General features: G+C 40.4%; 2 protein-coding genes and 2 pseudogenes across 7 annotated transcripts; 3 read left to right on the forward strand and 1 right to left on the reverse strand.

The window, feature by feature from the left end:
• The first annotated feature begins 19151 nt into the window (after window positions 1-19151).
• HERC4 (HECT and RLD domain containing E3 ubiquitin protein ligase 4) lies at window positions 19152-174259 on the forward strand. Of its 5 annotated transcripts, XM_033209169.1 has the most exons (27): window positions 19181-19359; window positions 20827-20857; window positions 21336-21639; window positions 27261-27393; window positions 49568-49727; window positions 57087-57163; window positions 61688-61909; window positions 62994-63085; window positions 70552-70682; window positions 78190-78350; window positions 99629-99705; window positions 99988-100112; window positions 101135-101194; window positions 101320-101431; window positions 101938-102127; window positions 103503-103675; window positions 126291-126410; window positions 134856-134879; window positions 136981-137079; window positions 139142-139309; window positions 139532-139675; window positions 155047-155213; window positions 156509-156575; window positions 159888-159970; window positions 163395-163578; window positions 171129-171231; window positions 173038-174259. In XM_033209169.1, the coding sequence occupies exons 4-27, from the start codon at window positions 27378-27380 to the stop codon at window positions 173244-173246; spliced, it is 2964 nt and encodes a 987-aa protein (XP_033065060.1). In that variant the 5' UTR covers window positions 19181-19359; window positions 20827-20857; window positions 21336-21639; window positions 27261-27377; the 3' UTR covers window positions 173247-174259. The 5 variants fall into 5 exon arrangements, with proteins under 5 accessions (XP_033065057.1, XP_033065059.1, XP_033065061.1 ...); XM_033209166.1 differs by lacking the exon at window positions 27261-27393 and having other exon boundaries at window positions 19152-19359; XM_033209167.1 differs by lacking the exons at window positions 19181-19359; window positions 27261-27393 and adding an exon at window positions 19381-19498.
• On the forward strand, window positions 81210-82946 carry LOC117082465 (annotated as a pseudogene).
• Window positions 131877-133411, forward strand: LOC117082464 (annotated as a pseudogene).
• A 1852-nt stretch (window positions 174260-176111) lies between the features above and the next one.
• SIRT1 (sirtuin 1) lies at window positions 176112-213588 on the reverse strand. Of its 2 annotated transcripts, XM_033209171.1 has the most exons (9): window positions 213067-213588; window positions 210342-210458; window positions 208746-208987; window positions 206443-206595; window positions 187953-188100; window positions 186774-186853; window positions 185442-185628; window positions 181409-181966; window positions 176112-178231 (listed from the first exon to the last, which is right to left on the reverse strand). In XM_033209171.1, exons 1-9 carry the CDS (start codon window positions 213485-213487, stop codon window positions 177903-177905), a joined length of 2235 nt encoding a protein of 744 aa, XP_033065062.1. In that variant the 5' UTR covers window positions 213488-213588; the 3' UTR covers window positions 176112-177902. The 2 variants fall into 2 exon arrangements, with proteins under 2 accessions (XP_033065062.1, XP_033065063.1); XM_033209172.1 differs by lacking the exons at window positions 208746-208987; window positions 210342-210458; window positions 213067-213588 and adding an exon at window positions 188598-188722 and having other exon boundaries at window positions 176116-178231.
• Between the last annotated feature and the right edge of the window lie 53335 nt (window positions 213589-266923).

Here is a 266923-nt window from a genome sequence, read left to right on the forward strand (position 1 = left end):
CAGAGTTGTGCTCTGTTGCCCAGACTGGAGAGCAGTGACACAATCATAGCTCGCTGCACCCTCAAACTCCTGGGGTCAAGCAAACCAGTCGCCTTGGCCTCCCAAAGCACTGGGATTACAAGTGCTAGCCAAAGAACCCAACCTGGATTACAATATTTTTAAATGTTAGTTATAGCCGGGGAGTAGAATTACGGGTGATTTTTCTCTTGTAATTTTTTTGGGGGGACTGCACTTAAAAAAAAAAAACAAACAACTTCTAATAAAAGTGTTTATTTTTATAAAGAGAACAAAATAGTAAAACTCTTCCTCCACATCAAAAAAAGAGAATAGCTCAAGGACATCAAAAGAAGGAAAAAAACAAAAAACAAAAAACAAGAGCAAATTTGGGCTGTAGTCTAGGCTGGGCGCGGTTGCTCATGCCTATAATCCCAGCACTTTGGGAGGCTAAGCGAGGGCAGATCACTTGAGCCCCGGAGTTCGAGACCAGCCTGGTTAACATGGTGAAACCCCATCTCTACCTAAAATACAAAAATTAGCCCAGCATAGTGGCAGGCACCTGTAGTCCTAGCTACTCAAGAGGCTGAGGTGGGAGGATCACCTGAGCCTGGGAGGTGGAGGTTCCAGTGAGCTGAGATTGCACCACCACACTCCAGCCTGGGCAACAGGGCAAGACCTGTCTAAGAGAAAAAAAAAAAAGGTGGCTGTAGTCTAGTTGATGGTACATATGCATGTAGGTGCACTTGTATATATATCTTTAAATGTAAATATGCATATATCTATAGCTTAAGAGGTAATAGAATGACAGGTAGGAAAGAGAAATCAGAGAATAAGGAATCAGCACTGTCCACCCAAGAGAGCCCTATCTGCTCCTGATGGTGAAGCTGGGAGCCCAGGCCAAAGCTCAAAAGATGCCATAATCAATTACCTGCCTTTCTCCAGTCCATGCCTACCCAGCAGCGTTCTAATTTCAATTTAGTTTTTTAAAAAACAAGTTTCCTCATAAAGAAAAGAAAAGCTGATTTTTAACATAACATGCTATTTGGTTTGCTTTAAAACCATTTTTCTCATAGTAAATTAACAAATCAGAATTCTGGCTGATATAGTACTCTCTTAGAAATTTGGTTAATGCGAGTACTTTGCTAAGGGACTGGATCACTCTAAGAATTTTGGGGAAAAATATATATTAAGTTTCTGAGTTTGAAAAGCTGAACACCAGACAATGAAGCCTGGTAATTTCATCAATGTAATTACAAGCTACAAGGTCTTATGACAGTCAACCAACTGGACTTTCCTAAGAAGCAATCCTATAATTCAATGTGTCACCTTTAGCATGAAATAAACACAGGGCAGGTATGTCTTGGAGACACAATGGAGTTTTACAGTATGAACAATGGGTATAACATTTTAGCTGTAATCCAGTGTTATCATTCCTAGTCTGGAGATGTAGATAAATTAAAGATCAGAGAAAGTAAGTAGGTTATCTAAGATTATAATTGATAGTTCAAACTTGAAGTTATAATTGGTGCCTCCTAGTCCGGGATATGAAACTATTTCCCCCAGCCCTTATGAAAGGATGTCACAGCTCTATATTGCAGATATTCATGACTATATATCTACCTTCCCTGTTTTAATAAGTGCTCATTGAGGCCGGGCATGGTGGCTCACACCTGTTATCCTAGCACTTTGGGAGGCCGAAGTGGGTGGATCACTTGAGGTCAGGAGTTCGAAACCAGCCTGACCAACATGGTGAAACCCCATCTTTACTAAAAATACAAAAAAATTAGCCAGGTATGGTGGCGGGCACCTGTAATCCCAGCTACCTGGGAGGCTGAGGCAGGAGAATTGCTTGAACCCAGAAGGCAGCAGTTGCAGTGAGCCGAGATCACGCCACTGTACTCCAACCTGGGTGACAGAGTGAGACTTTGTCTCAAAAAAAAAAAAAAGAAAAAGTGTTCATTGAGTAGTATGTTCAAAGCGCTCTGCTAGGTTAAGATTTTTTTCAAATCTGCTCTGTAGGTTTTATAACACGAGTAGGTGTCTAACACTGAAAGTAGGATGGAGGAAAATATGCCTATTTACTAATAACCTAATACCTGCAAGGCGCTGTTCTAGACACACTACATCATACTTCATTTATTATTTACTAAAACCTTAGGCTGTGTCCCATATAAGTTATCTAATGATATCCTAAATGGATATACTTCATTCCATCAGATCATATCTGAGATGATCATTAAGGGAAAATTATCATTACTGTAAAGCATTTATTAATCATTTCATTATATATAATACTGAAGTACCACTATAACTGGAAAATCTTAGAGTAATGGGTTATAAATATTCACTGAAAACAGAGACTGGAGACAATTACAGATCCTCTTTAAGGTAAATCAACAGTTGATACTTCAACAACAAAAGAACCTTCTTGTCTCTCTTCTCACACATTTAAGCATTCTCTTAAAAACAAACAAACACAAAACAGGCCAGGCTAAGTGGCTCACACCTCTAATCCCAGCATTTTGGGAGGTCAAGGTGGGTGGATCACTTGAGGCCAGGAGTTCAAGACCAACCTGGCCAACATGGCAAAACCCTGTCTCTAATAAAAACACAAAAATTAGCTGGGCATTGTGGCACATGCCTGTAATCCCAGCTACTTGGGAGGCTAAGGCATGAGAATCACTTAAACCCGGGAGGCAGAGTTTGCAGTGAGGTAAGCTAGAACCACTGCAGTCCATCCTGGGTAACAGAGTGAGACTCTGGTTCAAAAAATTAAACAAAAAAAACAAACTCACAAAAGACTACACATTGTGTGATTTCGCTGATGTGAAATATCCAGAATAGGCAAGTCTATAGAAACAGAAAGTAGATTAATGGTTTCCTGGGGCTGTGAGTGGGAGGATGTTGGAGGAAAAGAGGAGTTACTGCTATTGGATATGAGGGGGTGATACAAATGTTCTAAAATTGTTTATGGCAATGGTTGCACAACTCTGTAAATTTTCTAAAATCCATTGACTTACACACTTTAAACAGATTAATTGTATGATGTATTAATTATATCTCGATAATTTTTTTTTTTTAAGTTCTGAACTTCTGCTATTCACTTGCACAACTCCTTCAGATTAACCCTTTGAGAAACTGTTAATAGCACTGGAAGGTTTTACCATTAATGAGGAGCTGTAACTTCAAAAAGCAATTGGTAATATATTATTAAAATGAATTCTAGTATGGGAGACAGAAACTTATAGAAATGATGGAGAGTGATAGATCAGTACCCTGACTGGGAGCTATTCACTTGCAATGCAAAAATCAATCACTGAGCCAGTTCTTTATGAAACAATAATACAGAATATTCTGGTCCCCTCCAGGATTCTGTTGACTGTCCTCAATCAGCTCAATTGCTCTGCACTTCATTCATGAAAAAAGCACACTGTTGCCCACTGAGTCCTATTTGTATTATCTCTGATCTTTCCTTTCTGGCTCTGCAGTTTCTTTACATTGCTTGGCAATGCCCTTTCATCATTCCTTTTCCCACATGGCTTTAAAGATTTTCTAGGACACCCTCCCCTCTTTACTCTAACACTTGAAAGAAGCAGCAACTACACACCCCAGAGAGCCCCAATTCAGTAAGGTGAGAGTGAGTGGTTCAGATGAATACCCTGAGTAAGGATGAATGGAAGAATGTTCTTAATCTATTGCTCTCTTAATCACTAGATTCCTGGAGGCACCTTTTTACTGGACAGTATTAAATATTTCAATTATCTGGACATCCCCTTAAGAAATATCTTGCTTTACCTCCCAAGATGAGTTTTGAGGGAGGACCTTACCTGGCACAAATAGCAGTGGAGCTCCAAAGGCAACATTGGATAGTTCCAGCCGGGACTCCCAGCCCCTCACCTCACTTGTTGACGGCAGGGAAGGCTGCCGTGGCTTTCCCTTCCTGGGTTTGCCTGTCCTGCTAATTTTAGGCTGCTTCCTCATGTGGCTGCCATGGGTATCAGAGCATGTGGCTCCCCTTGGAGGAGCTATTTTCTCCTGTGAGCCTCACTTGTTTGTTTCCAGCTTCTCTCCCTTCTCCCTGCTCTCCACCTCTGTAGGGTAGAGCTGTTTCGTAGTACAAAATAAAACATCTTTCAGAATCATGCTCTATTCTGCGTTTATTCCTGAATCTAAGACACCAAGGGAAACTTTCTTTTTTCCCCCAAGGGAAACTTTTCATGTTAGATTTAATTGTACCTGCCAATAGCAAGATTTCCAAATCATGTTTATTTAATGAATATTTGCTAAATTCCTGCAAACAATAAGATCTTGCCCTAGGTCACTGGGATAAAATGATGAGCAAAGCAAACTTGTATTTCACTGATGAAATCTTAATAACAGAGATTTATTAAACTTCTGCTATGTTCAGTGTTCTCTGTTAAGACTTTAAAATATAAAAATCAATAGGTAGAACCCCTTTCCCCAAAGAGCTCACAGATATTTCAATATGTAGGGAGAAATTCAAAGACATAGGTCTTATAAATTCCTGTTGAGATTTAGAGATAATTAATGGATTCACTCATTCAGTTAATCAGTAAAACTGGATCTGGGATTATTTTATGGACATAGTATTCTGTTATGCACTGGAAACAATAAATAAAAGTATACCACGAGTCCCTTCCTTAGAAAGATAACAATCTAAACAAAGAATGATTGCTCAATTGACAAATATTTAATGGATATCTACTATATATATACTAAGTCTTCTCCATTGAGGACTTCTTGATAAGCAGCATGTTTGCTTATGCAAATAACATATAAATATATAATTCCTTTGCTTTTTGGCAGTAATTATTTCTATCTTCATCCTTCCTACCATGGCCTCAGTTCAGGCTATCATCGATTCCAGCCTAGAATGATCCTTTTTCCTTACAGACATTATTTTGAAAGATTTTATGTACTAAATACAATTTTCTGAGCCAAGGTGGGTGGATTACTTGAGGCCAGGAGTTTGAGACCAGCCTGCCCAGCACGGTGAAACCTCATCTCTACTGAAAATACAAAAATGTGCTAGGTGTGGTGGCGGGGCGGGAGGTGACCTGTAATCCCAGCTCGGGAGGCTGAGGCAAGAGAATCGCTTAAACCCTGGAAGCAGAGTTAGCAGTGAGCCGTGATCACACCACTGCATTCCAGCCTGGGCAACAGAGTAAGGCTCTGTCTCAAAATAAATAAACAAACAAACAAACAAACAAACTCATAAAATAGTCTAACAATTTATTTATTATATTTATTAGTCAAAAATAAATATTTGATAACTACAGCTTCTGAGTATATTAAACAAGTTGTATTCATTCATTCCTGGGGATACAAGGGGTAAAAAGATCCAAGTTCCTGACCTTCAGCTAGCAGTCTAGTGAGGGAGAAGACAAAAAATTGATTATGTTGAAGTGTGGCAAGCTCTGTAGCAGAGGATGGCACCAGAGAGGAGGGTGTTAACTGTCACAGATAGGGCAAGTTTTCATTAAGAAAGTACTGCCTAAGCTGAGTATTGAAAAATGAGAAACTTGCTAGGTTAGGAGCAACATGAAATTTAGGAAGATGTGAGAGAGCATATTTCATACCTCATAAAACAAAGATGAGATGTGATTTGAGGAATGTGACAGGAATGAGGTTGCAGAGGAGGGCAAAGGCTTGATTACAAAGAACTTTGAATGCCTAAATTATAAATGTTTTGAGGAGGTATGATCAAATATGCATTTGAGAAAGACCACCCAGTGGCTGTGTGTTTGGACCAAAGGGCCAAGACTATAGGTAGTCCACAGACCAGGGGAAAATGTCCAGGCTGGAAGAGATGATAGCCTGAACTGAGGCCATGGTAGGAGGAATAAAGATTGAAATAATTACTGCCGGAAAGCAAAGGAATGATATCTTTAAATGTTATTTGCATAAGCAAACATGCTGCTTATCAACTTAAATGATATAAGTATGAAAGTATAGTAAACAATATGAAAACTCCATGCAGCATCCCAATATTCTCCTTTCTATCACCCTGAGCGTTTTGCTCTTCTTTGGAGTCAGAGGAGTTGAACAACCTGGAGAAGCCATTCTAGGCATTCAAAGTACAGGTGATGATTATTAACACAACAAGATATGCCAGAATACATTCAACTTAAGATTTGTATTCAACTTGGATAGAATAAGACTGAACATATCCATTATTTATGTCTGTTTGTGGTTAACTGCCCCTGTAGGTTCATGGTCTGGCATGTCTTCCATATGAATATAACTAAGCCCCCCAATACTTGGAAAGAGGTACTTAGTACCTTGATGAGTAAAAATAGGTTACAAAACTCCAACATCCATTGAACAAACTTTCATTGACTTCTACATGTGTACAATATGCTTTGAAGTAAATAAAAATATCAGGGCTGGGCACAGTGGTTCACGCCTGTAATCCCAGCACTTTGGGAGGCCAAGGCAGGCGGATCACAAGGTCAGGAGTTCGAGACCAGCCTGGCCAACATGGTGAAACCCCGTCTCTACTAAAAATACAAAAATTAGCCAGGAGTGGTGGTGGGCGCCTGTAGTCCCAGTTACTGAGGAGGCTGAGGCAGGAGAATCGCTTGAACTGGGAGGCAGAGGTTGCAGTAAGCTGGGATCGCACCACTGCACTCCAGCCTGGATGACAGAGAAAGATTCCTTCTCAAAAAAAAAAAAAAAAAAAAAAATCAGAATGGTGTTCAGTATAGTATTAGCAGTATGTATCTTGGGTAATTTTTCTGATAGTTCTTTACTTCTTTACTGAATTATTTTAATTATTAACAATAAGCATTACTATTTTAAATAAAAGCTATTTTAATTTTTTTCTTTTTTTTTTTTTTGAGACAGGTTCTCACTCTGTCACCCAGGTTGGAGGGCAGTGGTGCAATTTTGGCTCACTACAAAGCAATACTCCTGCCTCAGCCTCCTGATTAGCTGAGATTACAGGCGCCCACCACCACAGCTAATTAGCCCAGTTAATTTTTTTGTATTTTTAAAGTAGAGACGAGGTTTTACCATGTAGGCTGGGATGGTCTCAAACTTCTGACCTCAAGCAATCCACCCACCTCAGCCTCCCAAAGTGCTGGAATTACAGGCATGAGCCACCGTGCCCAGCCTAATTTTTTTTAAATGGGAGTTCCCCATACTAAGCAAATTTAAAACTGAATAGTTTTACACTTAAAAAAAAAAAAAAACTTCTCTAGTCTATTTGTAACTGACTTAGAGAAAGATGACAAGATATTTCACCCTTATCATAGATTAATTCAATACATAATTATATTCTCTGATTATACAGTCCTTTAAAAACAAACAAAGGTGTTTCAACATTAAGTACAATTCTGACATTAACCTCAGGGTTTCTATTTTATTGTCAACACTACCAGAGCTTGTGAATGGGAGCAGTTTGAAAGCTGCTCTTTGGAAGTTAGCTTGCTGGATAATGCTTCCTTTTAAAGATTGAATAGATGAAGTTGTTTGTTGGAAGTGAACAGCACACAACACTTCAATTCACTTCTTAAGATCCTATGTTTACAAAGAGTAATTTTTGTTTGGCTTTAAAAAAAAAATAGGTAAAACAGCAGCTTGAATTGCATTGCATTTTTCTTGGGCAAATATTTCTGTCATTTCGATATGGTTAAACTCTATTTAGGCAGTGTGGAGGTGGCAACTATAATTTGTCTTCTAGGAACACTCTGTCCTTCCTAGTCACTACTGCTTAACTGTTCTGTCAGGCTATCAGATTTTACATTGAGATTATAAGAGCATTTTTCAAACCCTAATGAAAATCTGTCCATAAAAATTGTGGTGTTTTATTTATTTCTGGATGCCAACTATTAGGACAATCTTTTTCATTTTTCTGAAAGAAGCACAAGTAGCAATAGAGTTTCTTTTTTAAATTTGCCATCACTGTGCATAAAAGTTATCTGTATGCTAAAGGAAACCAATAATTAGTTCTATAAACACAAGGAGTACACTAAACTTAAGGAAATTTGGGGCAGGGAGGGTTAAAAAGCTTTTTCTTCTTCTTACTTTTGTAGTTCTCCATGCTGCTTTCATAAAAATTGTAATGCTTGGTTAAGAATCTGAAATCTACTGTCAGTTCCCATTATAAAAGTGATAAATAAGATGCTTAACAAGGCTTTGTCTTTTATAACATTACTTTGAAAGTTACTAATAAGGGATTCAATAGATGAAGATATCCATGCTCTGGCTAATTGTTATCCAAAGCAGCAGTACTATTAATTTGACACAGATCTGTAGTTACTATCAGTTTTAGTCTTAATTTTATTTAAGGGCAGTGAGAGGCATGCAATATAAAAATATACATATTCTTCCCCAATTTATATTTCTGACAGTTATATTAGAACTTTCAACCTCAAATATCTTTATAAGACCCTTCAAAATCAGTAGCAACAAAATAGTTCAGTTTGCTACTCAAAAGTATGACTGATAAGCTCTAATAGTTGAGATTCCTCCTTCTTTGCTAGTCTCTGCTATTGCTATGCTCTGTTTTCTTTAAGACACGTAGATTTAAAGGAATCATATAAGTATAGGTTCTACACTTTCATATTGTGTTACTTTGGTGATGCTGACTATTAACTGGAACTCACAGAATCCTCATTTTAGGATTGCTGTGGTTTAAAGCTAATTTTAAAGCACAGCCTATCATGCAATTAAGTCTTTGATTCTAAATACAAATTTTATTTTTTCACTGCCACAAAAAGCAGGGTGGTTTGAGAGCTTTCTCTGTTAAGAAAAAGTAGTAACTGAAGTAATCGCACTATAATTTCAAATGTATGAACACATCCCCACATACTGGTGAAGGGCTACATTACATGTGATTTTTCACATTTATGCCTGTTTGAATGCCATTTGAATTTTGAATTCCTATAATTAGGTGATGGAAAACAAACATAAAGAAATCATACAGAGTTATAAAAGGAGAACATTTAAAAATATTTCTGGTATTATGATGCAAACAGTACAACTATTTCACACTGCGATACTGAGAAAGGAATTGAAGCCAGAATGTAAATTTGGAGCCGGAATAAAGATTGGGATAATTGTGAAGGTGAAAGTAGAGGAGTCCTATAGTAAATAACCTGGAATTATTATTCTTCATGTGTAGATTAAGTGGCATATTCTGTGACATACAATATTCTCAATAAAATTATTTTGCTTGCATCCATTAGAAAGAAGGGCCAAATTTTCCTCTCTGCTGTCTCATTTATGTGGCAGGAGTGAGTGAGTTATTTCTCCCATCTTACTCTTTTCTGGAACAGGCTCATACCTACCTAAGATAATAGAAGAATGACTTTTTTTTTTTGAGACAGAATCTCTGTCACCCAGGCTGGAGTGCAGTGGCACAATCTCAGCTCACTGCAACCTCTGCCTCCCAGCTTCAAGCAATTCTGCTGCCTCAGCCTCCCAAGTAGCTGGGATTATAGCTGTGTGCCACCACACTTGGCTAATTTTGGTATTTGTAGTAGAGATAGAGTTTTGCTTTATGTTGGCCACGCTGGTCTCGAACTTCTGACCTCAAGTGATCTACCCACCTTAGCCTCCCAAAGTGCTGAGATTAAAGGTGTGAGCCACCGCACCTGGCCTTTTGAATGCAAGGATAAATGAATGAATTAGATCACTTTCCATAGTTAAAAACAAAAGTCTTCAATTGTTCCTTTTTATCTTAAAACTGCACTTAGCCTTATCTAAGATCTTCCACAAGGTAGCCAAACTCTATTTTCTACAAGTCATCAGTACACTGCCTCTGTTTGGGTCAAAGAAATCATCTCACTGTCCCAGATTGTGGAGCCCTCATTTCTGGCTTCCCTTTGTCATCCCTTATCCCAAAGCCAAAATGTTCTCCCAACTCATTCTGCCTGTTTCAGATCGAATTCAAGCTCCCCAGGCCCTAAGAATTCTTTCAAAACACTCCTGCATGCTCCTGAAATCTTCCTTCTCTGAATTCCTACTGTCTAGTTTTTCAGTTCAACACGTGTATATAAAATTGCTTACAGTGATCAACCTAATTCTTCTTATCCAAGTGTCATTTAGAATGGATTTTTAGAGGAGGAATGAAAGGAATTTTAATCTGTTCCTTCAAAAGGAAGGGATTACAAAAGGGCACTAGGAAAATTTAGGGATGTTCAATATATTTCTTGATGGTGTTGTCAGTTCTTTTTGATAGACATATGTCAATCTTACAGGCACCCATCACCATGCCCAGCTAATTTTTCTATTTTTAGTAGAGATGAGATTTCACCATGTTGGCCAGGCTGGTCTTAAACTCCTGACCTCAGATGATTCGCCTGCTTTGGCCTCCCAAAGTGCTGGGATTACAGGTGTGAGCCACCACGCCCAGCCACAAAAGGACTTTTTTATAATGTAATTCAGAAGGAAAAAAGAAATGGCTATGGACTGAATTGTGTTACACCCCTCAATCTGCCACCCCTGAATTCATATGTTAAAGTCCTAACCCCAGTACCTCAGAATATGACTGTATTTGGAGTTAGGTTCTTTAATGAGGTAATAAGGTAAAATGAGGTCATATGGGTGGGACCTAATCCAATATGACTTTATAAGAAGGGATGGCTAGGACACAGGGACCACACAGACCAACTGAGGAAAACATGAACACACAGTGAGGAAGTGGCCATCTACAAGCCAAGGAGAGAGGCCACAGAAGAAACCAAACCTGCTGACATCTTGATGATGGACTCCAGAACTGTAAGAAAATAACTTTCTGGTGTTCAAGCCATTCAATCTGCAGATTTCATTATGGCAGCCCCAGCAAACTAATATAGAAATTCACTCTTAATTTCTCAAACCTAAGGTCAAAACAGAACACTTGCTTCTTCCTAGTCAAAACCTGTCCCCCTTTACTTCCCTCAACAGTCATCCTCAATTTTGTAAATGTCATTTCTGTTCACCCAGTTGCTCAAGTCAGAAAACTACCAGTGGCCCAACATTTCTCATGTGTTCTGATCCCCACATACCCCGTGTCACAATCCTGTTAATCCTATCCCCAAAGTTTCTTATGAATCTACCTCTTCATCTCCATCACTACCACAGTCCCTGCCATTATTATCTCCCATGTGGATAATTGCAAAAGCTTCCTCAGTAATCTGATTTTCTCCATCTTCTCTCTCCTCCAATCCAGCAATCCTGTCCAGTTCAGTAGCAGAAGAAATATTTTGGTCACTACCCCCTCTCCGGCTTACAACTCTTGAGCAGTACTTGGAATAAAAGCAAACTTCTTAACGTGCCCTACTTGATCTAGCCTCTGATCGTCGGATCCGTCTTCTGCCTATCTCTGAACTTATCTAGTATCCCTGTTTTTTTTCTACGCTAATTTTTGTTCAGTTCCTGGAAAATGTCCAGTTCTTTCCTGCATCAAGGGCTTCATTTTGCTCCCTCCACCTAGAATGTTTTAGGACTCGATCCTTCTCTTCCTTTATTTTCAGTTTTAATTGCAAAACTCCTCTACTGAGGCTTTCATTACCCATTCTACTTGAAGGATTCACTCTGTTATTCTCCATGTCTACCCCTTGTTTATATTTATTACAATTTGAAGTACTTTTACCTGCCCACCCACTTGTTTTTGTCTATCTTTCTAATAGAATTGGGAGCGAAGTGCTCAGTAAATACTTGTTTAATGAATCTGGTAAAAGATTTGATGCCTTATGTATGTTTCAGGCTAAAGCCATAATGCTAAGCCAAAGGCCCAGGAGAAGGGATGACCATGGAACCCTTAAGAAAAAGGATGGAAAGAAGGGAACTCTCTACACGGAAGTACTCACTGAGGAACTAAAGAAGGCATGGTTGTGCTTGACAGAATGAAGGTTTGCTTTCCAAACCTTGGAAAGCAAGAGTGAGTAAAAATGACTAGAGGAGGCTTTTCCAGTTGCCCACTCAAAGTGGAATCTGTGATTTGGTTACAGTTAGTGAAAAACATTTTTAGACAATACCATCATGTATCTTCAAAGTTAACAATAAAAGGACTACACTTGCCACACATCCTTATTAAAGCTTACTTCACTATATTATAATTTTTGTTTTTTGTGTCTCATTGACTAGAAAGTTCCTTGAAGACAAGATATTATTTTATCTCTCTTTGCGTTGCCCAGACCTAACAGAGTTCCTTGTCCCATGTAAGTACTCCACAAACGTTTGCTGAGTCAAGTGGTCCTGTCTAAAATCCATGACACCAGAAGTTTATTTGGGCTATGTCCACAGCCTCTAATATGCAAATAGAAGAAAGCAAGAAAGAACTATAAGATGTTCAAGAATAATGAAAAGGTGAATGGGAAAATAGACTTTAGGGCAGGAAGAACTGTGGTGTCAAGGAGAGAAAAATGAACATGCACTTAGCAAATGTGCATCCCAGGCTAATGAGATTATCTGTAGGCAGAAGGTACATAGATTATGTTGGTCTTTATCTCTTCTGAAATAATGTTTTCAAAATAGATGTTACCACATAAATCACCAGTTTTTCTTTAGGGTAACTGAGAGGTAGGTGCAAGTCACATTAAGTTTATAGAAAATTAAGATAATAGAACAGTTATGACTCATTGATAACGAATTATAGTAGGTTGAATAGAGCTCCCCCAAAATTCATGTCCATCTGAAACTTCAGAATGTGGCTTTATTTCAAAAATACAGTCATGCACTGCATAATGATATGTCAGTCAACAACAGACCACATATAGGATAGTGTGGTCCCATAAGATTATAATAGGGTATTTTTACTGTACCTTTTCTATGTTTAGATACACAAACACTTAGTGTATGATACAATTATGTTACAGTTGCCTGTGGCACTCAGTATAGTAATATGCTGTACAGGTTTGTAGCCAAGGAGCAATAGGCCATACCATATAACCTAGGTGTTTAGTAGGCTACACCATCTAGGTTTGTGTAAGTCCACTCTATGTTGTTTACACAATGACAAAATTGCCTAACAATGCATTTTTTAGAAAATATCCCATCATTAAGGGACGCATGACTGTAATATCTTTGCAGATGTCATCAAATTATGGCTCTAGAGATATAAATAAGTTATAGATCTAGATTAGGTGGGCCCTAAACTCAATGACTGGTATTCTTAAAAGGGAAAGGAAAGAGGAAAGAAAGGAGAGATCACAGAGGCAGGGAAGGAGGCCATGTGAAGATGGAGGTTGAGATTGGAATTATACTGCTACAAGCCAAGGAATGACGGGAGCCACCAAAAGCTAGAAAAGCCAAGGAAGGATTCTTACTAAAGCCTTTGGAGGGAATGCAGCACTCCTAACACCTTGATTTTAGAATTCTCACCTCCAAAACCATGAGAGAATAAACTGTTGTTTTAAGTCACTGAGTTTGTGGTACTTTGTTACAGCAGCCCTAGGAAATTAAATATAAGGATCAAAAGAAAACTGAGGGGTAATCTTTTAGTGGCACAAATGAACTCAAATTGGCATTCCCACGTATACAGTTCTAAAATGTCTGACACCTCTAAAAGTAATGCTTAGCAAAACAGAAACTTCTAATTCACTTAAAGGAGTCAAATAATTCAGTATATAACTCATAAGATCCTCTTGACACTCAATATTTAAAACATTTCATAGAATTACAACCTTGACTTAAACTATACATAAATGTGAATACATACGTTGCAAATAAAAGGAAAATTTGATTCCTTTGAAGTTCTGTATTTACTTTTAGATTAAGGATATAATTATGCATATTTACACTTTCAACCTCTTCTGGTTTTGAAGCAAGTAAGATTTCTCTTATCCACAATTTTTTAAGCCATAAGTTAAATATTTATAGAAATCTGGAAAATAGAGAAAACAATTGCTTCAAATTTCAACACTCTAACACAATTTGTAGTATTTTGGTGGTTTCTTTTCCATCTTTTAAAAACATGGCTACAAGCGGGAAACATACAATTTTGTACTCTACTTTTAGAAGAACCTTATGATTGTATCATGTAAATTTTGCAGCAACACGGTTTGTCAAATTGTAATTTTACCAGCCACATATCAATACCTATTTTTCCATGTTGGAACTTAGGTTGCTTTTATTTTTTTATTTTTTATTTTTGTGTTTTAATATGGAACTTAGACTGCTTTTAATTTTTTTTAATTTATATTTTTTGTTTTTTGAGATGGAGTTTTGTTCTTGTCACCCAGGCTGGAGTGCAATGGTGCGAATTTGGTTCACTATATCCTCTGCCTCCTGGGTTCAAGTGATTTTCCTGCCTCAGCCTCCAGAGTAGTTGGGATTACAGGTGCGCACCACCAAGCCCAGCTAATATTTGCATTTTTAGTAGAGATGGGGTTTCACCATGTTGGCCAGGCTGGTCTCGAATTCCTGACCTCAGCTGACCTGCCTGCCTGGGCCTCTCAAAGTGCTAGGAATACACGCATGGGCCACCGCGCCTGGCTGGCTGCTTTTAATTTTTGCTATGGGAAATAACACTACAATAAAAATCTTGTTCATACTTTCATTCACCCACCCTCATGTTTTTATCTATCCTGCTAGAATTGGGAGGTGTAACATAGCAGGTGCTCAATAAACATTTGTTGAATGCATCTTGTATTTCCTTAGGACAGAATCCAGAAGTAATATCATACAGGTAAATGGTTTAGGGCAATGTCTCACAATAAATATTGCCATTATTATGAACTATTATTAAATGAAATTTACTGGCTCTTGAAATATATTGCCAAATTTATTTATTGAAAGGTTGTGATAATTTACAATGCTGCCAGCACTATTAATTAATGAATCCAAGAGGTTTTTTTTTTTTTTTTTTTTTTGAGACAGGGTCTCTTACTCTGTTGCCCAGGCTGGAGTGCAGTGGCACAATCTCCACTCACTGCAACCTCTGTCTCCTTGACTCAAGCAATCCTCCCACCTCAGCCTCCTGAGTAGCTGTGACCACAGGTTCACACCACCCCATCCAGCTAATTTCTGTCTTTTTCATGGAGATGCAGTCTCATCATTGTTGCCGGGCTGGTCACGAACTTCTGAGCTCAAAGCAATCTGCCCACGTCGGCCTCCCAAAGGGCTGGGATTATAGGTCTGACCCACCGCACCCAGCCTCAGAAGTATATTTTTAGCACTTGCCGTGGGCCAGGAACTGTTCAAGATCCTGGGGGATAGAGCACGGAGCAAAACGGACAAAATCATTGCCTTTATGAGTTTTCATTCTAATGGAGGAGGTGAAGTTAAATATCTGTTTAAGTAATATATAAACAGATTGTATATAATTGCTTGTCCATTTTCTTATATATATTTTTATGTGATAAGTATAATACATATTTATAAATTATATAATTAAATGTCAGTTTGTTATAATGGATATGAAGGAAAAGCAAGCAGGATAAGATGATAGGGAGAAAGGGAATGGTTTTTTGGATAGGCTGATCAGGGAAGTCTGGAGAGGTGACATGAGTAGAAACCTGAATGAAGAAAACGAGGTGAGATCCAGCAGGAGCAGTATGGCTGGAAAGAAGGGAGAAAGAGAAAGAGTGGAAGAAGAATGAATACTACTTTTAGATGTCTCTCAACAGTCTGAGCATTATTTTTTTAAATAAAAATAGGTAAAAAAATAATTTACTCTTATTATAAATTAAAATTATTTTCTTTCTGGTCATATGGATGGCATTCCTTTACTAGTAATTCAGGAGAAATAATACTAGTAATAGTAAAAGCTAACATTTACAAATCTCTTGCCACATACAAGGCACTGTATGTGTCATTTTACTGGCTTCACAACAACCCAGTGAGATATGGATTATGAACATAATTATAAAAATTATGGCTGAGATGTAATATTCCGTAAAATGGACCATTAGCAAATGCCTCTGTGTTTGGGGGGATAGAAGGACAGAGGTCTGAGGTAAGCTTATAGGTTTAGGCTCTGAATTCAGATACACCAGCACCAGAGATCATACTCACCATTATCTAATGCTGCATTTATACAACAAATTTACATTATTCTAATAACCCTAGAATCCTATACTTGTTTCATCTTAAAGATAATCACATGCTACTTTCTAAAACCTTGCACCATAGTTTCACAGATTTATAAGGTTAAAAGGAACATGCAGAAATGTCCATTCCACTTTCCACAAGCAAGATCAATCTTTAAAAATGTTCCAGATAGATATACATCCAGGTGGAAGAGACAGCTGTCCACCAATTCATGCTCTCCCTTCCACAGCACGAAGTAGTACTTGGGAACTCAGGGACTATGTTTCCCAGCACCCTTGTTTCTAGGGGCGGAGTTCTGTTTTGTGTACAGTAGTGATATGTGGCATTTCTCAGACAAGGATTTTAAGAAGCTCACCCTCCCTCATCTTCTCAGGTCCCTGGAAATCAGTTTTCACTCATTAGGAACACTTATTTGGACTGCTAAAAAGGTTAAAAAATATACTTTTATTATATTAAGTCACCCACATTTTAATTTTTATGTATTGTAGCATCAAGTGTATTATCTTAAAGATCCTGAATTCCATAACTTCCCTTTTAATGATATATTCTGAGGCAACAAGCCCTAAAGGGTAAAAGACCACAAACAAAAATCCTACAAGAGGCCTGGAGTGGTGGCTCACACCTGTAGTTCCAGCACTCTGGGAGGCCAAGGTAGGCAGATTACTAGAGCCCAGGAGTTGTAGATTAGCCTGGGCAACGTGGCAAGACCCTGTCTCTACAAAAAACATAAAAATTAGCCGAGCGTGGTGGCATGCGTCTGTAGTCCCAGCTACTCAGGAGGCTGAGGTGAGAGGATCCCTTGAGCCCGGGAGGTGTAGATTGCGGTGAGTGGAGATTAACAAGACCCCATCTCAAAAAAAAAGAAGGCCAACAAGAGCAATGAAACTCTCAAAATATGAGTATTTTCTGTGAACATTCCTACCATTTCTAACGTTGAAATTATGCTTTCCTTGCTTAAGCATCTTGTCATTCTGCATTCATTTCTTTTCTTTTTTCTTTTTTTTTGAGACGGAGTTTTGTTCTGTCGCCCAGGCTGGAGTGCAGTGGCTCGATCTCGGCTCACTGCAAGCTCTGCCTCCCAGGTTCACGCCATTCTCCTGCCTCAGCCTCCCGAGTAGCTGGGACTACAGGCGCCCGCCACCAAGCCCGGCTAAATTTTTTGTATTTTTAGTAGAGACGGGGTTTCACCGTGTTAGCCAGGATGGTCTCGATCTCCTGACCTCGTGATCTGCCCGCCTCGGCCTCCCAAAGTGCTGAGATTACAGGCGTCAGCCACCGCGCCTGGCCTCTACATTCATTTCTGTAACATACTGTTGTGGGTTAAATTTGATCCCTCAAAAGATAAGCTGAAGTCCTAACCTCCAGTACCTGTGAATGTGAACTTTTTGAGATGGAGTTTTGCTCTTGTTGCCCAGGCTGAAGTGCAATGGCGCACTCTAGGCTCACTGCAAAACCTCCGTCTCCCAGGTTCAAGCGATTTTCCTGCCTCAGCCTCCTGAGGAGCTGGGATTACAGGAATGCGCCATCACGCCCGGCTAATTTTGTATTTTTTCAGTAGAGACAGGGTTTCTGCATGTTAGTTAGGCTGGTCTCGAACTCTCGACCTCAGGTGATCCGCCCACCTCGGCCTCCCATAGTGCTGGGATTACAGGAGTGAGCCACTGCGCCCGGCCAAATGTCACCTTTAATTGGAAATGAGTTCTTTGCAGATGTAATAACGTTAAGATGAGGTCACAATGGATCAGGGTAGGCTCTAATCCGATATCTGGTGTCCTTATAAAAGGGAAATTTGGACACAGACACACAGCGAAAACAAGGTGAAGAGGGATGCTTCTACAAGGATTGCCAAGGATTGTTGGCAACCATCAGAAGCTAGCGGAGAAGGCTGGAAAAGATTATCTCTCAGAGACCCCAAGAGAGAACTAACCTTGTTTTCACCTTGATTTTGAAATTCTGGCCTTCAGAACTGTGAGACAATAAATTTCTGTTGTTTTAAGCCTCTCAATCTGTTTTAATTTATTATGGCAAGCCTAGGACACGAATACACACACTTGAACATATTCTAGAACAGACAATTCTTATCTAAAACATGTTTTTCAACAAGAGATAAAGAAACAGGCCAGGTGCGGTGGCTCACGCCTGTAATCCCAGCACTTCGGGAGGTCGAGGCAGGCGGATCGCCTGAGGTAAGGAGTTTGAGACCAGCCTGACCAATATGGCGAAACCTTGTCTCTACTAAAAATATAAAAATTAGCCGCGCGTGGAGGCGCATGTCCGTTGTCCCAGCTACTCGGGAGGCTGAGGCGAAAGTTCCAGTGAACCAAGATTGTGCCGTGCCATTGCACTCCAGCCTGGGGCACAGAGCAAGACTCTGTCTCAAAAAAATAAATAAAATAAATAAATAAAAATAAGAAAAGAAAAAGAAAGATGGCCTATTTGTGGAACTTCTTCTAGGTACTGAATATTCATTCTAGCAATGCCAGACTTAGAATTTCAAAAGTGCTTTGTTTCAAGTTATCCTGCTTTTTAAGAAGCTAAGGCTAGCCTAGGAGATCCAGACTTCGTTTTTATGAATCAGGGACTGCAGCCAAATGTGTAATTTTCTCTGATAGAATGAGGCCCTCAATTCAAGCCTATCTTTCAGGGGGAGTGTAGAAAGTTATGGGAGCCAACACTGTAACAGGAAGCTGAACTGGTGGTGTTATTAGTTCGAGTAGCTTCAGCCATTGCTATCAATACATCTCACATGCTCAGACTGGCTCCAGTTGAGGCCATGGGATAAAATAACTCTTCACCAGTCTTTATATTCATAATCGTGATGTTTCATCTGCTACTTTAAAATCTCCTTGGGAAAAGAAAGAGTAAAATAATAAAAAGACCAGCTAGCATCCATGAGCACAAAGACAACCAAACCAAAAAACAGTGATTTTCTTCATTAAAAGGCTCTGTGCACGCGAAGCATTCTCAAAAACAGTTTACACCTTCTTCGTTTGTCTTCGCAAACTCCAATTTTCTGTATTTGACTTTTCCCTCTTAAAGCAACGCAAAGCTACACACTGCGCAGGCGCCTGTGGCCGGGCGCCCCCGGGAGTATTCTGGCGCAGGCGCGGGGGCCGGGAAGTGGGCGGGCTCGCGCGCGTGCTCTGCGGTTCACTTCCGGCCAGCCCCTCCCCCGCCTCCCTCGCGTGGCCACCTCCCCCTCTGCCTTCTCCTACCCAGTCTCTTCCCCAACTCTCCCCACCCCTCGTGCTCTCCGCCCCGCTTGCCTCCTGTTCTTCTTCCCCGCCCGCTCCATCCGGGTCGCTGACGGCTGTCTCTGGACTGGACAGCAGTGGCGTCCGCTTTTCTCTAAGGAACCTGGTAAAGTTTCACAGGGGCCGGGGAGGGGAGCAGCGGAGCAGCGGCACAGACGCCGGAGGTGCCCTGGTGATCACCGCCACTGGCTGACGGAGGAGGGTCCCAGGAGCCGGATACCTGCTTCAGCGACCGCGCTGCCTTGGTCTCTGGGGAAGGGCCGCCCCCCGTCACCTTGGGCTTCCCTTGCCCTGAAGGGCTGGGCAAGTTGTGGCCCCAGTGGGTTCGGGGGCGTGTGACGGCGTTAGGGAGGGGCAGGCCGGGCTGGGCGGATGCAGGCCGGCCCGGCACAGGGCGCTTTCTCAGCGCTTCCTAGGGGTGAGGGGCGTGGGGCGAGGGCAGGGTTGTGGCTCCCTGGCCCCGGGGCTGGAATGTCGCACCTCCCTGGGGATGGGCTTCTCTCTGGTTGAGGCCGCTGGCTGCCAAGCCTCGGCCGCCGGCCTCTGAGGCTGTTGCGAGCTGCCGGTTGCGGTAGTTGTCTGCTCGGCCGCGAGGTTGGGTGTGTGCAGATGATTTCTCTTTCCCGGTCCCCATGAGCTGATCTGGGTGTACGTTCAGGGAAAGACGGGACTAAACTGCTTCTCATTTCCCTACCTGTTGCTGGCGAGAGGACGCCTCTGTGCTTTAAAGAAAAGGGTGGTTAGACCTCGCGCGCTGAAGTCGGGTTATTTTCCTGTATTACTCTTATTTTGTTTTTTAAATATGGGAAGACAATGCAGAAGTCTTGGGAATTATAGAGTTCTGATGCCCCAAAAGAATGAAATCAAACTTCTGTTAATGGATGATGGGTCGTGGAATGGGACACCTTGGGCACTTGCTAACAGGAACGTAGGAAAATTGAGGTTGAGACTTCGCAGGCTCTGTAAGAATGTGCATGACTACTACAGAATAAGGCTAACTTCCTGTAATTATGATATTTAGTAACGCGATGTGTTTAAAAATCTACGTATGTATAGATGAAGTGGACTCTGTTATTTGTGTCTTTACAAGTGAAGAAATATTCAGTCAATGTGCTGGAAAGTTCTACAGATTTCGCCATCAGACTGTCAGTGCCCCAGCCCCCATTCCTATTCTTGAAAAATCAGCAGTGCTGGAGTTATTTGCAATTAACCCCCGCCAATCTTTAAATAATTGTCTCAGAGGTATAGATAGATATAGATTGCTCACGGGAGAGTTTTTTAGTCCCGGTACCAATTGTAATAAAAGAGGTTGAATTTTGGAGAGAATTGATATTTAAACTGCGTGGTTTTTTTTCTGTATTATAATTATGCAAATTGATTTAGTTTTAAAATTAGTGAGGTTGGAATGTTAGTATTTTGATTTGAAAAATGGGATCTTTGGAGGTGATTTGAGATTGTGGTTTGGTAAGAGAATCCTCATTTTCTCTCTGGCCTATTAAGAATAATTGGGAGAGTCGTTTAAATTGTGGAAAATTGCTTTAAATTTCCATTGTTGGTTTTATTTCTGTTACAGATAAGAACTTCCATTTTCTGTTGATGTGGAGGTAGGTATTAGAAGGCTTAATTATACTAGGATTTGAGAGAGATTGCAAGGTTATGTTTCTGCAGTTGGCTAAATTTTTCACTGTGTATATTTGCTTTTTGGGCAGTGAAAAGATGTCTTATTTCTTGCTCCCATTGAAATTATTTAAAACAAAAAGTAGAAAAAATTGTGATTAATTTCATCAAGGTACTTACTCCCATTAGTTTAGTCTATCACAAGATAACCAGAAGTCAAAACTAGTTAATATGTTTTAAATTTTGCAAAGGATCCTAGAAAGTGACATATTTTCCCTAAAACTTTCTGTATGATACATTTAGAAAATACAACTGGTTGGTTTTTGAAACAATGATACTTATGTACCATGTTATAAAGTAAATTTAGTGTTTACCATGTAGCAATTATTGTAGCCTAGCACTTGAAAGAGCAATTATACATCCTTTTTTCTTTGAAGTCATATTAACTTCTTTCTATTTCCTCAGACATAGGGTACCTCCAACTTTCCGGGGTTTCAGAAGAGAATTTTTTATTGAAACTGGAAGACCAAAATAATTACAAGCATGTTGTGCTGGGGCAATGCATCCTTTGGACAGCTAGGTTTGGGTGGAATTGATGAAGAAATTGTACTAGAGCCCAGAAAAAGTGACTTCTTTATAAATAAAAAGGTCCGAGATGTAGGATGTGGACTCAGACATACTGTATTTGTTCTGGATGATGGAACAGTGTACACTTGTGGATGTAATGATCTAGGACAGCTAGGTCATGAAAAATCCAGAAAGAAACCAGGTAAGTTGAAACGTTTTTAAAATTTGCTATTTCTAATAATTATATCATTTTAAATTTGAATCATCATATAATATCTCTAGTTGTAATTATATGTTTATCAAACTTTAAAAGCAAAGTAGAAGTTATGTATTTCCATTATATTTGTATATTTGTATGGTTCTAAGTACTTTATGTTGTGGTTTCTTTTTTTTTTTACGACTAGTATTATAAAACCTTATTTTGTATGACAATATAAAACAATAAAGAAAATCAGCCTGCAGTATATAGGTCTTTGGTACAGAATGTGTAGTGTGCAGGTCCTCTTTAATAAATTCTGTTCAGCCACCGTGGATAGATTTTAAATGCATAATTTACTTTGTGTTTACCTTACCTTGGGAGTGGGGGAAGAAAACAAGACGAAAAGCTTTTTACTTTGACTTGCTTGCCTAAAATATGTTTTTATTCTTTTTATCCCTCTGTCATAGTATTTTAAATATGTAATTTTATTTGGTTTAGTTAGAAATATCTTTTATTCCTCTAATCTTTTACTTTCTGTAGCATTGCTAGCTATTCAAGATTTTGTGACTATGAAGTGTCCTATTTTGTAATAGTTGTACAAGCAAAATTAAATAATTTGTAGGGTAATGAGAATTTTGAGGAATTTGGTCACATTTCATGTTCTGTTTTCCTGGATATTGTATTTTAAAATCAAATATTTCTACATTTAGGAATATCATTGTTATGTGAGTTTTGCTTTCAATTATGATAACTAAAAGTTAATGATTTCAGGTGGTAAATTCAGATGAGACTGCAGCTATACTGACTTAAACAGTTTCTTTTAACTGTAACAATAATGGCACTTCAGTATTTTCTATAGCAGTTATTTTATCAGTTTATTATTTAAGTGGTTTCTGTTGTTACTCAACTTTTGAGAGATTAATGTAATCTGAGATATTCAGACATTAAATTAAGGCACGATTCATCCTTCACATCATCTCACGACCATGCCAAATCTCACTTTTCTGACTTACAAATACTGTATTGTTTTCATCCTTTCTTTGTGGTTAAGGTCTTAGTGTATTTTCTTCTGCCTTAATTTGTAATTTATTTTTTATTGGATAAATGATAGTGACATTCGTAAAATAGATTTTTAATTCTTGCAGAACTCAATAAATGGCAACTTTCTTGTACTCTACCTGTCTAAGAACGTTTTATGGATTCCTACCAGATTTTCATAATCTCAGGCATTGAGGTGGTCATATTGATAGAAATGAATGGTAATTTACTGATATGCATTTGATGATTGTCTGCTCCAGAGACAAATGGGCCCTTTTCTATTTTTGCTTAACTTGGAATGCTGCCTCAGGTTGAGATTTTCATGGTACCGAGGCTGCTGCTGTTCTTTGTACTTTTGCATGCCCCATAGAAATAACCGAACATCTCTCTGTATTACTTTAATAATTTCTGAAAGGCTGTAGGGCAAGTAGAAAGTAAAAAGCCAGCACATAGGAATAAAATGTTTAAGTGTTAGAGGTAGACACTGTGTACTAATAGTATAATGATTATAGTGCCAGGAACGGCTTCCAACTATATAGATGAAATTCTGAGAAACTTAACTAGCTAGAATAGGCTTCTTTGTGGTCATGTTGACATTGTGATGATTGCATTGTGACATCTATATCATCTTGATTCAACCTGGAAGCATTATTTGGTAACGTAAAGTTGGGGTGGTAAGTTTCCCTAATTTGGGATACCTCTTTAGGATTGCCTCATTGTTGTCCCAATTACACCACAGTCTATGGAAGAGAAAAGTGACAGACATTAACTTTGTCTTTGAGAAATTTAGAGTCTGGGTTGGGAGTTAAGGTGTACATGAACAACTAGAGAGAATTTGAAATTAGACATGATATGCTGTGTACTTTGAGCCTAAGAAATTTAAATGGTGGGAAATATTATGGGATAGAACTAAAGTAAGGTTTCTGGGAGAAAATAAAGGCTTACATTTAGTTCTATTGGTGATCACATGAACAGCTAGGAAATAAATCTAGAGCTGAAATAGCTTAGTTTTGTAGAAGGGGGGTGGTGCTGATCCTGAGAAAAGCTTTTTATTATCAGAAGTTCTGGTTCAGTGATACATTGAAGTGAACCTAGGTTTCAGAGGGAAGAGAAGGAACTTCAAAAAGTAGTAGTTGCTCTCATAGGAACTTCACCTTTTAATCTCAGCCTTGATTGAAGATTTTTTTTTTTTTGAGACAGAGTTTCGCTCTTGTTGCCCAGGCTGGAGTGCAATGGCGCCATCTTGGCTCACCGCTACCTCCGCCTCCCAGGTTCAAGCAATTCTCCTGCTTCAGCCTCCCAAGTAGCTGGGATTACAGGCGCCTACCACCATGCCTGGCTACTTTTCATATTTTTAGTAGAGATGGGGTTTTACCATGTTGGCCAGGCTGGTCTTGAACTCCTGACCTCAGGTGATCGGCCTGCCTTGGCCTCCCAAAGTGCTGAATTACAAGCATGAGCCACCGCTTCTGGTCTAAGATGTTTTTTAAATAATGTTTTTCACTAAATTTTAAGAATTTTTTAACTAAAGTTATTTATATTTGGAATAATTCGTTAATGATTTAAATGTGTCATTTCCCTAACCCCTTTTTAAATTTGTAAATTTGAGGACTGGATTAAAAGATAAAAAGTTGTTGGATCTTATTTATTTTAAGGTCTTCTGGTAATTGAGCAAGTTGGTTGTATTTCTGGGACCATGTAATAAACATAGGTCACTTCACAAGAAGTTTTTTGTTTGTTTGTTTTGTTTTGAGACAGAGTCTCACTCTGTTGCCCAGGCTGGAATGTAGTGGCATGATCTCTGCTCACTGCAACCTCTGCTTCCCAGGTTCAAGCGATTGTCCTGCCTCAGCCTCCCGAGTTGCTGGGACTATAGGCACGTGCCACTATGCCCGGGTAATTTTTTGTATTTTTAGTAGGGACGGGATTTCACTGTGTTAGCCAGGATGGTCTTGATATCCTGACCTCGTGATCTGCCCGCCTTGGCCTCCCAGAGTGCTGGGATTACAGGCGTGAGCCACCATGCTCAGCCGACTTCCCAACAGCCGACTTCCCAAGAGCTTTAAACTTGTGTCAGAAAGCAGACAGAATGGACGGAACTAAGAATTGTTTCTTTACGTAGATTGGCTTTATAAATATACATATTCCATAACTAATAAGGAGTAAAAGAGAAAGAGGTAGCCTTATTAAGGATAAATTATTCTTGAGATTCATAATAACCTACTGGAGGACTTGGCCTGACAATGTAGTAAATAGATTTAACCTGTGGCCTATTGAAAAGCAATGTTTCTGTTCTGGACTTTTTAGGAACCACATAGAAAGATTTAACTGAATTCCTTTATTATACTAAAGGTGCACATTATGTTTATGTTCATCTCTGTTGTCTTGTATGTGTATGTCCTTTTCCATCACTACCAGCTTTTTCTGAATTATTTCCAGAGAAGTGAATGTCTGTTTCACTTTCATGTTTTCTTCTTCATAAGAACTTTAAAATACTTTTAAGCTAATGTCTCAATTTTTTAATTTATAGCTAACAGATAAATTTATTTAATCTTCAGTGTGCTAAACCAGTCCATTTAAATGAATTGTTGGTTTTTTTAGACTTTCAAATTCAGTTCTGAAGATTTTAAGTATGGGAAGTATACTTTTCTTTAAAAGATCCTTTTCTTACTGTATATCTAATCATAGGTATAATTTGGTGACCATGGTCCTAACTATATGTTTTGCACATTGATTTCCATTTGTTTCATGTTAGAAACAGTATTAAACTGTTTTGTGACCATAATTTATAAATAAAGTGGTGTTCTGTTTAAAAACAAGCCCTGTTATCTAAAAAATAGTTTTTTGTGTTTTATAACATTCTTTCAAATGGAGTGTTTCATTTAATTCTCACAACAGTTGTATGTAGCTAAGGCAGGTATCATGGTCCCTATTTTACAGATGAGGACACTGAGGTTAAAAGAGATTAAGAGACTAATAGGGTCACTTGGCTAGCACATCTTGAGACCACCCTAAATCTTGTGATTTTTATCCTTAATCTTACAAATCTTTTCCTTTGCTGTATTTAGAAGGTAGAAGAATATTTGTTGACTTTTGGGAAAGGTGGTTTCCATCAGTATTTTATTGTAATTCCAAGGGTTTTTTTATTTTTTATTTTTTTTGAGATGGGATCTTGTTCTGTTGCTCAGCCAACAGTTGCCCATTGCAGTGGTGTGATAATAGCTCACTGTAGCCTTGGACTCCTGGGCTCAAGTGATCCTCCTACCTCAGCTTCCCCAGTAGTTGGGACTACATTTATGTGCCACCATGCCTGCTTAATTTTTTTTTTTTTTTTTGAGACAGAGTCTTGCTCTGTCACCCAGGGTGGAGTTCAGTAGTGTGATCTCTGCTCACTACAGCCTCCACATCTTGGGTTCAAGTGATTCTCCTGTCTCAACCTCCCGAGTAGCTGGGACTACAGGTGTGTGCTGCCACACCCGGCTGATTTTTTTGTATTTTTAGTAGAGGCAGGGTTTCACCATTTTGGCTAGGGTGGTCTTGAACTCCTGACCTCAGGTGATCTGCCCACCTCGGCCTCCCAAAGTGCTGGGATTACAGGCGTGAGCCACCAGGCCTGGCCAATTTTTTTATGTTTGTTAGAGATGGGGGTCTTCCTGTGTTGCCCAGTCTGGTCTCAAACGCCAGTCCTCAAGCTATCCTCCTGCCCTGGCTTCCCCAAATTGCTGGGATTTATAGGGATGAGCTACTGTGGCAGCCAAGAAAAATCTTTTAAAAATTACTGTCTTATAACTAAGGTTATATAATGAAGACAGCATATTTTATTATCATCCCCCTTGTGCACAAACTCAAAAATCATTTTAAAAACTAATGAGAAGATTGAGAGTTCTATTTTCAAAATGTAATATTGTACCAACACAAACAAAAATTCAAATATGTATAGTGTATCACTGAATGGAAGACTAACTTGATTAGCAGAGTTTATAGGTAATAGTTTTAATAGTATGATAAAATTTATTGTGGTTTATGTTGAACTCTTTTTAAAGATCATGAGCATTGATTCTGTGTTTTCCATATCCTTGAATGGTAATTTCTACTGTTGAGTCATTCCAATAAAAGCTTTTTGGTCACATAGTAGTGATTACTTGGTTTGCCTTTCTTGCTTCTTCATTTTTCTGACCTGTCCTCTCTCTGTTCATAAAACAAATCTATAAAATATAGTTGAAATTTAAAAAGTAATATAGGAAAATATAACTATGGGAAATAAAGTTACTCACTTAAGGGTGGGTTAAAAATAAAAATACCAGATTATCCCACACATTTCTTACTGAACCAGAGCATTTAAACCAAAGAAGCTCATTGTGTTTTATAACTCCCAGTTTTCACAGTACCTTCTAAGGAAGAGAAAGATGTGGATGATAGATATGAAAAAAGTAATTACTTGGGTCAGGAGTGGAGGCTTGCTTTGAACACTTTACTTTGAGAAAGGTTAGTGCCCAAGAATCAGTGTCAAGGGTAGGAAAAAAAATCATAATGCAAACAGATGACTACTGTTAGAGAAATGTATAATAATACTTTACTTTGTGTAGGACCCTACATCTGAGGAATTTCAAGAGCATTACACAATAACTCATGGTTCCTTTCAAAATGCTTGTGACACAATTTGCAAGGATTATCCTCATCTTAGGGGATAAATTTACGGAGAAATGGCAGCACAAGTTGGTAAGTAACTTGTCAAAATAGGTGACTGGTGAACGGCTATAAGTTGAATCTGAAAGTTGGAGTCTACCAGTCTCCTGCCTTATTCACTAAATTGTGCTTATGTTTAGAATTATTTACAGTAATATCTTCTGTTTGAGGCAGATCAAATACTAGTGCACAGATTGTTTCCCTACCATTCTATTTGATGGCCTGTTAAATCATTATTTTACCAAGATGCTTACATTCTGATGCCACTTTGATACTTCATTATAACTCTGTGTGGTATGAAGAATATTTAAACACATGAACAGAAACTTAACTATGGTAATACCCAGTCTTTTCTGTTTTCTATTATATATTGTATACATCCCCTTGTCTAACTGCTATGCTGTACTACAGTCCAAGGTCCATAGTAACTGACTTGCAGAATTGATTTGGTGGCTAACCTTGGAACTTGGATTAGTTACATTGTATAAAGTCCACCATGTAAATACATGCATCTCTCTCTTAGATGCATTGGTTTGGTGGATGCTTTATAAAACTCTTAAAACCTACACAGAAGACAAAAATAGCAGTAGATGCCTAATCTGAGCAGTCTAACAAAGGGAAGCTTCTTTAAAGGACTTGGAACCAGTGATTTTCTCTTGGGTATGTTAATGTTTTTACATGATTAGAAGTGAGCCACATACTTTCCTTAAAAGATTTAGCAGTGCGGTAGATTTTGGTTTCACAATTTGGGTAGTTAGCAGATTTTGGTTGCAGATGGCAGTCTGGGGAGTCTAGTTTCCATTATCTCCTTAGTAAGGACTCTTAGGGTTCCATGTTCCCAATAGATTATACAAATGTAGCACTGTTTTTCAAGCTCATTTCTCACCAAGGCTTGCATTTTTAAAACTGCTTTGAAGAAATAAAAGTTACTTCTGTATTCCTAGGCTATAAAGTATATCAAGTGCTTGGGATACATATGAAAGAATCGAATAGAGGCGGCATACTCAAATGTTCATATAAAAGTTTATTTGGGCTTGGATAATGTTAGTAGAAAAATGGGTAACACTAATAAGGAAACTATATTAATGAGCTCATGGTTGAACTTCCTGTTCCCCTGGATTTTTTTTTTCATATTGATGGAATTTAAAAGGCAGTTATTTTAAATCGTGATAAATTATGATGATTACCTTATATGTGAGAAAAACCTATGCTGTGTGTAATTATACATTTTATTGGAGTTTTGTTTTTTTAGACTGGGTCTTGCTGTCACTGGAGTACAGTAGTTAAATTGTGGCTCAATGCAGCCTCAACTTCCCTGGGTTCAGGAATCCTCTTACCTCAGCCTGCTGAGTAGCTGGGACCACATGTGCATGCCACTATGCCCAGCATATTTTTGTATTTTTTGTAGAGACAGGGTTTCACTCTTTTGCCCCGGCTGGTCTCAAAGTGATTATCCCACCTCAGACTCCCAAAGTGCTGGGATTATAGGCATGAACCACCACGCCAGGCCTTATTAGAGTTTTTTTTTTTTTTTAAGGGAAATTTCATGCATTTCGGTGGCTTATTCCTTAAACCATAATGTTTTATTTGCCTAGATTTACTCTTGTGTTCATTTCTAGCATGGCAGAATTTTGGTTTAGCCTTTCTTGGCCGTAAGACATTCTGGAATCCTTTAGTAATGGGCTTTTCAAAAAATATTTGAAAATATCTTAATTACTTTTTTTTATTCATATCTAAGATTCGCCTCATTTTATTCCTTTGCTAGGTGTTATACTATTCTGAAATAACACATTTTTAGTTTTTCACAATTGTTCTCTATTATTAAAGTATTACATGTTCTTGGTAGAGAATTTCTAACACATAGGAAAGTAAAAACTATAATGCCATCATGCATAGGTATATAGTATTATCACTTGAGACCTTTTCTATATTCATATATGTTTCTGATTAAAAACTGGGAATGTGTTCTTGTATCTCAACTTTTTTCCCCGATAATAATTTAGTATTTTCCCATGTTTTAAAATTTTAGGAATATTGGGAATATTTAGGAATATAATTAACATTTTATCATTTAGATGTACCAAAATATATTTAAGTATTCTATTTCTTGGATTTTTTTTTTTTTTTTTTTTTTTGAGACGGAGCCTTGCTGTTTCCCAAGCTGGAGTGCCTGGCGCCATCTCCACTCACCGCAGCCTCTGCCTCCTGGGTTCAAGTGATTCTCCTGTCTCAGCCTCCTGTGTAGCTGGGATTACAGATGTGTGCCACCACTCCCGGCTAATTTTTTGTATTTTTAGTAGAGACAGGATTTCACCATATTGGCCAGGGTGGTCTCAAACTCCTGACCTCGTGATCCACCTGCCTCAGCCTCCCAAAGTGCTGGGATTACAGGCGTGAGCCACTGTGCCCAGCCTATTTTTTAGAATTTACTTCCAGATTTTTGTTATAAGTTAATACTGCAATGAACATATATATCAATTCAGTCTTGATTTCTTTTTCTTTTTTTCTCTCTTTTTTGTTTTTAGACAGAATCTCACTCTGTTGCCTGTTGCCTAGGCTGGACTGCAGTGGTGCCATCTTGGCTCACTGCAACCTCCGCCTCCCAGGTTCAAATGATTCTCCTGCCTCAGCCTCCCGAGTAGCTGAGATTGCAGGCATGTGTTACCATACTTGGCTAATTTTTTGTATTTTTAGTAGAGATTGGGTTTCACTATGATGGCCAGGCTGGTCTTGAACTCCTGACCTCAGGTGATCCACCTGCCACGACATCCTAAATTGCTGGGATTACAGGCCTGAGCCACGGTGCCTGCCTATTTCTTTCTTTTAATTATTTTTTAATTTGGGGGGACAGGATTTTGCTCTGTTGCCCAGGCTTGAGTGCAGTGGCATGATCTCAGCTCATGGCAACCTCCGTCTCCTGGGCTCAAGCAATTCTCCTGCCTCAGCCTCCAGAGTAGCTAGGATTACAGGCGTGTGCCACCATGCCCGGCTAATTTTTGTATTTTTAGTAGAGGTGGGATTTTGCCATGTTGACCAGGCTGGTATAGAACTCCCGGCCTCAAGTGATCTGCCTACTTCGCCCTCCCAAAATGCTGGGATTACAGGCATGAGCTACCACTCTGTTTCTTTATTATTATTTGAGACAGAGTTTCGCTCTTGTTGCCCAGGCTGAAGTGCAGTGGTGCAGTCTTGGCTCACTGCAGCCTCCGCCTCTCAGGTTCAAGTGACTCTCTTGCCTTGACCTGCTGAGTAGCTGGGATTACAGATGCCCGCCAACACGCCCTGCTAATTTTTTGTAATTTTAGTAGAGACGGGCTTTTGCCATGTTGGCCAGGCTGGTCTCGAACTCCTGGCCTCAGTTAATCCACCCGCCTCGGCCTCCAAAGTGCTGGGATTACAGGCGTGAGCCACCACACCTGACCTACCTCTGTTTATTTCTTTAGGAAAAAGAACATCTTTAAGGAATGAGAACTGAATTTATTGTTTAAGCACAGTTGTGTCTAATTTTACGAAGTTTATATACTCATAAGATATTTGTAAATGAAAGTTTTTAAAATGTATGACAAGGCCGAGCGCGGTGGCTTACGCCTGTAAACACAGCGCTTTGGGAGGCCGAGGCAAGCGGATCATGAGGTCAGGAGTTCAAGACCAACCTGGCCAACATAGTGAAACACCGTCGCTACTAAAAAAATAGAAAAATTAGCTAGGCATGGTGGTGCACCTGTAGTCTCAGCTACTCGGGTGGCTGAGGCAGGAGAGTTGCTTGAACCAAGGAGGCAGAGGTTGCAGTGAGCCGAGATCTGCACTCTAGCCTGCGTAACAGAGCGAGACTCCATCTAAAAAAATAAATAAAATAATAAAAGTAAATAAATAATTACAATTACAATATTATGACATAGTAGGGAATAGAAAACAAATGCACGAATAATAGAAATGCAATTAAAATATGCCAAGTGTTATAGGATGTATAAACAACAGTGCTGTGTAGAGATAGTATACTATCAGATAGCAACAGGCAAGTTTGAGGCTGGGGGAAGAGTAGTCCATGTAACTGAGATGTCTGAGAATAGTGAGCAGGAAGGTTAGAAAGGCAAAATTGAGGTCAGATTATAGAAATAAATTCAGGAGCTTGAATTTAATTTGGTAAATATCCACTGATAGTTTGTAATGGGAATTACAATGGATTTATAAAGGAAAGGTTTAAAGGGAGAGAAATTGGAGGTAAAGAAATAGGCTGTAATGGTAGTCCTTGAAAGCAAGAAAGGAGCAGGTAGATGATGGAGAGACTTAGGGAGGCAGAAAGAATGGACAGGCTTTGATAACCAGATGAAAATAAATAATAAACATAAAGGGAAGAGCTAGGTATGATCCTAAGTGGAATCATTAGCTGATAGAAATAAGGAATCCAGGAAGAGAAGAAATATTCTCTTTTATTTTAAGAGGCAAGTTAAAAGATTCTGGTAAGGCGAATTTTGTAGTAAACTTAATAATACTGAGTGAGCAGTAAGAAATGTAGTACTGTAAGTGGGGGCTAAATGCGTGAAGTGTTTATTTTCAATTTTGTTTTATTTTCAGTTCAGGTAGGCTGACATTCCAACTGTTGACTTGTCCCCAGTTCTAACCTGTTAAGTAATTAATAATTCATTAACAATACTTTGTGCTTTTGGAAGACTGCTTAAGGCACGTGGTGATACAATACCATTGTAAATTTAAAGTGACCTAAATGGTTGCCTCCTCCGTCTGTTTCGTAAACCTGAATTTTTATATACAGATTTTTTTTTTTTTTTTTTTTTTGAGATGGAGTATCGCTCTGTCACCCAGGCTGGAGTGAGTGGCACCATCTCTGCTTACTGCAACCTCCGCCTCCCAGGTTCAAGTGATTCTCCTGCTTCAGCCTTTCAAGTAGCTGGGATTACAGGTACCCGCCACCGTGCCCAGCTGATTTTTTTTTTTTGTATTTTTAGTAGAAATGAGGTTTCACCATATTGGTCAGGTTGGTCTTGAACTCCTGACCTGAAGTTATCTGCCTGCTTCGGCCTCCCAAAGTGCTAGGATTACAGGCATGAGCCACTGCTCCCGGCCCATTTGCTTATTCTTTAGCTGACACAAACCTATTCTTTTTTATTTTTTGAGACGGAGTCTCGCTCTGTCACCCAGGCTGGAGTGCAGTGGTGCGATCTCGGCTCACTGCAAGCTCCACTTCCTGGGTTCATGCCATTCTCCTGCCTCAGCTTCCCATTTAGCTGGGACTACAAGCACCTGCCATGACGCCCGGCTAATTTTTTGTATTTTTAGTAGGGACAGGTTTCCCTGTGTTAACACAGTGACAGGATAGTATCGACCTCCTGACTTCATGATCCGCCTGCCTCGGCCTCCCAAAGTGCCAAACCTATTCTTAATTACTATGTTTGACTTCAGGACTTCCCTCCAGGTCTTACTGGAAACAAAGCTTTTGCAGTCAGAAGGTGCAATGACATAGGTGTAAGTTGCTTTTGGTTCCACTAGTAGCTGAAATAATTTTAACTATAAGTTGGATATATGCTGGCAATGTAAGCAAGAGCTATTGGGAAATTCACCTTTTGCGATAATGCTGTTGCTTCTGTGAAAGGGAAACAGGCGTGGGGAAGAAACAGGTAAGGCTAAAAGAGGTCCTAAAGAGCAGAATTAGGAGTATCTGAAAAGCAGTTGGAAGAAAGTTTAGCTACTTTACCTATACATTATTAGAAGACATTTGTGACTTTTTTTTTTTAGGGTGGCATAACGAGGATAAAGTAGATGTTAGATTGCTTCCCAGAATTGATCCAAAGTACTTATCAATCAGCATGTATATAATTTCTAATTCAAGTATTGCTTAGCTATAGATTTAATACTTAGGCTCTCTAATAGGAATGAACTTTATATTTTGAAGAGTTACTAGGTAGAAGCCTGATTGGTTGATGTTACCTGTACCTGAACATAGACCTATTCACGTTTTCAGTTGGGAAGTTGAATGAGCCGGACGTCTCCCACCGGTCTCCGCTGGCCGTCCTATAGCGCGTCCGCCAGGACTATGTCAGCTTTCAGCTTCAGTTACAGACCTCGCGAGTCACAGATACAGGTTCAGAACAGACACAGACAGACAAACAGGGACGAGCCGGCTCACCTATCAGCAGATCGATCCTGGTAGATCCGTTGACCAGGGGTCTGGCGGGCTTGGGGAATCCTGGACGAGCCCCCAGATGTTATGCCCAGACCGTTTATTCCCCGAAGAAGACCACCAGAGTCCAGAGTCAAAGCCAAGCAGCAAGGATCTTTACTGCAAGTTCGAACTTGGTCCCTCTGCTCTACAGCATACAAGAGGGCCCCGAACGATGCATGTGTTCGCTTTCTATAGCCCGATGTAAACAGGATATGTAAGGTTACACAGAAACAAGGGAATTCTTTGGGTTACAGCATTACAATTGGTTAACATTTTAAGTTATACATTTAGCAGTTTTTTTATTGGTTCCCGCGCTTTCAGTAAAACCACTCCACAAATGGTTGTGACCTTATCGGGGACTCTCCAGGTGGTGTTTTTCTAAAGTTGAGACAAATGGAGGAATGTTTGCACTGGGCCCAGGAAGTTGAGACAAATGGAGGAATGTTTGTACTGGGCCCAGGAAGTTGAGACAAATGGAGGAATGTGTTTGTACTGGGCCCAGGACTGAGATATATGTTTGATTTCTTACATTCTCTGCAACTGAGAATAAGGGGAAAAGGGAACACATTATAAGTTGGTACTGCATTGTATAGGGTGAAGAAATGCACAAACCATGTAATAGGAGAGAAATTTAGTGTTGCAATATTTAGAATGTATTATTTACGGCTGGACTTGGTGGCTCAAGCCTGTATTCCCAGAACTTTGGGAAGTCGAGGTAGGTGGATCACAAGGTCAGGGGTTTGAAACTAGCCTGACCGACATGGTGAAACTCTGTCTCTACTTAAAAAATACAAAAATTAGCTAGGTATGGTGGCATGCACCTGTAATCTCAGCCGCTTGGGAGGCTAAGGCAGGAGAATTGCTTGAACCCGGGAGGTGGAGGTTGCAGTGAGCCAAGATCGCACCACTGTTATTTGTGTCACTGCACTCCAGCCTGGGTGACACAGCAAGACTGCCTCAAAAGCAAACAAAAAGAATATTATTTACATATTGTAATGCTGATATTAAAAAAATAGTAGCAGTAAACCTCCATTATGTGCCAGGTACTGTGCTGAATCCTTTATTCATTATCGAAAAGTCTTATATCTGTCCTGCAAAAGCTGTGCTGAATCCCTTATTCATTATCCGAAAGTCTTATATCTATCCTGCAAAAGTATGTGTTTTGGTGAGAACAGTCAGACTTCAGAAGATTAAGTAATTCTCCCAAAGTTGAAATTAAAACTAAGTAGAAACAAGAAACAATAAGAACAACAGAAGAAAAGAAACCCTTTATAATAGTGAGAGAAAAAAAATAACCCAGGAATAAAGTAGTAAGAAATGTGCAAGACCTATATGAAGAAGACTTGAAAGCATTACTGAGGAACACAAAAAACTTGAGCAAATGAAAACCACATTTATGGATAAAGACATTCAACCATATCAACCTGTCAATTTTCTCTAATTTGTAAATTTAGTGTGATCCTAATGAAAATGTCAAGTGACTTTTTGGGGAAGTAGACAAATGAATACTCAAGTTCATATGGAAAAAGAAAAAGTAGGAAAATTCTAAAAACAGTAATATTACCTTTTTTTTAAGACAGTTTCTAATATACATTAAAATGAGCAAGGTGTAGAGAGCAATGTATAGAGAGCTACATTTTGGGTTTTTTAAACAAAGAAAAATATACACTTGCATTTGGTTATAGATACACAAAAAACCGTGGAAGGATATATACAACTAATAACATTGGTAACTCTTGGTGTAGAGGTGGGAAAAAAAGTGGTGAGAGTTAGGTTGATGGAGAACATACATAGTAGACTTTTCACTGCATACCTTTTTAAAAACAATGTAAATATGTTACCCTTTTTTTTTTTTTTTTTTAAGGGTAGGCTTTGGAATTAGCGTGCTTACATAAAAATCCTGGCTCTGTTGCTAGATCTGTTTTCTTGGTCACATTGCTTAACCTCTCTGTGCCTAGGTGTTCTCTTCTCTAAAATTAGGATAATCATGCCAAACTCTGAAAGTAGCTGCAGGAGAATCACTTGAACCCGGGAGGTGGAGGTTGCACTGGGCCGAGGTTGCGCCACTGCACTCCAGCCTGGTGACAGAGTGAGACTCCTGTCTCAAAAAAATAAAACTAAAACGTAACAGAGCAAAGAACAATGCCTGGCATATGGTGAGTATTCAATAAGTGTTTGCTTAGAAGAAAAAACAATATTAGAGTGGGAATTTAAATTTAGGTCTGCCTCATGGTAATGTGATATTATGCTGTTTCATATTTGCCTGGTGACTGTTACATTGTCTTATATGGAAACTATATTGCTTTCATAATTACCTCCAGATATATAATACAGATCTTTTCATTTATGCCTGAAGTTCAGGCATTTATTCAACAAACAGTTGTCTTCCTACTATGCCCCTGATATTGTGCTAGGCATGAAAGTACTTCTTTGTCTTTAGCCTTCAATTAACCTTACTGGAGCTCTTATTCAAACACTATACCAAAATTTTAAAAATTGTCTGTTTATGGTACTTAGAGGTAATGCTTTATTGGAGCGATATAAAATGGATTGGATTCCTTTACCTTCAGACTTTAAAGATATAATAATGATACCAAAAAAGAAAAGAATTAAAGATGCCTTTTTTTCTTGCGAGAAGCACATAAATGATGGCAGTTAGACTGATCATTGATTTTAAGGTTATTTAATGATTAATAATTACAAGGTGGCCAGGCGTGGTGGCTCACACCTGTAATCCTAGCACTTAGGGAGGCCAAGGCAGGTGGATTGCCTGAGCTTAGGAGTTCAAGACCAGCCTGGGCAACATGGTGAAACCCTGTTTTTACTAGAAATAGAAAAAATTAGCTGGGCATGGTGATGCACGCCTGTAATCCCAGCTACTCTATTCAGGAGGCTGAGGCATGAGAATTGCTTGAACCCAGAAGGTGGTGGTTTATGTGATTGCACCACTGCACTCCATCCTGGGCAACAGAACAAGACTCTGTCTTAAAAGCCAAAAAAAATTAATAAGGTGTAGTTTGTGTATTGATATTTTGAGGATCATAGACACTTGAGTAAATACTACTTAGTTATACTATTTTTTTTTCTTTTTTTTTTTTGTTTTTGTTTTTGAGACTGAGTCCCACCCTGTCACCCAGGCTGGAGTGCAGTGGTGCGATCTCAGCTTAGTGCGACCTCTGCCTCCCGGGTTCAAGCGATTCTCCTGCCTCAGCCTCCCAAGTAGCTGGGATTACAGGCATGCGCCACCACACCTGGCTAATTTTGTATTTTTGGTAGAGACAGAGTTTTACCACGTTGGCCAGGCTGATCTCGAACTCCTGACCTTGTGGTCTGCCCGCTTTGGCCTCCCAAAGTGCTGGGATTACAGCCGTGAGCCACCATTAGTTATACTTTTAAAACCAGCCCTGCCCCTCCCAAAATGATAAGCTGACCTTAAAATGTAGAATGCATGTGTTTGATCGTACTTCTCTACTCTTATTTTGCATTTGCTGTTATTTTCACACCAATCTGAATAAAATTTTGGCTTAGTGTGTTGTTGATAAACTGTGCATCCACTGTTATACAGTGCTTGATTATGAGAGAAATTTATACCTCAAGAAAATCAAGGACAAATATATATATATCATGTATGTTTGAAATGGTATAAAACTGATAAGTTGTGGAGAACAAAAAAAGAAACATTTAAAATGGAAGCCATTGCGGTTATCTATCTTTATCTGTCAAAACAAAATGCAAAAACAACTCCTTTTCCTTGTTTGTCAATGCTTGCACTCACTTAGATTCAGACCTTAGATTCATTTTAGGGTCTGTTTCCTTTCCCGTAGCACCCACATTGAGCCAGTTGCCAGATTTTAGTTATTTTTCTCAGTGACTGTCTTGTTTTTTAATTTCCTTTGCAAATAGCTTGTGTGACTTTGAGCTAATTACTTTGAACTGTTGGGCCCTTAGTTTCCTTTTCTCTCAATCTAAAATTCTTTGTTTCATTCTGGGCTATTACTGGTGTGCATGAGAACTGTGGCCAGTAGCTCTTTAACTGGTCTCCCTGCTCCACTTCATTCTTCTTACTAATTCTAGGTTAATCTTTCCAAGGTATATTTCAGTTTCTCTGTCTTGAACTTTGCCCAGCTAAAGTACTATCTCTGTCATTACTCCTTGGTCACTTTTATAAGAATTCAAGTCACACATTTTGAACTATCAAGTACAGTCCATGGAATTCAGTAAGTTAATAAATTGCATCACTGTCTTCCCATTACAATTATCTTCCCTACCGTGTCATCTCCTGGACGGTAGAAAACCTTGTCTTAACATGTCTTTGCTAAAACCACAGTGAAACACTGTGGTGCACATAGAAGCAACTCAGGGCAGGGTTGTTGAAAGAGCACAGGATCAATGTGTTTTATTGGTTGTGTCTTAGGAAAGGAAGATCATAGACTCTTGTTTTAATGAACTTGATCACCATCAGCTAAATTACAGTGGAAATTTTAAAATTTAAAACTCTACTAATATATTCTGAGGGTTCATTCTTGCTTGTCTTTGAAAGAAATTGAGCTAAAGGAACTATATGATTGTATTGTATTATGTTGGAGTCTTTATATTTCACCTTTACCTCTTCTTTCCTCTTCAAAGCAATTAATTTTAGCAGTTCATAGACATCCAGGTAGTACTTCTTTAAAAGAAAGGGCCAGGCGTGGTAGCTCACGCCTGTAATCCCAGCACTTTGGGAGGCTGAGGCCGGTGGATCGCCTCAGGAGTTCGAGACCAGCCTGGTCCAACATGGTGAAACCCTGCCTCTACTAAAAATACAAAAATTAGTCAGGCATGGTGGCCAGTTCTGTAATCCCAGGTACTCGGGAGGCTGGGGCAGGAGAATTGCTTGAACCCGGAAGGCAGAGGTTGCAGTGAGCCGAGATGCGCTACTGCACTACAGCCTGGGCAACAAAGCGAGACTCTGTTTCAAAAAAAAGGACATTGTAATGCCCCTAAGTAAAAATAAAACTATATTTTGGAAGTAAATTATTAAAACATAACTATGTTATATTTGAATATTAGCAAAAGGACAGCGGTTCAATAAATAGGGAAATGTTTATAACTTAGTGCCTTTATCTGTGAAGCTTAAGGATAATGGCAAACCTTTCTCATGGTGTTATGAGGGTTAAATAAGATTAAGTAATTAAAGTGCTAAGCTTAGTGCCAGGCACATAAGCTCTTTATATATGTTAACTGTATTCCTCTATATAAATAGAATATATAAAAGGGGTATGAACTTGTCAACATACCCATTACAAAGAATTTGTTAATCTTGTTAGTTGTTTCTTCGTATAAACATTTTATTGTTTGCTGTCAACTAAGACATGTAAGTTACTTTATATTAACTTTAGATTTTATCAGGGAACCCACTGAAATACTTTCTTGCCTATGGATTGTACCATTTCAAATTCCTACTGGTAATTATTAGTAATAATTAGAGGGAATAAAAATTTTCATTTCATTTATTGATGGTTTAGTTTTGTTTCTTTAATTCTGAATTTGTCTTATAATTTGTGATGATTGTTAAGTACATGATGTTAGAGATCCTTCTAAAGGTATCAGTTACCACCAGCCTGGACAACATGGTGAAACTCTGTCCCTACTAAAAATACAAAAATAGCCAGGCATGGTGGCACATGTGTGTAATCCCAGCTACTTGGGAGCCTGAGTCAGGAGAATCGCTTGAGCCTGGGAGGCAGAGGTTGCAGTGAGCCGATTGTGCCACTGCACTCCTGCCTGGGCAACAGAGCAAGACTCTGTCTCAAAAAATAAAAACAATATAAAAATAAAAATAAATATAAAAGTATTAGTAAACAATAGTTGTACTTTGTTTTATTTAAACAATAATTTCACTATTATTTTTCAGTAATAGGAAAGTTTATGCCTTGAGTGAAGTAGCCTTTGGTTATTTGTTTTCTCTGCAACAAAATTAGCAATGTAATTATTTAAAGTTAGAAACAAATCTGAATTACTCATTGATGTTATTCACTAATCCCAAGTGATTAATATCTTTATCTTTAAAAAGTCAGAATCATGAAATGGGACAGATGCGCGGCTCATGCCTGTAATCCCAACACTTTGGGAGGCTGAGGTAGGTGGATCACTTGAGGTCAGGAATTTGAGACCAGCCTGGCCAACATGGTGAAACCTCATCTCTACTAAAAGTGCAAAAAATTAGCTGGGCGTGGTGTTGCCAGGTGGGCGTGGTTCGCTGAGAGAATTTCTTGAACCTGGGAGGTGGAGGTTGCAGTGAGCTGAAGTTGTACCACTGCACTCCAGCCTGACTAACAAAGTTAGTGAAACTTGGTCTCAAAAAAAAAAAAAATCATTAAATACTTCAACTACACATTCAGTTGTTTAATAAAACAAAGAAGAAGAAAAGAAAAATTAAAAAACATAAAAAACCAGTGTTAAATTTGGTAATCATTTTCCCAATCTTTTATCTGCATACATGTGTAAGAATGGAGCTCTACAATACCTTTTTTATTTTATAGTATGGTATCTTGAGAACTTTAAAGTTAAATTTTTAGACATGGATTTTAGGTATACTTTGCATTGCCCTAGTTTAGAGTTTTGAGTTGTTCAGAGAGAAGGGAAGGGGAAATCTGTATCTTTAACAACTAATGAGGCATGGTAGGACAGAGGATTTGGAAACTTAAGGTCTGGTGGAGTTGAAATGATCTCTTTAAAATAGGTATTTGACAAAGTATATTCCTTCTGACCTCAGTATTAAAATTTTTCAATGTGGCTATACTTGTTGCTCTTCATAGCTACTGATTCTAGATCCTGTTAACGTGAACATAAAATATCAACGAGATTTTTGTTCTCTATATAAAATGACCAATGTTTTAGTTTGTGGTCATTCCTGGACATGGGCATTCACAGAACTGCCAAATACTTGAGTCAGCAAATGTGCACTTTACCAGTGGAAATTTAAGGCAGTGCTCTGCCTTTTTGTTCTAGCAGTCATTGCAAACAAGTGGCCTTTTTGTGATATATTTAATGCCACATTTTTTTTTGCATGTTTTGCCAATCTTATTGGTGATTTTACTGTTTAAAATGGTCCCCAGGCTGGGTGCTGTGGCTCAAACCTGTAATCCCAGCACTTTGGGAGGTTTACTTGAGTCCAGGAGTTCAAGACTAGCCTGGGCAAAATAGGGAGACCCCTATCTCTACAAATAATTAAAAAATTAGTGGGGTGTGGTGGCTTATGTCCGTGGTCCCAGCTACTCAGGAGGCTGAAGCAGGAGGATCACCTGAGCCTGGGAGGTTGCTACTGCAGTGAGTGGTAATTTCACCACTGCACTCCATCCTGGGTGACAGAGACCTGGTCTCAAAAAAAAAAAAAAAAATGTAATACTTAAATACATACTAAATGAGATATTTTTAAACAGAAACATCCCTAAAACAAGATTATGTATTTATCGGTTGACAAAAATGTTCTGACCAGAGGCTTGCAGGAACCTTACCTTGTATTTTCTTTAGGGGCAATAATTCAATATTTGCTAAGTCAGTGTTCATGGTGACATAACTACTGCACATAGTGAGAATTGATTATTCCTAGCTAGACTAGAATAAAAAGACTAAAATAATAAGTGGAAGAATGATGTGGTTTCTTAGAAGGATGATGCGGTAGTGAAATAAACCATCAGTATTTAGCATCCTTCTGTTTCTTTGTGCATTGTACAGAATATTGTGTCATCTTTTAAGATGTTATAAAATAAGTCTGGAGTCTCTATCTTTGTAGCTTTTATTTTCCTTTTTTTGTAACTTTTGTTGACCACAATTAAAACTATAGGATTTTTTCATTCTTTGTTCATAATGGCAAAGAGAAGAAAATTGACAGAGGGAGATGTTTCACAATTCAGACATATCAGAGAGAGCAGCACTTTATTATGGTGAAATTGATCATATAAATGAACTCTTACACAATGAATTGGAGATGATGATACTCTATGAATTTTCACAAGCTTAATTGATAATATTTCTGAGGTCCCAGAGGACATAGGATATTCTTACCCAGTTACTCGTTCAGCAGAAAGTACTTTGTTATGTAATATTTTGCAACAAGAATCTGGCCCTATCTATCCTGTATGTGAGACAGTATTCTTTTTTTTAATGAGGTTTGTGCAGAAACATGTACTTGATGTAGTTTGTAAGCAAACAAACACTAAAGTTGGATTTGCCTACAAAGGTGATTGGAAGGACACAGATGATGTAGAAATGAAAATTTTCATTAGATTGATCATTGTAGTTGTTTTAAAAATAAGCCTAAAAATGAAAGTTTTTCTTTTATGAAGCAAAGAAGGATGGCCTCTTTCTCTTCGGTAAAATGATGCACCATTAGTGTTTTCAAAAGTATGATTAATGATAGAACCAGAAGTAGTGATGAATAAGGACCTATTAGAGATGTATTCAAAGTCGTTATCTACAAAGTGGATATGTTTCATCTGTATAGCACTTTATCTTTTCAGGTTTTGCCTATGTCTCTGACAAATGAATTCAAAAGCCAGTCTTTTCTATTTGTGTTTTCCTTTTTGTGCCTCTGAAAATTAAATGTCTCTTTTCTTCTTTCCTTGAAGAGAAATACTGTGACTCATAAATACTGATAGGAACACAATGATTTTTTTTTTCACACTTTTTATATGAACATTTTGAAGCATAAAGAAAAGTTGAGGCCAGGCACAGTGGCTCATGCCTGTAATCTCAACACTTTGGGAGGCTGAGGCAGTTGTGTTGCTTGAGCTTATGAGTTTGAGACCACCCTGGGCAACCTAGTTGAAACCCCATCTCTAAAAAATACAAAAAATTAGCCTATAGTCTCAGCTACTCAGGAGGCTGAGGTGGGAGGACCACTTGAGCCCCGGAGGCGGGGTTGCAGTGAGCCGAGATCATGCCACTGCACTCCAGCCTGGGTAACAGAGTGAGATCCTGTCTCAAAAAAAAAAAAAAAAAAGAAAGAAAAGTTGAAAGAATAGTGTTAACATTGGCCGGGCTCGGTGGCTCACGCCTGTAATCCCAGCACTTTGGGAGGCTGAGGCAGGCAGATCACGAGGTCAGGAGGTTAAGACCATCCTGGCTAACACAGTGAAACCCCGTCTCTACTAAAAATACAAAAAAAAAAAAAAGCCAGGCATGGTGGCAGGCACTTGTAGTCCCAGATACTCGGGAGGCTGAGGCAGGAGAATGGGGTGAACCCAGGAGGCAGAGTTTGCAGTGAGCCAAGAGTGCGCCACTGCCCTCCAGCCTGGGCGACAGAGCGAGACTCCTTCTCAAAAAAACAACAAAGTGTTAACATTTTGCCATATATTTTATCTGTGTGTGTTCATATTTTTAAATAACATAGCTTTTTATTTCTTAATTACTATTGACTATAATGATTATATGCTGTTATTAAACCTTTCCAACAAGTTTAGCATCAAGCATTTGTAATTTCAACATCTTTTAGCCCTTATTTAGCAAAGGATTCAATAATTTTTTTAATGGACTTACGTGGCAAGTTTTTTTTGTTGTTGTTTTGGGTCTTCTTCGGGTTTTTCTACTTATCGTCAATTGATGTGGTTTAATCCCCCTCAACTCTCCGTTTTCTAATTGTGTGATTGACCTTTAAAGGTACATGTATTTTGGTGATAAAAAGTTAATAGCACACAGTACCTGGAACATAGTAAACAATAAATGTTTGCTGTTAGATTTGGCATGAGTTTTTTTGCATCTCTTTCTTACATGGAGCATTACTGGGCCAGGCTTTGTAAGTGAATTTTTTTGTTTGTTTTGTTGGATTCATTTATTTCTCTTCATTCTTGCTTGTCATTCATTATCTCCCTTTTTAGGTCATCTTGATTTGAGTATTCAACCAGAATTTGACTTGGATATAAAATGTCTCAACAAACCATTCATATGACTTTCTAGGACACTGGGGAAAAATGGTTGAGATTATTCATTTTGATGAGCCATTTGGAAAAAATAGATAATTTTTAAAAAATTGTAGTGAAGTTATCAGTTTTGTGTATTTGATGTCTGAAAAGTCAGCTATTATATATTATTCTCAAGTCATGTGTTTTTATAATAATGTATTGCTGAAGTCATTATCCATTTTCAAAGTTAGTATCCCAATAATTGGAAGGGGCTAAAATTCTGAAAGAACCAAAATTATCTTTAGTGTTTAGTATGTTGAAAAAAATTAAAGAGCTCAGATTAGTTTTAAAATGAAAACAATGGTTTTAATACATTGCGTTAACTACTTATTCTAAGGATCTGTTTCTTTTATATTTTTTAAGTTACATTTTGTTTATTGTTTGTTTTGAAAAGACAACATATTCACATGGTTCAAACATCAAAGCAATTTAAATATACATTGAGAAGCTTAGCTCTTACATTTGACCACACTGTTGTTCCCTCTGCCTATATCCCTTCTAAATAACTACGCTTGTTGTTGTTTTTTTGTTTTTGAGAAAGGGTCTCACTTCAGTTGCCCAGGCTGGAGTGCAGTGGTGCAATCTTGGTCACTGCAGCCGCAGCCTCCCAGGATCAGGTGATTCTCCTATCTCAGCCTCCCAAGTAGCTGGGACTATAGGTGTGCATGGCTAATTTTTTGTTTTTTTTTAGTGAAAATGGGGTTTTGCCATGTTGTCCAGGCTGGTCCTGAACTCCTGGACTCAAGCAATCTGCCTGCCTCAGCCTCCCAAAGTACTGGGATTACAGGCATAAGCCACTGCGTCTGGCCTTGTTTGTTTTTTGTTTTGAGACAGTCTCACTCTCTCCCAGGCTGGAGTGCAGTGGCACAATCACGGCTCACTGTAGCCCTGACCTCCTAGGCTCAAGAGATCCTCCCACCTCAGTTCCTCGAGTAGTGGAAACTATAAGCATTTGCCGCCATGCCTGGCTAATTTTTAATTTTTTTTGTAGAGATAGGGTCTCATTATGTTGCCAAGGCTGGTCTCGAACTCCTGGATTCAAGCCATCCTCCCACCTCGGCCTCCCAAGGCGCTAGGTGGCGTGAGCCACTGTGCCTGTTCATATGTTAGTTTTTTGTGTATCTTTCCAAAGTTTTTTTTTTTTTTTTGAGACAGTCTCACTCTGTCACCCAGGCTGGAGTGCTGGAGTGCAGTGGTGTGAACTTGGCTTGCTACAACCTCTGCCTCCTGGATTCAGGTAATTCTCATATTGCGATTACAGACACCCTCAACCTAGGCTGGTGTCTAACTCCTGGCCTCGCCTCCCAAAGTCCTGGGATTACAGGTGTGAGTCACTGTGCCCGACCTGTCTTTCCAAAGTTTTTAAAATGTAGATACAATATTAGCAAATATGAATATGTTTTCTTCTTCCTCTTACACAAAAAATAGCAAATCACCTACACTATTTCACATCTTATCATTTTTTCTTCACCACTGGATAATATACCCTGGGGATCTTTTCATAACAACGTATAGTTTCCTCTTTTCTTTCTTTATTTTTTTTTTTTAAATTGCAGAGCATAATATTTCAGTGTGTAGATGGAATCTTTGGATACTGGAGAATTTCCAGTCTTTTGCTATTGTATATAGTGCTGCAAATATATATGTACACATACACAGAGGTATATCTATAGGACAAATTCCTGGAATTGGAATTGCTAGGTCTGAAGGGTGAATGCATGTGGGTTTTGTTAGATATTGCCACATTTCTCTTCATAGAAGTTGTACTGTTTTGTTCTTAGACAAACAGTGTACAAGAGTGCCTTTTTCTCCCATGAACTGTTGTCAAACTTTTTGATTTTTATCAGGTGAATAAATGATATCTTGGTATGTGGGTTTTTTAAAAAACAAATTTAAAAAATACCCTTTCTTTTTAGAGCAGTTTTTTAGGTTCAGGGCAAAACTGAGCAGAAAATGAAGAGTTCCCTTCTACTTCCCGTCCCCCACCATGCACCACCTCCCCAGCTTTCTGGTTGTCCTGCAGCACGATGGCACATTTGTTAAAATCAATGAATCTACACTGACATATCATTATCACCCAAATTCCATAGTTTACTTTAGCATTCATTTTTAGTGTTACACATTAAATGGATTTTAACAAATATATAATGACATGTATCCATCATTGTAATATCAGGCAGAATAGTTTCACTGTCCTTAAAATCCCCTATTCTCTGCCTATTCATCCCTCCCTCCCTTTATCCCTTGGCAGCCACTAATTATTTTACTGTCTCCATCATTGTGCCTTTTCCAGCTTGTCATATAGTTGGGATCATATAGTTTGTAGCCTTTTCATATTGGCTTTTTTTTATTAAGTATTAAGTACATTTCCTCTATGTCTTTTCATGGCTTGGTAGCTCATTTCTTTTTAGCACTAAATATTCCATTGTCAGAATGTACCACAGTTTATCCATTCACCTACTAAAGGATGTCTTGGATGCTTCTGGGTTTTGGCAATTATAAATAAAACTGCTGAAAACTTCCATGTGGGCTGGATATGGTGGCTCATGCCTGTAAATCCTAACACTTTGAGAGGCTGAGGTGGGAGGATCGCTTGAACCCAGGCGTTCATGACCAGCCTGGGCAACATAGTGAGACCCTGTTGCTACAAGAAATTAAAAGATTAGCTGCGTATAGTGGCCTGTGCTTATAGTCCCAGCTACTCTGGAGGCTGAGGTGGGTAGATTGCTTGAGCCTGGGAGGCTGCAGTGAGCCATGATTATGCCACTGCACTTCAGCCTGGCAACAGAGTGAGACCCTGTCTCAAAACAAAAAAAACAAAAAAACAAAAACACCATGTGCAGGTGTTTATGTGGACATAAGTGTTTGAGTAAATATCAAGGAATTGGGTCATATGGTAAGAGTATATTTAGTTTTGTCAGAATCTGCCAAACTATTTTCCAAAGTGGCTGTACCATTTTGCATTCCCACCAGCAATGAAGGAGAGTTCCTGTTGCTTCACATCCTTGCCAGCATGTGGTGTTGTCAGTGTTTTGTCTTGTGGCCGTTCTAATAGGTGTGTAGTGGTATGTTTTTTTAAGTTGTAATTCCCAGGAGACATAAGTTGAACATCTGTTTGTATGCCTGCTTGCCATTTGTGTGTCTTCCTTGAGGAGGTGTAAGTTTTGGTCTTTTACCTGTTTTTAAAATGGGGTTGTTTGTTTTCTTCTTGTTGTTCAGTTTTAAGCATTCTTTGTTTACTTTGGATTAACACTTTATCAGCTGTATCTTTTGCAAATATTTTCCCCCGGGCTATGGCTTGTCTTCTTATTCTCCTGATAGATTTTTTAATGAAGCTTAACCCATATGGGAAAGTGCAAAATTGAAAATACATGTATAGCTTGATGAGTTTTCTAAGCTAATCTATTATTGGCTTCTCAGTGTAGTTTGAATTTGCATTTCTCTACGGGCCATTTCTGGTTTTTTTCTCTGAACTTTTGGTTCACATCTCTTACCCACTTGTCATGTGAATTACTGACCTTTTTTTTCCCCTAGGAAATCAATAAAAACTGGGGATGTTATTTTGTCTGAGATGAATAATATTTTTTGCCGCCTTTTTTCCATCAGTTTTTTGACTTTGCTGTTGGTTTTGCTATAACAATTAACTTGAATTTCCTCAAATGGATACATGGAATCTCCTTCTCAGGACTCAGCTAGTTTTCACTGTTTTCCAAAATTCTTCATGTTTGTTGTTGTTGTTGTTTTGGAGACACGGTCTCACTCTGTCGCCCATGAAGGAATACAGTGGCACGATCACAGCTCACTGTAGCTTCAACTGCCTGGGCTCAAGTGATTCTTCCCCCCTGTCTCCCCACAGGTGTATGCCACCATGCTTGGCTAAATTTTTAAAAAATTATTTGTAGAGATGAGGTCTCACTATGTTGCCCAGGCTGGTCTCAAACTCCTGGGTTCAAGTGATCGTCCCACTTTGGCTTCCGCAAGTGCTGGGATTACAGGTGTGAGCTACCTGGCCTGGACTATCTTTTAAGGTTTACATAAATAGCTCATGTTCCTTTAGTGCTTTTTGTATATGTTTATCTTGGCATTTAGTCACAATCTTTATCTCACCTGTTTTTCCGTAGGCCATAAACTCATTGAGGGCTAGGATGCTTGTTTTATTCTCTCTCTGTCCGTGCTTGGAGCACAAGTTATACAATACAACTGTTGAATATAAATGATTGCTTCTTTGTTTCTTGGATTTGGTGCCTTTGACTTTACAACCATTGCTTTCTTTACAGCTGATGCTATTAATTTGTTATTGTTGAACCAACCAAGCAGTCTTATTTATCCCCCTTTTCATCCTGTCATTTTCTGCTACTTCCTTTGAGGATTGTTCTGGAGAGACCTTGACTTTTACTGGAACCTCTGTGAGAGATAACAGATCTTTTAAACATTTACTTCTTCATAATTAAGGTTTATGGGAATGTTTTGATATAAACAAATGATGCTTTACTTCTAAGTATTTTTTCTTTATTTTTTTTTGGGAACAGTGTCGTATCTTGTTTTCCTTTTTTGTTTTTGTATGTTTCTGTAAAATAATTTTTTAAAAGCTCTACAAAAAGTGAGGTATTAGTGTAATAAACTTCCATGTACTGGAAGCTTCAGGAGTAGGTAAGTACTTAATACATCATTAGAGTTGTGCAGGTTCCTAGAGGCTATCTAGGGCTAACTTCCCACTCCAAAATGCAAGATAGTAATTTAGATACAATTTGAATTTCTATATCGATAGGAATTTTAGCCTCTTTGGTTCAGTCTGTTTTCGTTATTGAACAGCTGCATTTGTAAATTGAGCTAAACTATGCCTCTGAAGAAACCCTGATCCAGTTTTAACCACTTTCAACATAAGACTTTTAGTTTGTTGAAGACAATGATTATAGCTTTCTTATTAAGCTGAAATAAAGTTAATTTTAAATGGCATCTTTTAAAAAACTTGTGGTACTAGTAAAAAAAAAAAAAACTGACAAACACATCTTGAGGACTAAGAGAAACAAATTCACTTTCCTTATTAATTTGTCAATTGATGGCTACTGGTAGTAGAGCCAGTATTTTAAGTTAATTTCTGATTTAAAACTTGAACATATTTTAACCACGTAAGCAGTTTTTATATCTTTTAATATTAAGTTGGCAGTCCACAAATGGAAACCCTGTCAGTCATGGCTTACAGCCTTTCAGTTCTCTACTCACCGTATCTAATAGATGCTTTATTTATGAGATCTTTAAAAAATTTGCTTTCCATTCAGAAATTGCTAATTCAGTTTATTTCCTTAATTTTCTTTTTTTATCTTGAGACAGGGTCTGGCTTTGTCACCCAGGCTGGATTGCAGTGGCATGATCTCAGCTTACTGCAACCTCCATCTCCCAGATTCAAGCAATTCTCCTGCCTCATTCTTTCTCGAATAGCTAGGATCACAGGCGAGCACTACCACACACCCAGCTAATTTTTGTATTTTTAGTAGAGACGGGGTTTCACCGTTTTGGCCAGGCTGGTCTCGAACTCCTGACCTAAAGCGATCTGCCCTCCAAAATGCTGGTATTATGGGCGTGAGCCAGCACACTGGGCCTATATCATTAATTTCAGAATCACTTCATGGCAGCGTATACATTGTAATATGTGTGTCAGTTATGATCTTATTGTTAAAATCAAGCAGCCCAGGTTATTTAAATGATTTCTTCTTCTTCTTTTTTTTTTTTTTTTTTCCACCTGGACTCTTTTATTAGTAATAGATTTGAATAGAAGGTACATTCTGAGAGAATCTTTATAAGCCCTTCTTCATGAAAATGATCAGGTCACTTAATATTCTGAGTTGATTTTGCCCTGTAATATATTTATCTGTGGTTTACCACAATGAGAATTAATGTATGGAATATGTTTGTTGAATCGTTTAAAATAACTGGTTATATCTAGCATTATGTTTAAGCATATCTTTAGCTTGTTTGTATAAAATGAAGAATGTGTTTTGTTCTTATTGGAAATTCAAAACTAGAATGCAGTATCTTTTTCTTTGATTTCTGTACTAGAATGCAATATCTCTTTTCTTGATTTCTGTAGAGCAGGTTGTTGCCCTGGATGCCCAAAATATCGTAGCTGTTTCATGTGGAGAAGCTCATACGTTAGCACTAAATGACAAAGGCCAGGTGTATGCTTGGGGTCTCGATTCTGATGGACAGCTTGGCCTGCTAGGATCAGAGGAATGCATCAGAGTACCCAGGTAACAAAGGTGACCAGAAAGAGGTCCTTAACAATCTTTTAAAATAAATTTATTAATCTATGTCGTTCTGCTTATCTTTGGGCATGTAAGAGTTGACATCTCATTATTTCTCCCCTTTGAGTCCTTTGATAAGAGTTTGGTTCTTGCTCCGGGAGGCGGAGCTTGCAGTGAGCTGAGATCCGGCCACTGCACTCCAGCCTGGGCGACAGAGCGAGACTCCGTCTCAAAAAAAAAAAAAAAAAAGAGTTTGGTTCTTGCTTATGATGTTAATTGAGCTATTGATTGGTTTGCTATTTTTATATACTCTATATTTTCTCTATAATCAATAGAATTTATGTTTGTAAAAAAAAAAAGGGATAGGGAATACTTGCTTCATTACAAATTTTTTTAGTCGGTTAGACTAATTTAAACGACTATCTTGAGTGTTCCTGCTATTGAAATATTTATTAAATGTTGATTTGTTGAATGTTTTTCACTAACTTGTCTTTTTTTAGTCTTTATTGTTTCTGTTGAGTATAGAAGTCTAACATGCTTACTGTAAAAAGAATGTAGTCAGTTTCCACTTTTTACATAGCAGTGACCACAATTTAATTAATTCATCATATAATTATTTCACAATTAAAAAATAAGCAGTGCCTCATCAATGTTTTAGTCTTACACAGTTATAGAGGGCATAATCATTTTTTGTTTGTTTGTTTTTGAGACGGAGTCTCACAGTGTTGCCCGGGCTGGAGTGCAATGGTGTGATCTCGGCTCACTGCAACCTCCGCCTCTCGGTTTCAAGCCATTCACCTGCCTCAGCCTCCCGAGTAGCTGGGATTACAGGCTCCCACCACCACACCTGGCTAATTTTTTGTATTTTTAGTAGAGATGGGGTTTCACCATGTTGGCCAGGCTGGTCTCAAACTCCTGACTTCAAGATCTGCCCACTTTGGCCTCCCAAAGTACTGGGATTACAGACATAAGCCACCGTGCCTGGTTAATCATTGTTTTAATACTAAAAACTCTAACAGCATGAATTACGTAGGTGAAAAATATACAGATTTAAAGAAAAGTATTCAGTTTATTTTAGATACGTAAATAATACATTAACTCATACTTAGTTTTAAAATTTATACAAATTGTGACCTCTTTAAACTCTTTTGTTCTTTTTCCTAGTAGTAGTTGTAGGGATAAAAGAACTATACAGGGACCAAGGGATTTTTTTTTTTTTTTTTAAAGACAGAATTTTGCTCTTGTTGCCCAAGCTGGAGTGGAGTGGCACGATCTTGGCTCACCACAACCTCTGCCTCCTGGGTTCAAGCAATTCTCCTGCCTCAGCCTCCTGAGTAGCTGGGATTACAGGCATGCGCCACCACACCTGGCTAATTTTGTATTTTTTTTAGTAGAGACGGGGTTTCTCCATGTTGGTCAGGCTGGTCTCGAACTCCAGACCTAAGGTGATCTGCCCACCTCAGCCTCCCAGAGTGCTGGGGTTACAGGCGTGAGCCACCTTGCCCAGCTGGAACCAAAGTATTCTTAAGTTAATTTTAGATTTACTGCAGATGGCATTTTTCCACACATCTTTATGTATTTTGTTTTTAACATTGATAAAGTTTGTTTTGGTTTGAGAATGAGGATGTAACTACTGGAATAAGAAAATGGAGCATAGGAACTCTTAATTTGACATGTTATATCATGTTAATAATGAACTATCTGTTGAGACTTTCGTTTTTTTAATTGAACTTATAACCAAATTCCACAAAACTCCCCAATTTGCTTACCCTTTGTTTCTTCTGCACTAATGCACACAATTCCCAGTGTGCTTTTGATTCCTCTTAATGATGGAACTTTTGGGAGAAAAAAAATTTTTTTTCTTAAGTTAAAACATTCATAAAAGCATAATGACCTCACATTTGACCCACCCTCTACTCTTTTTATTTCTTCTCACAAGTAATTCTTATAGAACTGGATTTTAAATTTAAGATTTTAGGCTGGGTGCAGTGGCTCACGCCTGTAATCTCAGCACTTTGGGAGGCCGAGCGGGGTGGATCACGAGGTCAGGAGTTCGAGACCACCGTGGCTAACACGGTGAAACCCCATCTCTACTCAAAATACAAAAAATTAGCCGGGCATGGTGGCAGGCACCTGTAGTCCCAGCTCCTCAGGAGGCTGAGGCAGGAGAATGGCATGAACCCGGAAGGTGGAGCTTTCAGTGAGCCAAGATCGTGCCACTGCACTCCAGCCTGGGCGACAGAGCGAGACTCTATCTCAAAAAAAAAAAAAAAAAAAAGATTAAAAAAACTGTGTTTTTAGGATGAAAAGATATTTGCATGTTAGATCTTCTAAGTCAGTATTCTTAAAACCATGATTCATGGCAAAACTTTCTAGTTTCCTTTATTTTTACTCTACCAGTCTGATTCTCATACTTAAATTTTTGTTGATGTTCACCTTTAAGGGATTTTAGTCAGTAATACATAGGTAAATAATAAATGAAAAGAAAGTTAATTATAAGGAGAGAATTTTATTATTTATAAAATTTATGTGAGCGTTGTCCAATAATAACTATGAACCTGGATGGGGACCTGAAAGAGAATTTACTTGAGTTCTTTGGTTTAAACATCTTTATTTTTGTATATGTTCAACATCGGTATTAACTTTAAGCTGTATGTTAAGGTATTTCTGCTTTTCATCCTTCTCAATTTTTCAAAATTTGATGGCTTGATCTGATTTGTTGTAACATATACATAGTTTTTACTGATATTATCAGGTTTTAAAGGGCCATTTAGTATTTCAGTGGAAATGTATTTTTATAAAAGGAAGAGTGCCAAGTGAGTTTTAGTTTTAATTTCAGTACCAAATCATTTTTTAGATGTAAGGTGTTTATAGATTTTTGTTTGTTTTTTGAGACAGGGTCTCACTATGTCACCCAGGCTGGTTTGCAGTGGCATGCTCACAGCTCACTGCAGCCTCGACCTCCTGGACTCAAGTCATCCTCCCATCACAGCCTCCTAGTAGGTGGGACTACAGGCATGTACCACTATGCTTGGCCAATTTTTGTATTTTTTGTAGAGACGGAGTTTCACCATGTTGCCCAGGCTGGTCTTGAATTCCTGGACTCAAGGGATTCACTGGCTTTGGCCTCCCAAAGTGTTGGGATTACAGGCGTGAGCTACTGTGTTCTGCCTAGTGTTTATAGATTTTCGTAAGAGTAATCAGAATAGGCTGGGTGTGGTGGCTCACGCCTGTAATCCCAGCACTTCAGGAGGCCGAGGTGGGTGGACCACAAGGTCAGGAGTTCAAGACCAGCCTTGCCAAGATGGTGAAACCCCGTCTCTACTAAAAATACAAAAAATTAGCCAGGCAGGTGCCTGTAATCCCAGCTGCTTGCGAGGCTGAGGCAGAGAATTGCTTGAACCTGGGAGGCCGAAGTTGCAGTGAGCTGAGATTGCGCCATTGCACTCTAGCCTGGGCGACAGAGCGAGACTCCATCTCAAAAAATTAAAAAAAAAAGAGTAATCAGAAAAGTGAGGATTCACATTAGGTGATACTTTTGTGACAACAAAATCCATTTTTTATGCCAATGGATGGATGATATTAAAGAAGAATGTGAAAATAATAATAGGATATAACTGAAACTAATTAGTTTGATAATGAATTCTTTCCTACTTCTAATTTTGTTTTGTTTTGAAGTCACTTCTTTGGGAAAGACCAGGTATTTTAAATAGTGTCTGTAGACCTGTATTTCTGGCTAGATTTTAATGTAGAATATATATTACACCTTTTTATTTAAAAAATTAACCCAAATTTTATTATCTTAGTTTAATGTAAGTGGAAATACATAACTTTGCACACAGACTTCAGAAAAATAATTGTTGGCAATAAAGATGTAGTTTGTCTTCTAAAAGTTCTGCTTCTTGGACATATGCATTAAGAAATTATGGCAAGATAGTATAAGATTATTATTTTTGTGAGTACAGCAATTTCTGGACTATACAAACTAAACATATTTGAATTATTAGCTTGGTCACAAAAACAATTTATTTTCTTGTTATTCATTTAAAAATATATTACAATTCCTGCCTAATTTTAGCATCTGAAAATTTGGAACATTATAGATTAAAAAGAAAAAGAGTAGTTTTTAATGGTATAGACTAGATCTGTTGTTAGTCTAAATTTTTCATTTTTTTTTAACCAACTCCCCTATTCTGAGATAAATTTCTCAAAATTGAAATGAGTTGGTGTTAAGATTTTTCTTAAATAACTAGGAAAGTTGTGGCTTAACTGGAAAATAGAAAATTGTTAATTGTGTTTAATTGGCAAAATATTTAATGCTTTAGCTCCTCAAATGTTTAATTACATATTATAAACTTTTTACTAATCGTTTACATTAGTGGTTGGAATTTTGTCTTCAGAATCATAACTAGCAATGCCTGATTTCTGCCTGTATTGCCACTACGCGTTAAGTTGGAAAAACAGAAGAATATAACAGTGTACATATTCCATAATTAATATGCTTTAGCAGAGTCCCAAAGGAAGGGTGTATAAATTTGATTTCCAATGCGTGTGTGTGTGTGTGCGTATATATATAGTTTTAATTTCCAAAATTTATTCTGGCTTCTTTTCCTTTTTTCTTTTTTCTTTTTTTTTTGAGACGAAATTTCACTCTGTCGCCCAGGCTGGAGTGCAGTGGCGCAATCTCGGCTCCCTGCAACCTCCGCCTCCTGGGTTCAAGCCATTCTCCTACCTCAGCCTCCCAAGTAGCTGGGACTACAGGCACCCACCACCATGCCCAGTTAATTTTTGCATTTTTAGTAGGGACGGAGTTTCACCATATTGTCCAGGCTGGTCTTGATGACCTCCTGACCTTATGATCCACCCGCCTCAGCCTCCCAAAGTGCTGGGATTACAGGTTTGAGCCACCACGCCCAGCCTTTCTTTTGCTTTTCTGTTCAGTGTATTCCAATCTCCAAAAATTAAAAATGATTAAACACATTATCTTTTTTATGTGACAAAGGAGATTACTTTTGATGAATTCTAAACAATTTAATTATATTCTAATTTATCTCTTTAGGAAAAATGGAACATGGGAACTTTGTTTTACCATTCACAATATTTTTTAATTTCTGAAAGCTAAAACAAAGAAAACAAAACCAGTATCTCCCCATTCTTCAGGGTATTAATACATTTATATGAAGATGAAAGGGGATAGTTTTTTCTTTAACACAGTAGTGACATAGAAGAATATATTTTCTGGTCTCTGTAGTAGATAATGGCAAAAGATATTAGCATTTATATGTATTACAAGCCTTGGGTTAATATTTTGGAAAGGAAAGTAACTGAATATAAATTGCTATGCAAATTTAGAAGATTTTTGGCAAAATTTATGACTAATACTGAAGCCTCCAAGACCTTACAAATTTATTTATCCTTTAACAGTATATTCATTACAGACTATTAATTCAGCACTATAGCAGGTGCCAGGCATTATCATGGGTGTAAGACACATGGTTTGCCTTCACAGAACTTACTGTTTAGCAGAGGAGACAAATATTCAATAAATAGGTACCGTAGTAGTTAGTAGCGATAAATGCTATGAAGGAAGAAACATAGAGTACTGTGAGAATGTAGTATTTTGAAATGTTTCTTTTCAAAATTGTGCTTGATACCCGGAATAGTGTTTTTTTCCCTAAAATACTTAATATGCTGAACAGGTCAGTGTATCATCTGCCTAGTACACATAAGCAATAACAGTAAATGTTTAGTAATTTGAGCATAGTTATGTATGTTCATATATTTCTTATTCCTTCCTCTGTTTGCATTGCCAGTGTTTGATTTTGCTGTTTCAAAGAAATGGCATTTTGTTAAGTGAAAATTTGAAGGTGCATTGGATCCTGCTAATTTGTTGGATTCTGCTAAATTGTAGCAGTACAATTCTCAAGTTTTGTAGTTAAGAGCATAACTCCACTAAATAAAAATATTTTTAATACAATAATATGGAATTAGAGTAACTCTCCTTTTTCCTGCTCAAAATTTGATTTGCTGAAGCTGCCTCCCGAAAATCATGTGTGTCGACTCTGTGGTCAGAATTTGCTCCGGACTCTCTTATGGCAGAATCAGGTCAGGTGACAGTATCAGGTAAAGGGAAATAAGAAACATATTGTGTACCTCCCTATCCCCCCTTTTTTTCTTTTTTCTTTTCTTTCTTTTTTTTCTTTTTTTTTTTTTTGAGACAGGGTCTTACTCTGTCACCCCGTCTGGAGTGCAACGGTGTGATCTTGGCTCACTGCAGCCTCTGCTTCCCGGGTCCAAGTGATTTTCCTGCCTCAGCTTCCTGAGTAGCTGGGACTACAGTGTGCCACCACACATGGCTAATTTTGTGTGTGTGTGTGTGTGTGTATTTTCAGTAGAGGCAGGATTTCACCAGGTTGGCCAGGCTGGTCTCAAACTCTTGACTGACCTCAAGTGATCTGCCCATCTCGGTCTCCAAAAGTGCTGGGATTACAGTGACCCACCTGTAATCCGCATCTGGCGTCCCCCTTTTTTTTCCTTGAAAACATTCATTCAGGAAAAACAGTAACATGACCAGGCAAAGGGAAAGAACCTATGGAGATGCTGGGATGGTTGATGTACATACAAAGTTAATTGATTTTTGTAATGTTTTAAAAATGAGCCTTTAAAATTGTGTGGTGGTAAAACAAAACTCAGGAAAGAGGGGAAAGAAATTACAAAAGTATAAGGACAAAATACAAAAGAGAAGAAAATAAGACTTAACATATTAGTAGTGATTGTTATAACTGTGAATTGAGTAAATTTCCCGAGTAAAAAAATTGAATGTCCCTCATTTAGACATAAAGTAAAAGGATAGCTTGTAAGGAATAGGTTTCATAATTTGAGAGTTGGTAGAACATATATATAAGAATCCCTGTTGGTTCTTAAGAAACCTAATAAAGGAGAACATACATTAAACTAGGCAAAACACCAGTTTTAGACAAATTAGATAATGTACATTTGCTTTCCAGATGTATTGCCAAGTTTCTAACTGTAAGCTGATTTAAAAACACTTTTTTATAATGAAAGAAAATGTCTGAATTATAAGAGCACTCTGAGGAATACTTGAGGTATGAGCATAGCTCACTTTGCTTAAATGCTGTCTTTCCAAGATGTGTTCTTATCACCCCTTTTAACTTTATTTTTTTGTATCTTGCTCTTGTTTACTGATTTTAGCATAAATTTTTGGTATGCTAAAATTGGGCTTGTATGAAAAAATAATATGACCTATATGCATATAGTAGGCCATCAATAAATAACATAAATAGCATTCAAGATCAGTTTGTTAAATGGAATTAACTGATCTTGATCTGTCTTCTTCTTTTCTAGAAATATTAAAAGTTTGTCAGATATCCAGATTATACAGGTTGCTTGTGGTTACTATCATTCACTTGCACTTTCTAAAGGTAAGCATTAGTTTTTATTTTATTTCTCTTCAGTTTTATTACTTGGTACTTTTTTTATTGTGCATATAGTTCTCCAGCTTCGTTCATCTTTCTCCAAGATTGCCCTGGTTGTTGATTCTTTTTATTTCCATATAACTTTTAGAATTAACTTGTCAGTCTCTATACACACACACACACACACACACGCACACACACACACAGAACTAGGAATTTGATTGGAATTTCATTGTCTCTGTAAATCAATTAAGGATATTGAACCTTTCAATTCTAGAACATGGTATATTTGTCCATTTAAGTCTCTCTTTAATTTTTTCCATTAGCATTTTGTTTTACCTGGACAGGTCTTAAACACCTTCAATTAAACTTTCCCGTAGGTATTTGATTTTTTGTTGTGAATGGCGTCATTTTTTGTTTATTATGTAGACATGAAATTGATTTTTGTGTCTGTTTATTAAACCATTAAAAACTCTTCATAGCTGCAACTGGGGAGGATTGCTTCCCCAATCTCATAGATGAACTTTCTATGCATAGAAATAAAGAAGGCTAAACATCATATTTATTAGCTTTGTATGCATTCCTCTCTTACCAATTTAACTTACTAGTATCCTAGCTAAGGATTGGAATATGGGCTAGTAAAGAATCTGCCATATGTATGTTTTTTACCATTAAAATAAATAGGTTTGCTGGGTGAGGTGGCTCACGCCTATAATCCCAGCACTTTGGGAAGCCGAGATGGGGGTATCACCTGAGGTCAGGAGTTTGAGACCAGCCTAGCCAACATGGTGAAACCCTCTCTGTACTAAAAATACAAAAAATTAGCTGGGCGTGGTGGCACACACCTGTAGTCCCAGCTACTTGGGAGGCTGAGGCAGGAAAATTGCTTGAACCCAGGAGGTGGAGGTTGCAGTGAGCCAAGATCGCGCCACTACACTCCAGCCTGGGTGACACAGTGAGACTCTGTCTCAAAAAAAAAAAAAAGAAGAAATAGGTTCCATTTGCTCCATTGTTACTATTTAGTGTTATTATTTAGTGAAGCCTACTACAAATAAAACACTAAGCTAGAACCGTGGGGAAGCACCGATAAATTAAGAGACAGGTTTAGGGATCATACAGTCTAGTGAAAGAGACAGATGTCCAAGTAAATAACTGTAGTTTGAGGCAGAAAAATATATGTATTATTTCAGACAAGGTAAAAGTAAAATGCTGTGACAATGATATAATTGTTTCTAATTGATATAATTGGTAACAGTAAGGAGGGGATTAGTATTTGATGCAAGTCTTTAAATATTTTTTTTTATTAATAATTGGAGAAATGCTGAGAAGGACAAGGAGAAATGTTGAGTGGCTAAGGGAGTTATGCTAGTGTAAAGGCATAGAGTTAAGAAAGTGGAGTATTTGAATATTGGCATGTAGTTTTATGTGGGTGTTGTGAGGGAGTGGGAGACATACTCATACTTCAGTTTAGGCTGAAATAAAAAGAGAAATCTGTTATAAAGGGCCTTAATGTCATATTAAGGAATTGACTTCTGTAGGCAGTTAGGAACATGGAATCTCTGTGTATTCTTTGTTGTTTTGCCAACTCCTGTTTTGATATTTTGGTAGGTGGATCTAACATAAATTTAAACTCAGAGGTTTTACTGAGGATAGTTTCATATTGACCTTTTTTTTTTGGCTTACTCAGCTTTATGCTGTAGGCAATATGTTATTCACTTGTTAATTTTTTTTTTTTTTTTTGTGATGGAATCTCGCTCTGTCGCCCAGCCTGGAGTGCAGTCGTGCAATCTCGGCTCACTGCAAGCTCCGCCCTCTGGGTTCATGCCATTCTCCTGCCTCAGCCTGCCTAGTAGCTAGGACTACAGGGGCCCACCACCACGCCCTGCTAATTTTTTGTATTTTTTTTTTAGTAGAGACAGGGTTTCACCATGCTAGTCAGGATGGTCTCTATCTCCTGACCTCATGATCCTCCCGCCTTGACCTCCCAAAGTGCTGGGATTACAGGCGTGAGCCACCGTGCCCAGCTACTAAACATTTTTTAGAGCCCTTAGTATGAACTAGGCATACTACAGCATACAGTAATAAGCAGTATACTACTTATAAGCCCTCGTGATATAGTCATTCAAATAATGATATAATTACATACTATGGTAAGGGCTATAAAGAAAAACTTTAGGGTATTTAGAACATACAGCGGAGGTACTAGACCTTAATCTAGGAGATCAGGGAAGGAAGGCTCCTGCTGGGAGAGAGTTGAAATAAACTGGACAAAGATGAGGGGAAGGTTTAGGTAGAGAGAACAGCAAGTGTGTGAGAAGTGGCCACTGGAGAATATGAAGGAAGGCAAGTATGGCTAGAGTATAGCGAGTGAGGGTAGAGACTGATATGAGAAGAGATTGGAAACATAGGTAGATCATACAGCACCTTATAAGCCTTGTTTAAAGTGTTTATCCCAAGAGCAATGAGAAAGCACTGAAATATATATTTTGGGGTGAGCAATATTATCAAATCTGCATTTTTACAATATCTCTATACATGTATACAAATGTCTGTTTATATGCACATAGAACATTTCTTGAAGGACTTACCAGTAATTGGTTAGAGTGCTCGTCTCAGGCTGGGTGTGGTGGCTCATGCCTGTAATCCCACCACTTTGGGAGGCTGAGGTGGGCGGGTCGCTAGGTCAGGAGTTCGAGACCAGCCTGTCCAACATGGTGAAACCCCGTCTCTGCTAAGAATATTTTTTAAAAAATTAGCCAGATGTGGTAGCACATACCTGTAATCCCAGCTACTCAGGAGGCTGAGGCAGGAGAATCACTTGAACCCGGGAGATGGAGGTTGCAGCAAGCGAAGATTGTACCACTGCACTCCAACCTAGGTGACAGAGCAAGACTCCATCTCAAAAAAAAAAAAGAGTGGCTGTCTCTTGAAAGAGGAACCAGGATTCTGATTTTTTTTGGAAGGAAGCTTACTTTTAAGTGTGTACTATTTTGTAGTTTCTTTTTTTTTTTTTTTTTTTTTTTTGAGACGGAGTCTCGCTCTGTCGCCCAGGCTAGAGTGCTGTGGCCGGATCTCAGCTCACTGCAAGCTCCGCCTCCCGGGTTCACGCCATTCTCCTGCCTCATCCCGAGTAGCTGGGACTACAGGCGCCCGCCACCTCGCTCGGCTAATTTTTTATATTTTTTAGTAGAGACGGGGTTTCACCGTGTTAGCCAGGATGGTCTCGATCTCCTGACCTCGTGATCCGCCCGTCTCGGCCTCCCAAAGTGCTGGGATTACAGGCTTGAGCCACCGCGCCCGGCCTATCTTGTAGTTTCAATTAAAAAACTCAGTTATTGGCCAGGCGCAGTGGCTCACGCCTGTAATCCCAGCACTTTGGGAGGCCGAGACGGGAGGATCACGAGGTCAGAAGATCGAGACCATCCTGGCTAACACGGTGAAACCCCGTCTCTACTAAAAATACAAAAAATTAGCCGGGTGCAGTGGCGGGCGCCTGTAGTCCCAGCTACACGGGAGGCTGAGGCAGGAGAATCGCATGAACCCGGGAGGCGGAGCTTGCAGTGAGCCAATATTGCGCCACTGCACTCCAGCCTGGGCGACAGAGCAAGACTCCATCTCAAAAAAAAACAAAAAACAAACAAACAAACAAAAAACTCAGTTATTAGTGTATCAGTTATTTAGTGCCAGTTGTTAGTTTAATAAAAGGATGTCTAAAGTTACAAAACACGATGGCAGTATGGGAGCAAAAGTGACAGGCAGGGGAAACTATTATAGGAATCAGTTAAGATGGTGAGGAATGGATCTATTTGCCATATTTTTCTTTAGAAAGAAAACTGTATATAAATTGGTGATATATGATAGACTGGATATCTGTGAAGTTAAAAAAAAAAAAAAGAAAGGAGTATTAAGGAAGACTCCCTAGGTTTATAATTGTTGCTACTGAGTCAGTTATGTTATTTACCAAAATGGGGAACACTGGAAAGAGGTCCCGGGAAGTAGGATGGGGGTAATGAATTTCGTTGGGGGCATCCTAAGTTAGAAGTTCCTTTGAAATTTCCAAGTATAGATGTCAGGTAAACAGTGGGTTATGTGGGTTTTTTACTCAGGAGAGGTTTGGGCTAGTGATAAAATTTTGAATGTGATCAGCAGATAGTTACTGAAGTTTGAGCTTGAATGAGTACCTCTTGGGAGAAACTACAGAATAAAAATGAGACTTGAGGAATATTAAAAGGAGACTGTTGAGGAGCATAAGGAAATGAGATTACTCCTTGTTATGTGACTCACCTGTTCCTCTGTGTAGTCAATCAAACTTAAAGTATACTAATACTAAATGTTCTTCTGGGTAGTAGTATATGTTCATATAAGAAAAATAAACATAATTGCTAAAAATAATATTTATATTCTTTTGATGATAGGAAGAATGTCCCAAAATAATACTCTTTGTATGAAATTTTAAATGAAATGATTATTTTCAAATTAAATTTTTTGCATATAAGAAAAATGGTTAATTTTTCCATTATTGTTTTACAGCAAGTGACGTCTTCTGTTGGGGACAGAATAAATATGGCCAACTGGGTTTAGGTACTGACTGTAAAAAGCAAACTTCACCACAGCTGATTAAGTCTTTGCTTGGAATCCCTTTCATGCAAGTTGCAGCAGGAGGAGCCCATAGTTTTGTACTCACCCTTTCTGGAGCTATCTTTGGATGGGGACGCAACAAGTTTGGTCAGCTAGGTCTTAATGATGAAAATGGTAGGTTCTCATTATGTATAGTTTAAGTGTGTTTTTTAAAAGAGATGATCTTTTGAGATAAATCAGTGATTCTTAGTATAAGAGAGAAATGTATGTTCCCTGGTGTAGAGGTGGGGATAAGATGTTATTTAAAAATTCCATTTGGGGAATGCAGTGGGAAGACACAAAATATCCTTTTTTCATTAAAGAACTATAAAAAGTATATCTGTGCAACATCTTTGGTACTGGATATTTATTAAAAGACAGTTGAAAAACATAACTTCAAATTGTTAATCCACTGTTGGCCACTGTTAGTGGAAGGAAGCTGTAAAATTATTCTGGGGAAGTAACATGAAGTGTTAATCTTTGGGTTTTTCAAGGAAATATTTAAATGATTTGGGTTAAATCTTTGGTTGGGCTTCACTTTTAACATTGATGCTAAAGTCTTAAAAATAAACATTTTGAATTTGAAAGAATTATAATTGAAACAAGTTGGGATCTTGGAACTTATTTTTCATGATTACATTGAGTTGAATGCCAGTATTTGACTTACAAAAGCTAATTTCTTATAGTTCAATATAATTGTAATGACTGAAATGGACAAAAGTGAGTTGTTAATCTAATAACGATTAGTAATGATAAGCAAAGAATTAAAGAATACCTTGTTTTACCTGAGAAGAATATGTCATATTAGGATATCATGTATCTTTTCTGCTACAAAACAGCCTAAAGTACATTTTTTTCCCCCAGGCTTTTAAAGTAGGCTCCTGTTGGTATAACTATCATGAAGTGAATATAAAGAATGATGTGTATATGTGGAAAATTAGAAGCAGTTAAATAATTTTGAAATTCCTTGATTGCTGAGTCCTGTGCAGACTGGCATATTGGCTGTTTAGCGCTTAAGTCTTTAAGTCCTTCCTTTATCACAATAGTATGGATAGGCCTGGGAACCCGACTTAGGAAGCTTGTACTACAAAATCGTTGAATCATAGTTAAAATTATGTGCTCACAACTGTCTACTGAGCTTGGGAAGCTGTAGAGGAAACACATCTAGATGAGTTTTAATTTTTAAAATATTATTAACATCTCTTGTTGGAATTTTCAGATAGGTATGTTCCTAATTTACTAAAGTCACTAAGATCTCAGAAAATAGTTTATATTTGTTGTGGAGAAGATCATACTGCTGCACTAACCAAGGTATTGTACTTTTAAAACTTCTTTATTATTGCTCATCATAGTTCTTTCATGATTAATCAATGTTCTCATGATATTTTCTCAAGTTTTAACTTGAGTGTTATTGGTATTTCAAACATAATTTATCTGGGAAAAAAGACTTATTCTTGAAAATAATTTACCTAATTTTTCAACTTTGTTTTATGTTATAAAATGTGAATTGATATACTATTATATGTAATGATAGTATATTGCTGAATTTCTCAGCTTTATATGAAATACTGCTTAAGTCATACTTTGAATAAAATTATTCCATTTTAGTTCATTAGGCTTGCCATGATATATGTATCAAACCCATTTATATTGTGTAGCTCAGCGTAATTTGAATGTAGTTTCCATTTGGCTTATAAATACTTCATACAAGCAATAGAGGAGATGAATCTGTCTGTTATTCATAGGCCAAGTATTGTGCAAGCAGTTATAGTAAGCTTTGATCAGAGTTTTATCAATGGCTTTAACTCTGACCTCTCACTGTCTTGGGTTTATGCCAATTAAATATCAGTACTGTTTAGTTCTCAAGTGACTAGAAGTTAGATGAAAATGAAAGCATTCAATTAACCTTTACCAGAGAATTATTTATTGCAGTCATGTTAATATAAAGGAATTTGCAAGTTTTTCATTGGTCAAGTTAGAAACTGGTTAAACTTCTTTATCTGTTTTGGTCTTACATAGTATATAAAATTGGTAAAAAGACATTAATGTCCGGGCATGGTGGCTCATGCCTGTAATCCCAGCGCTTTGGGAGGTTGAGGCAGGTGGGTCACCTGTGGTCAGAAGTTCAAGACCGGCCTGGCCAACTTGGTGAAGCCCTGTCTCTACTAAAAATACGAAAGTTAGCTGGGCATAGTGGCAGGCACCTATAATCCTTGCTGCTCAGGAGGCTGAGGCAGGAGAATCAGTTGAACCCAGGAGGTGGAGTTTGCAGTGAGCTGAGATCACACCATTGTACTGCAGCCTGGGAGAGAGAGTGAGACCTTGTTTCAAAAAAAAGAGGCATTAACTTCTAATCAGGTTTAAAATTCTGCATTATATTTCTACTTGGGAATTTTAGCAGGACAAGAATTACTCTTCATTATTGTCGAATATAGTGAACTCAAGGCACTTTTAAAAGTATAATGACCAATTATGAAAGTTAAAGTATTTTGTATTACTTGCCTTTATTAAAGAAAGAATATTGTACCTGCCAATCTTATTATTAGGTTGGTGCAAAAGTAATTTCGTTTTTTGCCATTAATGGTAAAAACCACAATTACTTTTGCACCAACCTAATATCATATTTTATTGATTTTGTATCAATTACATTGATTACAAATGTAATCACTGAAGTCTTATTTATTCCTGTTGGCAAGTCTTTTTTTTTTTTTTTTTTTTTTTTGAGACGGAGTCTCGCTGTGTCGCCCAGGCTGGAGTGCAGTGGCCGGATCTCAGCTCACTGCAAGCTCCGCCTCCCGGGTTCCCGCCATTCTCCTGCCTCAGCCTCCCAAGTAGCTTGTCCTTTTTTGTTATTGGTATTTGGAAGAAATTTATCAAAATATAAAAAATACCATGTGTGATGTAATTCCAAAAACTTAATTTTATGGCAGAAAGGCTAACAATGTTAATGCTTTTCAGATTCAGCCTTTCAGATAACCATTCATCCTAATGTTCTAGGATAAGTAACTTTTTGTGTCTATTTAGTTTTAAGAAATGCTAATTCTTTTACTCTTTTGTATTCCTCTGTCAGAAGATAGTAGCTAGTGACATTTGTTTATTGGAATTTTGGGTGTACATTATTTTTAACAAAATTAGATAGTTGTAAATATCCCCAAAATAAAATACTTTATTTTCCCTTGATTTAAGTTAAAATACATGTTCCGTATCCATCTGTCTTGCTTTTCTGGAAGAATTTCTTGGAAATAGTAAATAGATTAAGATTGCTTTATGAAATAGTCTTCTGTACAAAACCTACACTAGGAAAACTGCATTAGGAAAGATTTTAAAACTAACTTTTAAAAACAATAAATGGAAAGACATGCCATGTTTATAGATATGAGGATACTTCCATAAAGATGTCACATTTTTTTTCAAGTTTATTTGCAGATGTATTATGTAAGTCACATACAAATACACATTTTGATTTAGCAGAGCCACTTTTAGGAATCTACCCCAAAGATTTGAAATTATGTATGCACAAGACCATTTATTGTAGCATTTTAATAGCAAAAGACTAGGAGAAATCCAAATATCCATGAGTTAAATTGTGGTACATCCCTGTAATGAAGTACAATGAAGTGTAAAACAGAATGAGATACTTATGCTGTGGAATGATTTCTATGATATATTGCTAAGTGAAAAGAGCAAGGCGTATGGAACAGCTGTCTTTTTGTAAGAAAGGGACCGAAATATGAGCATACATCATATGCCATGTATGTTTGTTTGTTTTTGTTTTTGTTTTTGAACAAAAACTCTGTCTCCCAGGCTGGGGTACAGTGCTGTGATCTTGGCTCACTGCAACCTCCGGGTTCAAGCGATTCTCATGCTTCAGCCTCCCAAGTAGCTGGGATTATAGGCATGTGCCATCACACCTGGCTATTTTTCGTATTTTTTTGTAGAGATGTGGTTTCACCATGTTTGCTAGGCTGGTCTTGAACTCCTGACCTCAAGTGATCCACCTGCCTCTGCCTCCCAGAGTGCTGGGATTACAGGTGTGAGCCACTGCGCCTGGCCATGTATGTTTTTAAAAATACAATAATTTAAAATTAATAGCCAGAACAAATGTGCCTTGCCTTATGATTTTTTACTTTGGAATCTAGAAACTGTTACATGTAATTAAAAAGCAAAATTATGGCTCGGTGCAGTGGCTTACACCTGTAATCCCAGTGCTTTGGGAGGCTGAGACAGGTGGATCACGAGGTCAGGAGTTCAAAACCATCCTGGCCAACGTGGTGAAACCCTGTCTCTACTAAAAATACAAAAAATTAGGCTAGGGTGGTGGCAGATACCTGTAATCCCGCACGCCTGTAGTCCCAGGTGCTCAGGAGGCTGAGGCAGGAGAATCACTTGAACCTGGGAAGTGGAGGTTGCAGTGAGCTGAGACAGTGGCACTGTACTCCAGCCTAGGCAACTGTCTCAAAAAAAAAAAAGCAAAGTTTTGTATATATATGTAAAAATTATATGTAAATTATATACATATTAGTCCTTAAAAATGGAAAACTAACAAGTTGGTGACACAACTACACAAGAAAGAATTATTTTAGGTGATTTTAAAATACAGCATTTTGCTGTACATCACTGGGGGAAATATGCTAAGGATAAACTGAATCCACAAAGAAATCTTAAACTGCATTATTTTCCTTTTTTTTTTTCTTCTTTTTTTTTGAGACAGAGCCTCACTCTGTCACCCAATCTGGAGTACAATGGTGCAATCTTGGCCCACTGTAACCTCCACCTCTTGGGTACAAGTGATTCTCCTGCCTCAACCTCCTGAGTACCTGGGACTACAGGCGTGCGTCACCACTCCCCTGCTAATTTTCTGTATTTTTAGTAGAGATGGGGTTTCACCATGTTGGCCAGATTGGTCTCGAACTCCTGACCTCAAGAAATCCACCTGTCTTGGTCTCCCAAAATGCTAGGATTACAGGCATGAGCCACTGTGCCTGGCCCTTAAACTGCATTCTGTAACTTTTTTTTCCCCTGAGATGGGGGTCTCACTCTGTTGCTCAAGTTGGAGTGCAGTGGCACAGCCATAGTGCACTGAAGCTATGACCAAATTCTTGGGCTCAAGCAGTCCTTCCACCTCAGTCTCCTGAGTAGCTAGAACTGCAGGCATGCGCCACTGTGTCTGGCTGATTTTTTTTTTTTTTTTTTTTTTTTTAATTTTTTGTAGAGATTGTGTCTCGCTTTGTTGCCTAGGCTGGTCTGGTACTCCTGGTTTCAAGTGAGCCTCCCACCTCAACCTCCCAAAATGCTGGGATTACAAGTGTGCATTTTGTAGTCTTACTGTTAGAAGTAAATTTGCTATTATCTTTTTTTCAATATGTTACATATTCATAGGAGAAAGCAAAGAAGTAGTTATTTTACTGTATTATAAACTATGATTTTCAACTTAAGAGAAAAGAGATAGGTGTAAAACTATAGGAATTAAGTTAAAACCTTGTGATCTTTACTTTGAATTGCAATTGTTAGTATTAACTCTTTGTTTATTTTTCTCCAAGAATATGCTTTTTGTTTTGTTTTTGTTTTTGTTTTGCCATAACCACTGAAAGGTCCTAGAAGTAATGAACCATGTATAATCTGGACACAATGATAATCCCTTGATTGTTATAGATTCTCCACTAAAAGGAACCAGGGCTTCTTAGAGAAGAGTCCGATCCCATGTCTGGGGCAAAAAATACGTATAAGAATACTTTTGGACATTTTGTGTTAAAAAAAGCAAAGATTACTGCAGTCCTGTCAGAAGAACAACTTGAAGGAGCTTTCACTGGATATGGAGAAGAAATAATGACTGCAAAAAAATGGAAAACATCAGATCTATAAAAAATCCATGAGTTTGTAATGATCTTCTCTTCCCGCAAATCAATATAAGCAAAACTTATTGCTTACCTTTGGAAGTTGCTAGGACAACACTCTTTTTTTTTTTTTAACTGGTCAATAATGGGAAAGAATCAAGTATTCTGCCTTTCATTTGCAATTTGTATTTTAGGTAATTTAATAGTTAATGAGTCAAATTATTTATAGAAGAATTTCAGTTCATAACTGTAGGAAAAATAATAAAACTAGAAAAATCACCATTTTAGACTCCCTGATGAAATAATGAATCCAGGCAAAGACCGTTAAGCCTAATGGGGATGTATCAGGCTGACACACTTTGACTTATTTTTATTTTTTATTTATATATATATATATATATATTTTTTTTTTTATTGAGATGGTGTCTCACTGTGTTGCCAAGGCTGAAGTGCAGTGGTGTGATCTTGGCTTACTGCAGGCCTCCGTCTCCTAGGTTCAAGTGATTCTTCTGCCTCAGCCTCCCAAGTAACTGGGATTACAGGCGCACACCACTATGCCCAGCTGATTTTTGTATTTTTAGTAGAGACGAGGTCTCGGCATGTTGGCCAGGCTGGTCTCAATCTCCTGACCTCAAATGATCTGCCTGCCTCAGCCTCCCAAAGTGCTGGGATTATAGGCGTTAGCCACCGTGCCCCACCCGACTTACTTATTTTTAACTTCACTAACAAAGCAGACATACGCTTTGTTACATGATGCAGTAAAATAATCAGGAAGATTTAAACATGGCTATTGATTTTGTGAATGTGATAATAGTATTATGGTTATATACTTTTATCTCTTAGAGATATATGCTGTTGAAGATACGTACACATTTGTGGGTGAAATGATATGATGACCACAGTTTGCTTTAAAGTACTCAAGTGTTTTTTTTTTTTTTTTTTTTTTTTTTTGAGACGGAGTCTCGGTCTGTCGCCCAGGCTGGAGTGCCGTGGCCGGATCTCAGCTCACTGCAAGCTCCGCCTCCCAGGTTTACGCCATTCTCTCGCCTCAGCCTCCCGCGTAGCTGGGACTACAGGCGCCCGCCACCTCGCCCGGCTAGTTTTTTGTATTTTTTTAGTAGAGACGGGGTTTCACCGTGTTAGCCAGGATGGTCTCGATCTCTGACCTCGTGATCCGCCCGTCTCGGCCTCCCAAAGTGCTGGGACTACAGGCTTGAGCCACCGCGCCCGGCCGTGTTTTTTGTTTTGTTTGAAAATACCCCCAAAAGGGAAAGGGAGACACCAGTGAAACAAAATAACCAACCTTTTGCCAGTTATTGAAACTGAATGATGGTTATATGGTGATTTACTATATTTTCTCTTTACCTTTGTGTATTTGCTTGAAATTTTCTATGATAAAAAAAGAAAAATGAATGTTCTCATATAACGGTATGTAATAACGCTATTAAATGATGAAAGCAGGATATAAAGTTGCCTATATAGCTACAACTATGAAGAAAAGCAGTTGAACTGAAGAATACTAATTGTGATTGTGTTATCACAGATTTTTTTCCAATACAGAACTTCTAATTTAGTTATATGTTATATGTTTTTTTGTTTGTTTGTTTGTTTTGTGACAGAGTCTCGGTTTGTCGCCCAGGTTGCAGTTGAGTGGCATGATCTCGGCCCATGGCAACCTGCGCCTCCTGGGTTCAAGCGATTCTTCTGCCTCAGCGTCCAAAGTAGATGGAACTACAGGCGCCCACCACCACGCCTAACTAATTTTTTTTTTTTTGAGATGGAGTCTTTCTCTGTCGCCCAGGCTGGAGTGCAGTGGCGCAATCTCGGCTCACTGCAAACTCTGCCTCCCGGGTACAAGCGATTCTCCTGCCTCAGCCTCCCAAGTAGCTGGGACTCCAGGTCCGTGCCACCATGCCTGGCTAACTTTTTGTATTTTTAGCAGTGACGGGGTTTCACCTTGTTAGCCAGAATGGTCTCGATCTCCTGACCTCGTGATCTGCCTGCCTTGGCCTCCCAAAGTACTGGGATTACAGGTGTGAGCCACCATGCCTGGCCCTAATTTTTGTATTTTTAGTAGAGACAGGGTTTTGCCGTGTTGGCCAGGCTAGTCTCAAACTCTTGACCTCAGGTGATCCATCTGCTTTAGTTAAATGTTTCTATGAGGAGTTTTTTTTAAATGACATCTGTATATTATAGTAACTGTATGCTAAAAATTGCTATAAGGCCACGCACGGTGGCTCATGCCTGTAATCCCAGCACTTCGGGAGGCCAAGGCAAGAGGATTGCTTGAGCCCAGGAGTTCAAGAACAGCCTGGGCAACACAGGAAAACCCCATCTCTACAAAAAAGTAAAAAAATAGCCAGACTTGCTGGTGCATGCCTGTACTCCCAACTACTTAGGAGGCTGAGGTGGGAGGATCACCTGACTCCAGGAGGTTGAGGCTGCAGTGAGTTGTGATTATGCCACTGCACTCAAGCCTGGGTGATAGAGCAAGACCCTGTCTGAAAAAATAAATAAGTAAATAAAAATTGCTATATTTATGCACTCTGGTTACATGTACTCTTTTTGCAGCACATCTGTGTAAGGCAGTAACTACCTTGAAAAGTGAAGATACCATTTTTAGGTTTTGTGAAGTTTTGTATATGTACTTGGAATCCAGCAAGACAGTATAATGATAATGAAAGGCAATGCAAATAAATACTTATTTGTATCTCTTCAGTGTCTACTTTAAATATTTTATAACGGTGAAAACATCATTACCTGGAATTCTCATAGTTGTATGACATTTTACTTTGAAAGAGCCATCTATCTGTTAAATTATGAAGACAGTTCTTAGAAGAGAAAAACCTGAGTTTATATTAAAGAGTTGGACTTATTTTTCTGGAGATCAGTTATTTTCTTTATTATGCCTTCTAATGATAAGGGATTTTGTCTTTTTTTTAGGAAGGTGGAGTGTTTACTTTTGGAGCTGGAGGGTATGGTCAGTTGGGCCATAATTCTACCAGTCATGAAATAAACCCAAGGAAAGTTTTTGAACTTATGGGAAGCATTGTCACTCAGATTGCTTGTGGACGGTAAGGTGTTTTATAAAAGAGCATTCTGGTCTCTAAACTGCAGTTGTTTAGGGATTGCTTATTGAATTGTTTCAGGGATCCTAATAATCTGAGGAAACACCTTCTCCTTCCAAATACCTATTTTGCCACTGAGGAGTCATAGTAACAGGAGAAACATCTTTTTTACTGTTATTTTATTTATCTTTACTTGAACAGATTTAGCTGAGGCAAGATGTTAATAAGGTATATGTAATATTATATTTATTGTATTTGATATCGCACTCAAAAGGCTTCTTTCTTTCTTTCTGTTGTCCACCTTTTTTTCTTTTCTTTTCTTTTTTGGGTGATAGAGTCTTGCTATGTCACCCAGGCTGGAGTGCATGCAGTGCCACAATTGTGGCTTATTGCAGCCTCAACCTCCTATGCTCAAGTAATCCTCTTGCCTCAGCCTTTTGAGTAACTGGGACTACAGGAATGCACTACCATGCCCAGCTAATTTTATTTTTTTAATTTTTAGAAGCAACAAGGTCTCATTATGTTGCCCAGGCTTACCTTTTTTCCTTAAAGGGTGAGGAGATCGACCAGTTAATTAAGATAGAATTAATGTGATAAAAGTTTGATTGGTATAATTAAACCAATTATCTCCTAATTCTCCTTATTCTGAGTTCTTGGGAGTAAACAGAAGAGTCTTTGACATTGAGCTTCATCTATTGATTCTTAGGTCTTGAGAATAAATAGAGGAGTCTTTGAGTTGAACTTCATCTTTAGGGGAACTAAATTGAGCATACTCCCAAGTAACAAAATGTACCTTTTTTGACCACTTAATTTAATTTTGATCAGCTTGCTTAATGTTTTTCTACCTTGTATGCATATCTATATAATAGTTTAGTTTTATCAACTATTAGCTTCAAATGCATGTAATCACACTGTAAGTATTCTTTGGTGATTCTTTTTTCCTCTTTAATGGTATCCTGTAGTTCCCCTAGGCTCTCTACATTTTTTTTAAGATCTCTTTCTGTTCCACAGACTCAATAATTTCAACTGTCCTATCTTTATATTGCTGATTTTTCTTCTGCTTGCTGAAATCTGCCTTCAGATCTCTTTAGTGTATTTTTTATTTCAGGTATTGTACTTTCCAACTCCAGAATTTTTTTTTTAGTTTTTCTTTTTGATTGGTATTTCCATTTTGTTCATAGTTTTTTTTTTTCTTTTTACACGTCTTACTCTATAGTTATTTGAGCATCTTTAGGATGTTTGATTTAGTCTTTGTCTTTTAGGTCTGCCATTTGACCTTTCTCAGGGGTAGTTTCTATTGTTGGTTTATATTTTCTTTGAATGGGCCACCCTTGCCTACTACTTACTACGTAGTAACAGGAGAAACATCTTTTCTCCTTGTGATGTTTTTTGAAAGCTGGATATTTAACTCTAGTAATGTGGTAACTGGAAATCAGATTCTCCCCCTTCGCCAGAGTTTGCTGATTTTTGGTTTTTGATTATTATAGGCTGTCTCTGTGTCAGGAGTCACCCTGAGGTATAAAAATGAGGTCTTTGCAGATCTTTTCTTAGGCTGTACCTTTCCCTGCTGATGCACAGTGACTTTCTAAATTCACCCATAAATGTGGTTGCTTTTTAATATTCTAGACCTTAAATGCCTGGTTCCCCAAAGAAATAAAGAAAAAAATGAAAGGTGGGGGCGGAAGGAGAGTGGAAGAAAGAAAGAGAAAGGCATCAGCCCTTTGAATTCCTTGGAAGTCTCTTTAGCCAGAATGGGAGAGTGTACAACAATGATTGCCTGTCTTTCTGCACCTTGATGATCAGAAGCACCAATCAGTGATCAGGGCACCAGTTCCTAAAAGGGACAAAGTCCTTTTTGCCCACCCTGGCTTCTACAAGTTGCGTACAAGCTGCTCCTGGAACCTGTTCATGGCTCCCTTACACAGGAATAAGGAATGGGTAACTGCTACCATGCTATGATCTGAAATTGAAATTAACCAGAGTTTGCCATCCACCTCTTCTCTTGGAAATAACAAACCTGTGCATAGACTCCAGAGTTGCAAAATGGTTCTGTCAGACAGATTCTGCCGGTGTAATTGTTGTCCAGATGGGAAACAGATTCTTGGTGCTTCTTATTCCACGATTTTCCAAGAATCCCCTTTTCTAGCTCCATTTTTGAAAATCCTTCACCCTCCTACTGTATGGTGTCACTGTTGCCATAAGTTGGTATATGTACATGGATCTCTTTCTATGATCTCTAATTTTTCAATCTGTATGCCTGCCCCTGTGCCACTTAAACACTATATAGACACCATAATAACTTCTTCTATTTGGGGTAAAGTGACTCTTTGTTATTCTTCTGTTCTTTAAGAATGCTTTGGCTGGATTGGGTGCGGTGGCTCACGCCTGTAATTCCAGCACTTTGGGAGGCTGAGGCGGGTGGATCACCTGAGGTCGGGAGTTCGAGACCAGCCTGACCAACATGGTGAAACACTGTCTCTACTAAAAATACAAAATTAGCCGGGCGTCGTGGCACATGCCTGTAATCCCAGCTACTCTGGAGACTGAGGCAGGAGAATCGCTGGAACCCGGGAGGCGGAGGTTGCAGTGAGCCAAGATCGCGCCATTGCACTCCAGCCTGGGCAACAAGAGCAAAACTCCGTCTCAAAAAGAAAATAAATAAAGAATGCTTTGGCTGATGATGACCTTTATTACTTTCATATAAATTTTCCCATAGGTCTGTCAAGTTCTCTCAAAGAAAAAAAAAAGCCTTGTGGGATTTTGATTGGTAATGCATTGAATCTCTAGGTTAATTTGGGGAAAAGTTGTTATCTTTATAATATTAACTTTTCTAATAATCAACTTCCAAACTTCTTTAATGTCTTATAATAAAGTGTTTTAAAATTTTCATCATAGAGGTCTTGTATATCTTTTCGTAGGTTCCTAGGTTCGTATTTAATGGTATTATATTTTTATTTCCACTTTCTGAGGAATCACTGGCATGTAGAAATAGTTGATATTTACATATTGATTTTAAATACAGCCACCTTGCTAAACTCTTAATAAGTTACTCATGTACATAGTCCTATCATCTGTGAGTCAATTCAGTTCTGTTTTGTTATTTCTGTTATTTATACTTAATGTGTTTATATAATTGTCTTAATATGCTGGTTAGGACACCATTATAATGTTTACTGTAAACATGTTTCCTTTCTGCGGGAAAACTTTCAATATTTCACAGTTAACTATAATGTTTGCTGTTAAGATTTTTGTAGATAACCTCTATCAGACTGAGTAATTTCCCTTTTATTCCTAGTTTTTTTTTTTATTGTGAATGGATGTTAAGTTTTTAATGTTGTTTTTTCTGTATCGAAATGATTTATGATTTTTTTCCTTTAATCTGTTAATGTGTCATATTAATGGATTTTTTTCTAGTTAACAGCTTTGTTTTTCTGGAATAACTTCAGTTTGGTCAAGTATTATCCTTTTTATTTAGTGCTGGGCTTGATTTGTGAATATTCTGTTTACTATTATTTATATTTCTGTTTATCAGTGAACTTGATCTATAATTTTTTTCTTATTATTCTTTTCACCAGATTTTATTATGAAGGTTTTCTAGTCTGATAAAATAACATTGAGGAAAGTACTTTTGTTTTCTAATTATTGGAAATAGAACAGCTTGAAATGTTGGTAGAACTTGTCATTAAAGCCATTCATGCCTAGCATTTTATTTTTTGGAATTTAAAAAACATTTTTCAATCTATTTAGTGGCTATGAGATAGCTTTTATTATTTCTTGAGTCAGTTATGTGAACGTTAATTTTTTTCTAAGAATTTTTTTCATTTTGCCTGAGTTTAAACTTATAGACATAGGCCAGGCATGGTGGCTCACACCTGTAATCCCAGCACTTTGGGAGGCCGAGGCTGGCGGATCACCTGAGGTTAGGGGTTCATGACCAGCCTGGCCAACATGGCGAAAAAACCCCATCTCTACTAAAAATAGAAAAATTAGCTGGGCGTGGTGGCACGTACCTATAATCCCAGCTACTGGGGAGGCTGATGAGACAGGAGAATCACTTGATCCCAGGAGGCGGAGGTTGCAGTGAGCTGAGATCGTGTCACTGCACTCTAGCCTGGGCAACAGAGCAAAAGTACTGTCTCAAAAAATAAATAAATAAACTTATTTACATAAAATTTATAATGTCTGTTGGTCTGTTGTGCACAAACAATATGTCAGTGACATATAATAGTAAATGTTTATTTCTTAGTTTGTGATTCAGTAAAGTGGTTCATCCTCGGGCCTTGGGCTATCTGGAGCAGCTTTTATTTAGGCTAGAGATTGACTGGGGCAGTTCTGTTTCAGGCGGCCTCTTCACTGGGGTGACTTGATTCAGGCTGTGTTTCAGCTCGGGTGGCTTTGTTACATATCTCATTCTTGGGACTATACCAGAGGAGCAGTGGGCTGCCTCTGGGTATTCTTCTGACGGAGACAAATACACAAGAAGGCAAACTCAACTGTGCATTACATTTCAGGCCTTCTGCTTGCATCACATTCACTGAAATCTCGTTGACCAAAAGCAAACTATATGGCCAAACCTAAAGTTAAGGTATGGGAAATATAATATACAGCCCAACCACCATCAGGCTATAATGGGAATATGCGTGCTTAATACTACAGGGTAGTGAATTTAAATCATTTTTTTTTTTTTGAGATGGAGTCTCGCTCTGTCGCCCAGGCCGTAGTGCAGTGGCGCGATCTTGGCTCACTGCAAGCTCTGCCATTCAGGTTCAAGTGATTGTCCTGCCTCAGCCTCCGGAGTAGCTGGGCCTACAGGTGCCCGCCACCTCGCCCGGCTAGTTTTTTGTATTTTTTTAGTAGAGACGGGGTTTCACCGTGTTAGCCAGGATAGTCTCGATTTCCTGACCTCCTGATCCGCCCGTCTCGGCCTCCCAAAGTGCTGGGATTACAGGCTTGAGCCACCGCGCCTGGCCTAAATCATTTTTTTAGGTGACATATTTTGTTAGTCCTTTGTGAAATATCACAAATGATTTAATGTTATCCAGTTTTGTAATTCTTAATAGCCAAAATGTACATGATTTGAATAGTTATTCTTAGCTCTGTAAACCAGTTCTTTTCAGCAATTTTATTCATGTAATTGTTGGATCTGGGGTAAAATTTCGACTATTGAGTGAGATCTAAGGACTTAACCTAAACAGGAAATGTAAGTAGATATCTGGTATTTTGATCAGTTTAACTTCCAAGTAGTCAGTACTATAAGAAATATGTATTATTGGGCCGGGCACAGTGAGTGGCACAAGCCTGTAATCCCAGCACTTTGGGGGGCCAAGGTGGGCAGATCACAAGGTCAAGAGATTGAGACCATCCTGACCAACATGGTGAAACCCTGTTTCTACTAAAAATACAAAAATTAGCTGGGCATGGTGACACATGCCTGCAGTCCCAGCTAATCGGGAGGTTGAGGCAGGAGACTAACTTGAACCCAGGAGGCGGAGGTTGCAGTGAACCGAGATCATGCCACTGCACTCCAGCCTGGCAACAGAGTGAGACTCCGTCTCAAAAATAAATAAATAATAAAAATTTAAAGAAAGAAATATGTATTATTTCCTTATTCAATAATTGTCAAAAACCTCCTGAACGAAGCAGTCAGGATTACCAAAATGTCAGCGTGTCAGTAGATGATCCAAAAGAAAAAGGTTTACATTCTAGTAGTATAAAGTGCTTTCAGCCTCTTACATCAAATCTAGAGCTTAAGGTAGTTCTGTTCATTCAGTGGCTCTGTACCCCGCTTTATACTATAATCACACACATATATATGTGCATATATTTTTGAGACTGAGTCTTGCTCTGTTGCCCAGGCTGGAGTGCAGTGGCACAATCTTGGCTCACTGCCACCTCTGCCTCCCAGGTTCAAGCAATCATCCTGCCTCAGCCTCCTGAGTAGGTGGGACTAGTATTGCAGTAATTTTCAAACTATTAATACGTTCCTTTGAAGATGGCTGCTTCCTGAGGGAGAGTAGTAATCCGGCAGCCTAGCTAACTTGAAAACTCTTTTGAATCAAAACCCCTTTAAAATAACATGTGAGTTTGCCAGGATGTAAAGAGAACTCCCCCTGGCAAAAACAATAATTACTTAGCTAATAGTTCTTTGTTTTAGTAATTTTGGCCGGGCTTAGCTGGGCTGCTGTCATCTTAGCTGGCTTACATGATCAATTGATGATCTGGCTAGGAGCTGGGAGTCTAGGATGGCTTTAGCTGGGGCAGTTTGTCTCTGTTCCAGATTGTAGATCATCCTTTAGCTGCTAACCGTGGTTTATTCTTATGATGGTAGAGCAGAATTCCTAAAGATAGTTAGGGAAAGAGTGTATAAGGCCACTAGGTTTTGGAGTTGATCTGTTTAGTGACATGAGCTAATTAATACATTACCCAGATTGGCAAATTCTTTCAGGGTAGCTCCAAAGTCAATTTAAACTAACAGCTTTGGTTTTCCAATTTCTTTGTTTTTGCCAGCAGTTGTTCCCAGCAACACTGGAAATCTCTTTCTCCATGTCTTAAATCCAAGTCCTAATCTATAGCTTGCTTTGGCCAGCAGAAACGACAGTGTCTCAGTTCTGAGCCTATGCCAAAGCAAGCTGTAGATTAGGACTTGGAAGTCTGCTCTACCATCATAAGAATAAACCACTGCAACAGTCATATTGTATAAGATATGGGTATGGGGAGAGGGATAATTTCAGCCACTTTTATAAACAGTATGCCACAAATGGCAAATAGGTTTAGGGCAAGAGATGAGATCTAAGACCTGATAGAAACAAGGGTGAGACCTGGAGATGCCATGTCCTCTCAATAAAACTATTTCATGGATAGAGTACACAATGAAATACTTCCATGCTTGCCTAAGGAGGCTTTTTCTGAGGAGTTGGATAGGTTTACTGAGAGTGGATTGGTGGGCCATCCTTAGCTTCAGTTCTGTGATTTCTTAGGTTTTCTTTCACTATTGTACCTCCAGAGGAGTTTTGGTGCATACATATAGAGATCATTTTCCTCAGAAGAAAGGAAACATTGTTTCTGTCATACATAAGTGTATGTAACAATCTTCTGATTGGTACTAGATTACTTCCCATTTCTTAGCCTAAAACTTCTTGGTGATGCCCAAATGGAGGACTTTCATAGACCACAGCTCTGGACTAGAACTTGGCAAGGGGAGTAGTGGGGACTTCTTGAACAACATAGTTAGATGCTACTCTGGTGCTGAAGGGATTTCAGTATAGACCTGGGCCATTTAAAATTTAAACATTAGTGGAAATTTTCTGGACCATGCTCGTGCAGCCTGTGTGATGCAGAATTCATTCTGTAGATTAAGGCTGTTAATGAATATTTATACAGAAGCTTTGGAACTACAATTGGTTTTATTAATTTATTTTTTGAAAAAATACCTCTTATTATTTTCTCTGCTTTTGTCATTGTAAATTGTTGGAAAGTAAAATTAAGTCTGAGGTTTTCTATCATTTTACTCTAGGCAGCACACTTCTGCTTTTGTTCCTTCATCAGGACGAATTTACTCTTTTGGGCTTGGTGGTAATGGGCAGCTGGGAACCGGTTCAACAAGCAACAGGAAAAGTCCCTTTACTGTAAAAGGAAATTGGTACCCTTATAATGGGCAATGTCTACCAGATACTGGTAAGTTCTGTTATATTAATGCTTTCCTTCATCTATTAAAGTTCGTGTTAAAATGTTGCTCTTAAGTCGTGAAGATTTCTGCGAAAGAGTTCCAAGATATATTGTTAAGTGAAAACAGCAAAATACAGAACAATGTTTATGGTTATTTGATTTGCTTATATTTACTTGTAAGTGCATAAGGAAATTCTGGATAAGTAAAAGTTACTTATAGTGAGTGGGTCATGTGGGAACTAGGAGATGGCTAGATACCAGTGGGAGGGATTTTTGTTTGTTTGTTTTCTATTTTAAATTGTGGTAAAATATGCACAATGTAAAATTTACAGACTTAACCACTTTTTAATTAGCATTAAGTATATTCACGTTATTATGTAACCAATCTCTAGAACTCTTTTCATCTTGAGGAACTAAAACTGTATATGCATTAAACAACAACTCTCCATTCCCTTCTCTTCCTAGTAGCTTCCTAGTAGCTCTTCCTAGCCTGGCAACCACTATTCTACTTTCTGTCTCTATGGATTTGACTTAACACTAGGCTAGGTACCTCAAAGGAGTGAAATCGTATAATAGTGTTTCTTTTTGTGACTCACTTATTTCACTAAGCATAATGTCCTCAAGGTTCATCTGTGTTGTAGCACGTGTTAGAATTTCCTTCCTTTTTAAGCTGTATAATTCAGGCATACCTTGGAGATATTGTGGACTCAGTTCCAAACCACTGCAATGAAGCAAATATGGTAATAAAGCAAATCACAAAATTTTCGGTATCCTAGTGCATATAAAAGTTTTATTTATACTATATTTTAGTCTACTAAGTGTGCAATAATGACATTATGTCTTAAAAGACTATGTATATGCTTTAGTTTAAAAATATACTTTATTGCTTAATAATGCTCACACAGAGATGTGAAGTGAGCACATGCTGTTGGAAAAGTGGTGCTGGTAGACTTGTTCTATGCAGGGTTGCCCCGAACCTTCAATTTGTAAAAATCACAGTATCTGAGAAGCACAGTAAAGCAAAGCACAATAAGATGAGGCATGCGCGTGTTCGTATTATATGGATGTGGTTTGTGGCACCCAAAACAATTGCAATAGTAACATCAAAGATCACTGACCATAGATCACCATAAAAGAATGATAATGAAAAATATTGAAATATTGCAAGAATTGCTAAAGCTCATAAGGTTTACTGAATTTTTGATACTGGATTTTTTACAAATTGAAGGTTTTTTGACAACACTGCTTTGAGCAAGTCTATTGGCACCATTTTTCCGACAGCATATATACTCACTTTGTGTCTTTATGTCACATTTTGATAATTCTTAACAATATTTCAAAACTTTCATGTTGTTACTATATCTATAATGGTGATCTGTGATCAGTGATCATTAATGTAATTAATGTAATTGTTTTGGGGTGCCATGAACCTTACCTATATAAAACAACAAACTTAATTGATAAATGTGTATGTTCTGACTGCTCCACCAGCTGGCCATTCCCATCTGTCTCCTTTCCTTGGGCTTTCCTGCTCCTTGAGGCACAACAGTGTTGAAATTAGGCCAATTAATAACCCTACAGTGGCCTCTAAGTATATAAGTGAAAAGAAGAGTCACACATCTCTCACTTTAAATCAAAAGCTAGAAAGGATTATGCTTAGTGAAGAAGGCATGTCAAAAGCTGAGACAGACTGAAAGCAAGGCTTCTTGTGCCAGTTATCCAAGTTGTTAATGCAATTTGAAGGAAATGTTAATGCTCTGGTGAATACATGAATGGTAAGAAAGTGAAAAACAGCCTTATTGCTGATATGGAGAAAATTTTAGTAGTCTGAATAGAAAATCAAACCCGCCACAACATTAGGATTAGCCAAAGTCTAATCCAGACCAAGATTCTAACTCTCTCCAAGTCTCTGGAGGCTGAGAGAGGTAAGAAAGCTGCAGAAAGAAAAGCTTGAAGCTAGCAAAGATTAGTTCATGAAGTTTAAGGAAAGAAGCCATCTCCATAACATAAAAGTCCTGATGTATATGCTACAGCAAGTTATCTAGCATATCTAGCTGAGGTAATTGATGAAAGTGGGTACACTAAACAACAGATTTTCACTGTCAACAAAACAGCTTTCTATTGGAAGGAAATGTCCTCTACAACTTTACTTTTATAGCTAAAAGAAGTAGTCAATGCCTGACTTCAAAGGACAGGCTGAATGTCTTTTATGGTCTAATGCATCTGGTGACTTTAGGTTGAAGCCAGTGCTTGTTTACCATTCTGAAAATGCCAGGGCCCTCAGGAATTATGCTAAATCTACTCTGCCTGTGTTCTATAAATGGAACAACAAAGCCTGGATGACAGCTCATCTGTTTACAGCATGGCATACTGAATATATTAATATGGGCTTAAGCCACTGTTGAGACCCACTGCTGAGTAAAAAGATTGCTTTCAAAATATTGCTGCTTATTGACAATGCACTTGGTCGCATCAGAGCTCAGATGGAGATATATATGGAGATTAATGTTTTCATGCCTGCTATTACAACATCCATTCTGCTGCCTTAGGAACAAGGAGTAATTTTGACTTTCAAGTTTTATTATTTAAGAAATACATTTCATAAGACTGTAGTTACCATATATAGTGATTCCTCTGATGGTTCTGGGCAAAGTAAATTGAAAACTTTCAAAGAATTCACCATTCCAGTTACTAAGAACATTTGTGAAGTGAGAGGATTGCTTGAAGCCAGGAGTTTGAGACCAACCTGGGCAACATAGTGAGACACTGTCTCTACAAAAAATAATTTTAAAATGCCAGGTGTGGTTGCACATGCTACTTGGGAGGCTTAGGCAAGAGGATTGCTTGAGCTTAGGAGTTGAAGGTTTACAGTGAGCTGTGATCATACTAGTACACTCCAGCCTGGGTGACAGAGCAAGACCCTGTCTTTGATTCATGGGAGGAAGTCAAAATATCAACAGTGATAGTTTAGAAGAATTTTATTCCAACCTTCATGGATGACTGAGGGGCTCAAGACTTCATTCGAAGAACTTAACTATAGATATGGTGGAAATAACAAGAGAACTAGAACTAAAGCCTGAAAATGTGACTGAATTGGTGCAATCTTACGATAAAAAATACCCCTCATCCAGTCCCAGGACATCTCAAAGCTTTGCAGAAAGAACAAAGAGCAATTTGCCAAGCTCCTGAAGCAGAAGAGGATCACCCTGGGATATACACAGGCCTATGTGGGGCTTACCCTGGGGGTTCTATTTGGGTAGGTGTTCAGCCCAACAACCATCTGCCTCTTTGAGGCTCAGCAGCTTAGCTTCAAGAACATGAGTAAGCGGCGGCCCTTGCTGCAGAAGTGGGTGGAGGAAGCTGACAACAATGAAAATATTCAGGAGATGCAAAGCAGAAACTCTCGTGCAGGCCTGAAAGAGAAAGCGAACCAGTATTGAGAACCTAGAGAATTTGTTCCTGCAGCGCCCGGAACCCACACTGCAGCAGATCAGTCACGTCGCCCAGCAGCTTGGGCTCTAGAAGGATGTGATCTGAGTGTGGTGCCAGAAGGGCAAGTGATTAAGCAGTGATTATGCACTATGAGAGGATTTTTGAGGCTGCTGGGTCTCCTTTCTCAGGGGCATCAGTGTCCTTTCCCTGGCCTCAGGGCCCCATTTTGATACCCCAGGCTATGGGACCCCTCATTGCACTGCACTGCACTGTATTCCTCATTCCCTTTCCTTGAGGGGGAAGCCTTTCCTCCTGTTTTCATTGCCACTCTGGGCTCTCCCATGCATTCAAACTGAGGTGCTTGCCCTTCTAGGAATGGGGTACAGGGAGACGGGGGAAGTTAGGGAAAGAGAACCTGGAGTCTGGGCAAGGACTTTTGGGATTAAGTTTTTCATTCAGTAAGGAGGGAATTGGGAACACAAAGGGTGGGGGCTGGGGAGTTTGGGGCAACTGGTTGGAGGAAAGGTGAAGTTCAGTGATGCTCTTGATTTTAATCTCCATATCACGTATCACTTTTTTCTTAAAGAAGCCTGGGATACAGTAGGTAGAGAGAGAAAAAAAAGAAAAATACTCCTCATCCATTTGTGTTTTATGGATGAGCAAAGAACGTGTTTTCTTGAGATGGAACCTACTGCTGGTGAAGATGCTATGAACATTATAGAAATGACAACAAAGTATTTAGAATATTCCGTAAACTTAGTTGACAAATCTGCAGCAGGGGTTGAGAGGCTTAACTTTACTTTTGAAAGCAGTTCCGTGGGTAAAATGCTATCACACAGCATCTGCTGGTATAGAGAAATCTTTTATGAAGAGAAGTCAATCAGTGTAGCAAACTTTGTTGCTGTCTTAAGAAGTCAATCAATGTAGCAAACTTTGTTGCTGTCTTAAGAAATTGCCACAGCTACCCCAGCCTTCAGCAGTCACCACCCTGATCAACATTGACACCATCAACATTGACACTGAGGCGAGACCCTCCATCAACAAAAAGATGAAGACTTGCTGAGGCTCAATTGATTATTCGCATTTTTTAGCAATAAAGTGATTTTAAATTAAGGTATATGGATTTTTTTTTAAGATACAATGCTATTGCACACTTAATAGACTACAGTATATTGGCCTGGGCACAGTGGCTCATGCCTGTAATCCCAGTGCTTTGGAAAGCCAAGGCAAGAGAATCACTTGAGGCCAGGAGTTTGGGACCAGCTGAGGCCACATAGACCCTTGTCTCTATAAAAGAAAAAAAGAGAAAAAGAAAAACCAACTGTGTCAATGGACTACGGTATCATGTAAACATCCTTTTTTTTTTTTTTAATGAGATAGAGTCTTGCTCTGTCACCCAGGCTGGAAGTGCAGTCGTGCAATCTCGGTTTAGTGCAACCTCCACCTTACGGGTTCAAGTGATTCTCGTGGCTTAGTCACCCTAATAGCTAGGATTTCAGGTACGCACCACTACATCTGGCTAAATTTTTTAGTATTTTTAGTAGAGACAGGGTTTCAACATGTTGGCCAGTCTGGTCTCAAACTTCTGGCCTTATGTGATCTGCCCACCTTGGCCTCCTAAAGTGCTGGGATTACAGGCGTGAACCACTGCACCCAGCTTAGTATAAACATACTTTTATGTGCACTATTAAACCAAAAATTTGTGTGACTTGCATTATTGCAATATTTGCTTTATTGCGGTTGTCTGGAACCAAACCCTAAATACCTTTGAGGTATGCTTATACCACATTTTGTTTATCTATTTATATGTCAGTGGACAGTTGGGTTGTTTCCACCTTTTGGCTGTTGTGAATAATGCTGCTATGGATATAGGTGTACAGGTGTCTCTTTGAGATCCTGCTTTTAGTTCTTTTTGGTATATACAGGAGGTAATTATTTTCTATTTTTTAAGAATTTGAACTCTTTGAATCTACTGCTTATTAAAAATGTTTAAAAATTTTGACCCAGAAGTGGACTCAGCACATAAGGACCATTTTCCACATCCATATGATTACATCTCCAACCAGTCAGCAGCATCCATTCTCCTGCCTGCCAAACTATCCTTGAAAAACCCTAGCCTCCAAATTTCTGGGAGGACTGATTTGAGTAATAAAACTGAAGTCTCCCATTTAAAAACAACAAAGAATTTTTTAACTAGAAGGGAAGCTGCTGCCCTGTAGGCAGAAGACCCAGGCCTAACAGGATTTATCACTTGCTGAATAAAGAGCCCTTGGGCTTTGAATAAACATCAACAATAGACAGGAATTAGTCTCCGCGTGCCTTGGGTGAGACCCAGTACTGTCAGATGTGATCCAGCACAGTCTTAGCAGTGGTGGCCATGAGATTGCTTGCATCACCTCTACCCCAACTCTTAAGAATCTCGGCACAGAGAGAGAGAGAGAGTGAGAGGGAAACTTCATTTGTTTGGGGGAGAGTAAGGGAGAAGAATAAGAGACTCTGCCTAGTAATCCAGGGAATTCTCTGAGATCTTACCCAGGTTCACCAAGGCAGTATCTCTGAGTTGGCAAGAATCACAGTTTTGCTGAGCATGGTGGTGTGTGCATGTAGTCCCAACTACTTAGGAAGCTGAGACAGGAGGATCACTTGGACTCAGGAGCTCTGGGCTGTAATGTGCTCTGCTGATTGGGTGTCCAAACTAAGTTTGACATTAATATAGTGACTTCCTGGGAGTGGGGGGCCACCAGATTGCCTAAGGAGGGGTGAACTGGCTCAGGTTGGAAATGGAGCAGGTCAAAACTCCCATGCTGATCAGTAGTGGGATCGTGCCTGTGAATAGCCGCTGCACTCCACCCTGGGCAACCATAGTGTGACACTGTCTCTTTAAAAAAAAAAAATGTGTTACTGGGCTTGGAGTGTCCACTAATGCTCATGGCTGCAGTGACTGAAGAATTGAGATAGTTACACTCAATTCCTTTTGAATACTTGGAATGCCTTCCCAAGAAGTTCAGATACAAACAAGTACAGACTGCAAAGAATAGAATAAATACCTAACTCTTCAATGCTTAGACATCGACGAAAATTTAGAAGCATCAAGATCCAGGAAAACATGACCTCAGCAAACCAACGAAATAAGGCACTAGTGACCAAACATGAAGAGACAAAGCTACGTGACTTTTCAGAGATTCAGAACAGCTGTTTTGAGAAATCTCAACTAAACTGAAGATAAACAGAGAAGTCCAGAATCCTATCAGATAAATTTAACAGAGATCGAAACAATGGTAAAATCTCAAAAGAAATTCTAGAGTTAGAAATTTAATTGACAACCTGGAGAATGCATCAGAGGCTCTCAACAGCAGAATTGATCAAACAGAAGAAGGAATTAGCATGAAGACATGCTATATGAAAATATACAGAGTTGACAAAAGACAAGAGTGAAATACTCCCACAGGATCTAGAAAATAGCCTCAAAAGGGCAATTCTAAGGGTTATTGGCCTTAAAGAGGAGGTAGAAGGAGAGAGAGGGATAGAAAGTTTATTTAAAAGCTAATAATTAGACCTTTTCAATCCTAAAGAAAAATCAATATTCAAGTGCAAGGTTATAGAACACCAAGCGGATTTAACCCAAATAAGACTATCTCAAGACATTTGATAATCAAACTAAAACTCCCAAAGGTCAGGGATAAAGAAAGGATCTTAAAAGCAGCAAGAGAAAAGAAACAGCATACAATGGGGCTCTAGTACATCTAGCAGCAGACTTCTCAGTGGAAACCTTACAGAATAGGAGAGAATGGCATGACATACTTAAAGTGCTAAAGGAAAATAACATTTATCCCAGAATATTATATCCAGTGAAAATATCCTTCAGATGTGAAGGAGAAATAAAGACTATCCCAGACAAACAAAAACCCAGGGGCGGCCGGGCATGGTGGCTCATGCCTATAATCGCAGCACTTTGGGAGGCTGAAGTGGGCGGATCACCTGAAGTCAGGAGTTCGAGACCAGCCTGGCCAACATGGCGAAACCCCATCTCTACTAAAAATAAAAATTAAAAAATTAGCTGGGCATGGTGGCTGGCGCCTGTAATCCCAGCTACTCAGGAGGCTGAGGCAGGAGAATCGCTTGAACCCGGGAGATGGAGGGGGTTCCATCAATAGCAGACCTGTTCTATAAGAAATGCTAAAGGGAGTTTTTCATTGTGAAGGAAAGGGACATTAATGAACAATAACAAATCAACTGAAGATACAAAAGTCACTGGTAATAGTACACAGACAAATATAAAATATTATAACACTAGTGGTGTACAAACTACTCATCTTGAGTAAGAAGACTAAAATATCAGATCAAAAATAATAACTACAGCAACTTGTAAAGACATATACAGTATAATAAGATAGATATAAATAGGTGTAACAAAATTAAAGAGCAGGGGAAAAGACGATGAAATGTAAAGTTTTTATCAGTTTTCTCTTTGCTTATTTGTTTTTGTTATGAGAGTAGACTTGTCATCAGTTAAGATGTTATTTGCAAGCCTGGTAACCTCAGATCAGATCAGAAAACAGGAGGCAAGAGGATTGCTTGAACCCAGGAGTTTGAGACCAACCTAGGCAACATAGTGATACCCCATTTCTATAAAATATAAAAATTATGCTGGCATCGTGGCACATGCCCATAGTCCTGGTTATTTGGGAGGCTGAGGTAGGAGGACTGTTTGATCCAGGAGGTTGAGGCTGCAGTGAGCCATGATTGTGCCACTGCACTTCAGTATGGGCAATAGAGCAAGACCATGTCTCAAAAAACAAAATTAATAGATACACAGAAAATTAGAAAAAAAAAGGAAATTAAAACATACCACCAGAGAAAGTCACATTCACAAAAAGGAAGATAAGAAGGAAGGAAAGAAGGAAGAGAAGACCATAAAACAAGAAAGCAAATTTTACAATGTCGGGAATGAGTCCTTATTAACAATAACATTTAGTAAACGGACTAAACTGCCCAGTCAAAAGACACCGAGTGGCTGGCTGGATGAAAAAACAAGACCCAGTGATCTGCTCCCTCCAAAGAAACACACTTCACCTCTGAAGAAACGTACACTGAAAATAAAGGAATGGAAAAAGATATTCCATGCAAATGGAAACCAAAAAGAGGAGTAGCTATACTTTTATCAGACAAAACAGATTTCAAGACAAAAAGTATAAGAAGATATAGAAGGTCATTGTATAATGATAAAAGGATTAGTTCAACAAGAGGATATAACAGGTATAAATATACGTACACCCAACACTAGAAAACCCAGATGTACAAAGCAAATATTAGAGCTAACAAGAGAAACAGACCCTAATAAAATTACAGCATAATATTGGCATAAAAACAGACACATGGACCAATGGAACAGAACAGAGAATTCAGAAATAAATTCACATATGTACAGTGAATTCATTTTGGACAAGGGCGCCAAGGACATACATTGGAAAAAGGATATTCTTTTCAATAAATGGTACTGGGAAACCTGGATATCCATATGCAGAAGAATGAAACTAAACCCCTCATATAGTTAGGCTTTGTGTCCCCACCCAAATCTCATCTTGAATTATAATCCCCATAATCTCCATGTGTCAATGGAGAGACCCGGTGGATGTAATTGAATCATGGAAGCGGTTTCCTCCATACTGTTCTTGTGATAATGAGTGAGTTTTCACAGGATCTGATTGTTTTATAAGGGGCTCTACCCCACTTTGCTCGACACCTCTCCTTCCTGCCACCTTGTGAAGAAGGTGCTTTGCTTCCTCTTCGCCTTCTGCCATGATTGTAAGTCTCCTGAGGCCTCCCCAGCTATGCTGAACTGTGAGTCAATTAAACCTCTTTCCTTTATAAATTACTCAGTTTCAGGCAGTTATTTATAGCAGCATGAAAACAGATGAATACACCCCTATCTCTCACTGTATACAAAAAGCATGTACAAATGAAATAAAAACTTAAATCTAAGACCTGAAACTATTATAAGAAAGCTGAGGAAACTCTCCAGTACATTGGTCTGGGCAAAAATTTCTTGAGTGATACCTCGCAAGCACAGGCAACCAAAGCAAAAGTGGACAGATGAGATCACATCAGATTAAAAAGCTTCTACACAGCATAGGGAACAAGAAAGTGAAGAAGCAACTCACAGAATGGGAGAAAATATTTGCAAACTACCCGTCTGATAAGGAATTGATAACCAGAATATATAAAGAGCTGAAACAACTCTATAGGAAAAATCTAATAATCTCTTTATAAAATGGGCAAAAGATCTGAATAGGCATTTCTCAAAAGAAGGTATACAAATGGCTAACAGGTATATGAAAGGTACTCAGCATCATTAGAGAAATGCAAATCAAAACTAAAATGAGGTATTATCTCACTCTGGCTAAAATGGCTTTTGTCTAAAAGATGGGCAATAACATGCTGGCAAGGATATGGAGAAAAGGGAACCCTTGTACATAGTTGGTAGGAATGTAAATTAGTACTGCCACTATGGAGAACACTATGGAGATTCCTTAAAAAGACTAAAAATAGAACTACCATATGATCCATTGCTCGGTATATACCCAAAATAAAGGAAATCTGTACATCACAGAGGTGTTTGCACTCCCATGTTTACTGCAGCGGTATTCACAATAGCGAGGATTTGGAATCAATTTGAGTGTTCATCAACAGACATGGATAAAGAAAACGTGGTGTATATATACACAATAGAATACTATTCAGCCATAAAAAAGAATGAGATCCTGTCTTTTGCAACAATATGAGAACTGGAGGACATTACGTTAAGTGAAATAGCCAGCACAGAAAGACAGTCACTTGTTCGCACTTGGTGGTGGAAGCTAAAAATTTAAACTATTGTACTCATTGAGATAGAAAATAGAAAATAGAATGATGGTTACCAGAGGCTGGGAAGGGTAGTGGGGTAAGGGGAGAAAATAAGGGTAGTTAATAAGTACAAAGATGTAGTTAATAGAATGAATAAGACCTAGTATTTCATAGCACAACAGAGTGACTACAGTCGAGAATAATTTGTTGTACATTTAAAAATAACTAAATTTATTATTGGAACATTTGTAACACAAAGAAATGATAAGTGCTTGAGGGTATGGATACTCCATTAATTCTCATGTGATTTTTACACATTGTATGCCTGTATCAAAATATCTCATGTATCCCATAAATATATATACCTCCTGTGTACTCATTAAAATAGGGCCAGGTGTGGTGGATCAGGCCTGTAATCCCAGCACTTTGGAAGGCCAAGGTGTGCGGATCACTTGAGGTCAGGAGTTTGAAACCAGCCTGGCCAACTTGGTGAAACTCTGTCTCTACTAAAAATACAAAAAATTAGCTGGGTGTGGTGGCAGACACCTGTAGTCCAGGCTACTCAGGAGGGTGAGACAGGAGAATCGCTTGAACCCAGGAGGCAGAGGCTGCAGTGAGCCGAGATTGCGCTACTGCACTCCAGCCTTGGCAACAGAGTGAGACTCCATCTCAAAAAAAAAAAAAAAAGATTAAAAAAATTAAACATTTTAAATTTGCCTTTTATATCCTTGCTGCTTTAGCCAAACTTGTATATGCCTATTTTTTTATCTATTATTTTTGTAGCTCTGAGTATTTTTTCATTGATGTTAATTTGCTTCTTAAATAGTTGGAAATATTTGGATGCTGTTTTCTCATTCATTTTTTTGACAACCTGAAACCAAGATGTCCTTCTTTATATATATATATATTTTTTTGCTATCTCAAACTTCCTTAGAATTGTCTTCTCATTTATCTGTTGATGGAAACCAGAATCATGATTTTCTATAAAGTGATGTAAAAGTTGAGTCACGTGTGTGTGGTGTGTTAGTAGATTTTATCTATTCACAGTGACCAGGATACTATGAAGGTTGACATTTGTAAAGGTCCAGTGCTTTTTATTGTAAATAATCTTGATGATTTTTTTTTTATAATTAAAAAGATTTTTCAGTTATGCTAATATTTAACAAAGGTCACCATTACTTAGGAATGCATTTTGGCACTTGGAAACTGCAGACCTTGAGATTATTTGCATTAGAATGGAGAAGGAGTTGATGTTTTAAAATAAGTTGTTTTTGCTGCAGTTTAGTTTCATCAAAAAATTGTGATACGTTATAGCCAAAAGGTGGAAACAACGCATATCCATCAGCAGATGAATGAATGAAAAAAATATCATATATGTCTATAGTGGAATAGTATTCAGCCATATAAAGGAATGAAATTCTCACACATTATGCAACGTGTATGAATCTGGAGAACATTATGTGGGGTGAAAGACAGACACAGAAGGACAGATATATGAGTCTACTGATAAGAGGTACCTAGAACAACCAAATTCATAGACAGAAATAGTGGTTACCAGTTCCTAGAGGGAGGAGGGAATGGAGAGTAATGGGTTTCTGTTTTCAAGATGAAGTTCTAGAAATGGTTAGTGGTGCATGTATTTGTGGTGGTGAATGTAGTTGCACAACATTGTGAATATACTTGCTACCACTGAATTGTGCAGTTAAAATGGTTAAAATTGTAATTTTTATGTATATTTTGTGATAAATTGTGTAAAAATTGATCATCTTTTTGCACTGTACTCAAGCTGTATAGGATAAAAACTAGTTACATATGAATTTAATTTACCAATTCTAGCCCTTCCAAAGGTTAAACTCATGGCCCCCAGCATGAATTACATTTTAATCATAAACTATCTGTGTGGCCAATGCCATGGGTAAACAAGCGGACTTTTTTATTTTTTTAAATACAAGGTCTTGGCCGGGCGCGGTGGCTCAAGCCTGTAATCCCAGCACTTTGGGTGGCCGAGACGGGCGGATCACGAGGTCAGGAGATCGAGACCATCCTGACTAATACGGTGAAACCCCGTCTCTACTAAAAAATACAAAAAAAACTAGCCGGGCGAGGTGGCGGGCGCCTGTAGTCCCAGCTACTCGGGAGGCTGAGGCGGGAGAATGGCGTAAACCCAGGGGGCGGAGCTTGCAGTGAGCTGAGATCTGGCCACTGCACCCCAGCCTGGGCGACAGAGCGAGACTCCGTCTCAAAAAAAAAAAAAAATAAATAAATAAATACAAGGTCTCACTCTGTTGCCCAGGCTAGAGTGCTGTGACATGATCACAGCTCACTGCAACCTCAACCTCCCAGGCTCAAGCAGTCCTTTCACCTCAGCCTCCTAAGTAGCTGGGACTACAGGTGCTTGCCACCACACCTAGCTAATTTTTAAATTTTTTTTGTAGAGACGGAGTCTCACTATGTTGCCCAGGCTAGTGTTGAACTCCTGGATTCAACTGATCCTCCTGCCTTGGCATCCCAAAGTGCTGGGATTACACGTATGGGATTACACTGCACCCAGCTGACAAGAGGACATCTTAATAGCCAGAATATTCCTTTGGTTTAGAGATTATTATCTCCCTGGAGCCAGGCAAGGGGCACACCTTTCTTTAAAATGTGTAAAGTTTAAATAACTATATTAGTTTGCTAGAGTTGCTTGTAATAAACTACCACAAACTCGGTGGCTTGAACAATACAAATTTATTGGCTCACTATTCTGCAGACTAGAAGTCCGAATTTAGAGTTGCTTCCTTCTGAAGGCTGTAAGAAGAATCTGTTACATGTGTCTTTCCTAGTTTCTGGTGGTTTGCTGTCAATCTTTGGCATTCCTTGGCTTGTAGACCTTGGCCTTCTTTGTGTACGTTTCTGTGTCCAAATTCCCCCTTTTATAAGGACACAAATCATATTGGGTTATGGACCTACCCTATTCCATTATGACCTTAACTAATTACATCTGCAGTGACCTTATTTCCAAATAAGATAATATTCTGAGATATTAGGGATTAGGATTTCAACATACAGTATTTTTTTCTTTTTTCTTTTTCCTTTTTTTTTTTTTTTTTTTGAGACAGAGTCTGGCTCTGTTGCCAGGCTGGAGTGCAGTGGCATGACCTCGGCTCACTGCAGCCTCCACCTCCCAGGCTCAAGCGATCCTCCCACCTCAGTCTCCTGAGTAGCTGGGACTACAGGTGCATGCCACCATACCCAGTTAACTTTATGTATTTTTTGTAGAGATGGGGTTTTACCATGTTGCGCAGCATGTTCCCCAATTTCTGAGCTCAAACAATCTGCCTACCTGGGCTTCCAAAGTGCTGGGATTACAGGCATGAGCCACTGTGCCTCACCTAGTATGCAAAGTTTTAGGAGACCCGGTTCAATCCATAGCAATACCCCAGACCTGCTGAGCTAACCTTTACTGCACAGAGGGTATCCTCAGCATCACCCCTGTTAGTACAGGCAAACTTTGTTCCTTCAGATTACTTGTTGGATGGTGTGATGGCTTCCACCTGTAACCCCAGCACTTTGAGAGGCTGAGGCAGAAGGATTGCCTGAGGATAGGAGTCCAAGACCAGCCTGGGCAACATAGCGAGATCCTGTCTCTATAAAAGAAAAAAAAGTGACTTGTCATACCTGATTAAGTAACCATCATTCTCAAATATAACACTTCAGATAAGTCTTTGGTTGCATAATGGATTTTTTCAGTTATATTCTAGTAGGAAAGGGAACATATTCTTATTGAACCTTTGTAAATAATTATATTACTAATAAAGGAAGGCAGACTCCATAAGAGATGAAATTCTGGACATCAGTGAGAATCAGGTATCATTTTTAATTAGTTCCTTTTAGTTTACCAAAGCAGAGTTTATGAAATTGTGGATTAGATAACTTTAGAAAGGAAAAATGAGCACAAAATCAAAATTAAACATTCAAACATGTAACCATAATAAAATTTTCTTCATCAGTGCATTCTTTCTTATGTGAATTCTTATTCTGCTGGACCTTGGGTTAGCAGTTTCATGAAATATCTGCTTCTCAACTAACAAAAAAGATTATGAGAAATCCTAATGCACTTCACTGCTACATTTGGAAAGTTACGTAAGAGAGATCTCTTCAGAACCCTATACCTAAGTGTCTTTTCTTTGATATATACATTGTTTCACATACCTGATGGAATCCTTTTAACAAGGCTCTGAAACTCTATTGCTGAAAACACAAACTGGCCTGTAGCTTGTAGGAGAGTCTTCGGGCAAGCATCAGAGCAGACAAAAACTACTAATAGGTAACAGAGGCTTAAAATAACTGTGGCTAGTTTATTACTGATAATTATCAAATGATATGATCTGATGAAGATTCATAGTAAGAATAATAATGTTTCCAAAGATGATGATTAGGCCTATTTTCAAGGAACTCAGTGACTTTTACGTCTGATATGTAAATATAGCTGAATATAATCATTTATAGACAAAAACGAAATCTTGAGATACAGCATTATCTTGAGATCTAATATACCAGGTATACACAAGAATATCAAAAGATCCAGCAAGTCTGGGATCAAGCCTAGATATATTTTTATTATTTTATTTTATTTTATTTTTATAAAACTCCGTAGGAGCCGGGCGCAGTGGCTCATGCCTGTAATCCCAGCATTTTGGGAGGCCGAGATGGGTGGATCACTAGAGGTCAGGAGTTCGAGACCAACATGGTGAAACCCCGTCTCTACTAAAAATACAAAAATTAGCCGGGCATGGTGGCGCACACCTGTGGTCCCAGCTACTCGTTGGGGCTGAGACAGGAGAATCACTTGAACCCGGGAGGAGGAGGTTGCAGTGAGCTGAGATTGCGCCATTGCACTTCATCCTGGGCGACAAGAGTGAAACTCCATCACAAAAAAAAAAAAAAACTCCATGGGTAAGCCTGAAGAACATCCCCTTTTGAGAACTCCTGGCATAGAATATGTGAATTAGAAACAATAAGGTTAGAGAACCACTGGCATAAGTGAGAATTAGAGCAGTAACGTTGTGCCAGAAAACATTTTAATAATAACTGAAATTAGAACTGGATAGCACTATACTCTTTTTTTTTTTTTTTTTAAATTGAGGCGGAGTGTCACCCTTTTGCGCAGGCTGGAATACAGTGGCCCGATCTTGCCTCAGTGCAGCTTCTGCCTCCCGGGTTCAAGCAATTCTCCTGCCTCAGCCTCCTGAGTAGCTGGAATTAGAAGCAGCGCCACCACACCCAGCTAATTTTTTGTATTTTCAGTAGAGATGGGGTTTCACCATTTTGGCCAGGCTCATCTCAAACCCCTGACCTCAGGTGATCCACCTGCCTTGGCCTCCCAAAATGCTGGGATTACAGGCATGAGCCACCATGCCTGGCCTGTGTGATTTTTAATTGTATTATTATTTATTGGGAGCTTTTGGGGTTTCTTAAAAAAATATTTTCCAGTGGAGTGCAGTGGCTCACGCCTGTAATCCCAGCACTTTGGGAGGCTGATGCGAGTGGATCATGAGGTGAAGAGATCAAGACCATCCTGGCCAACATGGTGATACCCGTCTCTACCAAAAATACAAAAATTAGCTAGGCGTGGTGCCGCACACCTATAGTCCCAGCTACTCGAGAGGCTGAGGCAGGAGAATTGCTTGAACCTGGGAGGCAGAGGTTGCAGTGAGCCGAGATCACGCCACTGCACTCCAGCCTGGCGACAGAGCGAGACTTCATCTCAGAAACAAACAAAGAAAAATATTTTCTATCCATGGTTGGTTGAATCTGCAAATATGGAACCTATAGATACGGAGGGCTGACTATGTTTCTTCTGCCTCTTACAAGAGCACAAGTGATGGTGGATTAGGGCCTAATTTCCAAAAAGAGGAAATTTATGTTACTAAGAAACCTGCAAAGATTATTACCCTCTTTAGTATCAAAGAAATGCAAATTTGAAAAGCAAGAAGATAGTAAATAAAATAAATAAAGCCTAATTTTAATAATCACCTCTTTAATGCCCTTATCTCCAAATGCAGTCACATTCTGAGGTACTCAGAGTTAAAGCTTCACATCTATTTGGGTGGAGGATACAGTTCAGCTCATCACAGGAAGGCGAAAATCAAATAAGTATGAGAGGAAATGTGGATACTTCATTAAGATATAATCATAGGTGCTTGAGAAATAATAGTTACCTATTTTACTAAAGTGACATAAATATAGATAATAATATGATTGAAAAGAATTTTAGCTGTTTTGTAAGTCAGGAGCCTTTGTTCTTTTTTCCTCTTAAATTTAAAGAACAATAAAATCAACATAAAGCATAGAATATTATTTTAATAAAACAGATTATTTGCTATCTAGCAGATTACACAAAAAGTAAAGAGTAACATTTTTATCATAGGTATTTATCAGTAAACCAAGGGAGCAGGTCTTTCAAAATGGAGTGCACTTTGCTAAGATGTTAACCATTTTATAGCTTCTTTCAGACTCAGGTATAAACTGAGGAAAATAAAATTCATTTCCCCACTTGTATCTTTAGTTGTGCTCTTTAATATTCTGGAACAAACTGACATTTTACTTGAGTTCAGTATTTCTGTCTCACAGGGTTCTTGAAGTCAAAATGATTTTCTTTTTCTTTTTGTTTTGAGATGGAGTCTTGCTCTGTTACCCAAGCTGGAGTGCAGTAGAGCAATCTCAGCTGACTGCAAGCTCTGCCTCCTGGGCTCATGCCATTCTCCTGCCTCAGCCTCCCGAATACCTGGGACTACAGGCACCTGCCACCATGCCCAGCTAATTTTTTTTTTTTTGGATTTTTAGTAGAGACGGGGTTTCACTGTATGTCTCAATCTCCTGACCTCGTGATCCACCCGCCTTGGCCTCCCAAATTGCTGGGATTACAGGCGTGAGCCACCGTGCCTGGCCAGTCAAAATGATTTTCATATTAATACTAAGATGTTTTCTATGCTAAATGTAGTGCATTCGATATTGTTCATCTTCAAATAAAAAAGTATTTTTTAAGTTTCTCAATTTTAAGTTCTAATACGTTAAGTATTAATGATTTTAACCCATGTAAACAAAGCCCTTTGGAGTCCTGAGTAAGTGCTAAGGGTGGAAAGGGACCCCTAGACCATCAAAACTACTCGTTTTCCTTGTTAAACAAAAGCACATACACAATTGTATCTCTATCAGTGTTTTGCTTCTAAATAGGCGTACAATTTACAGAATTGTAAATAGCTCAAAGACAGTGAAAGGTGGAGATCATCCTAAACAGTGCACTAATCAAGACTCTGTTTTTTGTTGGGGAGGGGGGGGCTTCTATTTCAAGGTCTTCAAAATTTCTCTGACAATATATTTTGTAAAGAAGAAGAAAGCTGTCCAGGCTGGATTGCAGCGACGTGATCACAGCTCACTCCACCCTCGACCTCTTGGACTCAGACTACAGGCATGCACCACCACGCCTAACTAGTTTTTAATTTTCCTTTTGCAGAGATGAGGTCTTGCCATGTTGTCCAGGCTGGTCTTGAACTCCTGGGCTCAAGTGATCCTCCTACCTTGGCTTCCCAAAGTGCTGGGATTATAGGTATGAGCTACTGTGCCCAGTGGAGAGGAATTTTAAGGACACTTTCAGATAGAGAAAAAGTGGCAAAATTGTTTAGAGTATGTATTACAAGTAGAAGGTATGATGCCTATTCATACACATTGAAACAAGGCATCACTATTCTTTAGATAAGGGGGGAAAATTACTTGACACTTGAAAATTGGGGACAAAAAGGTCAGTTTAGATCCTAATGTCACAATATGCACTAAGATAAACTATAAATGAATTAAAGAGTAAAAGCTTCTTAAGACAAGAAAATATGAGTTGAGGATGGGAAAAGCCTTTCTCATCATGTATGCTATGAAAGTTATAAAGAATTAGATAAATTTGTTTAAATGGAAAAGTAAATGCTCTGTGAGTCAAAATTAAGCAAATAATTACTTGGAAAAAAATGTTTGTAACAATTACAACCTAAGGTTAATATCCTGAATATCTAAAGTGCTCATACATATTAATGAAAAAAAATAAGACATCTAATAGATAAGTAAGACAAACAAATAAAATAAAGGAAATGGAATTTCCTAAAAGAAGAAATTTATATTACTAAGAAGCATGCAAAAATTATTACCTTCTTTAGTATCAAAGATATGCAAATTTGAAAAGCAGGGGGATATTAAATAATTGTAAAAGATCAAGCATTAATCCTTTCTTTCCTGTTATAAGGTAACTATATACTAGGGAAAAACTAATGCTTCAGCTACAACATGAAGTAATGCTAACACATCATTTTTCAACCTACAATGAATGAATTCTCTAAGCAATGAGCATCAATGCCTGCTTGCTACCACCACAAAAAAGAACTCAGTGAAAATTCTTCTCAAAGGAATTATGTGTTTCCTGATGGAACTACTCTCCTGCCTCCATGTAGTAGTTTTACTGAAATGATCAAATGGTGATTTAAACCTATCTAGATTCAACCACCAATTTGCAGAACAGAAGACCAAGCCAAATGTTAGGAGAAATCACAAAGATAAAGTCAGCAAAATCCAGTCTGCTTAAAGTTGTATAGGACAAATGACTAGGTTTCTCAAACTTTTTTGAGTAGTGATTAAAAGGAAATTAAGGGTAGGACGCAGTGGCCCACACCTGTAATCCCAGCACTTTGGGAGGCTGAGGTGGGCAGATCACTTGAGGTCAGGAGTTCGAGACCAGCCGGACCAAAATGGTGAAACCCCGTCTCTACTAAATACAAAAATTAGGTGTGGTGGTGGGCACCTATAATCTCAGCTACTCAGGAGGCTGAGGTTGCAGTAAGCCGAGATCATGCCTCTGCACTCCAACCTGGGCGACAGAGTGAGACCTGTCTCAAAAAATAAAAATAAGACCAGGTGCAGTGGCTCACGCCTGTAATCCCAGCACTTTGGGAGGCCAAGGTGGGCGGATCACCTGAGGTTGCGAGTTCAAGACCAGCCTGACCAACATGGAGAAACCCCGTCTCTACCAAAAATACAAAATTAGCCAGATGTAGTGGCCCATGCCTGTAATCCCAGCTAATTCGGAGGCTGAGGTGGGAGAATCGCTTGAACTTGGGAGGTGGAGGTTGCAGTGAACCGAGATCGCGTCACTGCACTCCAGCCTGGGCGACAAGAGCGAAACTCCATCTCATAAATAAATAAATAAATAAAATTAAAAAAGGAAATTAAGGAAAGTTAACTTTTGGTGCCTAACTCAGCCTCCAGAAACCCATTCATGTACTGTAGATTAGTCAACCATCCTGTAGGGAATTGTTTATAGAGGGTACAGTCGCATTTTAAGAGTAAATAAATAACATCCTACTAAATCTTTTGAGGAAATGAGCAATTCCATGTAGATTTGTGAGGATTATGTAGAAAAAAGATTTTAGGTTGAATAATTGGCTTATTTAATAGAGATTTACCCTTTTATTCTTAAAAGTTGTTAAAAGGCCTTAGGGCATTCTTGTAACTTCTCGAAAATTTGATAGTAATTATGAAATTATCGTTCTAAACTCTGAAGCTCATTTTTGGTATAACCTAGATAAAAATTGTCTATTTGTTTGGACAGGTATTTACTGATTTCTTTTTACAAATAAAACATTGTGCTTGATTGTAGGGAATAATCAAGGAAATTAACATGTGGTCATTTCCTTGAAAAGAATGGATAATTCTGTAGCAGCCATGATCACAAATAATACAAGGTGAAGAATTAGTCGACTAAGGGATGGGAGTAGGTTAACAGAGATAGACTGTGTACTAGCCCAGCAATATTTTTGGTAATAGATACTCTTTCCAGTTTGGGGAGCAGAAGAAAAGAAGAAGGAGGAGGCCTGGAATATCTTTTTCAAAAGAAACTTTGTTGCCCTTTCCTTATTCCTAATAAATGTGCATATTAATGTATACACTTTGGGGCCTAATTTGGTTTTTACTGACAAATAGCTGCCAACAAAGAGCTGTATGAGCTGTATGTATTACCTTGTACACCTATATTGAAAAAAAGTAGTTTTGCATTATGAAGTATTTACTCCAGAAGTTTTAATTTTTGTTTGTTGTTTCTTTTTAAGAATAATTATTTTTTTTAAGAGATGGGTCTTGCTATGTTGCCCTTGCTGGAGTGCAGTGACTATTCACAGTTGCAGTCATAGCATACTGCAGCTTTGAACTGGGCTCAAGCCATCCTTCTGCCTCACCTTCCCAAGTAGCTGGGACTACAGGCACGTGCCACTGTAGCCCAGTTCAAAAATAAATTTTTTATTTTTTATTTTTATTTTTTTTGACATGGAGTCTTACTCTCCGAACCCAGGCTGGAGTGCAGTGGGGCAATGTCAGCTGACTGCAACCTCCACCTCCTAGGTTCAAACGATTCTCCTGTCTCAGTCTCCCAAGTAGCTGGGATTACAGGCACACACCACCATGCTTGGCTAATTTTTGTATTTTTAGTAGAGATGGGGTTTCACTTATATTGGCCAGGCTGGCCTGGAACTCCTGACCTCAAATGATCCTCCCGCCTCAGCCTCCCAAAGTGCTGGGATTACAGACGTGAGCCACTGTGCTTCGCCAAGAATAAATATTCTTAATTTTTATTTCCTTATGGCTATCTTTTATAGCTTTCATTCTTTTTTTTTTTTTTTTTAATCATCTTTGGTTTAAACTGAAATATACTGAGATGCAGATTAGAAAACTCTTTTTTTCTTTCTTGGTGCAGAGCAGAAGAAAGGCTTGTAAACTTCACCAAATGCTGCTTATGCTTGTGGGATTGTTTAATGTTCTTCATTTGATCAGTCTTATCCCCATAGCAGTCAGAATATTTCAAGTCACTTTATATCATGAAGTCCATGAATGGGAGGCCTTATTAAATAAGATGATTTTGTGAAAATCTAATGGCATATTGATGCTCTGAAATACGTTGTATAAATCTTGGCTTTTAATTTTTTACATTTTTATTACAGATTCTGAAGAATATTTCTGTGTAAAAAGAATTTTCTCAGGGGGAGATCAAAGCTTTTCACATTACTCTAATCCCCAGGTAATAATATAGTCATGTAAATAATTACTTAGCTCCAATAATTTTGACAAATTTAAAAAACCCATTATTAATGTTCTTTATATGTTACAAAGTAATTACCTTAGTTTTTTTCCTGTCAAGTCTACAGAATAAATTTTTTCTGATCTATTTGACAGGTTTTTGTTTCAGGTGTTCAGTAGAGATTTAATTCTGTTTTAAAAACAAATATATAGTGGGAATTTCTTGGTTTTTGAATTATATATAATATCTCCTCCCTCTGACTAATCTTATTTGAAAATTTAGAACTGTGGGCCACCAGATGACTTCAGATGTCCCGATCCTACGAAGCAGATCTGGACAGTGAATGAAGTTCTAATTCAGAAATGGCTGAGCTATCCTTCTGGAAGGTTTCCTGTGGAGATAGCCAAGTAAGAAAAGCATTTTGGGCCAGGCACGGTGGCTCCTGCCTGTAATCCCAGCACTTTGGAAGGCTGAGGCAGGCAGATTGCCTGAGCCCAGGAATTGGAGACCAGCCTGGGCAACATGGCAAAACCTTGTCTCTCCAAAAAAGTACAATTAGCTGGGCATGGTGGTGCACACCTGTGGTGTTAGCTACTTGGGAGGCTGAGGTGGGAGGATCACCTGAGCCCAGGAGGTGGAGGGTGCAGTGAGCTGAGATTAACACCATTGCAGTGTAACCTGGGCAACAAAGTGAGAACTTGTCTCCAAAAAAAAAATCCATGCATATTTTTAAAGATCTTAAATAAATACGTATAAGTTGTAGTTCTTTCATGTACATAGAGATATGTTAAATGATAACATAAAATATTTAATGTAGCCATTTTAGGATTGGCCTTGAAATGTGTTCCTTCTAGTTTCACAATGGTCACTGTCTTAACTTTTATACTTTCTGGAAGACTTGAATATTGAATATTATTTCTTCCTTGAATATTTTGTTAACTTGTCTAGTAGCACTTAAGATGTTGTTACTTGTTTTTTGTTGGTATTTGGGATGATGGGTTGTATTTGAAAAGTGTTTTGTTTTTCTTGATTGTTTTCCAAAACTATAATTTTTCAGAAAATCCCAAAGATACCCCAGATTAGGCTCACTGCCAATATAAAATGTTTAATATTTTTTAAAATTAAAAAACTTTTTACATGAACATAAACACTTAATTTTTAAAATTCCATGTTTTAAAGCAGATAACATTTGTTTGATAAATGGATGAAAGTAATATTTGAGAAAGTCTAGCATAAACAGTAATACCTTTATCAAGTATCATTTTATCAGTCTTTAGCAATTTATGTAATTCTGATTCATCTAATTGGGTGTTAGAGGAGTGCTCTATAGCATTAAATATTAGATTTTTCATTTTAATTCTTTTTTAAGAAAGGGTAAACAAATTCCTAATTCTGTGATTAAAAAAACATTTTTTTTTAAATTTTTTAGTGAGATAGATGGAACATTTTCTTCCTCTGGTTGCCTAAATGGAAGTTTTTTAGCTGTTAGGTAAGTGGCAATTCTTTAATATGCTGGAATTCTCAAATTTATTGTCTTAAATAGTATATCAAATTAAAAAATGAAATAATTTTAAATTTTTATTCTTTTTTTTTAATTTCTTTTCTGTTTTTTAGCAATGATGATCACTATAGAACAGGTACCAGGTTTTCAGGGGTTGATATGAATGCTGCTAGGCTTTTATTCCACAAACTTATACAACCTGATCATCCGCAGATATCTCAGCAGGTCTGTTTTTAAAGTATTATATTTACAGTATTATCTGTTGATTTTTTTTGTTTTGTTTTATGTTATACGTTTATAGCCTAATTTACTTTGCAGTTCCACAGACTCTTATGACGCGCTTTTAAAATAAAATTTTATTTTAAAGCATTTGTAATTTAGCTGTCAAAGATCTATAAATCTTTTCAGATGTTTGAAGCAGACCCTGAATTACTTAATATTACCATGTTGCTTAAGTTTATGTATAGTTATAGAAGTAGAGAGTTTAAATTGAGACTTGTACACATGGTTTTTAAAATTCTCCAAACAATGCTTAGGCATTGCTTTTCATTGTGCTCGAAAGTATATTCATTGTAAGATGTTGTCTTTCTTTTTTCTTCTTCACCATTTCATGTTTGCTGTAGTACAAAATTTTCCTTTTCTTTCTTTTCTTCCTGCCTTCCTTTTTTTTTTTTTCTTTGAAAGTGTATTCATTTTAAATGAAGTAGGTTTTACTTTTTGTCAAAATATAGGTGGCAGCTAGTTTGGAAAAGAATCTTATTCCTAAACTGACTAGCTCCTTACCTGATGTTGAAGCATTGAGATTTTATCTTACTCTACCAGAATGTCCCCTGATGAGTGATTCCAACAATTTCACAACAATAGCAATTCCCTTTGGTACAGCTCTTGTGAACCTAGAAAAGGCACCACTGAAAGTACTTGGTAAGAATTCTAATATTTTTTCGTTTGAAACCTTTTCTCTTTAAATGAAAATGCTCATAAGTTATTTTGCCATTTGCAATTATGCTGCCCTGCTTATTTGACACTGTCTTAGGGGAAAAATGAACCTGTTTTTCCTTTTCTTGCTTTTGTCTAGTCATTTGATTCTAGTTGTTGGAGTTTTTGAAAGAAAAACAGATATAGAAGTTTAATCAAAGTTAACAGCAGAGATATTATTAGGAAAGTTAAAAACTGTTACTGTTACCCGTATTCCTTTCCCTCATCACCTTTAGTATAATTTTGCTATTAAAGAAGTAAAGGAGGAGGAACAATTAAAACTGAACAAACATGGGCTTTAAATCTTCTTGGAACTTTGATATAAGCCCTTTATCTTGTGTTTCCTTTACTTGCTAATTTCATGATATTTGATTTTATTTTTCTGCCTGTAGACTGGACTATATTGCTCATCTGATCTTGCACTTCTATCTCTCACCGCTCTGGTTTTTTGGCCTTAAGTTTTCTCACTTTAATTTTTCTAATTGTCTAGATTTTATCTCTGTCTCCTGGCCCTTATAATTTTTTTGCTACAGTTAACACAGTGCTTTTCTTGCTAATGGTATTTGTTAGATATGTGGAGCTAAGATATATGGAAGTAATAATATCAGTACAAGAACTTTTAAGGCTGAGGGTAAATGGAGGAAGCAGTGAGCCAGGGGTAGAATATGGGAATCTGAGGGAAAAAGAGTCAAGCAGGGACTGACGAGTATTGCTTTCCTGTTGTCAGAAGTTTTTGTATTCTTTCTGCCTGCTTCATAGGATTGAAGTGTTTGTACTTAGTAACTACAAATAGTGAATGTGGGGAAGGACCCATATGTTACACTTTACATTGTTCAGCTTCTGTATTTGATCTTCAGGAGTACCTTGCATTTTAAAGGTAGTAGTTCACAATATTTCAACCATATATTAAATTGAAAGATAAAACTTAGAAAGATCCTTTAGTATTAGAGCAATACAATTTAAAGGATGTTTTGTTTAAAAATTGAAATTGTAATTTGAAAAACATTTTTAAATAACGGGTTTTAATATTAGGTATAGTGGTGAGTTTTTAATATAATTTAGGCAACCAAGAATATAAATTCAACAAGACTTTCATACTTTATTTTTGCTTTTGAGAGCTTTTAGGACAATATTGTTTAACTTGGTCGGGGGGGGTTTATAAACCTTAGAAATGTTACATAAGATATTGTGTTATATGCATCTTTCTGGGGTATTCTAAGGGTTAACAACTACTGCTTCAGAAAAAAAGTCAGTATGATTTTGAAAATTGTGATTTTTTAAAAAAATTCATTTTATTTGCATGTTCACTTTTTAATAACAGAAAACTGGTGGTCAGTACTTGAACCTCCACTGTTCCTCAAGATAGTAGAACTTTTTAAGGAAGTTGTGGTACATCTTTTGAAACTCTACAAGATCGGTATTCCCCCTTCTGAAAGAAGAATTTTCAACAGTTTTCTTCATACTGCATTAAAGGTTTTAGAAATACTACATAGGGTATGTCCAATTGTTCCTGTATTTTCCTCTTTCCCCATTCCTATTAACAGATTGGTAATGTTCATTTTAACATTATTGGTGAAAACAATGTATATTATAGAAATTTGGAAACGTTATCTATACTTTCTCTTAAAAGAAGTAATAAACCTGTCCTTTGGAACTCTGGTCTTATCTGACTTCGTTAGGCGTGTATAGATAACTTATCCATAGTTGGGCAGAACAATAACATACTAATGAGTTAGAATTCTCCTTATATTTACATATGAAGAATATAATTTGTTAGTTTGCATTATATGGTTTTTGTTAGCTATAGGTGGTTATCCTATGAAAGAGATTGGGTCCTAGTTGTGACTATGAACATTTAAACTTGTGTTCTTTTGCTATAGGGTACTAATGACCTCAATTAAAGTAGAACATTTCATTTGAAACAAATGACTAATTTAAAATTGGAAACATATGTAATTCATTAATTTGCCTATTGTTCTTCCCTGCCCTTCTTCCCAGTGTAAGAAATAGTACCCTTTACACTTGTAGCAGTTCAAAGTTATATGAAGAAGTAGACTCTGAGCTGTTTCATTAAAGATGGATTTCATCCCTGACAGTTGGTAGGTATATCTCTGTTATGCCATTTGGTTTTGTCAAGTTGCTATTTAGATGAGACATGACCTAAGGGAGAAGCATATGTTTCTAACCTATGGAATGACTAAAAAACCCACATGAACCTTTAATCTTTAGTTTCTTGTCCTTAACAGCTTCTTTGCATTTTCAGACCCTCTTGCCTAGTACTAAGGTAAATAATAAAGGGATAAAGGAGATAATCCATCTGTTCTTTGTCTAAGAAGGAACTTTTACCGACCATTTATTTTCCTATTTTAGTGAAGCTCCTGGGTGTTTTTCTCAAATATGTAACTTTCTGGACTTACTTTTTTCTTTTGTATTTAGTGTGTCCAAGATTCCTAGAAAAACAACTCATTTCTCCTCATTTTGATTGATGAGATCATAGCCATATATTTCCTAGGGAAACAGGTCATTCTTACGTTTGCCTTTACCCAGAACAAGGCTTTCTTTTAGCATATCAGGGTCCAGGTCTGCAGTAAACAGTTATTAAGAAGATTCTCTATCTTCACGAGATGGGTCTCTACCTTTCTGTGTACTTTTTGCCGAGAATTCGAGAGATTAATTAGATTGTTTCTTTTATCTGGACTTCGGCCTACTACTTTGGTGAATAATTCCTTTTCAGCTGGACCCTATTACCAAATAATTACTCATTCTGTGCTTTCATTATCTGCTTATCTTTATTCCCCCCTTTAAAAAGTACTTTTTTTCCTTAGCTGTGTCTTTTACCTCGAGAAAATGGAAGGGGAAGAAAAGGGGAGGAAATTGAACATTTTTTCTTTCAAAATACAGGCAGGCTTCAGCAAGTTAAATTACCTGCCTAGCTCAGTAACTTCAGTCTCAACTAAGGAAGAACTTGATAGAGTTTCATCTTCAGAGACCTTTTTGATGGACTCATTCTAAATACTAGAATCTTCACATCTTGTTAGTTGAAGGAGAAGGGAAAATAACATTTATTGCTTGCTAACCACAGATAGGACTAGAACCTCCTTTGTAGTTCATGTGAATACTCTTTGGATATATTTAACTTTTAAAACCCTATATAGTTGGTATTTTGCTCCTTTTCCTAGACTGGAAAAATGAATGTCCACATCAAAGTAAGTAGTAGAGTTGAAATACAAATACAAATCTTCTACAAAGTCCCTGCTGTTACTAGTGTTCTTATATTAGCAGATATAGTAGTAGTATCTGTTTAGAAGGGGGTTTGATTTTATTTTATGCTCCTAGAGCTAGAAGTTCATATTCTAGATCACATGTAGTATGTTACAGGCGCTGGACTAGGAATCAAAAAGACCATATTTCTAACCCCTCTGTGTTGCCTCCTACCACTGTGATTTTGAAGAAGTCTTTTTCTTTATCCCATATGCAAATGAAGAATTATCTCTAAGGATTGAAATACCAGCCCTGATAGTTTTCCAAGATTTATGTATTGTTTAAGTTATGTAATATGGGCTGGGCATGATGGCTCACACCTGTAATCCCAATGCTTTTGGTGGTGAGGCAGGCAGATCACATGAGGTCAGGAGTTCGAGACCAATCTGGCCAACATGGTGAAACCCTGTCTCTACTAAAAATACAAAAAAAAAATTAGCCGGGTATTGTGGTGCATGCCTGTAATTCCAACTACCCGGGAGGCTGAAGCAAGAGAATCGCTTGAACCCAGGAAGCAGAGGTTGCAGTGAACTGAGATCACACCACTGCACTCCAGCCTGGGTAAAAGAGTGAGACTCTGTCTCAAAAAATTAATAATACAGTATATGTAAGTAAGTTATATATTCATAAGACAGTGATTTTGTTACCACCACCACTTGGATGGAAAACCACTACTTTTGACTTGAAGAAATTGTTGGGTTAGGAGGAAACTGGGTTCTTGTTTGCAGTAGTTACTTAGTCAAAAGCAGTATGATACTGGTATGACTTTCTTAAACATCTCTTTTTGGGAGGCTTTAGAGCAGTGAATTATCTTTCTTCTATGCCTTAGAGGAAACTTTGCTTCATCCTACTCTGCCATAAATAGATATCTGTAGATACCAACTATGAGGGATGATTCATTTGTATCATTCAAGAAAGCTATTACTATCAAAACTTGTTTATTCAAAGACACCTTGTATCTGACAGCTGCCTCTATTCCTTCCCTCTGCTCTGTGGTTAAGATTAAGGGGAATTTCCTCAGTATTCTTCTTTCTCTAACCCTGGAGCATAATTATGAACTAGAGAACTGGACTTTGTGCTCCCTATTCATTTCAGGATTTATGGATGCACGTGTTCCTCCCATATGTCATGTCCTTTGGAAAGTTTTTGAATTAAAAATCATTCTCAGTTCTCCAAATGGCATCATAGGAAAATACCTTTGGTACCTGCTGTCAAGAATGGATGTATTATCAGCTAAATGAGTTTACTGGCAAATAATTGGGTTATTTAGTAGTTTCTAAGTTCCACTTATAGACATTATAGACATGCTGGTATGCCAAAAGAGAAGCCTTACTTGGTCTGTCTAGCCTAGTTGCTACATATTTGTGCTGATCTAAATCAGTGATTTTCACACTATTTTATGCAGAACTCTTAAATAAAACCAAACAGATAAAACATACTCAATATAACCAGCCTCGAACTGAGGTTTTAAAGCAAGAATACTAAACTTTAATTAAAATGTGAAGTAAGTGTTATAATCAAACTTACGTAGATTTTGTTTTGTACATTTAGGCAATAATCCTAAACATATAAGTTGTTTTGAACTTCTACCATGTGACTTCTTTTTAAAGTTCATTTTGCAAATATTGAGTGCCTACTATGTGCTTATTATTATATTAGATATTAGGGATGTCATGATAAAGAAAAGACGTGATTTCTGCCCTTGTTGAGCTTACAGTGTTGAGAGATTGTATAAACTTTTTGGTCTTTATGTTACAGGATGGTAAGTACTAGATTAGGGAAAATGCAGAGTGCTGTGAGAACACTTGGGAGGGCATGTAACTATGAAGGACTAAGAAATAGACTTCCCAGAGAAAATGATGGCTTGTTGAACCTCATCTACCATGCAAATATATTATTTTTGTTCTAACATTAACATTTATTTTCAAAAACTTATATATCGTATTAGCAAGATACACAAACTACAAACACTGGTTGCGTTTAATTTTTCTTTAATTCTTAATTTTTGTGGGTACATAGTAGGTATATCTTTATGGGGTACATGAAATGTGCTATCAAATCCTAGGTTTGGCCGGGTGTGGTGGTTCACACCTGTAACCTCAGCACTTTGGGAGGCCGAGGCCAGTGGATCACTTGAGGTCAGGAGTTCAAGACCAACCTGGTCAATATGGCGAAACACCATCTCACCTAAAACTTACAAGAATTACCTGAGCATGGTGGCACCTGTCTGTAATACCAGCTATTCAGAAGGCTGAAGCAGGAGAATTGCTTGAAACCAGGAGGTGGAGGTTGCAGTGAGTCGAAATCATGCCATTGCACTCCAGCCTGGGCAATAGAGTGAGACTCTGTCACAAAAAAAGAAAAATCTAGGTCTTACTCATTCATTCTTTGTTTTTTTGTTGTTGTTGTTTGTTTGTTTTGTTTTGTTTTGTTTTGTTTTATCTATTAGCCATCCCAACCTCACCCATGCCCCTGCCTCCCCACTACCCTTCCCACTTCTGGCAACCATTCTTCTACTCTATGTCTCCATTAGATAAATTGTTTTGATTTTTACATCCTACAAATAAGTGAGAACATGTAATATTTATCTCTGTGCCTGGCTTATTTCACTTAAATAATGTCCTCTAGTTTTGTCCATATTGTTGCACATAACAGGAATGTCATTTTTTTTTTTTTTTTTTTTTTTGAGATGGAGTCTTGCTCTGTCACCCAGGCTGGAGTACAGTGGCGTGATCTCAGCTCACTGTAGCCTCTACCTCTCAGGTTCAAGCAGTTCTGTGCCTCAGCCTCCTGAGTAGCTGGGACTACAGGTATCTGCCACCACAACTGGCTAATTTTTTGTATTTTTAGTAGAGATGGAGTTTCACCATACTGGCCAGGCTGGTCTCGAACTCCTGGCCTTAAATGATCCACCTGCCTCAGCCTCCCAAAGTGCTGGGATTATGGCTGTGAGCCACCAAGCCTGGCCAGGATAGTACTCCATTGTGTGTAAATACCACATTTTCTTTATTCTTCCTTTTTTTTTTTTTTTTTTTTTGAGATGGAATCTCGCTCTGTCACCAGGCTAGAGTGCAGTGGCACAATCTCGGCTCACTGCAACCTCCATCTCCCAGGTTCAAGCAATTCTCCTGCTTCAGCCTCCCGAGTAGCTGGGATTACAGGCATACACCACCACACCCGGTTAATTTTTGTATTTTTAGTAGAGACGGGGTTTCACCATGTTGGCCAGGATGGTCTCGATCTCCTGAACTCATGATCTGCCCACCTTGGCATCCCAAAGTGCTGGGGTTACAGGCATGAGCCACTGTGCCCAGCCTTATTCATTCATCTATTGATGGACACTTAGATTGCTTCCAAATCTTGGCAGTTATGAACAGTGTAGCAATAAACCTGGCAGTGCAAATATCTCTATGATATACTGTTTTCCTTTATTTTGGGTAGGTCCTCAGCAGTGGGATTGCTGGATCACGTGGTAGCTCTATTGTTAGGTTTTTGAGGAACCTCCAAATTGTTCTCCATAATGGTTGTACTAATTTACATTCTCGCGAACAATGTATGATGGTTCCCTTTAGTCCACATCCTTGCCAGTGTTTGTTACTGCCTGTCTTTTGGATAAAAGCCATTTTAACTGGGGTGAGGTATCTTACTGTAGTTTTGATTTGCATTTCTCTGATGATCAGTGGTGTTGAGCACCTTTTCATATGCCCGTTTTTTTTTTTTTGTTTGTTTGTTTTTGACTCGTTGCAACCTCCACTTCCCGGGTTCAAGCAATTCTCTTGCCTCAGCCTCCCAAGTAGCTGGGACTACAGGCTCATGCCACCACACCCAGCTAATTTTTTGTGTTTTAGTAGAGATAGGGTTTCACTATGTTGCCCAGGCTGGTCTTGAACTCCTGAGCTCAAGTGATCCACCCTCCTCAGCCTCCCAAAATGCTGGGATTACAGGCATGAGCCACCGCACCAGGCCACCTGTTTAGTATTTTTATGTCTTCTTTTGAGGAATGTCTATTCAAGTCTTTTGTCCATTTTTAAAATTGGATTATTACATTTTTTTCTATAGAATTGTTGCAGCTCCTTATATATTCTGATTATTAATCCCTTGTCAGATGATTAGTTTGCAAATATTTTCTCGCATTCTGTTTGTTGACTATTTCCTTTACTGTGTAGAAGTTTTTTAATTTAATGTAATCCCATTTGTCCACTTTTGCTTTGGTTGCATGTGCTAGTGGCGTATTACTCAAGAAATTTTTGCCAAGACCAGTGTCCTGGAGAGTTTCCCCTAATGTTTTCTTACAGTAGTTTCATAGTTTGAGGTCTTAGATTTAAGTCGTTAATCATTTTGATTTGATTTGTATATAGTAAGATAGGGGTCTAGTTTGATTCTTCTTTATACAGATATTCAGTTTTCCCAGCACCATTTATTGAAGAGACTGTCTTTTCTCCAGTGTATGTTCTTGGTTCTTTTGTCAAAAATGAGTTCACTTTAGGTGTGTAGATTTGTTTCTAGGTTCTCTATTCTGTTCCATTGGTTTATGTGTCTGTTTTCATGCCAGTACCATGCTGTTTTGAAGTCAGGTAATTTGATTCCTCCCAGTTTTGTTCTTTTTGCTTAAGATAGCTTTGACTATTCTGGGTCTTTTGTGGTTTTGTGTAAATGTTAGGATTGTGTTTTCCATTTCTGTGATCAATGTAATTGGTATTTTGATAGGGATTGCAATGAATCTATAGATTGCTGTAGGTGGTATGGACATTTTAACAATATTGAACATGGAATATCTTTCCATTTTTTGTGTCCTCTTCAATTTCTTTCATAGTTTTTCTTTCTTTTGAGACGGAGTTTCACTCTGTTGCCCAGGCTGGAGTACAGTGGCCTGATCTCAGCTCACTGCATCCTCCACCCCCCAGGTTCAAGTGATTCTCATGTCTCAGCCTCCCAAGTAGCTGGGATTACAGGCCACGCCAGGCTATTTTTTGTATTTTTAGTAGAGACAGGGTTTCACCATGTTGACTGGGCTGGTTTTGAACTCCTGGCCTCAAGTCATCCACCTGCCTTGGCCTCCCAAAGTGCTGGGATTACCCGGCGTGAACCACTACGCCTGGCCTGTTTCAGTTTTTTTGAATGGTTTAAGACTTGTTTTATGACATAACATATGGTCTGTCTTTGAGAGTGATCCATGTGCTAAGAACAATGTTTATTCTGCAGCCATTGGATGAAATGTTCTGTAAGTATGTGTTTGGTCCATTTGGTCTGTAGCGCAGATTAAGTCTGATGTTTCTTTGTTGGTTTTCTGTCCGGTACATCTCTGTCCAGTGTCGCAAGTGTAGTGTTGAAGTCTCCAGCTATTACTGTACTGAGGTCTATTTCTCTCTTTAAGTCTAATTATGTTTGCTTTGTATATCTAGGTGCTCCAGTGTTGGGTGCATATATATTTACAAATATTTATTTATTTATTTATTTTTTATTTTTTTATTTTTTTGAGACGGAGTCTCGCTCTGCCGCCCAGGCTGGAGTGCAGTGGCCGGATCTCAGCTCACTGCAAGCTCCACCTCCCGGGTTTACGCCATTCTCCTGCCTCAGCCTCCCGAGTAGCTGGGACTACAGGCGCCCGCCACATCGCCCGGCTAGTGTTTTTTTTTTGTATTTTTTAGTAGAGACGGGGGTTTCACCATGTTAGCCAGGATGGTCTCGATCTCCTGACGTCGTGATCCACCCATCTCGGCCTCCCAAAGTGCTGGGATTACAGGCTTGAGCCACCGCGCCCGGCCCTATTTACAATTATATCCTCTTGCTGAGTTGACCCCTTTATCATCATATAGTGACCTTCTTCGTCTCTTCTTATACTTTTGTTTTGTAATCTGTTTTCTCTGATATGGTAGCTATTCCTGCCCTTTTGGTTAACATTGGCATGGGATATCTTTTTCCATCCCTTTGTTTTCAGTCTGTGTGTCTTTATAAGTGAAGTGTGTTTCTTGTAGGCAACAGATCATTTGGTCTTATTTTTCTATTCATGCAGCCATATGTCTTTTGATTCATGAGTTTAGTTCATTTACATCCAATGTTATTGATAAGTAAGGACATACTCCCGCTATTTTGTTATTCATTTTCTGGTTGTTTTGCAGTTTTCTCTTCCTTCTTTTTTTTCTTGCTGTTTTGTTTTTAGTGAAAGTGATTTTTCTCTTGTGATGTGATTTCATTTTTGCTTTTTATTTTTTGTGTATTCGTTGTATGCGTTTGGTTTCAGGTTACCATGAGGCTTGCAGATACTATCTTATAACCCATTATTTTAAGTTGATAACAACTTAACACTGTTTTTATAAACAAATAAGCAAAAAGAAGACTAATGAAAACTCTACACCTTAACTTTGTACCCCTGCTTTTTAACTTTTTATTGTTTCTAGTTATATCTTACACTATGTTTTGAAAGGTTGTTGTAGTTGTTATTTTTGATTGGTTAACCATTTAGTCTTTCTACTTAAGAGTAGTTTACACACCATATTTACAGTGTTGTAGTATTCTGTATTTTTCTGTTTACTATTGAGTTTTGTACCTTCAGATGATCTTGTTATTGCCCATTAATGTTTTTTTCTTTCAGATTGAAGACCTCCATTTAGCATTTCTTGTTCCACAGGTCTAGTGTTGATAAAATTCCTCAGCTTTTGTTTGTCTAGGAAAGTATTTGTCTTGCAGGGTGGAGCGCGTTGGCTCACCACTACAATCCCAGCACTTTGGGAGGCTGAGGCGGGTGGATCACCTGAGGTCAGGAGTTCGAGACCAGCCTGACCTATGTGGAAAAACCCCATCTTTACTAAAAATACAAAATTAGCCAGGCATAGTGGCGCATGCCTGTAATCCCAGCTACTTGAGAGGCTGAGACAGGAGAATCATGCCAGTACCATGCTGTTTTATTTACTATTCGGGAGGCGAAGTTTGTGGTGAGCCGAGATCGCACCATTGCACTCCAGCCTGGGCAATCAGAGTGAAACTCCATCTCCAAAAAAGTATTTATCCTTCATGTTTGAAGGATAATTTTACTGGATAAATTTTTCCTTCAGTACTTTAAATATGTCATGCCATTCTCTCCTGGCCTGTAAAGTTTGCACTGAGAAGTCTGCTGCCAGCATATTGGCACTCCATTGTATGTTATTTGTTTTTTTTCTCTTACTGTTTTCAGGATCCTTGGTTTATCATTGACCTTTGAAAGTTTGATTATTAAGTGTCTTCAAAGAGTCTTATTTGAATTAAATCTGCTTGGTGTTCTACAATCTTCTACTTGGATATTGGTATCTTTTTCTATGTTTGGGAAGTTCTCTGCCATTATCCCTTTGAATAAACTTTCTACCCCATCTCTTTCTCAATCTCCTCTTTAAGGCCAGTAACTTAGATTTGCCCTTTTGGGTCTTTTCTCTAAGTTCTGAAGGCATGCCTTGCATGCCTTATTTTTTTTTTATTTTTATTTTTTTTGAGACAGAGTCTCGCTCTGTCGCCCAGGCTGGAGTGCAGTGGCCGGATCTCAGCTCACTGCAAGCTCCACCTTCCTAGGTTCACGCCATTCTCCTGCCTCAGCCTCCTGAGTAGCTGGGACTACAGGTGCCCGCCACCGCGCCTGGCTAATTTTTGTATTTTTAGTAGAGACGGGGTTTCACTGTGGTCTCGATCTCCTGACCTTGTGATCCGCCCGCCTCGGCCTCCCAAAGTGCTGGGATTACAGGCGTGAGCCACCATGCCCGGCCGCCTTATTGTTTTTTATTCATTTTTCTTTTGTCTCCTCAGCTCACTAATTCTTTCTTCTGTTTGATCAATTCTGCTATTAAAAGACTCTGAGACATTCTTTGGTATGTCAGTTGCATTTTTCAGCTCCAGAATTATTGCTTCATTCTTTTAAGTCATTTCAATCTCTTCGTTAAATTTATCTGGTAGAATTCTTTCTCTGTATTATCTTGAATTTCTTTGAGTTTCCTCAAAATAGCTATTTAGAATTCCCTGTCTGAAAGGTCACGTGTTTCTGTTTCTCCAAGATTTGTCTTTGGTGCCTTATTTTGTTCATTTGGTGAGGTCATGTTTTCCTGGATGGTCTTGATAACTTAACAGATGTTCCTCTCTGTTTGGGCATTAAAGAGTTACGTATTTATTGTAGTCTTCGCAGTTTGGACTTGTGTGTATTCGTGCTTCTTGGAAAGGGTTTCCAGATATTCAGAAGGACCTGGATGTTGTCATCGCTTAGAAGCTGTATCTGCTTTAGTTGACACCCCACACCTAGTAACCCGGTGGTTCTGGCAGACTCATCATAAAGGTACTACGATGGTCTTAGACAAGATCTGGAAGAATTCTCTGAATTACCAGGCAGAGACTGTTGTTTTTTCTCTTTGCTTACTTTTTCCAAAACAAACTTTGTTTGTTCTAAGGCACCTGGAGCTTTGGGTGGAGTGACACAAGCACCCCTATGTCCATGCTACAACCAGTGGGACTACACTGGGTCAGATCTGAAGCCAGCACTGCACTGGGTCTCACCCAAGGCCTGCTATAACCACTTCCTGGCTACTGACTGTCTTCACTCAAGGTGCTGGCACTCTACAATCACCAGGTGGCAAAGCCAGCCTGCCCTGTGTCCTTCCCTTCAGGGCAGATAGTTTCCCTAGGCCCTTGGTGACTCCAGAGGTTCCGTCTGGGAGCCAGGGACTAGAGTGAAAATCCTTAGAAGTCTACCTGGTGTTCTATTGTACTGCAGCTGAGCTGGCACTCAAACCACAAAACAGTCCTTCCCACTCATCCCTCCCCTTTGCAAAGGCAGAGGAACACCCCTGGACCTCCCCTTGGCCACTGTCACCAGTGGCCTGTGGGGAGTACTGCCAGAATACTGCCAATGTTTCCTTGAGGCCCAACGGCTTTTTTTTGTTTTTCTGTTTTTGTTTTGAGACTGAGTCTCCTGTCGCCCAGGCTGGAGTGCAGTGACGCAGTCTCAGCTCCTCCATCTCCTGGGTTCAAGTGATTCTCCTGCCTCAGCCTCCTGAGTAGTTGGGACTACAGTCCTATACCACTATGCCTGGCTAATTTTTGTGTTTTTAGTAGAGACGGGGTTTCACCATGTTGGCCAGGCTGGTCTCAAACTCCTGACCTCAAGGATCCGCCTGCCTTGGCCTCCCAAATTTGCTGGGATTAAAGTGTGAGCCACCACGCCCAGCCCTAAGGGCTTTTTTGAGACAAGATCTGGCTCTGTTGCCCAGGCTGGAGTGCAGTGGCACAATCTCAGCTCACTGCACTCTCTACCTCCCAGGCTCAAGCAGTCGTCCCACCTCAGCCTCCCCAGTAGCTGCGTGTGACACTGTGCTGGCTAATTTTTGTATTTTTTGTGGAGACAGTATTTCTCCATGTTGGCCAGGCTGGACTTGAACTCCTGACCTCAGGTAATTTGCCAGCCTCAGCCTCCCAAAGTGCTGGGATTACAGGCATGAGCCACCACGCCTGGTCCTTAAGGGCTCTTTAGTCAGCTTGTGGTGAATGCTGCCTGGCATAGGACTTACCCTCTGGCCCAGCACAGGTCCAGAAATGCCATCTAAGAACCAACTTCTGGAATTGGTTCACCCTCCTACGTTGGAGCTGGTACCTAAAGTGCAAGACAAAGTCCCCTTTACTTTTCCTCCACTTTTCTCAAGCATGAGTCTTGCCCCATATCTGCCATGGTGGGGAATGTGCTGAGTCTCACCTGAAGCCAGGAAGTTTCAGGCTCACCCAAGGCCTTTGTACATAGTACCTGGGTATTGCTGCCGATTATTCAGGGCCCCAAGGGCTCTTCAGTTAACAGATAATGAAAGCTGTCAGGACTGAGTCTTTTTGAGGCAGTGGGTTCCCTTCTGGGCCATTGTGTATCTAGAAATGTTGTCCAGGAGCTACGACCTGGAAAGCAGTCTTCACAACTCTGACTGGTGCCCTATCCAGCTGTGGCTGAGCTGGTATCCAAGATGTAAGACAAAGTTCTCCCCACTCTTCCCTCTTGTCTTCTCTCCACAAGCAGAAGGAGAGGATCTCTTTTGGAGCCACAAGCTGTGCAGCTTGGGGTTAAAGGAGGGGTAATGCCAACAGTCCCTTAACAGCCCTAGCTGGTGTCTCAGTAGGTCGCACGCCTCCCCAGTTCACTGGCTCTGGGCCCGGTTCTGCACTAGGACCCACCTAGTAGTTGCAGTCCTTGTGGCCTGCACTATGTTTGAAGTTTATTGAGGGCCCCAGAGCACTTGAGCCTGCCATGGTGAGGCTTGCAGGAACTCACATTTTGACCACTGGGATCCACAATTCCCCTCTGGCTAGGGCTGGATTTTAATGCTCCCTCTGTGGACAGGAGTCAGCTAAATTTGATCCAGTTTTACTTCCCGCTGTAACAGAGCAGTGTTAAGCTCATTGCCTCACAATTGCTGCATTCTTTCTCCCCCTCATGCACAGAAATGCTCTCTGCACCACACTGCCACTGCCAGGGGCTGAGAAAGGGGTGATGTTGGTGATTCAAGACTTTTTAATATCTTTTTATATCTCTTTTTTCAGGAATATGAAGTTGATACCAGGTACTGTGAGTTGTGAGTACTCACCTGATGTTTGGTTCTCAGGAGGATGCTTTTTTTGTGCAGATAGTTGTTAAATTGGTGTCCATGAAGCCAGGACAATCGGTGGAGCTTTCCGTTTTGCCGTATTGCTTCACCTCTTACCCCTGTTTGCTTTTAGGGATCGAAACTGTGGCTTCACTTTTACATTTTTGTATTTTTTTTTTTTTTTTTTTTTTAGTAGAGACGGGGTTTCACCGTGTTAGCCAGGATGGTCTCGATCTCCTGACCTCGTGATCCGCCCGCCTTGGCCTCCCAAAGTACTGGGATTACAGGCTTGAGCCACCGCGCCCGGCCCACTTTTACATTTTAAGTAAGATAAACAAATGTGAATCATTTTCTGCAAGAGGCACTAAATTTTAGAATCCAATGTGATTAAAAATTAGTTTATATATGTATAAACATAAATATTGGAGAGGGGAAAGCCATTTTTTTTTTGTATAACTATCCTACGTATTTTCTTTTTTTAGTAGAAAGAGTTTGGCTAATTATTTCAGTTGATTAAAGCACAATACTAAAGACTCCAGGGTAGGACCTGCAAACTTTTTCTGTAAAGGACCAGATAGTAAATATTTTATGCTTTGTGAGCCATACAGTTTTTGTTGCAACTAGTCAACTCTCAACTCCACTGTGGACAGCATGTAAATGGATGGGAGTGGCTGCTTTCCAGCAAAATTTACTTAAAAAAAAAAAACACAGCGGATAGCATTTGACCCACAGGTTGTAGTTTGATGACCCCTTCTTCTAGGATGAAGATTTTGGTCTCCATATATAAACTTGGTATCTTTGTTTTGTTTGAAGGCTAGTAATAGCAGTACAACTCTGGTCAGTTTCTCCCAAATGAGTATCCTGGCCACAGATACAAAGCAATCAAAACAGTGGGAGAAAAAAAGAACTGAAAGTGCTTTTGTCAATAATTAGAGGAGATAAAAATATCAACTGTGGAAATAAAAGCAGTATTATTAAATGTGTGCTTCTTAAATTGGATTATTTGTACCTTCAGTGCTAAGCCACAGGATCAAGCAAATTGGACAGTCATATAGTGAGTCAAAAATGCATGTGTCACTGGGCGCAGTGGCTCACACCTGTAATCCCAGCACTTTGGGAGTCTGAGGTGGGTGGATCACCTGAGGTCAGGAATTCGAGACCAGCCTGACCAATATGGTGAAATCCCGTCTCTACAAAAGTACAAAAAATTAGCTGGGCACGGTGATGGGCACCTGTAATCCCAGCTACTTAGGAGGCAGGAGACTTGCTTGAACCTGGGAGGTGGCGACAGAGCAAGACTCTGTCAAAAAAAATAAAGAATGCAAGCGTCTTAGGCATGTGTTATATTTCTGGCTCTGTTACTTATGTGACCTTGGTTACTTTCTTAAATGCTAAGCCTTAGTATACTCATCTGTATGATCATAATAATAGTATACATTTCATAAGACTGTTTAAATGAGATAATATATGTGAAGTCTACTTTAATGATAGCTTTTATAATTTTATTATTGAAACATAAAATTTGAGTGATTTTTTTTTTTTCTTTTTAAGACGGAGTTTTGCTCTTGCCACCCAGGCTGGAGTGCAATGGCATGATCTTGGCTCACCGTAACCTCTGCCTCCCAGGTTCAAGCGATTCTCCTTCCTCAGCCTCCCAAGTAGCTGGAACTACAGGCATGTGCCACCATGCCCGGCTAATTTTTGTATTTTTAGTAGAGACAGGGTTTCACCATCTTGGCCAGGCTGGTCTCGAACTCCTGACCTCATGATCATCTCGGCTCCCAAAGTGCTGGGATTACAGGCATGAGCCACCGCGCCCGGTCAAATTTGAGTGAATTTTAAGGTAGAGTCTGCATTATAGTGAACATTTTAGCTTCCCTTCTTGATAATGCATACTGAAGACCTGACAGTCCTCTACCCCCTTCCATGGAAGGAGGTAGGGTAATGGTGTTATATATGTGTTTGTTCTCTTTTTCTATTAGGAATACTTCAGGGCAAAAGTTCGGAAAACATGAAAATTATATAAACCATTAAAACGTGAAAATTATATAAACTATTATTTTTACTAAAAATTAACAATAAGCATAATACATCTCACTGAAAATGCAGCAGATATAGAACAATCCCTTTAAAGTGCCGTTAGAAGTAAGAACTATAGGCAATATCTCTTAAGTTTTATTTGTCCATCCATTCATCTCATATTTATTGAGTACCTGTTTGGACACCAGCATTATCTGGTTAGATTTATATAGTTACTGAGTGATTCATTTTGTTCCCTTTCAGATATTGCTTAATTTTAATGTATATGTGATTATTCACAAATTATAAAGTTACTTTTGTTATTCTTCATTGGAAAGTTAGCTAGTTTTGTTTAGTTTGTAAATGTTAGATCAACTTTGTTTCTTTGGTGGTTTTTCTTCTCTTAAGTGCAACATCTCCGTAGGGTCTGCATTTGGCTCCTTTTGTTTTACTTTCTACCTCTCCCTCACCTACTGCCACAGCTTTCGTTGTCTCCTTTAAGGAAAATTACTGTCAGTTATGTCTTTGAGGCAAATGTTTCTCTTGAATGACTTGACAGTCCTGCCATTACTTTCAACTAAGAAAGGTTTGTCTTGTTTTCCTCACTCTGTGTGTGTGTGTGTGTGTGTGTGTGTGTGTGTGTGTGTGTGTGTATGTGTACAGTAGTTTTTTTTTGAGACGGAGTCTCTGTCGCCAGGTTAGTGTACAGTGGCACAATCTCGGCTCACTGCAATCTCTGCCTCCTGGGTTCAAGCGATTCTTCTGCCTCAGCCTCCCTAGTAGCTGGGACTACAGGCACACACCACCGCACCCAGCTAATTTTTCTGTTTTTAGTAGAGACGGGGTTTCACCACATTGGCCAGGATGGCCTCAATCTCTTGACCTCGTGATCCGCCCACCTTGGCCTCCCAAAGTTCTGGGATCACAGACGTGAGCCACTGTGCCCAGCCTATGTACAGTAATTTTTAAAATTACTCTTACCCAGGGTTGAAATATTGAAGTTGTCTTTGACTCTTCTCTTGTTTTCCATATCCATTAGCTGCCATGACCTCTGCATTCTTATTTAGAGACTTTAAATCTTTTAGCAATCTCCTAATCCTACTGCCAGCCTCTCTACTTATTCTTAACTATACCTCACTCAGCAGAATATTATTCATAAAATACAACTGATTCTGTTACTTTTTAAATCTAAAACCTTATTTCTCCGTGTATCAGCTTTTGCCACAGTAATATTCTGTAACAAAACATGCCAGAACTCATTGGCATACAATGATGCGCATTCTATTTCCTACGGGATTGGGCCTTGTTTTAGCCTGAGCCTTGGCTGAGGTTGGCTAACCTAGAGAGGATTGAGGTCAGCTTATTTCCCAACTGCATGTTGAATCCGGTTTTGCTCCCTCTGCCTGTCATTCTCTTTAGCAGTTTAGCTGGGGGCAGTTATAAACTATGCAGATTTTGTTTCCTTAGCTGATGCTGTTCTCTGCCCAGAATGTTCTCCTTCAAACCTTTTTTTTTATTTTTAATCTTTTCCATTCACTTTCCTTTTTGATTTTTGTTTGCAGTATCTTCAAACCTACAGAAACATTGAAAACAAATATAATTAAAACCTGTGTGCCCTCCATTCTAGATTCAGCAGTTGTTAACATACTGTCACATTTGCTTTATATATGTTGTGTGTGTTCTTTTTTCATGAATCATTTGAAAGTAAAATGTAGGTATCATCCTTTAATACTTTATCTTTCATCTCTTAAGAATATAGGCATTTTTCTGTGTAACAGCAGTAGCATTATTTCTCTTAAGGAAGTTAACTATAATTCTATAATATCATCTGTCTGTGCATTCATATTTCAGATTTCCTCGTTTATAGCAAAAATGTTGTTTATATTACTGCTTTTTAAATAACTAGAGTCCAGTCAAATTTTGTTTTTTGCGATTGTTGAGTCTTGCTACTCTCCTTTCTGATTCGTGAACATAGTGAATGACTCTTCAGTTTCTCTCAGCAGTGCTTTGTAGTTTTCAAGGATTTTGCATATTCTTTTAAAAATTTTATTCGTTCTCTTTCTCAAAAATATATTCCTAAATGTTTTATGTTTTTGATGCTATTGTAAATGATTTTTAAAAATTTTATTTTCCAATTATTTGTTGCTAGTACAGAGAAATTCTTCTTCTTCTTCTTCTTTTTTTTTTTTTTTGAGACAGAGTTTCACTGTTTTTGTCCAGGCTGGAGTGCAGGCGTGAACTCAGCTCACCACAACCTCCACCTCCCGGATTCAAGCGCTTCTCCTGTCTCAGCCTCCCGAGTAGCTGGGATTACCAGCATGCACCACCATGCCTGGCTAATTTTGTATTATTAGTAGAGATGGGGTTTCTCCATGTTGGTCAGGCTGGTCTCGAACTCCCAACCTCAGGTGATCTGCCCACCTCGGCCTCCCAAAGTGCTGTGATTAGCAGCGTGAGCCACCACCCAGCCTTTTTTTTTTCCTTCTTCTTTGCGACAGAGCTTCGCTCCTGTCACCTGGGCTGGAGTGCAATGGTGAGACCTTGGTGCACTGCAACCTCTGCCTCCTGGATTCAAATGATTATCCTGCCTCAGCCTCCCAAGTAGCTGGGATTATAGGTGCCCACCACCACGCCCAGCTAATTCTTACATTTTTAGTAGAGACGGGGTTTCACCATGTTGGCCAGGCTGGCCTCAAACACCTGACCTCTGGTGATCTGCCTGCCTCGGCCTCCCAAAATGCTGGGATTACAGGCATGAGCCACTGTACCTGGCCTAGAGAAAATCAATTGAGTTTTGAGTGTTGGCCTTTTACCCTGTGATCTTGATAAATTCTTAGTTCTGGTAATTCTCTTATAGATTGATTCAGTTGGCTTTTTTAATATATACAATCATGTTATTTTCTTGGCATATTTTATTAACTAAGAATTCCAGTACAATGTTGAATATAAGTGGTTATGGTGGTCATTCTTGCCTAGTTCCTAATCTTAGAAAGAAAGCATTCAGTATCTTAACAGTAAGTATAATGTTGAATGTCAGGGGGTGGGGGCGGGGGTGGCAGTTAGATGGGTTTTACCTGTTTGAAGAAATTTTCTTCCATTTCTCATTTGCTGAGAGTGTTTATTATAAATGGATGTTGAATTTTATCAGGTGTTGTTTCCATCTGTTGAGATGAACAGATGATATTTTTTCTCCTTTTTTTCAGAAATATTGTGAAATTCATTGATAGTTGGATGTTAAACCAACCTTGCATTCTTGGGATCAACTTTACTTGGCGTTACATGTATATTATACTTTATATATATTATTGGATTTAATTTGTTAATATTTTATTGTGGGTTTTATATCTGTATTCATGAGGGATATTGATCTGTAATTTTTATTTCTCATATTGCTGTCAGCTTTTGGTATCGTTTATTCTGGCTTCATTAAATTAATTAAGAAATGATCCTTCTTTATTTTCTGAAAAAGTTTGGTTAATATTGGTATTACTTCTTTATTAAATGTTTGATATAATTCATCAGTGAAACCATTTTGGCCCTGGAGTTTTCTTTTGGGAAAATTTTTAATTTCCTATTAAATTTAAAAAATAAATATAGGACATTTCCAGTTTTCTAGTTCTTCATGAGTCAGTTTTACCAAGATACATATGTAATCATGTTTCTTCTTTAATTCCTGATAGTGGTAATTTGTGTCATCTCTTTTTCTTGGTCAGTCTGACTGTAGGTTTATTCGTTATTATCTTTTCAGAAAACCCATTTGCTTTTAATTTCTTCTCTAGTGTTTTTCTGTTTTCTCTTTCCTTGATTTCTCTTCATTTCCTTCCTTCTGCTTGATTTGTGCTTAATATGATCTTTTTTTTTTCTAGAGTCTTAAAGCAGAAACTTTGATCATTGATTTTAGACCCTTTATTTCTAATATGATCATTTAATGCTATAGATTTTCTTTCTTTTATGCCTGGATTTATTAGCATCCCACAAATTTTTGTGTGTTTTTACTTTTAAGTTAAAAATATTTCCTAAAGCCCCTGTTTCCTAGCTCCAACATTTGGATCTTCTCTGAATCTGACTCTGTTGATTGCTTTGTCTCTAGACACTTTTTTGTTTTGTTTTGTTCAGTTTAATAATTTTTTTTTTTGAGACAGAGTCTTGCTCTGTCACACAGGCTGGAGTGCAGTGGTGCAATCTCAGCTCACTGCAACCTCCACATCCTGGGTTCAAGTGATTCTTGTACTTTAGCCTTCCAAGTTGCTGGGATTATAGGCATGTGCCACTGCAGCCAGCTAATTTTTGTATTTTTAGTAGAGACAAGGTTTCGCCACATTGGCCAGGCTGGTCTTGAACTCCTGACTTCAGGTGATCTGCCTGCCTTCACCTCCCAGAGTGCTGGGATTACAGGCATGAGCCACCACTCCCAGCCTGTTCAGTTGGTTTTTGATATGTCTCATAATTTTGGGTTATCTATAAAATAGTAAGAAACTGAAATCAGTAGGTTTAAAGCTTATAAATTGGTACACGTCTCCTATCTGGTATTTGTGTAAGGATTTGAGTTTACTTAGTCAGAGGTTAAGCTGGGATTGAATTTTTAATTTGTTATAAATACCTTCATTACACTACAGGCCTCTAATGCTAGAGGAATTTGAGGCCTCTAACACTGGAGGAATTTGAGGCCTGTGGTACAGTGTGTTTAGGGTGGAAGTGGAGTGTCAAATGGTTTTTGTGAATGTTTATACCCCACTTTGCATGCCTACTCCTTAGAGGGGTTTTCTTCTCACTCTTTCCTCTTGTCAGTTGTAAACTGGTGTTGCTTGTTACTCAGTCCTTTAAAGATTGGTAGAGGAGAGGGAACAGAAATGGTTCTTGGTTGTTACAGCGTAGCCTTGGTTTTAGGTAGATTATGTGTGCCTGGACCTTGCATGGAACTTTCTCAGAATTCCCTCCCCTTTTCCCTGTGGCAACCAAACTGCTTTGGATCTTTTTGTGTGGCAGTTTCTGCTCCCTCCTCCAGCAAGTGCAGATGTCTAGTCCTACTGATATAAGATTCTGAGCCTAGGACTGTTCTTGTCACCTTTCCTCCCAGAAATTGAAGGTTTTTCCTTCCCTCAGCAACGAGACATGGGTTTGCTTCCCCTTCCTCAGTGGCTGAAGGCTTTTGCTCTGTGTGAAGGAAGGATCTGGACAGGGTGGCGGGCCTTTGTTCCTTTCTCACATGGCAGCTAATTCCTTGTACCATTGAGAGAGGCTCTTGATCTTCTGCCTTGTTTCCTTTTTTTTCCCCTCTGCCTTGTTTCCAGTTGTTTCCATGGGCACCCATTGGCAGTCTATGGACAAGAGGCTGTGAGTGCCAGTTGCCTGGGACTCTGCTGGGTGTCATACTATCAAGCTACCCCACACTCAGCTTGAAGTGATCCTTGAAATTTTAGCATATTACTTCTGCTTGTATGACGATAGTAGTTTCCTCTTGCTCCCTGCCACAAATGAGCCATTTCTGGTACCTTGTTACCTTTTGTAAGCATTTGTTGATCCTTGGATTCAGGCTACTTAGTTATCTTGTAACTTTAGCTCTTTTACAGGTTCAAGAAAAGTTTTCAGTAATTTACAAGTGTTTTGTTTAATTGCCAGTATTCTAGGATTTCCCAAATCTTCGATTACTGATTTTAGTTTAATTGCATTGTGGACAAAGAACGTATGTTGTATACTTTGGATTCTTTTAAATGTATGAAGACTTACTGTATGGTCCAGGATTTCGTCTATCTTAGTGAACATTTCATATACAGTTGTTAGGTGAAGTGTTCTATGACAGTGAGTGCAAGTTGGTTTAAATTTTCAGATCATCGGGGCCGGGCGTGGTGGCTCAAGCCTGTAATCCCAGCACTTTGGGAGGCCGAGACGGGCGGATCACGAGGTCAGGAGATCGAGACCATCCTGGCTAATACGGTGAAACCCTGTCTCTACTTAAAAAATACAAAAAACTAGCCGGGCGACAAGGCGGGCGCCTGTAGTCCCAGCTACTCGGGGGGCTGAGGCAGGAGAATGGCGTAAACCCAGGAGGCGGAGCTTGCAGTGAGCTGAGATCCGGCCACTGCACTCCAGCCTGGGTGGCAGAGCAAGACTGTCTCAAACAAAAAAAAAAAATTTTTCAGATCATCTATACTTGCTGGTTTTGTCTATTTCTTTCTATCAGTTAATGAGAGCAGTGTTAAAAATCTCCAACTATGATGGTGGTTCTGTTGATTTCTCTTTCATTTATTTTCAAGGTCTGCTATTTTGGATTGTTGTGACTTCTTGGTGAATTAATCCTTTTATTATTATGAAATGTGCCCCTTTTCCTCTGGAAATGCTTGTTTTGAACTCTTACTGTAACAGTAGCCTCTCTGGCCAGGTGCAGTGGCTCACGCCTGTAATCCCAGCACTTTGGGAGGCCGAGGTGGGCGGATCATGAGGTCAGGAGATGGAGACCATCCTGGCTAATATGGTGAAACCCTGTCTCTACTAAAAATACCAAAAAAAAAAAAAAAAAAAAAAAAAAAAACCGGGCGTAGTGGCGGTCGCCTGTAGTCCCAGCTACTCAGGAGGCTGAGGCAGGAGAATGGCATGAACCTGGGAGACGGAGCTTGCAGTGAGCCGAGATTATACTACTGCATTCCAGCCTGGGCAACAGGGCGAGACTTCATCTCAGGAAAAAGAAAAAGGAGTAGCCTCTCAGCTGTACTTTCTGTTGGTTTATTGGGTTTGAGTTTTATTTATTTATTTATTTACTTACTTTTAGCAGGTCTTACTTTGTGCATTCATGGTTTAGAGTTAGCCAAGGATGTAGGGGGAGTTTGCACACAGATTTTGGGGCTTCGTCTTCTGGATTCCTTTCTTTGATTTTTTTATTCCTCACTGGCTGGCTGTGCTGGCAGCTTCACTCTTTGTCTATTAAGACTGCTGCTTTCTGCTTCAGCTCTATCCTCTGCTTGTGTCAATTCCTGTTTCTGCCTACTTTTGGTGGATCTTCAGTGTTTTTAAGTACAGCAGTTTTCTTAAATGTATTGTCTAGAGTTATAATTGTTAGTGTCAGGAAGATTAGTCTGATACAAAGTGTTCTGCTATATTTAGTACCAGAATTCCTCTAGTCTCTTTTAATTTAGAATAGCTCCTTTTTTTTTTTCAATCCCTGCTACCTTGACTTTTTGAAGACTCTTGGCCAGTTTTCTTATAAAAGTTTCATAATCAGGATTTGTCTGATTGTTTCCTCCTGGTGATGTTTATTTAACTTGTTCCTCTATCCCTTGTATTTCCTGTAACCTAGAATTTAGATTAGAAGACTTGATTGGATTTGGGTTAAACCGTTTTTCCTTCATAGATGATTTGTATGCTTCTTGTTGATTTGTATCACCAGGAACATAATATTTCGTTGTTCCAGTGTTGGTGATGATTAGATCACTTGATTAAGATGGTGCTCTGCACTGTAAAGATTTGTTCTTTGTAATTAATAAGTAATCTCTGGGGTGGTAATTTGCATCCTCTTCTTTTTTCACGTCATGTCCAGATATCACTTCCTAAAATTTATTCTAATCAGATGCCAGCACAGAGCAACACTTAACAAGCATTAGCTGCTATTATTATTAAGGTCCCATTTCCCAACCGTAAGTCTTTATAAGTATCTAGTTTATATATGCCATATACACTTTAATCATCCATATCTCATACTGTGTTGTAGTTATAAAGACATGTCTTTCTTTTCTAGATTTTGGGGTACTGAATGCAGATATCACATCTTACAAATCTTTGGGTCTCCCATAGCACTTAACTAGCATTTTGCATATAGTAGGCACTCAGTAATTATTTTTTGTAGGAAGAAAATATTAGCTAAGAATATCCCCAAAGCATTTTTTTCTTTAGACATTTTAAATTTCTCTGTCTTGGCCGGGTGCAGTGGCTCACACCTGTAATCCCAGCACTTTGGGAGGCCGAGGCGGGCGGATCCCAAGGTCAGGAGATCGAGACCATCTTGGCTAACACAGTGAAACCCCGTCTCTACTAAAAATACAAAAAATTAGCCGGGCGTGGTGGCAGGCGCCTGTAGTCCCAGCTACTCGGGAGGCTGAAGCAGGAGAATGTCATGAACCTGGGAGTTGGAGCTTGCAGTGAGATGATATTGTGCCACTGCACTCCAGCCGGGGCAACAGAGCAAGACTCCATCTCAAAAAAAAAAAAATTTCTCTGTCTTGAGTACTGGCTAAATTTAATGTCAATTACATTTTCTTTTGTAGGTAAATGAGAAAACGGGACAGATTATACAGTATGATAAATTTTATATACATGAAGTACAAGAATTGATAGATATAAGGAATGATTATATCAACTGGGTCCAACAGCAGGCCTATGGAATGGTAGGTTTTCTGTGCAATTTGTGATTTCATTTTTATGTATCATTTTTATGTATATGTATCTAATAAAAAAAAGAAACAATTACTTGATTTTGAAATGAGAAAGTTTTTTCAGAACTTTTATCCATAACTTACTTTTTAAATAAAAAAAGTTGCAAAAGGAGTGCTATATATTATACAATATTTAAATACAAACATTCTACTCTTTTACCAAAGCCAAACCAAAGAGATGGATTACACTTAAAAAAAAAAAAAAAAAAACTGCAAATGTGAAATGGATTTTTAACTCATTTATTTTCCATAAGATTGCCTCTTATTTCTCCAATGTTGAAAATACTGGCGTTCTTCATACTGGAACTCCTAAGAATGCATTATTGTTATGAAATTGGTGCTTCAAGACTACCAAAAGAGGGCTGGGTGCGGTGGCTCATGCCTGTAATCTTAGCACTTTGGGAGCCCGAGACAGGTGGATTGCCTGAGCTCAGGATTTCAAGACCAGCCTGGGCAACATGACAAAATGCCATCTCTACTAAAAATACAAAAAATTAGCCACGTATGGTGGTACATGCCTGTAATCCCAACTACTCAGAAGGCTGAGGCATGAGAATCACTTGAACCTAGGAGGTGGAGGTTGCAGTGAGCCGATTATATGTTTACTTTTATTTCAGATTTTTTATATAAATGTAGGTGCACACATCTTTTTATGTGGCTAAGTCTTTAATAACTACACACTTACTATCCCATTAAAATAGTACCATGGTCTTACATAAAACTTGAATTAGGCACATAAAATTTTAATGCAGAAATGGGTAAGCAGCTAGATACAAAACATTTAGGTTTACTATTCTTATTTGCTAGCCATTTTTGTATACTTGAGGCCCACTTTTCTGCACACAGGTAATTTAATATGTATGCAGCAGTTATATAATAGAAGGGTGAGTAACCTTTCATTGCTTGCTAGGCACCAGCTTGTAAGCTTCTTGTGGATGGGTATGTCAGTCAGCCAGCACCTGTGACAGTGTTTGGAATATGTCTAGTAAGCACTAAGAAAGTACAGTAGTTTTTGAATGGCAATCTGGCTACCGCATGCTGTTTTTAGGATACTCCCACCTCCCAGAATCAGGTTGCTTCTAGGCATCTTTTCCTTAGTGCAGTTGGGTCTGGACTGGGAGAGACTCATTGACTTTTCTCCTGAGTCACCTTGAGGCTGGGTCAGGTTTATAGCCATTCTGTAGATTTAGGTGTAGTCACTTGCTTATTCAACAAACAATGAGAATCTGTTATATAACAGGCACTGATTTAGGTATTGGAAATACAGTGGTGAACCAGGCAGAGCCTTGTTTCTCCTGGAATTCATAATCTAGTGGGCAAGATTAGCAATAGTCAAACAAGGCAAAAAATACCAGCTAATAATATGTACTTTTAAAATGAGGGGACTTAGTAAAGATAGGTTTCAGAAAAGACTTGTCTAATGAAGTATGAGTGTCAATCTGAATGACAAGGAGTAGCCATTTAAGATCAGGGCAGAGAGAATTTCAAGAACAATGAACATTTGTTCATTTGACTTTGTGAACATAGTTCACAAAGCTATATTTTAGTAGATTAGGGGAGGGGAAATGATGAGTTTGACTAGGATGATAGTTGTTTAGATGGAAGAAGGAAATGGACTTGGAATACTGGAGATAAAAGGGAATCTTGGCGACAAAAGGAAAATAAAAATCACTGATGAATTGGATATGAAGTGAGGAAAAGACTTTAGGTGAAAACAAGCTTGACATGATTGAAAGTTAGAAAAAAGCCAGGATGGGGACGGGCGTGGTGGTTCATGCCTGTAATCCCAGCACTTTGGGAGACCAAGGTGCGCGGATCACAAGGTCAGGAGTTAAGAGACCAGCCTGGCCAACAAGTGAAATCCCGTCTCTACTAAAACTATACAAAATTAGCCGGGCATGGTGATGGGCGCCTGTAATCCACTACTCAGGAGGCTGAGGCAGAAGAATCGCTTGAACCCAGGAGACGGAGGTTGCAGTGAGCCTAGATCGCACCATTGCACCCCAGCATGGGCGACACTGTGAGACTCCATTTCAAAAAGAAAAGAAAAGAAAAAGAAAGAAAGGAAAAGAAAAGAAAAGAGCCAGCATGGCTTATGGGAGTGAGGAGGGAACAGAGAAATGGGCAGGGGCCAAATCATAGACAGTTTAGTAAACTAGGATTAGGAATTTGGATTTTATCTAATGTGTTACGATAAACAGTGGAAACTTAATCTGATCTTTTTGAATAATCACTTTGTTGGCTTTGTAGGGAATGGGACAGACATGAAAGATGGAGATCCATGAGAAAGCTATGTTTTAGTAGATTAGGGGAGAGGAAATGATGAGTTTGACTAGGATGATGGCTGTTTAGACGGAAGAAGGAAATGGACTTGGAATACATCTTGGAGATAAAAGGAAATCTTGGTGACAAAAGGAAAATAAAAATCACTGATGAATTGGATGTGAAGTGAGGAAAGGAGAGAAATCCACAAAGATTAAAAAGCAGGTGTGGTAGGGGGAAAACTAGGAGAGTCTTGGAAACCATAATTTAAAAGTGAAAGAGAGACTGTTGAATGCTCCAGAGAAGGAAGATGAAACCATAGTATTGACAGACAGTGAATTTGGTTACATGAAGATAATTGGTAACCTTGATAATACCATTCTAGAGTTGGGGTGTTGTAAAGAGAAATTTAGAGGTAAGGAAGCAGTAACAATCATTGGCAATACTTTGAAGAAGTTCTGCATTGAAGAGGAGCAAAAAAAAAAAAAAAAAAATAGATTGGTAGCTGGAATCAAGGGATAATTTTTTAAGAAAGAAAATAATTGACCTCAGCGGAGTTTTGAATAAATATTTCCTTTTTTCTTCATCTCTGACCTAGGTAAAGCTTCTCAAACTCTTCCTTCAGAGAACCTGTGAAGGCAGGAGAAATAACATATCTCTTAAGGATTTAACCTTCCCTCAGCAAGACTTGAACTGAGGCTAATTTTCTGTCTTTAAATGCAGATTTTGCATTATGGGCATAATAGATATTTATTGCAATATAAAAGAGATTTAATGTATTTGCCATTGAGGAAAATTGGTTCTTCAGGAAATGAACCTTGTTCTTACCACGACTTTGCATATAAACCCTCACACACCAACCAGGGTACCCTAGGTCTTTTAGCAGTGTTTTTGAAAGGATTCAGAACATTTGGAGGGATATGTGGACCCTTTTAAAGAACAATTTCTTAAGAAGCCCAGTGTTCACTTACATATTATATAAATATATACACACATTAGTACTAAACTCTTGGTGCTCAGCTCTTATAAGAACTCTAAGACCACAACAAATTTGTATTTTTTTTTTTTTTTTTTGAGACGGAGTCTTGCTCTGTTGCCCGGGCTAGAGTGCAGTGGCCGGATCTCAGCTCACTGCAAGCTCCGCCTCCCGGGTTTCCGCCATTCTCCTGCCTCAGCCTCCGGAGTAGCTGGGACTACAGGCGCCCGCCACCTCGCCCGGCTAGTTTTTTTGTATTTTTAGTAGAGACGGGGTTTCACCGCGTTAGCCAGTATGGTCTCGATCTCCTGACCTCGTGATCCGCCCGTCTCGGCCTCCCAAAGTGCTGGGATTACAAGTTTGAGCCACCGCGCCAGGCCTCAAATTTGTAATTATAAGTAACATTACAGTCTGGATGTGATGGCTCACGTCTGTAATCCCAGCACTTTGGGAGGCTAATGTGGGCAGATCACCTGAGGTCAGAAGTTCTAGACCAGCCTGGCCAATATGGCAAAACCCCATCTCTACTAAAAATACAAAAATTAGCCACGCGTAGTGGCAGGCACCTGTAATCCCAGCTACTTGGGAGGCTGAGGCAGGAGAATGGCTTGAACCCAGGAGGCAGAGGTTGCAGTGAGCTGAGATTGCGCCACTGCACTTCAGCCTGGGCGACAAGAGTGAGACTCCATCTCAAAAAATAAATAAATAATAAATAACATTATAAATTGGAAAATTAATTTATTATGGAGGATGTTGTGATGATTAAGAATTCTAGCTCACAACATAAATGTATATGATGAGAAAGCAGAGTAACTTTTACGAAAAAGTGCCTGGGTTCAGATCCCACCTCAGCATATATTGAGTTCTATCCTTGGGAAAATTACTTAATTTCTCTGAGATTTCATTTTGTTTTCTGTAAATTAGAGTGTTAGTACCTACCTTAAAAAGTTTTAAGAAGATTAATTTATATGATCCTTCCGAAGGACTTAGAGTAATTTCTGACACATAGTTAAGTCTTTATAAAATGGTGTTTATTATTGCTGGCTACCTTGACACAGGCTACAAATTTGGCAGTAGCTTTTATTCTGACTTGTCTAATAACTCTGTTCTCTTGCTGCCTTTCTCTATGTGCACTACAATGAAATATTTTCTAAGAGTACTTTCTAGGTACTATTCTCAGTTTCCTTACCCTCCTTTAACTTTGCTTTTAAATTGTTTGTAAAAATACCTTATTGGTTACTACCAAACTCTTTGCCATTTTTTCTTCCCTTTCTGATACTTTTAACTATCTTTATCTGGTTTTTCCTTTGGTGCTTCTCTCTCTTAGAAAAATGATTTTACCTAATGTCTACTCATCTCTTTTTCTCAAGTTTTGCATGTCCTATTGTTTTTCATATTCTTGCCAGTTCACGTCTTTCTCTTCCAATTTTTAGTGTAACCAGATTATATTCTGCTTAGTATGGGTTAGTCGCACTATAAATTCTAACATTATCTTATTGACTTCCCCAATGTATAATGATATGCATAGCGTCTATATCTACTTACATATAGTAATAAAAAAGATAATGCATAAATACTAATATTTAATTATTTAGCTAAGGAGGAAATCCATCTCCCATACTATAAACTCCCTTGGTATATAGTATAGTTATCAAGCAGGCCATAGATGAATTTTTATAGGCTTTTTTTTTTCTTATTTAAACTTTCTTACTTAGTAATAGCACTTTTTAAATGTCCTACAAGAGGAATATTGGTAATGTGAAGGCTGTGCATATGTGAGGATAGGGATATATTGGAAGTCTCTGCACCTTCCTTTCAATTTTGCTGTGAACCTAAAGCTGCTTTAAAATAATAAAGTTCTGGGCCGGGCGCGGTGGCTCAAGCCTGTAATCCCAGCACTTTGGGAGGCCGAGACGGGCAGATCACAAGGTCAGGAGATCGAGACCATCCTGGCTAACACGGTGAAACCCCGTCTCTACTAAAAAATACAAAAAACTAGCCGGGCGAGATGGTGGGTGCCTGTAGTCCCAGCTGCTCGGGAGGCTGAGGCAGGAGAATGGCGTAAACCCAGGAGGCGGAGCTTGCAGTTAGCTGAGATCTGGCCACTGCACTCCAGCCTGGACGACAGAGCAAGACTCCGTCTCAAAAATAAATAAATAAATAAATAAATAAATAAATAAAATAATAAAGTTCTTTTTTCAAAAAAGAGTTCCACAAGGTACACTATAAAAGGATTTTGGTTGTTCCTTTTATATTGCCTTCTAGCTAAACTGAGTGTATAATCTAAAAGGCTTTTTTGCAGGACAGTCTCTAAAGACTTTCATCTTGTTTACACTGCCAATAGGAGCACTTATGTAGTAATAACTTGGTACTTTGAATTTTTTGAAAGAAATTCTTGTCAATAATAATCTTCCTCTGAATAGGATTTGCATAGAGTGATGTTTTGCTTATGCTTACACACTGCTTTGGCTTTACTTAGCACAATATAGTGAGAGAACCCAAAGTCTTTGCTATTTGCTAGTATCTTAAATCCTCCAATAATACCCCTGGTGACATGTGGGAACTTAGTCAACTACAGAGTTAAAGAGAACAGTCCACACAAGACTGCCTTCACTTCTGATACCAATTGTGAGTTTGGGGAGGGTCCCCCAAACTACCCTTAGGTTTGATAATTTGCTACAAGACCTCCCAGAACTCATTGAAAATTGTTACACTGATGATTAGAGTTTATTACAGAGAAAGGATAGTGGGTTAAAATTAGCCAAGGGTCCTTTTGACTCTCTGAGCAGCATCATGACATTTGGCAAGAACAAGCACCTTATGAAAGATGACAAATAGGGAGCCAAGAAGTGGTTGATCTACTTTCTAAAAAAGATTGGTATGGTATGAAAGCACATGCTATGTTTAGTATAAGAAATATTGGAGAGAAACACTAGTCACCAGGACTCAAGGAACCAAAATTATATCTGATGGCCTCAAGGGTTGTGTGTATTTGAAGTGAACCTTTCTGATCTGCAAATGATGAAATTGCATTTTAAAACTCCAAGCTGACTACTGAGGATGTTGAGACGCTAAACTACCTAACTTCCATAGCATGGATCTTACCTGTGACAGAATGAGTTGCATGGCCAAAAATTGGTAGATCGTGAAAGAAGCTCATGTTAATGTCAAGACCACTGATGGTCATTTGCTTCGTCTGTTCTGTGTTGGTTTTACTAAGCAACGCAACAGTCAGATACAGAAGACCTCTTACTCTCAGCACCAACAGGTCCACCAAATCCAGAAGAAGGTGATGAAAATCATGATCCAAGAGGTTCAGACAAGTGACTTGAAAGAAGTGGTCAATAAATTGATTCCTGACAACATTGGAAAAGATAAAGAAAAGGCTTGCCAGTCTATTTATCCTCTCCATGCTTGTCCTTGTTAGATAAGTAAAAATGCTGAAGATGCCCAAGTTTGAATTGGGAAAACCAGGGAACTTCATGGTGATGGTAGTAGTTCTAGAAAGGCTACTGGGGATGTGACAGGTGCTAAAGTTATATGAGCTGATGGATGTGGACCACAAATACAAGAATCTGTTTAAAAATCAGGCTTTTGGCCGAGCACAGTGGCTCACACCTGTAATCTCAGCACTTTGGGAGGCTGAGGCGGGCGGATCACGAGGTACGGAGTTCGAAACCAGCCTAACCAACATGGAGAAACCCCTCTCTACTAAAAATACAAAATTAGCCAGGCCTGGTGGCACATGCCTGTAATCCCAGCTACTCGGGAGGCTGAGGCAGGGGAATCGCTTGAACCCTGGAGGCAGAAGTTGTGGTGAGACGAGATGGCACCATTGCACTCCAGCCTGGACAACAAGAGCCAAATTCCGTCTCAAAAAAAAAGAGAGAGAAAAAAATTTAGGCTTTTAATAGTGACAAAAGTTCCATCTGTGAAAAAAATCTGCATATAGCGCAGAGTCTGGGAAAGATAATCAGAGGCAGAGTTTCTGTTGTCCTTTCCTTGTAGTCATGAATGAATTACTTTCCTGGCATAGATGTGTGATACAGAGTATTTCCAGCCAAGGAAGCTCACCAGAAACCTGGTGCCCAGAGTTTTTACTGGGGTTCAGTCAAATCCTGCTCATGTAGGAACCTCTAGTTCCCAGCTCTTCTGGAGGCAGAACTGACAGCACATGGCCCAAGCCCCTATCATAAGTCACATTGTCCGGTGGCTAAAGCTCTAGGCAAACAAAGACACTCCTATCAGGCTTGATATTCCACAGGTCTGTAGGTCACCTCCTAAGAACCTAGGGCAATGCTCTCTTCTGGGGTCAAATTAATTCCTCATAACACAAAGTACCATCCACACATTTAGTAACATAGTTCTGAATATTCTAGTGCTTTACACGAGTCTGTGCTCTGAGCATATATGGAAGCTTTCTGCAAGAAAATGTACATTTCTGTTCAATAAAGTGGTAAGCTTTCATTGTAATTTCCACTATTACTTCCTTAATAAACATATCTTTCTCTATTTATGTTTGCTTACCAACCCTTTTGCCCTGTCCTGTACTTTCTATTTTAAATTAGTTCAGTTTTAAAGAATGTTTAATGTAGGATACCTTATGTTTTACTGTTTTTTTTCTGTCAAATAGAAACACTTTATGGCTTATTTTTTCTCACTTTGTGTCCATATAGCATTTTAATCTACTAAACACTGTCAAACATTTTGCTGAGATTTTAGAAGTCTTAAAGTCTAAGGAATGTTTTTTCTATTTTTTAAGTAGAAAAACTGAGCCATAAAATTATTTTTTTAAGACCAAGCCAGGCATAGGGTTCGTTTTCTTGTTCTGCCTAAATTCTGCAAATGGGGGTGTTTAATTGCTGAAAACAAATTTCATTATGTTCAAGCTCAATAATTTTATGGTCACAAGGTACCTGAAACAAAGATCTTACATTTATAGATATATATATATATATTATATATATATATATATTATATATATATATATATGATGCGTGTGTAGGGGGTATTTTATTGTAGATGTATTTTCTACCTCATTACTTCAATATTCTGCTGTAGCAAAATATATGAAATGCTACCTTGAATAGAAATAGTTAAATTTGGACACTAACATTGCTCTTTCCTCGTTATTGTTATATTCTGCACTGCTGTCTTAGGATGTCAACCATGGATTAACTGAGGTAAGTTTGGTGTAATAAAGCTCATGTTCAGAGTAAGATATATTCCATTTTCTCCTAAGTAATAGAGGAGCCAAAGATTCCTTTTTTTGTTGTGGTTTAAAAATGTAAATAAATATATATGTATCATTTTTAAAAATCGAGTCTGTAGAGATTAACTTGTATAACATTCCAGAAGTTTTCTGAAGAAAATGAAATTCTGTTAACATTCCACCTATATGATGCCTCAACAATATTTGCTTCAGATCTATCCTCCTCAGGTCTTCCAGTATAAAATGTAATGTGTCCTCAGAATATAAAAAAGCAAACTTTTATTTTAAAATTTAGCAAATGCCTACCTAATGTGGCTGAAAACATTTTATATTAGAGAAGTAAAACAAATATCATTTTTAAAATTGATTAGTTGATACTCAGAATGGTCACAAAGTTAAACTTTTTGTATGATTATCTTTCTCACTTCTAATATATAAAGTTTTAGCACTTTGGTTTAAGTAATCAACAGCCCTAGACTACCCTTTTAACACTTGGGAACATTATAAAACTTTCTTTATCTGTTATAGATGTTAGGTTTTGCTTTGATTTGCTTTTTGTTTGTTGTTATGTTTTTCCCAATACTTGAACCAATGAAGCATTTTGAATTAGCTTTAAATTATAGCTCTAATATTGTTTGCTTCCTCACTGTCAAGTATAATTAGCACATAAGTATTTGAAAACAGAGTTTTGAAGCCAAAGGGTACTTTAGAGATATCTAAATCTTTTTTAATTTTGGAGAAGCAAAATTGGTATTTATGATCATTAGCTAGGCAGTGCCACAAATATAGGATGGAGGTAAACCTTGTCACATGAAAAATACTGAAGAGTGAATGTTTAGAATGGAATAAAATACAATTTAGGGAGAGCGTGATTAGGACTTCAAATATTTAAACTACGTACACTTCCAGCAGGGGCAAAACAAAGACTAAATGATGCACAGGGATAAATAGAAATGCAGATTCAGGCTGGGCGCAGTGGCTCACGCCTGTAATCCCAGCACTTTGGGAGGCCGAGGCTGGCAGATCATGAGGTCAGGAGTTCAAGACTAGCCTGGCCAACCTAGTGAAACCCCATCTCAACAGCGGGAGCCTGTAATCCCAGCTACTTGGGAGGCTGAGGCAGGAGAATCACTTGAACCCAAGAGGCAAAGGTTGCAGTGAGCCTAGATTGCGCCGTTGCACTCCAGCCTGGGCGACAGTGCGAGACTCTGTCTGGGAAAAAAAAAGAAAGAAAAAGAAATGCAGATTCAGACTATAAAGAACTATCTAATCACTAAGGAGTGGATTGTTTTATGGTGTATTAATTCTTCATTAGAAGTCTTATAGCAGAGGTTCTGAGTCAGGGCAGGCACAAAGATATTGTCTTATTGGGTAGACGGTGGAAGTAGGTCCTCCTCCATCTACAAGAATGTGTGACTGGCAATTCATAACTCTTTATATTTTACTGTACTGTTAAAATACTTAGCAATCAATACATTACCTACTAGGATAAGTAATTGTCTATGAAGTGTCTAATGTCTGATAATGGTAATAGATCAGTTTTCCTAACTTTAAAGGCTAACAGAATAGTAACACTAAATGATACATTTTTGTATATTAAGTAAGTGAACAGATGTTGGACTCATAATAATTTTGACATCCTAATGACATTATACTCAATAAGTATCTGTTAAGTGAAGGAATAGACAGATTACTTATTAGCCTCAGTTGCTGCAGTTGCCTTAACATGTAAGAATTGGCTACAGTATTTAACATAGGAGCCCCCAATTTTAGAACAAATTTGCAGCCTCATTCACTGAGATTTGCAATTAACATATGCTAAGCAAAAGATACTTGCAGTATGTGATTGTATAGACTCTCAAGTATACAGTTGCCCCCTAAAATTGGGAATTGGGTTTATTCCAATGCCTCATTTAATTTTTAATAATTCTGTAAGCAGCATGTTTTATTTGTAATTCCAGAACCATGAGTGAATAAACAAAGAATGTAGTCCACTTTATAAGAAATGACAGCATCCACAATAAGTATATCACAAATCAACTTGTACTAATAAGTTAATTTTTTATTTCCAGTTGGCAGATATCCCTGTTACAATCTGTACATACCCATTTGTATTTGATGCTCAAGCAAAAACTACTCTGTTACAGACCGATGCAGTCTTACAGATGCAGGTAAAATATTGTATACTACTAATCTAATTTGAGAGGGATTTTTTAAATTGTTTCTTTGATGCTTTTGGACAGTAAATATTTGAAATTTTCCTAGGATCAGTAATGAAGGTACACAAAGTACTTTGGGTAGCTATCAAGAAGATTGCTGCATGTGATATGTATATTCTTATGAGGGCATTTATAAAAAAGGGTTGCAATGAAAATGGAATAACTTAACCTATAATAATTTTATATATTACAAATGGTATAAGCCTCTTTCATTACAGAAATATTCAGTCTTTATAAACTATATTACTAGTTTACTTGATAAGATATTGCTTTGTTTCAAAATCTGGTTTCATTATATGTCCCCTTTTTATATGCTTAGTAAGAGATGGAAGTCACTAGAGGTGAGAGATGTTAAAAGTAGGAAGCATTTGATCTCTTGTTAGGAAGAGGATGTGAAATTTCCTTGAAGAAAGTTTTAATAATAAGGTATTAAACATTTTCCTGGGGTTGGTCACCATTATCTCCTATTCCTCTTTCTTTTCCCCTTCCTATCACCCTTTCCCATCCATTTGATGTTGAACATTCTTTCATTTATAGAGAGGATTTTAAAAACTACTTCATATTTTGACTTTAAAGGGTTGCAGTAAGTTTGCTTATCATTTGATCCTGTAAATAAAAAAGATTTTGAGCTGCTTCCTCTGGTATAGAATATCTGACTATACCAACTAAGGATTAAAGAAAGCTTGAATGTTTAATAGTCTAAAAGTATTTTTAAAAATTAAAAACCTTCAAATCTTGGTAACCATTTTTATTCTGTTCAAATAAATGCGTTTGGTATTCTAAATATTTTTGTAGTATTCTATACTAACAGCTAGTAAACCAGTTTTTTGGAGGTCTTTGTTAAAACAGTAAGTTAATAACTTGGTGATTTTACCATGGGATATTCCATTTTAGAACAAGAACTCAGGGAGAACCATAATAAAAGAACAAAAGTTTTAAATGGTAAAAATCAAATCCTTGGTTCATGAGCACATACCATGATCACTCAGTTAAGTGAATTTGTGTAATACTTCCTTAGCCAGAGCATTCCTTATTCTCTTTGTTTTTTATTTTTTATTTTTGAGACAGAGTTTCGGTCTTGTCACCCAGGCTGTAGTGCAGTGGCACAGTCTCAGCTCACTGGAACCTCTGCCTCCTGGGTTCAAGCGATTCTCCTGCCTCAGCCTTCTGAGTAGCTGGGATTACAGGTGCCTGCCACCGTGCACTGCTAATTTTGTATTTTTAGTAGAGACAGGGTTTCACCATGTTGGGCAGGCTGGTCTCGAACTCCTGACCTCAAGTAATCTGCCCTCATTGGCCTCCCAAAGTGCTGGGATTGTAGGCGTGAACCACCGCGCCCAGCCTGTTCCTTATACTCTTTAAAGGTTTGTTTTTTTCTCCTCACTCTTTACCCTCCAGTGAATGTTTTTTAGAAAAACCAGTGCTCAGATTTATCAGTGTTACTATAGTTCTGTACTGGCTTACTTTAATAGTGTTATGAATTATACATTATACATTAATATAAAAGCATTCAAAAGGGATACTCTTTATGCTCAGTTATTAAGTTTTTATGCTGTACTGGATACTGTGTTAGGTGCTGTGTTAATTCAGTAGCACATGAATTATAGAATACCTGTAACTAATAGAGGTTAGCTTGTTTCAGTCACAGTAGCTTTATTGTAGCATTGCTGTTAAAATGTTAATCTTGGCCGGGCGCAGTGGCTCAAGCCTGTAATCCCAGCACTTTGGGAGGCCGAGACGGGCGGATCACGAGGTCAGGAGATCGAGACCATCCTGGCTAATACGGTGAAACCCCGTCTCTACTAAAAAATACAAAAAACTAGCCGGGCGACGAGGCGGGCGCCTGTAGTCCCAGCTACTCGGGAGGCTGAGGCAGGAGAATGGCGTAAACCCGGGAGGTGGAGCTTGCAGTGAGCTGAGAACCGGCCACTGCACTCCAGCCTGGGCGGCAGAGCAAGACTCCGTCTCAGGGAAAAAAAAAAAAAAAAAAAAATGTTAATCTTTTGTTTTCCAGATGGCTATTGATCAGGCCCACCGGCAGAACGTCTCCTCTCTTTTTCTCCCAGTGATTGAATCTGTGAATCCCTGCTTAATTCTAGTAGTGCGTAGAGAAAATATTGTAGGAGATGCAATGGAAGTCCTTAGGAAAACAAAGAACATAGATTACAAGAAGCCACTCAAGGTAATTTGACATTTTCTGTTATATAATTGGGACTTTTATTCAGAAGCTGTTTAAAATTTTCCTATTTGTTTTTATTGAATCTTTGAAACTTAATAAATAAAATTATGTGTATTTTAAACTATTAATTGTAGAGTATTAGTAATAAATAACATGTTCTAGGGTCTCCAGAATGTACTTTCATTTCTTTACAGTCTATTCGGTGTTTCCATTGTGCTATTTTAGGTTATATTTGTTGGAGAAGATGCTGTGGATGCAGGAGGGGTGCGCAAAGAATTTTTCTTGCTCATCATGAGGGAATTATTGGATCCTAAGTATGGCATGTTTAGGTATTATGAAGATTCCAGGCTCATTTGGTTTTCTGATAAGGTAAAATGTCCAACCATCTAAATTACTTCTGTGTATATACCCATGTATTTATACCTGTATGTATCAAGTTAATTCATATCAAATAAGGAATTACTACTGGATTCCTAACATATAAGATCTGCTTTATTACAATTTGAAAAATTATAAACTTTGGACTTGGAGTTATCAAAACGCTTTTGATGCTTACCACACATTTTAAATTAACAAAATAAATTAAGAGATGGGCAGCCAGAAAATAATGTTGACTATACCTTCTGCTGATTTCAATTTAAGAATTGAATAATAATCACAAGATTAACTTTTCTTCTGGGAAAAATTAATTTATCATTAGGGATCATTGATTTCTCTACCTTATCATTTAGAGCAGGTCAGCAGACTATAGCCCATTAGTCTCAAAAAAAAAAAAAAGTCACACCCACTCTTTCAAGGCTGCTTTCACGCTACAACAGCAGAGGCAGAGTTGAAGTAATTACAACAGTGACCCTATATCCAAGAAACCCCAAAATATTTGCCATCTGGTTCTTTATAGAAAGTTTGCTGACCCCATTTAGTGGATCATATGTGAAAAGGATCGATCAGTTTAGTAGAACTCCTGACTTGAAAGAAATTTAAATAGAATAGCTGTTGGTTATAAAAACCTCAATGTAATATTTAATTATTCTGCCTGGAGGCTGGCTGTCTTGTGTGATGTTACATTGGTGCTTAGTACCTAGACTCATTAATTCATCAGGGGTTGCAAAATGGTGTGCTACTCTAGTATTTCTTTTTCATTTATTAGCTTGGGTACTTCTGTATAGAGAAATTTCCTCACATTTTTTGATTCCTTAGTAGTGCAATTCATAGGAAAGGATTCTATTTGGTTACCAATTTTTCAAAAGAATGAATTGGTTCATTAGCATGGTCTACTGGTAATAATTCATTTTTTTTTGTTTTGCTTTCAAGTATCATTATGTATTCATAGGTTTAAACATACTTGATGTTTTTCAGTCCACTGCAGTTATTGTCTTTATTGATGCTCATATTGTCCCATCTCTGTTGAAGGAGAGCTCTTAAGGTTGGTGCCCAAGTCCTTTAGAAACAACCTATATGCTTTTTGGTACCTTCCTTGCTACCTTGTGTACTTACTATGACAGAATGTTCCAGACTTATCTTACACATTTACTGCCTAACAATAACAACATTACCACCAATATTATGACTACTAAAATTTTTTTGTTTTTTCAGTTCTTTTTGTCCAAAGGGTATAATGTAATATAGATAGACAGCCAGATAATATAGTTTTGATATCATTTAAAATTGTTACACTCTATTGTTATACCACCAAGTGAATACTAATTTACGCTAAGTTGTTTTTAGGGATTGCTTGTTCAAATTCAATTTAGTTTTACAATAATATAAAATATCTATGTAGTTCCAAATTCAAATCTACAAAATAAGATGTGTTAAAAGAAGTCAAGCTCCACCTTGTTCTCCCCCTTCTCCTATGGGTGATCTTTTGAAAATGTATGGGCTATTCTCCTTTAAAATATATATATATGAAAAAAATTAAAAAAAAAATATATATATGTAGATAGCAATATATTACATACCAAAGTAATTTTCCTGGGTTTGACCCTGTGTAAGCTGTTACCACTGGAGAAAACTGAGCGAAGGGTACGTGGGAGTTCTTTATATTATTTGCATAATTTATGAGTCTTTAAGATATTTTAAAATAAGTATTTTTTGGCCAGGCACAGTGGCTCACACCTCTAATCCCAGCTGTTTGGGAGGCCAAGGTGAAGGTCAGGAGTTCGAGACCAGCCTGGCCAACATGATGAAACCCCGTCTACTAAAAATACAAAAATTAGCTGGGCATGGTGGTGCATGCCTGTAATCCCAGCTACTCAGAAAGCTGAGGCAGGAGAATCACTTGAACCCAGTAGGCAGAGGTTGCAGTGAGCCAAGATCGCACCACTGCATTCCAGCCTGGTGACAAAGCAAGACTGTCTTTTAGTCTTTAGTTAACTGTTTGGATAGAGGTAAGGACAAGACCAACAGTTGATTTTAATCACGTTTTGGTTTTAGCAAGTGAGTGTAACACAGAAGGGAGTAAAAGGCAAGGGAGTTATTATAGTGAGAGATTATGGAATTTCAGCTTTGTATGGGCTTGATTTGGACAAATAAATTGTGATGGTGGAATTGTATTGAGGGACTGAGATAAGAAGTCAGAGGTGAATGCTTGAAATTGAGATTTGGAGGGTTGTAGTTGAATGTAAGATATAACCATGGGTGTGGTCATTGAGGTGTGGTGGGGAACAAGATTGTTGGAAACAGACAGGTTCAGAAACTGAGAGGCTAGTGTGTTGTATGCATTATTTTTGGTCTGGATATTGAAGTTGCCAAAAACAATGGTAGAAATAGTGGTAGAGAAAGAAAGCGTAAGATAGTGCCAAAGTTTGTGAATGAAGGAATTGTGGAAGGTTTTTTATACAATTGTCCAAGGAGCAGTTGCAGGGAATATAGTCAGTTGGCCTGTGTTTCAGAGGAGTTGGAAATTTTAGGATGGCAAATGGAAGGAAGTCTAGAAACACCGAAGAGCAAGGAGACCTACCTTAGCTCTAGAAGCAATCATATGAAGGATTGAAGAGAAAAGTGACACCATTTGTGAGAGCTGCAGAGGAAATGGTGTCCTCAGGAGATAGTCTTGTTTACTTAGACAAAAAGGGGAAAAAAATTGGAGTTTAGGATATAAGCAGTTTTCTAAATGGTAGATTGTGAGTTCCAGAACAGTGAAAGGGTTTGCTGGAGAAAGAACAGTCATAAAATTGTGTCAGACTTGAGGTCATCTCACAGTGCCATATGGATGTGGGTTTAGGGATAACCTATGAGTTTTGAGGCTTTGTATTTGGTCAGTAGACAGGCATATAAGACATGATGGAGTTAGTCCTATTGGCCTCTGAGGTAAGTGGAAAATCTGCTCAAATCCTAGCCTCCTTCCTGGTGCTAATCTCTTTATAAATAGGGAAGTTTGTAGTGGTGTAGCAGGTAGAATTTGAGAGGGCATATGAGGTTGGGGGCTGTCCTGCCAGAAACAGAGTTCTGTCTGCCCTTTAGTCAGTTTTGCAAAGAGATAATGTTTTGAGACCAAGGGAGGGGCAGTTGTAATAAGCTTTATCATGAATCTCTTTGGGACCATTCAAGTTATATCTCAGCTTGGCTGGTGAGAGCCCCTTAGAACTGGCTCTACTCTTTGGTGTACTTCTAACATATCTCCATTATTCTTCAAACATTTCCTTTCATTTGGTACAGTAAACATTCCAGGTTTATCTTGTGTCTTCTCCACCCCAGCCCTGGCATTAGCCATTTTTCATAAGAGCCCTGTCTTCTTTAAGTGGAAAATGGTATTTAGAAATCAGGCTTTGGGTGCTAAGTGTAGTACTTCTTGCTTCCGGGGAGTCAGTAGTTTTACTGGGTTCTTTCAGCTGATAGAACTAGGATCTGTATGTGTGTATACACACATGCATCCATAGACTTACCTATATTTAGAGCTGTATATATATTGAAGACCATGGAATCAAACTGATACTTCTCATTCTATCCAAATACCAAAGAATTTATTCTAGCCTTCTCCCTTTCCATATTATATATATAACTTTAATCATCAATGAGAAACTTTACTGCCATCATCTTTAGGGTATTTACTTAAATCTCCCGTGTAAATCTCCCAGGCATGGTGGCTCATGCCTGTAATCCCAGCACTTTGGGAGGCTGAGGAGGGTGGATCACCTGAGGTCAGGAGTTCAAGACCAGCCTGGTCAACGTGGTGAAACCCTGTCTCTACTAAAAATACAAAAATTAGCAGTGCATGGTGGCACACGCCTGTAGTCCCAGCTACTCAGGAGGCTGAGGCAGGAGAATCACTTGAACCTGAATGGCGGAGGTTGCAGTGAGCCGAGATCACGCCACTGTACTCCAGCCTGGGGACAGGGTGAGACTGTGTCTTAAAAAAAAAAAAAACCTCCCCTGTATGTATCCATGGAGTCTTCAGGCTGCACTGGTCAAAAGCTCAACCTCAGACATACTGGACCACCCTCTCAGAGAAGGTATAATAGTAGGATGTTACCTGTGGATTTTTCCCAAATTCCCTTTATGATGTTAAGGAAATTCCCTTTTGTCCCTAGTTTGTTCAGCATTGTTATCATAAAAGAATATTGGAGATACTCTTTTGTGTAATGCTTTTCCTTTTTTTTCTGTGATTTTTGTTTTTCGGTTTTTTTGAAATGGAGTCTTGTTCTATCCTCCAGGCTGGAGTGCGGTGGCAAAATCTCAGCTCACTGCAAACTCTGCCTCCCAGGTACAAGTGATTCTCTTGCCTCAGCCTCCCAAGTCGCTGGGATTACAGGCACCCGCCAGCACACCTGGCTAGTTTTTTATGTATTTGGTAGAGACGAGGTTTCACCATGTTGGCCAGGCTGGTCTCAAACTCCTGACCTCAAGTGATCCACCACTTCAGCCACCCAAAGTGCTGGCGTGAGCCACTGCGCCCAGTTATGTAATGCTTTTTCTACGTCAGTAGAGATGGCCGTGTAGTTTTCTTGTTTCATTCTGTTAATGTGGTGCATTATGCTGGTTGATTTTCTTATGTTGAATCTCCCTTGCATTCCTGGGGTAAATCCCATTTGGTAATAGTGTATAATCCTTTCAGTAGGCTACTTGATTGAGGTTGCTAATATTTTGTTGACAATTTTCACATCTATAGTCATAAGGGATATTGGTTTGTAGGGTTGGATTTTTGTTTGTTTACTGTTTGTTTTGGAGGGTGTGTGCAAAATCCTTTTCTGGTATTTTGATAGTGATGACCTCATAGAATGATTTAGGAAATATTCCCTCTGTTGTGATCTTCTGGAAGACTTTGAGAATTGGTGTTAATTCTCCTTTAAATGTTTGGTAGAATCTGATCCTTGGCTTTTCTTTGTTGGAAGATTTTTATTTTTTTTGAGACAGAGTCTTACTCTGTCACCCCAGCTGGAGTGCAGTGGCACAATCTCGGCTCACTGTAACCTTCGCCTCCCAGGTTCAAGCGATTCCCCTGCCTCAGCCTCCCAAGTAGCTGGGACTACAGGTGCATGTCCCCACGCTGGGCTAATTTTTTGTTTTTGTTTTTTTTTAAGTTGAGACGGGGTTTCACTGTGTTAGCCAGGATAGTCTTGATCTCCTGACCTTGTGATCCGCCCACCTCGGCCTTCCAAAGTGCTGAGATTACAGGAGTGAGCCACCACACTTGGCCTGGAAGATGTTTTAATTGTAGATTTAATCTCTAATTTTTATGGGTTTATTCAGATTTTCTAGTGTTTTTGTAGTGTTAGCTAAGTTCAGTTGGCCCTTTGTATCTTTGGGTTCCACTTCTGTGGATTCAACTACCACATATAAAAATAATCGGGGGAAAAAATTGCGTCTGTACTGAACATGTAACAGACTTTTTGTCATTATTCCTTAAACAATATAGGATAACAACTATTCGCATAACATTTACATTGTATTTGGTATTATAAATAGTTTAGAGATTATTTTAAATATACAAGATGATGTATATACATTATATGCAGATACTCTACACCATTTTATATCAGGGACTTGAGTATCCTTGGATTTTGGTATTTGCTGCAGGTCCTGGAACCAATCATCCGTGAATACCAAAGGAGAACTGTAGCTTGTGGGTTTCTAGGAATTTGTCCGTTTCCTCTAGGTTATCTATTTTGTTGGTATATAGTTGCTCATAGTATTTTCTTATAATCTTATTTTTGTAAAATATCGTGATGGCCCCACTTTCATTCCTTATTTTAGTCATTTGAATCTTCTTTTTTCCTTGGTCAGTCTATCTAAAGGTTTGTAACTTCGTTAACCTTTTAAAAGAACCAACTTTTGGCTTTGTTGCTTCTGTGTATTATTTTTCTTTTTTTTTTTTTAAGCAAAAGTAATTCTGTTTTACTGATGTAGGTATTAGTATAATCATTGAAATACATCCAGAGGGTGCAGCCTTTACAGGAAAAGAGGAAGTCAGCATTAATTTGTTTAAAATACTTAACTGCAAGTGCAAAGTTAAACAACAGGACTCCTATAGATTGTGCATTAAAGGTAAAGTCAAGAGGAAAAATGATGCAGGGAAATAACAATTTTCTCTTCTTTTTTAAAAAAATTCAATAGGTTTTTGGAAAACAGGTGGTGTTTGGTTGCATGAATAAGTTATTTAGTGGCGATTTCTGAGATTTTGGTGCACCCATCATCCGAGCAGTATACACTGTACCTAATGTGTAGTCTTTTATCTCTCACCCTCCTAACACCCTTTCCCCCAAGTCCCCAAAGTCCATTGTATCATTCTCATGCATTTGCATCCTCATAGTTTAGCTCCCGCTTATGAGTGAGAACATATGATGTTTGGTTTCCCATTCCTGAGTTATTTCACTGAGAATAATGGTCTCCAGTTCCATCCAGGTTGCTGTGAATGCCATTATTGCATTCCATTTTATGGCCGAATAGTATTCCATGGTGTGTGTGTGTGTGTATATATATATATACCAAATTTTTTTATCCACTTGTTGATTGATGGGCATTTGGGCTGGTGCCATATTTTTGCAATTACGAATTGTGCCACTATAAACATGCATGTGCAAGTATCTTTTTTGTATAATAACTTATTTTCCTCTGGGTAGATATCCAGTAGTGGGATTACTGGATCAAATAGTAGATCTACTTTTAGGTTTTTTTTTTTTTTCTTTTTGAGACAGAGTCTCATTCTGTCACTCAGGCTGGAGTGCAGTGGTGCTATCTCCGCTCACTGCAGGCTCTGACTTCTGGGTTCATGCCATTCTCCTGCCTCAGCCTCCCAAGTAGCTGGGAATGTAGGCACCCGCCACCACGCCCGGCTAATTTTTTTTTTTTCTTTTTTTTTTAGTAGAGATGGGGCTTCACTATGTTAGCCAGGATGGGCTCGATCTCCTGACCTCGTGATCTGCCTACCTCGGCCTTCCAAAGTGCTGGGATTACAGGCATGAGCCACTACGCCTGGCCAACTTTTAGTTCTTTTTAAAATTTTTGTTTATTTATTTATTTGGGGTGAAAGATACAGTCTTGCTCTGTCACCCAGGCTGGAATTCAGTGGCACCGTCTCGGCTGACTGCAACCTCTGTCTCCATGTTCAAGCCATTCTTGTGCCTCAGCCTCCCAAGTGGCTGGTACTATATGCATGCCCCACCACGCCCAGCTAGTTTTTGTATTTTTAGTAAAGACAGTGTTTTGTCGTGTTGGCCAGGCTGGTCTTGAACTCCTGACCTCAGGTTATTCACCTACCTCGGCCTCCCAAAGTGCAGGGATTATAGGCATAAGCCACCATGCCTGGCCTACTTTTGGTTCTTTAAGGAATCTCCACACTGTTTTCCATAGTGGTTGTACTAGTTTACCTTCCCGCCAACAGTGTAGAACTGTTCCCTTTTCACCACATCCACGCCAACATCTATTATTTTTTTATTACGGCCATTCTTGAAGGAGTAAGGTTGTATTGCATTGTGGTTTTGATTTGCATTTCCCTGATTGTTAGTGATGTTGAGGAGTTTTTCTTTTTCTTTTTCTTTTTTTTTTTTTTGCCATTTGTATATTTCCTTTTGAGAATTGTCTATTCATGTCCTTAGCCCACTTTTAGATGGGATTTTTTTTTTTTTTTTGAGATGGAGTCTCGCTCTGTCGCCCAGGCTGGAGTGCAGTGGCCGGATCTCAGCTCACTGCAAGCTCTGCTTCCTGGGTTTCCGCCATTCTCCTGCCTCAGCCTCCCGAGTAGCTGGGACTACAGGCGCCCACCACCTCGCCCGGCTAGTTTTTTGTATTTTTTAGTAGAGACGGGGTTTCACCGTGTTAGCCAGGATGGTCTCGATCTCCTGACCTCGTGATCCGCCCGTCTCGGCCTCCCAAAGTGCTGGGATTACAGGCTTGAGCCACCGCGCCTGGCCCGGGATTGTTTTTTTCTTGCTGATTTGTCTGAGTTCCTTGTAGATTCTGGATTGTATATTATTTTTCTATTCTCTAATACATTTATCACTGCTTTAATATTTAGTTTTCTCCATCTGCTAGCTTTGGGTATAGTTTGTTTTTAGTTCCTTAGGATATAAACTTAGGTTATTGACATGAGATCATTCTGTTTGTTTTAGTTTACAACTATTCATTTCTCTCTGAACACTGCTATTTTTGCATCCTATAACTTGTAGTATGCTGTGTTTTCATTAGTCTCTAAGTATTTTCTAATTTCCCTTGTGATTTCTTCTTTGATCTTTTGGTTGTTTAAGAGTGTATTGTTTAGGCTGGGCATGGTGGCTCATGCCTGTAATCCCAGCACTTTGGGAGGCTGAGGCGGGCAGATCGTGAGGTCAGGAGTTCAAGACCAGCCTGGCCAATGTGGTGAAACATCGTCGTTACTAAAAATACAAGAAAAAAAAAAGAGTGTATTGTTTAATTTCCACATATTTGTGAATTTTCCAGATTTCCTTTTATTATTTCTAGTTTCATTCCATTATGATATGAGAAGATAATTTTTTATGATTTTAGTCTTTTTAAAATTTATTGAAAGTTTTGTGACCTAACATATGGTCTGTCCTAGAAGATGTTCCATGTACACTTAAAAAGAATGTTTATTCTACTTTTATTGGATAGAGTATTCTATATATGTCTGATAGGTCTTGTTGGTTTATAGTGTATTCAAGTTCTCTATTTCCTTTTTGATCTTTTGATTGTTGTATACATTAATGATAGTGGCATATTAAAGCTACCAATTGTTATCTTAGAACTGTCTGTACCTCCCTTTGATTCTGTCAATTTTTGCCTTATATATTTTGGAGCTGTGTTGTTAGGTTCATAACTATTTGTAATTGTGATATCTTCGTGATGAATTGACCCTGTTAATATTTGCCTTTGTCTCATATCAATTTTGCATCGTATTAGTCTATTTTGTCTTAGTATAGTTTCTCTAGCTCTGTTTTGTTACTATTTACATGGAATAACTATTTTCCAAATCTTAACTTTCAACCTATTTCTGTCTTTGGTACTAAAGCAAGACTTGTATTTTTTTAAAGACTTGTTTTGTGGCCTAACATATGGTCCATCCATATGCTGCAGAGAACAATGTGTATTCTTCAGCTGCTAGATGAAATGTTCTATAAATGTCTATTAGATCCATTTGGTCTACAGTGCAGATTAAGTCCAATGTTTCTTCATTGATTTTCTGTTAGAACGATGTGTCCAATGCTGTAAGTGGAGTGTTGAAGTCTCCAGCTATCACTGTATTGGGGTCTCTCTCTCTCTCTCTCTCTTTAGCTCTAATAATATTTGCTTCATATATCTGGGCACTCCAGTATTGGGTGCATATTTATATTTGTAATTGTTTTTGTTTTGTTTTGTTTTGTTTTGAGACAGAGTCTCCCCCTGTCGCCCAGGCTGGCATGCAGTGGCTTGATCTTGACTCACTGCAACCTCTACTTCCCAGGTTCATGCTATTCTCCTGGGCCTCAGCCTCCCAAGTAGCTGGAACTACAGGTGTGTGCCACCACGCCCAGTTACTTTTTGTGTTTTTAATAGAGATGGGGTTTCAGCATGTTGGCCAGGATGGTCTCGATCTCTTGACCCTGTGATCTGCCTACCTCGCTCGGCCTCCCGAAGTGTTGAGATTACAGGCATGAGCCACTGCATCCGGCCTGTATTTGTAATTGTTATATCTTCTTGCTGAATTGACCCCTTTATCATTATATCATGACCTTCTTTGTCTTCTTTTATAGTTTTTGTCTTGCATCTGTTTTGTCTAATACAAGGTAACATTTGCATAGAATATCTTTTTCCATCTCTTTATTTTCTTTTTTTTTTGAGAAGGAGTCTTGCTCTGTCTCCCGGGCTGGAGTGCAGTGGCGCGATCTCGGCTCACTGCAAGCTCCGCCTCCCAGGTTCACACCATTCTCCTGGCTCAGCCTCCAGAGTAGCTGGGACTACAGGCGCCCGCCACTACGCCCGGCTAATTTTTTGTATTTTTTTAGTAGAGACGGGATTTCACCGTGTTAGCCAGGATGGTCTCAATCTCCTGACCTCGTGATCCGCCCGTCTTGGCCTCCCAAAGTGCTGGGATTACAGGCTTGAGCCACCGCGCCCGGCCTTCCATCTCTTTATTTTCAGTGTATGTGTCTTGATAAGTGAAGTGTGTTTCTTCTAGGCAGCAGATCATTGGTGTGTGTGTGTGTGTGGTGTGTGTGTGTGTGTGTTTTATCCATTTACCTAGTCTGTGTCTTTTGATTGGAGAGTTTAGTCCATTTATATTGATTGAGGAGTTACTCTTGCTTTTTTTTTTTTTTTTTTTGGACGCAGGGTCTTGCTGTGTCACTCAGGCAGCTAGGACTATAGGCATGTGCCACCGTGTCTGGCCAATTTTTGTATTTTGCATAGAGATGGAGTTTCACCATGTTGCCCAGGCTGGTCTCAAATTCCTGGGCTCAAGTGATCTGCCTACCTCCGCCTCACTAAGTGCTATGAGCCAGCAGTGCCCAGCCTTTCCTGCCATTTTAAAATGTGTTCTGGTTGTTTTTTGCTTTTCTTTTTCTTTTGTTTCTTTCTTTTCTTTTTTTCCTGCCTTCCTGCCTTCCTTCCATTCCATTCCATTCCTTTTTGTGAAAGTGATTTTTCTCTGGTGGTATGTTTTGATTTTTATTATTATTATCATTATTTTTCATGTATCTGTTGTATGTTTTTCATTTGAGTTTACCATGAGGCTTGCAAATAGCTTATAATGCAATATTGTAAACTGAAGATAACACCAATTACATAAATAAACTAACACGCAGACAGAAAACTAATAAAAACTTGACACTTCAACTGTGTTCCCCTGGTTTTTAACTTTTTGTTGTTTCTGTTTATTTTACTACACTGTCTATGTCTTGTAGCTGTAGTTATTATTTTTTGTTGGTTCATGTTTTAGTTTATACACCACAATTACAGTGTCATAATATTCTATTTTTCTTGTATTTACTATTACCAGTGAGTTTTGTACCTTCACATGATTTGTTATTGCTCATTAAAGTTCTTATCTTTCAGACTGAAGAACTCCATTTAGTTTTTCTTCTTGAACAGGTCTCATGTTGATAAAATCCCTCAGCTTTTATTTTTCTGGGAAGATCTTTATTTGTCCTTCATGTTTGACGGATAATTTCACTGAATATACATACTATTCTAGGATAAAAGTTTTTAACTTCGGCACTTTAAATATGTCATGCCATTCTCCTAGCCTGTAAAGTTTCCACTGAAAAGTCTGCTGCTAGATGTGTTGGAGCTCCATTGTTGTTTCTTTTCTCTTGATGCTTTCATGATCCTTTCTTTATCCTTGACCTTTGGGAGTTTGATTATTAAATATCTTGAAGTAGTCTTATTTGGGCTAAATTTGCTCTGTATTCTGTAACCTTCTTGTATTTGAATATTGATATCTTTCCTTGGGTTTGGGATGTTCACTGTTATTATCCCTTTGAACAAACTTTCTATCCTATTTTTTTCTCTACCTCTTTAAGGCCAATAACTCTTAGATTTGCCCTTTTGAGGCGATGTCTCTAGATCTTGTAGGAGTGCTTCCTTCTTTCTTAATTGTTTTTTCTTTTGTCTCCTCTGATTGTGTACTTTAAAATAGTCTGTCTTCAAGCTCACTAATCGATTCTTTTTCTTGATCAGTTCCACAGTTGACGGCCACTGATGCGTTATTCTTCAGTATGTCAGTTGCATTTTTCAACTCTAGAATTTCTGCTTGATTCTTTTTATTTTACTCTCTGTTAAATTTATCTGATAGAATTCTGAATACCTTCTCTGTGTTATCTTGAATTTCTTTGTCCTCAAAACAGCTATTTTGAATTCTCTGTCTGACTGAAAGGTCATATATCTCTGTCTCTCCATGATTGGTCGCTGGTGCCTTATTTAGTTTGTTTGGTGAGGTCATGTTTTCCTGGGTGGTTTTGATGCTTGTGGATGTTCACTGGTGTCTGGGCATTGAAGAGTTAGGTATTTATTGTAGTCTTCACAGTCTGGTTTTATTTGTACTCATCCTTCTTAGGAAGGCTTTCTAGGTATTCGGAGGGACTTGGTTGTTGTGATCTAAGTTTTTGGTCATTGCAGCCATATCTGCATTAGGGGGCACCCCAAGCCCAATTGCACTGTGTCTCTTGGATAAGATTCAGAAGAATCCTCTGGATTATCAGGCAGAGACTCTCGTTCTCTTTCCTCACTTTTTCCCAAACAGGAGTCTTTCTGTGCTGATCTCTCTGGAGCTGGGGGAGGGGTGGCACCAGCACCTTTGTGGCCACCACCACTGGGACTGCACTGGGTCACACCTGAAGCCAGCACAGCACTGGGTCTCACCTAAGGCTCATGGTAACCACTACCTGGCTACTGCCTTTGTTTGCTTAAGGCCCTAGGACTCTGCAGTCAGCAGGTGGTGAAGCTAGCCAAGCTTGTGTTCTTCTCTTCAGTGCAGAGTTTCCCTCAGTCCCAGTTGGGTCCAGAAATGCTGTCTGAGAGCCAGGGCTTGGAGTCAGAAACCTTAAGGAACCTACCTGGTACTCTGTTCTACTGTGGCCGTGCTGGCATCCAAGCCACAAGGCGAAGTTATTCCCACTCTACAGTCCCCATCCATAGAATGATTAAGTGGGTACCTATCAAAGGAAAATCCTCAAGTATCAGCAGATATTGTTTTTTCTAACCTTTGGGTTTTCAAGAAAGGTTGTAACCCTGGATGTCTGTGTTTTTGTAGCATTCTGGATCCTGGAAAGAGAAGCTAGGATTTTCCTTGTTCACTGTACAGATCTTCATTTGATCCCTTTATTTTCAGTGGGGCACCCTGACTATCTGCTGTCTCAGATTCCAGACCCTCTGGTTCAGGCTCTCCAAAAAGGCAAAGGATTTTCCACCAAGCATCCTAGTTTCAACCCTACTCTAATACTTCTGCCTTTTAGAGTCTTTACGTTTACCCGTTGAGCTAACTGGGCTACCTCTGATGTTGCGGGTATTGCTACTTGCAATTGCTGAGCCTGTAGCACAAATTAGCTATAAGTTACTATTTCAATTTTTTTCTGCTTTACCAATTCAGTTACCAGCCATTTGTCTACTTTTCATATTTTGAAATGTTATTAACATTTCTTTATTGCTCTTACCTCCCTTATTCTCTCTTTTCCTGTGGACTTACACCATTTTTCTTCCTGTATTCTCTTTTAGAGGGTTTTAGGAGGGAGAGAGATTTAGCACATTAATCAGTCTGCTCCATTTAAGAACCTTCTAAACTTAAACAGAATTAAGACATAACAGCAGAGAAAGATTAATTTGACCACTGAAAACTGTTAAATTTATGCATAGCAGAAAACATAAAATTGAAAAGCATGTAACAGGCTGGGTTGTATGTAACAAATATGACAGAGTAATACTCCTAATATATGAAGAATTCAAATACAAATACATAAGAAAAATACTATCCCCCAAAAGATAAGTGGGCCCAGTACCTGAAGAGATATTTCATGAGCACATACATATCTCTGATTTTTAGTATCACAAATAGTCAGAAATGTGTACTAAAGCAAGTTGTCATTTTCAACTCAAAAGAAAAATGCGTTTGTGTGTGCGTAGAGTATATATACAGATGAAAATGTGAAGAGTGGAGCATTTTCCTAGACTGCAAATGGCAGTTTAAACTGGAACAGGAGCCGGGCATGGTGTCTCACACCTGTAATCTTAGCACTTTGAGAGGCCAAGATGGGCGGATCACCTGAGGTCGGGGGTTTGAGACCAATCTGACCAACATGGAGAAACCCCGTCTGTACTGAAAATACAAAATTAGCCAGGCGTGGTGGCTCATGCCTGTAATCCCAGCTACTCAGGAGGCTGAGCCAGGAGAATCGCTTGAACCCAGGAGGCGCAGGTTGCTGTGAGCCAAGATTGCGTCATTGCACTCTAGCCTGGGCAACAAGAGTGAAACTCCGTCTCAAATAAGTAAATGAACAAGCAAACAAACAAACTGGAACAGGTGTAGAGGAAAACAGATTAGCAATATGCTTGACTATCTTTTGACTTACGAATTTTTCCTTAGGAAGTAGAATTTCTCCTAGGGAAATATTTCAAACTATGGACCAAAATAGGCAAAAAGATGCCCATCTTATTTTTGTAGAATAACTGACATTTATTGAACCTTTAGTGTGTGTTCAAGCACTGTGCTAAAAGAGTTTAACATGTATCATCCCATGTAATCCTCACAACAACCATATGAGATAAATGCTATATTTACCTTCTTTGAAAATGCAGAGGCTAGACTGCCAAACCAGGCTGGAGCCCAGGTCTAATTTAAAACATTTATTCTTTAACCGTCATGCTCACAATTTTCTGTAAATACATATTACTTTTATAAAGATGAGGGGAAAAAATAAACATTTTCAGTGTGTCAGTAGTGTAAGTATGTTCCAGTTATCTAAACATCCAACTAGACTAAAACAGCTAAATTTAGCAACTCGTACTTTTATGATACAATATGCAGCCATTAAAAAGTCATATTTTAGCCGGGCACAGTGACTCACGCCTGTAATCCTTGCACTTTGGGAGGCTGAGGTGAGCAGATCACCTGAGGTCGGGTGTTCGAGACCAGCCTGACCAATATGGTGAAACCCCATCTCTACTAAAAATACAAAAATTAGCTTGGTTGTGGTGGTGCTTGCCTGTAATTGCAGCTCCTCAGGAGGCTGAGGCAGGAGAATCATTTGAACCCGGGAGGCATACCTTGCAGTGAGCAGAGATTGCACCACTGCACTCCATCCTGGGTGACAGAGGGAGACCTTGTCTCAAAAAACAAACAAACAAATTGAAATATTTTTCTGAGCTTATTGTAGGTGGAAATACACACAAAAAATTTAATCATTATTCCTGAGTGATTGGTTTACAGGTGTTTATTCATTTTCTTTTCTATGTTTTTTCTTCGTTTTCCAAATTTTGAATGTGTATTACTTTTGAAATCAGAAAAAAAGTTATAGTAATTATTTCACCTATTAACTTAATGTCGAATGACATGAATATGCTTATATGTCTGGAAAAAAACAGTTGTAAAATCATATGTATAGTACGATTTCAGCTAGATACTATTTTTTTTTAAGCCTGAGAAAATACCCTACATGGAAGTGTACAAAAATACTAACAGTGATGTTATCCCAGGGAGAGAGTAATGAGGATGAACTTTTATTATGTATTACTTTTTTCTCTATCTTCAAAATTGTACAATATGAGCATATTTATGTAATCATAGAAAATTTAATATTTTAACTTGGAGGACATGTCTTTACTTTTTCTTATATTTTTAGACATTTGAAGACAGTGATTTGTTCCATTTGATTGGTGTTATCTGTGGCTTAGCAATTTATAATTTTACTATTGTGGACCTCCATTTTCCTTTGGCTTTATATAAGAAACTACTGAAAAAGAAGCCATCCTTGGATGATTTGAAAGAACTAATGCCTGATGTTGGGAGGTTAGTTGGAAAAAAAAGTCAAAAGGTAGTAGGGTTTGGGAGGTAAGAAGTGGGGAATGTACAGAAAGCTTTCCTTCTATGAATAAGTGTATTTTATTCTTCTTGTTAAATTTCTGAAATAAACAAATGCTCTTCTCTAATAAAGGAAAATCCATTATGTTACTCAGATCAAAATTTTCTATTGAAAGACTAAATTTGGCTGGCACAGTGGCTCACACCTGTAATCCTAGCACTTTGGGAGGCTGAGGCAGGTGGATCACCTGAGGTCAAGAGTTTGAGACCAGCGTGGAGGTCAGGAGTTCGAGACCAGCGTGACCAACATGGCGAAACCCCATCTCTACTAAAATACAAAAATTAGCCAGGTGTGGTGGCCCACGCCTGTAGTCCCACCTACTCAGGAGGCTGAGGCAGGAGAATCGCTTGAACCCAGGAGGCAGAGGTTGCAGTGAGCTGAGATTGCACCATTGCACTCCAGCCTGGGTGGCAGAGCAAGCCTCCGTCTCAACAAAAAAAGACAGACTAAATTTTTAGTTGTTAGACAATACCTTGCAAATATCAGATCATCACCTTAGGAAAGTAAATTTTTTCTGAGAGTGATTAATTCATTTATTTGGACTTTTACTTCTGATAACCTTCATTCCTAGTTTGAATATGTGAAATTTATTTTTATTTATTAAATAAAATGGATTAAAGATTTTATATAAATAAGGACAAATGGGCCAGGTGTGGTGGCTTATGCCTATAATCCTAGCACTTCGGGAGGCTGAGGTGGGCAGATCACGAGGTCAGGAGTTTGAGACCGGCCTGGCCAACATGATGAAACCCGGTCTCTACTAAAAATACAAAAACTATCTTGGCGTGGTGGCGGGTGCCTGTAATCCTAGCTGCTCTGGAGGCTGAGGCAGGAGAATTGCTTAAAAACCTGGGGGGCGGAGGTTGCAGTGAGCCAAGATTGCGCCACTGCACTCCAGCCTGGGCGACAGAGAAGACTCCATCTCAGGAAAAGTAAAATAAAATAAAATAAGGAAAAATGTTAAAAATAGGTGAATACATGGCCTTTGTATTCAGAAAAGTGATAAGAACCTTTGACTAATTTTTTTCCTTCAGCATCATTTATAAGTTTGCCATTGTGTAGTCACTATTCTTCAACAAATATAAAATTACAAATTGACAAAAGGATTTTACCAAGAGGGAATGAGAAGTGTATATATATATATATATATATATCCATAAGTAAACCAGTCAAAATATCCAATAATGTTTTTCCTCTCAGAAACGTGTATATTATTTTGCAGAAGCATGCAACAGTTACTGGATTATCCAGAAGATGACATAGAGGAAACATTTTGTCTTAATTTTACGGTAAGATGCAAAGACGTAGGTTAGCCTGATTATTCATCATCCCTTTTATTTAAGCTAGGTCTTATGGTTCTTCTTTATTTTGATGGATGGAATTCTTAAAGAACCCTTTAGCTAACATTTATTGAGCATTTACTACGTGCTAACTAGTCATAGTACATGCATTTCATTTAATCCTCAACAATCCAGTGAAGTTAGGATTATCCCTGTTTTACAGATGAAGAAAACTGAAAACAGTCATTACCTTGAGAGTCAGTATGCATACCAGCCTCTGTGACTTAAACCTGTGTACTTTATCATTATGCTAAATATATTTACAAATACAAGACGTCCTCTTTACCCAAGTGTTCATTTTTGAGTCTGCAATTACAAAAATGCTTTAGAGAAGCAAAAGGTTATTGTAATGTGAGAATATTACTACTAAACTTAAAAACATTAATTTCCACTGGTACATTCCTTTCTATTTCACACTAACATTCATCCTTGCCCATCTTGTCTTACTCACTGTTGGATGACATAGATAAAACAAATGCAAATGCATTGCAATATCATTTGGAAAATGAAATTGCAAATCTTGTAAAAGATGCACAATTTCATTAAGGCAGTGAAAGGGATGTGGTTTTTTGTTTTTTGTTTTTTGAGACGTAGTCTTGCTGTGTCACCCAGGCTGGAGTACAGTGGCACGATCTCGGCTCACTGCAACCTTTGCCTCCCAGGTTCAAGCGATTCTCCTGCCTCAGCCTCCTGAGTAGCTGGGATTACAGGTTCCTGCCACCACGCCCGGCTAATTTTTGTATTTGTAGTGCAGACGGGGTTTCACCACCTTGGCCAGGCTGGTCTCGAACTCCTGAGCTCGTGATCAACCCGCCTCGGCCTCCCAAAGTGCTGGAATTACAGGTGTGAGCCACTGCACCTGGCTGAAAGGGGTGTTAAATAACTGATCCAGTCACAGGCAAAGCCATTTATAGATGAGGATGTGGCAGAAGTAGACTAGTTGGCAATTAAATAAGAGAAAATTTGTAAGGATTATGATAAGGCACTCCAGAAGGGAACAATTTGAATATTATAAATTAGACTCTTGGAAAAATTGTAAAGCCTTCAGTTTTTCTTTTTCTTTCTTTCTTTTTTTTTTTTTGAAATAAAGTCTTGCTCTGCCCAGGCTGAAATGCAGCACTGCGATCTCAGCTCATTGCAACCTCCGCCTCCCAGGTTCAAGCAATTCTCGTAGCTGGGACTACAGGTGTGCACCACCACGCCCAGCTAATTTTTGTATTTTTAGTAGAGACAGGATTTCACCATGTTGGCCAGAATGGTCTCAATCTCTTGACCTCGTGATCTGCCCCCATTGGCCTTCCAAAGTGCTGGGATTACAGGCATGAGCCACAGCACCCGGCCTCTTTTTATTTAAAAAAAATTTTATTTGTATATTTGTTTGCCACCCTGCCACATACACAACAGTTATCTTTATGGTTTTGTCAAAGCTGACAAAAGATGCCATATTCTGCTGTCATGAAATTTGCCCCCAAAAAATTGCACATTCATATTCTTTTCAAGAAAATCTTGAGACTATTTTCTGGCCGGGCACGGTGGCTCACGTCTGTAATCCCAGCACTTTGGGAGGCCGAGGCGGGCAGATCACTTGAGGTCAGGAGCTAGAGATGAGCCTGGCCAACATGGTGAAACCCCGTCTCGACTAAAAATGAAAAAATGAGCCGGGCGTGGTGGCATGTGCCTGTAATCCCAGCTACTCGGGAGGCTGAGGCAGGAGAATCGCTTAAACCCGAGAGGCAGAGGTTGCAGTGAGCTGAGATCGTGCCATTGCACTGCAGTCTGGGTGACAGAGTGAGACTCCGTCTCAAAAAAAAAAAAAAAGTTGCTCTCCACAAATCCAGACAACAAAAGAAAAGCATTTTCCAAAGTGTGTTCCTGTTAGAATAAGGTGACCATAAAATAAAAAAAAAAAAAAGCTATTTTCTATGAAATTTTGATTCTCTTTCTCATTTGATTCACTCATACCCGTGTTAGTTTCTTGAATTTTTATTGATCATCTCAGTTGACTAAAAAATTGAGTTTCAAGCTGTTTAATTTCTAACTTATCAGTCACCAAATTTATGAACTCTTACTATATTCAAAGAACTATGGTAATTCAAACATTTCTCCCCACTGCCATTTCTTTCTCAGAAATTTTTCAGTGGCTTTTTATTGCTTGTAGAATAATAGCTTTAGAATGGGTGTCAAAGACATTTATAACCTGGCTCTCTTCCTTTCACTGTATCCCTCCCTTCATTCCAAGTTTTGTCATATCACACAGTATTTTTTTTCATATACCTTACCTTCCTCTTTTTCAGAGTCACTTGCCATACATTTTCAGAAACTCGATATTGTAAATATCTAATTTTTTTGTTCAATCGATATTGTCTGTCTGAAATCTCATTCTCTTCTTAATCTTTCAAAATACTACCCATACTTGTAGGTGCTTTTCAGATGTCATTTCTTCCTCAAGGTCTTTCACACGTCCTCTAGTTTGGAATTCCGTTTGCATTCCTCTATGATCTGATAACATTTTGTTCATATGTCTCTTATAAATGCATTATTTTATTATAATTGGTTCTTTATATGTTACATTTCTCTTCTTTTACTAGATAGTAAACTTCACAGCAGGAGTATATTCATCCAACATCCCACTCCCATCATAGTATTTTATAAATAGCAAGTTTTCATAAAAGAGGATAATATTCCAAAAAGAAGGAATAGCAAAAGAAAAGATGCAGAAGTGGTCATGGTAATATTTTTAGAAAAATTCCAGAAGTAAAAGAAATAAAAGGTTTCAAAATACTTGACTATTTTTATAAACCAAATTAGTACATAACTGGAAAAACTGCCTGTGATCAAGTTTACAACAAGGGTAATAGAGGAACCCTGGAGTAGCAGTTGTCATGTGGGAAGAATGCGTGATTTTCTAAGCTGAATGCATTCTCATACTTGGATTTTTATCACTCGTCTAAGGAAAACATCCTAATGTTTTATAGTAACCATTCTAAAGTTTTATGCACAACAAATGCTTAGTTTCCTTATTAACTTACCAAACACTTGGTAATTTGTAATTAATCATGGTAGGATTTCAAACTAGAGAGGATCAAAATTTCTAGTTCTGGCTTTAAGCAGAATTCTCAGATAAGCTATATGGTAGCAGAATTTTATCTCAAATTTAGTAGTTTTTTTTATTAAATGAAAGGTAGAATATAATAATAGATTATTAAAATACTCTAAGTTTTGAGTCTGACATTGACTTTTTTTAAAAATTTAAATTAATAGATCACAGTTGAAAACTTTGGTGCAACAGAAGTCAAAGAGCTGGTTCTAAATGGTGCAGACACAGCTGTTAACAAACAAAATCGGTAAGTGAATTTTAGCAACAACAGTGGGAATAATAAGATTCAGTAGACATTTTCTTCTGTGTGTAGAAAACATGTCACTACGCTAAGTTTTTACTCCAATAAAACTTTAATTTTGAGTGGTTAGTGAGGAAATAATCTGCCTTTTCCTCCTGAAATCCCTTGAAGACATTAAACAAAACAAAGAGAAGTGACAGCAGCAAACATTTTTGGAAGCCAGGAAACAGTAGTAACTAACTTTAGGAAACCAGAGAAAGCTGCAACATGAGATGGAAAAGAGGAGCCACGAAGCCAGCTGGATCACTTCACAAAACGAAAGTTTGGGTGCTGAGAACAAAACATACCTTTAGAAAATGTGTGGTGTTTGGGGAAATGCTAGAAACAGAACTCTTATAAGAAGCAGTTAGAAACTAGTTTCCCATGCTAACATTGGGTTTAAAACAACAACAAAAGAAACTAGTTTCCCTTAGCACACCAGGAAGCTGGCAACTGCCCTTCTCCGGCCTGGGCAGGAGATTGGAAATTTACCTTCTGGAGAAATTGGACTGTGGATTTGAGGACACCTAGAAACTGCCACAGGCAAGGAGCTGAACTGAAAACAGGGAGATTAAGTGCTGAAAGTCTATCGCTGCCTCCTCCTTAGTACCGTATAGTGGTAGATCCTTTTCTGGGGAAACTGCCTAACATTTAAAATGTAAATCCATAGGCCGGGCACATTCCATTTTTAATTGTATCCATCTGGATGTCACACCTGCAATCGCAGCACTTTGGGAGGCTGAGGCGGTCGGATCATGAGGTCACGACAATGATACCATCCTGGCCAACGCAGTGAAACCCCATCTCTACTAAAAATACAAAAAATTAGCCGGCCGTGGTGGCATGTGCCTGTAGGTCCAGCTACTTGGGAGGCTGAGGCAGAAGAACTGCTTGAACCCAGTGAGCTGAGATCGTGCCACTGTGCTCCAGCCCGGGCGACAGAGCGAGGCTCCATCTCAAAAAAAAAAAAAAAAAAAAAAAAGTTAATCGATAGCCAAAGGTCAACAGACATTTAAGGAAAGACCGAAACAGTCAAAAAGAATGGCAAGAAACCAGGAACCATGCAGGTTGAAGGACAAAACTTCAGAGGAAACTGAAATCAGTATCCTCAGAATGATGTGTGACATCCAGATGGATACAATTAAAAATGGAAAAAAAAATTTATTTGAAAGAAATGGAATGAATGAAATCTGTCAAAGAAGATATTTTAAAAAATAAATAAATAAACTTCCCAGAAATGAATGACATCCTTTCAAGATTGAAAGCATGAGAAGTGGAAAAAAGATCAATACCAAGACAAGATGACAAGATACATGAAATTTCAAAATTTTCAAAGTCAAAGGGACCCTAAAACTGTCCAGAAAACCCACAGACCTAAGAATTAATAACATCAGACACTGGAATCAAAGAACACTGGAAGCTAGAAGACCAAAATTTTAGGAAAAAATTACTTTTAACTTAAAATTTTGTATCCAAATTATCAAGTGTGTGAGTGTTTAAAAACATTTTCATACATTCGCAGTCTCAGAGAATTTACTTCTGAAGCCTTTTTCTCAGGAAATTACTGAAGGATGTGTTCTGTCTACCAAAACAAGGAATTAAACCAAGAAAGAGGAAGACACAGGATTAAAAAAGCAACAACAAACTACCAAGATTCACGCAAGCAAGGATTCTTTTTGAAGGATCAATAACTGTGTCGATTTAGAAAGCTAACAACGTGGGTTAGATCAAGAGGATGGAGGGCTCAAGTAGAGAAATGCAACTGATAATACCTAATTTTTGAATGAATCTAGAGGAAATGGATATTTCTTTTGGAGAAGTTGGGGATGAATTAGCAAACTAAGGAAAATAGAAGTTCTTTTTAAGGGAAAAAGGGTAACCATAGAATACAGCTTAACTGTGAATAATATAGAAATGTTAACAAATATTGAACCAAAAATTGTTATATAAATACAATAGATGTGTAGGGGAGTAGAAAGTGAATGGGACAATTACATTAAAGATAAATCCAAACCACCAAATTGAAATTTAAGGAATAACAGTAGAACTCTGTTGTTAGAAGCTTGAATATAAATATCAGAAGGAATAGCAAAAAGAATTAACAAATAGTTGCCTTTGAATAGTGGGAATTTCTGGCAGAGAAGTGTTGGACAGAGAGTTTCTTTATTCTCTTCTATTTTGTTACAATTCTTTAATAATGGCTGTTGCCAGGGAGTTGGTCCAAAGGATTATAATCCTAATTCTGCTGCTTAGAAGCTTTATAACTTTAAATAAATTAGTTGATGTCTCATTGCTTCAGTGTCCTTCTCTGTTAAATGGAATGACAAATTGTACCTATTTCATGGGATGATTTTGAGGACTAGATGAGACAATATTTTAAGATACTTAGAATAAGACCTAGCACATGTAGTGCTCAGTAAATGTTGGCTATTAGGATTGTTACTATTTGATGTTTAAAACTCTTGATATGTCTTACTTTGATAAAAATAAAGCTGTTTTTAAAATGATGTGAAAAAATTTTAGGTCCTTCTAGATATCCTTGTTTTAAAAGAAAATTCGGTTTTGAAAGGCAGTTTACCATTATTCCTATTGCAGAATCATCCTTTATTACTTGGAAGACGAAGATACAAAATAGTGAAATCTTCTAGTTCCCATTCTCATTATTTGTTTGACCAGATAGCATCATAAAATGTTGTGGCTAGCAAAACAAAACAAATTGAATAAGATTGTGGTTCAAATTCAGGGGTTAAAGGGGCTTCCTTTTTTTCTTTACAGTTTCCTTTTGTATCATAAGAGTTAGAAGAGAATCAGAAGTGATTGTGTATGTATTCACATGTACATTTGAAAAGAAACTACACTTGTACTCTTTAATGATTATCCGAAAAGAATGCTTAGTATCCTTTCTCAGTCATTTGTTAAAGTAAATGTTGTTCAGATTCCTTGGAACCCAAGGAAAAGAAGGCTATAGTTTGTCAAATGATCTGAATCCCAAAGCTCTTATTTTTTCGTCACCTATTGTTTGTAACAGATCATTCCTTTTAGGGATGCATGTGACTTGATATATATAAATTCTCAATAACTTGTAAATGTTTTAAAATTATTTTCATAGCCATTCACAGTATTGTGCCCATTAGGAAATGACATTTTTTCCAATAGGAGTAGCCTAAGAATAACTGAATGCCTCATGGATATAGCTGATTTTTATATGGAAAGAATAATAGCTTTTTCCATAATGACTTTGGTTTTGTCCTGTTTGAACCCTACTCATACATTCTCAGTTTCGTAGATATGTAGCAGAAATTGTAGGAGCACTTGAAGTTTTAATGACTACATTATGGATTCTTCATAAATGATTTTTATAATCTGTACATGTGTGCTTTTTCATTTCTAGACAAGAGTTTGTTGATGCTTATGTGGATTACATATTCAATAAATCAGTGGCTTCCTTATTTGATGCTTTTCATGCGGGCTTTCATAAGGTCTGTGGAGGAAAAGTCCTTCTGCTCTTTCAGCCTAATGAACTACAAGCAATGGTCATTGGAAATACAAATTATGATTGGAAGGAACTGGAAAAGGTAGGGGAAAACTAATCTCTGATATTGTATAAATGGAAAGGCTTATATGTGGAAATCTTGCCTTTTTATGTATTATTTTTTATTTTATACACTTTATTACTACCATTTTACAGGAAAGCACTCTACCCTTCTTGGCCCACAATGAATGGATTTTTGAACTGTATATGAATTAGACACTACTATAATTGGTGGTATTGATATAGAAAACTCATCTGGCCAGGCACAGTGGCTCTCACCTATAATCCCAGCACTTTGGGGCGCTTAGGCGGGAGGATCACTTGAGGCCAGGAGTTCAACAGCAGCCTGGGGAACATAGCGAGACCTCATCTCTAAAAATAACTTAGGCCAGGCGCGGTGGCTTACATCTGTAACCCCAGGACTTTGGGAGGCCAAGGTGGGTGGATCACCTGAGGTCAGGAGTTCAAGACCCGCCTGGCCAACATGGTGAAACCCTGTCTCTACTAAAAATACAAAAATTAGCTGGGCGTGGTGGCATGTGCCTGTAACCCCAGCTACTTTTGAGAATCTCTTGAACCTGGGAGGCGGAGGTTACAGTGAACTGAGATTGTGCCACTCTACTCCAGCCTGGGCAACAGAGCAAGGCTCTGTCTCAAAAAGAAAAAAAAAAGAAAGGTAAGTAAATAAAAATAGATAAAAATAATTTTACAAATTAGCCAGATGTGGTAGCAGACACCTGTGGTCCTACCTGTGGGAGGCTGGGGTGGGAGAATCTCTTGATCCCGGATGGTTGAGGCTGCAGTGAGCCATGATTATACCACTGCACTCGAGCCTGGATGACAGAGCAGGAGCCTGTCTGTCTCAAGAAAGAAAAATGTCATCTGTGACACAGCTGGATAGAAGCCCTAACCAAGCCGGGCATGGTGGCTCACACCTGTAATTCCAACACGTTGGGAGACTGAGGTGGGTGGATCACCTGAGATCAGGAGTTCCAGGCCAGACTTGCCAACATGTTGAAACCCTGTCTCTACTAAAAATACAAAAATTAGCCAGGTGTGGTGACACACACCTGTAATCCCAGCTACTTGGGAGGCTGAGGCAGGAGAATTGCTTCAACCTGGGAGGCGGAGGTTGCAGTGAGCCAAGATCACGCCACTGCACTCTCCGAAAAAACGAAAAGCCCTAGCCAAAACTGAATGGGTTTTCATTCTGCCTCAGTCCTAGGAAAACCATTATGAAATGCAGTTGTGATGTTTAAAAATCTTTGTTTCGGCCGGGCGCAGTGGCTCAAGCCTGTAATCCCAGCACTTTGGGAGGCCGAGACGGGCGGATCACAAGGTCAGGAGATCGAGACCATCCTGGCGAACATGGTGAAACCCCGTCTCTACTAAAAAAATACAAAAAACTAGCCAGGCGAGGTGGCGGGCGCCTGTAGTCCCAGCACTCCAGCCTGGGCCACAGAGCGAGACTCCATCTCAAAAAAAAAAAAAAAAAAATCTTTGTTTCCTTTTTTTCTGATTAGTCTCAGTGTTACATTTTTTAGCAGAGTAATTATCAAATATTGATTCTGATAAACATTTAATAGAAAGTGCTAGCCAGGTGCGGTGGCTCATGCCTGTAATGTCAGCACTTTGGGAGGCTGAGGTGGGCAGATCACGAGGTCAAGAGATCGAGACCATCCTGGCCAACCAACATAGTGAAACCCCATCTCTACTAAATATACAAAAATTTGGGCATAGTGTTGCACGCCTGTAGTCCCAACTACTCGGGAGGCTGAGGCAGGAGAATCGCTTGAACCTGGGAAGCAGAGGTTGCAGTGAGCCAAGATCACGCCACTGCACTCCAGCCTGGTCAACAGAGCAAGACTCCATCTCAAAAAGAAAAAAGAGAAAGTGCTGAGTTAAGCCAGGCATGGTGTCTCACATCTGTAATCCCAGCAATTTGGGAGGCTGAGGCAGGCAGATCACTTGAGGCCAGAAGTTGGAGACCAGCCTGGCCATCATGGTGAAACCCCATCTCTACTAAAAATACAAAAATTAGCCAGGTGTGGTGGCACACTCCTGTAATACCAGCTACTTGGGAGGCTGAGACACAAGAATCACTTGAACCTGGGAGGCAGAGTGACAGAAAGTGCAAGGTTAGATCAGCTTTGAGGAAGATATATACGAAGTTAATCTGCTGATTTTCTGTCTTTATAATGTACCATCCTCTGATTTATGCATTTATAATTAGATACTGTATACCTATTAAGATGACTAACATAAAAAAGTAGAGCTAGCACTTACCTACTTTTTATGTCAGTCACCTTAATAGGTGCAAAGCATCATGAACGTTTGTACATGATGGGGATACAAAATGGTAGAGTCACTTTAGAAACAGTGGCGGTTTCTTATAAAGTTAAACATACATTTGCTATATGACCTAGCAGTCCTACTCCCAGGTATTAAATTATATTCACACAAAAATCTGTAAACAAAGGGGACAGAGTTTCAGTTTTACTAGATGAAAAGAATTCTGGAGATGGATGGTGGTACAACCTTGTGAATGTAGTTAATGCTACTGAAGTGTACACTTAAAATGGTTAAGATGTAAACTTTATGGTATGTGTGTTTTACCTTAACTTTTAAATACTTTTTTTTTTATTTGCAAATGAGTAAAAAACTGCAGACAACCTAGATGTCTTTCAGTGGGTGAATGGGTGAACCTACTACAGTATACCTATTCAGCAGAATAACTACTAAGTGTTAAAAAGAAATGCACAGCTGCTCGTGGTGTCTCACACCTTTAATCCTGGCACTTTGGGAGGCTGAGGTAGGCAGATCTCTTTAGCCCAGGAGTTTGAGACCAGCCTGGACAACATGATGAAACCCCGTCTCTACAAAAAATAAAAAATTTGGCCGTTTATGGTGGCGTGCACCCATAGTCCCAGCTACTCCGGGCGCTGAGGTGGGAGGATCCCTTGAGCCCGGGAGGTAGAGGCTGCAATGAGCCCTGACTGCACTGTGACGTAGGCAACAAAGCAAGACCCTGTCTCAAAAAAGAAAAAAAAGCACTATTGACACATGCAACAACTGTATGAATCTGAGGCTTTGTGCTGAGTGAAAGAAGCCAGTTTCAAATGGTTGCATACTGTATGGTTCCATTTATGTGACATTCTTGAAAAGACAAAAAATTATAGTGAACAGAGACTAGGGGTTGAGTGGGAGGGTGTGACTTCAGAGGAGGTAGCACAAGAGACATCTAAGCATAACAGTGATGGGACTGTTGAGTATCCTAATTGTGGCAGTGGTTGCACAAATCTGCATATTATGCTTAGAACTTACAGAACTATATACACACCAGAATATAGCCAGTTTTACTGTGTAGTCATTTAAGGAATAAGATTTTAAGAATAATTAGGACTTCTAATTAAACATTATGGAATAAACATGTCTGCTCTCTCCCAAAAATCTCACTAGAATGACAGAAATGGAATAAAAATGGTAATATACACACCAAAAACTAAAAAATAAAAATGCAATGAACAAGAGAAGTAGTAGTTTTGGAAGACAGAAAGTAAGGACATAAATTGATGAGTGACTTAGAGCAGAGGAAAATTGAATTCTAAGCCTCCAGAGGGACAGGATTGTCAGGAGGCAACTCTTTGTTGTTGTTGTTGTTTTGAGACGGAGTCTTGCTCTGTCGCCCAGGCTGGAGTGCAGTGGGGTGATCTTGGCTCACTGTAACATCCGCCTCCCAAGTTCAAGCAATTCTTCTGCCTCAGCCTCCCAAGTATGGAACTACAGGCACGCCACTATGCCCGGCTGATTTTTTTATTTTTTTAGTAGAGACAGGGTGTCACCATATTGGCCAGGCTGGTCTCGAACTCCTGACCTCATGGTCCGCCTGGCCTGAGGCAACTCATTGTATATCCTAGAATCTGAAAGACTCAAGAATTGGTATACCATGTTACCCTTAATGGCAGGGATGAGGGTTGGACTAAGGGCAACAGAATTACTTCAAAGTCATTTTAAAGAATAATTGGACCATTCATGTCCCCTTTTTTACCCAGCAAAAGACAGCTTGGGAGAGAGGCTTTACAATTTGGGAAACCAAGTAAAACTGAGGATGCCACACAGCTAGTAACTGGGTGTAAATCCTTCAGGAAGGAGACTGAAGGTTCCTGTGTGGTAGTAAATTGATCTGCTCAAGAGAAGCCTGTAGATACTAACTTTGAGGGGTCCCCCAGTGGAAATGGACTCCACCTCTAATCACCTTAAAATGAAAATGATATGACAGCTTCTCGTCACCCTTTAGATCCTACACAATTTGTCCCTCCTTGCCTCATCTCCTGTCATTGTTGCTCTCACTCTGCCTCAGCCTTATTAACCTCCTTGCTGAGCCTAGAACCCTCCAGGCACGTTCCAGTCTTAGGGCGTTTCTGTTTCCTTTTCCATGTGCCTGGAATTCTCTTCCCCTGATAATCCCAAAAGATTCTTGCTCTCGCTTCCTTTACGTGTTTGTACCTTCTCAGAGGCCTTCCCTGGATAACTGATCTAAAATTGCAAACCCCTCTCCTGCACATGTATCCTGTCTCCCGTCGCTGTTTTATTTTGCTTCTTTGGATCTGACATAATTTTCCTTAGGTTGCTCCTTCCCGCAACCACAATGTAAGTACCGTGAGAGCAGAATTTTTGCCTCTGTTCACTGCTGTATTCCCAGCACCTAGGAGAGCACTCAGTAAGTACTTGAAACCTTGCCTGAAGTGATCATTGATGTCAAAGTGTTCATTCAGTTAAAACAGGACATCTTAAAAAGTATATTGTAGCGGCCGGGCGTGGTGGCTCACGCCTGTAATCCCAGCACTTTGGGAAGCTGAGGCAGGCGGATCACGAGGTCAGAAGATCGAGACCATCCTGGCCAACATAGTGAAACCCCCATCTCTACTAAAAATATGAAAATTAGCTGGGTGTGGTGGTGCGTACCTGTAATCCCAGCTACTCAGGAGGCTGAGGCAGGAGAATCGCTTGAACCTGGGAGGCGGAGGTTGCAGTGAGCCAAGATTGCACCACTGTACTCCAGCCTGGTGACAGAGCAAGACTCCATCTCAAATATATGTATATATATTATAGTGTATTTATACTTATAACAAACACTTTGATTTCTTCTGTCGTATATCTGATTCATTACAATTTTAGTGATTATGATTTGGAGCTTTAAATGTTCTTTCTTAACCAGGACATGTGTGCACATTTTTACCAAACCATTTAGAGATTTAAAAGAAAAAAAAAAACTTTAGCCATCCTCTTTTCCTTCCCCACTAACATGCTCACAGTTTAATAAATTGAGTGCTAGAATTAAAGCCGTTTTCTTCAAACTTGCTTGCAGTTAACAGCAAATATTTTGCAGATCTGAATTATTGAGAGTTCAGTGATTAAGATAAATCATGGCTACAAATAAGGAGAGTCCAAAATTCAAAAGGCCCAGTAGCAAGTATTTATTGAGCCTCTACTGTATGCCTGATAATGTGCAACTGAAACTATGCAAGAAATTGAGGAGAGCGCAGGAAATAAGATAGAGACATGGTCTTTGCCCTAATAAGGGAGCTAGAAATTAAATGCTTAATACACAGCTTTGATGAATACAATGAAAAAGAATTTAGTGAGTGGTACATAAGGAGGAACCTAATCTAGGCTAGATGAATCTGGGAACGCCTCTCACTAGATGGTAAGCTCCACAAGGTAAGTGAGGATTCTGTTCACTGAGGTTTTCCCAGGGCCAAAAACATTGACTAAAACTCATTATGTATTTGTTGGATGAATCAATGAATGAATTAGATGGCATTTAATCTGAGCCCTAAAAGGGTAAAAATTAGCCTGATGACCAAAGAAGAAAGGATGTGTCTGAGTGGTATAGGCTGAGGAAACAGTACGTCCAAAGGACCTGATGCATCTGAAGAACTGAAAGTTAAGGCCAATTGTGGCTGGATAAGAACAGTTAACAATATAAACTATTTCCTCTCTGCTTCCTACCACCTTCTCTCTTAGTACTAATATTTTTGGGGGGTGGGGGGAGCAGCGGGGATGGAATTTCACTCTTGTTGACCAGGCTGGAGTACCGTGGCACAGTCTCGGCTCACTACAACCTCCGCCACCCGGGTTCAAGCAATTCTCCTGCCTCAGCCTCCCCCAAGTAGCTGGGATTACAGGCATGTGCCACCATGCCCAGCTAATTTTTGTATTTTTAGTAGAGGTGGGGTTTCACCATGTTGGCCAGGCTGGTCTGGAACTCCTGACCTCAAGTGATCCACCTGCCTCGGCCTCCCAAAGTGCTGGGATTACAGGCGTGAGCCACCGCGCCTGGCCAGTACTAATATTTTTGAAAGGGGAGATATATTACCCCAAAACTTACTGGCTTCAAATTACCCCAAAACTTACTGGCTTCAAAATAACAATGAAACTTTGTTGCTTTATAGTTTCTCTGGGTCAGGAATTCAGGAGTGGCTTAGCTGAGTAGTTTGGGCTCAAGGTTCCCTCATGAAGTTGCAGTCAGAATATTGGCTGGCGCTATAGTCATCTAAAAGCATGGTTAAGGATAGAGATTCATTTCCAAAGTGGCTTACTCACCTGACTGTTGGCAGGGGCCTCAGTATAGCACCATGAGTACTTCTCTTCATATAGGGATGTTTGAATATGCTCATAAAATGACAACTGTTTCCCCCCAGAGTGAGTGATCCAGAAGAAGGGCTGAAGCCATAGAGGTTTTTGTTTGTTTGTTTTGTTTTTGTTTGTTTTTTTGAGATGGAGTCTTGCTGTGTCACCCAGGCTGGAGTGCAGTGGTGCGATCTCGGCTCACTGGAAGCTCCGCCTCCTGGGTTCATGCCATTGTCCCGCCTCAGCCTCCCCAGCAGCTGGCACAACAGGCGCAGACCGCCACGTCTGGCTAATTTTTTGTATTTTTAGTAGAGATGGGATTTCACTGTATTAGCCAGGATGGTCTCGATCTCCTGACCTTGTGATCTGCCCGCCTCCATCTCCCAAAGCGCTGGGATTACAGGCGTGAGCCACCGCGCCCAGCCATAGAGTTTTTATGATTTAGTCTCAGAAGTCATACATTCCTCATATTCACAATGTCCTTATTACACACGGGCATGAATACCAGGAGGCAGTGCTCACTGGTGGCCATCTTGTAAACTACCTCAGAAAATTTTTAGTGTCGCTTAGTACCATATTTTTAAAAGGAGAGATAAATTGTAATGTTTGACTTCGTGAATACAGAAAAAGGAAATTTTCTGATTATCACAGATAATTCCATGTCAAACTTTTAATGGTCCTACAACATTATTTTAGTAATTCTAGTTTCTCTTTATTTTACTTTTGAAGATGATAGTATGATCCTATCATGTTATTTGAAGTGCTGGGAAAGATTTCTGGTGATTCTTACGTATTTCTTTTTCTCCTGGAACTAATAACTTCAAATTGTAAATGTCCAGGAAACAGTGGGCAATCCATTGAATTGCACGAGTTTCAAACTCCTGGACCATGTTAGCTTTATGTGCTAATATATTAGCCAGCGTGTCCCTTCATACTAATAAAAGATTATGTTGTTTTTAGAATACAGAATACAAAGGGGAATATTGGGCAGAACATCCTACGATAAAAATTTTTTGGGAAGTATTTCACGAATTACCATTGGAAAAGAAGAAACAGTTTCTGTGTAAGTATTTCTAATTAGTTGTATACTTTATGAGACTGGAATCTAATTATAGTATTATTCCAAAGTCCTGTTTTTAATCTTCAAGTAATTTTTTTGAAAAAGAACTGATTTGCACTCTTCAGTACATGTATTTTCTTATTTCAAAAGCTAAATTCAGTTTGCCTACAAAATAGCATCGATTCATTCTATGAAGTAAAACAGAAGCTAACTTGGAAATGAAAGCAAACTATAGCTATGTTACAGTTACAATAAACTGGTTACAATAAACTAGGATTGTAGAATTCCTTTTAGATTTCTAAAAAGATCTCTGGAGTATAGTCATCCTTTGGCATACATTGGGGGATTGGTTCCAAGACCTCCCTGCCAAGGATACCCAAATCCAATAGATGCTCAAGTTTCTTATATAAATTGGCATAGTATTTGCATATAACCTATGCACATCCTTATACTTTCAATCATCTCTAGATTACAGTCATGTGCCACATAATGACTTTTCAGTGAACTAGAGACCACATATATGATAGTGGGCCCTTAAGATTATAATACCTTATAATAACCTACTGTACCTTTTCTGTATTTACATACACAGATACCTACTGTTATGTTACAGTTACCTACAGAAATCAGTACAGTACCATGCTGTACAGGTTTGTAGCCTGGGAGCAGTAGGACTGTATCACGTAACCTAGGTGTGTAGTAGACTGTACTGTCTAGGTTGTGTAAATATATGATGTTTACACAATGAATGAAATCGCCTAATGATGCATTTCCCAGAACATATCCTCATCGTTGACACATGAATATACCTGTATTAATACCTGATACAAAGTAAATGCTATGTAAATAGTTGTTATACTGTATTGTTGAGGGACCAGTGTGAAGAAAAAAAGTTGACATACTCAGTACAGTCACAAGCAGCCATTTTTTGAAAATATTTTCCATTTGCAGTTGGTTGAATCCATGGATACACAATTCACAGATATGGAGGGCCAACTGTATTGCTCTTTTCTCTGTTTGGTCTTCATTTTTTTTTTTCTTTTTGCTTCAAGACTAAAACTTTGGCAATTTCTATATAAAATAAAGCTTTTTCAGGCTTTAGTTCTCTCATTTATAACTGATGCCCGAGTATCTTTCTTCTGTTAAAGTCTGTATTCTAATTGAAATTTGACTTATTTTTAAAGTTGTCAGAATTTATGTATCCAAATCAGTGACATTTCCTTTGATACTCCTGCTGTTGCCAAGAATGTTTTAGCAATCTGTCCGAGAATCTTGGTCAAATTCTTCTGTATGTCATAAGGATGAGAAATCATTACTCTTTAAGAGTGATTTGAGCCTGGGCAACATGGCAAAACCTCATCTCTACAAAAATTAGCCCTGGGCTTGATGACACGCGCCTATGCTCCCAGCTACTCCAGAAGCCGAGGTGAGAGGATTGCTGGAGCCCAGGCGGTCGAGGCTGCACTCCAGCCTAGGCAACTGAGCAAGGCTCGTCTCAAAAAAAAAAAAAAAAAAAATGATTTGAATTTTGGCTGCCCATTATAAATTTCTGATTTAAAAGAAAAAAAAAACAGAAAGAAACAAATAGAAAAATCATAATCAAAACTGCATTTTGTATTTGGTTTGTCAGAAAAAATATTGTGTGAATGAGCAATTAGAATGTGTCTCAAAAAACTTGTCTTCCACAAATTAGGGAGTAAACACATTAGAACAGATATTAATGTGAAGCTCTGCTGTAGTGACTGTACAAAATATGACTTGCTACTTTTTGTTTTGAAGTAGTTGACTGAATGATTTCTTTCTTGGCAGTATTTTTGACAGGTAGTGATCGCATTCCTATTCTTGGTATGAAGAGTCTGAAACTAGTCATCCAGTCAACAGGAGGTGGTGAGGAATATCTCCCAGTTTCCCATACTTGTTTTAATCTTCTGGATCTTCCAAAATATACAGATAAAGAAACTCTGCGTTCTAAACTGATCCAAGCTATTGATCACAATGAAGGCTTCAGTTTAATATAACTATTCAGTTTAGTGCAAAAGCATTGAACTATTTGTGTTTTTCTTGTGGTGATGAATTCAGCAAGGTGACAGAGGTACTATTATAATTCTTACTTGCAGAATGTTCAATCTACGAGTGTTCATGGAAGTCAAAACATTAAAGGAAAATGAACAAACTGTTAATATTATTGTACAGAACCATGGATTTTTTTGACAATCTTCCAATAAACATAACAAGTATTGTGAATACATTAAAGTTCTACTAACATGAGTTTTAAGAGTTTGCATATTTCAGAAATGATCTGGTGTGAGTGCATGGAAATATTGCTTAATTTTTCTTCAATCATTGAGTGAAAAACCTTTAACTTTGGCCTGCAATAGTCATTTGATTATTTTTTCATTTTGTAAATAATGTTAAGTTTTGTAATAAAATAGTTATGTTCTGATACCAGTACAGTTTCTATGGTTGTAATTGAACTTGAGCAGACTTTTAGAGGTTAAAAATTATGATTTAAATCTTACTCTGAAACTCTATAAAAAGAAAAAAAGGTAGCATGGTGGAAACACGATCTTTTCTTTTTTGCTAGAATAAGTGTCTTTGTGCAAACCTAAATCACAAATAGGGAATATACTACATAACCTGCAGTTTTCTCTTTTGTGAATCCTGACATGACATGCTGATAGATGGGGAATTGTTGATCAGAGAACTTATTACTATTTAGTACTGGAAGAACTCTGTCTCCACAGTTGCCAGTAATAGAAAGAAACATTGGCTACTATGAGCACCAATCACTGGGTTATAGCTTTCAAAAGTATTGATGCTGCAGGGCTTTAGAGCTATTTCCTTGAATTTAAGAAACAAATCTTAACGGTTTTATGGTGCTGATGCTTAGTTATCTCATGCCATTAAATTGTAAAAGTGAGTTGATGCAATACATGTGACTTTCTGCTAGAATGCAAATATTTATTTTTTAAATTTATTTTAAAATGCCGTGAAAACTGTTTAATAAAGATTTATTGTTTTAATATTTAAACTTTCAGTGGTTCTCATATAAGAGTCAAAATTTTTCAAAGAGGGATGGCTCAGGGAAGGTCTCTTAAATTTCAGATTGCTTGTTTCTATTCCCATACAAATTTATAGAGGTCCACAGTCTCTTAACCTGTAATTCTAAAATCCAAAAAAACTGAAAATATTGTCATCTCTCACTTTGCAGAAAAACCTGATCTGAATTCTTGAAGCTATTTATGGTATTCACTAAATAAGACTATGACCCCTATTGGGTGCTTTAAAAAATTCTTTAAAATTCATAATTCCAAAATGCAAATAAGCCCAAGGGGTTGGATAAGGGGTTGTGGACTTGTACTTTTCAGTAGGTCAGCTTAAAAAACTATTGGCTAACCACAGAACTCTTCTATAGATAGAAGCACTGAAACAGTGTTCTCACCTAAGGTACTTTTCCTCAAAGTAGTGGCATTCTTCCCCATGAGAATGTCTCCACATACCTGATATTATACCATATTACCTGTTCGTCCACTCCTTGAGGTAGTAATTATTTGAATCAAAAACATGTCAGATGCTATTTCTCAATAGTAGTAAACTTTGTATATTATGAAGCCGATCTGTGAAATAGCAGGCACTTTGGATTAACAGTTCCATGAACAAATACTGTAACGAGAGAATAGCATCTCATCTAGGAGCACACTGTACAAAGCTTAATTTGGGGACACTTCCTCCCTGTTACTCTAGACTATGATACAGTGTATTAACACCAAGGAGATTCATGGTAGAAAGTTAAAATACCATTGAAGATTTCTGAAATTGCCATTTACTTTTAAAAAACAAGAAAAGTCCCGAGCTTTGTAGATAAGAGCAGCAAAGCTACAGATCATTTGCTAAATTGTAGGGACTTTATTGAGTTGGCTAAATACTGAAGTATTTGGCCTCCGCACATCTATTTGTAAGGTACAAATATATAGTGTGTTTGTAGCTCTCCTTAGTCATTCAAGCTAGTAGCCACTGTTCAGGGTGATGAATAAGACAGCAGAACCAAGACATTCCTTTCAATTAAAAGGAAATAAAAACCAGAATGTAGGCTGGGCATGGTGGCTCACACCTGTAATCCCAACACTTGGCACTTGAAGACTGAGGTGGGCAGATGGCTTGAGTCTAGGAGTTCGAGACCAGCCTGGCTAACACGGTGAAACCCCGTCTCTACTAAAAATACAAAAAATTAGCCGGACATGGTGGCGGGATTTCACCATGTTGGCCAGGCTGGTCTCAAACTCCTGACCTCAGGTGATCTGCCCGCCTAGGCCTCCCAGAGTGCTGGGATTTCAGGTGTGAGCCACAGCACCTGACCAAGTTACACATACATTTTAAGGGGGACACTGCTGGCCTCTTCAGGAGTACTTTCTCCCTCAAAATAAGTAGGTTCTCAGGTCAGCCTCAGAAAGTTGACACCAAATGTGGTCTGCAGTCTTTGGACTTAAAAAGACCTGGCATCCAACAACAGATTTTCAGTTAACCCAGCCTTTGCATCACATAGATTTTCACTACCCACCACTTCCTGTTCTCTCTCGAATCCCAAACTTCTGGTCCTTTATCATAGGTTGTCACATCCTTCTTAGGCCCTGCTCTGCCTTTTCCCCACGTTTTACTTGCTCAAGGCCTCTAGCCTAAAATGGTTGAAATAGTTCTGAAATGCTTGGTGGTGATGCATCGCCTGCTACGATCAGCACCATCAGTGTTTTCAAGTACTGGTCTGGTGAGACTAATGTAATAAACTGAATGAAGAAATGTAGTATGAGAAAGAAAGCATCTAATACTATAGCATTCAAAGCTGTACAAATTCTGCAAGATTTAAAAATTATATACCTTAAACAATGTAAGTTAACAGAAAAAAGTCAAATGACAGTTTTAATAGACTTTAAAACAGTGTACAAGTAAAAAAACACTGGTTTTGTATTTCAAAAGTTGAAGGAAGATATCCAGTCATTAAACAGTCTACAAAACATATGCCAGTAGATTACATAAAAGACTATGTACAATATAAAAAGAGCTGAAAACAGTCTTCACTGTAAAAATAATTTAAAACAAACTTTTCAATTTAAAATATTATCTATAGCACAAACACATCATGCAAATGGAAAACTAAATATACTGCATTCTTTAGTGTAGCCAAATAAATTCAGATTCAGACATCTTTTAAGTAGGGAAATGGCCATTCAAATACGATTTTTTTTCTCTGGCAGTAATGGTCCTAGCTGGGTATTTTATGCATAAAGAACAGCTATATTTCAAACCCTTTTTATTGTAATAAATACTAAAGCAACAGAGGAATACTTTATTAATTTAGGAGTAATGTTCAAAAATGGTCTGAAAAATAAATGCTTACGGTGCAATTTCATGAAGTATGAACTTCTTGAAAGACTAGAAGCTTTTGCAGCTGAGAAAGTTGATCTCTAGTTTTAAGGCAGGCTAAGCTTTTAAATAAAGATAAATTATAAGAACTAGTTTCATTCATTAACTATTCTGCTATTACAAGTTACATCATGTTCATCTCCATAATACTAGGCTAGCAGTTTGGTATTTAACACCAAATCCTCCCAATGGAAGGAGACATGTACTTTCTGGCTGAGTTATAATTAACATCTTATTACTTTGGAACTGTAATCAGGGGCCTGTTGCTCTCCTCATTAATGGAAAACAGCAGTCCAAAATATTACACTCTCCCCAGTTAGAAGTACCATTATTATAGATTCGGAAAGGCTTTGCATATTCACATTTTGGCAGTTTAATACTTGTGGAAAAGATCAATGCAAGCTCTACCACAGTGATAGGTATTTAAACAACAATGGCAAATATTTCAAAACTAAGGGGATCCAGGCAGGCACTATTGTTTCTAAAGCAACTGAAACATTTCCAAAGCATTTATTTGTTTTTCAGGTTAGTTTTATGAGCCAATATAGACATTACTACATGTCCACAGGAAGTACAAAAGCCATCTTCATTTGAACATAAATACAATAATCCTGAAATTCTTAGCACCAAGTATTACTTTTAAAAGTAAAGACAACTGAGTGCCCTCCCACATATTGTCGACTTCCTTCTACTCACATTGCATGTCATTTGAGATTTTAAAAAGTTAGCTGCCACAAGTTTTGGAAAATGCCAGTGTTTAAAAATAAGTAATTGTGTTAAAGAATCAAAAGTTTAGAGTTAACAGATTTTGAGTACTTCAAACCATTCAATGTTACAAAGAAAAGTGAAAATACCATTCTTTGGTCTAGATAAGCTGTTCCCTTTACATTAATTTAACATTCCGATGGCTTTTTGAAAACTTTAAAAATGTTGAAACTCACTAGACAAAAACAAAAATTATATATACATATGAATGTATCATACAAATGAATCTTTAAAAGAAAGTTAGTCTTGACCAACAGCTGATTAAAGATACTTAGTACCTTTTTAAAAAAAAAAAAGTTAGTGTTGAATTTGTACAAGTACAGAAATAATGAAGTTTAAAATTATCCATGAAAAACAATCTATTTTACCAATCTATAAATATTACCTTTCTGGTTTTCTTGCTCTATAGAGTTCACAAGTAAACATTCATTTTGACATGCTAAAGTTCCTAATGCTGGTGGAACAATTCCTGTACCCGCACAATTATTACACTATGATTTGTTTGATGGATAGTTCATGTCTGTTACTTCCTGTTTCATAGATATAGCTTCATTAATTGCCTCTTGATCATCTCCATCAGTCCCAAATCCAGCTCCTCCAGCTCTCTCTGGAACATCAGGCTCATCTTCTAAGCCATTGTAGAATTCTTCAATTTCACTTTCATCTTCCATGGGTTCTTCTAAACTTGGACTCTGGCATGTCCCACTATCACTGTTACTGCCACAAGAACTAGAGGATAAGACGTCATCTTCAGAGTCTGAATATACCTCAGCGCCATGGAAAATGTAACGATTTGGTGGCAAAAACAGATACTGATTACCTGAAATATAATGATGAAAACGTTACTTTCAGTTTTCTAAGACTAACTCAGTCTGAAATGAAGTGTGGGTACCAGCTCTGCCTTTTATAAGTGTACCATTAGTGTTTAAAAACAACTGGGAGGCCATGATGTGCCTGCAGTTCCAACTACTCAGGAGGCTGAGGCGGGTGGACTGCTTGAGCCCAGGAGTTCAAGGGCCAGCCTAGGCAACAGAGTGATGGCCTGTCTCTTAAAAATTAATTAAATACAAGCAATACACTTAGTCCTGGGTTCAAATCTTAGTTCTGCCATTTATTATATCTTTGTAAATTTGTAAGTGTACCTCTGTGCCTCAATTTCCTCATCTAGAGAATGAAATAAATTTTTACAACCCTATGAGGGTTGTAAAATGTAGAGAACCGTATTCAATAAAGGTTATTTCACCAATTATTTTAAAAAGATTTGATGAAAATGAAGTATCCAGCCCAGCCTACATTAGATACCCAATTTGTGTTCATTAAGCAACTTCTCTAAAGCACACAGGCTTTTAAAGCCTCTTCATTAACTATTTTAACTTTTTTCTGATTATAAACCTAAAATATTGTCAATAATGTAATCACCACAAATTCATAGTGTAGTCTGTAGACACTGTGAATCTACAGTATCACCTGTGAATCTAAATTTAGATTCACTCGAGAAGATCTCAGGCCCCATGAGCCACCTACTGATTCAGAAAATGTGTGTATATACACATACAGTCTAAGATGCTTTTGAAGTCCTCTAAGATGTAATCTGAATCCATGAATACCAATGAAGTTCTTTCTAGAGCATACCAAATCAATCCTAGCTTGGCCATTTGGGGTTTAAGTGAAAGAGTAGGATCCCTAAAAACTGATGGAAAAGTTTGAATTCACAATATGTCCCTAACTTAACATCTCTTTTCACACATAATAAATGTAATATTTATTGTACCATATCCCAGACTAATTCACAGAAGCCTGGTTACCACACTGGTAGGTGGCAAACCTAAAGTTCTCTCCAAAGTGGCTCTCAAACTTTTACACTGCATCATGACCCAGTTCTCACCCTGACTACAACAACCTGTATGACAATTCTGACCTGAATCCCTGAAATTTATTTCACAGTCCACTACAAATCACTGTGAAAACCGCTTATTTCCCTCTATTACAACAGATACATAGTACTCATCAGGTTCCTAAGACACCACAGGCAGGGCACAGTGGCTCACACCTGTAATCCCTACACTTTGGGAGGCCAAGGCAGGCAGACTGCTGAGCCCAGGAGTTTTGAGATCAGTCTGGGCCATGTGGCAAGACCCTGTCTCTACAAAAACTAAAAAAAAAAAAATTAGCTGAGCATGAGGACACGCGCCTGTGGTTTCAGCTACAACTACTTGGGAGGCTGAGGCAGGAGAATCGCTGGAACCTGGGAGGCGGAGGTTGCCAGGAGGTGGAGGTTGCCGTGAGCCGAGATCACGCCATTGTACTTCAGCCTGGACAGCAAGAGCAAAACTCCGTCTCAAAAAATAAATAAATAAAAATGTAAAAAAATAAAAATGACTGTTCGGGTCAACTCTGTTTCTTGGGAAAAGAGATTGATGCGTTTGACACATCTGCCAAAATGACATTCAAGAAGAGTTCCCAGTGCAAGTCTTAGTGCACAGGTAGGCTTTGTATATGATAGAGACGACTGTGTATTACCTAAGTCAGTAGCAATTTTTCTACTTTCTGATTTCTGCCACGATTTGCAAACATAAGCATCCCTCTATGCTTTTTCTAGTTTCCCCTGGGAACGCGTCTGCTCTTTTTAAATCCCTACTTATTGTTAAATATTTTGCTCCTTAGAAAGCCTTGTATAATCTAATCTCCAAGTAAAATCTACTTTTTGGGGCTGGGCATGGTGGCTCACAAGGTCAGGAGTTTGAGACCAGACTTACCAACATGGCAAAACCCCGTCTCTACTAAAAATACAAAAATCAGCTGGGCATGGTGGCGCACGCCTGTAATCTCAGCTACTCAGGAGGCTGAAGCAGAAGAATCACTTGAACCCGGGAGGCGGAGGTTGCAGTGAACTGACATTGTGCCACTGCACTCCAGCCTGGGCAAAAGTGAGACTCCATCACCAAAAAAAAAAAAAAAAAAAAACCAAAAAAAAAACCTACCTTTTGGGTGATGTTTTGTTCAAAACAATAATACTTTGTTCTTCAGTAGCACCTATACCAAAGTATTAATATCACCCACATTTATAATTACATACATTAATCACTGTGTCTCCAGAACTTACCACAGTGCCTAATATGAAAAAGGCCAAAGGTTTATTCAACTGAACTACAATGTATTTATAGCAAATGACTGGAATACTCAAATACAGTTGTCTAAAATTTGTCAGTTTTCACCAAGTATGGTAAATGGAATGAGACCTAAAGTTCTAAATTATAGCTAAGTTACAGTGGTTTTTTTTTTTTTTTTTAACAGTATTTTTCTAACATTAAGTTAGGAATTTCGACCATACAGACTACTTGGACTTAAAACATCAGCTTCCATAGAGTAGAAAGTGATTTCACCTATATCAATTAACACTGATTGATAAAGACTATGCATGTTCTAAACAGGGTAGAAACTATTCCTATATTCAGTGGAGAAGAATCACGGATTCTTTCTAAGTCCTCAGAGAAAACACAGATGTGTTCTAAATCTCAGACAACACTGCATAGTAGTTAAGGGGGCAGGCTCTAAGCACAAATGACTGGATTTTTAATCTGATTCTTCCACTTCTTGCAGTTACCGTGCATGAGGTATTTAACCTCTATGTTCCTGAGTTTTCCCACCTGCAGAAGAAAGTAATAGATCCTACCTCAGAAGATTAAAATCAGGTAACGTATGTAAAGCAGCTAACCCACAATAAGCACCCAAATCTGTCATCGTTTCTGCCAGCTAATAACCCATTCTTATTTTTCCATCCCCTAGAGAAAACATACAGAGCACTATTAAACACTTCCTTCTCCGTATTATGAAGGATACCAGAAGATTTACTTTTCTGATTATGAACTGTACAGTTTCTCTAAACAGAATCAACTACATAAAGCTACTTTATCAATTAACCTGCCGAAATAGCTAATTTTTTGGAAATATTGTTATGACAACTATACTTTCAAAATGGTTCGATTGCCTTTCTTACCATCAAGCCGCTTACTAATCTGCTCCTTTGCCACTCTACTAGGCCAGCATTTTCTCACTGTTCCAGCTACTGAAGTTCTTTCATTTTTCTCCCCAGTACTGGAACCAACATTCTTCAAATCCGGATTTCCCATCTGTTCAGCAATACTTTCAACATTCCTAGAATTCTGTACTTCCTGTGGTTTTTCTTCCATACGACCTTTTGATTCAGACACATCTAAATCATCATTACTCTTAGCTGCTTGGTCTAAAAGTGTGACAATCACTGAAGAATCTGGTGGTGAAGTTCTTTCTGGTGAACTTGAGTCTTCTGAAATATGAAGAGGTGTGGGTGGCAAGTCTGACAAATAAGCCAATTCTTTTTGTGTTCGTGGGGGTTTTTCAGTAATTTCTGAAAGCTTTACAGGGTTACAGCAAAGTTTGGCATATTCACCACCTAACCTATGACACAATTCATTAATGATGACATCACAGTCTCCAAGAAGTTCTACATCAAAATGCAGATGAGGCAAAGGTTCTCTATTAATTAATATCTGAGGCACTTCATGGGGTATGGAACCTAAAATAGGGTGAAAAATAAGAGTTAGAAAAAGGGAGGAGGAAGTAAGCTAATAAAACCACAACAGATACATTACGCAAAAATCCAACAAGGGCTTGAGCTCCAAATTTCCAAAAAAGACCCATGCACTAAATACTTAACCAAGCCATTACATTTCATCAAGCAAGCAGATGGGCAGTTAAATCTTTTATAAAACGTTCAGGTTCTGCTCCTGTCACCTGGTAACCCCTGAGCAATCTTCCCAGACTTTCCCACTCTGAACCTCAAATTTCCTTGTCTGTAGAATGGGGTAACAGTACTTTTCCACAAGACTGTGGTGAAGATTAAATGAGTTAATAAGTCAAGTGCACAGAAGAGTTCTTGGCACATAAATGTTCTACTTAAGTAGCTCCTGATATAAAGAAGGTGAGCCGGGTGCGGTGGCTCACACCTGTAATCCCAGCACTTTGGATGGCCGAGGCGGGCGGATCACCTGAGGTCAGGAGTTCAAGACCAACCTGACCAACGTGGTGAAACCCCGTCTCTACTTAGCCAGGTGTGTGGTGGCGCATGCCTCTAATCCCAGCTTCTTGGGAGGAGAACTGCTTGAATCCAGGAGGCAGAGACTGTAGTGAGGAAGAGACTGCAATGAGCCAAGATCATGCCATTGCACTCCAGCTTGGGCAACGAGGGAGGGAAGGAGGACGGGAGGAAGGATGGGAGGGAGGATGGAAGGATGGGAGAGAGGATGGAAGGATGGGAGGGAGGATGGAAGGATGGGAGAGAAGATGGAAGGATGGGAGAGAGGATGGAAGGATGGGAGGGAGGATGGAAGGATGGGAGGGAGGATGGAAGGATGGGAGGGAGGATGGGAGAGAGGATGGGAGGATGGGAGGGAGGATGGAAGGATGGGAGGGAGGATGGGAGGATGGGAGGGAGGATGGGAGGATGGGAGGATGGGAGGGAGGATGAAGGATGGGAGGGAGGATGGAAGGATGGGAGGGAGGATGGAGGATGGGAGGGAGGAGGAAGGATGGGAGGGCGGATGGGAGGATGGGAGGGAGGATGGGAGGATGGGAGGGAGGATGGGAGGATGGGAGGGAGGATGGGAGGATGGGAGGGAGGATGGGAGGATGGGAGGGAGGATGGAAGGATGGGAGGGAGGATGGGAGGAAGGAAGAACAGATAGAAGGATGGGACTGATGGGAAGGAAGGACGAATGGACAGAAGGACGGACATACAGAAGAAAGGAAGGACAAACAGAAGAAGGATGGAAAGACGGAAGGAAGGGAGGAAGGGAGTGGGGGGGAGGGGAGGAAAAAAGTCATACAAATAAATTCTACACTATTATAAACCTGTTTCTTTTTTTAATTATCTTTGCAACACACCATACTATCCCACAGCTTTCGAAATAAAAGTTTTTAAGGACTGGGCATGGTAGCTCATGCCTGTAATCCTAATGCTTTGAGAGGCAGAGGAAGGATCACTTGAGGCCAGGAGTTTATGACCAGCCTGGACAACAAAGTGAATCCCGTTTCTACAAAAAAAAATTTTTTTCATTAGCCAAGCATGGTGTGCGCGTGTGGTCCTAACTACTTGGGAAGCTGAAGTGGACGGATTCCTTGTCCCCAGGAGTTCAAGGCTGCAGTGAGTTGTAACTGCACCACTGCACTCTAGCCTGAGCTACAGCAAGACACCCGTCTCTTAAAAATAAAAAAAAGCTTTTTAAGCAGAGTGTCTCTGAATTTGCTTTAAAAAGAGCAACTCAAGAACAAAGGGACTTGTATATTAAATTTTCATGTTTCATTTAATTGCAAATTGTCTTATATTCTACTTTAACAGAATTTCACAGCTAATTAGGTAAGACTGAGTTAACTGCTAAAGCCACGAGATATGGGATAGACACAAAATTGAAGAGCTTGAATCCATGTTTCCTTCAACTGTTTACTCTGGCTGCCTTGACTGCTGATGTGGGGTCTAATTAAATTCTCTGGCTAGGGATTTAATATTGTTTCCTCTCCTTTTCTCTCACTTGTAAAAGGACACATCTGATGCAACTGAAATCTCTCTCTCTCCTCCTCCTCCTCTGATTCTAAACTAGAGGAGGAAACAGTATGAGAATACATATAACAAAGAAATGTTCCTGAGAGTAATAGGGATTTAAATTTTATGTGAACATTTTATACACACACCCTTTTGGGTAAACTAGACCAACATATCACCATTATGACTTGACTATTATTACAACAAGAATGAACCAATCATTTTGAGCCCCCAAATTCCATCTTACATGGTATGTTACACTTCTACCTTCTACCAAACTATATATTTGAATTTATTAAATGTGAAATCAATTAAATTTGAAAGATCAACAACTGTAATCTTATTAAGAATAAAAAATATGAGGATTAAGGACCATTTCATAAATTAATTGATGCTAACATTAAAAACACATTCCACCAAAAAGTCTAAATTGAACTCTTTACCTTTGTCTTAATTTTTCACATAAATTAGAAGCAGAGTTTAGCATTACTTGTGGGTTTTTTTGTTTTTGATTTTTTGAGACAGAGTCCCACTGTCACCCAGGCTGGAGTGCATTGGCACAATCTCGGCTCATTGCAACCTCTGCCTCCTGGGTTCAAGCGGTTCTCACAGCCTGCCAAGTAGCTGGGACTACATGCGCACACCACCACACCCAGCTGATTTTTGTATTTTTAGCAGAGACAGGGTTTCAACATGTTGGCCAGGCTGGTCTCAAACTGCTGCCCTCAAGGGATCCACCCACCTCGGCCTTTCCCAAAGTGCTGAGATTACAGGCGTGAGTCACTAACATTACTTGTGTTTTGACAACCCTCCATACCCCATCAAAATGTCAGATTCACCAGTCTCAATGAACAACAATGCCACATAAAAAATAGTTTAGCCAGATGTGGAGGCTTGTGCCTGTAATCCTAGCTACTCAAGGGGCTGAGGCAGGAGGATCCTTGAGCCCAGGAGTTCGAATCCAGCCTGGGCAACACAACAGGACCTCATCTCTACTAAAAATAAACAATTTCTGGCCGGGCATTGTGGTTCATGCCTGTAATCCCAGCACTTTGGGACGCCAAGACGGGTGGATCACCTGAGCTCAGGAGTTTGAGACCAGCCTGGCCAACATGGCGAAACCCGGTCTCTACTAAAAAAATAAAAAGTTAGCCAGGCATGTTGGTAGACAACTGTAATCCCAGCTACTCAGGAGGCTGAGGCAGGAGGATCGCTTGAACTCAGGAGGCAGAGGTTGCAGTGAGCTGAGATCACGCCACCGCACTACAGCCTGGGCAACAAGAGGGAAACCCCATTTCAATAAATAAATAAACAAACGATTTCGAAAATTAGCTCTTCACCACTTTTTCAAGCAGAAGCAGAGTAAGATTACTAAGGTTAGGGTCTATTATACAGATCCACAACCCATGACATTATATATAGAAATGATCTCCAAAAGCCATCATCAACTTACTTGGAATTAGTGCTACCGGTCTTACTTTGAGGGAAGACCCAATAACAATGAGGAGGTCAACTTCATCTTTGTCATACTTCATGGCTCTATGAAACTGTTCTGGTAAATTTTCACCAAAAAACACAATCTCTGGTTTCATGATAGCAAGCGGTTCATCAGCTGGGCACCTAGGACATCGAGGAACTACCTACGTATTTTCAGATTTTGGTTGAGGCAGAGAAGCAAACAGTAAGCCCAAGTTAGAAATAGTCAACATTTCCATAACTCTAAGAATACATTTCAGAATTATTAAAAAAAAAAAAAAAAAACAGAAAAGCTATGGATAAACAGCAACTGGATAACAATCTAAATGTCAATGATGGGTAGTTTATTAACATACTATGAAACAGTGAAATACTATGTTCTTGTTATAATATCTATATAGAAAAACACTTGACATTGAAGAGTCCATCATATAAGAGGAAAAACACAATGTGTGTATATACACAAAATGGGAATTGATCCTTTAAAAGAAAAATACACATTTGTAAAATAAAATGACTCCATTTTATTTATTTGAGATAGAGTCTCATTCCGTTGCCCAGGCTGGAGTGCAGTGGCATGATCTCAGGTCACTACAACCTCCACCTCCTGAGTTCAAATGATTCTCCTGCCTCAGCCTCCCAAGCAGCTGAGATTAAAGGCATATACTACCATGCCAGGCTAATTTTTGTATTTTTAGGAGAGACAGGGTTTTGCCATGTTGGCCAGGTTGGTCTCAAACTTCTGACCTCAAATGATCCACCCACCTCAGCCTCCCAAAGTGCTGGGATTACAAGCATGAGCCACTGCACTCGACCAATGATTCCATTTTAATATACTATTCTTTCTCTTTCATAATGATATAATTAACTATATATTGCTAAGCACATAGGACATATTTCTGGATTATTTTTATTTTCTGCTACATTTTCCTATATTTTTTGGCAATGAACATGTATGAAATAATTTTAAAAGATTACCACAACTAATTTAAGGTCCAAATCTGACAGGCACAAAAAGGGAAAGGAAGGAGAAAAACTACAACAACAACAACTTGCTTATGATCTGACGTTTTATGTTCAGCTTAGATACTAAGAAGCCAATTTCATAATTTTAAGAGACTTTATAGGGCTGTTTTCTATATAAGGTATTGAAAGGTTCTTGTGTATTTTACCAAAATTCCCAATTACTATTTTCTTCCTGAATCTTTCTGTACCACATATACTTTTAAGGGGAAAAAAAGGATTTTGAGGCAAAAGAAGAAATACTTCAGAGACATGCACAATTCCTAAAATATGGGCAACAAATTACCTGATTAAAAATATCTCCTCGTACAGCTTCACAGTCAACTTTGTATTTACAAATCAGGCAAGATGCTGTTGCAAAGGAACCTAAAAACAACCAACATGTACGTGCTTTATTAACGAAGTATTTCTGTTTCTTGAACACACCACGAACGTTATAAAGTTTGACATCAGAAATGTTAAGAGGATTTAAAGATTTTTGTTTTTAACTTTGATTTTAAACCTCAGAACACACTGCAGATTTTGTGATACACTACAGGAGAATCTAGGGGATGAAGAATGTATATATTTATTTATACATAGAATGAATACAATTCTCAATCGCTGAGACAATAATGATGCCTTCTAAAGCTACTCTTTTCAACAAAACTGTAACAACTCAGTCCTCCAGAGCTAAAATCCTGCAGAGTTGAACAGTTCCAATTCTATTACCTTAGTTCAGCAGTTCTTAGAAACACTTTGGATACCTAATGGCCTGTTCATACTTGTTTTACATTAAACATTTCTGAATCTCTGAATCCTGTACATCTCAACTATCCAGTTCTTTTAGTTTATCCAGTTCTTTTAGTTTCATAAAGATGTCACATTTCTTCATTAATAGTTAATATTACTCTTGTAATCAGTTTTTTTTTTTTGTACAGAGTCTCACTCTGTCTCCCAGGCTAGACCGCAATGGTGCAATCTTGGCTCACTGCAACCTCCAACTCCCAGGTTCAAGTGATTCTCATGCCTCAGTCTCCTAAGTAGCTGGGATAACAGGTATGCCACCATGCCCAGCTAATTTTCGTATTTTTAGTAGAGCCAGGGTTTCACCATCAGGCTGTTCTCGAACTCCTGGCCTCATGTGATCCGCCTGCTTCAGCTTCCCAAAGTGCTAGGATTACAGGCGTGAGATACCACACCCAGCCAGAAAAGATTACTTAAAATAGTTGAATGCATGCAACTGCAGCATCTTTTGAAATCAAAAGCAAATTAATATCTGAGGTTTTATATAATTAACTGTGAAGGCCAATACTTCTGTTTTTATTATTTTTGTTTTCTACTTTTCTGAGGTTATCTATAATTAACAAGATAACATGATTAAATAATGCTTTATCTCCACTTCTCAATGGCAGTCTGCTTTAGAGGAAAAATCCTCCTATAAAACTAAAATAAACTACAGAAAACCATTCTGAAGTTTACTAACCATGACACTGAATTATCCTCTGGATTCCTGCAACCTGTTCCAGCGTGTCTATGTTCTGCGTATAGTTGCGAAGTAGTTTTCCTTCCTTATCTGACAAGGCTATGAATTTGTGACAGAGAGATGGTTGGAATTGTCCAGGATATATTTCCTATATCAAGCAAAAGGTAGAAAAAATTTACATTAGTGAAATAAACTACAGATGTCATATGTTTAACAAAAAACTACCGATAATCCCCCACATATAATTTTAAAAATGAAATAGATGAGCATTTTAAAGTATCTAGATGGATGCAACACACACCTACAAAAGGACTGTTGCTGTCATGTATAAAACTCAGCAATTAGTGAACTTGGCCCCTTGGAAAAAAAGACAAAGTCAGCCCATAAACATCTCTAATAAATGTTGATATTTTAATAAAAGTCAGAAGTAACACAACCTTAGGATATCTAATTTTTGTTGGCTGCAAATTCAGATTTTTTTCTTTAAAGAAAAATGGGAAACTTTAAACTAACATTACAGGTATCAAGGTAAGGTGATTTTTTTAAAAGCACTGTCAATACAAGAATATTTAAAAATTTTTCTGATTTATCATTCATTAGAATATCAACCTGTTGGAAGTTTAAAGCTAAAGTATTAATCCTTACCAAAATTGTTTTCCTTCCACTGCACAGGCACATACTGGTATAGTATAGAGTTGCTCATGAATGCTGAGTTGCTGGATTTTGTGTGTGTGTTTTTCCCCCCAAATAATGCTTCAATGCTGTTTCTTCTTTAAAAACAAAGAATTCAGATATACACATGGCAAAAAGATCAGAGAAAAAGTATCAATTTTGGTCCTCCCAACTTTTGACAGTGTTTTTATTAAATTTCATTTAGTAAGTGACTATGGCAAAGGAAGTTTCTTCTCTACTTTTTCCTTTAAAGTAGTAGTGCTATCATCTACTTACTTCCTTACCATTCATTACAGGCTCTAATCTATCATAATGCTAGCAAAAAACTAGACACAACCATATGCCCATCAGTAGGGAACCGGTTGTATAAACATGGTACGTCCATAATAGTGGAATATGTAGCCATTAAAAAGGATGAGGGAGATCTAGATGAACTGCCCTGGAAAACGGTTCATGACATACGTGAAAAAAGCAAATTAGTCACCAGTATGTACAACTTTTGTTTTTGTTACTACGCAAAAATTGAAATTATATGCACATGTATATAGAGATGTCCATTTAATCAACCAAGTCAGGAAGGATACAAACAGGCTGTAAGCAGATGTGGGGAGCTTTCACTTCTGACGTTATACAAAAAAAGTTTTAATAGTGATTAAGGATGACTTTTTACCTATTTAATATTTCAAATTAAAATAAAATCCCCACTGAAACTTCTAGGTTCTACTACCCAGGCTTCTAAGTAAAACTTAAGTGAATTCCATAACAGCTATCACATACATGTCCACATGCTGCTAAAAACCTAGTATCCCAAAATGTTGCCTTACATTCAAATATTTATCACAAATTTTATGAATAACTCTTTCCAATTTAAGAAATGGACAGTGCACATAGTAGCAAGGGAAAAGCTTAATAAAGTCAATGTTTACAGAAAATCAAAAGCCATTGTTTTGGAAAAGTGACTTGTGTTAAATCCACCACTGTTTTCTTCCCCAGGATGCTTTGTTCTAATACATTTACATTTGAGAGATTAAGCATTGTAGTGTCTTATTAAAGCTCCTTCCGGAAACAGCTTTTACAGTATTTTCGGCACTACGAGAATATGCTAGACAACAGATAAAATAGGATCCATAGTAGTAAGCAAGTGATAATAGCATGCCAAACGCAGAATTAAAAAGATAAAATAACTCCAAAGTATGGTCAAGGAACAAGAGCAAGTACGAAGACTCCACCCTCCCTGAATTAACTGTGTGCCTTATCCAGGTCCACCCCCACCTTTCCTAAAGGGTAGAGTAAAAGAAACAAACAAGTATGGGACACTAACTAGATTTAGCTCTTACACTTGTTTCCCTCCATGTCCTACTTATAACAGTTCAGTTAGCCCTTAAAATTAATTTAACTATTTAACTACCTTTAAGACAAATCATAAAGGACATTTTTTATTTTATAAGCCTACTTTTTTTTTTTTGAGACAGAGTTTCTCTCTTTTTGTCCAGGCTAGATGGAATGCAATGGCACAATCTCAGCTCACCGCAACCTCTGCCTCCCAGGTTCAAGTGATTCTCCTGCCTCAGCCTCCTGAATAGCTGGGATTACAGGCATGCGCCACCACTCCAGCTAATATTGTATTTTAGCAGAGATGGGGTTTCTCCATGTTGGTCAGGCTGGTCTTCAACTCCTGACCTCAAGTGATCCACCCGCCTCGGCCTCCCAAAGTGCTGGGATTACAGGCGTGTGCCACCACACCTGGCCAAGCCTACATTTTACGTATGTGAGAATCTGAATGATTTGAGTCTCTCATACTTTCTGTCAAGTATGAAATGGACCATGTCTGAATTACTAGGTTTAAATACAGTGTTCAAACTAAGAGAAATAGTACAGGTATGGTGGCTCACACCTCTAATCCCAGCAGTTCGGAAAGCTGAGGCGGGCGGGTTACTTGAGACCAGGAGTTCGAGACCAGCCTGGGCAACATGGCGAAACCCTGACTCTACAAAAAACACAAAAATTAGCCGGGCCTCATGGTTCATGCCTGTAGTCCCAGAAACTCAGGAGGCTGAGGTGGGAGGATCACCTGAGCCCAGGGAGGAAGAGGTTCCAGTGAGCTATGATCATGTCGCTGCTCTCCAGCCTGGGTGACAGAGAGAGCCTTTAAAACAAAACAAAACAAAACAAAAAAAACTAAAAGGAATCTGAAATAATGAAAAAAATTACTCTGGAAGGACTGTTCTAATATAAACCACTCCTCCTAAGATAGGACCACTTGTCGAAAACCAAATGACTGGAGATACAACTTACAGATAGAATATGGATTAACTCTTCCATGGTTAAAGTGTGACATGCTTAGTCCTATTCCAAGCAAGACAGGCCACCCAGTTTGAATATCCTAAAGCCTTTTTAAGGAACCAATCATGAGGGCTGGGCCATTCTGTTGCTGCCATACGGATCCTCATAGACTAAGAGTGGAAGCAGAACTGGAACCAAAGGCTCAAAACACTATAAAAATAAACTCTGCTTTCACATAGCTGTGTCTGGAAACATGTAAATAATCCAGGAATTGGCCACAGGCAACCAACGTGGTCAAAATTAAAGCTTAGAACTATCTGCAGAAATAATGGCTTTTCTCCAGAGATTATGCCTTTCTTTCTTCTCCAAATTTCTAGCAATATGAATAAAAGACTCCAGTAAAAGGCACAGCTGTAAATGCAGTCCCTCAAAACTAAGACAGCTGGGTGTGGTGGCACAGGCCTGTAGTTTCAGCTACTGGGGAGACAGAGCAGGGAGAATCACTCGAGTCTGGGAGTTAGGGAGCTGTAGTACTCTATGATCGTGCCCATGGATGGGCAATACACTCCAGCCCACACAACATAACGAAATTCACGCCCACCTTTTTTTTTTTTTTTGAGACACAGTCTTGCTCTGTCACCCAGGATGGAGTGCAGTGGCACTATCTTGGCTCATCGTAACCTCCGCCTCCTGGGTTCAGGCAATTCTCCCACCTCAGCCTCCCAAGTAGCTGGGACTACAGGTGCACACCACCACACTCAGCTAATTTTGTTTATTTTTAGTAGAGACAGGGTTTCACCATGTTGGTCAGGCTGGTCTCAAACTCCTGACCTCAGGTGATCCACCTGCCTTGGCCTCCCAAAGTGCTGGGATTACAGGTGTGAGCCACTGTGCCCAGCCAAAATTCCCTCTTTAAAAATAAGAATTTTAAATTAACGAATTCATCAAAATTTACCGATGTTAATCTTTGCTGATATCCACCTCCTCCTATATATAGTTCAGATGGAGGCAGTAAGTAGAGTTGCTAAGAAAATAGAATGTAAATGTTCCTGTCAAAAAAAGTGAAATACATCAATCCTGGTAAGAAGAGTCCTCATAATCCCTCCTGTCTCTTTCATTCCACAAAACCACACTTGAATAAACTGCTCAACATCTTAATCAATACTAATAAATTGGTCATATGACAAATTGAACTGCATTTCAATATATAAATGAGTATGGCTATGTTCTAATAAAAGTTTGTATTTATGAACACTGACACGAGAAATTTATATAATTTTCAAGTGTGATGAAACAGTTCTTTCAATTTTTTTCCCCAGCCATTTAAAATTAATTATTAGCAGGGGGTGGAGGTGGGACTGGGAAGACGTTGGGAATAATAAGTTCATGAGATCTATTGTTGACTATAATTAAGAACATATTGTGGCCGGACACAGTAGCTCATGCCTGTAATCCCAGCACTTTGGGAGGCCAAGGCAGGCGGATCACCTGAGGTCAGGGGTTCAAGACCAACCTGGTCAACATGGTGAAACCCTGTCTCTACTAAAAATACAAAAATCAGCTGGGCATGGAGACAGGCACCTGTAATCCCAGCTACTTGGGAGGCTGAGGCAGGAGAATCGCTTGTACCTGGGAGGCGGAGGTTGCAGTGAGCCAAGATAGCACCACTGCACTCCAGCCTGGGGACAAGAGAGAGATTTTGTCTCAAAACAAAAACAAGAACAAAAAAAGAAAACATATTGTATACCTGAGAATTATTGAGTAGATTTTAAATGTTCTCACCACCAAAAAAAAGTATGCGAAGTAATGAATATTAGCTTGAGTTAGCCATTCCACAACATACACACGTCAAAACATCATGTTGTATATCACATAAATTTTATTTGTTGATTTAAGTAATAAATTAATGCTTACTGCTTAGCTCACAGGCTATACAAAAACGGGAAGTGGGCCACATTTGGACTGAGGCCATAGTACGCCAACCCCTGTATTAACCTAACACAAGAGAATGTCAAACTGCCAGTCACCAGTTAATAAATTTTAGTATGTACCACGTATAACATAAGCACTTTTAATTTCCTCTTTATCACGCTACAGACAAGGCTGAGGACTGGGTTTTTTAATGTCTTCAAGGCTGTAAAGAAAACAAAGAACATATGACAGAGACCCTATGCAGTCCGCAAAGCAGACTACATTTACTACCAGGCCCTACCTTACTACAGAAAGTTAGCTGACCCAGCTGTAGACATATACCCCGATGCAGATGAAAAAACACGAAACAAACATAACTTGCCATTTTGGTCACAAGAGCAAATAAGTAGCAGAGCCCTGTTTTGATACAAAAATCCAGCACTGGACTGGGCAAAAGGCAAGATCCCATCTCTACCAAAAATACAAAAAAAATAGCTGGGCATGGGGGTGCACACTTGTGGTCACAGCTACTCAGGAGGTGAGAGGATCACTTGAAGCCAGGGAACACAGGTTGCAGTCTAGCCTGCGTGTCAGAGCAAGAATCTATCTCAAAAAAAAAAAGAAAAGAGAAAAGAAAACCCGAAAACCCCAGCACTTAACCCTCTATGCAATATTTACTGCCTTTTCAATTTGTGATCCCTCATCCTCAAGTTTTCTATTTTTCTTGTAGGATAAGCACCATTTGTATTATGTATTACAAACCAAATGACTAAAACTAGCAAGCATGTTTCAGTTTGCTCACCTTCATGGGATTACTAAAGGCTGGAACCCCAGTAAACCTAACTCTTCGAGAATATATAACGTACATGTACAACTATTACGTATCCATAAAAATAAAGTTTTTTTTTTTTTTTTTGAGACGGAGTCTCGCTCTGTCCCCCAGGCTGGAGTGCAGTGGCCGGATCTCGGCTCACTGCAAGCTCCGCCCCCCGGGTTTACACCATTCTCCAGCCTGAGCCTCTGGAGTAGCTGGGACTACAGGCGCCCGGCCACCTCGCCCGGCTCGTTTTTTTGTATTTTTCAGTAGAGATGGGGCTTCACCGTGTTAGCCAGGATGGTCTCGATCTCCTGACCTCGTGATCCGCCCGTCTCGGCCTCCCAAAGTGCTGGGATTACAGGCTTGAGCCACCGCGCCCGGCCAAAAATACAGTTTTTAAGGTAAATCAAAAGAAAAATATTCCCAGCAGTATGAAAAAGCACCCAAATGGGGAAATTGGGTAAGAACAAAGAGGTAATCCAGGGATATACAAATGGCCTGTAGTAACCAGCAGTCATCCACATTAATAAAAACAGAACAGGCCTAACGTGGTGGTTAACGCCTACAATCCCAGCACTTTGAGTAGCTGAGGCAAGAGAATCACTTGAGCTCAGGAGTTTAAGACCGGCCTGGGCAACATAGTGAGACTGTCCATACAAAATAAAACAAACAGCCAGGCATGGTGGTGCACACCTGTAGTACTAGCTACTTGGGAGGCTGAGGCAGGAGAACCATTTGAGCCCAAGAGTTGGAGGCTGCAGTGAGCTATAAGATCACATGACTACACTCCAGCTTGGATAACAGAGGGAGACCCTGTCTCAAAAAATAAGATGCTGAGTCAGGCACGGTGACTCACGCCTGTAATCCCAGTACTTTGGGAGGTGAAGGCAGGCAGATCACCTGAGGTTGGGAGTTTGAGACCAGCCTGGCCAACATAGTGAAACCCTATTTATATGAAAAATACAAAAAATTAGCTGGGCATGGTGGCGCTCAGGAACTTGGGAGGTTGAAGCAGGAGAATCGCTTGACTCGGGAAGCGGAGGCTGCAGTGAGCCAAGATGGTGCCACTGCACTCCAACCTGAGTGACACAGTGAGACTCCGTGTCAAAAATAAATAAATAAATAAATAAATAAAGCTGGGCGCAGCTTTATTTTTATAATTTTATTTAAAATTGTATCTATTTTTGAGATGGGGTCTTACTCTGTCGCCCAGGCTGGAGAGTAGTGGTGTAATACTGGCTCGCTGCAACCTCCGCCTCCTGAGTTCGAGTGACTCTCCTAACTCAGCCTTCCGACCAGCTGGGACTACAGGCGCATGCCACCATGGCCAGCTAATTTTTTGTATTTTTAGTAGAGTCGGGGTTTCATCATGTTTGCCACGCTGGTCTCGAAGTCCTACCTCAACTGATCCCCCCGCCTCGGCCTCCCCAAGTGCTGGGTTTACAAGTGTGAGTCACTGCACCCGGCCTGCTTTCCTTACTATAGTTTTCAAACTGCCTTAAAAACAACCCTAGATCAAAAAGACAAAAACGTAAGATAGGCCGGGCGCGGTGGCTCAAGCCTGTAATCCCAGCACTTTGGGAGGCCGAGACGGGCGGATCACGAGGTCAGGAGATCGAGACCACCCTGGCTAACACTGTGAAACCCCGTCTCTACTAAAAATACAAAAAAACTAGCCGGGGGAGGTGGCCTGTAGTCCCAGCTACTCCGGAGGCTAAGGCAGGAGAATGGCGTAAACCCGGGAGACAGAGCTCGCGGTGAGCTGAGATCCGGCCACTGCACTCCAGCCCGGGCGACAGAGCGAGACTCCATCTCAAAAAAAACGTTAAGATACTGTTGAATTTTGTCAAAAGCCTTTTCTGCATCTATTGAGATAATCATGTGGTTCTTGTCTTTGGTTCTGTTTATACGCTGGATTACGTTTATTGATTTGCCAATGTTGGTTGAACCAGCCTTGCATCCCAGGGATGAAGCCCACTTGATCATGGTGGATAAGCTTTTGGATGTGCTGCTGAATCCGGTTTGCCAGTATTTTATTGAGGATTTTTGCATCGATGTTCATCAGGGATATTGGTCTAAAATTCTCTTTTTTTGTTGTGTCTCTGCCAGGCTTTGGTATCAGGATGATGTTGGCCTCATAAAAGGAGTTAGGGAGGACTCCCTCTTTTTCTATTGATTGGAATAGTTTCAGAAGGAATGGTACCAGCTCCTCCTTGTACCTCTGGTAGAATTCAGCTGTGAATCCATCTGGTCCTGGAGTTTTTTTGGTTGGTAGGCTATTAATTATTGTCTCAACTTCAGAGCCTGCTATTGGTCTATTCAGGGATTCAACTTCTTCCTGGTTTAGTCTTGGAAGAGTGTAAGTGTCCAGGAAATTATCCATTTCTTCTAGATTTTCTCATGCTACCTGACTTCAAACTATACTACAAGGCTACAGTAACCAAAACAGCATGGTACTGGTACCAAAACAGAGATATAGACCAATGGAACAGAACAGAGTCCTCAGAAATAATACCACACACCATCTGATCTTTGACAAACCTGACAAAAACAAGAAATGGGGAAAGGATTCCCTATTTCATAAATGGTGCTGGGAAAATTGGCTAGCCATAAGTAGAAAGCTGAAACTGGATCCTTTCCTTACTCCTTATACGAAGATTAATTCAAGATGGATTAGAGACTTAAATGTTAGACCTAATACCATAAAAACCCTAGAAGAAAACCTAGGTAGTACCATTCAGGACACAGGCATGGGCAAGGACTTCATGTCTAAAACACCAAAAGCAACGGCAGCAAAAGCCAAAATTGACAAATGGGATCTCATTAAACTAAAGAGCTTCTGCACAGCAAAAGAAACTACCATCAGAGTGAACAGGCAACCTACAGAATGGGAGAAAATGTTTGCAATCTACTCATCTGACAAAGGGCTAATATCCAGAATCTACAAAGAACTCAAACAAATATACAAGAAAAAAACAACCCCATCAAAAAGTGGGCAAAGGATATGAACAGACATTTCTCAAAAGAAGACATTCGTAATCCCAGCACTTTGGGAGGCCGAGACGGGCGGATCACGAGGTCAGGAGATCGAGACCATCCTGGCTAACACGGTGAAACCCCGTCTCTACTAAAAAAATACAAAAAATTAGCCGGGCGAGATGGCGGGCGCCTGTAGTCCCAGCTACTCGGGAGGCTGAGGCGAGAGAATGGCGTAAACCGGGAGGCGGAGCTTGCAGTGAGCTGAGATCCGGCCACTGCACTCCAGCCTGGGCGACACAGCGAGACTCCGTCTCAACAAAAAAAAAAAAAAAAAAAAAAAAAAAAAAAAGAAGACATTCATACAGCCAACAGACACATGAAAAAATGCTCATCATCACTGGCATCAGAGAATGCAAATCAAAACCACAATGAGATACCATCTCACACCAGTTAGAATGGCAATCATTAAAAAGTCAGGAAACAACAGGTGTTGGAGAGGATGTGGAGAAATAGGAACACTTTTTACACTGTTGGTGGGATTGTAAACTAGTTCAACCATTATGGAAAACAGTATTTTTTTGGCAATTCCTCAAGGATCTAGAACTAGATGTACCATATGACCCAGCCATCCCACTACTGGGTATATACCCAAAGGATTATAAATCATGCTGCTATAAAGACACAGGCCCACACGTATGTTTATTGCGGCACTATTCACAATAGCAAAGACTTGGAATCAACCCAAATGTCCATCTGTGACAGACTGGATTAAGAAAATGTGGCACATATACACCATGGAATACTATGCAGCCATAAAAAAGGATGAGTTTGCGTCCTTTGTAGGGACATGGATGCAGCTGGAAACCATCATTCTTAGCAAACTATCACAAGAACAGAAAACCAAACACCGCATGTTCTCACTCATAGGTGGGAACTGAACAATGAGATCACTTGGACTCGGGAAGGGGAACATCACACACCGGGGCCTATCATGGGGAGGGGGGAGGGGGGAGGGGGAGGGATTGCATTGGGAGTTATACCTGATATAAATGATGAATTGATGGGTGCTGACGAGTTGATGGGTGCAGCACACCAACATGGCACCAGTATACATATGTAACAAACCTGCACGTTATGCACATGTACCCTAGAACTTAAAAGTATAATAAAAAAAAAAAGAAAAAAAAAAAAGTAAGATACCTATCAATAGGAGACTAATATACTGTGAAACAACTTTAAAATAGAATGCTATCCAGACTTCTTTGAAAAATAAGGTATATCTGTTAAGTGCTGTTATGAAATTATTCTCAAGAATATTATATGGTGAAAAAAGCAAGACAGAAAAGGCATTTTTGATTCTGTTGGTAATCATTTATCAAGTATTAAAAACTTATGCTGCCATCCCTCCTCCACCCCAACACAAATTTTTTTCTCCCTGAATGATACCCAAGAGTTTCACCATAGTAACCACTGAGGACAGATATGAGGAACAGGAAAGACTGAAGGGTCAAACTACATATAGAGACAAGATTTTTGAAAGATACTGCACTCCAGTCTGGGTATCAGAGCCAGGCCCTGTTTCAAAAAAAAAAAAAAAATTATATATATATTTATGTATGTATTTTAATGCTAAGAACGTATTCTGGGGTTTTTGTGGATTTTGGGTGGGTACAGGTGGCAGCGGCATGATAAATCAGCCAAAACAGCTAAATCGCAAAGTGCTGGGATTACAGGTGTGAGCCACTACACGCAACCCTAATGGAAGATTTTATTTCAACCTTTCCAAGCTGCAATACGACAAAACATATCAGGAGACTTAAAGGCTTAAAGAAGAACTTTGACACGTTTCTCTGAAGTTCAACTGAAATTCACTTTCAGGAATTTATCCTAAGAACACTGGAGACGTACCAAAAGAAGACATCTGTAGCAACACTATTTGTACATCCAAATGTACAAATACAGAATTACAATTCACCACTTCATAAACAACCATTAAAAAGTATTCAAGTACCTCACAGAAAGTAAGTTTATTATATTAAGTAGAAAATACTACAAATCGAAAGCAAAGTAAAACAGCCAACTTTTTTCTTTTCAGGGATGGGTCTTGCTCTGTCACTCAGGCTGGTGTGCAGAGGTGAGATCACAGCTCACTGCAGCCTCAAACTCTTTGGTTCAAGCAATCCTCCCACCTTACCCTCTTGAGTTGCTGGGACTACAATCGCAAGCCACCGGGCCCAGCAAAAGCCAGATTTTATGTTAAAAAGGTAACATAAATCCAGCTACAATACTATAAATGTATACATCTATAATCCATATACACGTATTAAAACATTATCTTCAGATGAATGGCACGGTGGCTACCATCTATTTTCTTTTTACTGACGTTGATTTTTAATGAGCTTGTTCTAGAACTCAGCTTTTTAACTATTAATACATAATCTGGTATGTCTGCACATTATCAACAAAGTAGTAATTTTTTGAATAAATGTAAAAACACATTCTTGGAATTCAGTTCATAAAATTCAGCTCATGTTTCTCCCTCTACCTTTTCTTGTATTTTAATCACTAGGGAAGTAACAGTCAGTGAATTCAGTATGGGACAGAAACTGCACTCTTTGAACATAGTCCCTTTTCTTTTTTTTTTGAGACAGAGTCTCACTCTCGCCCAGGCTGGAGGGCAGTGGCGCGATCTCAGCTCACTGCAACCTCTGCCTCTGGGTTCAAGTGATTCTCCTGCCTCAGCCTCCTGAGTAGCTGGGATTACAGCGCGCACCACCACGTCCATCTACTTTTTGTATTTGTAGTAGAGACGGGGTTTCACCATGTTGGTCAGGCTGGTCTCAAACTTTTGACCTTGTGATCCGCCCACCGTGGCCTCCCAAAATGCTAGAATTACAGGTATGAGCCACCGCGCCCCGCCGTACAGTCCTTTTTATTTAAAAAAAATTATTTTATACATCCTAATTCAGTTTCACCTTGACTCTAAATACAACCACTCATTTTTATTAGCATCAGTGAATTATTTTAGGTTTCTGAGAACCATGACCACAACTTATTATCAATTTAAGTCATTATGCAGAAGGATAAGAACACAGTTCAGGCAGGGTGAGGTGGCTCACGCCTGTAATCCCAGAACTTTAGGAGGCCAAGGTGGGTGGATCACCTGAGGTCAGGAGTTCGAGACCAGCCTGGCCAACATGATGAAACCCCATCTCTGCTAAAAATTCAAAAAACTGGCTGGGCACAGTGGCTCATGTCTGTAATACGAGCACTCTGGGAGGCAGAGATGGGTGGATCACAAGGTCACGAGTTCGAGACCAGCCTGGCCAATATGGTGAAACCTCGTCTCTACTAAAAATAGAAAATTAGCCAGGCATGGTGGTAGGCACCTGTAATCCCAGTTACTCAGGAGGCTGAGGCAGGAGAACTGCTTGAACCCGGGAAGCAGAGGTTGCAGTGAGCCAAGATCCCGTAATCAAGGCTACTCAAGACTGAGGCAGGAGAATCACTTGAACCTGGGAGGCGGAGGCTGCTGTGAGCTGAGATCGCACCATCGCACTCCAGCCTGAGCAACAAGAGCAAAACTCCATCTCCAAAAAACAAAAAAAAAAAAATACAGTTCAGAAATGTGTTTAACTTAAACTTAAAGCCCCATAGCTTTAAAACTGGCCTTAACTGTTCTTGTGTGAAACAATCCTGCAACCTCCACCTCCCAGGTTCAAGTGATTCTCCTGCCTCAGCCTCCTAAGTAGCTGGGATTACAGGTGTGCACCACCATATCTGGCTATTTTTTGTATTCTTAGTAGAGACAGGGTTTTGCCATGTTGGCCAGGCTGGTCACCTGGGCTTAAGTGATCTGCCAGCCTCGGCCTTCCAAAGGGCTGGGATTAAAGTCGTGAGCCACCTCAATTAGCCTCAATGAGCAATTTCATAAGGAACATTTTGAAGACATTTTTTATCATCAGGACTTGGGGTGGGGATACAAATGGCATTTCGTGGGTGGAGGCCAGGGATTTTTGTTTTGTTTTGTTTTGTTTTTTTGAGACAAATTCTTGCTCTGTCACCCAGGCTGGAGTACAGTGGCTCAATCTTGGCTCACAGCAAACTCAGCCTCCTGAGTTCAAGCGGTTCTCATGCCTCAGCATGCACCACCACACCTGGCTAATTTTTGTATCTTTAGTAGAGACAGGGTTTCACCATGTTGGCCAGGCTGGTCTCTTCTGAACTCCCAGTCTCAAGTGATCCGCCCACCTCAGCCTCCCAAAGTGCTGCGATTACAGGTGTGAGCCACTGCATCTGGCCGGTCAGGGATATTGACAAACATCCTACAACGCACAGGAAAAGTTCCCCACAGCAAATAAATATCACCCCAAGGCTGGGTGCAGTGGCTTATGCCTATAATCCGAACCCTTTGTAAGGCTAAGCAGGAGGATCGCTTGAACCCAGGATTTCTTTTTTTTTTTTTTTTGAGACGGAGTCTTGCTCTTTCGCCCGGGCTGGAGTGCAGTGGCCGGATCTCAGCTCACTGCAAGCTCCACCTCCCGGGTTTTACGCCATTCTCCTGCCTCAGCCTCCGGAATAGCTGGGACTACAGGCGCCCGCCACCTCGCCCGGCTAGTTTTTTGTATTTTTAATAGAGACGGGGTTTCACCGTGTTAGCCAGAATGGTCTCGATCTCCTGACCTCGTGATCCGCCCGTCTCGGCCTCCCAAAGTGCTGGGATTACAGGCTTGAGCCACCGCGCCCGGCCGAACCCAGGATTTCAAGACCAGCCTGGACAACATAGTAAAAACCTGACTCTACCAAAAAAAAAAAAAAAGTCAAAAAAAACATTTAGCTAGGTATGCGGTATGTGCCTACGGTCTCAGCTACTCAGGAGGCTCAAGCAGGAACCCAGGAGTTCAAGGCTGCAATGAGCTGTGATGGCTTGACAGAGTGAAACTGTCTCAGGGGAAAAAAAAAAAAATCCAGCCCAAAATGTCAATAGTGCCAAATTTAAGAAACTGCTCTAACAGAGCAATAACTTCCTTAACACACCTCTCCATTACTTGAAATTTCCAGTCTAAATGAAATTTAAGGGCTGGGCATGGGGGGCTCATGCCTGTAATCCCAGCACTTTGGCCTAGGCGGGAGGATCACCTGAGGTCAGGAGTTCAAGACCAGCCTGACCAACATGGTGAAACCCCATCTCTACTAAAATAACAAAAATTAGCTGGGCGTGGTGGTGGGCACCTGTAATCCCAGCTACTCAGTAGGCTGAGGCAGAAGAATTGCTTGAACTCCAGACATGAAGGTTGCAGTGAGCCGAGATCCCACCACTGCACTCCAGCCTGGGTGACAAGAGCAAAACTCTATCTCCCCCCCCAAAAAAAATTTAAGTTCATTCTCAATCACCACAATCAATGATATAATAGATGGTATAGAAATTCTCTTTCCTTCCGAAGTATCTAAATTTCACCAATATTTCCTCTTTTCATGGCTTCATTTTTAATGTTTTCTCCTAAGTAGCAAAAATCAAAAACCATTTTAGTGAACTTTCTGCCTAGTACACTGACTCACAAAAAAGCTTAGGTTATCCTATGAGTATTCTATTCTTGTAATATTTAGAAATTCAGTAAAATATTGACAATATTTACATACCCTCCCCATCCTGTTTCAGGGTACTATCCCACACTCTTTGTCCTTACTTATTTCTCCTTAAGCAATATTGGTTCACTGCAACCTCTGCCTCCTGGGTTCAAGCAATTCTCCCCATCTCAGCCTTTCCTGTAGCTGGGATGACAGGCGCCTGCCACCACGCCTGGCTGATTTTTGTGTTTTTTATTAGAGACAGGGTTTTGCTGTGTTGGGCAGGCTGGTCTTGAACTCCTGATCTGAGGTGATCCACCCACCTCAGCTTCCCAAAGTTCTGGGATTACAGGTGTGGGCCACTGTGCCCGGCCTAGAAGCTTTCTTTTTTTAGTCAGTTACCAGTGTGAGAATTAAAGGATAGACAAAGAATTATATGTGAATAATAATTGTAAAGGCTAGCTGCTTTAACCATTACCATAAATGAAAACTCAGAAAAGCAATATTAATCAGCTGGACGTGGTGGCTCACACCTATAATCCCAACACATTGGGAGGCTGAAACGGGCCGATCACGAGGTCACCACAAGACCCATCCTTGCCAACACCGTAAAACCCATCTCTACTAAAAATACTGATCATGGTGGCACGTGCCTGCAGTCCCAGCTACTTGGGAGGCTGAGGCAAGAGAATTGCTTGAACCCGGGAGGTGGAGGTTTTGCAGTGAGCCAAGATCGCGCCACTGCACTACAGCCTGGCAACACAGCAAGACTCCATCTCAAAAAATAAGAATAAATAAATGTATATAAACAGGATTAGAAGAGGTTACATCTTATAAGTGATTGAATCTTTTTTCAGTTTAACAATAAAAAATGTATTCTCCATAACTAGTGAATCAAGTTTTTGTAGTTAGATTTAAGATCAAAGTAAGTTCTAGTTACTTGCTGATCTTCTGATAGTATCAATGTCTGTGCTACATGGAGATTTTATAATGCCAGTGTCCTAGCTCCAATTCAAGAAACCTTTAAGTCATATTTCACTGGTCTTCAAAACCATGCGGTAGTGCCAACAGCAGGAGTAGGTTAAAACAGTAAATCTTCACTAATCCATAATTAACAAAAAATAACTTTATTTATTCAATCCAGGTATGAACCAGTTGTCTGCTCTAAAAGCTAGATATAGATGACCATCGTTATTACGGATATATGAAGTAAAAAGTTCAAACTGTAAGTTTTAAGTTAAAAATTCTCAATAGCCTGAAAACTTTTCAAATTCAGTTTAGTAATCATATTCAATAATTTGTAATATAATTTTCCCACTTTACACTAATGCCCATTTAATATACCACAACCTGGATAAAACAAAAATTACATGGGGCAGGGGGGTGTAGTGACGGGATCTCACTATGTTGCCCAGGCTGGTCTCAAACTCCTGAGTTCAAGAGATCTTCCTATCTCAGCTTCCCAAAGCACTGGGATTACAGGCGTGAGCCACTGCATCCAAAAAATTACTTTTCTTTAAAGACAGTCGCCAATTTAAGTAACACAATTTATCCTGAATTAGCAGAGCTTCTCTTGTAGTCATGTAAATACACCACATGGTCGGAAAGTAGATGAGGCCACCGTTTAGCTAAAATTTAGGTTCACTGGTTGGGCGCGGTGCCTGGCACCTGTAATTCCAGCACTTTGGGAGGCTGAGATGGGCAGATCACAAGGTCAGAAGTTCGAGACCAACCTGGCCAACATAGTGAAACCCCATCTCTATCAAAAATACAAAAATTGGCCGGGCATGGCAGCACGCGCCTATAGTCCCAACAACTCGGGAGGCTGAGGCAGGAGAATCACTTGAACTCGGGAGGTGGAGGTTGTATGGTGAGCAGAGATCACGCCACCGCACTTCATCCTGGGCAACAGAGCGAGACTCTATCTCAAAAAAAGAAAAAAAAAAACTCGGTTCATTAACTTCTGAATTCATTAAAGAAGTCCCTATTCACAGCTTCTAACGATTAAGGGGGAAAAAAGCCAGTAATACAAGACTCTCTCGCTGGAAGCCGTCATCCTCAGCAAACTAACACAAGAACAGAAAACCAAACACAGCATGTCCTCACTCGTAAGTGAAAGTTGACCAATGAGAACACATGGACACAGGGTGGGGAACGCCACACACTGGGGCCTGTCAGGAGGTGGGGGCAAAGGGTGGAAGAGCATTAGGACAAATATCTAATGCATGTGGGGCTTAAAACCTAGATGATAGGTTGACAGATGCAGCAAACCACCATGGCACAGGTATACCTATGAAACAAACCTGCGTATTCTGCACATGTATCCCGGTACTTAAATAAAATGACCCTTTCGGCCGGGCGCGGTGGCTCAAGCCTGTAATCCCAGCACTTTGGGAGGCCGAGACGGGTGGATCACGAGGTCAGGAGATCGAGACCATCCTGGCTAACACAGTGAAACCCCGTCTCTACTAAAAAATACAAAAAACTAGCCGGGAGTGGTGACCGGCGCCTGTAGTCCCAGCTACTCAGGAGGCTGAAGCAGGAGAATGGCGTGAACCCGGGAGGCGGAGCTTGCAGTGAGCTGAGATTCGGCTACTGCACTCCAGCCTGGGGTGACAGAGCAAGACTCTGTCTCAAAAAAAAAATAATAATAAAATAAAATGACTCTTTCAAGTATATGTACCTCCAAGTTTAACAATAACAAATTTTGTAATTTCTTTCCTAAAGACTAAAATACAGGAAAGAAAACAGTTTTCTAATGACTGAATCTCCTGCAAATGGTATAATGCATTATTAAACTTTATACGCTAAAGCAAAGCTGTTCAACAGGTATATAATGTGAGACATACATATAAGTTTATTTTTTTAGTAACTACATTACAGTGAAAACTTTGGCCAGGTGCAGTGGCTCATGCCTGTAATCCTAGCGCTTTGGGAGGCAGAGGTGGGTGGATCACTGGAAGTCAGGAGTTCAAGACCATCCTGGCCAACTTGGTGAAACCCTGTCTCAACTAAAAATACAGAAATTAGCTGGGTGTGGTGGCAGGCACCTGTAATCCCAGCTACTCAGGAGGCTGAGGCAGGAGAATCACTTGAACCTGGGAGACAGAGGCTGTGATGAGCCAAGATCATGCCATTGCACTCCAGCCTGGGCAACAGAGCAAGACTCCATCTCAAAAAAAAAAAAAAAAGAAAGAAAGAAAAGTAAAAACTTCAAAAAAATACATATATTTTTGAAACACTCTTGCTCTGTTGCCCAGGATGGAGTGCAGTAGCAGATCATGGTTCACTTTGAGTCTTGAGCTCCTGAGCTTAAGGGATCTTCCCACCTCAGACTCCCGAGTGGCTGGGTCTACAGGTGCACACCACCATGCTCAGCAAATTTTATTATTTATTTTGTAGAGACGGAGTCTCATTATGTTGCTCAGGCTGGTCTCAAACTCCTGGGCTCAACTGATCCTCCTACCTTGGCCTCCCAAAGTGCTGAAATTATAGGCATGAGGCAACATGCACAGCCCAAAATACATTTTATTTAATCCAGTATCAAAAGTACTTCAAAAGAAAGAATTCAAAATTAATTTTAAAAAGTATTTTTTCCATATAAAAACCAATATTTGTTTAATATTTGATAAATAAAACTAATGAAATACTTTGTATTTTCCATACTGGATCTCTAAAATCTGATACATCTTTTACACTTATTGTACATGTAAACACATTTCAAGTACTCAACAGCCACATGTGGCTAGTGGCTTCTGAACTGGACCGTGCAACTATACAGCAGAATAAGGCTCCTCTGCAATTTGTTGACAAAAATGCAACCCAAGAATCTTCCCATTCTCTAATTAGAAATGATTTTTCAGGCACATCCTTATGTTAAAATTTGACTACAGAACACCAAAGTGATGTTATAACGCCTTTACAATCTCTAATAAAATATTAAAAACCACAAGTTATGTTACTTTTATAAGGTGTACAAACCTCTTTAAAAAGCCCAGGCAGAATAAGGACCATTGCTGAAGTGCAAATTTTAAAAATATGAAACTGTCTCTTTGAAAATAAGCTCACTCTAAAATGAAGTAGATGATAGTCCTTCTCTAGGAATAAGGGAATTCTGGCCATAATGAGTGATCTTCCTCCACCACAGTAGCAGCATCCACTTTACTAAACGATGAATGATAACCTTAAGGTGGCTATATATGAACAAAATACATTTTCATGAGAGAAGGCCAAAGAAACAACCAGAAGAGTTCATAGTACCTTTGCAAACTTGAAGAATGGTCTTGGATCTTTTCTGAAATACTCAATATCAAACATCGCTTGAGGATCTGGAAGATCTGGGAAGTCTACAGCAAGGCGAGCATAAATACCATCCCTTGACCTGAAGTCAGGTATTCCACATGAAACAGACACCTAAAATGTGCATGGCATAATTTGTAAAATTAAATCTTCTACCTTTATAGGAACTAGCTAGCTCTCTTACCATATAATTAGCTAAGAGTTGAGAAAGAAAATTTCAGAATGAAACGTCTTTTAAGAAATAAAAATACAACCCCTACCCTTATTTCAGAAATAAAACTCCCAAACAATTGAGTAGAATTAAATACACCTCATATTCCATCTTTAACACAAATAAGGAATTTTTAAGTCAGGCTGATTTTAAGCCTTTTAAGCATTTGGCCAACAAATTAAAGCAAATACAATTTGAGAAGAAAATAAACCATTTCAATAAATTATTTTAAGGAGAAAGTAGGGAAGAATTTTTTTTTTTTTGAGATGGAGTCTCGCTCTATTGTCCAGTCTGGAGTGCAGTGGCGCAATCTCAGCTCACTGCAAGCTACACCTCCCAGGTTCATATCCCAAAATACTGGGATTACAGGTGTGAGCCACCGTGCCTGGTCTTTTGTTCTTTTTTTTTTTTTTTAAGACAGTTTCGCTCTGATGCCCAGGCTGGAGTGCAGTGGTGCCATCATGGCTCACTGTGGCCTCAACCTTTCCAGCTCAAGCAATCCTCCCACCTCAGCCTCCTGAGTAGCTGGGACTACAAGTACGCACCAGCACACCAGGCTAATTTTTTGTAGAGACAGGGTCTATGTTGCTTAGGGTGATCTCAAACTCCAGGGCTCAAGTGATCCTCCCACTTTAGTCTCCCAAAGTGCTGTAATTACATTCATGAGGCACTCCACCAGCCAAGAATTACTATTACAGAAAAGTAATTCCAAAGAAATTGCTCCTTTAGTTAGGATTCTATTACCTCGATACTACAATTTTCTATTTTCATTAAAAAAAAAACAATGTATAGCCAGGCACGGTGGATCAGATGCCTGTAATCCTGGCGCTTTGGGAGGCCAAGGCGGACAGATCACGAGGTCAGGAGTTTGAGACCAGCCTGGCCAACCTGGCGAAACCCTGTCTCTACTAAAAATACAAAAATTAGCTGGGTGTGGTGGCGTGTGCCTGTAATCCCAGTTACTCGGGAGGCTGAGGCAAGAGAACTGCTTGAACCTGGGAGGCAGAGGTTGCAGTAAGCCAAAAGACTGCGCCACTGCACTCCACCAGCCTGGGCGACAGAACAAGACTCTCTCTCTCTTAAAAAAAAAAAAAAGGAAACAAACACTGTACAGGCCAGGAGAGGCTGAGGCTGCAGTGAGCCATGATGGCACCACTGCACTCCAACCAGGGCAACACAGCAAGATGCTGTATCCAAAAAAAAAAAAGTGCATAATATTTCAATTATTCATTTTTTTGAAACTTATGCACTAATCATACAAAAAAATCCTGACATTTCAGATAGTGATTCCAGAAGTTATTGTTTCATCATCTTACCAGAGTTGACTCCAATTTGACCTGGAGTCAAGGTCAATTCAAGTTAAATAAACTTGTCTACATCATTATCTGTGAGCAAAACATTCTCCTGATGATCATCTAAGATTATGCAACACCCTTTCACAACTCGGAACGGCAGAAAACAGAACAAAATTTTACAGCAGTTGCTCTGGCTGCTAACATGTAATATACTCTGCATAAAACACACACTATGCAATAGCCTTAGGTAACTGATTAGCTGCTACCCTAACGTAGATCAAAGAGAAAATATCGCCACAATCACATCATCTTAATTAAAACGGAGGGAAAGTAGGAATCTGTTATCTTCCCAACATTAAGTTTTTCACTTGTGAATACCAATTAGGTTTCGTTTCTCATAAAGATCGAACAAACACCCAATTTCTCCATCAGACTCTGACATCCCTTAACAAAACCAGAGTTTCAATTCCCTGCATCTCCTTTAGGAGCTGTGATAAAATGTAGGTAAAAATCTTGCCTTAACTCCATTTACCCACTGTGCTATAAATAAGCAGAAGCAAATATTTTTTTATGGCTGTTGGAGAAGTTTTAAAAATCTGAACTAATTTAGCAACTGCTGCTGCACTCAGTTTTTGGCAGTTTCCAAACATCCATTATCACGTAAGGATAAATCTTTCTAAACCAGAAAAATTCTTCCTACTTGGAAAAGGCATAAGAAAATACATATACGACTTCCTACATTTACTGGTCTTACATACCCCAGCTCCAGTTAGAACTATAATTTTTTTGCACTCTTGCAGTAATTTCACAGCATCTTCAATTGTATTAATATCTTTTCTTTTTTTCCTTTTTGGTGGTTCTGAAAGGATATTAATAACAATCTGCCACAGTGTCATATCATCCAACTCAGGTGGAGGAATTGTTTCCGGCAATAAATCTTTAAGGATTGTTCGAGGATCTGTGCCAATCATAAGATGTTGCTGAACAAAAGTATATGGACCTACAATAAGGGGGAAAAGACTTAAAGTCAACTTATCAAGTAACTAAAAATCTCATTTATTTTCTGAAGTAATGAGTTAGCAACCTGTGAGGGTTTTTTGCAAAGTAAGAAAATGCAATTTAATGGTATTCCATTCTCAGTACACCCTCAAAATTAATGCTATATCCCAATGAGATTAGGAAGATCTAATCAAGAGTTGGGAAGACCCCCTTGAGCTGTAAGTATATATTTTAAGAGTCTAATTAACAACTAGAATTAAGTTCTTATGGTTAATATCTACAAATACACAATAACAAAAGTATTTACAAAAGAGTTCTACAAATCAACATAGAAAAGATCTTACCAGTCCTAAAAGCCTGTATTACTTATCATTAAAATCACACAGGAAAAAGAAATGAAAATCTATACATAACTGCCATCTTAATTTTTTTCCGGTAATTTTTCAATTTGATCTTAACCAATCTTCCAAGATAATACATACAATGTTGATGTTCTGAGAATTAATCATTTTCTTTTACCCTGAAATTGCTCAAACCAGCTCCCTAGCTTGAGAAAACCAAAAAAAATTAATAAATAAATTAGACACCAAAGAGAAACTGATCTTCACTGTTTAAATAGTCAAGCCATTTTTAAGAGTGAAAACATAAAAAGATCCACTTTCAATATGGTTATGTTATACCTTTGGTATAAAAAAACTGATAATGCTTTCTACATCAAAATACTTTCCCGTTTCATTCACATATTTATTAAGTATTTACTGAGCACAAACTATGTGCCAGGCACTTTTTTAGGCACTGACAAGACAGGACTATACAAGTCAGTCAAAAATTCCTGCTCCCATCGAGCTTATATTCTAGACCAGGAAACAATACAATTTAAAAAATAAGATACAGAGCTTGTCAAGAAGTGGTTAAGTGTAAAATAAAGTGAAAAAAACAAAGAAGGAATATGAAATGAGGGAGGAGGATATTCTAATTGGATGAAGAACACTACACAAAAAGCGTACAAGTGAGGCTGGGCGAGGTGGCTCATGCCTGTAATCCCAGCACTTTGGGAGGCTGAGGCGGGTGGATCACCTGAGGTAAGGAGTTCAAGACCAGCCTGACCAACATGGTGAAACCCCGTCTCTACTAAAAATACAAAATTAGCCGGCCACAGCGGCACATGCCTGTAATCCCAGCTGCTCGGGAGGCTGAGGCAGGAGAATCGCTTGAACACGGAAGGCGGAGGGTGCGGTAAGCCGAGATTGCGCCATTGCACTCCAGCCTGGGCAACAAGAGCAAAACTCTGCCTCAAAACAAAATTGTCAAAAAACATACATTTACTCTCGAAAGTTAACAGCTCTGAGCCATACCTATCCGTGGCCTTGGAGTCCAGTCACTAGAGCTTGCATGTGAGGCTCTATCCTCCTCATCACTTTCACAAGAATGAAAACCATTAGTGATAATTTCATCACCGAACAGAAGGTTATCTGCAAAAGAAACCAAGTCAGTCAAGGCTGCCAAAACAATATACACCTAAAATGTATGAAAACCTATAAACGGTTATAGAGCAATCATTTTCATCGAGTATAGCATTTAACATTTATACTGCATGTGTAAAGAATGCCTATAGGGGCCGGGCGCGGTGGCTCAAGCCTGTAATCCCAGCACTTTGGGAGGCCGAGACGGGCGGATCACGAGGTCAGGAGATCGAGACCATCCTGGCGAACACTGTGAAACCCCGTCTCTACTAAAAAAATACAAAAAACTAGCCGGGCGAGGTGGCGGGCGCCTGTAGTCCCAGCTACTCCGGGAGGCTGAGGCAGGAGAATGGCGTGAACCCGGGAGGCGGAGCTTGCAGTGAGCTGAGATCCGGCCACTGCACTCCAGCCCCGGCGACAGAGCAAGACTCCGTCTCAAAAAAAAAAAAAAAAAAAAAAAAAAAAAAAGAATGCCTATAGGGTCAGCTTGCACTGTTCACTGGAACAAGAAGTTTCTTCATCTTTAGGAATTCTGCTCAGACTCAGTTTCAGCCAAAATCTAAAAATAAATTAAGTCTACTTAAAAAACAGAAAAACATAGCTGGCCGCGGTGACTCATGCCTGTAATTGCAGAGCTCTGGGAGGCCAAGGCAGGCGGATCACCTGAGGTAGGGAGTTCAAGACCAGCCTGACCAATATGGAGAAACCCCCGTCTCTACCAATAATACAAAAATTAGCCGGGCATGGTGGCTAATCCCAACTACTCAGGAGGCAGTGGCACTAGAATGGCTTGAACCCGGGAGGCGGAGGTTGCAGTGGGCTGACAGGTGAGCTGAGATCGCGCCACTGCACTCCAGCTTGGCGAAATCCCGTCTTTAAAAAAAAAGAAAGAAAGAAAAGAAAATAATCTAGCTAGAATGTATCAATCACAAACAACAGCGTTAGTGAAACGTGTAATAAATAGGCATTTACACAAAAATGTCATTCAAATATAACCTTGGCAATGAGCACGTTAAACTCTTACATAATAGTAAACAGGTATCTCTGCATTGTTTCCTCTACTAAACAGTATCAATAACACAATTATTATTAGGTAAATAATAAATTAATATTCAACTGTGTTGCTTGAAATCAGGGTCTCTTTACTAAACCAGTCCCTAAAAGCACATACTACTTTTTTTTTTTTTTGAGACGGGGTCTCACTCTGTTGCCCACCCTGGAGTGCAGTGGCAGGATCACAGCTCACTGCAACCTCGAACTCCAGGGCGATCCTCCCACCTCAGTAGCTGGGACTACAGCTGTGCGACACCACGTCCGGCTTTTTCAATTTTTAGTAGAGAGGAGGTCTCGCTATGTTGCCCAGGCTAGTCTAAAACTCCTAAGCTCAACAAATCCTCCCGCTTTGGCCTCCCAAAGTGCTGGGGTTACACGAAAGAGCCACCGCGCCCGGCCTGACCCAAGTATTGATAAAGACGAACATATATCAAGGATAGAAACTCCTCAGAACAAAAATATGAAACCTGAGGGGGCACGGTGGTTCACGCCAGTAATCCCAGCACTTTGGGGGCCAATGCGCGCGAATCACGAAGTCAAGAAATCGAGACCATCCTGGCCAACATGGTGAAACCCTGTCTCTACTAAAAATACAAAAATTAGCTGGGCGTGGTGGCGGGCGCCTGTAGTCCCAGCTACTCGGGAGGCTGAAGCAGAAGAATCGCTTGAACCCGACATGCGGAGGTTGCAGTGAGCCGAGATCGCGCCACTGCACTCCAGCCTAGCAACAGAACGAGACTCCGTCTCAAAAAAAAAAAAAAAAAACCTTGAAGAACAAGACAATTGCAACATATCTGCTTCATTATGCTGTAAGTGTTAAATGTGTGTATCATTACTACATACAAAAAGGTATGCTTAGCCCAAACACCGTTACAAGAGCAAGATTAGAATATAAAAGTAATATGAACTGCTCTAAAAGTACTATCACTCTCCCATGCCTACTCCTAACTGCATTACAGAATTTTAATATCTTCAGGAACAGCCATGTTCTTTAAATTCTGCAGGCTGTGACTACAGAAACAGCTTTCCTCTTTTAAAAATTGTTAATTTCCGGCATAAAAATATAGACCAAAAAAAAAAAAAACAGCAAACTGCACAGGTGTCAGTTTACAAAGAGCAATTGAAAACGCCGACCAACGGGACAGCCAAAAAGTTGCAGACTTAAGTGTGCTGGGGGGTGAAGAAAAGCAAACGAAAAATAATATAAAATAAAGAAGAAAAAGGAAAGAAAAAAACAAGCTCTAACAAAACCAATATGCTAAAAGAGCAAGAGAGTGAGAGAAACTTATTCTAAAGCGACTGCGAGAGTCTCCCGACCTGGCTGCTGCGCAAAGCGCAAGGCCGCCCAGGCGGGTCACGGACGGAGGAAAAGAGCGAATCCACCAGCAGCTCGCGCAGCAGGAACGGCAGCCCCGCAGGAGCGCAGCTGAGCCGACGGCCGTGGTGGGGAGGGGAACGCCGCAGAGCCTGCCCGAGCCGCCGGCCGCCCTCAACCTCACACCAGTAGGAGCCCGGGGAAAGGGAGGAGGAGATGCGCAGTTCCGGCCGCCCGCACCCTGCGCACCTCGATACCCAATCGCCGCCGCCGCCGCCTCTTCCTCCTCCTCGCCCTCGTCGTCGTCGTCTTCGTCGTAGAAGCTGTCGGCCAGCGGTGGCTCCCGAGATGGGCCCTGTAGGCCCGGCCCATTGTCTCCTTCCCCAGCCGCCGCAGTCGCCTGGGCCTCTTCCTCCCCGCCTGCCGCCGCCGCCGCCTCTGCCTCCCGCCACAGCGCCGCCGCCGCCACCGGGCAGCCCCCGGCCGCCGGCACCTCACGCTCTGGGGCTGCCCCACCGGGCTCGCCCGGGCTCCGCTCGAGGCCGGGACCATCTCTCCGCGGCCTCTTGCGGAGCGGCTCCCCGGCGGGGGGCAACGCGGCCTCCCTCTCGGCCCCCGCCGCCGAGGGGGAGCCGCCAGGCTGAAGGGCGAGGGCCGCCTCGTCCGCCATCTTCCAACTGCCTCTCTGGCCCTCCTCCCTCGCCTCCTCTGCTCCCGCTCGACGCGCGGCACTGGCGCCCCCGCGGCTCCGGCTGCGGGAGATTTAAACCCCGTCACGTGACCCGCCCCATCGCCGCCCCCGCCCCCTCGGCGCTCCCGCCACCCACGCGGGCCAGACCACAACACTACGGGTCACGTGACGGGCGGAGGCCGCTGCGTCTACCCCTCCGCCTGGGCTGGAAGCACACTCGGCCCCGGCGGCCGGCGGTCCTGCCCCTTTGTGGCGGGCGTGTAGTGCAACCAAAATCGCCCCTGGGCCGCTTTTTGAACTTCTCTTTGAAACCGACCTCAAATCACTACCGCCTGAACATCTCAAGTTTTGGGCCGCCCTGGGAATTTCCACTTCTACCTGAAGTGTACACCTGGCCTGCCTCAGCGTTGTCTAGATTTAGCTAAGGGTTGAAACACAGCTGAAGCTGGCTAAGGACTTAGCTCCCTGAAATACGCTGGATAGTCGTTCTGTTTTGTTAATGGGTAGGAATAGAGGCAAAAGGAGAAGGCTCCCTTCCCACTCTCCTCACACCGTTCTGACAGCTCCTCTTTAGCTCCTTTTTCTGCTCCTTGCTTCTCTCCTTAGTCAGTTGCTTTTTCCCCTCTCTCCATCACTTGTAGGGTGGTGTAGATTGTCAAATCTTTTTTTTTTTTTTTTTTTTTTTTTAGTAGAGACAGGGTTTCACCGTGTTTGAAGGCATATGTCCTCCTGGGAAGACCTTTGACTTGGAGGTTTGGAGATCAGCTGATCTACTTTCTGGCCCCAGCTTGGCTTCAAACGTGTGTGAATTCCCTCCTCTGGGCCTCAGTTTTCTCACGTGCAGAATGGGTTTGTTGGGTCAGTATGAGGAGAGCACAGGAAGAAAATGACTTGGCCTCCTTGCACATCTGCCCTTGGTTAAAATTTGGAGTCCTTCCTTTCTAGCATGAGCTATCTAACCTTTTCTAAATTTAATTCTTCTCATGTCTTAAATTGTAATAATAAAGTACTTTAAAAGGTCATAGATTTAAATGAGATAATCAGATATAAAATGAGGGGTACCTAGTAGTTTAAAAGGCTTAGTGGAAAGCCCTTCCACTTTCCTCTCTCCCTGAAATTCTGGGACACTGTGACTCCATATCTAACCTTAACTAAGGACCCATACAACCCATGGTAGATCTAGAGCCGGTGTTTGTTATGGCATCTGCCTGGAACACAGCCTTTCTATCTGTTTAAAGGACCTCTATGAGTTTATGGTACAGTGTCCCTTAAGCCAAGCGTGGGTTCTGGCCATACTGCATCAATTACTTGCGTGACTTTAGGCAATCAACTTAAAGCTGTTTCTTCGTCCTTAAAATTAAAAAAATAAAAAATAGAAAGTTGGAAATATATCACTAAGGTCCCACCTGCATCCAAAAGTCTTATTTCATCTGGTCACCACTATTCATTTCTGAAAGTGATCATCTCTAGTCCTAGAAGGCTTAAACCCATCTTTGGGAGCGTGGGGGACAAAGGGAGGGAGAGCATTAGGACAAATAGCTAATGTATGTGGGACTTAAAACCTAGCTGGATGCAGTGGCTCACGCCTGTAATCCCAGCACTTTGGGAGACCGAGGCAGGCAGATCACCTGAAGTCGGAAGTTCGAGACCAGCCTGACCAAAATGGAGAAACCCCGCATCTACTAAAAATACAAAATTAGCCGGGCGTGGTGGCACATGCCTGTAATCCCAGCCACTCAAGAGGCTGAGGCAGGAGAATCGCTTGAACCCGGGAGGCAGAGGTTGCGGTGAGCCAAGATCGCGCATTGCACTCCAGCCTGGGCTACAAGAGCGAAACTCCATCTCAAAAAGAATAAAACTTAGATGAGGGGTTGATTGGTGCGGCAAACCACCGCGGCTCACCTATAACTATGTAAGAAACCTACACATTCTGCACCTGTATCCTGGAACTTAAATTAAAAAAAAAAAAAAAATCTTTGAAGCGTCTGTTCACACTGATGCCTCTGAAATCCATCTGACCAATCAGTGACCAAATCCTGTTATCCTTCCTTTCTTCCTACACTCCTCCAATTCCTGACTAGGCACTGCACTCCTAGTGGTTGACATACTTGGTCCTCCCCACTTTCTGTCTTATACTACAAAATATTTCATAAATTGACTCTCAGCTACATTGGTGGAATGCAATATATGAAATGTTGAGAGTCAGTATCCCAATAAAATAGAAACAAAATTCCCAGCATTTTTGAGAAAAAGATGTTTGTAAACTTATGAGCATCCTGTTATTCATTCATTCATTTATATGTATAGTGCATTATTGACACGTGAAGTTTATGAACTACAAGGAACGTTATGTGATCAGTATTATTGTTAGTATGCTGAGAGATCAGAGATGCAGTATGCTTTTCAGGTAGGATAAATGAGAGACAAAAATTGTATTAAAAACAAAAAATCCCAATTAGACTTCTGGTCTACCACTGGTGAAGAACTAACATTAAGGCCGGGTGCTGTGGCTTATGCCTGTAAATCCCAGCACTTTGGGAGGCCGAGGAGGGCAGATCACCTGATGTCAGGAGTTCGAGACCAGCCTGACCAATATGATATAACCTCATCTCCACTAAAAATACAAAAATTAGCCCGCAGTGGTGGCATACGCCTGTAATCCCAGCTACTCGGGAGGCTGAGACATGAGAATCGCTTGAACCCAGGAGGTGGAGGTTGCAGTGAGCCGAGATCACGCCATTGCACTCCAGCCTGGGCAACAAGAGTGAAACTCGGCCTCAAAAAAAAAAAGAACTAACATATTCTGGTTGACTTAGCAGTTCTGTTCTCTTAAGTTAATAAATTGGCCTAATAGCTTTGTCTCGTGTGACTACAATTAGTAAGGGAGTTAGTATTAACTCTTTCGTACTAATAAAATGTTACTGTCAAAACTTAAAAATACAAATGGAAATCCCTGCCTCACACAATATACAAAAATAAATTCCAGCCAGGCGCGGTGGCTCACGCCTGTAATCCCAGCACTTTGGGAGGCTGAGGCAGGCAGATCACCTGAGGTCGGGAGTTCAAGACCAGCCTGGCCAACATGGAGAAATCCTGACTCTACTAAAAAAAAAAATTAGGTGTGGCGGCACATGCCTGTAATCTCAACTACTTGGGAGGCTGAGGCAGGAGAATTGCTTGAACCTAGGAGGCAGAGGTTGCAGAGAGCCGAGATCGTGCCATTGCAATCCAGCCAGGGCGACAAGAGCAAAACATCTCAAAAATAAAAAGAATTCCAGATGGATTGAAGAACTAAATGAAAAAATACAAAAATAAAAATATTATGACATTTTAGAATATTTATAACTTTGGATCAAGAAAGAACTTCTTAGCAAGGCAGGAGCCATTTTTTAAATGATAAAAATATTTGACAACATAAAAATTTAAAATATGCTCAAACCTGTTAGTAGTCAAGGAGATGTAGTGAAAAAATGTACTAGCCAAGTGTTATGGCTCATACCTATAATCCCAGCACTTTAGGAAGCTAAAGTGGAAGGATGGCTTGAGCTCAAGAATTTGAGATCATCCTGGGCCACACAGTGAGACCTCATCTCTACAAAAAAATTTAAAAATTAGTCCAGCATCCTGGTTTGCGCCTGTAGTCCGAATTAATTGGGAGGCTGAGGCAGGAGGACTGCTTGAGCCTGAAGGTCGAGGCTGCAGTGATCCATAATCGAGCCACTGCACTCCAACCTAGGCAACATAGCAAGACCCTACCTCAAAAAAATAAAATAACATCCGGGTGCAGTCACTGATGCCTGTAATCCTAGTACTTTGGGAGGCCGATGTGGGCGGATCACTTGAGGTCAGGAGTACGAAACCAGCCTGGCCAACATGGTGAAACCTCATCTCTACTAAAAATATACAAAAATTAGCCAGGCGTGGTGGTGTGCGTCTGTAATCTCAGCTACTCAGGAGGCTGAGGCCCGAGAATCGCTTGGACTTGGGAGGCGGAGGTTGCAGTGAGCTGAGATTATGCCACTGCACTCCAGCCTAGGTGACAGAGTGAGACTCTATCTCAAAAAGAAAATAAAATAACATTAAAACATGACCAGGAACGGTGGCTCACACCTATAATCCCAGCACTTTGGGAGACTGAGGCGGGCAGATCACCTGAGGTCAAGAGTTTAAGACCAGCCTGGCCAATATGGTGAAACCCGGTCTCTACTAAAAATTAGCCAGGTGTGGTGGCACACGCCTGTGACCCCAGCTACTCAGGAGGCTGAGGCAAGGGAATCACTGGAACACAGGAGGCAGAGGCTGCAATGAACCAAGATCGCAAGATCTTGAGACAGAGTGAGATTCCATCTCACACACATACACAAAAAAACAAGGTATTACTTTTCACCCCTCAAATAGGCAAAAAAAAAAAAAAAGTTTTTATTGTCACTGTCTATTGCTAAGCAGAATATGGAGACACTGATACATCGCTATCATAATGTTGGAAAGTAATCTGGAAACGTCTATTTACATTATATGTATATATTCCCAACATTTTGGGAGGCAGAAGCAGGGGGATCACTTGAGGTCAGAATTTGAGACCAGCCTGCCCAACATGGCGAAACGCTGTCTCTACTAAAAATACAAAAATTAGCCAGGCATGGTGGCATGCACCTATAGTCCCAGCTATTGGGGAGGCTGAGGTGGGAGAATCACTTGAACCCAGGAGGTGGAGGTTAGCCAAGATCATGCCATTGCACTCCTGCCTGAGTGACAGAGTAAGACTCTGTCTCAAAAAAACAAACAAACAAACAAAAAATCTTTATTGTGGCATTGATATTGCTGGGGAAAAGTCAAGAAAATAATCCAAATGTCTTCAATAAAAAACCTGTTGATCAAATTATGGTGCACACATACTATGGCATATTATGCCACCATTAAAAGGTTTTGCGGGCCACGGGTGGTGGCTCACGCCTGTAATCCCAGTACTTTGGAAGGCTGAGGCGGGAGGATCACGAGGTCAGGAGATTGAGACCATCCTGGCTAACGTGGTGAAACCGTGTCTGTACTAAAAATACAAAAAATTAGCCAGGCATGGTAGCAGGCGCTTGTAGTCCCAGCTACTCGGAAGGCTGAGGCAGGAGAATGGCGTCAACCCGGGAGGCGGAGGTTGCAGTGAGTCGAGGTGGCACCACTGCACTCCAGCCTGGGCAACAGAGCTAGACTTTTGCTCAAAAAAAAAAAAAAAAAAGGGTTTGTAACTGTTGTTGTTGAGGAGTGTGTGTGATACACTGTTAGTGACAAAAGCAAGTTGCACAGTAATGTGTGCATTATTATCCTTTCTTATTTAATAAATATCCCTTTGTTATCATTTTATTTTATTAATTTAATTTTTTTTTTAGATGGAGTCTCTCTCTGTTGCCCAGGCTGGAGTGCACTGGTGCAATCTTGGCTCACTGCAACTTCCACCTCCTGGGTTCAACTGATTCTCTCACCGCAGCGTCCCCAATAGCTGGGACTACAGGTGCATGCCAACATGCCTGGCTAATTTTCATATTTTTAGCAGAGACAGGGTTTTGCCATGTTGGCCAGGCTGGTCGCAAACTCCTGACCTCGTGATCCACCCACCTTGGCCTCCCAAAGTGCTGGCATTACAGGTGTGAGCCACCATGCCCGGCCAATTATTATTTTTTAAGCCTCTATATGCCTACGAGAAAAGTATTTTTATCTGATGAATATGAGTCGTTTTAAATTATTAGGCCCAAAGAGACACAAAAATGAGACAGCAGACCAGGCACAGTGGCTCATACCTATAATCCCAACACTTTGGGAGGCTGAAGTGGGCGATTGCTTGAGGTCAAAAGTTCAAGACCATCCTGGCCAACTACAAAAAATACAAAAATTAGCTGGGCGTTGTGGCCCATGCCTGTAGTCCCAGCTACTTGAAAGTCTGGGGTCGGAGGATCACCTGACCCTGGGAAGATCCAGGATGCAGTGAACCAAGATTGCACCACTGTACTCCAGCCTAGGTGACAGAGTTTACTCCCCACTTTGATTTGTGTATTTGTCTCTTGAAACTGCTTGCCACAGGTAGCTACAAATTCACCCAATACTTCAGCATATCATAAGAGTGAAAAGAAAAAAAAAATTCATCCAATAATGCCACACCAGACGCTATAAACTGCGCCCTATAACTTAACAATGTATAGCCAATCACTAATCATTGTTATTTCTGTAAACCAATGAGAATTCCTGACAGATAACTTTGTTATCAGTTCACTCCCTGCCCGCTTTTTCATTGAAAAAAACCTTCCTGTAATGGATAAGGAGCTGAGTGAAGCTCATATCCAAGATTACTTGGGTCTGAATCTCCAGGCAGCTATCTTCACTTTGGCTCATTTAAACTCTTTAAATTATATTTTGTGCCTCAGCCTCTTCCTTTTAGGTCAAAATCTTTTTTTTTTTTCTTTTCTTTTTTTTTTTTTTGAGACCAAGTCTCCCGCTGTCACCCAGGCTGGAGTGCAGTGGCATCATCTCAGCTCACTGCAACCTCTGCCTCCCAAGTTCAAGCAATTCCCCCACCTCAGCCTCCTGGGTAGTAGCTAGGAATACTGGCGTGCGTTACCATGCCCGGCTACTTTTTGTATTTTTAGTAGAGGTGGGGTTTCACCATATTGGCCAGGCTGGTCTTAAACTCCCGACCTCAGGTAATTCACCCATGTTGGCCTCCCAAAGTGCTGGGATTACAGGCGTGAGACACGGTGCCAGGCCTAGGTCAAAATCTATATACAAATCTACACATGAGGCCAGGCACAGTGTCTGACACCTGTAATGCTAGCACTTTGTGAGGCCGAGGCAGGGAGACTACTTGAGCCCAGGAGTTTGAGACCAGCCTGGGCGACATGAGGAAACCCCATCTCTATAAAAAGTACAAAAATGGCCGGGCGCAGTGGCTCAAGCCTGTAATCTCAGCACTTTGGGAGGCCAAGACGGGCGGATCACGAGGTCAGGAGATCGAGACCATCCCGGCTAACACGGTGAAACCCCGTCTCTACTAAAAATACAAAAAACTAGCTGGGCGAGGTGGCGGGCGCCTGTAGTCCCAGCTACGAGGGAGGCTGAGGCAGGAGAATGGCGTGAACCCGGGAGGCGGAGCTTGCAGTGAGCCGAGATCCGGCCACTGCACCCCAGCCTGGGTGACAGAGCGAGACTCCGCCTCAAAAAAAAAATAAAAAAATAAAAAATAAAAATAAAAAAAAAAATAAAAAATAAATAAAAATAAATAAAAAGTACAAAAATTAGCCAGGGGTGGGCTGGGCACAGTGGCTCACGCCCTTAATCCCAGCACTTTGGGAGGCAGAGGCAGGTGGATCACGAGGTCAGGAGTTCGAGACTAGCCTGACCAACATGGTGAAACCCCATCTCTACTAAAAATACAAAAATTAGCTGGGCATGGTGGTGAGTGCCTATAATCCCAGCTACTCAGGAGGCTGAGGCAGGAGAATCGCTTGAACCCAGGAGGTGGAGGTTCCAGTGAGCCAAGATCGTGCCATTGCAGTCCAGCCTGGGCAACAAAGGGAGACTCCATCTCAAAAAAAAAAAAAAAATTAGCCAGGTGTGGTGGTATGCACCCGCAGTTCTAGCTACTTGAGAAGCTAAGGCAGGAGAACTGCCTGAGCCCAGAAGGCAGAGGTTGCAGTGAGCTGAAGTCACAACATTGCACTCCAGCCTTGGCAACAGGAGTGAAACCCTGTCTTGAAAAGAAAAAAGAAAGAAAGAAAAAATATCTACATATAAATATGGCTATAAAGCCGGGTGTGGTGGCTCACACCTGTAATCTCAGCACTTTGGGAGCCCGAGGTGAGCAGATCATGAGGTCAGGAGTTTGAGACCAGCCTGGCCAACATAGTGAAACCCCGTCTCTACTAAAAACACAAAAATTAGCCAGGCATGGTGGCGCTTGCCTGTAGTCCCAGCTACTAGGGAGGCTGAAGCAAGCAAATCGCTTGAACCTGGGAGACGGAGGCTGCAGTGAGCCGTGATCGCACCACTGCACTCCAGCCTGGATGACAGAGCAAGACTCTGTCTCAAAAAAAAGAAGGAAAAAGTCTGTAGAGGCTTAGAAAAACTATGGCAAGTTACATATCAAAATGTTAACATTTTAACATCCCTGATTGGGGGGCCTGGACATAGATGGGAATACCGGCGTGTGTTACCATGCCCAGCTACTTTTTGTATTTGTAGTAGAGATGGGGTTTCACTATATTGGCCAGGCTGGTCTTGAACTCCCAACCTCAGGTAATTCACCCGTGTTGGCCTCCCAAAGTGCTGGGATTACAGGCATGAGACACGGTGCCAGGTCCAGGTCAAAATATAAGATGGGAGGGTTGAGGACACATTAATAACTATTTCTTGCTAAAATTTCACATATTAAAATGAGAACTTTTGTTAGTAATTTAAAGGAAAAAGCTTGCAGTTTTCTTGTAACTGCAAGCTGAGCGCTAGCCCTTGAGCTCTGGTGACCCTCCCACTCTTTGAGGCTTAAGCCGTTGGCTGACTTTATTGTCCTACATTTCTCCATTTTAGATTTCCTAGGTATACCTACAAATTTAACAGATGCTATTCTTTCATGGTTTAATATATGTTGTTTTTTCAGAAACAGGATCTTATTCTGTTGCCCAGGCTGGAGTGTATTGGCACAATCATAGCTTGCTGCAGCCTCTAACTCCTGGGTTCAAGCAATCCTCACTTCAGCCTCCTGAGTAGCTGGTCTACAGGCATGCACCACCATACCTGGCTTATTTTTATTTTATTTATTTATTTATTTATTTTTGAGTCAGAGCCTCACTCTGTCGCCCAGGCTGGAGTGCAGTGGCACCATCTCGGCTCATTGCAAGCGCCACCTTCTGGGTTTAAGCCATTCTCCTGCCTCAACCTCCCGAGTAGCTGGGACTACAGGCGCCCGCCACCATGCCCGGCTAATTTTTTTTATTTTTTATATTTATAGTAGAGATGGGGTTTCACCGTGTTAGCCAGGATGGTCTCCATCTCCTGACCTCGTGATCCGCCCACCTCAGCCTCCCAAAGTGCCGGGATTCCAGGCGTGAGCCACCGTGCCTGGCCACCTGGCTAATTTTTTAATTTTTTAATAGAGATGGGGGTCTTGCTCTGTTGCCCAGGTTGGCCTCAAACTCCTGACCTCAAGGCGTCCTTCTGCCTATTTTGTCTTTTTGACTAGGTTAAAAGACAAGTGAGGTACTTTCCTACAGAACTTAGGATTCTGCACTTTATCAGACACCATTTGGGGAGCTGTGTGAAACTTCCAAACTATAGCAAATGGACAGTTTAGTCATGCAGACTGCCTTCCACCAGCAGTATATAAACCTAGATCAGTGGTTCTCAACTGGGAGATTTCGCCCTCCATCCCCCAGAGGACATTTGACATTTCAAAGACATTTCTGGTTGTCAACACCTGGGAGAAGGGTGTACTGCTGGCATCCAGTAGATAGAAGCCAAGGGTTTTGCTAAACATTCTAGAAATCTAGAAAATAGCCATCTACAACAAATAATTATCCAGCCAAAATTTCAACAGTGCCATGGCTGAGAAGCATTGGCCTAAAATTTCAACCATATAGGGCAAATGATAATGATTGGGGCTCTAAGTGAGGAAGGTTCCCAAGGGAATGAAAGGGCAAGCTTTTATTATCAAGGCTAGGTTGCAGAGCAGCAGAGGAGTGATTTTCACATTGGTTTTCATCAGCAGAATCCACCCATTGAATGAACTTAACTCTATTGTACAGTATCATAAAGATATATTTCCTTTATAAAGGACTCTCATTAATTAGTAAGAAAAAGATTGATAGCCTAGTTGGAAATGAGGAGTTCAGTTCACAGAAAATAGGACACAAGTGGCTTTTAAACACATGAGAGTTGTAAAACCTCACTCATAAATGCAGAACTATGTATTAACCTACAACAAAATATCAGTTTTCACCCATCAAAATAGTAAGCAACTGGCCGGGCACGGCCTGTAATCCTAGCATTTTGGGAGGCCGAGGCGGGCAAATCACTTGAGGTCAGGAGTTTGAGACCAGCCTGGCTAACATGGCGAAACCCCGTCTCTACTAAAAATACAAAAACTAGCCAGGCATGGTGGCAGACATCTGTAATCATAGCTACTCAGGAGGCTGAGGCAGGAGAATCACTTGAACCGAGGAGGTAGAGGTTACAGGGAGCCAAGATCATGCTACTGCACTCCAGCCTGGGCGACACAGCAAGACTCTTTTCTTTCTTTCTTTGTTTCTTTTCTTTTCTTTTCTTTTTTCTTTTCTCTCTTTCTCTCTTTCTCTTTCTCCCTCCCTCCCTCCCTCCCTCCCTTCCTTCCTTCCTCCCACCCTCCCCTCCCCTCCCCTCCTCTTCCCCCCTTCCCCTCCCCTCCCTCCCTTCCCCTCCCCTCCCCTCCCCTTCTTTCTATGGAGTCTTGCTTTGTTGCCCAGGCTGGAGTGCAGTAGCATGATCTCAGCTCACTGCATCCTCTGCCTCCAGGTTCAAGTGATTCTCTTGCCTCAGCCTCCTGAGTAGATGGGACTACAGGGAGGGGAAATGGGAGACAAAAAGACAAAAGTGTGAAGGAGTTTTTTTTTTTTTAATATTTTGTGACTTTTGAAGTCTTCACCATATATATCATACATATATGCATACATTCATATATATTACATTACACACACTAAGCTTTTCTGGCTGAAACAGCCTCCCCTACTGTCCATCACAGCACCCTGCAAGATATCACTAAGGATATCTAGAGTCCCAAAAGAACATAGTAAAAACCAGTGTCAAAAACAAACATGCAACCGGGTGTGGTGGCTCACACCTGTAATCCCAGCACTTTGGGAGGCAAAAGCGGGTGGATCACCTGAGGTCAAGAGTTCGACACCAGCCTGGCCAACACAGTGAAACCCCAACTCTACTAAAAATACAAAAATTAGCTGGGCATGGTGGCACGTGCCTCTAGTCCCAGCTACTAGGGAGGCTGAGGCAGAAGAATCCCTTGAACCCAGTAGGCAGAGGTTGCAGTGAGCTGAGATCCTGCCACTGCACTCCAGCCTAGGCGACAGCGAGGCTCCATCTCAAAAACAAAACAAAACAAAACAAAAAAACAGGCCGGGTACGGTGGCTCACACCTGTAATCCCAGCACTTTGGGAGGCCGAGGTAGGCGGATCACCTGAGGTCAGGAGTTCGAGACCACCTTGCCAACACGGTGAAACCCTGTCTCTTCTAAAAATACAAAAAAAAAAAAATTAGCTGGGGGTAGTGGCAGGTGCCTGTAATCCCAGCTACTCAGAAGGCTGAGGGAGAGAATTGCTTGAACCTGGGAGGCGGAGGTTGCAGTGAGCCGAGACTGTGCCACTAGACTCCAGCCTGGGCGACAGAGTGAGATTCCAGCTCAAAAAAAAAAAAAAATTAGCCAGGCACTGTGGTGTATGCCTGTAATCCCAGCTACTCAGGAGCCTGAGGCAGGAGAATCATTGAAACCTGTGAGGTGGAGGTTGCAGTGAGCCGAGTTCACACCGCTGCACTCCAGCCTGTCCAACAGAGCAAGACTCAGTCTCAAAACAAACAAAAATTCATATGTTGAATTCTTAACTCCCAAAATGATAGTATTAGGAAATGAGGCTTTTGAGATATGATTAGGTCATGAGAGTGGAACCCTCACAAATGGAATCAGTGCCCTAATAAAAGACACCCAGATAGCTTGCTCACTCTGTTTCCCCCGTGTGAAAATACAGCAAGAAGACAGCTTCCTGTGAACCAAGAAGAAGATACTTACCACAAACCCAACCATTTTGGCACCCTAATCTCAGACTTCTAGCCTCCAGAACTGTGAGAAACAAGTGCTTGTTGTTAAGCCACCCAGTCTATGGTAATTTTCTATAGCAGCAGAGGTGACTAAGGCAAATGATGTCTTCTGATAAATAGAAGTATTCATTTTATTTATTTATTTATTTATTATTTATTTATTTTTTTGAGACAGAGTCTTCCTCTGTTTCCCAGGCTGGACTGCAGTGACATGATCTTGGCTCACTGCAACCCACCTCCCAGGTTCAAGCAATTATCCTGCCTCAGCTTCCCAAGTAGCTGAGACTACAGGTGCATGCCACCAAGCCCAGGTAATTTTTGTATTTTTAGTAGAGACAGTGTATCACCGTGTTGGCCAGGCTGGTCTTGAACTCTTGACCTCAAGTGATCCACTTGCCTCAACCTCCCAAATTGCTGGGATTACAGGCATGAGCCACCTTGCCCAACCCAGAAGTATTCATTTTAATGTAGACTAACATCAATTTTTTTGTCTATATTGGGTTGTTCTCATATTGTTGTGTTTTATGTTTTCTTTTTTTATTTGAGATGGAGTTTCGCTCTTATCACTCACGCTGGAGTGCAGTGGTTCGACCTTGGCTCACTACAACCTCCACCTCTCAGGTTTGCGCCATTCTCCTGCCTCAGCCTCCCGAGTGGCTGGGACTACAGGCACCTGCCACCACACCTGGCTAATTTTTTTGTATTTTTAGTAGAGACGGAGTTTCACCGTGTTAGCCAGGATGGTCTCGATCTCCTGACCTTGTGATCCGCCCGCCTCAGCCTCCCAAAGTGTTCGGATTACAGGTGTGAGCCACTGCGCCCGGCCTTATGTTTTCTATATATTCTAGAAAAAGTCCTTTGTCGGCCGGGCGCGGTGGCTCAAGCTGTAATCCCAGCACTTTGGAGGCCGAGACGGGTGGATCACGAGGTCAGGAGATCGAGGACCATCCTGGCTAACACGGTGAAACCCCGTCTCTACTAAAAATACAAAAATAGCTGGGCGAGGTGGCGGGCGCCTGTAGTCCCAGCTACTCGGGAGGCTGAGCAGGAGAATGGCGTAACCCGGGAGGCGGAGCTTGCAGTGAGCTGAGATCCGGCCACTGCACTCCAGTCCGGGAGACAGAGCGAGACTCCGCCTCAAAAAAAAAAAAAAAGAAAGAAAGAAAAAAAAAAAAAAAAGAAAAAGGTCTTTGTCAGATTGATGACTTGCAAATATTTCTCCCAGAGAGCAGCTTATCTTTCATTCTTTTAACCATGTTCTTTGCAGAGCAGTTTTCTATGTTGTTGTTGTTGTTTTGAGACAGAGTCTCGCTCTGTTGCCCAGGCTGGAGTGCAGTGGCATGATCTCGGCTCACTGCAACCTCCGCCTCCTGGGTTCAGGCGATTCTCCAATCTCAGCCTCCTGGGTAGCTGGGATTACAGGTGCCCGCCACCACACCTAGCTAATTTTTGTGGTTTTAGTAGATACGGAATTTTGCCATGTTGGCCAGGCTGGTCTCGAACTCCTGACCTCAGGTGATCTGCCCACATTGGCCTCCCAAAGTGCTGGGATTACAGGCATGAGCCACTGTGCCCAGGCAGAAGTTTTTTATACTGGTAAAGATCAGCTTACCATTTTTCTTTTATGAATTTTGCTGTTGGCATTACGTGTAAGAACTCTACCTAACCCAAGGTTCCAAATATTTTCTTTAGTTTTTCTTCTGAAATTTTTCTTTTTCTTTTTTTTGAGACAGAGTCTGGCATGATAGCCCAGGCTGCAGTGCAGTGGCGCGAACTCGGCTCACTGCAACCTCCGCCTCCCCGGTTCAAGTGATTCTCCTGCCTCAGGCCCCCGAGTAGCTGGGACTACAGGACCCACCACCACATCTGGATAATGTTTGTATTTTTAGGCTGCGCGCGGTGGCTCATGCCTGTAATCCCAGCACTTTGGGAGGCTGAGGCGGGCGGATCATGAGGTTAGGAGATCGAGACCATCCTGGCTAACATGGTGAAACCCCATCTCTACTAAAACTACAAAAAAAATTAGTCGGTCGCGGTGGCGGGCGCCTATAGTCCCAGCTACTCGGGAGACTGAGACAGGAGAATGGCGTGAACCCGGGAGGCGGAGCTTGCAGTGAGCCGAGATCGCGCCACCGCACTCCAGCCCGGGTGACAGAGCAAGACTCCGTCTCAAAAATAAATAAATAAATAAATAAATAAATAAATAAAATAAATTTATTGGCCGGGAGCGGTGGCTCACGCCTGTAATCCCAGCCCTTTGGGAGGCCTAGGTGGGTGGATCACGAGGTCAGGAGTTCAGGGCCAGCTTGGCCAATATAGTGAAACCCCATCTCTCCTAAAAATACAAAATTTAGCAGGCGTGGTGGCGCGCCTGTAGTCCCAGCTACTAAGAAGTTTGAGGCAGGAGAATCACTTGAACGCGGGAGGAGGAGGTTGCAGTGAGCCGAGATCTCACCACCGCACTCTAGCCTGGGTGACACAGCAAGACTCCATCTAAAAAAAAAAAAAAAAATCAATTGCTCATACTTCCGTAGGTCTCCTTCTGGACCCTACTCTGTTCCATTGATGCAAATATCTATCCGTCTATCCTTTCACCAACACAGTACTACACTGTCTTTTTTTTTTTTTTGAGAATCACTCTGTCACCATGCTGGAGTTCAGTAGCTTAATCTTAGCTCGCTGCAACCTCCACCTCCCCAGTTCAAGCGATTCTCCTGCCTCAGCCTCCTGAGTATCTGGGACTACAGGCACGTACCACCATGCCCGGGTAATTTTTGTATTTTTGGTAGAGACGGGTTTTCACCATGTTGGCCAGGATGATTTTCTTCTCCTGACCTTATGATCCGCGCGCTTTGGCCTCCCAAAGTGCTGGGATTACAGGCGGGAGCCACCGTGCCTGGCTCTACACTGTCTTGTGTAGCGTTATACTAAATCTTGAAATCAGGTAGTGCCAGTCCTCCAGTGTTTTTCTTCTTCTTCAAACTTGTTGAGGCTGGCTGGGCACGGTGGTTCACGTCTGTAATCCCAACACTTTGGGAGGCCGAGGAGGGTGGATCACTTGAGGTGAGGAGTTCAAGACCAGCCTGGCCAACATGGTGAAACCCTGTCTCTACTGAAAATACAAAAATTAGCCAGGTGTGATGGTGCACACCTGTTGTCCCAGCTACTCAGGAGGCGGAGGCTGCAGAGAGCCAAGATCACACCACTGCACTCCAGCCTGGGTGACACAGCAGAACTCTGTCTCAAAAAATAAAAAATAAAAAGCTAATTAACAGGCCAGGCCCGGTGGCTCACACCTGTAATCCCAGCACTTTGGGAGGCTGAGGTGGGCGGATCATGAGGTCAGGAGTTCAAGACCAGCCTAATCAACATGGTGAAACGCTGACTCCACTAAAAATACAAAAATTAGCCAGGCATGGTGGCGCAGGCCTCTAATCCCAGTTACTCAGGAGGCTGAGGCAGGAGAATCGCTTGAACCTAGGAGGTGGAGGTTGCAGTGAGCTGAGATCGTGCCACTGCACTCCAGCCTGAGCAATAGAGTGAGACTCCATCTCAAAAAACAAAATAACAACAACAACAAAAGAAAACATACGCATCACCTCGTATACTTATCATTTTTTTTGTATTGAGAACATTTGAAATACATTTTAGCCATTTTTTTTTTTTTTTTTTTTGAGACGGAGTCTGGCTCTGTGGCCCAGGCTGGAGTGCAGTGCCGCGATCTCGGCTCACTGCAAGCTCTGCCTCCCGGGTTCACTCCTGTAGCTGGGACTACAGGCGCCCGCCACCGGGCCTGGCTAATTTTTTGTATTTTTTAGTAGAGACGGAGTTTCACCGTTTTAGCCAGGATGGTCTCGATCTCCTGACCTCGTGATCCGCCCGCCTTGGCCTCCCAAAGTGCTGGGATTACAGGCGTGAGCCACCGCGCCTGGCCCCAATTTTTATTTTTATTTTTATTTTTTTTTTTGAGACGGAGTCTCGCAGTCGCCCAGGCTGGAGTGCAGTGGCCGGATCTCAGCTCACTGCAAGCTCCGCCTCCCGGGTTTACGCCATTCTCCTGCCTCAGCCTCCCGAGTAGCTAGGACTACAGGCGCCCACCAACTCGCCCGGCTAGTTTTTTCTATTTTTTTAGTAGAGACGGGGTTTCGCCGTGTTAGCCAGGATGGTCTCGATCTCCTGACCTCGCGATCCACCCGTCTCGGCCTCCCAAAGTGCTGGGATTACAGGCTTGAGCCACCGCGCCCGGCCTCAATTTTTAAATATATAGTGCATTATTATTAACTGTGGTGACCATGCTGTGCAATCAACCTTAAAAACTCATTTCTCTTGTCTAACTGATCATTTGGAAATGCAATTAATTTTCAATATTAACTCCAATTTTACTAAACTCAGTTATTAGTTCTAGGAACTTTTCCGCAGATTCTTTGAAATTGTCTACATGGACTATCATGTTGTCTGAGAACACAAACATTTTCATTTTTTTTTTTTTTTCAAATCTGCATGCCTTTTATTTAGTTGTTCTTGCCTTATTGTACTGGTTATGATTTCATACAATGTTGAAGGGGAGTAAAGACAAAAGATATCCTTGTCTTGTTCCAGATATTAGGAGGAAACATTCATTTTTTCACTATCTTTTTTTTTTTTTTTTTTTTTTTTTGAGGCAGAGTCTCGCTCTCGCTCTGTCGCCCGGACTGGAGTGCAGTGGCCAGATCTCAGCTCACTGCAAGCTCCGCCTCCCAGGTTTATGCCATTCTCCTGCCTCAGCCTCCCGAGTAGCTGGGACTACAGGCGCCTGCCACCTCGCCCAGCTAGTTTTTGTATTTTTAGTAGAGACGGGGTTTCACCGTGTTAGCCAGGATGGTCTCGATCTCCTGACCTCGTGATCCGCCCGTCTCGGCCTCCCAAAGTGCTGGGATTACAGGCTTGAGCCACCGCGCCCGGCCTTTTCACTATCTTTTTTAAGACAAAACATCTCACTCTCTTTCCCAGGCTGGAGTGCAGTGGTGCTTATTGTAACCTTGAACTCCTTGGCTCAAGCAGTCCTCTTGCCTCAGCCTCCCAAGTAGCTGGAACTATAGGTGCATGCCACCATACCCAACTAATTTTTAAATTTTTGTGGAGACAGGGTCTCACTGCATTGCCCAGGCTACTTTTGAACTCCTGGGCTCAAAGGATCCTCCCACCTCGGCCTCCCAAAGTGTTATAATTACAGGTAGGAGCCATTTACCTGGGCCCCAGCTTTCACTATTTTGTATGACGTTAGCTGTAAGTCTTTTAGTTTAGTTTTGTTTTTTTTAAACACATGTTCTTTCTCAGGTGAAGGAAGTTCCTTTTATTACTAGTTTGCTGAGAGTTTTTATTATAAATAGGTGTTAAATGTTGCTAAAATTTTTTTGCATCTATTGAGACGGTCATATGGTTTGTCTTCTTAGGCTGTTTAAATGGTGAATTACCTTCATTTTTTTTTTTTTTTTTTTTGGTATGGGGGGACAGAGTCTTGCTCTTGTCACCCAGGCTGGAGTACAATGGCACAATCTTGACTCACTGCAACCTCTGCCTCCCGCGTTCAAGCAATTCTCCTGCCTCAGCCTCCTGAGTAGCTGGGATTACAGGCACTCACCACCACACCTGGCTAATTTTTGTATTTTTAGTAGAGACAGGGTATGTTGGCCAGGCTGGTCTTGAACTCCTGACCTCATAATCCACCTGCCTCAGCCTCTCCCAAAGTGCTAGAATTACAGGTGTGAGCCACTGTGCCAGGCCTGTTTTTTTTTGTTTTGTTTTTTTTTTTTAAAGATAGGGTCTTGCTTTGTCACCCGGGGCAGAGTGCAGTGGCGTGACCATAGCTTGCCGCTGCAGCCTCAACCTCCCAGGCTCAAGCGATCCTCCGGCCTCAGCCTCCTGAATAGCTGTACAAGGAATGTGCCACCATGCCTGGATAATTTTTAAATATTTTGGCCAGGTGCAATAGCTCGTACCTATAATCCGGAACTTTGGGAGGCCAGGGCAGGCAAATCGCTCGAGCCCAGGAGTTTGAGACTAGCCTGGGCAACATAGCAAAACCCTTAGTATCTACAAAAACAAAAACAGAAAAGCAAAACGAAACAAAACCAAATATTAGCCGGGTGTGGTGATGTGGGCCTGTAGTCCCAGCTACTGAGGAGGCTGAGGTGGGAGAATGACCTGAACCCAGGAAAAACAGTTGAGGCTGCAGTGAGCTGTGATCATGCCACTGCACTCCAGCCGGGGTAACAGAGTGAGATCCTGTTTCAATAATAATAGTAATAATAATAATTTTTATATTTGTAGAGACAGGGTCTCGCTTTGTCACCCAGGTTGGTCTCAAACTCCTGGACTCAACCAGTCCTCCTGCCTTGGCCTCCCAAAGTGCTGGGATTACAGGCATGAGCCATCATGCCTAGTCCACTAATTGATTTTTGAATGTTGAGTTAGCCTTGCGTTTCCAAAATAACTCCCATCAGATTCAATTTGATAATATTTTGTGGAAGAGTGTTGCATCTATGATCATCGGTGACAATGATCTGTAGTTTTTTTTTTTTTTTTGAGGCGGAGTCTTGCTCTGTCGCCCAGGCTGGAGTGCAGTGGCCGGATCTCAGCTCACTGCAAGCTCTGCCTCCCGGGTTCCCGCCATTCTCCTGCCTCAGCCTCCCGTTTAGCTGGGACTACAGGCACCCGCCACCTCGCCCGGCTAGTTTTTTGTATTTTTAGTAGAGACGGGGTTTCACTGTGTTCGCCAGGATGGTCTCGATCTCCTGACCTTGTGATCCGCCCGTCTCGGCCTCCCAAAGTGCTGGGATTACAGGCTTGAGCCACCGCGCCCGGCCTGATCTGTAGTTTTAATTTCTTTTTTTTTTTTGAGACAGAGTCTCGCTGTGTCGCCCAGGCTGGAGCGCAGTGGCGCGATCTTGGCTCACTGCAAGCTCCGCCTCCCGGGTTCCCGCCATTCTCCCGCCTCAGCCTCCTAGTAGCTGGGACTACAGGCGCCCGCCACCGCGCCCGGCTAGTTTTTTGTATTTTTAATAGAGACGGGGTTTCACCGTGTTAGCCAGGATGGTCTCGATCTCCTGACCTCGTGATCCACCCGCCTCGGCCTCCCAAAGTGCTGGGATTACAGGCTTGAGCCACGGCGCCCGGCCAGTTTTAATTTCTTATATTTTTCTGTTGTTTTGGCAGAGTAACAGACTGAAAGTATAAGGAGTTGGAAAGTGTTCTCTTCTGTTTTTTGGTATTATTTCTTCCTTAAATGTTTGATAGACTGGAGTTGTCTAAGTTGGAGAATTTTTTAACTGCAGATACAAGATAGCTTGTATCCTTCAAGAAACTGATCCAGCCAGGCTCTGTGGCTCACACCTGTAATCCCAGCAATTTGGGAGGCCAAGGTGGGTGGATCACCTGAGGTCAGGAGTTAGGGACCAGCCTGACGAACATGGAGAAACCCTGTCTCTACTAAAAATACAAAAATTAGCTGGGTATGAGGGTTCATGCCTATAATCCCAGCTACTCGGGAGGCTGAGGTAGGAGAATCGCTTGAACCCGGGAGGTGGAGGTTGCGGTGAGCGGAGATCGTACCACTGCATTCCAGCCTGGGCGACAGAGAAAGACTCCATCTCAAAAAAAAAAAAAAAAAAAAAAAGGATAGGCTACAGTGGGCTTATTCTACCTTGGCTAGTAACAGAAATCTTGAAAAGTCTTTTACTGATCACGTATACTTCTCTACTACAAAAATATATCTTTAAATGGAAATTTACTTTAAAAACATTTTTCCTGGCCAGGCGCGGTGGCTCAAACCTGTAATCCCAGCACTTTGGGAGGCCGAGGCTGGCGGATCACGAGGTCAGGAGATCGAGACCATGCTGGCTAACACGGTGAAACCCCGTCTCTACTAAAAAATACAAAAAACTAGCCGGGCGAGGTGGTGGGTGCCTGTAGTCCCAGCTACGCGGGAGGCTGAGGCAGGAGAATGGCGTAAAAACCCTGGAGGCGGAGCTTGCAGTGAGCTGAGATCCGGCCACTGCACTCCAGCCTGGGCGACAGAGCGAGACTCCGTCTCAAAAAAACAAACAAACAAACAAACAAAAAACAAAGAAAAAACTCATTTTTCCTGAGTGTTAAAAATATTTCTTCTGGATTGAGCTATCATTACCATTATTATTATTATACGACTTGCCAAAATAACATTAATATAATTCTCATAATTACTAAGAAAATAAAATTTTATTAGAAGTACATTTCTTTTTTTTTTTTTTTTGAGATGGAGTCTGGCTCTGTCGCCCAGGCTGGAGTGCAGTGGCCGGATCTCGGCTCACGGCAAGCTCCGCCTCCCGTGTTTACGCCATTTTCCTGCCTCAGCCTCCTGAGTAGCTGGGACAACAGACGCCTGCCACCTCGCCCAGCTAGTTTTTTTGTATTTTTTTTTTTTTTTTTTAGTAGAGACGGAGTTTCACCGTGTTAGCCAGGATGGTCTCGATTTCCTGACCTCGTGATCCCCCCCGTCTTGGCCTCCAAAGTGCTGGGATTACAGGCTTGAGCTATGGAAGTACATTTCTTTTTTTTTTTTTTTTTTTTTTGAGACGGAGTCTCGCTCTGTCGCCCGGCCTGGAGTGCAGTGGCCGGATCTCAGCTCACTGCAAGCTCCGCCTCCCGGGTTTACCGCCATTCTCCTGCCTCAGCCTCCCGAGTAGCTGGGACTACAGGCGCCCGCCACCTCGCCCGGCTATTTTTTCCTATTTTTTAGTAGAGACGGGGTTTCACAGTGTTAGCCAGGATGGTCTCGATCTCCTGACCTCGTGATCCGCCCGTCTCGGCCTCCCAAAGTGCTGGGATTACAGGCTTGAGCCACCGCGCCCGGCGGAAGTACATTTCTTAATGAGATGAATTGGACTTTTTTTTTCAAGGCCAGGCATGGTGGCTCATGCCTGTAATCCCAGCAATCTGCAAAGCCGACGTGGGTAGACCACCTGAGGTCAGGAGTAGTTTGAGACCAGCCTGGCCAACATGGTGAAACCCTGTCTGTACTGAAAGTACAAAAATTAGCTGGGCATGGTGGCGGGCACCTATAATCCCAGCTGCTCAGGAGGCTGACACAGGAGAATCACTTGAACCCAGGAGAAGGAGGTTGCAGTGAGCCGAGATCCTGCCATTGCACTCCAGCCTGGGTGACAAGAGCAAAACTGTCTCAAAAAAAAAAAAAAAAGTAAATAAATATATACTTTTTTAAAGTAAATAAATAATTTTAGTTTAAGTGTGTGTAAATGAATATTAGTCATTACTAGAATGAGACACAGCTGTGAAAAACCTTATTTCACATATATAACGTGGAGGGAATTTTGCTATAACTATGTCAAACTATGTCACTCAATTCTTCAAACTTTCCAGTTATATGCCAAAAATCACATAATCTTCGGTCTTCAAAAATTGTTTTTAATGACCTATTAGCTAACAATTTGATTAGTTTCTCCTTTGGCTTTTGGAAAGCAAATAACTGGAAACTACCTGACTTTTAAAAGGATTTTTCGGTGAAAACCCGTCTCTACTAAAAAATACAGAAAACTAGCTGGGCGAGATGGTGGGTGCCTGTAGTCCCAGCTACTTGGGAGGCTGAGGCAGGAGAATGGCGTAAACCCGGGAGGCAGAGCTTGCAGTGAACTGAGATCTGGCCACTGCACTCCAGCCTGGGCGACAGAGCGAGACTCCGTCTCAAAAAAAACAAGAAAAAGAAAAAAAAGAAAAAAGGATTTTTCCTCAGTCATTAGAGTCATTCATTCTCTCAGTTTGTGAGAAGTTTGACAAGACTTACCAACCATTAACTGCACCTAATTTTCTTCTGTTAGAGGCACCTTGTTTAAGAAAGTTTGGGGAATATTGGCCGGGCGCGGTGGCTCAAGCCTGTAATCCCAGCACTTTGGGAGGCCGAGACGGGCGGATCACGAGGTCAGGAGATCGAGACCATCCTGGCTAACACGGTGAAACCCCGTCTCTACTAAAAAATATAAAAAATTAGCCGGGCGAGGTGGCGGGCGCCTGTAGTCCCAGCTACTCGGGAGGCTGAGGCAGGAGAATGGCGTGAACCCGGGAGGCGGAGCTTGCAGTGAGCTGAGATCCGGCCACAGCACTCTAGCCTGGGCGACAGAGCGAGACACCATCTCAAAAAAAAAAAAAAAAAAAGTTTGGGGATATTAAATATTGTTAAATTCTCTTTTGTGTGTGTGGTGATCTCAGCTCACCACAACCTCTGCCTTCCAGGTTCAAGCAATTCTCCTGCCTCAGCCTCCTGAGTAGCTGGGATTACAGGCATGCACCACGATGCCCATCTAATTTTGTGTTTTTAGTAGAGACAAGATTTCTCCAGGTTGGTCAGGCTGGTCTTGAACTCCTGACCCCAGGTGATCCGCCCGCCTTGGCCTCCCAAAGTGTTGGGATTATAGGCGTGAGCCACCACGCCTGGCCTAATATTGCTAAATTCTATACGACATAAAGTTTTTGATAAAACTATTTTATCTTATCAAGTAACTTGAATATATTTTTCTCAAAACCTTGAAATTCTAGATGTAGCTCAATGTATACAACAATGTTGTCCAGTAGAAACATAATGAGTCATGTATGTTAATTTTTTTTTTTTTTTTTTTGAGGCAGAGCCTCTCTCTTGATGCCCAGGCTGGAGTGCAGTGGCAAGATCTCAGCTCACTGCAACCTCCACCTCCTGGGTTCAAGCGATTCTCCTGCCTCAGCCTCCCGAGTAGCTGGGACTATAGGTGCATGCTACCACAGCTGGCTAATTTTTGTACTTTTAGTAGGAACGGGGTTTCACCTTGTTGGCCAGGCTGGTCTCCTGACCTCAGGTGATCCACCCGGCTTCCCAAGGTGCTAGGATTTACAGGCATGAGCCACCTCATTCGGCCAGATTAAATCGACTTTGGTGTAACATAAATTAATCTGTTTTGTATTGTAAGTGATAAAACATAATCTTAAATATAAGACTCTTTTTTTTTTTTTTTGAGTCAGAGTCTTGCTCTGTCACCCAGGCTGGAGTGCAGTGGCCAGATCTCAGCTCACTGCAAGCTCCGCCTCCCGGGTTTATGCCATTCTCCTGCCTCAGCCTCCGGAGTAGCTGGGACTACAGGTACCTGCCATCTCGCCCGGCTAGTTTTTTGTATTTTTTAATAGAGACGGGGTTTCACCGTATTAGCCAGGATGGTCTACGATCTCCTGACCTCTTGATCCGCCCGTCTCGGCCTCCCAAAGTGCTGGGATTACAGGCTTGAGCCACCGCGCCCGGCAAATATAAGGCTCTTATTATGCTGAGACGTGCATACTGCTTGAAGACAGGAGTTTGAGACCAGTCTGGGCAACATGGTGAAACCCTGTCTGTACTAAAAATATAAAAATCAGCTGGACATGGTGGTGCACGACTGTAGTCCCGGCTACTCGGGAGGTTGTGGCATGAGAATCACTTGAACCCAGGAGGCAGACGTTGCAGTGAGCCAAGATTGAGCCACTGCACTCCAGCCTGGGCAACAGAGCAAGACTTTGTCTAAAAAAAAAAAAAAAAAAAAAAGAGATGTGGCATATATATAAGCAAATGTTCATATATACATATTGATCCCTGATATTTGATTTTTAGAAACAGTTGAATGAAAAACATAAAATAATTCTATTAATTTAAAATGAATCCTAATATTATGCCATTAATTTTTTAGATAGCATCACACATTTTTCCTATTTATTTAGCAAAAAAGAGAAAGTTATATAATACAAATATATATATTATATATATACAATATATATTTAGATAGAGTCTCACTCTGTCACCCAGGCTAGAATGCAGTGGTGTGATCTGGGCTCACTGCAACCTCTGCCTCCCAGGTTCAAAGATTCTCCTGCCTCAGCCTTTGAAATAGCTGGGATTACAGGCGCGCACTACCACACCCGGCTAATTTTTGTATTTTTAGTAGAGATGAGGTTTCACCATGTTGGCCAGGTTGGTCTTAAACTCCTGACCTCAGGTGATCCACCCACCTCCGCCTCCCAAAGTGTTGGGATTACAGGTGTAAGCCACTGCGCCCGGCGTGAAAATTAATCAGTTACTCCTGCTGCTAGAATAAGATTTTACTTTTTGGCCATAGAAACCATAAAATATCAAACATTTTAAAAAAGGAGAGATGATGGGGTGATAGAATTCTAAGACGGCCCCCGTCTCAAGATTTTTGCCCCTTTCGTGTGTATGCTCCATATGATCCCCTGCCCTTGAGCGTGGGCAGAGCCTGTGGATGCGATGGGATAGCCGATCCTTTGATTAGGTTATATTACAGAAGAGTGTCTCAGCAGATGAGAGAATCTCCAGGTGGTTATAAAGTAAACTGCTATGTTGTGAGGGTGGCTGTGAGAGGGCCATGAGGCGAAGAGCTGCAGGGGCTTCTAGGGGTTGAGAGCAAATGGCTGACAGCCAGTAAGAAAGCTGGGACCGTGGCTCACGCCTGTAATCCCAGCACTTTGGGAGGCCGAGACGGGCGGATCACGAGGTCAGGAGATCGAGACCATCCTGGCTAACACGGTGAAACCCCGTCTCTACTAAAAATACAAAAAAAATTAGCCTGTCGTAGTGGCGGGCGCCTGTAGTCCCAGCTACTCGGGAGGCTGAGGCAGGAGAATGGCGTGAACCCGGGAGGCGGAGCTTGCAGTGAGCGGAGATCGCGCCACCGCACTCCAGCCTGGGCGACTGAGCAAGACTCCGTCTCAAAAAAAAAAAAGAAAAGAAAAAAGAAAGCTGGGACCTCAGGCCTACAACTGAGAGAACTGAATTCTGCTGACAACCAGTAAGTTTGGAAGAGGACCCCATCCTGAGCCTCGGATGATATCAGACCCCCAGACTACACCTTGATTGCAGCCTGTAAGAACTGAGTAGAGAAATCAGTTAAATCCTGCCGGGACTTCTGGAAACTTAGATCATAAAAGTGTGTTGTTTCAAGTCACTAAATTCATGCATGGTTCATAGCAATTTTTAATGTAATATAAAAAAAAGAATACAGATGGCCTATAGTAAGGAACTAAATATTATTGATATGATTTAATACAACATGTTCTAGATGGATACAGTGGCTCACACCTGTAATCCCAGCACATTTGAAGGCTGAGATAGGAGGGCTGCTTGAGGCTAGGAGTTTGAGGCTGCAGGGAGCTATGACAGCTCCACTCTGTTCCGGCCTGGGTGACACAGCAAGACCCTATCTCAATAGAATAAAATAAATAAGATAAAATAAAATAAAATAAAAAATTTCTAACTACTGTTTTGAATAATCCATCTGCCCTCTAAAAGAAATTATGAAATTATGAATGGGCCATAGTGGCATGAGCCTGTATTCCCAGCTACTCAGGAGGGAGGGTCACTTGAGGTCAGGAGTTTGGGGACGCTGTGTATTATGATTGCTCCTGTGAGTAGTCACTGCAGTCTAGCCTGGGCAATGTAGATGTTATCAAATGGAACTAGAGTCTGCTTACTCTATTCATACAGTTTTGAAGCGGAGAAAGAAAGGTGTTTATTTGTGCGGCAGCGGCAAAGATGATCAGGCAGCTAACACTTAAGTCCCAACCTCCCAGATGGCTTGCAGGTAAAGACTTTTTTTTTTTTTTTTTTTGAGACAGGGTCTTGCTCTGTTGCCCAGGCTGGAGTACAGTGGCTCCATCATGGCTCACTGCAGCCTTAAACTCCTGGGCTCAAGTGATCCTCACACCTCAGCCTCCTAAGTAGCTGGGACTACAGGCACGAGCCACCACACCTGTAGAGATTTTTGTAGAGATAGGGTTTCACCATGTTACACAGGCTGGTCTCAAACTCCTAAACTCAAACTGTCCACCCACCTGGGTCTCCCACAGTGCTGCAATTATAGGCATGAGCCACTGCACCTAGCCTGCAGGTACAGATTTTTAAAGGCAGGGGTGAATTTCAGGAAAGCAGAAGTTAAAGGCAAAATCGTAAACCAGTAGATGGAGGTTATGTATTGGTTTGGCCTAAAAAGGTGGGATACCTTCAAGTGGGGGAGGAGGGCGCTTCCAGGTCATAGGTAGATCCAAAGACTTTTTTTCCTATGTTAGCTCTTGCTTGTGGGTGTGACTTCCTCTAGTCCCCTCAGGAAGAAATTTGGAACAAATTTGGTCAGAGTTTAGTCTTCAGTTCCCCTTTGTCTGAGGTCTTTGTGCCACAGGATCTGTTTGGTGGGGGTCTGGGTTTCTGAAAAACAACTCAGACACATATGTTCAGATGTTTTCTTTAGTTTCTATAGGGGAACCAAACATCCTGTGATTTTTAACTTCCTTGTTTTTTTCTTTTTTTTCTAAGACAAGAGTTTCAATCTTATCGCCCAGGCTGGAGTGCAGTGGCATGATCTGGGCTCACTGCAACCTCTGCCGCCTGGGTTCAAGCGATTCTCCTGCCTCAGCCTCCTGAGTAGCTGGGATTACAGGCATGCGCCACCACGCTCGGCTACGTTTTTTGGTATTTTTAGTAGAGACGGGGTTTCTCCATGTTAGTCAGGCTGATCTTGAACTCCTGACCTCGGGTATCCGCCATCCTCAGCCTCCCAAAGTGCTGGGATTACAGGCGTGAGCCACCGTGCCCGGCCTTAACTTCCTTTACTATGGTTTTAAGCTACCTTCTTGATTACCAAATTGCTCCTTTACTTCTCAAGGCTAGTTAGGTACCTGGGAATTTCCCTTGAAGGAACTCAAGGTTTTCCTCTATTTTCGTGCTTTGTGCCTAAGAAGGGTCCCTACTCTGTCTCAGGATCACCATGGCTTCCATAGTCCACATTACTTTCAGAACATCCCAACAAGACCAATAATCTCATTTATAAATCAGTGATTCATCCTAAACAGAAATATGTTTAAGTTTGGGAAAGGCAGGAAGCTCTAAGGAGGATTCATGGTACTTTTTTTTTTTTTGAGACGGAGTCTCGCTCTGTCACCTAGGCTGGAGTGCAATGATTCAATCTCGGCTCACTGCAAGCTCTGCCTCCTGGGTTCATGCCATTCTCCTGCCTCAGCCTCCCAAGTAGGTGGGACTACAGGCGCCCGCCACCACGCCCGGCGAATTTTTTTGTATTTTTAGTAGAGACGGGGTTTCACCATGTTAGCCAGGATGGTCTCGATCTCCTGACCTTGTGATCCGCCCGCCTCGGCCTCCCAAAGTGCTGGGATGACAGGCGTGAGCCACTGCTCCCGGCATGGTATCTTGATTAACATTAAAGGGACTTTAATGTTACACACACTTAAATGTGTTTCCAGTTGTCCATTGGTTTGGCATCTTAGAAGTTCTCACACTTGGGACTTTGTCAGACTGCAGTCATATTCAGGATGGAGGTTGGGAATGACTTTTTTTTATAAAGTGGGATGAGTGCTGCTATGGCGGGGAAATAGGAAAGATACCCTGAGATACGCTTTAGGGAGGGTACGCAAGGAAGTTGAAGGCGTGGAAATAGAGTTTCTTATAATTATACACATCTAGGCCGGGCGTGGTGGCTCACGCCTGTAATCCCAGCACTCTGGGGGGCCGAGGCAGGTGGATCACAAGGTCAGGAGATCGAGACCGGCCTGGCCAACATAGTGAAACCCCATCTCTACTAAAAATACAAAAAATTAGCTGGGCATGGTGGTGGGTGCCTGTAATCCCAGCTACTCAGGAGGCTGAGGCAGGAGAATTGCTTGAACCTGGGAGGTGGAGGATGTAGTGAACTGAGATTGGGCCTCTGCACTCCAGTCTGGGTGACAGCATGAGACTGTCTCAAAAAAAAAAAAAAAAGATTCTACACATCTATGTATCCCCTAGAAAGTCTTCCTGTTCTCCAGTTTGAAGACTTTTGCTCTGAAATATGTGTTCCTCCCAGTCAACGACTTTATCTTATCTTTACTCCCTTCCTATTCTCCCTTCCCTTAGCACCAGGCTAAGTAGACATTGACCTGGTCAGTAGACATTGGCCTCCCTCTTGGAACCAAGGAGACTCTACCAGAAATAGGGTCCCTTGACTGGACAGTGCAGGATAACTGCAGTCAAATTCTTGCTTCCTAATCTCCATTACATTGATTTCCTGTAGGCCTTTTACCACCGCATTACTTCAGAAAGGCAGATTACCATGTGAAATGAACCATTTCCTCTAATTATTCTTAAATTTAACATAGATTTGTTGAACCCTGCGTAAAAGCCCTGTGTTTGTTTGGAGTGTGTATAGTGGGAGGTAAGGGAGATAGTGCCACTGGGGAAATAGATTCATCTATAGAAAACTCAGACGCACAACTATTTCATTTAGGCATCACCTGTACTCCTGAAGATCCCACATCAATTCAAACCTTACATTTTTCAAGACTAATTTGGACAAAGGACTGTGGTGAAACCATTTCTGTTTTGCAGCTAAACCAGCAACAATATTAGCAATGAAATTAGCGACCCAGCTTTGAAATAATGTAATTTTGATAATTTTTTACTTTGGGAAATTTGCATTATTTCCAAATTTATGCATTGAAAGAATATTAATACTCTTATATCACAGGATTTCACCATCTTATAATTCAAATTCTCAGTGTGTCTGCACTATCCAATGAAGAAAAGTACTGTAACTGAATTAAATGTTTTGAGGAGGGCTCCTTATTCTGTAAATTAAACATCTGGGGTCTCCAATGCTTGGCAGAGTGTAGGCACTTGGTGGGTGAGCAGCATGTGAGTACCTCGTTGAACTCACTCTCAGGGTACATAGTACGTATGGTGGAAATCCTATGGTTTCAGAAAACCGTGAATAGGTCCAAGGAGACTTTTTTTGGGGGGGGGGGGTGCTATATGTGTCAAACATTAATATATGTTTAAAATTAAACAAACAAACAAACAAACAAACAGGATGGTAGGAAGCAGCTTTGTTCTGCCTGAGGCTGGAATGTAATGGCTCAGTACCGCCACCCATCAAATTGGGATTTTCACTTCTACTCTCCAGTCAAGCCTGTATCAGTGCAAATGGAGGGGGTGGGGGTTGGGGGTGGGGAAAGTAAGGAGGTGGCTGTTCTTCCTGCATGCATTCTTTCCCTCTCAGACCAGAGGGATATGGGAGATGCAAAACCTTAACTAAGATAGCTGGAAGAAGGTCCATCTGAAAACACACTCAAAAGCAAACCCACGGCACTGCCAAGGGAAAAGGGTACTGAGCTGCAGGAGGACTGTGTACAGAGTGGCCGATCTCCTCTAGACCACAAGGTCAGGGGGAGGAGGGCAGTTTGCTTCTAGGTCAGCCCTCAGGCCTTTGTGTGACCCAGGGATTGGGAAGATACCAAAATCTAAATCTCAATGTAGGTCTCAAAGTTTATTTTAAATAATTCAACAGAAGACAATGACAGCAAAAAAGCTCAGTGAATCTTTGAAAGGGATCATTGTAAAGACACAAGAATGGAAATCAGGTGGAACTCAGCTGGCGGTGGTTTCCAACCTTGACTCGCTATTAAAATCCTCTGGGGAGCTCTTAAAATCCCAATGCTAAGGTTGGACTTCAGATGAACTACAACAGAATCTGTAGGGATTCAGACCCAGAATCCCTGAATTCTGATTCAACAGAATTCAGACCCAGGTATGAATATTTTTTAAACTCCTCAGCTTATTCCCATGTGCAGTGAAGGCTGCTTTTGGAGCGAGCTGGGAGCCCACCTTTTACCTTCCAGGCAAAGGCTCATTGCATTTTAGTTAGCAGATTCTATTTATAAGTCAAGCTTATTTAGTCTGCCATAAATACTCAAGGGTAGACAATGATATTAGGGCATACTTGATATTTGGAGTATATATTCCACAGGAACTATGAAGAAGGGTTTTTGTTTGTTTGTTTGTTTTGAGACAGTCTCGCTCTGTCGCCCAGGCTGGAGTGCAGTAGCGCAATCTTGGCTCACTGCAACCTCCGCCTCCTGGGTTCCTGTGGCCTCAGCCTCCTGAGTAACTGGGATTACAGGCGCCTGCCACCGCGCCCATATCTGGCGAAGAAGGTATTATGCTTTTTTATTAGTTGGCTTCTTCCCTTTCCTTTTTTCTTTTTCTTTCTTTTTTCTTTCTTTTTCTTTTTTTTTGAGAGGGAGTCTTACTCTGTCGCCCAGGCTGGAGTGCAGTGGGACAATCTCGGCTCACTGCAACCTCTGCCTCCTGGGTTCAAAGCGATTCTCCTGCCTCAGCCTCCTGAGTAGCTGAGATTACAGGCGCGCGCCACCACACCCAGCGAATTTTTGTATTTTTAGTAGAGACGGGGTTTCGCTATGTAGGTCAAGCTGGTTTTGAACTCCTGATTTCAAAAGATCCACCTGCCTCGGCTTCCAAAAAGTGCTGGGATTACAGGTGTGAGCCACCGCGCTGGACCTCCTTTGTTCTTACAAAGCACAGTAGCTTTAAGTGAACTAAGTGCTACTCTGAGGCCTGAGAGACTCTGATTTAATCTCTCTAGGCCTCAAGTCTCTGCTGCCCAAACTGGAGTACAGTGGCCTGATCATTGTTCATTGCGGCCTCCACCTCCTGGGCTCAAGCAATCCTTCCACCCCAGCCTCTGGAGTAGCAGGGACTACAGGTGTGTGCCACCATGCGTGGCTGATTTTTAAATATTTTGTAGAGACTGAGCCTCACTGTGTTTTCCTGGTTTATCTTGGACTCCTTAGCCGCAAATAATCCTCCTACCTTGGCCTCTCAAAGTGTTGGGATTACTGGCATGAGTCACCACACCCGGCCGCACATTTATTAGTTAACTTCTTCCTCCTACTTTTTTCTTTTTTTTTTGAGACAGAGTCTAGCTTTGTCGCCCAGGCTGGAGTGCAGTGGCCAGATCTCAGCTCACTGCAAGCTCCGCCTCCTGGGTTTTTACGCCATTCTCCTGCCTCAGCCTCCCGAGTAGCTGGGACTACAGGCACCCACCACCTCGCCTAGCTAGTTTTTTGTATTTTTTAGTAGAGACGGGTTTCACCGTGTTAGCCAGGATGGTCTCGATCTCCTGACCTCATGATCCACCCATCTCAGCCTCCCAAAGTGCTGGGATTACAGGCTTGAGCCACCACGCCCGGCCGCCCGCCTACTTTTTTCTTATAGAAAACAGTAGTTTTAAATGAGTTGGTAAGCATTTCTCCAAGCAATTCAAAGAGCTTGATTCGATTTCATTCTTCCATAGTAGATGTGTAGGTAGAAGTCAGTTGACATTTGGGAAACAAAGTTCAAAGCTGAGAAACATCAATATTACACAGATAACCCTTCTGTGGCAAGGTCATTATTTTGAGTGTTTGTGCTTCCTAGCCTGATGTGTTGCCCACCATATTTGACTGCTCAGTTATAGCAATTAAGGAAACTGCTTAGTGTTATTTCGTCTTCACAGTTCTTTTTTTTTTTTTTTTTTTGAGACGGAGTCTTACTCTGTCCCCTATGCTGGAGTGCAGTGACACAATCTCAGCTCACTGCAAGCTCCGCCTCCCAGGTTCGCGCCATTCTCCTGCCTCAGCCTCCCAAGTAGCTGGGACTACAGGCGCCTGCCACCATGCCCGGCTAATTTTTTGTATTTTTAGTAGAGACGGGGATTCACCATGTTAGCCAGGATGGTCTCAATCTCCTGACCTCGTGATCCGCCTGCCTTGGCCTCCCAAAGTGCTGGGATTACAGGCATGAGCCACCACGCCCGGCCTCAACTTCACAGTTCTAAAGGTCTTTCATTGCCTGTTTCCAAAAAAAAAAAAAAAAAAAAAAATTGTGGTGGAAAGAACACAAATGTCCATTAACTGATGTATGGATTAAAAAAAAATGGCATAGCCATACAATTGAATATTATTTGGCCATAAAAAAGAATGAAGTAGGGTGGGTGCAGTCCTCATACCTGTAGTCCCAGCACTTTGGGAGGCTGAGGCAGGCAAATCAACTGAGGTCGGGAGTTAGAGACCAGCCTGACCAACATGGAAAAACCCCATCTCTACTAAAAATACAAAATTAGCCGGGGGTAGTGGTGCATGCCTGTTATCCCAGCTACTCGGGAGGCTGAGGCAGGAGAATTGCTTGAACCCGGAAGGTGGAGGTTGTGGTGAGCTGAGATTGCACCATTGCACTCCAGTCTGGGCAACAAGAGGGAAACTCCACCTCAAAAAAAAAAAAAAAAAAAAAACCAAACAAAAAAAAACAAACAATGAAGTGGCTAGGCGCCATGGCTCACACCTATAATCCCAGCCCTTTGGGAGGCTGAAGCGAGAGAAATGCTTGAGCCCAGGAGTTTGAGACTAGCCTGGGCAATATAGGGAGCCCCTGTCTCTACAAAAAATTTAAAAATTAGTGGGATGTGGTGGCATGCACCTGTGGTCCCAGCTACTTGGGAGGCTAAGGCAGGAGGATTGATTGGGCTCAGGACGTCAAGGCTGCCGTGAGCCATAATGGTGCCACTGCACTCCAGCCTGGGTGACAGAGAAAGACCCTGTCTCAAACAAACAAAGAAATAAAGTACTCATACATACTACAACATGAATGAACCTTTGAGACATTATGCTAACAAACCAGTCACAAAAGGCCACATGTTATATGATTCCATTTATATGCAATGTTCAGAAAGGGCAAATCAATACAGACAAAAAGTAGGTTAGTGGTTGCTTAGCGTGGAGGATAATAGGGAGATACAGGAGTGATAGCTAAAGTATACGGGGTTCTTTTTGAAGTAATGCAAACATTCTAAGATTGATTGTGGTGATGGTTGTGAGTATACGAAAAGCCATTGAATTGTACACATTGGGTGAATTGTACGGTATGTTAATTAGATATCAAATCAATTTTTAAACTATGAAAAGATACTCAACTTCATTCATAATAAGAGAAATGAACATTAAAACAACAGTGAGCAGTGCTAGCTTCAGCAGCACATATACTAAAATTGGAACGATACAGAGATTAGTGATATTAAACATTTACGTAAAAGAAAACCCAGGCCGGGCACGGTGGCTCAAGCCTGTAATCCCAGCACTTTGGGAGGCCGAGACGGGCGGATCATGAGGTCAGGAGTTCGAGACCATCCTGGCTAACACGGTGAAACCCCATCTCTACTAAAAAATACAAAAAGCTAGCCGGGCGAGGTGGCTGGCGCCTGTAGTCCCAGCTACTCGGGAGGCTGAGGCAGGAGAATGGCGTAAACCCAGGAGGCGGAGCTTGCAGTGAGCTGAGATCCGGCCACTGCACTCCAGTCCGAGTGACAGAGCGAGACTCCGTCTCAAAAAAAAAAAAAAAAAAAAAAAGAAAACCCAATAGTGACCGACCATTTTTCACTCATCAGAGTGGCAAACATTTAAAAGTCTGAAATATTTATCCTGGACAAGAGTGTGGGAAAGTGGTGTCCTTGTGCACCATTGGTGGGAGTTATAAATTGTGGCAGCTCTCTTGGAGGGAAGTTTGCTAAGATCTTTTTTTTTTTTTAATAAAACCTTTTTTTTGATAAAGTCATTTAAAAAATTTTTTAAATTTTTAAATTTTTTTTGAGACGGTGTCTCTCTCTCTTACCCAGGCTAGAGTGCAGTGGCGTGATCTCAGCTAACTGCAACCTCTGCTTCCCAGGTTCAAGCGATTTTCCTGCTTCAGCCTCCCGACCATCTGGGATTACAGGCACCCACTACCACGCCCGGCTAATTTTTTGTATTTTTAGTAGAGATGGGGTTTCACCATGTTGGCCAGGCTGGTCTTGAACTCCTGACCTCGTGATCCACCTGTCTCGACTTCCCAAAGTGCTGGGCGTACAGGTGTGAGTCACCGCACCCAGCTGCTAAGACATTTTATGATTCGATATACATGTACGTTTTGATTAGGCACTCCTCTTCTAGGAATTTATTGTACCATATATTTATCAAGCATGAAAATGATTACTGCAACATTGTTTGCAATAACAAAAACTGAAACAGCCAAAAGTCTATCAACACAGAATTGAGTAAAATAAATTATAAATCCATTTATAAAATGTATACATAAATACCACTACGCTGTTAAAAGAATCAAGGTGCAGAACAATTTATACAAAAAGGGAAGAAAATAAGAATAAGAATATATAGGCCGGGCGCGGTGGCTCAAGCCTGTAATCCCAGCACTTTGGGAGGCCGAGACGGGCGGATCACGAGGTCAGGAGATCGAGACCATCCTGGCTAACACGGTGAAACCCCGTCTCTACTAAAATATACAAAAAATTAGCCGGGCGAGATGGCGGGCGCCTGTAGTCCCAGCTACTCGGGAGGCTGAGGCGAGAGAATGGCGTAAACCCGGGAGGCGGAGCTTGCAGTGAGCTGAGATCCGGCCACGGCACTCCAGCCTGGGCGACAGAGCGAGACTCCGTCTCAAAAAAAAAAAAAAAAAAAAGAATAAGAATATATATGGGCCGGGCATGGTGGCTCATGCCTGTAATCCCTGCACTTTTGAGAGGCCGAGGCAGGGGAATCTCAAGGTCAGGAGTTTGAGACCAGCCTGGCCAACATTGCGAAACTAAAATACAAAACATTAGCTGGGCATGGTGGCGGGCACCTGTAATCCTAGCTACTTGGGAGGCTGAGGCAGGAGAATCGCTTGAACCTGGGAGGCAGAGGTTGCAGTAAGCCAAGATCGCGCCACTGCACTCCAGCCTGAATGGTAAGAGAGAAATTCCGTCTCAAAAAAAAAAAAAAAAAAAAAAAGAATATATATGGCCGTGGCTTATGCCTGTAATCCCAGCATTTGGGAGGCCGAGGCAGGCAGATTACGAGGTCAGGAGTTCAAGACCAGCCTGGCCAATATGGTGAAACTCCATCTCTACTAAAAATACAAAAATTAGCGGGGCATGGTGGTGGGTGCCTGCAATCCCAGCCACTCGGGAGGCTGAGGCAGAAGAATCTCTTGAACCAGGGAGGCGGAGGTTGCAGTGAGCTGAGATTGCGCCACTCCACTCTAGCCTGGGTGACAGAGTGAGACTCCATCTCAAAAAAAAAAAAAAAAAAAAAATTGAATATATATGTATGTCTGGGCACTGTGGCTCACGCCTGTAATCCCAGCACTTTGGGAGGCCAAGGCGGGCAGATCATGAGGTCAGGCTTTCAAGACTAGCCTGGCCAACATGGTGAAACCCCATCTCTACTAAACATACAAAAAATAAAAAATTAGCCGGGTGTGGTGGTGTGCACTTGTAATCCCAGCTACTCAGGAGGCTGAGGCAGGAGAATCGCTTGAACCTGGGAGGCAGAGGTTGCAGTGAGCTGAGATCACACCATTGCACTCCAGCCTGGCTGACAGGGTGAGACTTTGTCTCAAAAACAAAAAACAAAAGAATATATAAGTACGTATTTGCACAAAGGATATACAATAAACTAATGGGAACGGTTACCTGGTCGTGTGAGAACTAGACAGATGAGAGATAGAAGTGGATGTGAGATTTTTCACTGAATACCTTTTCATATTGTTTTATTTTTGAGCCATGTGAATGTGTAACCCAAAGAAAATCAAATTTAAAACATTAAGGATGCCGGGCGTGGTGGCTCACGCCTGTAATCCCAGCACTTTGGGAGGCCGAGGCGGGAGGATCACAAGGTCAGGAGATTGAGACCATCCTGTCTAACGCAGGGAAATCCCGTCTCTACTAAAAACAAAAACAAAAAATTAGCCGGTCATGGTGGCGGGCGCCTGTAGTCCCAGTTACTCCGGAGGCTGAGGCAGGAGAATGGCGTGGACCCGGGAGGCGGAGCTTGCAGTGAGCCAAGATCGCGCCATTGCACTCCAGCCTGGGCGACAGAGCCAGACTCATCTCAAAAACAAAAACAAAAAATAACATTAAGGATATGACTGAAATAAAGCTTATCCACATACAGTAAAATATAACTCGTTTAAGATTAGGTGAAAAATACAAGTTGCAGAATAGTATAGAGAGCATTCTTTCATTCATTTCTTTCAATTAACAGATGCTTTTGAGTTCTTAATTTGTGTTCTAGACACTTGGGATATGGAAGTAAACAAGGCATCCAGGCTCCTGCTCTCATGGAGGTCACATTTTAGCAGTGACTAAGCAAGCACTTATAGGAACAAGGCAATTTCAAAGGTTTGTGATGGAGAGTGACTTAGATTGGGCAATAGTTACTTGATGGGTGTCACAACAGGCCTCTGTGAGGGAGTGACATAGGAGCTGACATCTGAGTGAGGGAACCTGGGAAAAGAAAGTGGTCCAGGACCTGGCGCCGCGGCTAACGCCTGTCTGTAATCCCAGCACTTTGGGAGGCCAAGGCGGGCGGATTGCTTGAGCTCAGGAGTTCAAGACCGGTCTGGGCAATATGGTGAAACCCCATCTCTACAAAAAATACAAAATTAGCTGGGTGTGGTGACATGCGCCTATAGTCCCAGATACCAGGGAGGCTGAGGTGGGAGGATCCCTTAAGCTCAGGAGGCGGAGGTTGCAGTGAGTGCAGCAGGGCCACTGTAGAGTGAGACCCTGTCTCAAAAATAAAAAAAAAAAGGAAAAAGAAAAAGAAAGACAAGAAAGTGTTCAGGAAGATAATGTAGTGAGGGCAAGGGTCCTGAGGCTGGAACAAGTTTTTTGTTTTGTTTTGTTTTGTTTTTGTTTTGAGACGGAATCTCGCTCTGTCGCCCAGGCTGTAGTGCAGTGGCGCGATCTCGGCTCACTGCAAGCTTCGCCTCCCGGGTTCACTCCATTCTCCTGCCTCAGCCTCCCGAGTAGCTGGGACTACAAGCACCCGCCACCGCGCCCGGCTAATTTTTTGTATTTTTTAGTAGAGACAGGGTTTCACTGTCTTAGCCAGGGTGGTCTGGATCTCTTGACCTCGTGATCCGCCCGCCTCGGCCTCCCAAAGTGTTGGGATTACAGGCGTGAGCCACCGCGCCCGGCCGGCTGGAACAAGTTTGACAAGTTTAAGATCTGAGTGGTAGAAGATGAAGTTAGAGTGGTAGTCAGGGGACACATCATGGGTTTAAAGATTAAACATGAAAATATCTGGAAAGATACACAAAAATCTTATTAACAGTGACTATTTTGTGCGTGCGAATTGGAAATGAGAATCAGTCTTTAATTTCCTGTATTCTACTAGAGTTTGACTTTTTAAAGCATTTTAATATGCATAAAATAGAAATATGCTTCAAAGAAAAATAGTTAATAGAATATTGAGCAGCAATCAGTTGAAGGTAAACACTGTACCTAGCAGCTTGATAATTCCTTTGGTTCTAGTCCCCCTAGTGGTTATGGCGAGGTAGTGCTGCTGATTATGTCCAAGCACAAACATCCTAGAGTGAGAGCTAAAATATCTTTAATGCAACTCTGAAACACTCGGCTGGGCACTGTGGCTCACGCCTGTAGTCCCAGCACTCTGGGAGGCCGAGGCAGGTGGATCACCTGAGGTTCGCAGTTCGAGACCAGCCTGACCCAGTGATTAACATGAAGAAACCCCGTCTCTACTAAACACACAAAATTAGCTGTGCATGATGGCATATACCTGTAGTCCCAACTACTTGGGAGCCTGAGGCAGGAGAATCGCTTGAAACCGGGAGGCGTAGCTTGCAATGTCACCCAGGCTGGAGTGCAGTGGTGCAATCACAGCTCACTGCAGCCTCAACCTCCTGGGCTCAACCCTCCCACCTCAGCCTCCTGAGTAGCTGGGCCTACAGACGCATGCCACCAGGCTAATTTATTTATTTATTTAAAAAGAAATTTTTTTTGTAGAGACAGGGTCTCATTAGGTTGCCAGGCTGGTCTCGAACTCCTGGGCTCAAGCGATCTTCCTACCTCTGCCTCTCAAAATGCTGGGATTACAGACATGGGCCACTGTACCCAGTCAGCATGTTTTTGTTGTTGTTTTTGCTCCCTTCAATGATTCTAATGTGCAGCAACATGTCACATAGACCAAGGATGTTAATCTATAGGAAATATTAATGGAATAAAAACAAGAACTTGTACTACATACTTTTTATGCCCTAGGCCTTGCCTTCTTTGGTAAATTCAGAGAATCTACTTGATTCAGTGATAGTTTCACAAATGCCATGTGATTCTGTGATAGCCCAAGCTTGCCAAAGGAATGTCTGCTAAAAGGAAGTGAAATAAATAAATATGGAATAATATTCATGAGCAGATTGATGGCCCAGCAAAAGTTCCTTGAGAACATGGTATATGCCCAGTGCTGCGGGAGGTGTAAAAGGAATCTATTTGAGTGGTTCTTCCCATAAGGAACTTGGATTGCAATTAAATAGATGAGATGAACGCCAGGCTTGGTGGCTCATGCCTGTACTAGGGCCATCTAGTCCCTCCCCCCGAAGGCAACTACTCTTACGGGTTGCTTGTGAATCCTTCCAGAGACATTATTACCATAAGTTAAATAGTTCCTTTTTATTTTTTGGCTTCAGATAGGAATTTTCTTTAATCACTCTCTTTTTTGACAGTTCCCTTAATATTTCCTTGATAGTAACAAAGCTAAGTTTAGAAGGAAAGACTGATTCATTATGTTAGAGTGTAAAAGGATCTGGAGGTCATCCTGTCCTTTGCTATTCCAAGTGTGGTTCTTGGATCAACATGGAGCTCACCTGGGTGCTTGCTAGAAAAGTAGAATCTCAGACCTCGCCCAGACATCCTGAAGCAGAAGTTGCATCTTAACCAGACCTCCAGGTGATTTGTGTGGACCTTTAAGTTTGAGAATCATTGTTTTTGTCCAATCTTAACAAATCAAGGAAGCATGGTTCTGCAAGGAGCCAGTGTAGAACTGATACTCTAAATCAGGTCTTCTGACACCTTGTCTAGTGCATTTCTTTCTTTCCTTTATTTCTCTCTTCCCTTCCTTCCTTTCCTTCCTTCCTTCCTTCCTTCCTTCCTTCCTTCCTTCCATTCCTCCCTCCCTCCCTCCCTCCCTCCTTCCTTCCTTCCTTCCCTCCTCACCCCTTTCTTCCTTTTTTTGAGACAGGGTCTTGCTCTGTCCCCCAGGCTGGTGTGCATTGATGGTGCAATCATAGCTCACTGCAGCCTCAAACTCTTGGGTCCTCGAGACTCTCTTGCCTCAGCCTCCCGAGTAGTTAGGAATACAGGCACACACCATCATGTCTGGCTAATTTATTGTATTTTATTTTTAGTAGAGATAAGATTTCACTTTGTTGTCCAGTTTGGTCTTGAACTCCTGGCTTCAAGCAATCCTCCTGCCTCCCAAAGTGTTGGGATTACAAGCATTTTCTAATATGCCACAATTCTGGTCAGATAATTTGACATAGCATTTTAAACATTTTCTTCACCAGGGACTTTGGAGTCAGACAGCAGAGCTCAAGTCCCAGCTTTAAAACTGGCACATAAGGCCGGGCGCGGTGGCTCAAGCCTGTAATCCCAGCACTTTGGGAGGCCGAGACGGGTGGATCGCGAGGTCAGGAGATCAAGACCATCCTGGCTAACACAGCGAAACCCCGTCTCTACTAAAAAATACAAAAAACTAGCCGGGCGAGTTGGCGGGCGCCTGTAGTCCCAGCTACTCGGGAGGCTGAGGCAGGAGAATGGCATAAACCCGGGAGGCGGAGCTTGCAGTGAGCTGAGATCCGGCCACTGCACTCCAGCCTGGGCGACAGAGCGAGACTCCGTCTCAAAAGAAGAAGAAAAAAAAAAAAAAACTGGCACATAATAAGAGCTCAATTATGGTGTTAATGAAATTTATAGGCCATTGGTTTGAACTGAGCTCCTGCACTAGGCCCAATAGACAAAACCAAAATGAAGTTACTCATGCTGATCTATCATGTCACCAAACCAAAACTAAGTTGCTTATTCCACCTTCCAAGAAATCAGGAGAGAGAGACAATAGTCACATCCCCACACAGGCCAGTTTCAGCTGGCATGATAAGAAAGTCGGCTGTGCTTTAACTTTACAAGGAAAGTAACTTTGAAATGACCAATCTGCTTTTTGTTATCTGTTTCTGCTTTCTGCAGCCACTTTTTGGCTTATAAAGCCAGTCTCCTACCCAAATCACTAGAACACTCAATTTATTTTACAGAATGAGGTGTTATCTGATTTTTTATTGCAAATGAAAGCCAATTAAAGTCTTTAAATTTCTTGTAATTTTATCTGATGAGTGGTTATTATATTTCTAATTTTTTTTTTCTTTGAGACAGAGCTTCGCTCTTGTCCATCTTGGCTCACTGCAACCTCCGTCTCCCGGGTTAAAGTGATTCTCCTGCCTCAGTCTCCAGAGTAGCTGGAATTACAGGCGCCCACCATCACGCCCGGCTAATTTTTGTATTTGTAGTGGAGACGGGGTTTCACTATGTTGGTCAGGATGGTCTTGAAACTCCTGACCTCAACTGATCCACACGCTTTGGCCTCCCAAAGTGCTGGGATTACAGGCATGAGCCATCGTGCCCGGCCTATTATATTTCTTATTGTTACTTAAAACAACAACAACAACAACAACAACAACAAAAAACAAACTTTTAGAGCAGTTTAGTTTCACAGCAAAATTGAGGGGGAAAGTACAGAGTTCACATACCCCATCTCCCTTCCTCCCAAGAATAACCTATCAACATCCTGCACTTACTATTCTTAATAATGGCATTCATAGCATTCATCGGCACACCTGATTATAACTTGAAAACGCTATTTCAACAGCCTTTGAAGAATCATTTACGGACTTCTAGGTATTCATATATTCTATGTCTGACTCAACAGTAATGCCTTTTGACTCATCCGGTTCTTGGACCAGGACGCTGTCTTGCTCTGTAAGCCAGGAAGAGATTTTATTAGGCTATTTTACAAATGGAGGGTCTGAAACATAGAAAGTTTACGGTCCCGGCAGGCTATGTTTTCTTTCTACTGGATCTTAAGCTGGACCGGATCAGTAGATTGAGGAGCAGGCTTTGAGAGCCCAGTGTCAATCTGGAATCTAAGCCCTTCTATCAGAGCGCAAAACTCTGATAAGAGTTAAGGTTGGTGTCCAGGACCCCAACCTTAGCGGGGAGCAGGGCCCCGTGTGTCTGGAAAAAAGGACGAATGGTTGCAAACACAGTTTCTGGAACGTGCGTTTTGAGAGTCCTTTGCTTGTATTTGGAAGAACCGGTGGGGAAAGGCGCCGATTTCATTTCTGCAATACAGAACTTTGAAGTGAGACTGGAAGGAAAAACAAGAGGCGTAAAGGATCACGTCAGAGTGCGACTTTCCCGGCCGCGCAGAGGCCACCTGTGGGCTGGCTAATTTTCATCCTCGCTCGGAGCTTCTAGAGCTTGTAGCCTCTTGTCTTCCAGCCTTTCTCCTTTTGATATGAACTTGGTTTCAGTTTACCTACTTCCAGACGAGAGCATTCGATGTAAAAATAGCACTTAAGGAGGGCGAGGGGCGGGCGTATGAAAGCAACTGGCTTGTTTCCGGTTCCCCGTAGCGCCGTTCTCGCTATGCCTTATGGGAGTTGTAGTCTCGGGTGAGAGACACTTCCTGGGAGGGAGGAACAGGCCCCCAAGGCCTGGGATTGAGCATCGGACTCTCCGTGTCGTGTGTGTAGTTTTTTCTTTCTTTTCTTTTCTTTTCTTCTCTTCTCTTCTCTTTTCTCTCACTCTCTCTCTCTCTCTCTCCCCCCCACCCCCGTTTTTTCTTATTTTTCTTTTGATACGGAGTGTAGCTCTCTTGCCCATACTGGAGTGCAGTGGCACGATCTCGGCTCACTGCAGCCTCCGCCTGCCTGGTCAAGCAATTCTCCTGCCTCAGGCACCCGAGTAGCCGGGACTACAGGCGCCCGCCACCACGCCCGGCTTAATTTCTGTATTTTTAGTAGACATGGGGTTTCACCATGCTGACCAGGCTGGTCTGGAACTCCTGACCTCAAGTGATCCACCCGCCTCGGCCTCCCAAAGTGCTGGGATTACAGGCGTGAACCATCGCGCCCGGCCTCCACAGAGCTTTAACTCTGTTAAAAAGGTCTACATGATTTCTACTATACGCTATATTCTTCCATACAGAATAAAAATTATGGGATGACTACACTGACTTCACACAGTTTTAAAAAGTATGAAAGGAAATGAAAATGTTCTTTTGAGTACCTGCTCAGTTTCTCCCCTAAAAGAATACTGTTGCTTGCTGTTTTTTGTTTTGTTTTGTTTTGTTTTGTTTTTTGAGACATGCTTTGGCTCTTTTTGCCCGAGCTGGAATGCAATGGCGCCATCTCGGCTCACTGCGACCTCCGCCTCCCGAGTTCAAGCGATTCTCCTGCCTCAGCCTCCTTAGAAGCTGAGATTACAGGTGTGCGCCACCACTACCAGCTAATTTTTTTTTTTTTTTTTTACTGTTATTAGTAGAGAAGGAGTTTCACCATGTTGGCCAGGCTAGTATCGAACTCTTGACCTCAGTCAGGTGATCCACCCGCCTCTGCCTCCCAAAGTGCTGGGATTATAGGCCTGAGCCACCTCGCCCGGCCTGCTTTTATTTATTTATTTAAGACGGAGTCTTGCTCTGTAGCCCAGGCTGGATTTCAGTGGCACGATTTTGACTCACTGCACCTCTGCCTCCCGGTCCCGGTTCAAAAAATGTACCTGCCTCAGCCTCCTGAGTAGTTGGGATTACAGGAATGTACCACCATGCCAGCAAATTTTTTTTTTTTTTTTTTTTTTTTTTTAGAGACAGAGTCTTGCTCTGTCCCCCAGGCTGGAGTGTGGTGGCGCAATCTCGGCTCACGGCAACTTCCACCTCCCGGGTTCACGCCATTCTCCTGCCTCAGCCTCCCGAGTAGCTGGGACTACAGGTGCCCGCCACCACGCCCGGCTAATTTTTTGTATTTTTAGTAGAGACAGGGTTTCACTGTGTTAGCCAGGATGGTCTCAATCTCCTGACCTCCTGATCCTTTTTTTTTTTTTTTTTAAAGTAGAGACGGGGATTTCAACATGTTGGCCAGGCTGGTCTTGACCTCCTGACCTCATGATCTGCCCGCCTGGGCCTTCCAAAGTGCTGGGATTACAGGGGTGAGCCACCGCACCCAGCCTGTTGCTTGCTTTTTTTTTTTTTTTTTTTTTTTTTTGAGACGGAGTCTCGCTCTGTCGCCCAGGCCAGAGTGCAGTGGCCGGATCTCAGCTCACTGCAAGCTCTGCCTCCCAGGTTTATGTCATTTGCCTGCCTCAGCCTCCCGAGTAGCTGGGACTACAGGCGCCCGCCACCTCGCCTGGCTAGTTTTTTGTATTTTTTAGTAGAGACGGGGTTTCACCGTGTTAGCCAGGATGGTCTCGATCTCCTGACCTTGTGATCCTCCCGTCTCGGCCTCCCAAAGTGCTGGGATTACAGGCTTGAGCCACCGCTCCCGGCCTGTTGCTTGCTTTTTAAAGGCAGTTATCTTCAGAAAAAATTACAAGTGCAAATGTACATGCTATTAAAAAGTACACAATAGAGATAATACTGTAATACTCTTCTCAAACCTGTTTTTTCATTTGATAGCACTCCTTAGACATCTTTCCACACTTGCACATAAAAAGCTATCTTTATTCTCTTTTCACTGGCTATACAGTAGTTCATGTTATGAATAGCATAATTTATTCATCCCTTGCCCTCCTCCACTCCACCGATGAACATTTTGTTGTATATATATTTTTTCCTGTTGCAAACAATGCTGCAGTGGTCCTCTTGAACTTATTTTGGTGTATATCCACGAGCTGAATTTGTAGAGATAAAATTGCCCTGTCAAGGATATATATACCTTATAAAAGTTAATAAATACCACCAAATTGCCAAATTGTACCAATTTACACTCTCATCCAACAATGTATGGAAATGCTTTCTTCCTCATTTCTGTTTTCTAGCATGGGTATTATCAAACCTTTGCTAATCTGGTAGGTGAACGACTTTATCCTCTTTAGATTGATTTGTAGTTTCATAATTATTAGTGAGGTTGCACTACTATTTGTATATTTATTGGCCGTTTGTATTTCTGAAAGTAGTTGTAATTTTGGCTTAATTTTCTATTGTGTTGTTCATCTTTTTAAAATTGATTTGTCTGCACTTGCATATTAAGAAAGTTAGTCTCTTGTCTATTATGAGAATTATGAAGATTTTTTATTTGTATATTATCTGCCTTCTGATTTTGCTTTTGTATTTTTTTTGGTCACATAAATGTGCTTACTTTTTTTTTTTTTTTGACACAGGATCTTGCTCTGTCACCCAGGCTGGAATGCAGTGGCATGATCTCAGCTCACTGCAGCTTGGACTTCCTCAGACCCAAGTGATCCTCCTGCCTCAGCCTTTTGGGTAGCTTACTTTTTTTTTTTTTTTCCGTAGAGACTGAGTCTTGCCATGTTGCCTAGGCTGGTCTCAAACTCTGGGGCTCAAGCGATCCACCTGCCTTGACTTCCCAAAGTGCTGGGATTACAGGCATGGGCCACCGTGCCAGGCCACTTATTTTTTTTTTTAATTATTTATTTATTTATTGAGACGGAGTCTCGCTCTGTCGCCCAGGCTGGAGTGTGGTGGCACAATATCCGCTCATTGCGAGCTCCACCTCCTGGGTTCACACCATTCTCCTGCCTCAGCCTTCCAAGTAGCTGGTACTACAGGCGCCCGCCACCACGCCCAGCTAATTTTTTGTATTTTTTAGTAGAGATGGGGTTTCACTGTGTTTGCCAGGTTGGTCTCGATCTCCTGACCTCGTGATTCGCCCGCCTTGGCCTCCCAAAGTGCTGGGATTACAGGTGTGAGCCACTGCACCTGGCTTAATTTTTATATAGTCATGCTCATGAGATTTTTTTCCGTGGCTTCTGAGGTATTTGATTTTTCTGTAATTTATTTTGGTGTAAGGAGGAGTGGCTCTAGCTTTATTATTTATCACTTCTCCAAAAGATTAGCTAGTGGTCTTATCATGATTTTTGTTACCTCTATAGATGGGGAGAAAACCCCAAAGAACATTAAAATTATACCCTACCATGAGATGCTGCAACAGGTTTGAAGGTTAGTTTTGGGGAAAAGAGCAGGAATAACAAAGTGGCACTCCAACTTTCCTCAAAACATCTGCTCATCTTGTATGATTGCTTTTCCTGAACAATATCCAATGCTAATATTTATTTTTATTTTTATTGCTGGTTTTTTTTTTTTTTTTTGAGACAGAGTCTCACTCTGTTCAGATGGGATTTTGCTCTTGTTGCCCAGGCTGGAGTGCAGTGGCTCGATCTCGGCTCATGGCAACCTCTGCCTCCTGGGTTCAAGTGATTCTCCTGCCTCAGCCTCCCAAGTAGCTGGGATGACAGGCATGTGCCACCACGCCCGGCTAATTTTGTATTTTTGGTAGGGACGGGGTTTCTCCATGTTGGTCAGGCTGGTCTTGAACTGCCGACCTCAGGTGATCCGCTCGTCTCAGCCTCCCAAAGCGCTGGATTACAGGTGTGAGCCACCACGCCTGGCAAGCTAATATTTATTAAAATAAGTAACGAAAATTTTCTAATCAATGTGCAACTTAAAAAAGACACTGGTTAGTCTGGGCACGGTGGCTCACACCTGTAATCCCAGCACTTCGGGAGGCTGAGGTGGGTGGATCACGAGGTCAGGAGATCAAGACCATACTGGCTAACATGGTGAAACCCCTCTACTAAAAATACAAAAAATTAGCTGGGTGTGGTAGCACGTGCCTGTAGTCCCAGCTACTCGGGAAGCTGAGGCAGGAGAATCATTTGAACCCAGTAGGCGGAGGTTGCAGTGAGCTGAGATCGCACCACTGCACTCCAGCCTGGGCGACAGAGCAAGACTCCATATCAAAAAGAAAAAAAGGGGACACTTAAATAAAGTATTGTACGCAGGGTGGAATGCTTTGCAGATGTTGAAAAGAATGAGACAAGGCCGGGCGCGGTGGCTCAAGCCTGTAATCCCAGCACTTTGGGAGGCCGAGACGGGCGGATCACGAGGTCAGGAGATCGAGTCCATCCTGGCTAACATGGTGAAACCCCGTCTCTACTAAAAAATACAAAAAACTAGCTGGGCGATGTGGCGGTCGCCTGTAGTCCCAGCTACGTGGGAGGCTGAGGCAGGAGAATGGCATAAACCCGGGAGGCGGAGCTTGCAGTGAGCTGAGATCCGGCCACTGCACTCCAGCCTGGGCGACAGAGCAAGACTCCGTCTCAAAAAAAAAAAAGAAAAGAAAAGAAAAGAAAAGAATGGGACAATCAAGTGAAAAGGAAAAAAGAGCACTAAGATTCAGAAGTGTATCGCTATGGTTTGAGTGTGTCCCTCCAAAATTTATGTTGGAATTGAATCCACACTGTGATGGAATTAAGAAGTTGGGCCTTTTGGGAAGTGATTAAGTCACGAGGGCTCTGTGTTCATGATGGGATTAGTGCCCTTATAAAAGATTGAAGGGAGCTGCCTTGCCCTTTTCGTCATGTCAGGACACAGCAACTAGGTGTCATTTATGAAGCAGCGTAAGCCTTACCAGACACTGAATCTGCTGGCAGCTTTATCTTGAACTTCCAAGCCTCCATAATGTATGAAATAAATTTATATTATTATTATTATTATTATTTGCTTTTTTCAGATGGAGCCTCACTCTGTTGCCCAGGCTGGAGTGCAGTGGTGCTATCTCAGCTCACTGCAACCTCCGCCTCCCGGGTTCAAGTGATTCCCCGAGTAGCTGTGATGACAGGTGTGAGCCACCATGCCTGGCTAATTTTTGTATTTTTAGTGGAGAGGGTTTCACCATGTTGGTCAGGTTGGTCTTAAACACCAACCTCGTGATCCACCCGCCTTGGCTTCCCGAAGTGCTGGGATTACAGGCGTAAGCCACTGTGCCTGGCTGACCAGACTAATCTTAAAAGTTCTGCGTTTAACATGTTATTCACGTACTCAAGAACCTACAACAATTCTTGTTGCGTCCATACTCACTCAGTATCTTCCACCTGATCATCAAGGCTTTCTACATTCTGGCCTAGGTCTTCTGTTCAATCCCAGTGTTAAAGGCGTTCTCTCCAATATACCTTGCCATAAGGTCACTTTCCTTACCTTTAACTGAACACGCAATGGACATTTCCATCTCTGTATGATAGCTTATGTTTTGCTCCTTCCTCCTTTCATTTATTTTGTAGGTGCTTCTATGAATTCCTGGGTTAAAATGTTCCTAAAAATCACATTGTCTTAGGCCATACTTGCAGTGCTATAAGGGAATACCTGAACCTGGATAATTTATAAAGAAAAAAAAAAAAAAATATATATATATATATATATATATATTTTTTTTTTTTTGAGATGGAATGTCCCTCTGTCACCCAGGCTGGAGTGCAGTGGCCTGATCTCAGCTCACTGCAAGCTCCGCCTCCCGGGTTTATGCCATTCTCCTGCCTCAGTCTCCCGAGTAAGCTGGGACTACAGGCGCCTGCCACCTCGCCCGGCTAGTTTTTTGTATTTTTTAGTAGAGACGGGGTTTCACCATGTTAGCCAGGATGGTCTCGATCTCCTGACCTCGTGATCCGCCCGTCTCGGCCTCCCAAAGTGCTGGGATTACAGGCTTGAGCCACCGCGCCCGGCCGAAAATATATATATTTTTACTTTTAATTGAGACAGGGTCTCACTCTGTCACCTGGGCTGGGGTGCAGTGGCATGATTGTGGCTCACTGCAGCCTTGAACTCTTGGGCTCAAGTGATCCTCCCACCTCAGCCTCTGGAGTAACTGGGACTACAGGCATATGCCACCATGCCCAGCTAATTTTTGTACTTTTTGTAGAGATGGGGTTTTGCCATATTGCCCAGGCTGGTCTCGAACTCCTGGGCTCAAGTGATCCACCCGCCTCGGCCTCCCAAAGTGCTACAACTACAGGCATGAGCTGTGGCACTCGGCCAAGGAAAGAGTTTTAATTGGTTTGTGGTCCTGAAGGCTGTACAAGCATGGAGCCAGCATCTGCGTGGCTACTGGGAAGACCTCAGAGAGCTTTTACTCATGGCAGAAGGCAAAGCAGGAGCAGGAATGTCACATGGCAAGAACAGGAACAAGAGAGTGAGGGGGAAGATGCCATCCCACACACTTTTAAACAGCCAGATCTTACGAGAATTCACTCACTATTCTGAGCACAGCACCAACAGGATGGCACTAAACCATTCATGAGAAATCTGGCCCCATGATCCTATCTCCTCCTACCAGGCCCTACCTCCAGCATTGGTGATTACAATTCAACATGAGATTTAGAGGGGACAACGTCTAAACTGCATCATTTTACCTTGACCCCTCAAATTTCGTATTCTTCTCACATTGCTGATTACAATTATCCCCTGCCCATAGTTCCCCAAAGTCTTAATTCATTCTAGCATTAACTCAAAAGTCCCAAGTCCAAAGTTTTATCTGAGACTCAAGCCAAGTTCCTTCCACCTATGAACTTGTAAAATCAAAGACAAGTTATTTACTTCCAAGATACATGGAGATACAGGTATTGGGTAAACATTCCCTTTCCAAAAGGAAGAAATCAGCTAAAAGAAAGGAGCAACAAGCTAGGTGCTGTGGCTCATGCCTGTAATCCCAGCACTTTGGGAGGCTGAGGAAGATGGATCACCTGAGGTCAGGAGTTGGAAACCAGCCTGGCCGACATGGCGAAACCCTGTCTCTACTAAAAATACAAAAATTAGCCGGGCATGGTGGCACATGCCTGTAATCCCAGCTACTCAGGGAGGATGAGGCAGGGGAATAGCTTGAACCTGGGAGATGCAGATTTCAGTGAGCCGAGATTGCGCCACTGCACTTCAGCCTGGGCAACAGAGCACGACTCCATCTCAAAACAAGTCCCAAGCAAGCCTGAAACCCAGTCATACACTCATTAAATCTTAAAGCTCAAGAATAATTCTTGACTCGTGTCTCACATCCTTGGCACACTGCTGTGAGGGGCGGGCTCCCAAGCCCTTGTGGCTTGCAGGCTGCTGTCTTGGGTTGGAGTTGAGTGCATGTGACTTTTCCAGGTGCAGGGTGTGAGCTGCCAGTGGATCTACCACTCTGGGCCTGGAAGGTGGGGGCCCTATTCCCACAGCTTCACTAGGCAGTGCCCCAGTGGGGACTTTGTGTGGGGGTTTGTATTAGGTCATTCCCACATTTTTATAATGAAATACCCGAGGCTGGGTGCAGTGGCTCACGCCTGTAATCCCAGCACTTGGGGAGGCCGAGGCGGGTGGATCACGAGGTCAGAAGTTCAAGACCAGCCTTGCCAAGATGGTGAAATCCCGTATCTACTAAAACTACAAAAAATTAGCCAGGTGTGGTGGCAGGCGTCTGTAATCCCAGCTACTCAGGAGGCTGAGGCAGAGAATTTCTTGAACCTGGGAGGCCGAGGTTGCAGTGAGCTGACATTGTGCCATTGCACTCCAGCCTGGGTGACAGAGTGAGACTGTCTCAAAAAACAAAAAACAACCTGGGATTGGGTAATTTATAAAGAAAAGATATTTAATTGGCGTATGGGTCTGCAGGCTGCACAGGGAGCATAACACAGGCATCTGCTTCTGGGGATACCTCAGGAAGCTTCCAATCATGGCAGAACACTGAAGCAGGAGCAGGTATCTCCAATAGTGGGAGCAGGAGCAAGAGAGAGAGAGCAAAGTGATACTTTTGAATAGCCATATCTCAGAGAAGTCACTCACTTTTGTGAGGACAGCATCAAGAGGATGATACTCAACCATTCATGAGAAATCCAATCCCATAATCTGATCACTTCCCACTAGGCCTTACCTCCAATACTGAGGATTACAATTCAATGTGAGATTCAGGCAGGGACACTTTCCAAACTATATTAAAGTTCCAACCTCACATTTCCCCTCTGCACTGCCCTAGTAAGGAGGCTCTTGGTGAGGGCTCTGTCCCTGTGGTAGGCTTCTGCTTAGGCTTTCTTACATACTCTCTGAAATCTAGGGGGAAGCTGCCAAACCTCCTTCACTCTTGCATTCTGAACACCTGCAGGTTTAACACCACATGGAAACCACCAAGGCTTACAGCTTGCACCCTTCAGAGCTGTGGCCTGAGCTGTACCTGGGCCCCTTTGAACTGAGGCTGGGGCTGAAGTGGCTGGATGCAGGAAGCAGCCTCCCAGAGTGGTGCAGGGCAGAAGGACCCTGAGCCTGGTCCCCTAAATCATTCTTTCCTCCTGGGCCTCTGGGCTTGTGATGAGAGGGGCTGCCTCTTAGATCTCTGAAATGCCTTTAAGGTTTTTTTTCCTCAATGTCTTGGCTATCAGAACCTGACCCCCTTTCATTTATGCAAATCTCTCTAGTAAGTGGTTGCTCTACAGTCTGCTTGGATTCTTGTCCTGAAAATGGGTTTCTCTTTTCTACCACATGGCTAGGTTGCAAATTTTCCAAACTTTTACATTCTGCCTTCCCTTTAAATATAAGTTCCAATTTTAAGTCATTTCTTTGCTCCTGCATCTGAAGATAGGCTGTTAGAAGCAGCCAGGTCACTTCTTGAACACTTTGCTGCCTAGAAATTTCTTCTGCCAGATACCCTAAGTCATCACTCTTAAGTTCAAACTTCCACAGATTCCTAGGGCATGAATACTATATAGCCATGTTCCTTGCTAAGGCATAACAAGGGTGACCTTTGTTCTAGTTCTCAATAAGTTCCTCATTTCCATCTGAGACCTCATTAGCCTGGACTTCACTGTCCGTATCACCATCAGCATTTTGGTCACAACCATATTTAACCAGTCTCGCAGGAGTTCCAAGCTTTCCCTTTTCTTTCTGTCTTCTTGTGAGCCCTCCAAAGTCTTCTAGCCACTGCCCATCATCCAGTTTCAAAGCTGCTCCCCCTTTGTTGGGCTTCTTTATAGCAAGGCCCCACTCTGGTACCAATTTTTTGCATTAGGCCATTCTTGCATTGCTATGAAGGAATACCTGAGACTTGGTAATTTATACTGAAAAGAGGTTTAATTGGTTCGCAGTTCTGCAGGATGTGGAAGCATGAAGCCAGCATCTGTTCAGCTTCTGGGGAGGCTTCAGGGAGCTTTTACTTATGGCAGAAGGTGAAGTGGGAGCAGGCACATTACACGGTGAGAACAGGAGTAAAGGAGCCAGGGGGAAGATACCACACACTTTAAAAACTTTTAAGCCAGGTGCAGTGGCTCACCCCTGTAATCCCAGCACTTTCGGAGGCCAAGGCGGGTGGATCACCTGAGGTCGGGAGTTCGAGACCAGCCTGACCAACATGGAGAAACCCCGTCTCTACTAAAAATACAAAATTAGTCAGGCGTGGTGGCACATGCCTGTGATCCCAGCTACTTGGGAGGCTGAGGCAAGAGAATCCCTTGAACCCGGGAGGCAGAGTTTGCGGTGAGCCAAGATCACATCATTGCACTCCAGCCTGGGCAACGAGCGTGAAACTCCGTCTCAAAAAAATTTTTTTTTATATTATTAATATAAAAATAAGGACAGAGTCTCGCTATGTTGTCCATTCTGGTTTTGAACTCCTGGGCTCAAACAGTCCTCCTGCCTTGGTCTCCCAAAGTTCTGGGATTATAGGCATGAGCCACTGCACCTGGCCAATACTACACTTTTTTGTTTGTTTGTTTTAGACAAGGTCTTGCTCTGTCACCCAGGCTGGAGTGCAATGATGCGATCTCAGCTCATTGTAGCCTCCACCTCCTGGGTTCAAGCGATTCTCGTGCCTCAGCCTCCTAAGTAGCTGAAATAACAGGCATGTGCCACCACACCCAGCTAACTTTTTTGTATTGTCAGTAGAGATGAAGTTTTGCCATGTTGGCCAGGCTGGTCTCGAACTCCTGGCCTCAAGTGATCTGCCTGCCTCGGCCTGCCAAAGTTCTTGGATTACAGGCATGAGCCACCATGCCCAGCTCTAACATTCTATTTGTTTATTCATCCATTGATGGACACTTGCATTGTCTCCACTTTTTGGCTATTGTGACTAATGCCTTGATGAACATAAGTATATAAATATCTTTTCAAATTCCTGCTTTCAGTTCTTTCATGTATTTACCCAGAAGTGGAATTGTGGGGTCACATGGTCATTCTATGTTTAATTTTTTGGGGAACCACCATACTGCATTCCACCATGGCAACTTCACATCATTAAAAGGCCATTTATCAGTGATTTAGATCAAGATACTGTGACATACAAATAGAACTTCAAATATCTTAAAGGATGTAGTGAAACGTCCAAAACAAAATTAATTGTACTTTAAAATTCTTTTTTTTTTTTTTGAGATGGAGGCTTGCTCTGTCCCCGAGGCTGGAGTCCACTGGCACGATCTCTGCTCACTGCAACCTCTGCCTCCCAGATTCAAGCAATTCTCCTGCCTCAGCTTCCTGAGTAGCTGGGACTACAGGTGCATGCCACTACACCCGGCTAATTTTTGTATTTTTAGTAGAGACGGGGTTTCACCATGTTGGTCAGGCTGGTCTCAAACTCCCGACCTCATGATCCGCCTGCCTTGGTCTCCCAAAGTGCTGGGATTATGGTGTGAGCTACTGTGCCTGGCCTTAAAATTCTATATAGAACTTTTAGCAAGGTAGCATGTACAATGAAGGATTAGTAAAAATGGTGCTTCAGTACTTTTCTTGCTTCTCTTCAGAAATAAACCTTTAAAAAGATGTATATAGGTGGGCTAAAAGAAAAACTATTTTTTTCCCCTAAGATGGGGGAATTCAAAGTGTTAAGGGCCAGGCATGTTGGCTCACATCTGTAATCGCAGCACTTTGGGTGGCCAAAGTGGGCGGATCACTTGAGTCTAGGAGTTTAAGATCAATCTGGGCAATATGGCGAGACGCTGTCACTCTGAAAAAGGAAACAAAAAAAGTGTTAAGGCAGTTAAAGTGTTGTGTCCCTGACCACTCACCTTTTTCTCTAAATCCCAGACCTGAGCTGTGTTTCTTAGGGCCAAAATGAACTGAAACATAAATTGCTTGGACCCACCTCAGACCAGAGACACTCCTGAGTCTGGAGAACCAACCCAGGAGAGGGGGGCACAGCCATCTGACCCGAGTTATCATATAGTTCTTCTCAAAATTGTTCTATTTTATTTTCTCTACAGCATAAATCACTATTTTATTATTTTATTTTTTGAGACGGAGTCTTGCTCTGTCACCCAGTCTGGAGTGCAGTGGTACCATCTCAGCTCACTGCAAACTTCGCCTCCCAAGCGAAGCGATTCTTTCTGAGTTCAAGCGATTCTTCTGCCTCAGCCTCCCAAGGAGCTGGAATTACAGGTGTGGGCCACCATGCCCGGCCTACAGATCACTATTTTAAATGATCCTGGTTTTTTGTTTGTTTGTTTGTTTTTTGTTTTTTTAATGTTTTTCAGCTGTCTTCCTTCATCAGAACGTAAGCTCCATAAAAATCAAGACTGTGTTATTGGCCGGGTGCTGTGGCTCACGCCTGTAATCCCAGTACGTTGGGAGGCGGAAGTAGGCAGATCACTTTGAGCTCATGAGTTTGAGACCAGGTTGGGTAACATGGCAAAACCCCCTTCTCTTAAAACAAAACAAAACAAAAGCCAAAAATTAGCCGGACATGGTGCTATGTGCCTGTGGTCCCAGCTACTCGGGAGGCTGAGGTGGGAGGATCGCTTGAGGTGGGGAGACGGGGATTGCAGTGAGCTGAGATCGCACCACTGCACTCCAGCCTGGGTGACAGAGTGAGACCTTGTCTGATA

This window comes from Trachypithecus francoisi, unplaced genomic scaffold (genome assembly GCF_009764315.1).
Source record: "Trachypithecus francoisi isolate TF-2019V2 unplaced genomic scaffold, Tfra_2.0 Lachesis_group9, whole genome shotgun sequence".
Classification (NCBI taxonomy): domain Eukaryota; kingdom Metazoa; phylum Chordata; class Mammalia; order Primates; family Cercopithecidae; genus Trachypithecus; species Trachypithecus francoisi.

What these genes read in the sequence shown, in the direction of transcription:
- SIRT1 (XM_033209171.1), bottom strand. Translation starts at nt 213,487, where the DNA reads ATGGCGGACGAGGCGGCCCTCGCCCTTCAGCCTGGCGGCTCCCCCTCG. An exon ending in GAGGAGATATTTTTAATCAG is followed by an intron (nt 185,629 to 186,773) that starts GTAATTTGTTGC and finishes GAAAATACGTAG; the next exon opens with GTAGTTCCTCGATGTCCTAG. An exon ending in ACCGGTAGCACTAATTCCAA is followed by an intron (nt 181,967 to 185,441) that starts GTAAGTTGATGA and finishes ACCCTATTTTAG; the next exon opens with GTTCCATACCCCATGAAGTG.
- HERC4 (XM_033209166.1), top strand. Translation starts at nt 21,414, where the DNA reads ATGTTGTGCTGGGGCAATGCATCCTTTGGACAGCTAGGTTTGGGTGGA. An exon ending in GGCACCACTGAAAGTACTTG is followed by an intron (nt 102,128 to 103,502) that starts GTAAGAATTCTA and finishes TTTTAATAACAG; the next exon opens with AAAACTGGTGGTCAGTACTT. An exon ending in TTTTAGAAATACTACATAGG is followed by an intron (nt 103,676 to 126,290) that starts GTATGTCCAATT and finishes TTTCTTTTGTAG; the next exon opens with GTAAATGAGAAAACGGGACA.